The 259,834-nt window shown below is 51.7% G+C and overlaps 2 protein-coding genes across 10 annotated transcripts; one reads left to right on the top strand and one right to left on the bottom strand.

The window, feature by feature from the left end:
* The first annotated feature begins 67,981 nt into the window (after positions 1-67,981).
* On the top strand, positions 67,982-233,072 carry CIT (citron rho-interacting serine/threonine kinase). Of its 9 annotated transcripts, none has more exons than XM_029051843.2 (47): positions 67,982-68,090; positions 72,836-72,977; positions 80,042-80,217; positions 80,803-80,904; positions 85,334-85,476; positions 86,171-86,264; positions 93,262-93,465; positions 94,136-94,289; positions 112,087-112,270; positions 141,525-141,630; positions 142,462-142,605; positions 143,892-144,011; positions 150,071-150,241; positions 150,654-150,707; positions 151,795-151,848; positions 152,982-153,122; positions 153,511-153,636; positions 160,093-160,143; positions 162,220-162,336; positions 165,462-165,571; positions 168,350-168,524; positions 170,347-170,544; positions 186,870-186,923; positions 194,497-194,694; positions 196,256-196,449; positions 199,475-199,610; positions 200,670-200,774; positions 202,182-202,322; positions 203,775-203,882; positions 206,001-206,163; positions 206,837-207,001; positions 208,226-208,363; positions 209,061-209,241; positions 210,010-210,101; positions 210,628-210,732; positions 210,965-211,134; positions 213,023-213,103; positions 214,022-214,157; positions 215,842-215,981; positions 217,621-217,713; positions 222,461-222,569; positions 222,716-222,844; positions 224,784-224,864; positions 226,064-226,142; positions 227,576-227,755; positions 228,546-228,879; positions 230,645-233,072. In XM_029051843.2, exons 1-47 carry the CDS (start codon positions 67,995-67,997, stop codon positions 230,666-230,668), a joined length of 6,198 nt encoding a protein of 2,065 aa, XP_028907676.1. In that variant the 5' UTR covers positions 67,982-67,994; the 3' UTR covers positions 230,669-233,072. The 9 variants fall into 9 exon arrangements, with proteins under 9 accessions (XP_028907676.1, XP_028907684.1, XP_028907667.1 ...); XM_029051851.2 differs by having other exon boundaries at positions 160,093-160,188; positions 206,046-206,163; positions 228,576-228,879; XM_029051834.2 differs by having other exon boundaries at positions 160,093-160,188; positions 206,046-206,163.
* A 7,656-nt stretch (positions 233,073-240,728) lies between these two features.
* Positions 240,729-256,409, bottom strand: PRKAB1 (protein kinase AMP-activated non-catalytic subunit beta 1). The gene is made up of 8 exons (XM_029058370.1): positions 256,243-256,409; positions 254,311-254,493; positions 249,640-249,803; positions 245,002-245,095; positions 244,646-244,760; positions 242,261-242,394; positions 241,647-241,715; positions 240,729-241,551 (listed from the first exon to the last, which is right to left on the bottom strand). Exons 2-8 carry the CDS (start codon positions 254,482-254,484, stop codon positions 241,474-241,476), a joined length of 828 nt encoding a protein of 275 aa, XP_028914203.1. The 5' UTR covers positions 254,485-254,493; positions 256,243-256,409; the 3' UTR covers positions 240,729-241,473.
* Positions 256,410-259,834: the final 3,425 nt, after the last annotated feature.

Here is a 259,834-nt window from a genome sequence, read left to right as displayed (position 1 = left end):
TGACGGTGGGCGAGTCGCTTCACTTCTCTGGGCCTCAGTTCCCTCATCTGTCAAATGGGGATGAAGACCGGGAGCCCCACGTGGGACGACCTGATTCCCCTGTGTCCCCCCCAGCGCTTAGAACAGTGCTCGGCACCTGGTAAGCGCTTAACAAATACCAACATTATTATTATTCCCTCATCCGTCAAATGGGGATGAAGACCGGGAGCCCCACGTGGGACGACCTGATTCCCCTGTCTCTCCCCCAGCGCTTAGAACAGTGCTCGGCACCTGGTAAGCGCTTAACAAATACCAACATTATTATTATTATTATTATTCCCTCATCTGTCAAATGGGGATGAAGACCGTGAGCCCCACGTGGGACGACCTGATTCCCCTGTCTCTCCCCCAGCGCTTAGAACAGTGCTCGGCACCTAGTAAGCGCTTAACACATACCAACATTATACAAGGGCCGCAGGTTGTCCCCCGGGGAGGCTCCCAGTCCGCATCCCCATTTCCATAATGATACTGATGTTGGCTAGGTGCGGAGCACTGCTCTAAGTGCTGGGGGAGATACAGGGTCATCATCTCCATTTTATTAATAATAATAATAATGTTGGTATTTGTTAAGCGCTGGCTAGGTGCAGAGCACTGCTCTAAGCGCTGGGGGAGGTCCGGGGTCATCAGGTTGGCCCACAGGAGGCTCACTGTTAATCCCCATTTTAATAATGATAATGTGGGTATTTGTTAAGCGCTGGCTTTGTGCGGAGCACTGGTCTAAGCGCTGGGGGAGATACAGGGTGATCATCTCCATTTTCATAATAATAATAACGTTGGTATTTGTTAAGCGCTGGCTAGGTGCAGAGCACTGGTCTAAGCGCTGGGGAAGATACAGGGTGATCATCTCCATTTTCATAATAATAATAATGTTGGTATTTGTTAAGCGCTGGGTAAGTGCAGAGCACTGCTCTAAGCGCTGGGGGAGATCCAGGGTCATCAGGTGGGCCCACGTGAGGCTCACAGTCCTCATCCCCATTTTAATAATGATAATAATGTTGGTATTTGTTAAGCGCTTACTATCTAAGCGCTGGGGAGATCCAGGGTCATCAGGTTGTCCCCCGTGAGGCTCCCAGTCTGCATCCCCATTTCCATAACGATAATAATGTTGGTATTTGTTAAGCGCTGGCTAGGTGCAGAGCACTGCTCTAAGCGCTGGGGGAGATACAGGGTCGTCATCTCCATTTCAATAATAACAATAATAATGTTGGTATTTGTTAAGCGCTTACTCTGTGCAGAGCACGGGTCTAAGCGCTGGGGGTTAGGTCGTCAGGTTGTTCCTCGTGAGGCTGACAGTTAATCCCCATTTTACAGAGGAGGTAACTGAGGCACAGAGAAGTTAAGTGACTTGCCCACAGTCACACAGGATCATCAGGTTGTCCCCCGTGAGGCTCCCAGTCCCCATCCCCATTTTAATAATAATAATAATGTTGGTATTTGTTAAGCGCTTACTGTGTGCAGAGCACCGTTCTGAGCGCTGGGGGAGAGGCAGGGTCATCAGGTTGGCCCACAGGAGGCTCGCAGTCTGAATCCCCATTTTACAGACGAGGGAACTGAGGCACAGCTGACGTGTGGCGGAGGCGGGATTCGAACTCACGACCTCTGACTCCCAAGCCCGGGCCCTTGCCACCGAGCCACGAGGCCCCACCCCTCCACCCCACATCCACGCCCCCTTCCCACTGGCGACGGAGCGGGGGCCCTCGTGGCTCGGTGGCAAGAGCCCGGGCTTGGGAGTCAGAGGTCATGGGTTCGAATCCCGGCTCTGCCACTCGTCAGCTGGGTGACTGTGGGCGAGTCACTTCACTTCTCTGGGCCTCAGTGACCTCCCCTGCAAAATGGGGATGAAGACGGAGCCCCATGAGGGATAACCTGATGACCTTGTATCCTCCCCAGCGCTTAGACCAGTGCTCTGCACATAGTAAGCGCTTAACAAGTACCTCCATTATGATTATTATTAAAAGGAGGATGAAGACGGTGAGCCCCAGGAGGGACAAACTGATGACCTTGTATCCCTCCCAGCGCTTAGAACAGTGCTTGGCACACAGTAAGCGCTTAACAGAGACCAACATTATTAGAGAAGCAACGTGGCTCAGTGGAACGACCACGGGTTGGGGAGTCAGAGGTCGGGGGTTCGAATTCCGGCTCTGCCACTTGTCAACTGTGGGACTGTGGGCAAGTCCCTTCACTTCTCTGGGCCTCAGTTCTCTCATCTGTCAAATGGGGATGAAGACTGGGAGTCCCACGGGGGACAATCTCGTAATAACAATAATAATGTTGGTATTTGTTAAGCGCTTTCCCTGTGCCGAGCACTGTTCTAAGCGCTGGGGGAGATACAGGGTCATCAGGTGGGGCTCACAGTTTTTGATCTCTCCCAGCGCTTAGAACAGTGCTCGGCACATAGTAAGCGCTTAACAAATACCAACATTATTAAGTCACTTCACTTCTCTGGGCCTCAGGGACCTCATCTGTCAAATGGGGATGAAGACTGAAGCCTCAAGACCAACATTATTATTATTATTATTATTACTACGCGTAGGAGGCCCCGCCCCCTTTCCCCTTCCCCGCCCCTCCAGTGGGAGGCCCCGCCCCTTGCCCCTACTGCGGCTGCGCGAGGCCCCGCCCCTCCCTCTCGCCCGTCTCCCTCCCACCCCCCCCTTTTCCCTCCCACGGCGGCTGCGCGGTGGCGCGCGCCTGACGCGCGAGCCTCCCCCTCCCCCCCACCTTCCCTCCCACGGCGGCTGCGCGGTGGCGCGCGCCTGACGCGCGAGCCTCCCCCTCCCCCCCCACCTTCCCTCCCACGGCGGCTGCGCGGTGGCGCGCGCCTGACGCGCGAGCCTCCCCCTCCCCCCCACCTTCCCTCCCACGGCGGCTGCGCGGTGGCGCGCGGCTGACGCGCGAGCCTCCCCCTCCCCCCCCCAGCCCTTGACGTCATCACCTTGCTAGTGGTTAAGCGCTTACTCTGTACCAAGCACTGTTCTAAGCGCTGGCCTAGATCCAAGGTCATCAGCTTGTCCCATTGAGGGCTCCCAGTCTTCATCCCCATTTTCCAGATGAGGTCGCTGAGGCCCAGAGAATAAGAATAATAATGTTGGTATTTGTGAAGCGCTTACTATGTGCAGAGCACTGTTCTAAGCGCCGGGATAGATCCAAGGTCATCAGCTTGTCCCATTGAGGGCTCCCAGTCTTCATCCCCATTTTCCAGATGAGGTCGCTGAGGCCCAGAGAATAAGAATAATAATAATAATGTTGGTATTTGTGAAGGGCTTACTATGTGCAGAGCACTGTTCTAACCGCTGGGCTAGATCCAAGGTCATCAGCTTGTCCCATTGAGGGCTCCCAGTCTTCATCCCCATTTTCCAGATGAGGTCGCTGAGGCCCAGAGAATAAGAATAATAATGTTGGTATTTGTGAAGCGCTTACTATGTGCAGAGCACTGTTCTAAGCGCCGGGATAGATCCAAGGTCATCCCCTTGTCCCATTGAGGGCTCCCAGTCTTCATCCCCATTTTCCAGATGAGGTCGCTGAGGCCCAGAGAATGATAATAATAATGTTGGTATTTAAGTGCTTACTATGTGCAGAGCACTGTTCTGAGCGCCGGGATAGATCCAAGGTCATCAGCTTGTCCCATTGAGGGCTCCCAGTCTTCATCCCCATTTTCCAGATGAGGTCGCTGAGGCCCAGAGAATAAGAATAATAATGTTGGTATTTAAGTGCTTACTATGTGCAGAGCACTGTTCTAAGCGCTGGGGGAGATCCAGGGTCATCAGGTTTTCCCACGTGAGGCTCACAGTCTTCATCCCCATTTTACAGATGAGGTCACTGAGGCCCAGAGAAGGGAAGGGACTTGCCCAAGGTCACACAGTGGGCGAGTGGCAGAGGAGGGATTAGAACCCATGACCTCTGACTCCCAGCCCGGGCTCATTCTACTAAGCCGCGCTGCTTCTCATAACTCTGGGATCCTGTTAAGCGCTTATTAGGTGCCAGGCACTGCATTAAGCGCTGGGGCGGATACAAACGGTCGGGTTGGATACAGTCCCTGTCCCCCATAGGGCTCACAGACTCAATCCCCATTTCACAGATGAAGTCACTGAGGCCCAGAGAAGTGAAGGGACTTACCCAAGGTCACACAGTGGGCAAGTGGCAGAGGAGGCATTAGAACCCATGACCCCTGACTCCCAAGCCCGGGCTCTGTCTACTGAGCCACACTGCTTCCCATGACTCTGGGATTTGTTAAGCACTTACTAGCGCTTACTAGGTGCCAGGCACTGTACTGAGCGCTGGGGCAGATACAAGCAGTCGGGTTGGACACAGTCCTTGTCCCCCATAGGGCTCACAGGCTCAATCCCCATTTTACAGAGGAGGTCACTGAGGCCCTGAGAAGTGAAGGGACTTACCCGAGGTCACACAGCAGACGAGTGGCGGGGGCGGGATTAGAACCCATGACCTTCTGACTCCCAGGCCCGTTCATTCATCCATTCATTCCATTGTATTTATTGAGCGCTTACTATGTGCAGAGCACTGGACTTAGGGCTTGGAAAGTACAACTCGGCAACTGGTTAGAGATCGAGACCATCCCTGCCCAACAACGGGCTCAGAGTCTAGAAGGGGGAGACAGACAACAAAACCAAACTAGTGGTCAGACATCACTACCATCAAGATAAATAAATAAATTATAGATACATACATATCGTTAATAAAAGAAATACAATAATAAATGTTTCAAATCACATCTTCCCTGACCAAAACCTCATTTCCCAGGCTCTAGCCACTAAGCCATGCTGCTTCATCCACTACGCCCTGGTAATAATGGGCATATTTCTTAAGCGCTTACCCTGTGCCGGGCACTGTACTGAGCGCTGGGGTGGAGGCGAGGAAATCGGCCCACGTGGGTTTCATGCATTCCTTCATTTTTTCATTCAAGCGTATTTACTGAGTGAATATTGTTTGGGGAGCACTGTACTAAGCGCTTGGAAGAGGAATAGAGAAGCAGCGTGGCTCAGTGGAAAGAGTCCGGGCTTGGGAGTCAGAGGTTGTGGGTTCGAATTCCGGCTCCGCCACTTAGCTGTGTGACTGTGGGCGAGTCGCTTCACTTCTCTGGGCCCCGGTTCCCTCAACTGTAAAATGGGGATTAACTGTGAGCCTCACGTGGGACGACCTGATTTCCCTGTATCTACCCCAGCGCTTAGAACAGTGATAATAATAATAATAATAATAATAATGTTGGTATTTGTTAAGCGCTTACTATGTGCCGAGCACTGTTCTAAGCGCTGGGGTAGACATAGGGGAATCAGGTTGTCCCACGTGGGGCTCACAGTTTTCATCCCCATTTTACAGATGAGGGAACTGAGGCCCAGAGAAGTTAAGTGACTTGCCCACAGGCACACAGCCGACAAGTGGCCGAGCTGGGATTCGAACTCATGAGCCCTGACTCCAAAGCCCGTGCTCTTTCCACGGAGCCACGCTGCTTCTCAGTGCTCGGCACGTTATTATTAGTATTAAAAGGGGAAGGCAGACAACAAAACAAAGCAAGTAGTCAGGCATCAGTACCATCAAGAGAAATAGAATCATAGAGATATACACATCATGAATAAAATAAATAGAGTAATAAATAATATAAACGGATACACACAAGTGCTGAGGGGAGGGGAAGGAGATGGAGCAGAGGGAGGGAGTAGGGGGAATAGGGAAGGAAAGAGGAGGGAAGGAAAGGGAGGGCTCAATCTGGGAAGGCCTCCTGGATGGGAATTGTAGATTGTAGAAGCCCTTAGAACAGTGCTTAGTGCTTAGAACAGTCCTTGGCACATAGTAAGTGCTTAATAAAGACCATCGTCATTATTATAAGAAGGAGAGTAGTGAGGTGAGGTAGGAGGGGGCAAGGTAGTGGACTGCTTTAAAGCCACGGGTGAGGAGTTTTTGTTTGACGTGGAGGTGGAAGGGCAACCCCTGGAGTGTTTTGAAGAGCGGGGTGACGTGTTCTGAACACTTCTGTAGAAAAATGATCCGGGCAATAGAGTGAAGTGAGGACCGGAGTGGGGAGAGACAGGAGGCCGGGAGGTCAGCGAGGAGGCCGATGCGGTCATCCAGGCGGGATAGGATGAGGGACTGTCCTAACGTCGTAGCGGTTTGGATGGAGAAGAAAGGGCCGATCTTGGCGATGTCGTGAAGGTGAGACCGGCAGGATTTGGTGAACGATTGGATGGGTGGGGTGAATGAGAGAGCGGAGTCAAGGATGACTCCAGGGTCGCGGGCCTGTGAACCGGGAAGGGTGGTCGTGCCGTCCACGGTGACGGGAAAGTTCGGGAGAGGACGGGGCTTGGGAGGGAAGATAAGGAGCTCTATCTTGGACATGTTGAGTTTGAGGTGGCGAGAGGACACCCAAGTAGAGATGTCCTGAAGGCGGGAGGAGATGCGAGCCCGGAGGGAGAGAGGACAGGAGACGAAGTATAGATTTGGGTGGTGGTTGAAGCCGTGGGAGCGAATGAGTTCTTCAAGGGAGTGAAGCTTAGATGGAGAGTGGGGGGGCGTGCATTCGTTCATTCATTCGATAGTATTTATTGAGCGCTTACTCTGTGCAGAGCACCGTACTAAGCGCTTGGAATGGACAGATCGGTACCAGATAGAGCCAGCCCCTGCCCTTTGACGGGCTCACGGTCCAATCGGGGGAGACGGACGGACGAGAACAATGGCGATAAATAGAATCAAGATCAAGAACTACTCTGTACCCAGTGAGTGCTCAGTAACGCCACTGACTGATTGAGTATTGTAGCAGATCAGAGTCCTGTTCCTCAGCTTCCTCCTCCTACTTTTATACTAGGGTTTCCACCCGCAGAGCCAGTCTCTGCAAATCAGCACCTTTCCATACGTTCAGGGCCGAAAAGAAATCAGGCGGACTATAAAGGAAATCGGCGGTGAGCTTAAAAGAAAAAGAATAAACTCTACTCCTTATTCACCTCGGGTAAGTTTTGGGGGGAATTTGTGCCTCAGAGGAGAAACGGCAAAGGCCTTGGCCTTGGGTTGGCAAGGACCTTTTGCTAAAGTTCCTATAACTAATAAATTACTAAAAATGGATGGTTTGCCGAATTTATTTGGCACTTATTTAATGGAACTACCTAAGCGGAGCCAACCAGTCACGAAGCCATTTCCCCTGGAGCATAGAAATTTCAGTCGGAAAGGCTTTGAATACCGAAAGGCCTTTGGCGGTGGGGAAAATCGATGTTTTAGGCAAAAACGCCTCTTCTCCGTGGTAAACTAGGTGTAGGTGACCACGGTTATTCAGGTAACCTGGGCTAAAAAACTGGCTTCTGTCTATTTTGCCCAGTTAAATAAGAAAAAAAAATGGTATTTTCCTGTCTTAACGATCTAGTATGATTTTATACGTTTCCCCCGATCACTGGAAAACTGCAGAGTCCCCACCTGACTTTGAGCTGTAAACCTGGTCCCCAGGTACACTGTTTCCCTCTCTTCCAAAGTCTTCATTTGGATTTATTTACAACTCAACTTCAGATTCTCATGTTACCCATATCGTACTCGCCCAAGCGCTTAGTACAGTGCTTTGCACACAGTAAGTGTTCAACAACTCTCCCCCTCCAGACTATAACCTCTTCGCGGGCTGGGAATGTGTCTATCGTTTTATTGTACTCTCCCGAGTGCTTAGGTCAGTGCTCTGCACGCAGTAAGCGCTCAATAAATGCAACTGAATGAATGGTCCATTTACAGTGTTTTCTGCTATTTTTATGTTTATGTTTACGCCGGTTTTTTTACGCATTTATGCAACCACACGTACTTTTACACTCTTTGACACTCTTGCTAACTAATTTCTTGCATCATTTCCAGAACCTACTGAGCAGTATGGAGAAGCAGTGTGACCTAGTGGAAAGCGCCCAGGCCTGGGGGTCAGAAGACCTGGGTTCTAATCCCAGCTCCGCCCCTTGTCTGCTGTATGACCTTGGGTAAGTCATTTCACTTCTCTGGACCTCAGGCTCCTCATCTGCTTAATGGAGATTCAATCCCTGTTCTCCCTCCTACTTAGACTGTGAACCCCACGAGGGCTGCGATTATCTTCTATCTACCCCAGTGCTTAGTGCCGTGCTTGGCATATAGTGAGCGCTTAATTAATCCGTGATATTCGTTGAGCACTTACTAGGTTCAGAGCACTGTACTAAGCACTTGGGAGAGTACAACAGAATTAGCAAATACCATCATCATCATCATACAGGAATTTCCTTAACTTCTCTGGGCCTCGGTTACCTTATCTGCATTATAATAATAATAATGCCAGCTCCACCCCTTGTCTGTTGTGTGACCTTGGGCAAGTCACTTCACTTCTCTGGGCCTCAGTTCCCTCATCTGGAAAATGGGGATTAAGACTGAGCCCCAGGTGAGACAGGACTCTGTCCAACCTGATTACTTTGTATCTAACCTAGCATTTGGAACAGCGCTCGACACATAGTGAGGGCTTAACAAATACCGCAATTATTAGTAGTAGTAGTAATAATAATAATACCAGCTCCACCACTTGTCTTCTGTGTGACCTTGGCCAAGTCACTTTACTTCTCTGGGCCTCGGTTACCTCAGCTGTAAAAGGGGGATTAAGACCATGAGTCCCGGACTGTGTCCGACCTAATTGACTTGTATCTCCCCCAGCCCTTAGAATGGTGCCTGGCACATAGTGGTGTGAAACAAATTAATGATGGTATTTAAGCGCTTACTTATGTGCAAAGCACTGTTCTAAGCTCTGGGGAATACAAGGTGATCAGGTTGTCCCACATGAGGCTCACAGTCTTCAACCCCATTGTACAGATGAGGTAACTGAGGCCCAGAGAATTTAAGTGACCTGCCCAAAGTCACACAGCTGACAAACAGCGGAGCTGGGATTAGAACCCGTGACCTCTGACTCCCAAGCCCGGACTCTTTCCACTGAGCCACACTGCTTCTCCCCCTTCCAAAAAAAGTACTTATTGGGTGCCAAAATCATCAGAGTGGATCCAGTCTCTGTCCCATGGCTCTTAATCTTAGGAGGTAGGGAGAGAAGATATTTTTTTCCCCATTTTATCTAGGAGGAAACTGAGACCCAGAGAATCTAAGTGGCTCGCCCGAGGTCCGGCAGAGCTGGGCCTAGGACCCCTGTCTCCCGACTCTTTCCACTAGACGCGGGGCTCAGTGGAAAGAGCCCGGGCTTGGAGTCAGAGGTCATGGGTTCTAATCCCGGCTCCGCCGCTTGTCAGCTGTGTGGCTTTGGGCAAGTCGCTTAACTTTTCTGTGCCTCAGTTACCCCATCTGTAAAATGGGGATTAAAACCGTGAGCCCCACGTGGGACAACCCGATCACCTTGTATCCCCCCCAGCGCTTAGAACAGTGCTTTGCCCATAGTAAGCGCTTAACAAATACCACCATTATTATTAGACCACCCTACCACCCTGTCCTCACGCGCTCATCCTTGACGAATCGCTGCTGCCTTTCCTCCTTCCGCAGCCAGAAGAATCCCGCGTCCACCTCGACCGGTGGGGGCCGGAGGAGGAAATGGGAAGGAAGGAAACCTGTCTCAGCGCACCATCGCTGCTTATCCCCACCAGACAGGTAAGAGGAGGAGGATGACTTAGATGAGATATAAGGAAAAATTTCCAAGTGGGGCCATTGGCCATGGAGCCATTAACTGAGATTAAATTGCGGTTTTTTATCCATCGTATCTACTGAGCGCTTACTGTGTGTAGAAGGACTGTATTAAGTGCTTCGGAGAGTACGGTATAACAGAGTTGGGAGACCCATTCCCTGCCCACACTAGGTTTTCAGTTTCCCAAAGCCAGGGTCTCTATCGGGGTTAGATGAGGCTGGGCAAGTCACTTCACTTCTCTGTGCCTCAGTGACCTCATCTGTAAAATGGGGATGAAGACTGGGAGCCCCACGTGGGACAAGCTGATCACCTTTGTATCTACCCCGGCGCTAAGAGCAGTGCTTGGCACTTAGTAAGCACTTAACAAATACCGCCTTTATTATGAGTTAAAGTCTGCCTGTAAAGCAGGGGGTTACCCTAGATCGGTAGGTTTCAAACCCGTAATGCACCGGTTTGCAGGCATAAATCCAACTGGTTTGCACTGGTTTGCAGACTTGACTTGGCCAAGGTCACACAAAAGACAAGTGGTGGAGCTGGTATTGTTATTATTATTATTATTACTACTACTAATAATAATTGTGGTATTTGTTAAGCGCTTACTATGTGTCAAGCGCTGTTCCAAAATGCAATGCCTTGACCTTGGCGATAATAATAATCATAACTGTGGTATTTGTTAAGCGCTTACTAGGTACCGGCTTCTGTACTAAGCACTGAGGTGGATAATGGTAATGTTGGTATTTGTTAAGGGCTTACTATGTGCAGAGCACTGTTCTAAGCGCTGGGGGAGATACAGGGGAATCAGGTTGTCCCACGTGAGGCTCACAGTCTTAATCCCCATTTGACAGAGGAGGTAACTGAGGCACAGAGAAGTTAAGTGACTTGCCCACAGTCACACAGGATGCAAGTAAATCGCTTTGGACCCGGTCCCTGCCTCACGTGGGGCTCACGGTCTCAATCTCCATTTTACAGATGAGGGAACTGAGGCCCAGAGAAGTGAAGTGACGGGATCAAGGTCAGGCAGCGGAGCCAGGATTAGAACCCATGACCTTCTGATTGTCTTGAGAAACTGCCATCCGCACCCAACAGTCCGGGGGAGGGGGGATTGGCCCTCCTCCATCTCCCCGCTTCCCTCCTTTCCCCACCCCCACCGTCCTCCAACGTGGGTCGTCAGGATTTTCCCGAGTCTCGAGAGGAAAGTTTTGGGAACCCTGGCGCTGAATGACCTCCTCTCCTCCCTCAATGATTCTAGGTGCTCGACCCCTCGGTCGTGACACAGTCTCGATGTTATCACAGCATCATTCACTCTGGGCCGGCCACTCGTTCTGTAATATCGGTGATTCTAACTTTTCCCACGTCGTCCAACGGCTAGGTTGTTATGGCAACAGCTCTAAAATATTTAAAAGCAGACTTCTATCACTTGTGTGGGCAACGGGACGTTTTTTTCAAGGGAAAAGTGAAGAACGTATTCGCGTGCAAAGACAAACGCTGCAATTAAAAAATGAAATATTGCTAGCTGCCTTCAAATTGCAGGCGGGGAGCACGTCTGCCTGTTCTGTTATGCTTAGCACAGTGCCCTGCACGCAGCAAGCGCTCAATAAATATGACTGATACATTGGTTGGTTTTAAGATGAAGATTTAAAAAAGGAAATTCGTTAGACCGTGAGCGTGCCTTTTTTTTAAAAAGCTCATCACCTCCACCTCACCAGCAAGAGAAGTAGCACGGCACAGTGGACAGAGCACCGGCCTGGGAGTCAGAAGGTCATGGGTTCTGATCCCGGCTCCGCCACTTGTCTGCTGTGTGACCTGGGGCAAGTCGCTCGGCTTCTCTGTGCCTCGGTGACCTCATCTGGAAAATGGGGATTGAGACTGCGAAACCCACGTGGGGCAGGGACCGTGTCCAACCCCATTTGCTTGTCTCCATCCCAGCTCTTAGTACAGTGCCAGGCTCATAGTGAGTGTTGAACAAATACCGTAATCATTATTAATATTATCATTATTCTGATTCAACTCAGATGACTGAGACTTAACTCAGCTACTTCTTAGGGTCGTCGTCTCCGGTCAAGACTCCCCTAAGTCTAAAAGCTCTGACAAACCCAACCACTGGTTACCCCAAGGCACTGTAGGTCAGCTTGGGAGCCAGAGGTCATGGGTTCGAATCCCAGCTCTGCCACTTGTCAGCTGGGTGACTGTGGGCAAGTCACTTCACTTCTCTGGGCCTCGGTTCCCTCATCTGGAAAATGGGGATGAAGACCGGGAGCCTCACGGGGGACAACCTGATGACCCTGTATCTACCCCAGCGCTTAGAACAGTGCTCTGCACATCGTAAGCGCTTAACAAATACCAACATAATTATTATTATTATGATGGATTCACAAAGGCTGTACCGTGATCAGTCAGCAAATCAATCAAATCGTATTTATTGAGCGCTTACTTGGTGCAGAGCACTGTACTAAGCGATTGGGAGAGTACGGTAGAATATAACAGACGTAATGATGTCTATAATGAGCTGATCATCTAGAGGATGTGAACCTGAGTGCTACGACCGGATGGGGATACAGAAATGCTGTGGTGGGGCTAGGGGGCCGAGCTGCTCATTGGAAGGTGATGATCTGGGGAGAAGGAAAATCAACTGGGAAAAGCTTCCTGGAAGAGAGGGGATTTCTGGCGATAGAAATAATAACAATAATAATAATGATAATAACTGTGGCATTTGCTAAGCACATACTCTGTGCCGGGCACCGTTCTAAGCGTTGGGTGGTTGTTGTTTTATGCCGTCGAGTCGTGTCCGACCCATACCGACGCCATGGACGCATCGCTCCCAGAAGGCCCCACCTCCGTCCGCCATCGTTCCGGTAGTGGATCCGGAGAGTTTTCTTGGGAAAAATCCGGAGGCGGTTGACCGTCGCCTCCTTCCACGCGGTCAACTTCAGTCTCCGCGCTCGACTCTCTCCCGTGCCGCCGCTGCCCGGCACGGGGGAGTTTTGACTCGTAGCCGACGGGCTGCCCCTCGCTAGCCGCTGCCCGAGCTAGGACGGGCACGGACGGGCCTCCGCTCGACTCTCCCTCCCGTAGTCGAGACTGGTAGAGGCCTGGAAACTCTCCAGGTGCCACCCTGAGAGGTGAAACGCCGAGCAGATGCAAAATAATCCGGTTGAACACAGGCCCTGTCCCACATAGGGCTCATAGTTTTAATCCCCATTTTACAGCTGAGGGAACTGAGGCACAGAGAAGTGAAGTGACTTGCCCAGTGTCACCCAGCAGATAAACGGGGATTAGAACCCAGGTCCTTGTGACCCCCAAGCCTGGGCTCCATCCACTAGGCCAAGCTGCTTCTAGGTAGATTAGTGGATTTGAAAGGGGATGGATTCCAAGGAGGAGGAAGGTTCCGAACAAGGGGCTGGAGATAATAATAACGTTGGTATTTGTTAAGCGCTTACTATGAGCAGAGCACTGTTCTAAGCGCTGGGTAGATACGGGGTCATCAGGTTGTCCCACGTGGGGCTAACGGTCTTCATCCCCGTTTTACAGATGAAGTAACTGAGGCCCAGAGAAGCGAAGTGACTCGCCCACAGTCACCCAGCTGACAAGTGGCAGAGCCGGGATTCGAACTCGTGACCTCTGACTCCCAAGCCCGGGCTCCTTCCACTGAGCCACGCTGCTTCCCATAAGCGAAGTAAGGAGCTGGGAAAGTTGAGGGTGAGGCACGGTGAGGAGGGCTTCTTGGAGGAAAAGTGAGGGCAAGCTGGGGGATAGTGGGAGAAGAGAGTTGATAAGTAAGAGGAAGAAAGCTGCTGGGATGCTTTGAAGTAAGGAATTTTCATTTGATGCGGATGGGCATCCTTTGGAGAAATGGGAGATGCGTAGTCAGTCGTATTTATTGAGTGCTTACTGTGCGCAGGACCCTGTAATGAGCGCTTGGGAGAATATGATGCAACAATAAACACATACGGTCCCTGCCCACAATGGGTTTACAGTCTAGAGACTGGGATCTGGGTTCCATCCTGGGTTTGGAGCAGCAGAATCACGTTTTGGAAAAATAATCTGGGCAAACAGGATGAAATATTCATTCATTCATTCATTCATTCATTCATTCATTCATTCAATCGTATTTATTGACCGCTTACTGAGTACAGAGCCCTGTACTAAGCACTTGGGAAAGGACAGTTCAACAATAAATAGAAACATTCCCCGCCCACAACGAGTTTACAATCTAGAGAGGAGAGCAACTTGTCTGCTGAGTGACCTTGGGCAAGCCACTTCACTTCTCTGGGCCTCAGTTCCCTCATCTGTAAAATGGGGATTAAAAGTGTGAGCCCCACGTGGCACAACCCGATGACCCCGTATCTCCCCCAGCGCTTAGAACAGTGCTCGGCACATAGGAGGCGCTTACCAAATACCAACATTATTATTATATAAATAAATTACATAATAAATACGTACGTCCACGCGCTCATCCTTCTCAGCCTTTTCTCAAGAAGAGCTCTCCGGTCTGTTTTTAAAGTCTACCCCCTCGGCCTGAACCTCCAACCTCATCCCTTCTCATCTTCTAAAAACATCTTCTTACCTCTCTGACCGCCACCTACCGCCACCCACTCCCCGATGACTCCTTTCCCTCCGCCCCCGAGCACTCCCGAGTCTCGCTATCCTAAAAAAAATAAATCTCCGCATCCCACCGCACCCTGCAGCTATCAATTCATCTCCCTCCTCCTGGTCCCCCCCGAATCCCTCCACTTTCCGTCCCCCAACACTCTCCTTTTGCGGTCCATTTTCCACCACCTTCGCCCCTCCTATCCTCTCCAAGGTTATCGGCGTCTCCTTCTCACCGAATCAACCCTACCCTGATTCTCCTTGACCTCTTTCATCCATTCATTCGATCGTATTTATCGAGCGCTTACCGTGTGCAGAGCACTGTACTAAGTGCTTGGGAGAGTACAATATGGTAATAATAATAATACTGTTGGTATTTGTTAAGCACTTACTATGTGCAGAGCACTGTTCTGAGCACTGCGGGAGACACAGGGGAATCAGGTTGTCCCACGTGGGGCTCACCGTCTTAATCCCCATTTTACAGATGAGGTCACTGAGGCACAGAGAAGTGACTTGCCCACAGTCACACAGCTGACAAGCGGCGGAGCCGGCATTCGAACCCATGACCTCTGACTCCCAAGCCCGGGCTCTTTCCACTGAGAAAGAGAGAAAACTGTGGATCGATCCCCGTTCCTGGAAACCCTAATTAACCTAGGTTTTCTTACATGCTTTTTGCTTGATTCTCCAGTCTCTCTACCTGATTTTCACTTGTTCATTCAAACGTATTTTTTGAGCGCTTACTGTGTGCAGAACACTGTACTAAACAGTACAGAATGGATATAGGAGAAGCAGCATGGCGTGGCGGATAGAGCCCGGGCCTGGTAGTCAGAAGGTCCTGCGTTCTAATCCCGGCTCTGCCACTTGTCTGCTCTGTGACCTTGGGCAAGTGGCTTCACTTCTCTTGGCCTCAGTTACCTCATCAGTAAAATGGGGATTAAGACTGGGAGCCCCACTGTACTAAGCGCTGGGGTAGATACAAGCAAATTGGGTTGGACACACAGTCCCTGTCCCACGTGGAGCTCGCAGTTTCAGTCCCCATTTTACAGATGAAGAAACCGAGGCCTACAGAAGTAAAGCGACTTGCCCAAGACCTCACACGGCAGAGAAGTGGCAGAACCGGGATTAGAACCCAGGACCGTTCGACTCCCAGGCCCGGGCTCTAGCCACTACACCATACTGCTTCCTGAACTCCCTCATTCATTCCTTCAGTTGTATTTATTGAGCACTTACTGTGTGCAGAACACTGTACTAAGCATTTGGGAGAGTCCAGCACAATAAATGGACACATTCCCTGCCCACAACGAGCTTACAGTCTAGATGTGGGGAGGCAGACATTAATAGAAGCAGCGTGGCTCAGGGGAAAGAGCCCGGGTTTGGGAGTCAGAGGTCATGGGTTCGAATCCCCGCTCTGCCACTTGCCAGCTGGGTGACCGTGGGCAAGTCGCTTCGCTTCTCTGGGCCTCAGTTCCCTCATCTGTAAAATGGGGATGAAGACTGGGAGCCTCCCGTGGGACGACCTGATGGCCCTGGATCTACCCCAGCGCTTAGAACAGTGAGCGCATAACAAATGCCATCATCGTCGTTATTAGTATTGGAAATGAAGAAATGACAGATACAGGCATCTGTGGGACTGGGAGGGGGGATGAAGAAAGGGGGGCAAGTCAGGGTGACGCAGAAGGGAGTGGGAGAAGAGGAGAGGGGGGCTCAGGCAGGGAAGGCCTCTTGGAGGAGACGGGCCTTCGATAAGGCTTTGAAGGCGAAGAGAGTCACTGTCTGTCGGATACGAAGAGGGAGGGCGTTCCGAGATAGAGGCAGATGGGATTACGGACTATAACCTGACTAGCTCGTATCTACCGCAGCGGTTAGAACAGTGCTTGGTGCACAGAGCACGGGCTTCGGAGTCGGAGGTCATGGGTTCGAATCCCCGCTCGGCCACTCGTCAGCTGTGTGACTTTGGGCGAGTCACTTAACTTCTCGGTGCCCCAGTGACCTCATCTGTAAAATGGGGATGAAGACCGTGAGCCCCACGTGGGACGACCTGATTCCCCTGTGTCTACCCCGGCGCTTAGAACGGTGCTCGGCACATAGTGAGCGCTTAACAGATACCAACATTATCATTATTATTAGTGAGTGTTCGTGATTCCCGCGAACAATAAGAAGGAAGAGACTGGCGATGGCCCTGATGGGCTCTACCTGGGACAGGTGATTGCTGGCCCGGAGGGGCGGAACGTGGTGGGAGACGGGGCCTTCTCTCCCTGTTCTACCCGGTATCGGGCCCGGGCCCATCAGTGACTGCCAAATAGAGGCACGGCTGCCACGCCTAAGCCGGAGCAAAAGCGGGCGTTTCGAATCGCGAAGGGGGGACGGGGGAGGCGTGCGAAGGGCATGCGGACAGAGGTGGGCGGACAGAGGCCTGCGGAGAAGCGGCCCTCGAAAGCGCACAGAAGCACCAGGAGGACGGCAATTTGCAGCAGCAGCAGGCGGCGGCGCTCGGAAGCGGAAAGAAGAAGCCTTGGCAGAACGGGCTCCGTTGACCACGGACCCTCGGTGGAGTGAGTGAGTGTGTGGACGCGTCACTCCCTTGCACGTTGGGAGAACGAAGGAAAAAACTTTCCACAATAACCTTGGCCATCAGACTTGCTGGTTTGACTTTACTGAGTGTCACCGAGGGTCCAGGAAGGTCCTGCTTGATACCAACCGGGGGCTCGCGACCATAAGCACTTAGCCGGCGCCATTTTTTAAAAAAGGAAGGTCAGCGAGGGCGCCAAGGCGCAGCCTGGTCTGTGCCCAGGTGTTTGACTGTGAGCTTGTTGTTCTATTGTACTTTCACCAGTGCTTAGTGGAGTGCTCTGCCCGTAATAAGCGCTCAGTAGATATGACCGAATGAAACCCGGGAGCCCAGGCAAGAGTCAGGTTGGAGGTTGGAAGTTGGCCACGTGGAGCTCCTCTGCCATCTCCAGGCTCTGCCAGAAACAGCTCCAGAGGTCTTGGATGAAAAATAGCCGAGGGGATTTAAAAACTCCACCTCCTCTATCTCGCCGCCCACCCCAAGTCCACGTCCTGCCTCCCTCCGTCTGACAGACAGCGACTTTCCCCGCCTTCAAAGCCTTATCGAGGGTCCATCTCCTCCAAGAGGCCTTCCCTGATTAAGCCCTCCTCTCCTCTTCTCCCACTCCCTTCTGCGTCCCCTGGACTTGCTCCATTTGTTCATCCCTCTCCCTGCCCCAGCCCTTCAGCTATGTCCACCTCTGTCATTTAATTATATTAATAATAATAATGATGTTGGTATTCTTAATCCCCATTTTCCAGACGAGGTAACTGAGGCCCAGAGAAGTGAAGTGACGTGCCCGCAGTCACACAGCTGACTAGTGGCAGAGCCGGGATTCGAACTCATGACCGCCGACTCCAAAGCCCGTGCTCTTTCCACCGAGCCACTCTGCTTCTCTGTCACCCCTCCATTAGACTATAAATTCATCGTAGGCAGGGAATGTGTCTGTTTACTGTTGTATTGAACTCTCCCCAGAGCTCAGTACAGTGCTCTGCACGCAGTAAGCGCTCAATAAATACGACTGAATGAATGATTGAATGAAAGAAGGCCTTGACTTCATTCTGCTTCAGCCGTCGGGCCATTTCGGATTCTAGGAGACTGTACGCTCGTCTCTAGACCGTAAACTCACTGGGGGCAGGGAATCTGTCTATTAACGTATTGTCCTCTCCCAAGCGCTCAGTACAGTGCTCTGCCCACCATAAGCACTCAATAAATACGACTGAATGAATGATTGAATGAAAGAAGGCCTTGACTTCATTCTGCTTCAGCCGTCGGACCATTTCGGATCTTGGGATGCTAGGAGACTGTACGCTCGTCTCTAGACCATGAGCTCACTGTGGGCAGGGGATGTGTCTGTTTATTAATGTATTGTCCTCTCCCAAGCGCTTAATACAGTGCTCTACCCACTGTAAGCGCTCAATAAATACAATTGAATGAATGAAAGAAGGCCTTGACTTCAATAATAATGTTGGTATTTGTTAAGCGCTTACTATGTGCCGAGCACCGTTCTAAGCGCTGGGATAGCTACAGGGTAATCAGGTTGTCCCACGTGAGGTTCACAGTCTTAATCCCCATTTTACAGATGAGGGAACTGAGGCCCAGAGAAGTGAAGTGACTTGCCCACGGTCACACGTCTGACAAGTGGCAGAGCGGAGATTCGAACCCATGACGTCTGACTCCCAAGCCCGGGCTCTTTCCACTGAGCCACGCTGCTTCTCTTCAGCCGTCGGACCATTTTGGACCTCGGGATGCCTGGAGACTGTACGCTCGTCTCTAGACCATAAGCTCACTGTGGGCAGGGAATGTGTCTGTTTACTGATGTATTGTCCTCTCCCAAGCGCTCAGTACAGTGGTCTGCCCAGAGGAAGCGCTCAATAAATACGATTGAATGAATGAAAGAATAGATGGCTTGAACGTGAGAAGCAGCTTGGCCTCGGTGGAAAGAGCTCGGGCGTGGGAGTCAGGGGACCTGAGGTCTAATCCCGGGTCTGCTGCTGCCTGCTGGGTGACCTTGGGTAAGTCACTTCTCCGGGCCTCAGGTTTCTCATCTATAATAACAACGATAGTAATTATAATAACTCTGGTATTTGTTAAGCGCTTACTAAGTGCCAGGCACTGTAATATACTAAGCGCTGGGTTAGATACGAGGTAAGCGGGTTGGACGCAGTCCCTGACCCATGTGGGGCTCACGGTCTCAATCCCCATTTTACCCGGAGGTAACATCCTTAAAATGGGGATTCGACACCTGTGCTCCCTCAGACGGTGAATTCCTAGAGGAGGGGGACTCCGTCTGATGTGATCGTCCGGCATCTACCCCAGTGCCTAGTACAGTGCTTGGCACGTAGTAAGCGCTTAACAGGTAGCATCAAAAAATTAAGAATAAATGAAAGAGAAAATCCAACCTGCACCAGTAGTTTCTCGTTCATCCTCTGATGCCACGCTCAGAGAAGCAGCATGGCTCAGTGGAAAGAGCCCGGGCTCGGGAGTCAGAAGTCGTGGGTTCGAATCCCAGCTCTGCCACTTGGCAGCCGTGTGACTGTGGGCAAGTCACTTCGCTTCTCTGGGCCTCAGTTACCCCATCTGTAAAATGGGGATTGACTCTGAGCCTCACGTGGGACGACCTGATGACCCCGTATCTACCCCAGCGCTTAGAACGGTGCTCTGCACATAGTAAGCGCTTAACAGATACCAACATTATTATTATTATTATGCCTCATCCCGGAAAGGAGAGCAGAGGAACGTCGTGGGGAAAGCGTCTCAGAGGGAGCGGGAGGCGGTGTGGCCTAGTGGAAATAGCGTAAGTCTGGGTGTCGGGAGTCGCGGGTTCGTGTCCCAGCCACTTGCCTGCTGAGTGACCTTGGGCAAGTCACTTCATTTCTCTGCACCTCGGTTTCCTCATATTTAAAATGGGGAGAAAATAACCGCTTTTTGTCCCTCTTAAACTATGCCCCTCGGGGACTGTATTCAATCTGATTATCGGCTATCAATCTACTCCGGCTCTGGGCAAATATTCCAAGTATCATCGTTATTATTAGGGTGATGGAGAGCTCAGGATGATAGAGGGAGATCTGGAGTTTGGTATCACACCTGCTCTGTCCTCCCGAGGCCCGGGAAGGGTCTCCCGGTGCCGGCCAACTCTGTCGTTTTGGGTAGTAATAATAATGATAATAATAATCATTTTAAAAAATAGTATCTGCAAAGTGCTTACTGTGTGCCAGGCACTGTGCTAAGTGGTGGGGTGAGTACAAGCATCTTCTGCCCTGGAACACCCTTCCTTCTCGTGTCAGACAGATAACTGCTCTTTCCCCCTCAAAGCCTTCTCGAAGGCCCCTCTCCTTCGAGAAGCCTTCCCTGACTGCACCCTCCTCTCCTCTTCCCCCATTCCCTTCTGCGCCGCTCTTGCTCCTTCATTCATCCTCCCTCCCATCCCCATAGCACAGATGGAGATATGGAGAGAAGCAGCGTGGCACAGTGGCAAGAGCCCGGGCTTGGGAGTCAGAGTTCATGGGTTCGAATCCCGGCTCTGCCCCTTGTCAGCTGTGTGACTTTGAGCAAGTCACTTAACTTCTCTGTGCCTCAGTGCCCTCATCTGTAACATGGGGATCAACTGTGAGGCTCACGTGGGACAACCTGATTACCCTGTTTCTCCCCCAACACTTAGAACAGTGCTCGGCACGTTTTAGCGCTTAACAAATACCAACATTATTATATCTCTATATATCTGTAATTTATCTATTTATACATATTAATGTCTGTCTCCCTCTCTAGACCGTGAGCTCATTGCGGGCAGGAATGTGTCTGTTTTCTGTTCTACTGTACTCTCCCAAGCGCTTAGTACAGTGCCTTGCACACAGTAAGCGCTCAATAAATGCGAATGAATGAATGAATGAAAAGCAAATCGTGTTGGACACAGTCTCTGTCCCACATGGGGCTCCAGTATTAAGAAGCAACGTGCCTAGAGCCCGGGTTTCTAATCCTGGCTCTTGTCTGCTGTGTGACCTGGGGCCAGTCACTTCCCTTCTCTGGGCCTCAGTTCCCTCATCTGTAAAATGGGGGTTAAGCCTGTGAGCCCCATGTGGGACAGGGACTGTGTCCAACCCGATCAGATCGTACCTACCCCAGTGCTTAGAACAGCGCTCGACACACAGTCTCTTCCCCACCCCCCTCTGCTCCTCCCCCTCTCCCTTCCCCTCCCCTCAGCACTGTGCTCATCCGCTCAATTGTCTATATTTTTATTACCCTATTTATTATGTTAATGAGATGTACATCACCTTGATTCTCTTTATTGCTATTGTTTTAATGAGATGTTCATCTCCTTGATTTTATTTATCGCTATTGTTTTTGTCTGTCCGTCTCCCCCGATTAGACCGTAAGCCCGTCAATGGGCAGGGACTGTCTCTGTTGCCGATTTGTACGTTCCAAGTGCTTAGTACAGTGCCCTGCACATAGTAAGCGCTCAATAAATACTATTGAATGAATGAATGAATAGTAAGCGTTTCACAAACACCATCGTCGTCGACATCGTTGATCCCCATTTTACAGATGAGGTTATGGAGGCACAGAGAAGTGAAGTGACTTGCCCAAGGTCACACAGCAGATAAGGGGTGCAGTCTGGATTAGAACCCGGGTCCTAGGACAGTGCTGTGCTCACAGTAAGTGCTCAATACATACCACTGATTGATGGATAAAGCCGTTGGGGAGTAGTTGGAGATACTCAGCAGCTGAGTATTTCTTTTTAAAGAATTAATTACAAGTGAGGGAGAAGAGACCCCACAAGAAGTGAAAGCTGAACTGCTAATGAGGTTTCCTGAAATATTTACATCTTTCTTTTTTGGTTAAGTGACGGTCAGAAAAATATTTTGGCGAAAAATGTCAAAAGAAAGGAGGGCAGAGGAAACGTTTTGAGGACGGAGTTAAACCAAGCCTTCAACAAGGCTGCACCCCAGCTGAAAACCGGGACTCAACTGCTTCCAGGAGAGGGGAGGCTCTTTCCTAGAGAAGCAGCTCGGCACAGTGGATAGAGCACAGGCCTGGAAGCCAGAAAGTCACGCGTTCTAATCTCAGCTCTGCCGCTTGCCTGCTGTGTGACCTTGGCCAAGTCACTTCTCTTCCCTAGGCCTCAGTTACCTCATCAGGAAAATGAGGATCGAAACTGTGAGCCCCACCCGGGCTGGGGAATGTGTCTACCTCGATTTGCTCGTATCCTTCCCAGTGCTTAGTATTCATTCATTCACTCATTCAATAGTATTTATTGAGCGCTTACTATGTGCAGAGCACTGTACTAAGCGCTTGGAAGGGACAAATGGGTAACAGATAGAGACGGTCCCTGCCCTTTGACGGGCTTACGGTCTCATCGGGGGTACGGTCCGTGGAACACAGTAAGCACTTCACAGACACCGTTGTTATTATTCTTTTCCAGCCCGCTCTTAGAACAGTGGTTGACCTGTATTAAGCGTTGATCAAATATCAGATAGCACAATAATAAAGACGAGAGACAGGGAGATGAAAGAGAAATCGGGCATCCAGCCCCGCAAACATTTAGCCTGGCAACGCAACGTGGATCAACCTTTGTGTGGGCACAATCTGATCTGTGGATTTGCGGTGGCCCCCGTCGTAGTCACGTATGAACTCCAAAACAAATTTCACTGTCAGTGGTATCTTCTTTGACTATGAACGACCGCTCCGGGAAGCCTAGTGGATAGGGCACGGCCGTGGGAGTCAGAAGGACCTGGGTTCTAATCCTGGCTCCGTCACCTGTTTGCTGGGTGACGTTGGGCACCCTCTGGGCACTTCGCCTCTCTGGGCCTCAGTTATCTCAACTGTAAAATGGGACAGGGACAGGTCCACCCCGCTTAGCTCACGACTACCCCAGTACTCAATACAGTGCCTGGCACATAGTAAGTGTTTAACAAATACCCTAAAAAATTCTATATTCAGTATTATATATATTTTATTATATATAATACACTGTGCAAAATTTGCAAAAATTACAGAGCATTGGCAGGCCTCGACTTCGGAGACATTTTGAGTTCCGGTGAACATCACTTAAAATTCAAGAGACGCAAGTATGGCCTAGTGGAGAGAGCCCAGGCCTGGGAATCAGAAGGACTTGGATTCTAACCCCAGCTCTGTCATTTCATTCATTCATTCAATCGTATTTATTGAGCATTTACTATGTGCAGAGCACCGTACTAAGCCCTTGGAATATACAAATCGGCAACAGATAGAGAGAATCCCTGCCCAGCAACGGGCTCACAGTCTAAACGGGGGAGACAGACAACAAAGCAGAACAGAACAAAACAAGTAGTCTGGCGAAAAAAAAGGAGTCTGGCGAACATTTGTCTGCTGTGTGGCCTTAGGCAAGTCACTTCACTTCTCTGGGCCTCAGTTTCCTCCTCTGTAAAATGGGGATGAAGACTGTCATGTGGGACATTAGATTAGCTTGTACCCACCCCAGGGCTTTAGTACAGTGCCTGGCACATAATAAGCTCTTAAAAAATGGTAAAAAAAAACCCCCAAAATTTCCAAATCTGCACCATCTCAGCCTTTCAACACCTCTGTTTAGACTTGGCCACAGTAGCCTGCCGTATGGCACTCACTCTGAATCAGGGGGTGGGACAGATGGATGGGGATGGTCGCGGGACCCACGGGGAAATGAGGAAACAGGTTTAAAAGTCATAATGGGAGGAGAAAAAGGCAGAAAGTTTAAAGAGGGTAGGGAGTAGGATGGGCAGAATTAACTAATGATGGTATTTGTTAAGCATTTACTGTGTGCCAAGCACTGTTCTAAGCGCTGGGGTAGATACAAGGCAATCAGGTCGTCCCATGTGAGGCTCACCGTCTTAATCCCCTTTTTACAGATGAGTAAAATTAAGTGACTGGCCCAAAGTCACACAGCTGACAAGTGGCGGAGTCGGGATTAGAACCCATGACTTCTGACTCCCAAGCCCGTGCTCTTTCCACTGAGCCACGCTGCTTCTCTTCCGGAAGCAGAAGGTGGTGGAAGGGGGGGAAAGTTTGCCTGCTGACGTGTCCGGGAAGGGTCCACACATCCAGTCAGTCAATTGCATTTATTGAGTGCTTATTGTGTGCAGAACACTGTACTAAATGCTTGGGCGTGGACAGTAAAACAATAAACAGATACATTCCCTGCCCACGATGAGCTTTCGGTCTAGAGGGGGAGACAGATATGAATAGAAATGAATAGCCCCGTCGTGAAATCTCTCCCACTCGGTATAAATCTCGTGATAGAGCCAAGTTACTCATCTCTAACAATAATAATAATGTTGGTATCTGTTAAGCGGTTACTAAGTGCAGAGCACTATTCTAAGCGCTGGGGTAGATACAGGGTCATCGGGTCGTCCCACGTGAGGCTCACAGTTAATCCCCATTTTACAGATGAGGTAACTGAGGCCCAGAGAAGTGAAGTGACTCGCCCACAGTCACCCACCTGACAAGTGGCAGAGCTGGGATTCGAACCCATGACCTCTGACTCCCAAGCCCGCTCTCTTTCCACTGAGCCACGCTGCTTCTCTAATGGATTGAATACAGGCTTCTGGATAATTTCGGTGTAAACGGGATACTCGATCTGGGATTGAAAATCTTCCCCAATTTGTACCTCGTTCCGTTTTATCTTTCGACTCAAGACCTAGTTTTCAGGAAACAGTTGGTGTCGTAAGGAGCCAGCCGAATATTATTGTTATTATTAATGTTATTACTATTAGTAGTATTAGAGAGCAGCGGAGCTTATTGGAAAGAGCCCGGGCTTTGGAGTGAGAGGACCTGGGTTCTAATCCTGGCTCTGGCGCTTGTCTGTTGGGTGACCTTGGGCAAGCCTCTGAAGTTCTCTGGGCCGCAGTGACCTCACCTGGAAAATAGGGATGAAGACTGTGAGCCCCACGTGGGACAACCTGATGACCTCGTATCTCCCCCGGTGCTTAGAACGGTGCTTGGCACAGAGTAAGCACTTAACAAATACCATAATTATGTCTACTACTAATACTAATAATGGTACTTGTTAAATGCTTACTAAGTGCCAAGCACGGCTCTAAGTACTAGTGTAGATACAAGAGTTAATCACACTCTTATCCCCATTTTTTACAAAGGAGGTAACCGAGGGACAGAGAAGTTGAGTGATTTATCCAAGGTTCCACGATAGACACGTGGGATTAGAACCCTTAATGTCGGTATTTGTTAAGCGCTTACTATGTGCCGAGCACTGTTCTAAGTGCTGGGAGTGATACAAGGTCATCAGATTGTCCCACATGAGACTCCCAGTCTTCACCCCCATTTTCCAGATGAGGTAACCGAGGCACCGAGAAGTGAAGGGACTCGCCCCCAGTCACACAGCTGACAGGTGGCAGAGCCGGGATTCGAAACCATAACCTCTGACTCCCAAGCCCGGGCTCTTTCCACTGAGCCCCGCTGCTTCTCTGAGCCACGCTTACTAGGTGCAGAGCACTGGACTAAGCACTTGGCAATGTACTGCCGAACTCATCGGGGTGGTCAGAATTCGGAGAGCTACGACTTCCTCGTAACGCAGTAGAGCGGGGCGTGACATTTAAAGGTTGACTAATCTTTATTTCAAAGCACAGCCTTGGGGAGTTTACTGTAATAAGGTCTAACTTTTGTCTCAAATGGTAATTTTGAAATAACTCTTTTGTGGTGGAGAGTTTTCCTCTTCTTATTTTTCCAGTTCCCCTCCTACCGTATTGTACATCTCTTGCTATTTTTAGGAAGTAGGCATACCATATTTATCATTAATATATTCAGTATCAATTATCTGCTCACACACGCCTTTTATGTGGGTGAGTTTCAGAGTCAAGAATTTTCTCAGAAAAAATATATTTTGTCCTCTAAGTTTACTTTTATAATCGTAATTCACTGTGGTGCGCGTTAAGTGCCGACTCTGTGTCAAGCGCTGGGGTGATATTCAGTGAATAGATTAGACACAGTCTCTGTCTCACAATCTAAGAGATAATGATAATAATAATAATGATAATAATGGCCGTGGAGCTTCTGTTAAGCACTTATTCTGTTCCAGGCACTGTTTTAAGCGTCGGAGTGGATACAAGGAAATCGGGTTGGATGCAGTCCCTGTCCCACATGGGGCTCACACTCTTAATCCCCCTTTTACAGCCGAGGTAACTGAGGCACAGAGAAGTGAAGTGACTTGCCCAGGGTCACCCAGCAGACAAATGGCAGAGCCATGATTAATAATAATAATGTTGGTATTTGTTAAGCGCTTACTACGTGCAGAGCACCGTTCTAAGCGCTGGGGGAGATACAGGGTCATCGGGTTGTCCCACGTGGGGCTCGCAGTCTTCATCCCCATTTTCCAGATGAGGTCACTGAGGCCCAGAGAAGTGAAGTGACTTGCCCACAGTCACCCAGCTGACAAGTGGCAGAGTCGGTATTCGAACCCATGACCTCCGACTCCCAAGCCCGGGCTCTTTCCGCTGTGAAGCCAGGTCCTCTGACTTCCAGGCCCGGGCTCTTTCCTCAAGGTCACGCTGCCTCTCCCCTATCAGGCTGGTAGGAACTATTTGTACGGAACCAGCCCGGTGGGAACTATATTAGCCTGGTCCTCTAGACTGTAAACTTGTTGTGGGCAGGGAGTGTGTCTTTCTATTGTTGTGTCGTACTACCCTAGGCGCCTACTACAGTTCCCTGCACAAGGTAAGCATTCAACAAATATGACGGATTGATTTATTCCCTAATGCCTGGAAGATTTGAGTTTAAATTTGATCACAGGGAAGGTAGACCCCGAGATTTGCCGCTCCACAAGGATGCTTTCCATCAGTGCAATTTATTGAGCGCTTACTGTGTACAGAGCACTGAACTAGACTCTTAGGATGGCCCAAGCAGTAAGGTCTAGTGGAAAGAACCCGGGCCTGGGAGTCAGAGGGCCTGGGTTCTAATCCTGGTCTCACGTCTTAGAGAAGCAGCGTGGCTCAGTGGAAAGAGCACAGGCTTTGGAGTCAGGGCTCATGAGTTCGAATCCCAGCTCTGCCACTTGTCGGCTGTGTGATTGTGGGCAAGTCACTTAACTTCTCTGTGCCTCAGTTCCCTCATCTGTAAAATGGGGATTAAGACTGTGAGCCCCACGTGGGACATCCTGATTCCCCTGTGTCTACCCCAGCGCTTTAGAACAGTGCTTGGCACCTAGTAAGCGCTTAACAAATACCAACATTATTATTATTATTATTATTATTATTACGTCTTGTCTGTTGGGTGACCTAGGGCAAGTCACTGAACTGCTCGGGGCCTCAGTTCCCTCATCTGCAAAATGGACTTTCATACTTGTTCTCCCTTCTACTTAGAATGTGAGCCCCAAGTGGGACTGATTGTTTTGTATCTATCCCTGCGCTTAGTCTAGTGTTTGGCATTCATTCATTTATTCATTCAATCGTATTTACTGTGCCCTTAATGTGTGCAGAGCACTGTATTAAGCGCTTGGAAGAGTACAGCGTAACAGTAAAACAGACACATTTGTACTTAGTACAGTGCTCTGCACATAGTAAGCGCTCAATAGATATTATTGAATGAATGAATGAATGAATGAATGAATGAACATTCCCTGCCCAAAACGAGCTTAGAGTCTAGAGGGGGAGACAGACATTAATAGAAATGAAGAAATGAGAGATATGGACATAAGTGCTGCAGCGTGGGGAGGGGGGATGAATAAAGGAAGTAAGTCAGGGTGACACAGAAGGGAGTGGGAAAAGAAAGGGGGCTTAGTCTGGGAAGGCCTCTTGGAGGAGATGGGCCTTCAATAGATGGGCCTTCAATAATTCTTTTAATCCCTCCTCAGCCACTTGCCAGCTGGGTGACCTTGGGCAAGTCACTTCACTGCTCTGTGCCTCAATTACCCCATCTGTAAAATGGGGATGAAGGCTGTGAGCCCCACGTGGGACAAACTGGTTACCTTGTATCTCCCCCAGTGCTTAGAACAGTGCTTGGCACATAGTAAGCGCTTAACAAATACCAACATCATTATTATTATTTTAAGTGGGGGAGAGTCACTGTCGGATTTGAGGAGGGAGGGCCTTCCAAGCCAGGAGGAGGACGCAGGCGAGAGGTCGGCGGTGAGTTAGACGTGATCGAAGAACACGGAGAAGGTCGGCATTAGAGGAGCGAAGTGTGCGGGCTGGGTCGTCCAACGTCACACAGCAGACCCGTTCTAATCCTGACTCTGCCACTTGACTTCTGTGTGACCTAGGGCAAGTTCCTTCATTCATTCAATCGTATTTATTAAGCGCTTACTGTGTGCAGAGCACTGTACTAAGCGCTTGGAATGTACAATTCAGCAACAGATAGAGACCATCCCTGCCCAGTGACGGGCTCACAGTCTAATCGGGGGAGACAGACGGCAGAGGAAAACAGAACGAAACAAAAACAAGACGACATTATTACGATAGATAGAATCAAGGGGATGGACACCTCGCTTCACTTCTCCGTGCCTCAGTCATTGAGAAGCTCCACGTCGGACAGGGACTATGTCCGACCTGATGATCTTGTACAGTGCCTGGAGCGTAATGAGCGCTTAACAAATACCATTTAAAAAAACAAAAATATCGCGAAACATTTTACCGGGTGAGTAGCAGGGGAGGGATGGGGAAGGAACCAGAAGGAATAATTTACTTATATATATTAATAAATCCCTCTCTAGGCTGTAAGCTTGCTCTGGGCAGGGAACGTGTCTACCGGCTCTATTATATTCCACTCTCCCAAACGCTTAATAATAATGTTGGTATTTGTTAAGCGCTTACTACGTGCAGAGCACTGTTCTAACTGCTGGGGTAGACACAGGGGAATCAGGTTGTCCCACGTGGGGCTCACAGTCTTAATCTCCATTTTACAGATGAGGGAACTGAGGCCCAGAGAAGTGAAGTGACTTGCCCACAGTCACACAGCTGACAAGTGACAGAGCCGGGATTCGAACTCCTGACCTCTGACTCCCAAGCCCGGGCTCTTTCCACTGAGCCACGCTGCTTCTCAACAGTCGTAGAACGCCCTACCCACAGTAAGCACTCAATAAATACGATCGACTGATGGATTGATTGAGGTTTGTAATCCAGAAAATCAGGCTCTGACCATGATTTTCACGTGGCAAATTTTCAGGAGAAATTTCACTGCTGTTCCTCACACGTGAGAAAAATCTCTATAAGAAATTAATCTTAACCACGAACAGAAGCCCCATTAAACAAGTATCAAGCAGAGTCTCACTTTGAGAAAGAAATGACCGTTTAATGAAACTAGGAAATTAGGACACTGGGTTGGTCAGAAAGACACACTTCCTGATTGGCAAGATTGTTAGACACCGGAATAGGTTTCCAAGAAAGCTTACGGGGTGTCTTTCTCTGAAGGTGCCGACTCTGAGTCAAGCACTGGGGTGATGTTCAGTGAATCGATTAGACACACTCTCTGTCTCTCGATCTAAGAGATAATAATAATAATAATAATAATAATAATGAAATGGCCGAAGGGTAAAGCTTGGCTGTAGAGTATTCATTCCTTTATTAAGTCGGCTTTACTGAGCGCTTACTGTATGCCGAGCACCGTGCTAAGCGCTTGGGAGAGGACAGTACAACAATCAACAGACACGTTCCCCGTCCACGACGAGCTTACAGTCTGGAGGGGAGCGGGGGAAAGACAGACATTAATACATATGAATAACAGATATGTCATTTACAGGTATGTAAGGTACAGTTATGTACATAAGTATCTCAGGCTGAGGGTCTGTCTGAGCAGAAGGGAGGGTCCAGTCTGGAGGGGTGTCGTTGGCAATATTTTCTACCCCCTGAAATTTGCCATCTGTGGCCTTAGCTCTGCCCCAACATAAATCTCCCGGTGATAGCAGTTTTTTCGCCGGCTCTACTGATCGTTATTTGTTGAATGCTTACTACGTAATAATAATAATTGCGGTATTTATTAAGCGCTTACTGTGTGCCAGGCACCGTCCCAAGAACTGGGTTAATCGGCGCTAATCAGATTGGATACAGCCCCTGTCCCACATGGGGCCTACAGTCTTCATCCCCATTTTTCAGATGAGGGAACTGAGGCACAGAGAAGTTAAATGACTTGCCCGAGGTCACACAGCAGACAAGTGGCAGGGTCGGGACTAGAACCCAGGACCTTCTGCCTCCCAAGCTCTATCCACTAAGCCGCGATGCTTCTCTCTGTACTAAGTACCAAGCACCGTACTGAGTGCTGGGGTCGATACAAGACATTCAGGTGAGACGCAGTCCCTGTCCCACGTGGGGTTCACAGCCTGGACTGAGCTCTCATTTCCCCTTCTCCCTCTCTGTTTCACCCTTACACTTTTATCCTGTAAGCACTTGATATTCACCTCACCCTCAGCCCCACAGCTCTTTGCTTCGTATCCATAATAATAGTGATAATAATGATGAGGGTATTTGTTAAGCGCTTATTATGTGCCAAGCACGTTCTAAGCACTGGGGTAGATACAAGGTAAGCGGGTTGTCCCACGTGGGGCTCCCACTCTTCATCCCCATTTTACAGATGAGGTCACTGAGGCTCAGAGAACTGAAGTGGTTTGCCCAAGGTCACACAGCAGGCATGGGGCAGAACCGGGATTAGAACCCACGTCTTCCGACTCCCGAGCCCATACTCTTTCCGCTAAGCCATAATTTATTTTAACATCTGTCTCTCCTCCTCGACCGGAAGCTCGCGGGAAGGGAACATGTCTCCCCACTTTGCTACATTGTACTCTCCCGAGTGCTTAGGGCGGTGCTCTGCACCGAGTAAGTGCTCAATAAATACATTCGATGACAGATCGATGGACAACAATCAATCCATTTACAGATGAGGAAAGGGAGGCCCAGAGAAGACGAGCGACTTGTCCAAGGTCACGCAGCAGGCGAGTGGCAGAGCCAGGAGTCGAACCTCCATCCTCTGACTCCCAGACCTGAAGGAAGCCTGTCCCTAAAGAAGTGTCAGACTTCAGACTCAGTCAGTCAGTCTATCCTATTTATTGAGCGCTTACTGTGTGCAGAGCACTGTACTAAACACTTGGGAGCATACAGTGTAAGGAGAAACAGACTCATTCCCTGCCCACATTGAGCTTACAGTCTAGAGGAGGAGACAGCGTGATAAAAATAAATGAAATGACAGATATGGACGCTCTAGGAGGGGGGCGATGAATAAAGGGAGCAAGTCAGGGTGACGCAGAAGGGAGTGGGAGAAGAGGAAAGGAGGGCTTGGTCGGGGAAGGCCTCTTGGAGGAGGTGGGCCTTCAGTAAGGCTTTGAAGGAGGGGAGAGTCACTGTCTGTCGCCTATGAAGAAGGCAGGATACGGGCAAGAGGTTGGCGGTGAGATAGTTGGGAAGCGGCGCGGCTCAGTGGAAAGAGCCCGAGCTTGGGAGTCAGAGATCATGGGTTCTAATCCCGGCTCCGCCACCTGTCGGCTGTGTGACTGTGGGCGAGTCGCTTCACTTCTCTGTGCCTCAGTGACCTCATCTGTAAAATGGGGATGAAGACTGCGAGCCTCACGCGGGACAACCTGATGACCCCGTATTCGTTCAATAATATTTCATTCGATAGTATCTACTGAGCGCTTACTGTGTGCAGAGCACTGTACTAAGCGCTTGGAATGGACAAATCGGCAACAGATAGAGACGGTCCCTGCCCTTTGACCGTATCTCCCCCGGCGCTTAGGACGGCGCTCTGCACATAGTAAGCGCTTAACAAATATCGGCGTTATTATTATAGATGAGAAGGAGGTACAGCGAGAAGGTTGGCATCAGAGGAGCACGGTACGTGAGCTGGGTTGTAGTAAGAGAGTAGCGAGGTGAGGGTTGGCCGGGGGCGAGGGGATCGACTACCTTAAACTGATGGTGAGGTGTTTCTGTGAGATGAGGAGGTGGATGGGCAACCACTGCAGGTTCTCGAGGAGGGGGAGAGCGTAGCCGCAACGATTTGGTAGACTCCCGAGGGTTGCGTCCGGAAGGGCGGCATCCGATGGGCGCTGCTATTCCAATCCCTTTTGGAGACGATCCAAGTGGGTGAACCGAGGAGCTGGAGGATTGGAGAAGCTGGGAAACCGAGCAGGGCAAGATACTGAGCTTCAGCGTGCCACCCTCTGAAGCTTGCTGTTAAACTACCATCCTAACGATTTTATATTACCCTGGATTTTTAGGGAATCAGCATGGCCTAGTGGAAATAATAATAACAGTGTTGGTATTTGTTAAGCGCTTACATGTGCAGAGCGCTGTTCTAAGCTCCGGGGGAGATACAGGGTCATCAGGTTGTCCCACGTGAGGCTCACAGTCTTCATCCCCGTTTTAATAATAATAATGTTGGTATTTGTTAAGCGCTTACTATGTGCAGAGCGCCGTTCTAAGCGCTGGGGGAGATACAGGGTCATCAGGTCGCCCCACGTGAGGCTCACGGTCTTACTCCCCATTTTACAGAGGAGGGAACTGAGGTACAGAGAATAATAATGTTGGTATCTGTTAAGCGCTTACTATGTGCAGAGCACTGTTCTAAGCGCTGGGGGAGATACAGGGTCATCAGATTGTGTCACGTGAGGCTCAACTCAATTCAATTCAATTCAATAGTAGTATTTATCGAGCGCTTACTATGTGCAGAGCACTGTACTAAGCGCTTGGAATGGACAAATCGGTAACAGATAGAGACAGTCCCTGCCCTTCGATGGGCTTACGGTCTAATCATCCCCATTTTATTAATAATAATACTAATAATACTAATAATGTTGGTATTTGTTAAGCACTTATTATGTGCAGAGCGCTGTTCTATGCAGTAGTATTTATTGAGCGCTTACTATGTGCAGCAGGGGGAGATACAGGGTCAAGAGAAGCAGCGTGGCTCAGTGGAAAGAGCACGGGCTTTGGAGTCAGAGGTCATGAGTTCGAATCCCGGCTCTGCCACTTGACAGCTGTGTGACTGTGGGCAAGTCACTTCACTTCTCTGGGCCTCAGTTCCCTCCTCTGTAAAATGGGGATGAAGACTGTGAGCCCCACGTGGGACAACCTGATTCCCCTATGTCTACCCCAGCGCTTAGAACAGTGCTCGGCACATAGTAAGGGCTTAACAAATACCAACATTATTATTATTATTATCAGGTTGTCCCATGTGAGGCTTACAGTCTTCATCCCCATTTTAATAATAATAATAATAATAATAATGTTGGTATTTGTTAAGCGCTTCCTATGTGCAGAGCACTGTTCTAAGCGCTGGAGGAGATCCAGGGTCATCAGGTTGTCCCACAAGAGGCTCACAGTCTTACTCCCCATTTTACAGAGGAGGTCACTGAGGTACAGAGAATAATAATAATGTTGGTATCTGTTAAGCCCTTACTATGTGCAGAGCACTGTTCTAAGCTCTGGGGTAGATACAGGGTCATCAGGTGGTCCCACGTGAGGCTCACAGTCTTCATTCCCATTTTCCAGATGAGGTCCCTGAGGCCCAGAGAAGTGAAGTGACTCGCCCACAGTCACACAGCTGACGAGCGGCAGAGCCGGGATTCAAACCCATGACCTCTGACTCCCAAGCCCGGGCTCTTTCCACTGAGCCACGCTGCTTCTCTAGAAAGCAGAAAGAGTGTAGGCCTGGGAGTCACAGGACCTGGGTTCTAATTCTGCTTCTGCCGTTGTCTGCTGTGCCATCTTGGGCAAGTCACTTAACTTCTCTGAGCTTCAGTTTCCTCTTCCTTAAAATGGGGATTCAATTCGTGACCTCCCTCCTACTTATACGGTGAGCCCCTTGTGGGACAGGGATTGGGTCCGCCCTGTTTGACTTGTATCTACCCAGCGCTTAGAACAGTACTTGACCCCTAGTGAATGCTTAACAGATAACATAATAATTATGCTTGGAGAAGCAACGAGGCCTAGCGGATAGAGCTCGGGTCTGGGAGTCAGAAGGCAGTGGGTTCTAATCCCGCTCTGCCACTTGTCTGCTGTATGACCTTGGGCAAGTCACTTAACTTCTTTGTGTCTTTCATTCCTCATTTGTAAAATGAGGATTGAGACTGTGAGCCCCGTGGGAGACAGGGATTTGCCGGTATCCAACCCCAGCGCTTAGTACAGCACACAGTAAGTGCTTAACAAATACCATAATTATTATTATTATAATAAATACCAAAAAATTATTGCTTCTAAGGCAATAATATTTCCGAGACATCTAGTGAATGGCGGCTTGCAGACTTCTCCCTGTGCTTGTAAATTCCAGTGGATTAACTGGAAGATGCGGCTGATTGATCTTTTGATGCTCTCATCAATCAATCTATCCGTCGATTAATGGCATTTATTGAGTTCTTACTGTGTGTAGAGAGCACTGCGCTAAGCGCTTAGGGGACTCCAATGAAACAGAGTTGGTAAACGTTCCCTGCTCGCGACGAGTTTATAGTCTGGAGGGGGAGACAGGCGTTCTATTTATATATCTATAATTCTATTTATTATATCTAGAACAATAGTTATTTATCTTGATGTCTGTTTACTTGTTTTGATGTCTCTGTCCCTCCTCCCGCCCCAGACTGGAAGCCTGTTGTGGACGGGGATTGTCTCTCTTTATCGTTGCACTGCTATTCCAATCCCTGTTGGAGAGAAGCAGTTTGGCTCAGTGGCAAGAGCCCGGGTTTGGGAGTCAGAGGTCATGGATTCGAATCCCGGCTCTGCCACTTGGCAGCTGTGTGACTGTGGCCGAGTCACTTCACTTCTCTGGGCCTCGGTGACCTCCTCTGTAAAATGGGGATTAAGACTGCGAGCCTCACGTGGGACAACCTGATGACCCTGTATCTCCCCCGGTGCTTAGAACAGTGCTCTTCACATAGTAAGCGCTTAACAAATACCAATGTTATTATTGTTGTGATTTCCAAGCGCCTAGTAGAGTGCTCTGCACACAGTAAGCGCTCAGTAAATACGATTGAATGACGGAACGAATGAACGAATGATTGAAAATAATCTCCGGACTTCTGGTCTTCGGCTACTTTGACCCACGCTCACAGAGCCTGGGCTATTTTTCCCCCCGCAGCTTTTATTAGTAAGTGGCGGCTTCAAGTTGTTGAACGTTTTGAAACCTCATGTAGCGATTAAAATATCTTCTCACTGACATTGACAAAGAGATTAGAGCAAAAGAAATGGGCTTGTGAAGTGATGAAATTTACATTTCTTGTTTCCACCGTGTTCCTCTAAGCGAAAATTAGAACAAATATTTCAGGAGCCCTTGCTAATTCTTCTGAGGTGTCTGTGGGGAAAAGCAGTCTCTCCCAGGAGGGAGAGGATTGCCTACACCGCCGGTTTTTTGTAAATAGTAGGGTTTAAAAACCCAGTGGTGGACGGGCAACCGCTGGAGGTTCTTGAGGAGGTGTAGACTCGTAAGGCTGGTGTCCGGTGGGCACCGCTATTCCAATCCCTTTTGGAGAGGATCAAAGTAGGGTAAGCTGAGGAGCCGGAGTTTTGGAGAAGCTGGGTTATCGGGACAGACAAGATACTGTGGCTCGGTGGAAAGAGCCCGGGCTTGGGAGTGAGGCCATGGATTCGAATGCCGACTCTGCCCCTTGTCAGCTGCGTGACTGTGGGCAAGTCACTTCACTTCTCTCTGCCTCAGCTCCCTCATCTGTAAAATGGGGGTGAAGACTGTGAGCCTCACGTGGGGCAACCTTATTCGTCCCCTTGATTCTATTTATTGCTACTGTTCTTGTCTGTCCGTCTCCCCCCATTAATAATGTTGGTATCTGTTAAGCGCTTACTATGTGCAGAGCGGTGTTCTAAGCGCTGGGGTTAGATACAGGGTAATCAGGTTGTCCCACGTGAGCCTCACAGTCTTAATCCCCATTTTACAGATGAGGTAACTGAGAGAAGTGAAGTGACTCGCCCACAATCACCCAGCTGACAAGTGGCAGAGCCGGGATTCGAACCCATGACCTCTGACTCCCAAGCCCGGGCTCTTTCCACTGAGCCACAACTACTTCTCGGTAGACCGTAAGCCCGTCAAAGGGCAGGGACCGTCTCTATCTGTTACCGATTTGTCCATTCCAAGCGCTTAGTACGGTGCTCTGCACATAGTAAGCGCTCAATAAATACTATTGAATGAATGAATGAATGAACTGCCCTGTATCTACCCCAGCGCTTAGAACAGTGCTCTGCACGTAGTAAGCGCTTAACAAATACCAACATTATTACTTCCCCTTCCCCATGGTATTGTCAGCTGGGTGACTTTGGGCAAGTCACTTAAATTCTCCGTGCCTCCGTCGTCTCACCTGTAAAATGAGGATTAAGACCATAAGCCCTACGTGGGACAAACTCATTACCTTGTATCTCCCCCGGCGCTTAGAACAGTGGTTGGCACATAGTAAGCGCTTAACAAATACCGTCATCATTATTATCACTCTGTGAAGCTTCCTATTAAACCGCCTTCCCATGGTATTGGTTAATCGATCAATTGATCAATCAATTGCAAAGCACTGTACTAGGCGCTTGGGAGAGTCGAACGCTTACAATGTGCCAGGCACTTTTCTAAGCGCTGGGGTAGATAGAAGCTAATCAGATTGGACACAGACCCTGTCCCACATGGGACTCGCAGTCTAAATCTCCGTTTTACAGGTAGTAAGTGCTTAACAAATACTGCAAATATTATTATTCTTCCTTCAATAGTATTTATTGAGCGCTTACTATTGGCAGAACACTGTACTAAGCGCTCGGAATGTACAGTTCGGCAACAGATAGAGACAATCCCTGCCCACTGACGGGCTTACGGTCTAATCACTGTGTTTGTTAAGCTCTTACTACGTGCCAGGGACTGAAGCAGCGTGGCTCAGTGGAAAGAGACCGGGCTTGGGAGTCAGAGGTCATGGGTTCGAATCCCGGCTCTGCCACTTGGCAGCTGTGTGATTGTGGGCGAGTCACTTAGCTTCTCTGGGCCTCAGTTACCTCATCTGTAAAATGGGGATCAACTGTGAGCCTCTCGTGGGACAACCCGATTACCTTGTATCTACCTCAGCGCTTAGAACAGTGCTCTGCACATAGTAAGCGCTTAACAAATACCAACATTATTATTATTATTGTTACTAAGCAATGGGATGGGTACAAGCAAATTGAGTCGGACCCAGCCCCTGCCCCCCGTGGGGCTCGCAGCCTTAATCCCCATGTGACAGGTGAGGAAACTGAGGCCCAGAGAAGTGAAGTGACTTGCCCAACAGCAGATGAGTGACAGAGGTGGTAGTTAGAAGACGATCAGGTTGGATCCAGTCCCTGACCCACAAGAGGTTCACAGTCTAAGAGGAAGGGGAACAAGTATTGAATCCTCATTTTACAGATGAAGAAAGAGAACCTCAGAGAAGTGAAGTGACTTTCCCCAGGTCACACAGCAGGCAAGCGGGATAGCCGGGATTAGAACCCAGGTCCTCTGACTCCTAGGGTCCCGCTCCCATCCTCGCATTGTGCTGGGAAACGAGTCACTGTCCTCCCCTCAGATTTTCCTTCATTTCGAAAGGTATTCTTCGGCTTTCGCTCGCAACTGCTGATGAATGATTTAGAGCGGCCGAACGGAGCCCACCCCAGTGGATTTAAAGCCACAGATAAGTAACTTCCAGGGCTCATCAAGTGCGTTATTGACCCTCGCAGAGCCCTCACCTCAAACACATTTGGATCTGGAGACACAGGGGATACTGTGTTCTTGGTTACATAAGGCGCTGCTTTCCATTAAGACTGTTGCTAGGTAAATGTGTTGATTTTTCGGGGGTAAAACCGGAGAGGGGCATCCGAGGAAGATGGAAATTAGCATCCTAACAAAACAAATTGAGGCTGGACGGCCACACCTATTTCTCTTCAGAAACAAATCAAATGGTTTCCCTTCATGAGCTCGGACTCTGAACCCCACGCAGGGCGGGGACCGTGTCCAACCTAATTAACTCGAACCTACCCCAGCGCTTAGAACAGTGTTGGATTCATAGTAAATGTTTAATAAATACCATTAAAAAAATGAGCTTAGTGTTCTTCGACACACCTGCTCCCGGAAAAGAAATACCCGAAAGATCTTAGTCTTGTGCTTGGAACTCCTCCCTTGCTATAAAATGGGCAGCTGCGTGGCCTAGTGGAAAGATCATGGGCCTGGGAGTCAGAAGACCTGGATTCTAATCCTGGCTCTGGCAATTGCTCTATTTACTGCTATCGTTTTTGTCCGTCTGTCTCCCCCAGTTAGACTGTAAGCCCGTCGACGGGCAGGGACCGTCTCTATCTGTTGCCGTTTTTACATTCCAAGCAATTAGTACAGTGCTCTGCACATATTCATTCATTCAATAGTATTTATTGAGCGCTTACTATGTGCAGAGCACTGTACTAAGCGCTTGGGATGAACAAGTCGGCAACAGATAGAGACGGTCCCTGCCGTTTGACGGGCTTACGGTCTAATCGAAGCGCTCAATAAATACTATTGAATGAATGAATGAACGAGTGACTTGGGCAAGTCACTTAACTTCTCTGTACCTCAGTTTCCTCAACTGTAAAATGGGGATTCAAATCTGTTCTCCCTCCTTCTTAGACCGTGAGCCCCAAGTGGGACGGGGATTCTTTCCAACCCTCTATCTTGTATCTACCCCAGTGCTTAGAACTGTACTTGACACATAGTGAGAGCAAAATAAAGACCACACAAAAGAAAAATCAAGTGGCCATTGTACTAGGGCACAAGTCAAGAAAAAGTTTATTTTTGATGTGCCCTCGGACCGCTCTCTGACGTTTCCCCCTCTAGTGCTTTTTTGTTTTTAAGAATCAATCAATCAAGATCACTGTGGGCAGAGAAGGCATCTACCAATTCTGTTCTATAGTACTCTCCCAAGTGCTTAGTAGAGTGCTCTGCGCATGGTGAGCGCTCAGTAAATGATTGATTGATTGAGCACCTACTATGCCAAGAGCACTATCCCAGGCCCTTGGGGGAGTACAATATAACCGAATTGGCAGACACGTTTCCTGCCCAGAATGAGCTTATAGTGGAAGAGTCAGTGATTTGCCAGAGGTCACCCAGATGGATTAGAACCCCTCAATCAATCAATCAATCAATCAATCATATTTATTGAGCATTTACTGCCTGCAGAGCACTGGACAGTAGGATATAACATAGTTGGTAGACAAGCTCCTTGTCCCCAAACTCACTGAACTTCAATAAAACAAACGCTCTGCACACAGCAAGCGCTCAATAAATACGATTGGAAGATAGCTGGGTAAAACACCGATTTGGAAGCAGAACTATCTAGATTGCCGCGCTTTTGAAAAAGTAACACTTTACTGATCATAGCGGGGGCACCTGGAAAAGGAACTAAGAGAGATAGGTTATCTTTATCTTCAGAGAACCTTTTTCTTTTAGATTTATCTTTGCGGGACCCAAGAATACTTAAGGACAAGTAGTCTCTCCCTTCACCAGGAGAAGATGGAATAGACAGTTATCTGGGTAATTCACCTCAAATACCTCGAATTGAAATCAGGCTTCAGTACACAGGTAATTCTCCACCCTCTGCTTCTACACACTGTAGCAGAAAACTGGCTGAGGGAGAATTTCAAATACCAGATACGGCGCGATATAACAAAATTTATGGAAATGATTCCTGCCTTGGATGATGATCATAGCAGAGACCGGTCATCATTGTGATAATAATAATAATTGCAATAATAATAGCAGTTCCTTACTGAATGTCCATTTGGAGAAGGCCTTTACGAGGCTCTCGGAAAGGACAGACTGGCAATCGGGCAACGGTATTCATTGAGCATTTACTGTGTGCTGAGCACTGTACTAAGTATGTGGGCGAGCACAGTGTAACAGAGCTTTTAGACAAGTTCACTGTCCACAAAGAGCTTACACGTAGAGATTGCAAGTGAGAAGTTATCCGCCCACGAGGAGCTTACACTTGAAAGGCGGAGGGAAAAGCATACAAATATTTACCGCTGGGGTGGTCAAAATAAATAAACGTGTTAAGCCGAGGTCTGTACGTAAGTGCTCAGAAAGGAGTCAGTTAGTTCAGAAGTGCTAGAGTTGACTGGAGGCCCCCACTCTTTTTTGGTATTTGTCAGTAATAATTGTGATATTCGTTAAACGCTTCCTCTGTGTCGGGCACTGGTCTTAACGCTGGAGTGGGTTCAAGCCATCGGGCTGGACGTGGTCCCCGTCCCACTTAGGGCTCCCGATCTCACCCCCCCTTTTACAGATGAGGTGACTGAGGCCTGGAGAAGTGAAGTGACTTGCCCAAGGTCACACACAAGTGGCAGAGCCGGGATTAGACTCCATGTCCTTCTGACTCCCGGGTCCGTGCTGTATCCACTAGGTCATAGTGCTTCTCTAATCAATTGATGAATCCACTGTTAATTGTTTACTATGTGCCAGTCACTGTAGTAAGTGCCGGGGTATCAAGTTGGATCCAGTTCGGGTCCCACGTGGGGCTCTCAGCCATAATCCCCATTTTCCAGAAGAGGTAACTAAGACACAGAGAATCAATCAGTGGTATTTATTGAGTGCTTACTATGTGCAGGATACTTTAGTAAGCACCCAGAAAGGCACGATACAACCGAATTAGTGGCCACATTCTCCGCCCATCACAAGCTTACATTCTAGAGAAGTGAAGTGACTTTCCCGGGGTCGCACAGCAGGCGACTGGTGGATCCGGGATTAGAACCCAGGACCTCTGACTCCCAGGCCGGGGCTCTTTCCACTAGGCCCTGCTGCTTTCCCTGAAATCCTCTGGACTGTGTCCAACCCGATGGCCTGTACCCACTCCAGCGTTAAGACCAATGCCCGGCACATAGGAAGCGTTTAACGAATATCACAATTATTACTGACAAATACCAAAAAAGATTGGGGGCCTCCAGTCACCTCTAGCACTTCTGAACTGACTCCCTTTGTTGTGGTCAGGGAACATATCTACCAACTCTTTTATACTGTACTCTCCCAAACGTTTAGTACAGTGCTCTGCACACAGCAAGCACTCACTAAATCCTACTGATTGATTAAAATTTTTTTTAAAATCCTGTATTTAGGGGTTATATGGAGTTGCGCCAAGGAGGCTTGGATTTTAGAGTCCTTTAAAGGGGAGTAGGGGTGGTGTGTGAAGCGGGGCAAGTTTTCTAGAGAAATAGCGGGGTCTAGTTCGTATTTGGTTTGAACTGCCACGACCGTTTTCACGGCTGTAATTTGTTTTTCCACATCTGGGAATTCCCGGAGCCAATTCTGTCAGGAGGCGTGCTCCCTGTAAGCTAGGGGTGATCGAGGGTACTTAAGCTGTCCAGGCTGATCGACTGAACGAGATCTCGAAGTGCATTTTGGATGAGAAACCAGCGTCAGAGCTCTAAAAATGCAAATGCAGACTCGTGCCCCCATCTGGGATTCGAAAGAGCCGCTGGACGTTAAGCCGGGGATCCGGCGAGACCTCGGCCGCCAGCCCTGTGGAGTGCCCGGGCCTGTTGTTTTGGGCCACGTTAGAGGGCTCGATTTGCCTCGACTGACCCCGATTTGCCGGGGTTAGAACCCAGGACCCTCTGACTCCCAGGCCTTTCATTCATTCAAGGGCTTCGTGAAATATTCTACACACAGTAAGTGCTCAAAAAACAGGATCGATTGATTGATTGATTGAGAGTATGTCTCAAGTGTTTAGAACTGGTGGGTTCTCAGGGAAATTCATTCAATCGTAATTATTGAGCGCTTATTGTGTGCAGAGCACTGTACTAAGCGCTTGGAATGTACAATTCGGTAACAGATAGAGACCATCCCTTCCCAACGACAGGCTCACGGTCTCATCGGGGAAGACAGATGGCAGAGCAAAACAGGACGAAACAAAAACAAGACAACATGATCATGATAAATAGAATCAAGGGGATGTACACCTCATTAACTCAATAAATAGGGTAATAAAAATATATACAAATGAGAACAGTGCTGGGGAAGTGGGGGAGAGGAACAGGCCTGTGTTCTATCCACTACGCCATGGAACCGGGATTAGAACCCGTGTCCTCTGACCGCCAGTCTTGGGCTCTTTCCACATTTTCGGCACCACGTGTACAAGGTAAGATTTAACTTGTCAGCTGCGTGACTGTGGGCAAGTCACTTAACTTCTCGGTGCCTCAGTTACCTCATCTGGAAAATGGGGATTAACCGTGAGCCTCACGTGGGACAACCTGATTACCTTGTATCTACCCCAGCGCTTAGAACAGTGCTCTGCACATAGTAAGCGCTTAACAGATACCAACATTATTATTATTAAGTGTTCCCCCGGGGAATGGGTAGGGAAGAAATTGTTCAAGGCACGAGGCCTCCTTGCCTCAGTTTGTCTAATATGTTAGTTAAGAAATAAGGTGGGGAGGGATTTTCCAGGTCAGGATCTAATAGGGAAAAATAAGGGCCCATCTTCTTCTCATTCCTGTTTTTCATCTTGCGAGGAGGCTCTGGGAGATGAGGGCGTGAGCCGCTTCCCGCCACTTCAGTGTCGGTGGGAATTCCGGCGATGCGGCCCAGCAGATGGCAGCAGAAAGTAGGATTTTTCCCTCAATTCTGCGGACCATTTTTAAAAATATGGTATTTAGTGAGCACTTACTATGTGCCAGGCATTCTACTAAGCGCCAGGATACCCCCTTTAGACTGTTCTCCCCCGTTTGGACTGGGAGCCCGACACTGGGCGGGGATCATCTCTATCTGTTGCCGAAATGAACATTCCAAGCGCTTAGTCCAGTGCTCTGCACATAGTAAGTGCTCAATAAATACTAGCGAATGGATGATAGATACGCCATAACCAGGTGGGACGCAGTCCTTGTCCCACATAGGGCTCGCAGTCTCACTAATGCCACGAGAACCACAGTGGGTGGAGCACAAGGCCGGGAGTCAGAAGGTGATGGGTTCTAATGCCGACTCCACCACGTGTCTGCTGTGTGACCTCGGGCAAGTCACTTCACTTCTATGGGCCTCAGTTCCCTCGTCTGTCAAATGGGGATGAAGGCCGGGAGTCACCTTATATGGGACAGGGACTGTGCCCAACCCAGTAAGCTCGAATCTCCCCCAGCGCTTTGAACGGTGCCTGGCACACAGTAAGCACTTAGCAAATCCATGATTATTATTATTATTATCAATCCCCATTTTGCAAATGGTATTTATCGAGTGCTTACTATTTGCAGAGCACTGTACTGAACACTTGGGAGAGTACAATTAACAAATACCATCATCATCATCAACAGAATGAGCAGAAATGCTTCCTGCCCATAACGAGCTTTCAGTCTAGAGGACTGTTTCCTGATGATACTTCCCCCCGCCCCGTCAAGGAAAATCTGAATTATAGCACACATGTCTTTAGGACAGTGTTAGGCACCTAGTAAGTGCTTAACAAGTACCATTATTATTATTATTATTATTGTTAATAATTATCAGGGCTGTGTGGATGTAAGCAGTTCAACTTTGAAGCAGTTTAAGGGCCAGCAAATAATTGGGAAAATTGAATCCTCTTTTGAGTAGGCAGCTAATGAAATTCATATACTGTACCGTTACAGTAAACTTAGTTTAGAGAAATCTTAAGGGATCCCAAGTTTGGGTTTGTTCTTCTGAGACAGTGTCCTACTAAAATGGGTTCAATGTTATTTAAGGACACGTACACCAACATCCTTGTTAAGCGTTCTTAAAAGTGAAGATTTTGTTATTGTGGCATTGGTAAAAGCAGGCAGAGGTTAATGTGACCCAGTGTCAGCCAGGCAATGAGTGGTATTTATTGAGCGACTTTTGGGAACAAAGCATTTTGCTAAGCGCTTTGGAGTCGATTAGACAGTCCCCGATTAGACTGTGAGCCCGTCAATGGGCAGGGACGGTCTCTATCTGTTGACGAATTGTCCATTCCAAGTGCTTAGTACAGTGCTCTGCACATAGTAAACGCTCAATAAATACTATTGAATGAATGAATGAACTGCAGGGAGTGGGAGACGAGGAAATCGGGGCTTAGTCGGGGAAGGCCTCTTGGAGGAGACGGGCTTTGAATAAGGCTTTGAAGGGGGGGAGAGGGATTATCTGTCGGATGTGAAGAAAGAGAGCATTCCGGGACATAAGCAGGATGTAGGCGAGAGGACGACGGCGAGATAGATGATGGCAAGGTCCGGAGAAGATGGGGTGTGAGAAAAAAAAGCAATAATAATAATGTTGGTATTTGTTAAGCGCTTACTTTGTGCCAAGCACCATTCTAAGCTCTGGGGTAGACACAGGGTAATCAGCTTGTCCCTCGTGGGGCTCACAGTCTTCAACCCCATTTTACCGATGAGGTAACTGAGGCCCAGAGAAGTGGAGTGATTTGCCCAAAGTCACCCGGCTGACAGGTGGCGGAGTCGGGATTAGAACCATGACCTCTGACTCCTAAACCCGGGCTCTTTCCACCGAGCCACGCTGCTTCTCTAAAATAATAATGGCATTTGTTAAATGCTTACCATGTGCCAAGCACTGTTCTAAGCGCTGGGGGGGGGATACAAGGTAATCAGACTGTCCCACGTGGGGCTCACAGTCTTCATCCCCATTTTCCAGATGAGGTCACTGAGGCCCAGAGAAGTGAAGTGACTCGCCCAAGGTCACGCAGCGGACAAGTGGTGGAGCCGGGATTCGAACCCGTGACCTCCGACCCCCAGGCCCGGGCTCTAGCCACTTGGGGATGCTGCTTCTCTGAGTCGCAGAGCTCTCGGTATGAGAAAAGCTCTGGAAACTCAAATGACCCCGGGGGCCATTTTCTGGTGCCCGTCCTGAGGAAAAATATCCCCTGCCAACTGACTGCCGTCTCAAACATCACCAGGACAGTCTGATCAGATTCAGTAATAATAATAACGTTGGTATTTGTTAAGCGCTTACTAGGGGCAGAGCACTGTTCTAAGCGCTGGGGGAGATACGGGGTCATCAGGTTGTCCCACGTGAGGCTCCAAATCTTGAGCCCCATTTTCCAAATGAAGGAACTGAGGCCCAGAGAAGTGAAGCGACTCGCCCACAGTCACCCAGCGGACAAGGGGCGGAGCCGGGATTCGAACCCATGACCTCTGACTCCCAAGCCCGGGCTCTTTCCACTGAGCCACGCCGCTTCGAATCGGTGGCAGACGTGGTGTCGGCTACCTGCCACGGACCGCCCGTTGCCTCAGCCGGATTTGAAACGGGCAAATATGCACACACACTCGCACGCACAACCAACACAAAACTGTCAGTTTAGAACAAATTAAATAAAGTAACACGTAGGAGGTCAGAGCTGAGCTCTCTCAGACATGGCTGAGCAAACCCAGCTACTCTGGATGAGGTATCGGGGCAGTGGACTCAACGACCACTCTAAATAACTCCAAGTGAAATTCGGGAAGAAATCAACTTATAATAATAACAATCAACCTAAGAATAATAATCGCCCTATTAATTAAGTGCTTACTAGGTGCCAGGCGCTGTACTAGGCACTGGGGTAGGAAGAAGCAGCGTGGCTCAGTGGAAAGGGCCCGGGCTTGGGAGTCAGCGGTCACGGGTTCGAATCCCAGCTCTGCCACTTGTCAGCTGTGTGACCGTGGGCGAGTCTCTTCACTTCTCTGGGCCTCAGTGACCTCCTCTGTAAAATGGGGATGAAGACTGTGAGCCCCACGTGGGACAACCTGATTCCCCTGTGTCTCCCCCAGCGCTTAGAACAGTGCTCGGCACATAGTGAGCGTTTAACAAATACCAACGTCATTATTTTTATTATTAGGTAATGTTTCCTTGAGGGATTTTTTGAAATCATCCATTCAATTCAATTCGTTCAGTCATATTGATCGAGCACTGACTGTGTGCAGAGCACTGGACTAAGCAGTGAGGAGATGACAAGGGAACAAAAAAAACCAGAGACATTCCCTGCCCACAACAAGCTTAAAAATAAAAATATTTGGGAATTTGTTAAGCGTTTACTATGTGCAAAGCCCTCTTCTAGGCGCCGGGGGAGGTAGAGGGTCATCAGGTTGTCCCACGTGAGGCTCACAGTCTTCATCCCCATTTGACAGATGAGGCCACTGAGGCCCAGAGAAGTGAATAATGGTGATATCTGTTAAGCGCTTACTATGTGCAGAGCACTGTTCTAAGCGCTGAGGTAGATACAGGGTCAACGGGTTGTCCCACATGAGGCTCACAGTTAATCCCCATTTTACAGATGAGGTCACCGAGGCCCAGAGAAGTGAAGTGACTCGCCCACAGTCACACAGCTGCCAAGTGGCAGAGCTGGGATTCGAACCCATGACCTCTGACTCCCAAGCCCAGGCTCTTTCCATTGAGCCACGCTGCTTCTCTAAGCTGCCAAGTGGCAGAGCTGGGATTCGAACCCCTGGCCTCTGACTCCAAGCCCGGGCTAGCAGACCTCTCCCCTTCAAAGCCCTACTGAGAGCTTTCCTCCTTCAGGAGGCCTTCCCAGACTAAGCCCTCCTTTTCCTCTGCTCCTCCTCCCCCTCCCCAGCACTCGTGTATATATTTATAATTGTAATTCCATTTCTTTTTATTAATGATGTGTATATATTTATGATTCTATTTATTTGTTTAGAATGATTCTACTGATCCCTGTTTACTTGTTTTGATGTCTGCCTCCCCCCTCCTCTGGAAATGGGGGATTAAATCTACGAGCCCCACGTGGCGCAACCGGATTTCCTTGTATCTCCCCCAGCGCTTAGAACGGCGCTTGGCACACGGTAAGCGCTTGACAAATACCGTCATTATTATTATTTATTATTATTCCCAGGTTCCTAAGTTCTTGCTGCAGGGTCGCTTGAGCTGCAATGGATGGAAGGATTTGAAACAGCTGAAAAGGAGGAGCCCCTGAGGAAGACTGACTATGGAACAGTCAATAATAATAATAATAATAATAATAATGATAATCACGGAACTCGTTAAATGCCTACTAAGTGCTGGGCGTTGGTCTAAGCACTGGGGAACATAGAAGATAATTGGGTCGGACGCAGCCCCTGTCTGACATAGAGCCCACAGTCTTCATCCCCATTTTACAGATGAGGGAACTGAGGCACAGGGAAGAGAGCAGGGATTGTCTCTATTTGTTGCTGAATTGTACTTCCCAAGTGCTTGGTACGGTGTTCCGCACGCAGAAAGCGCTCAGTAAATACGACTGCATCGAGTTGAATAGAGGGAGCCGATCTAAATGCAAAGGCGACGCAGGAGGGAGTGGGAGAAGAGGAAATGCGGACTTGGTCAGGGAAGCCCTCTTGGAGGAGACGGCCTTTTAATAAGACTTTGAAGGTGGGGAGAGTGAGATAAGGGGGCTGGTCTGAAAGCTCTCTGTGGGCAGGGGATGCGTCTGTTTCTTGTTACGCCGTCCTCTCTCCGGCGCTTAGCCCAGTGCTCTGCGCATAATACGCGCTCGATAAATGCCATCGAGCGATCAGTGCTTTGCACCCCGTGAGCCCTCAGTAAATACGATTGAATGAAGGAATGAACGAATAAAGGGGACTGGAGGGAAGTTGGTTGGGGGCAGGGAATGTGTCTGTTTATTGTCATTTTGTCCTCTCCCAAGTGCTTGATACACTGCTCTGCACACAGTGAGCGCTCAATAAATACCGTAGCATGAATGAATGAACGGGGGTTCAAACTCTTTTCTCCCTCCTGCTTATTCATTCATTCATTCATTCTTTCATTCATTCAGCCGTAGTTGTTGAACTAGTCTGTGAGCCCCATGTGGGACTGATCCCTTGGATCTACCCCAGCGCTTAGTACAGTGCTTGGCATACAGTAAGTGCTTAACAGATACCACTGCCATTAGGTGAATCTCTCTGCCCGTTGCCAGGTGAGTTTCCCAGATCATATTTTCCTCTTCTTCCCTTTTTCAGCTCCTTTTCACTTTCAGGTCTCTGGCAAGCCCAGCCATCAGCTCATTCGTTCAGTCGTATTTATTGAACGCTTACTACGTGCGGAGCATTGTACTAAGCGCTTGGGAGAGGACAGTGCAACGAAACACAGACACATTCCCTGCCCACAACGAGGAGAGGGGGAGGCAGATATTAATAAAGATAAATAAATGACAGAGGAGTGCCCAGTAGAAGCCGAGCTCCGGAGTCGGTGCTTGGGAGATTCGATTTTTGCCCCGGGAATCTCAACTCCTTTTCCAGTCGGTCGCCACCGGCCTCTTCTACCGCAGCCCTTCCTGCCGTTTTCCCTGTCACGATGCCGGAGGAATGTTCTCGATGGAACGTCCTTTTTATAGGGCTCTTGGGGACGAGGGGAGACAGGTGTCACATAAATTCGGCGAGAAACAAACCCGCACACCGACCGAGTACCGATGTCGGTCTGGGGCGGGCCTCAGGCACGCTCCTCGAATTTCAGAGACATCCTTCCAAATTAAATGGAGCCGGCCCAGCTACGAAAGCCGGATATTGGCGGCGATGTTTAAAAACGAGAAGCGGCATGGCGGAGTGGCTAGAGCACGAGGCTGGGGGTCAGAAATGATAATGATCATAATGATAATTACGGTATCTGTTAAGCGCTTACAATGCGCCGAGACTGTTCTAAGCGCTGGGGAGGGGGATACAAGGTGATCAGGTCGTCCCCCGTGGGGCTCACGGTTTTCATCCCCATTTTAAAACAGAGGAGGTAACTGAGGCACAGAGAAGTTAAGTGGCCAGCCCAAGGTCACGCAGCAGGTGAGTGGGAGAGGCGGGATCAGAGCCCACGTCCTCTGACCTCCAAGCCCGGGCTGTCTCCACTGAGTCACGTTGCCTCTCGGAAAGCCGTGGGTTCTAATCCCGGCTCCGCCCCTTGTCCGCTGGGTGACCTTGGGCGAGTCACTTGACTCCCCGGGCCTCGGGTCCCCCATCTGTAAAATGGGGATTGAGACCGTGGGAGAGGGACCGTGTCCGACCCGATCTGCTTATATCCACCCCAGCGCTCAGTACGGTGCCTGGCACCTAGTAAGCGCTCAAGAAATACCCTAATTAGTAATTACTATTAGTAAGTGACCCTTTTCTCTCTGTATCTGGATATTTCTTACTCCATCTGGTGAAAATAAGGACTTGGCACTCTACTCCACGAGGCCCCAGAATGATTAATCCTTATTGAATTGAACAGCGTAATTAGAAAGAGTATTTACATCACATTAGGAGCATCATTAACAACAGCTTAACGTTTCACATGAGGCTTTTCTAGATCACGGTCTCATCCCCGGTTCGGTTTAGTGGAACTTCGGGGCATATTTGATCCAAGGTCTGTCTTTTCATATGGCCTGTTCTTGGGCTAGAATCTGCTCGTTTAATTCAAGCGTAGAAAGAGGTACTGCCAAACGTCTGTTATTTAGGCCAAACGGATGGCAGACATCCCCGTTCTCTCGTACTAGGGTGTCTTCTAAACCGGCTCGGTTTGTTTAGCGCTCACTATGTGCCAAGCACTTTACTTCGGGCACGAGCAAATCAGGTTGGACGCGGTCCCTGTCCCTCGTGGGCTTCACAGTCATCATCCCCATTTTATTCATTCATTCAATTGTATCGATTGAGCGCTCACCGTGTGCAGAGCGCTGTACTGAACGATTGGAAAGTTCAACTGGGCAACAGATAGAGACAATCCCTGCCCGACGACGGGCTCGCCGTCTGGACGGGGGAGACAGACGACGAAACGAAACAAGCGGACAGGCATCGGTAGCGTCAAATAATAATAACGTTGGTATTTGTTAAGCGCTTACTATGCGCCGAGCACCGTTCTAAGCGCTGGGGGAGGGACGGGGTCATCGGGTCGTTCCCCCGTGAGGCTCACAGTCTTAATCCCCATTTTCCAGATGAGGTAACTGAGGCTCAGAGAAGTGAAGTGACTTGCCCGGAGTCACACAGCTGACAAGTGGCAGAATTAGGATTCGAACCCATGACCTCTGACTCCCAAGCCCGGGCTCTTTCCACTGAGCCACGCCGCTTACAGATGAGGTAACTGGGGCACAGAGAATAGAAGCGACCTGCCCAGGGTCCTACCGCAGATTAGAACCCAGCTCCTTCTGACTCTCGGGCCTGGGCTCTAACCGCTAGACCACACGGCTCGACTGGTGAACCCCTGTTCGATGCGGCTGTTTCTCCGTAAGAAGGAACGTAATGTTTCTACGTGATGAGGAGCACTGTGGCCTTGTGGAAAGAGCCCGGGCTTGGGAGTTAGAAGTGGTGGGTTCTAATCCCCGCTCCGCCGCTCTTCAGCTGTGTGACTTTGGGCAAGTCGCTTCACCTCCCTGCGCCTCAGTTCCCTCATCTGTAAAATGGGGATGAAGACCGTGAGCCCCACGTGGGACGACCTGATGGCCTTGTATCTGTCCCAGTGCTCAGAACGGCGCTTGGCACACAGTAAGCGCTTAACCAAGATCATTACTATTATAAGAAAAATAAGCCTCGTTATCCCCAACCCAGGAGAAGAGACTCTTTCCCGCTACCTGGACTCAGTCAGTTAATCACATTCCAAGCGCTTAGTACAGTGCTCTGCACATAGTTAGCGCTCAATAAATACTAATGAATGAATTTCAGTCGATCGTATTTATTGAGCGCTTACTGTGCACAGACCCATTCCCTGACCACAAGGAGCTTTCAGTCTAGAGTACAGTCCGGTCAGCGTGCCTCAGTGGAAAGAGCCCGGGCTTGGGAGTCAGAAGTCACGGGTCCGAACCCCGGCCCTGCCATTCGTCAGCTGTGTGACTGTGGGCGAGTCACTTCACTTCTCTGGGTCTCAGGTCCCTCATCTGTAAAATGGGGATGAAGACCGCGAGCCTCACGTGGGACGACCCGATGACCCCGTATCTCCCCCAGCGCTTAGAACAGTGCGTATAGTAAGCGCTTAACAAATACCAACATTATTATTATTATTATTACAGCCTACCTGGCCTCGCCCAAGCATTTAGTACGGTGTTCTACCCGTAGTAAGCGCTCAATAAATACCACCGGTTGACTGTACAGTCTACAAGATGTTTTAATGAGATGTTCTTCTCCTTGACTCTATTTACTGCCGTCGTCCTCGTCCGTCCGCCTCCCCCGATTGGACCGTGCGCCCGTCAAAGGGCAGGGACCGGCTCTCTCTGTTGCCGATTTGTACATTCCAAGCGCTTAGTACAGTGCTCTGCACATAGTAAGCGCTCGATAGCTACTGTTGATAGAATTGAATGAAGCTATCCCCAACAACCATCTTGCACTGTTGGTTGCTGGACAGAGGGGATCACTGAGAGTGTGGATGGTGCAGTGCGAGCCTTCTCTCCTACAGGCAGACCCCAGTTTACAGCGGCCCCGCGATAGCGACCCTGGGAGACGGCCGGTCAGGGAATGCGTCTGTTCTTGTATCGTCCTCTCCCAAGCGCTTAGTACAGTGCTCTTCACATAGCAAGCGCTCGACTGATACGATCGAACGGATTGAATTAATGAATTGACACCCTTTATTCACCCCACCCTCAGCCTGACAGAAGTTACGTTCATGTCTGTAATGAGTGAGAAGCGGCGGGGCTCAGTGGAAAGAGCCCGGACTTGGGAGTCGGAGGTCGTGGGTTCTAATCCCGGCTCCGCCACTTGTCAGCTGTGTGACCGCGGGCAAGTCGCTTCACTTCTCTGTGCCTCAGTTCCCTCATCTGTAAAATGGGGATCGATAACAATAATGATAATTTGGTATTTGTTAAGTGCTTACTGTGTGCCAAGCACTGTTCTAAGCGCTGGGTAGATACAAGGCTGTCCTTCATGGGGCTCGTAGTCTTCATCCCCATTTTACGGAGGAGGTCGCTGAGGCACGGAGAAGCGAAGTGACTTGCCCACAGTCACACAGCTGATAAGTGGCAGAGCCGGGATTAGAACCCACGACTTCTGATTCTCAAGCCTGTGCTCTTTCCACCGAGCCACGATTAAGACAGTGAGCCCCACGTGGGACAACCTGATCACCTTGTCTCCCACCCAGCGCTTAGAACAGTGCTTGGCACCTAATAAGCGCTTAACAAATACCGTCATTATTGTTATTATTTATTTACAATCATGCCGGTCTCCCCCTCTGGAGTGTAAGCTCCCTGTGACCAGGAAATGTGTCTACCAACTATCGTCCTCTCCCAAGTGCTTAGAACGGGGCTCTGCACACGGTAAGCACTCAATACATATGATTGATCGATTGATTGGTCTCATCTGATCTCTTTCCCCGGGTTAACGACCACCGCGCGACACCTACGAAGCTGCCGGGTTACAACCTATCGTTCAGTGTCTTGTCCTAAGCTGCCGGGTCGTCTCCGACCCGTAGCGACTCCACGGACGCACCTCTCCCAAAAGGCCCCTCTCTCCGTCCGCCATCGTTCCGGTAGTGGATCCGGAGAGTTTTCTTGGGAAAAATCCGGAAGCGGTTGACCGTCGCCTCCTTCCACGCGGTAAATTTGAGTCTCCGCCCTGGACTCTCTCCCGGGCCGCCGGTGCCCGGCGCGGGGGAGTTTTGACTGGTAGCCGACGGGCTGCCCCTCGCTAGCCGCTGCCCGAGCTAGGAATGGAAAGGACGGGCCTCCGCTCGACTCTCCCTCCCGTAGTCGAGACTGGTAGAGGCCCGGAAACTCCCCAGGCGCCATCCTGAGAGGGGAGTCTGACGGCTCCTCCGTACGAAAGCCTCAACCTCTCTGACTTCCAACCGGGGTATTTATTGAGCGCTCGGTGTGGGAAGAGCACCGTACTAAAAGCTTTATAGAGGTCAATATAATAGACCGAGTAGGCATGGTTCCTGCCCTCAAGGATTTTACGATCATTCAATCATTCGATAGTATTTATTGAGCGCTTACTATGTGCAGAGCGCTGGACTAAGCGCTTGGAATGGACAACTGGGCAACGGCTGGAGACGATCCCTGCCCACTGACGGGCTCACAGTCTAACTGGGGGAGACGGACGGACAGAAGCAAGACAACTTAATCGCGATAAATAGAATCAAGGGGATGGACACCTCGTTAACAAAATGAATAGGGTAATAGTGTGGGAGGCAGATATTAAAATAAGTTAAAGGTAGGGGTGGCAATAAACAAATAAATATTGGTTTTTTTTTTTTTTTAAAAAGATCCGGAAGGAGAGAGGAGTTAGAGGAGTTCAGAGGTGGGCTGTTAAGAAAGAGTCAACCTTCTTCAGCGTGTTTTAAAAATAATTACGATAATATACGGCATTTGCTGAGTGCTCACTGTGCGGCAGGCACTGTGAAGCAGCGTGGCTCAGTGGAAAGAGCCCGGGAGGTCATGGGTTCGAATCCCGCCTCCGCATTTCTCAGCTGTGTGACTGTGGGCAGGTCACTTCACTCCTCTGCGCCTCAGTGACCTCATCTGTAAAATGGGAATTAACTGCGAGCCTCACGTGGGACGACCTGATGACCCTGTATCTCCTTCAGCGTTTAGAAGAGTGCTCTGCACATAGTAAGCGCTTACCAAATGCCAACATTATCATTATTATTACTGAGCACTGGGGGAGGTACAAGCAAATCGAGTGGGATACCATTCCTTGTCCCGCATGGGGCTCACAGTCTCATTCCCCTTTTTACAGATGCATCAACTGAGGTAGAGAGAAGTGAAGTGACTTGCTCAAGGTCACACATTAGACAAGCGGCAGATCCGGGATCAGCCTTCTGACTCTCAGGACCTTACTCCATCTCCTAGGCCACCCTGCTTCCCTACCTTCCTCCACCCCCATCTCCCCTCTTAATAATGTTGGTATCGGTTAAGCGCTTACTATGTGCAGAGCGCCGTTCGAAGCGCCGGGGGAGATACAGGGTCATCGGGTCGTCCCACGTGAGGCTCGCAGTTAATCTCCATTTTACAGATGAGGGAACTGAGGCCCAGAGAAGTGAAGTGACTCGCCCACGGTCCCCCAGCTGACAAGGGGCAGATCCGGGATCGAACCCACGACCCCTGACTCCCAAGCCCGGGCTCTTGCCACTGAGCCACGCTGCTTCTCTTAATCACCCAAGCCCTGAAGTTATTCACTCCCCCTTTCCTGGTAACGTTTACGAACATTTCTCCAAGTCTGTTGCTTCCCACTTGCATTTTATTTTAGTATCTCTCTCCCCATGCTAGACTGTAAGCTTTTCGAGATCAGGGATGGTTTCTACGCAGTCCGTTGTACCCTGCCAAGCGTCTAGTACAGTGCTCCGCACACAGTCGACGCTCAGGAAATACGATTGACTGACTGCCTGCCGACAAGAGCCGGCAACTCAGATTGATGGATTGATTGGAGGAGAACCTAAATCGAACAAATTCTACGGGGAAGTGAAAAAATCTCCTCCACGGGCAGCGGATCATCCTACTAGTTCTACTGCCTTCTACAGTGACTCAGTTATATTACAGCTCCTCATTTAGCTGAAGTCGGGATGACATATTTTGAATTATTTTAACGAAGATTTAGCTCTTCGTTAGTGATGCTTAATAGACTGTAAATAGATTTTATATTATTTTTTCCACAGGTTCGGAAACTGCTCAGATTTATACCTTGTAAGTCCATGGGAAAATGTATCCCGGGATACTTCGCTTTTTGCTTTAATGGTATTTGGGAAGTGCTTACTATATGCCAGGGTCCGTACTAAGTGTGGGGTGGATACGATCAAATCGGGGCGGACACGGTCCCTGTCCCACGTGGGGCTCACAGGCTTAATCCCCATTTTACGGATGAGGCGTAGAAAAGTTGAGCCATTTGCCCGAGGTCACACGGCAGACAGGTGGAGGAGCCGGGATTAGAATCCGGGTCCTTCTGATTCCCAAGCCCGTGCTCTATCCACTAGGCCAATGCTTGGACACAGCCCCTCTCCCCCATCATGGTCATGGGTTCAAATCCCGCCTCTGCCGCTTGTCAGCTGTGTGACTTTGGGCAAGGCACTTAACTTCTCTGTGCCTCGGTGATCTCGTCTGTAAAATGGGGATTGAGACTGTGAGCCTCACGTGGGACAGCCTGATCACTGTAAGCCCGTCAGTGGGCAGGGACCGTCTCTGTCTGTTGCCGATTTGTACTTTCCAAGCGCTTAGTACAGGGCTCTGCACATAGTAAGCGCTCGATAGATACTATTGAATGAATGAATGAATCACCTCGTATCCTCCTCAGCGCTTAGAACAGTGCTTTGCACATAGTAAGCGCTTAACATCATTTTTCTTATTATTATTAGGCTCACCGTCTTAATCCCCATTTTATAGATGAGGGAACTGAGGCACAAAGAAGTGAAGCGACCTGCCCCAGATCGCACAGCAGACAAGTGGCGGAGCCAGGATTAGAACCCACGACCTTCTGACTCCCGGCCCGGGCTCGATAATAATGATAATAACGTTGGTATTTGTTAAGCGCTTACTATGTGCAGAGCCCCGTTCTAAGCGCCGGGGTAGATACGGGGTCATCGGGTAGCCCCACGGGAGGCTCACGGTTAATCCCCATTTTACAGATGAGGTCACTGAGGCCCAGAGAAGTGAAGTGACTCGCCCACGGTCACACAGCTGACAACCGGCGGAGCCGGCATTCGAACCCATGACCTCTGACTCCGAAGCCCAGGCTCTTTCCACTGAGCCACGCTGCTGCCCCAGACCACGCTGCTTCTCTACAGTCTTTCAGGATGCAAGCAGTTTTCAAGGAACATAAATAACTCTTGCCGTTTTGTGGGTTATGCTTGTAGGTTTTGGGGAAACATTATATTTAGCGAGCTGGGAAACGTAACGCTCCAGTGGAGGTTCTTCATTTTATAGTAAAAACAAATCACTACAATCTGCCACCTTGCCATGAAGGGAAACCATCTGTTGATCAATCTTATTCATACATTCACTCAGTCGCATTTATTGAGCGCTTACCGTGCGCAGAGCACTGTCCTAAGCGCTTAGAATGTACAATTCGGCAACAGAGACCGGCCCGGCCCGGCGACGGGCTCACGGTCTAAATGGGGGCGACTGTGGTGAGGAGTTTCTGTTTGACGCTGAGGTGGATTTATTCATTCAGCTGTATTCATTGAGCGCTTACTGTGTGCGGAGCACTGTCAAGCGCTTAGTGCAGTGCTCTGCGCATAGTAAGCGCTCAATAAATACTATTGAATGAATACTAAGCGCTGGCTAACCACACCTGAGGTTCTTGAGGACTGGGGAGACATGGACTCGACCGTCTTTTGAGAAAAATGATCCAGGCAGCCGAGAAAAGTATGGACTCCAGTGGGGAGAGACAAGAGGCAGGGAGATCAACAAAGAGGCTCCGCCCCTGGTCTGCTCTGTGACCTTGGGCAAGTCACTTAACTTCTCTGTGCCCTCGGTTACCTCGTCTGCAAAATGGGGATTAAGAATGTGAGCCCTGTCCCCTGTAAGTGCTCCTAAACACCACTGATTAATTATCCATATTAATGTCTGTCTTTCCCTCTGGACTGTAAACTCACTTTGGGCAGGGAACACGTCTTCTAATTCTGTTATACTGGACTCTCCCAAGTGCTTAGTAGAGTGTTCTGCAAATAGTAAGCGCTCAGTAAGTATTGATTGATGGATTCGGAGTTCTAGAGTATCAGAGCTAGCTAGGCAATTGTCTGACAGAATTTGACAGCATTTGACAGAATATTTCTGCCTCATAAATCTACCGCTTTTAAGATGCTCTCTCGCTTTTACCTCAAGTGAAAACAGAGAAGGTTGATGCATAAATTGTTTTTTCCATGGCACTTCTTTCCCTTTTTATTTTGTTTTAAATGGCATTTGTTAAGCGTTTACTGTGTGCCGGGTACTGTACTAAGCGCCGGGGTAGATACGAAATAATCAGGTCGGACACAGTCCCTGTCCCACCAGGTCGTACAGTCTCCATCCCCATTTTCCAGATGAGGTAACTGAGGCCCAGCAAAGTTAAGTGACTCGCTCAAGGTCACACGGCAGGCAAGTGGCAGAGTCAGGGATTAGAACCCAGATCCTCCAAGTCCCAGGCTCATGCGGTTTCCACCAGACCATGCTGCTTCTCAATCCAATGTGTTCCCAAATCCCTTATTATTGGGTGTTAAAATTGGAAGTTGTTTTTTTTTTTTTAAAAAAAAAAATACATAAGAAAAATCAAATCAGGATCAGGCAGTTGAACGATGGCAGGATGCCAAGAAAGCACTTTCACTCTCTCTTTTAAACTCCCCCATTTATTTCTGATTATATTCATATAAAACAATTTTCCACTTGCCAAACTATGGGATTAAAAACAAATAGTTTGTCTCCTTCCCTATTTTTGGAGAAAAAAAGGCTGCTTCTGACTCATAGTATTTTAGTGAGGCTTTTAAAGTGTAGGTGTAATTCAGCCTTCTATTTCTGTTTCAAAGAGCACAGCCTATCACTCACCTACATAATTAGATTTTATTGATGGCCAAGGTTCAGAAACGAGCGAAGTCAATTTGGGAAAAAAACCCCCAACAACACAAAAAAACGCATTTTTTTCTATTGTGTCTATCAGGTGAATGCACAGACCAAACTAGGAAAAAGAATCTTCCTTCTCCTAATATCATTTGGCATGCACAAACCAAACTAGGGAGGAAAAAATCTTCCTTCTCCTAATATTGTTTAATGGCCCGAGTCTTTACTGTCTTTTTTTTTTAATCCCGACAAGAAAGGATTGGTAGCTGATGCTGTTTATTACAATTGATCCTCAGACTGTTTGGATCCTCTAGAGAAAAAGTAGCAAAGACGGGGTGTCGGATGGACAGTTAGTACCTGCTATCGGTTGTGGTATCTGGTGAGCACGTACTACGTGCCAGGCACTGTACTAAGCCCTCGGGTGGATGCAGACAAATGGGGTTGGACGCGGTCCCCGTCCCACGTGGGGCTCACGGTCTCAATCCCCATCTGACGGATGACGTGACTGAGGCTCAGAGAAGTGAAGCGACTTGCCCGCGGTCACGCAGCAAAGTGGCAAAGCCGGAATTAGAACCCGTGACTTTCTGATGCCCGGGCTCACGCCCCATCCACTCGTGGCTTAGTGGGAAGAGCTCTAATCCCGGTTCTGCTACCTGTCTGCTGTGTGACCTTGGGCTAGTCACTTCACTTCCCTGGGCCTCAGTTCCCTCATCTGTAAAATGGGGATGAAGACTGGGAGCCTCACGTGGGACACCCTCATTCCCCTGTATCTCCCCCAGCGCTTAGAACAGTGCTCTGCACGTAGCGAGCGCTTAACAAATACCAACATTATTATTGTTATTATCTGGAAAACGGAGATTAAGACCGTGAGCCCCACCTGGGACACCCTGATGACCACGTATCTATACCAGCGCTTTGAACGGCGCTTGGCACATAGTAAACGCTTACGAAATGCCATCATTTTTATTTTGACACGACGATGCTTACTTACCGACCTTTTCCCCGACCCCACTGGTCATCGGCCTCCCTGGACCCAGGGGCCTGCCTAATAAAGTGGAAACAGAGAACCTAGGTATTAAAAATAAATGAAGCTGCGGAGCCAATTCGTGTTTTAATAGCTTTTTATTAAAAAGGGAGTCTTCTTCCTAGTCACCGTACCTCTATCAAATCTATCTCACCGCCGACCCCTCGCCCACACCCCGTCTCCGTCCCGGAACGGTCGGGTTGTCCCACGTGGGGCTCGCGGTCTTAACCCCCACTTTCCAGATGAGGTAACCGAGGCAGGGAGAAGTGAAGTGACTTGCCTGAGGTCACACAGCAGACAGGTGGAGGAGCCGGGATTAGATCCCATGACCTTCCGACTCCCAGATCCGGGCTCATCCGCGACGTCGTGCTGCTTCTGCTTCCGTTAGACACGGACGGTGACGGCGAAGACGATAAATGCTAAGGGAGGCATTCAGACGGTGAGCTCCGCCTGATAAACTTATTTCTTCCCCAGTGTTTAGGACAGTGCTTGACACATAGTAAGCACTTTACAAAGACCAGGAAAAAAAAGGATTAAAGGACTGATCCTTAGTTACATTAATGTCTGTCTCCTTCTCTAGACTGTAAGCTCGTTGGATGCAGGGAACTATACCAACTTCATTATACTGTACACTCCCAAATGAATTAATATTAGCAGACACCATTACCTGTCCCTGTAAGCCCATGATTAATAATGTTGGTGTTTGTTAAGCGATTACGATGTGCAGAGCACTGTTCTAAGCGCTGGGGTAGATACAGGGGGATCAGGTTGTCCCACCTGAGGCTCACAGTTAATCCCCATTTTCCAGATGAGGGGACTGAGGCACAGAGAAGTGAAGTGACTCGTCCACAGTCACCCAGCTGACAAGCGGCAGAGCCGGGATTCGAACCCATGATCTCTGACTCCCAATCCCGGGCTCTTTCCACTGAGCCACGCTGCTTCTCATTAGACCGTAAGCCCGTCAAAGGGCAGGGACCGTCTCTATCTGTTACCGATTTGTACATTCCAAGCGCTTAGTACGGTGCTGTGCACATAGTAAGGGTTCAATAAATACTATAAATAAATAATAATAAGCTTAAAGTCAAGAGGGGAAAACACACATTAATATCAAAAAATAAGTGATTTATTACTTCATCGTCATCAACAGTCCTATCTGTTGAGGGCTTACTATGGACAGAGCACTGTGCGAAGTGCCTTGGTGGATCCAACCTGATGACTTTCATTACATTGTAATAATAACGTTGGTATTTGTTAAGCGCTCACTATGTGCAGAGCACTGTTCTAAGCGCTGGGTAGATACAGGGCGATCAGGCTGTCCCACGCGGGGCTCACAGTTTTAATCCCCATTTTCCAGATGAGGGAACTGAGGCCCAGAGAAGTGAAGTGTCTCGCCCCCAGTCACCCAGCTGACGAGTGGCAGAGCCACGATTCGAACCCATGACCTCCGACTCCCAAGCCCGGGCTCCGTCCACTGAGCCACGCCGCTTCTCTGTACTCTCCCAATCACAACTGGGGGATCGAACTCTCCCAGTCATCAGTCTGGAAAGAGCGAATCAATCAAGGATATTCACTGAGTGCTTACTGCGCGCAGAGCACCGTAGTAAGCGCTTGAGCGAAGGACGGCAAATCGTAGACAAGGAGATTGCTAAGAGAGGATTATTTATGTGTTTGATAGTTAGCCAAGGTTCTATTCATTCTTCTCCTGAAGAACGCATCGCGTGCACACGATCGGCGCTCAATAAACACGATAGATTGGTGACGGAATCTCCCGGTTGAGCTGTGGTCCCGGTGCTCGAGGACTGAGAGGCCTGAACAGAGGAATCCCAGACTAATAATAATAATGTTGGTATTTGGTATTTGTTAAGCGCTTACTATGTGCCAAGCACTGTTCTAAGCGCTGGGGTAGACACAGGGGAATCAGGTTGTCCCACGTGGGGCTCACAGTCTTAATCCCCATTTTACAGATGAGGTAACTGAGGCACCGAGAAGTTAAGTGACTTGCCCAAAGTCACACAGCTGACAAGTGGTAGAGCCGGGGTTCGAACCCACGACCTCTGACTCCAAAGCCCGTGCTCTTTCCAGTGAGCCACGCTGCTTCTCTAGTGAGCCACGCCGCTTCTCTTTTTCCTCAGCTCCCCCTCACCTCGACTTGCCTCCCTTTCTCTATGATAATGTTGGTATTTGTTAAGCGCTTACTATGTGCAGAGCGCTGTTCTAAGCGCTAGGGGAGATACAGGGTCATCAGGTGTGTCCCATGTGAGGCTCACAGTCTTAATCCCCATTTTACAGATGAGGTCACTGAGGCACAGAGAGGTTAAGTGACTTGCCCTCAGCCCCCTCCCCTCCCCGCAGCACTTGTGTATATATGCACATATCTATAATTCTATTTATTTCTATTAATGACTGTTTTACTTGTTCTGATTTATCTATCTATCTATCTATCTATCTATCTATCTATCTATCTATCTATCTATCTATCTAATTCCGTTTATTTAAATTGATGCTAATGATGCCTGTTTACTTGCTTTGACCGTCCGTCTCCCCCCTTCTAGACTCTGAACCCGGTGTGGGCCGGGATTGTCTCTCTCTGTTGCTGAATTGTACTTTCCAAGCGCTTAGTACAGCGCTCTGCACACAGTGAGCGCCTAATTAATACGACTGAATGGCCGAATGAAAGGAATTGATGATACTGCTGGTGGCCCGCCATGCTCATCTTGCGCTCTTCAGAAGCAGCGCGGCTCAGTGGAAAGAGCCCGGGCTTGGGAGTCAGAGGCCATGGGTGCGAATCCCGGCTCTGCCGCTTGGCAGCTGACTGTGGGCAAGTCACTTTACTTCTCTGGGCCTCAGTTCCCTCATCTGTCAAATGGGGATGAAGACTGTGAGCCCCACGTGGGGCAACCTGATGACCCTGTATCTCCCCCAGCGCTTAGAACGGTGGTCTGCACATAGTAAGCGCTTAACAAATACCAGCATTATTACCATCAGTGGTATTTACTGAGTGCTTACTAGGTGCAGAGTGCTGTAATAAGTCCTTGGGAGAGTACTGGTAATGATGATATCACTAAGTGTTATGCACTGTTCTAAGCGCTGGGGTAGATACAAGATCGCCAGGTTGAACCCAATCCCTGTCCCACATGTGTCCCACACAGTCTTAATCCCCATTTGACAGATGAGGTCACTGAGGTCCAGAGAAGTGAAGTGACTTGCTCAAGGTCACGCAGCAGACGCGTGGCGGAGCCGGGATTAGAACCCAGGTCCTTCAGACTCCCCGGCCCGTGCTTTAAACACTAGGCCAAGAATTAGGATCTGCCGTTGCCCGCCCATAAAAGCTTACAGTCTAACGGGGGACACAGACATTACCATAAATAATTCATTACTACATCTTCATCAGTATTCATTATTATTTATTGAGCGCTTACTATGTGCAGAGCACTATATTAAGTGCTTGGGAGAGTACCATAAAGCTATATTAGGGCTCAGTAAATACTATTGAATGGTATTAGCAGACACCATTACCCGCTCATAATAAGCTTAAAGTCAAGAGGGAAAAACAGTCATTAATCTCAAAAAATAAGTAATTGATTACTCCATCTTCATCCGCAGTCTTATTTATTGAGTGTTTGAGTGCTTACTATGGACAGAGCACCGTACTAAGTGCCTCTGTGAGTCCAACCTGATGACCTTGTATCTACCCCAGCCTTTAGAACAGGGCTTGGCACACAGTAAGCGCTTCACGAATAATAATAATGTTGGTATTTGTTAAGCGCTTACTAGGTGCAGAGCACTGTTCTAAGCGCTGGGGGAGATACAGGGTCATCGGGTCATCCCCCGTGAGGCTCGCGGTTAATCCCCATTTTACAGATGAGGGAACTGAGGCCCAGAGAAGTGAAGTGACTCGCCCACGGTCACCCAGCTGACGAGGGGCAGAGCCGGGAGTCGAACCCATCACCTCTGACTCCCAAGCCCGGGCTCGTGCCACGGGCTCTTGCTCGAGTGGGAAATGGGGTGTAAATATAAATAAATAACGTATTAAGAGGGTTGTTTTCAAGAGGGTTTTTCTCCCTCGAGCCCTGGTTTTTATTGAGCACTGACTGTGTGCAGAGCACTGTTCTGGGGAGCAACAGAGCAACAGGGTCGGTAGAAACGTTCCCCGCCCACAACAAGTTTACAGTCCGAGAGGGCGTCCCGTAGGATTTCAGAATATTATCTTCGGGCGGACGTGGAGGAGAAGGTCTGGAAAATGTGCACAAGGGGAGAGGGCCATCCAGTATTTTTTAATCTCCATTAAAGCTCTTCCTACGTCCAGCCAAATAAAAGCCGCGGGGCATGTTTAATTTCATTCTGAAGCTAAGCCCGGAGATCGGATGGAGAGTAATTTACTCTTCGTGCCGGGTCCATGTTTTTCATCAATTTTAGGCGGTTTGAACGGGAGAGGCACATCTAATCACTTTCCCCGGCCCGAGGTTTGCCTACTTAATGTCGGAGACGGGGCCGACCCTTCAAGCTGAAGTTCGATGTCGTTTTTCCAAGGCGCATCCTTAAAACTAGCGGGTGAGTTCCTCGTTTGGGAAAACCGTCCGTTTGGAAAGAGTGAATCCATCCAGGATATTCGCCGAGTGTTTACCGCGTGCTCTGTGGTAAGCGCTTGAGTGAAGGACGTCAAATCGTAGACGAGGAGATGGCTAAGGGAGGATTATTTATGTGTTTTATAGTTAACAAAGGCTCTGTAAGCCCGTCACTGGGCAGGGATTGTCTCTAGCCGTTGCCGAATTGTATATTCCAAGCGCTTAGTACAGTGCTCTGCACATAGTAAGCGCTCATTAAGAGAAGCAGCGTGGCTCAGCGGAAAAAGCCCGGGCTCGGGAGTCAGAGGTCATGGGTTCGAATCCCGGCTCTGCCACTCGTCAGCTGGGTGACCGTGGGCAAGTCACTTCACTTCTCTGTGCCTCAGTTCCCCTATCTGGAAAATGAGGATGTAGACTGTGAGCCTCATGAGGGACAATCTGATGACCCTGTATCTCCCCCAGCGCTTAGAACGGTGCTCTGCACATAATAAGCCCTTCACAAAGACCAACATCATTATTATTAGGATTCAATACCCCAATCATCATTATTATTATTATTATTATTTGTATTGAGGTCTGTCTCCTCCCCTCTGGACTGTGAGCCTGTTGTGGGCAGGGATTGTCTTCCTTTATTTGCTGTATTGTACTTTCCAAGTGCTTAGGACAGTGCTCTGCATGCAGTAAGCGCTCAATTTAAAAGGAATGGATGAATGAATGAAGAATGAATGAAGAATGAATGGATGAATGAAGAATAATAATGTTGGTATTTGTTAAGCACTTACTATGTGCAGAGCACTGTTCTAAGCGCTGGGGGAGATCCAGGGTCATCAGGTTGTCCCTCGCGAGGCTCACAGTCTTAACCCCCATTTGACAGGTGAGGTCACTGAGGCCCAGAGAAGTGAAGTGATTTGCACACAGTCACCCAGTTGACAAGTGGCCGAGCCTGGATTTGAACCCACGACCTCTGGCTCCCAAGCCCGGGCTCTTGCCACTGAGCCATGCTGCTTCTCTATGAATGAATGAATGGATGAAGGATGAATGGATGAATGGGTGAAGAATGGACGATTGGATGGATGAATGAATGGACAAATGAAGAATGTTGAAGAATGGATGGATGGATGAATGAAGAATGAATGGATGAATGAAGAACGAATGAATGAAGAACGAATGAATGAAAAATGAATGAAGAATGAATGGATGAATGAAGGATGAATGGATGGATGAATGAATGAAGAATGGATGAATGAAGAATGAATGGATGAATGGATGGATGAATGAATGAAGAATGAATGGATGAAGAATAATGGATGAATGAAGAATGAATGAAGAATGAATGGATGAAAAATGAATGAAGAATGAATGGATGAATGAAGAATGGATGAATGAAGAACGAATGAATGAAGAACGAATGAATGAAAAAATGAATGAGGAAGGAATGGATGAATGAAGAATGAATGAATGAAGAACGAATGGATGAAAAAATGAATAAGGCATGAATGGATGAATGAAGAACGAATGAATGAAAAAATGAATAAGGAATGAATGGATGAATGAAGAATGAATGACGAATTAATGGATGGATGAAAACTGAATGAATGAATGAATGGACGAATGAATGACTGAACGCCGTTGGCGGCGGGCGGGGCCTCCCCCCTCAACCCCGCAGAAGAGCGCGCGCCGCCGGAGCCCCGCCCCCCACCGCCTCTTTCAAACGGCGAAGGCCCCGCCCCCTTCCCCTCCTCACGCTCCTATTGGCCTAGAATCGACGGAAGACGGGCAGCGATTGGTTCCTCCCTCGGGGGGGCGGGGCCTCGGAGGGGCGCGGGGACCGCCCGGGCGGGGGGGGCCGCGGAGGGCGGCCGGGGATTGGTCGGGGCCGCGGAGGGCGGCCGGGGATTGGCCGGGAAGGGCGGCCGGTGATTGGCCGAGGCCGACGCCCGTGGCCCCGCCCCTTCGCTTCAAACGCCAAGGCGGGAGGAAGGAGGAGGAAGAAGGAGAAAAAAAAAAAAAAAAAGAAAAAGGAGGAGGAGGAGGAGGAGGTGAGTGTGCTAGACGCCCTCTCCTAATGGGGTGGCATTCATTTAATCGCCCAATCCTACCTATTACACTCCTACTGTGTGCAGAGCACTGTGCTAAACGCCTGGCAAAGCCCAAAGCCACCCTAAGCGGGGGCATTCTCCCCTCAAGCCTCGGGGGAGGCCAAACAGTACTCCCCCAAGCGCTTAGGACAGGGCTCTGCACACAGTAAGCACTCAAAGACGAATGAATGAATGCTTAATTAATAGTAATAAGGATATGATAGCGATGGTATTTGTTAGACGCTTACTATGTGCTAAGTACCGTGTGCAATATGGATGAATGAGTAATAGGGATATAATAATATGTGCTAAGAACCGTGTGCCAAATATAAGAATGAGGGATTCGTAATAATGATGATATAATATGTGCTAAGACGGTGTGCACAAAAAAATGATTAATAATAATAGAATAATATGTGCTAAGTACCGCTTGCAATAAATATGAAGGATTATTCATAATAATGATATGTGCTAAGAACCGAGTGCAAAAAATGAATGAATGATTGATGATAATGATATTCTAATATGTGCTAAGTACCAATTGCAGTAAATATGAATGAATGATTAATAACGATATAATATGTGCTAAGAACCGTGTGCAAAAAAAGAATGATTAATAATAATAGTATATGTGCTAAGTACTGCTTGCAATAAGTATGAATGAATGATTAATAATAATAACCACGATATAATATGTGCTAAGAACCGTGAGCCAAAAAATGAATGATTAATAATAATAATAGTATATGTGCTAAGTACCGCTTGCAATAAGCATGAACGACTGATGAATAATAATGATGACTTAATATGTGCTAAGTACCGTGTGCAAAAAAATGAATGAATGATTAATAATAATAATATGATAAGTGCTAAGTACTGCTTGCAATAAATATGAATGAATGATTAGTAATGATAATGATATAATATGTGCTAAGTACCATGTGCAAAAAAATGAATGATTAGTAATAATATAATATGTGCTAAGTACCACTTGCAATAAATATGAATGAATGATTAATAATAATGATATGATATATGCTAAGTAATGAATGAATGATTCATCCTAATAATAAAGATTGTATTTGTTAAACACTTACTATGTGCCACTTACCGTGTGCAATAAATACGAATGAATGGATGCACATAGTAAGCACATGAGTACCGTAATATTATTTTTATTATGAATGATTTATAATAATAATGATAATATAATAATGATACTATTTGTTAAATGCTTACTATGTGCCAAGGACCGTTCTAAGTCCTGGGGTGGATGATGATGATGATGGTATTTGTTAAGCGCTTATTTATGCTGGGGTAGATTCAAGGTCATCAGGTTGCCCCACCTGGGGCTCACAGTCCTAATCCCCATTTTGCAGATGAGCTCACTGAGGCCCAGAGAATAACAATAATAATAATAATGTTAAGCGCTTACTAGGTGCAGAGCACTGTTCTAAGCGCTGGGGGAGATACAGCTGGGGAAGCAGCGTGGCTCAGTGGAAAGAGGCCGGGCTCGGGAGCGAGAGGTCATGGGTTCGACTCCCGGCTCTGCCACTCGTCAGCTGGGTGACCGTGGGCGAGTCACTTCACTTCTCTGGGCCTCAGTCACCTCATCTGTAAAATGGGGATCGACCGTGAGCCTCACGTGGGACGACCCGACTACCCTGTATCTCCCCCAGCGCTTAGAAAAGTGCTCGGCACATAGTAAGCGCTTAACAAATGCCAACGTTATTATTACAGGGTAATTAGGCTGTCCCCACATGAGGCTCACAGCTAATCCCCATTTTACGGACGAGGTGACTGAGGCCCAGAGAAGGGAAGTGACTCGCCCAGAGTCACCCAGATGCTAAGCGGCGGAGCCGGGATTCGAACCCACGACCTCTGACTCCCAAGCCCGGGCTCTCCCCACTGAGCCCCGCGGCTCCTTGCAAGGATGCAAGGCCATTAGGTTGGACGGAGTCCCAGTTCCGCACCGGGGCTCACGGTCTCTATCCCCATTTGACAGATGAGGGAACTGAGGCCCAGACAAGTCAAGCGACTGGCCCAAGGTCACACCGCAGACGCGTAGTGGAGTTGGGATTCGAACCCGTGACCTCCTGACTCCCAGGCTCTTGAGACTGGGATGCCCCCGCGATGAGGGTGGGGAATGGGCGGCGGGGAATTATTTCTCCGTATCGGTGCCGCCGTCAGCTCCTTACGTGCAGGGAACGCGTATAATAATGATAGTAATAATGTTGGCATCTGTTAAGCGCTTACTATGTGCCGAGCACTGTTCTGAGCGCAGGGGTAGACACGGGGGAATCAGGTCGTCCCACGCGGGGCTCCCGGTCTTCATCCCCATTTTCCAGATGAGGGAACTGAGGCCCCGAGAAGTGAAGTGACTCGCCCGAAGTCACCCAGCTGACGAGTGGCCGAGCCGGGGTTCGAACCCGTGACCTCTGACTCCCAAGCCCGGGCTCTTCCCAGTGAGCCACGCTGCTTCTCTACCCACTCTTGGATCGAACGCTCCCAAACGCTTAAGACAGTGCCCCGCATTCATTCATCTGTTCACTTGTATGTATTCATTCATTCAATCGTTTATCTTTTGAGCGCTTACCTCGGGCAGAACACTGTCCTAAGCGCTTGGGAAAGTACACAGTAGCAACAGAGAGAGACAATCCCCGCGGGCAGCGTGGCTCAGTGGGAAGAGCCCGGGCTCGGGAGTCAGAGGTCACGGGTTCTAATCCCGGCTCCGCCACACGTCTCCCGCGTGACCTCGGGCGAGTCCCTTCACTTCTCCGGGCCTCGGGTGCCTCATCTGTAAAATGGGGATTAAGACCACGGGACGGGGACTGTGTCCCACCTGCTTAACAGCGTGGCTCAGTGGAAAGAGCCCGGGCTTGGGAGTCAGAGGTCATGGGTTCGATTCCCGGCCCTGCCGCTCGTCAGCTGGGTGACGGTGGGCGAGTCGCTTCACTTCTCTGTGCCTCAGTTACCTCATCTGTCAAATGGGGATTAACCGCGAGCCCCACGTGGGACGACCCGATGACCCTGGATCTCCCCCAGCGCTTAGAACCGTGCTCGGCACATAGTGAGCGCTTAACAGATACGGACGTTATTATTAACTCCCCCAGAGCTTAGAACGGTGCTTGGCGCGCCGTAGGCGCTGAATAAGTATCGTAATCGTCATTATCGCTCTGCCCGGAAAAACCGCGTTTTATCTTCCCTGGAGGGTGGCTCCGTGCGTACTAGCCCCACCTGCGTCAGCCGTGAACTGATTTTTTTTTTGGTTTGTTTTAAATTCTCTCCCGCAGTTAAGCGCCCAAGATGTTGAAATTTAAATATGGGGTGCGAAATCCAACGGATTCCGGCGGGACAGAGCCCATCGGCAGCCGGGCTTCCCGGTTGAATCTTCTCTTCCAGGTAAAGGAGCGAGCCATCTGACCGGCTGGCTCCATCCGTTCGTTCGTATTTATTCGGCAGCATTTCATTCAGTAGTATTTATCGAGCGCTTACTATGCGCAGAGCACCGTATTAAGCACGGGGCATGAACAACTCGGCAACCGATAGAGGCGATCCCTGTCCGACGACGGGCCCGCGGTCTAATCGGGGGAGGCGGACGGCGGGGCGAAACAGAACGAAGCAAAAACGAGGCGACGTCATCACGACAGGTGACGATGTTGGTATCCGTCAAGCGCTCACCATGGGCCGAGCACCGTTGTGAGCGCTGGGGGAGATACGGGGTCGTCGGGTCGTCCCAGGCGGGGCTCATCACCGTCCTCATCCCCGTTTGACAGATGAGGGAACTGAGGCCCGGAGAAGTGAAGCCACTCGCCCAAAGTCACCCAGCCGACGAGTGGCGGAGCCGGGATTAGAACCCATGACCTCTGACTCCCGAGCCCGGGCTCTCGCCGCTGAGCCACGGTATCTCGTCCGTCCCGATGTCCCAGCTTCTCCGAGACTCCGGCTCCTCGGGTCCACCCCGCTTTGATCCTCTCCAGAAGGGGTCGGAATAGCGGTGCCCGCCGGACACCGCCCTAACTCATTCCGACAGTTTACCTGGCTCAAGGCGTAGTGGAGCCCGGACCTTGGGAGTCAGGGCACGGGTTCGAATCCCGGCTCCACCGCTTGTCTGCTGCGTGACGTTGGGCGAGTCACTTGACTTTTCCGGGCCTCAGTTACCTCATCTGTAAAATGGGGACCGGGACCGTGTCCAACCCAGTTTGCTTGTATCTACCCCAGTGCTTAGAACAGTGCAAGGCACAGAGTAAATGCCTAACAAACACCGTAATTATTATCGTTATTATCGCTCAGGGCCCTTGACAAGTATCTGTCATCTGTGCCCCCCGCCGCCTTGATGTGTATTATAGAAATACCGCCCGAGACGAACGGTGACAGCAATTGAGGCCGTTCCCGAGGAGCAGCCTGACGCAGTGGAAAGGGCACGGGGGTGGGAGTCAGAGGAGCTGGGTTCTAATTTCTCCCCCCCCTCGTCTGCCGGGTATCCTTGGGCAAGCCACGGAACCTCTCCCTGTGAAGCAGTTAACTCAGCTCTAAAACGGGGACCGAGACTGGGAGCCCGACTCTAGTCAGGGGACGCGTCTGCCGATCCTGTTGAATTGTCTGTCCCCGAGCCCCGAATACAGTGCCCTGCGCAGAGCGAGCGCTCGACGGATGCCGTCGGTTGACGTGGGGGACGGACTGTATCCAAACGATCAGCTTTTATCCGCATAGTGAGGGCTTAACAGATATCATTTTTTCTTTCTTAAAAAGAACCCCGTCGACACCTTTCCGCGAACTGATAGCGGTTCCGACGTGCATCAATCAGCCAGAGGTATTTGAGCGCTCACTCTGTGCGGAGCACGGTACTAAGCATCTGGGGGGATACGGTACATCCGAGTTGACAGGCACATTCCCTGTCCCCGAGGAGCTTGTCGTCTAAAGGGGGAGACGGATATTAAATGTATCAGAAACACGGGGAAGCGGCGTGGCTCAGTGGAAAGAGCCCGGGCTTCGGAGGCAGAGGTCGTGGGTTCGATTCCCGGCCCTGCCACTCGTCAGCTGGGTGACCGTGGGCGAGTCGCTTCACTTCTCTGGGCCTCGGTTCCCTCAGCTGGAAAATGGGGGTGAACCGTGAGCCTCACGTGGGACGACCCGATGACCCCGTATCTCCCCCGGCGCTCTGCGCCTAGTAAGCGCTTAACAGACGCCGCCGTTATTATTAAATGCCGAGCGGGCTGTGGGTCAGAGTGGGGTGAATAAAGGGTGCGAAGCCAAGTCCGAGGGCGACGCGGAAGGGAGCGGGAGCGTGAAAATAAAGAAACTGTGGTGTCTGTGAGGGCTCAGTTGGGAAAGGCTACGTGGAGAGATGGGATTTTTAATAAGGCTTTGAGGGTGGGAAGAGCGGGAGTTGTTATGGGCGGGGAACCCGTCTGCTAACTCTGTCGTAGTCTCCCAAGCTCTCCGTACAGTGCTCTGCACATAGTAAGCGCTCGGTAAATACCGTGGATTGATATCAAGGGGGAGGGAGTTCCAGACCAGAGGGAGGACGCGGACAAATCGTTGGCGGCAAGATAGATGAGACGGAAGTACGGCGGACGGGTTCGTTCCTTCATCTGTATTTATCGAGCGCCTACCGTGTGTAGAGCGCCGTACTAAGCGCTCGGACTGTACAGTTCGGCCACAAATCGAGACAATCCCTGCCCAACAACGGGCTCGCGGTCTAAACTGGGGAGACCGGGGAGGAGTTTCGGTTTGACGCTGAGGTGGATTCGTTCATTCAGCTGTGTTTATTGAGCGCTTACTGCGTGCGGAGCACTGGACTAAGCGCTGGCCAACCGCACCGGAGGTTCTCGAGGAGAGGGGAGACATGGATTCCACCATTTTCTTTTTAGAAAAATGATCCAGGCAGCAGAGGAAAGTAGGGACTTGAGAGGGGAGAGACAAGAGGCAGAGCAACCAAGAGGCTGATGAGAGTAGTCGAGGCAGGATAGGATAGCTAGGAGCAGTTTGGATGGAGAGGGGAGGGTGGATTTTATCGATCAGTTGTATTTATTAGGCGCTTACTGTTCCAAGTGATGTCTAGCCATATAAGTGGTTTTAGCGATGTGAAGGTAGAACTGACAGGATTTATTTTATATAATATTTATATTCGTGTCCTCACCTCCCCGCCACCCAAAAAAATACTGGACGCTCCTTGTAGGCGGGAACGTTTCTGCCAACTCTGTTAATAATAGTAACGATGCTGGTATTAAGCGCTTACCGTGTGCCGAGCACCGTTCTAAGCGCTGGGGTAGATGCAGGGTCATCAGGTCGTCCCACGTGGGGCTCCCAGTCTTCATCCCCATTTGACAGATGAGGGAACTGAGGCCCAGAGAAGTGAAGGGACTCGCCCAGAGTCACCCAGCTGGCTAAGCGACGGAGCCGGGATCAGAACCCATGACCTCTGGCTCCCAAGCCGGGGCTCTTGCCACTGAGCCACGCTGCCTCTGTAGCGGACACATCGTTTAGGCTGTGAGCCCGTCGTGGGGCAGGGAAGGTCTCTATCTGTTGCCGAATTGTCCATTCCAGGAGCGTAGTACAGTGCTCTGCACACAGTGAGCGCTCAAGAAATGCGATTGAATGAATCAGTGAATACGACTGAGCACGTTCCCCGTCATTCATTCGCTCAGTAGTATTTATCGAGCACTTACTGGGTGCAGAGCACTGTACTAAGCGCTTGGGCGAGTACAGCATACCAATAAGACACATTCCTGCCCATAACAAGCTCCCGAGCTTACGGGCTAGAGGGGGAGACAGAAGAGAAGCAGCGTGGCTTAGTGGAAAGAGCCCGGGCCTGGGAGTCAGAAGGTCGTGGGTTCTGATCGCGGCTCTTCCCCTTGCCTTCTATACTGGGCAAGTCACTTCACTTCTCTGTGCCTCAGTTCCCTCATCTGGAAAGTGGGGATGGAGACTGTGAGCCCCGCGTGGGACAAGCGGATTACCTTGTACCTCCCCCAGCGCTTAGAAGAGTACTTGGCGCATAGTAAGCGCTTAACAAATACCGTCATCATTATCACGAATATAAATAAACATAAATAAATGATATAAGTAGTAATATAAATAAATAATAAATAGAAAATAAATCAAAGACAGCCCCACGTGGGACAACCGGATTACCTTTCATCTACCTCAGGGCCTAGAACAGTTCTTGGCACACAGTAAGCACTTAACAAATGCCGTTATTAATATAAATAAATGACGGATATGGAAATAAGGACCACGGGGCCGAGAGAGGGGTGAATAGAGGATGCAGATCCAAGTGAAAGGGCGATGCCCAAGGGAATGGGAGAAGAGGAAATGAGAGCCTCGTTGAGGAAAGCCTCTTGGATTCCGGTCATTCATTCGATCGTATTTATTGAGCGCTCACCGTGTGCAGAGCACTGTACTAAGCCCTCGGAAAGTACAATCTGGCAACAGATGGAGACAATCCCTGCCCCGCAACGGGCTCACGGTCTAGAAGGGGGGAGACGGACAACAAAACAAAATGAGTAGACAGGCAGTGGCACGTAGTAAACTCTTAACGGATATCAGCGTTATCCCCCTCGAGGAAGCCCACTGATTTAGAGATTTAAGAGGAGAAGAGGGTGATGATCAGTTAGGTTAGTATCTCTGCCTAGTTAGATTCTAGATTCTAGCATTCTAGATTCTGCCTAGTTAGATTCTAAATATCTGTTAGATTCTCTGCCTAATTTGGGGAATAGGCAGCGAAAAATCCCTTCTCCTCTCCCTCTGTGTTAGTAGATGCCAACGTGTTCCCCGCGTTCCCGCTGTGGTGTCCTCAAAATGTTAACTTTGTTTTCTGTAGAGGAGCTCCTAAGATAATAAGAAAAGGTCTGGTCTGTATTCAGTGCTTCCGCGGCTTCGGATTCTTTGGAAACCGAAATGAAACCAGGTTGAAATTAGAATCGGGAACGTCCCTAGAATCTGGGGTCTCGAACCCACCCGAGGTGTAAATCGGGAGGTGCCCGTTTCCGAAAGCCAATTTCGTGGGATCCTAACGGTCGTGCTCAAGTGTTCTGCCGGTTCAGACTTTCACGGATGGCGTGTAATTTGCTCGGGGAGGTCATTAGCCATCAAAGCTTTTCCTTATCGACTGAAATGCCGACTTGCCCCTTGCTTGCTTTCAGGGGAAGCCATCCTTCCTGACTCAACAGCAGACGTCCCCTCTCTCCCGGGAGGGAATCCTAGATTCCCTATTTGTTCTTTTTGAGGAATGCCGTAAACCCGCTCTGATGAAGATTAAACACGTGAGCGACTTTGTCAAGAAGTGTAAGTATTTACCTGGGGGCTCTCGCTGTTGCGATGACCCGTCGTGGCCTGCGAGCGCTTACGGCGGGCGGAGCGCCGCACTGAGCACTTGGGAGAGGACAGCGTAGAGTCGGGAGACGTGTTTCCCTGCCCGCAAGGAGCTTACGGTCTAGCGGGGGAGACAGGGGTGAATGTGGATAAATAAATGACGGATACGGACGTAAGCGGCGTGGGGCGGAGGGAGGGGTGGGAAGGGGAAGCAAATCCAGGCGCTTTGGAGTGACGCAGAAGGGGAAATGAGGGCTCAGGGAAGGCCTCTTGGATGTTTTGAAATAATTTGACTGGAAGCTCAAAATGGCTCCTCCCGCAGCTAATCCGGCCCCGCTGAATGCGAAGAAGCCTGTGCGATCACAAACCCGTAAATGATCTCAGTGTTTCGGGGAAGAGTTATATTGCTGGGATACAATCCGGTGTACGTTTCCGGGTAGTGGACCGCTGGAGATAAATCCACCATGACGTTGAATCGGCAGTGCCGTAAACTTCGACGTAATGGAGGATTTGGAGCATCAGGGGCTAGAAATAATGAAATTAGATTCGGTTCAAAAACTCGCCAGCTTGGGAGTCTGGGAGACATAGTTCAAGACCCAGACGTGCAGTGTGAAGGAAACTTGGAAAGTTAAAATGACATAAATCGTAGGGGAATTTGAGGCGGAAAATGAGGAATGCGTTCTGCGACTCGGTGGCTAAAAACCCCGTGGAGTCTTGAGTTGGGCATTTTGAAGCATCCTGTTATTGTCTGGGGAAGCTATTATGCCTCCGTAATGGTGCACATCTCAATCAATCAGTAGTATTTATCGAGCACTTACTGTGCGCAGAGCACTGTACTAAATGCTTGGGAGAACACGATACAACAGAGTTGGCAGAATGATCCTTACCGTGGAGGAGCTTACAATCTAGTGGAGGCCCTTAACCCCAAACTACCGCATCTCTTTTGGAACCTTAGAGCTCCTTATTGTCGTATTGTACTTTCCCAAGCGCTTAGTACAGCGTTCTGCACACAGTAAGCGCCGAATCAATACCGTCGAGATGCGATGGAGTGATTCTGGGAAAGAAGGGAAGGGATTTGGTAACTAAGCTCATGGTTGAAAAGAAGTTGAATTTTGTATGACATGGCAAATATACATCTCTTAGGGGTAAGGTTGACAGCGTGGCTTAGTGGAAAGAGGCCGGGCTTGGGAGTCGGGAGGACATGGGTTCGAATCCCGGCTCAGCCACTTGTCTGCTGTGGGACCTCGGGCGAGCCACTTAACTTCTCTGTGCCTCAGTTCCCTCATTTGTAAAAATGGGGATTAAAAAACGTGAGCCCCACGTGGGACACTCTGATTACCCTGTAACTCCCCCAACGCTTAGAACAGTGCTCTGCACATGGTAAGCGCTTAACGAATACCATAATTATTATAAATAAGGTGCATACACGTTGGATCGTCCTCCAGTCAGTCAGCGGAGAAGCAGCGTGGCCTCGTGGAGAGAGCCTGGGAATCAGAAGGTCGTGGGTTCTGATCCCGGCTCCGCCACTTGCCTGCCGGGTGACCTTGGGTAAGTCACCTCACTTCTCCGGGCCTCAGTTCCCTCGTCTGTAATAATGGGGATGAAGGACTGTGACCCCTGCGGGACCGGGGACTGCGTCCAACCTGATTTGCTTCTGTTCCCCTCCGGCGCTTAGTACGGTGCCTGGCACGCAGTAAGCGCTGAACGGATTTCCACGGTTATCAAATACCTCCACTGAGGGCTTACTGTGTGGCACAGCACTGGGGAAGGCACCACTCCAAGACTGTCAGATCCAGTTGTGTGGCTTCCAAAACCGTGACTTTTCTAAACTAGGCTCAAACCCACTTAGTCGAGGACAATCAACTTTTCTACTTTATTTGACACTGAATTAATTACATTCTAACTATATTCCAATTTTACCTTCTAAAAAATCCACTAGACTGTAAATTCCCTGGAGGACGAGGATCACATTGACTAACTCACTTGTCAGCTGGGTGACTGGGGGCAAGTCACTTCACTTCTCTGTGCCTCGGTTCCCTCGTCTGGAAAGTGGTTATTAAGACTGTGAGCCTCACGTGGGACAACCTGATGACCCTATACCTACCCCGGCGCTTAGAGCTGTGCTAATAATAATAATAATGTTGGCATTTGTTAAGCGCTTACTGTGTGCCGAGCACCGTTCTAAGCACTGGGGGAGATACAGGGTCATCGGGTCGTCCCACGCGAGGCTCACGGTCAATCCCCATTTGACAGATGAGGGAACCGAGGCCCAGAGAAGTGAAGCGACTCGCCCACGGTCACACAGCTGACGAGTGGCAGAATCAGGATTCGAACCCATGACCTCTGACTCCCAAGCCCGGGCTCTTCTCCACTGAGCCGCACTGCTTCCCCTATGTGCTCCGCACATGGTAAGCGCTTAACAAATACCAACATTATTATTATTATTCTTCTTCTCTTCAGTACCTAGTGTTGCTTGATGACCTCTGAACACCCAGAGTGTGCTGGTCCACTGGAGGACCGCTTAGTACAGTGCTCTGTTCACGATAAGCACTCAACACCTCTACTACTAATCATGATGGCATTTAAGTGCTTATGATGAACAAGGCACTGTACTGAGCACGGGGGTGGATCCAAGCAAATCGGGTTGGACACAGTCCCTGTCCCTCATGGGTCTCCCAGTCTCAGTCTCCATTTCTTAACTTTTACTGCCATCGTCCTCGTCCGTTCTCCCGTCCTCCCCGATTAGACCGTAGGCCGTCGAAGGGCAGGGACCGTCTCTATCTGTTACCGATTTGTCCATTCCAAGCGCTTGGTACGGTGCTCCTGCACCCAGTAAGCGCTCAGTAAAATCTATTGAGTGAATGGATGAATATTGAATTTCACAGATGGGGAACCGAGGCCCAGTAAAGTGAAGTGATTGGCCGAGGTCACACAGCAGACAGGTGGCGGAGCCGGGCTTAGAACGCTCATGACCTTTTGGAGATGAATAATAATAGTAATGTTGGTATTCGTTAAGCGCTTACTATGTGCGGAGCACTGTTCTAAGCGCCTGGGGGAAGATAAGGGGAATCAAGGTTCGTCCCACGTGAGGCTCACAGTTAATCCCCCATTTTTCCAGATGAGGGAACCGAGGCCCAGAGAAGTGAAGTGACTCGCCCACAGTCACCCAGCTGGACGAGTGGCAGGGCGGGATTCGAACTCTAGACCTCTGACTCCCAAGCCCGGGCTCTTTCCACCGAGCCACGCTGCTTCTCTAGACTGTAAGCCCGTCACTGGGCAGGGATTGTCTCTCTCTGTTGCCAAATTGTCCATTCCAAGCGCTTAGTTCAGTGCCTCTGGCACATAGTAAGCGCTCAATAATACCACTGATGAATGAATGAATGAACCTCTGACTTCCAGGCCCGGGCTCTATCTACTACGTCAGCCGCTTCCAAGTGCTTGATGATTAATCGATAGAACTGCCCTCCGTTTTACGAAATAAAGGGCCTGGAGACATTTTGATGGTGGCCAGGACTCTTTTCGGGGTTCAGAATTAAAATTCAGCCCGTACCGTCGTCCAGTCAGTCGGTGGTGTCTAGTGAGCTCTCGCTACGCGCAGAGCGCGTATTAAGCGGTCATTCATTCGTTCATTCCTTTAATCGTATTTATTGGTCGTTTACTATGTGCAGAGCACTGTACTAAGTGCTTGGAATGGACAATTTGGCAGCAGATACAGTCCCTGCCCAGCAACGGGCTCACAGTCTAAAAGAGGGGAGACAGACAACGAAACGAAACAAGTAGACAGGCATCACAACCATCAAGATAAATAGAATCATAGATAGGTACACATCATATATAAAATTAATAGAGTAATAGAGTAATATGTACAAATATCCATAAGTGCTGTGGGGAGGGGAAGGGGGCAGAGCAGAGGGAGGGAGTAGGGGGAATGGGGAGGGGGGGGATCTCCAGTGGATGAGAGAAGCAGCGCGGCTCAGCGGAGAGAGCCCGGGCTTGGGAGTCGGAGGTCGTGGGTTCTGATCCCGGCTCCGCCACCTGTCAGCTGTGCGACTTTGGACGAGCATTTCGCTTCTCGGTGCCTCAGTTCCCTCATCGGTAAAATGGCGACGAAGACTGTGAGCCCCACGTGGGACATCCCGATGAGCCTGGATCTCCCCCAGCGCTTAGAACGGTGCTCGGCGCACACGGCGCTTACCCAGTCCCAACGTTATCGTCATTATTATCGGCGTAGCGCACTGTGGGTGTTCAATAATGATCCGGCAATCCTTGGCGCTGAATCGCACGGGGAGGCGGGGGCCAACCTGTCTCTGTAGGCTCTCCACCATAAACCGGGATTATAGACCGTCTGGATGTTCACGCCGGGGAGAAATGGAAAGACGCTTCAGGGAAAAAGATAAATACGTCAACGTGGTTCAGGCGGCTGGCCGGTCGTCCACACGGAGAGCATCTTGTAGTTACCTTTCGGTAGCTGAGGATACTGACCCATGAGTGGTATTTATTGAGCGCTCACGGTAGGCCGTACGCTGAACTGACTGCCCGGGACAGTCGATCCAACGGAATCGGCAGACACGTTCCCTGCCCGTGACGAGCTTACAGTCTAGAGGGGGAGACGGACGTTAACGTGATTCAAGGAGTCGTTTTCTGATGTGTAATTTAAAGACGTGCGCAATAAGTGCGGTGGGGTTGGGGGTGGGTCGAATGGCAACTGTCCAGGGGTCACAGATCCAAGTGCATCGAGGATGCAGAAGGGAGAAAAGAGGGTGTGATCGGGGAAGGCCTCTTGGAGGAGATGGGACTTCAATCAGGCTCGGAGAGTGGAGCCGGTGGCGGTCTGGCGGCTCCGAAGGGGGAGGGAGGTCGAGGCTGGGGGGAGGATGTGGGAAAGGGGTCGGCGTGAGATAGGTGAGGTGGGGGCACAGTGAGGAAGTTGGCGCCAGGGGAGTTTGAGTGACCGGGCTGGGCTGGAGGAGGGGAGCGGGGAGGCGAGGGAGCCCTTTAAAGCCGTTTCCGTTTGATGCAGAGCTGGATGGGTGGCCACTGGAGGTTCTTGAGGAGAGGAGAGATGTGGACCGAACGTTTCTGTAGAAAAAGGATCCGTGCGACAGAGTGAAGCGTGGACTGGAATGGGGAGAGACGGGAGGTCGGGAGGTCAGCGAGGAGGCGCATTCGGTAGTCGGGGCAGGGTAGGATAAGGGCTTGGATCGGCGTCGAAGCGGTTCGGAGGGAGAGGAGAGGGCGGATTCTAGCGAAGGTAGAACTGACGGGATTTGGTGACAGACGGAATATGGGGCCTAGCGGAAAGAGCCCGGGCCTGAGAGTCGGAAGACCCGGGTTCTAATCCCGGCTCTACCACTTGTCTGCCGTGTGACCGTGGGCGAGTCGCTTCACGTTCCTGGGCCTCGGTCACCTCGTCTGCAGACCGGGGATTGAGAGTGTGAGCCCTGGGTGGGTCAGGGACTGTGTCCAGCCCAATCTGTTGCATCGACTGCCGTGCTCAGTAGGGGGAGTAGGAGAGTATAAGAGATAGCGGGGCCGTCTGCAGGGATGGGGGGGGGCAGGGTTTGGGCGGGAAGAGGAGGAATCCTGTTTTGGATGTGTTGAGTTGGAGGGAGGTGTCGGCGGGACCTTCGTTTTCATTCATTCGTTCAAACGCGTTGAGCGCATGCTGCGCGCAGAGCGCTACTAAGCGTTTGGAGAGTTCAGTTCGGCAACAGATAGAGACGATCCCCGCCCGACAACGGGCTCACGGTCGAAAAGGGGGAGACAGACAACAGAACAAAACAAGGAGTCGGGCATCAATACCATCAAGATAAATAGAATCATAGATCCAGAGACTTGGATGATAAAATAGAGTAATAAATACGTACGAATATACACAAGTGCTGTGGGGCGGGGAGGGGGGTAGAGCAGAGGGAGGGAGTGGGGCGATGGGGAGGGGAGGAGGGGCAGAGGGGAAGGGAGGGCTCAGTCCGGGAAGGCCTCCCGGAGGAGGTGAGCTGTCAGTAGGGCTTTGAAGCCGGGAAGAGAGTTAGTTTGGCGGACGTGGGGAGGGAGGCCGGAGGTAGGACTCGGGCCGGGGTCGACGGCGGGACGGGCGAGAAGGAGGCCCGGGGAGGAGGTGAGCGGCGGCAGAGGAGCGGAGCGTGCGGGCTGCGCTGGAGAAGGAGAGGAGGGAGCTGAGGTAGGAGGGGGCCGGGGGACGGAAGAGATGTCCTGAAGGCAGGAGGAACTGCCAGCCCGCCGAAGGGAAAGGTCCGGCCCGGAGAGGTCGATCTGGGAATCGTTCGGGTCCCGATGGTAGTTGAAGCCGTGGGAGCCAACGAGTTCTCCGAGGGAGCGGGTGTCGACGGAGAGTAGAAGGGGACCCGGAGCTCCGCCCCGAGGGACTCCCACGGCCAGAGGCGGGCAGGCAGAGGAGGAGCCCGCCTAAGAGTCCGAGAAGGAGCAGCCAGAGAGGTGGGAGGAGAAGCCGGAGAGGACGGCGGCGGCGACGCCGAGGTTGGGTCACGTTTCGGCGGGGCGGACCACGCCTAAGCCCGGTGACGTTAAAGCCGGGGCTTGCGGGATGGAGCCGAGCGAAACAGATCTAGCTGAAGTGGAAAGCGGTTGGGGGGCAAAATTGAAATCCTCTGTGAAAGACTCCCTAGGGACGGATGGAAGCGCCTTGGCCTGAAGGACTGAAGAGAAATTTTCCCAAGCGCTGGCGCGTGATCCCCCGTGAAGTCGAAAGATGGAGGAAAGGCGGGATGGTTGCGTTTCCCTCTCCTCCTTCCCGAATCTAAGAGAGGGCTTACGTTATAGTCTCCATAGAAACTACTTTAGCCTTTTCTTCGGGAACCCTCAGCGATTTTAACCGTCACGTCGAGCTAAACGTTCTGGCGCTCGTTTCCCGGTCGTTCTCGATACCGAAGGAGGGTTTCCGAAAAGCCATCGACGTCGCGGGTGAAGATCGGGGGGGGATCTCCCGTCCTCTAACGGAGGCCCGTCTGTTCGCGCCCGCTGGTTAACTCGGAAATCCCCCGTTCCCTCCGAGGCAGATTCAGAGACCGTAGCTGAACTCCGGGAACTCCAACCCAATGTGAAGGATTTTGAAGTAAAAAGCCTCGTTGGCCGCGGTCACTTTGCAGAAGTGCAGGTGGTAAGGGAGAAGGCCACCGGAGATGTCTACGCCATGAAAGTGATGAATAAAAAATCCTTGTTAGCCCAGGAACAGGTATGGGGGAGGTTTCCTTCTGCGTGTTTCCTTCCGGAGCGCGCTGAGTTTTTTAACCAGGCCAAGGCTCCTCAGTCAACCGGGTGGCTTCTGCCTGGTTTTAATAACGCCTGTGCTGGCAAAAGAGGCTACCCGGTCTCCCGTCTCTATTCCCTGAGCAAATGTTCGGGTAGAGATTCCCCGGGCTCACGAGTCCACTTTGATCTCTCTTGAAATAGCCTTGAAGTTTCATTTCAGTAAGGAGCAAAGAGGGGGTGGGTGGTTTGAAGAGAGGGCTGGGTCAGTGCCCGCTTGCAGTCGTGATTCAGGGCATCGTGGGAATGTTTCTTTAAACTTTTTAAAAAGATTTTTAACTTCGAGTTTGTACTTTTGCTTTAGAACAGGCTTTTTTGGAAAGCTAAGCCGAGGACAGATGCCTGTCCGTCCGTCCTCTGTTTTAGCTCTCTTGGAAGATTAGACTGCCGTTGGCCGGACGGCGTTGGGGTTACGGGATTTCGGGGTCCATCTAGAGCAGGGGGTCGTTGGGAGGGACGTGGACCGACTCAGGGCAGCTTCATAATCTATTACTCGAAAACGGTCTCTTAGGTTTTGTTTTTCGAGGAAGAACGGAGCATACTATCTCGGAGTTCCAGCCCCTGGATCCCTCAGTTACAGTATGCGTTTCAGGACAAAGAGAATCTTTACCTGGTGAGTCTGCCGCTCGGGTTTGAATCGCTCCTTCCGGCTCATCTCTCTCTCTCTTTCCCTAAAGTTACCCCTCTCCTTTAAATCCTCATCAACAGATGTTTATTAAATGCCCGTCGTCAACTGGGCGCTGCTCTTGGCATTTCAGCGAGCGATCCAAGACCCGCTTCCTGCCCTCAAGAAGCTCCCGTTCTGAACGGGAGCAAAGACACAGGAAAAAATGGAATGCGTTCTCTGTGGTTTAGGTGGGGGGAAAGCAGTTAAATAGGACAGCGCGTTGCCCAGGATTCGTTTTCTCCTCTCGGTGCCTCGTTCTCATCTGACCTCTTACTCAAGCCTTCCCTCCTATCCGGAACTCCCTCCCGCTTGACCTCTGATAGACGCGCTGCTCTGTCCACTTTCAGGGCCCGCCTAAAATCACATCTCCTCCACGAGGCCTCCCCTGATTAAGCTCTCATCTCCCCAACCTATTTCCCTTTCAACTGCCTCTTAAGCACTTGAGAAGCGGCGTAGCTCGGTGGCAAGAGCCCGGGCTCGGGAGTCAGAGATCGTGGGTTCGAATCCCGGCTCCGCCACTTGGCGGCTGTGTGACTGGGGGCGAGTCACTTCGCCTCTCTGGGCCTCGGTTGCCTCATCTGTCAAATGGGGATGAAGGCCGTGAGCCTCACGTGGGACGACCTGATGACCCTGTATCTCCCCCAGCGCTTAGAACAGCGCTCTGCACGTAGTAAGCGCTTTACAAATACCAACATTATTATTATTATTACTCACCCCCGCCGCACTTAGGAGCCGACCTTATTCAAATCGCATTTCCTCCAAGAGGCCTTCCCTGACTGAGCCTTATAATTACCCCTATTCCCTCTCCCCTTTGCATCGCCCCGGCACTTGAATTGGTACCCTTTAAACCCTTAGCCTTCCGACTCCCGGGCCCATGCTTCCTATCCACGTTGGAACACCGGAATGGTAATAATAATGGTTATGTAAGTGCTTACTATGTGCCAGGCACTGTTTTAAGCGCCGGGGGAGTTACAAGGTTATCAGGTTGTCCCAGGTGCTCGCGGTCTTGGTCCTTAACTGAGGCCCAGAGAAGCCAAGTGACTCGCCCAAAGTCACACAGCCGCCAAGTGGCGGAGCCGGGATTAGAACCGACGTCCTCGGACTCCCAAGCCCGGGCTCTTTCCACTGAGCCACGCCGCGCCGTGGTTTCCCGGGCCCTTTTCACCGGAGTATTCTTCCGCTACCGTCTTCTCGCGTCAGCAGCCCGAAGCCCCGGCCTACCGCGCTGGGTGCAGTTTTTTCCTCAAGGCCCCGACGGCTGGCTGCGGTGCCCTTTCCCGTTGGCGCGGGTGATTTAGGACATTTACTGCAGGCGCCATGTCAAAATGACCTCTCAGTTGAGGAACTGCAGATGACGTCAAGCGGGCCCCCTCCGTTCGGGGTCTCGGCGTTCCGAATCTCGGACTTCATTTTCCGACTCAGCTGGTCCAACGTCGTCGCCGGCGCTACGTGACCGGTGAAGGCATCGCCGAGCGTGGGCCTGTCTGGATTCTGTCACCTGGAAATGCCTGGTTTTTTTGAGCGAATGAGTCGCAGCCGTTTCTGGACGTCCAGAAATCGGGGATGGATGCCGGTCTTATGTAACCATCTTTCTCTCTTTGTGTTCTTTTTCCCAGGCTAGTTGTAAGCGGGTCCTCCATCTCCCGCCTACTGTGCTTCTAACCTGGCTTTCATCTCTCCGCGCTTCCCGTACCTGGCTTCGAAGCGTTCGGTCACCTCGTCCCCTCCTCTCTCACCCCGCTACTCTCCTATTCCCACCCAGCCCACGCACTTGGCTCCTCTAATGCCAACCTACTCGCTGTACCTTGATCTCGCTCCCCTCGCCGCTGACCCCTCGCCCACGTCCGCCCCTGGCCCGAAATGCCTTCCCTCTTCGTATCCTACGGACGGTTATTCTCCCCACCTTGGGAGCACGTCTCCGAGAGGCCTTTCCCGACGAAGGCCTCGTTTCCTCTTCTCCCATTCCCTTCTGCGTCGCCGTGATCTGCTCTTTTTATCGCCGGGCGGCTCGCTCTTCCCTCAGCCCCACAGCACTTCCGTGCGTACCCTTAATTGATTTATTTCGAGTACTGTCCGTCTCCCGCTTTAAACCGTAAACCCGCTGTGGGCAGGGACCGTGTCTGTCGACTCCGTCGTATTGTTCTCTCTCTCGCTCTGAGGAGGACGGGGGGGGCGAATATTCATTCAACGGTATCGATTGAGCGCTTACTATGTGCAGAGCACTGTACTAAGCGCTTGGAATGGACAAATCGGCAACAGAGAGAGACGGTCCCCGCCCTTCGACGGGCTCACGGTCTAATCGGGGGAGACGGGCAGACGAGAACGATGGCGATAAATAGAGTCGAGGGGAAGAACGTCTCATGAAAACGATGGCGAATAAATAGAATCAGGGTGGATGCCGCTCAGCACTGGGAATCCGAGGACCTGGGAATTCCCAATTGTGTGACCTTGGGCAAGTCACTCATCATTCATTCGATCGTATTTATCGAGCGCTTACTCTGTGCGGGACGCCGAACCGAGCGCTTCGCTCATCATTCATTCGGTCGTATATTTTGAGCGCTTACTGTGTGCAGGGCACCGCACCGAGCGCTTAACTTCTCTGTACCTCGTTTCTGTTCTGCCTCCTACACGGTCTGCGAGCCCCGTACGGGACAGGGACTCTGTCCAGACCACCTCGTATCTACCCCGGCGCTCAGAACGGCGTTTGACGTATAGTAAGCGCTTAACAACAAATCCCTTAAAAGAGGTGCTTAGGACGGTGCTCTGCGCACAGTATGCGCTCAGGCCATACGATCGATCGAAAGGGTGACCCAGAAGGGAGAGGGAGAAAGAGCTTCCTGAACACGTCCCACTTAGGTCTGACCCCGCCTTGGCGCTTCTTAGTGGGCGACAATTTTTTCTTCTCTTTTCTGGGGGGATGGAGCCGGTTGTGAGGCAACCCACTTCCCCCTCCCAGCTGGTGTGCACGAGATCGCGTCGCATCTGGGCTTGAGGGCCGGGGGCCGGGGAACCAATTAGCGAACGTGTCGCGGGCTGTTCCCTCTGAGCGAACCGCTGCCGTTGACGGTAGTTTTGACAACCCGACATGTGCTGTTTTGCCGCCCTCGGGAAGATGATCGACTTCTAAGGCTCCTCTTCAAGTTAATCGTTCAGCAAGTTTGTTTTGCCAGCGCGTTCTGGTGTTGGGGCTACAGAAGCCCGCGTTTGGAAGCCGGCCCTCAGAAGGGGGCCGTTGCCTTTCTGGGAGCGCGGCCCGTTTGAGGCCCCGGGCCTTTCGGGCTGCAGTTTTTCTCATTGGCGAAATGGGATATTCAGACCCCTTAATGACCTCAGTTCAGTCTCTGAGCGCATTAATGCCTCGAGGAGTTTCTCCAGTTATCAGGGCCGGTGGAATAGTTTCCTCTGCATCTTGTATCTGAGGCTCTTTCTCAGTGAGTGCGTTTTAGAATTTCATCCTGTTTGGATCAAAGGCTTCGTCACCCGGGCAGGAAGGAAGCGACTTGACTCGTGGCCGCTAACGGAGAAAACGGAGACTGGAACAAAGTTTAGAAGGCAGCTGTTCTCCGCTTTAAGGGCCACCAAACTGCTTTCTTGTGTATTTTTACATAATAATAATAATGTTGGTATTTGTTAAGCGCTTACTATGTGAGAGCACTGTTCTAAACACTGGGGGGAGATACAGGGTAATCGGGTTGTCCCACGTGAGGCTCACGGTTAATCCCCATTTTACAGATGAGGTAACTGAGGCCCAGAGAAGTGAAGCGACTCGCCCACAGTCACCCAGCTGACAAGTGGCGGAGCCGGGAGTCGAACCCATGACCTCTGACTCCGAAGCCCGAGGTTTTTCCACTGAGCCACGCTGCTTCCCCTACGTTCCCCCCCCCCCCCCCCCCCCCTTAACTTTGGTTTTTAACATCTATAGCTAAGTTCGTGCCCATTTGCCCGTTTCCTATTTGGCAGTTTGTGTCTGCTTTATTTTGTCTTTTTTTTAATGGTATTTGTTCAGTGCTTACGATGTGCCAGGCCCTCTACTGAGCGCTGGGCTAGATACAAGGTTGGACACGGTCCCTGTCTCACGTGGGGCTCACGGTCTTCATCCCCATTTTACAGCCGAGGGAACTGAGGTCCAGAAAAGCGAAGTGACTTGCCCAAGGTCGTGCAGCGGGCAGGTGGCTCGGCCGGGACCGGAACCCAGATCTTTCCGACTCCCAGGCCCGGGCTCTATCGGATAGGCCACGCTGCTTCTCGTAACTCTCCCAAGCTATTAGGACAGTGCCCGGCACACAGTAAGCGCTCAATAAACACAACTGTTTTAAGCGACTACGGGGGTCCGATGTCCCGGTTGCTCTTTTTGGGTTTTGTGATCCGTCCACAGGTTATGGAATATCTCCCGGGAGGGGACCTCTTCTCGCTCTTGAACCGCTACGACGACCAAATCGATGAAAATATGGTTCAGTTTTACCTAGCCGAACTGGTTTTGGCCATTCACAGCGTTCATCTCATGGGCTTTGTTCACCGGTAAGCAGGTTACTCACGCTCTACCTAGTCATCTCGCCGGCTCGTCTCCGAGTCCTCACCGCCCCCCCCCCCCCCCCCCCCCCCCGGAGCGATAGAACTAAAAAATGAGCTCGTACAAGCCATCCGTTCTGACGCAGCTGATGGAAGTACTTCAAGATGCCCACAAAGGGTGCTAATAAGACCTGGAAGCTTTGTGCGTTCTCTCCCGGGGCCTCGTGCCCCGGTAAGCGCTTTAACGGATGCCGTCGTCTGATTCCCCGACCTGCCGCTCTTTATCTGCCGGGAAGCGGGAGCCCCACGGATTCAAGTTGGACGGAAGAGTCACGATCCCGGAGAAAGAAACCGTTTCGGTTCTTAGAGACTCATATGCCATTCAAGTTCAGTGAATTAGAGGCGTGCCCGTCTCGAAGGAGCAAAATGGCTTCTTCTTCTGGGATCGTGACTCTTCCGTCCAACCTGGATCCGTGGGGCTCGGTATCCGTGGGTATCCGGTAAACCATCCAGAAATGAATTTTGAACTCTACCTGCTTCAAAATTCGTGCTGATATTCCCGAGTCATTCGGAGCTACCCAGACCTCCGAAGGGGACGCTTGACATTGAAGATTTAACCGCAGGGGTTAGCAACGACCTACTGGTTTGGGAAGCGGTATCGATTCCGGCCCCTATTTATTCTATTCTATTTTATTTTTTACAGAGACATCAAACCAGAGAACGTTCTCATTGACCGGACAGGGCACATCAAGCTGGTGGATTTTGGATCAGCTGCCAAGATGACCGTCAATAAAACGGTAATAAAGTAAGATTTACCGTCGGGTTAGATTTGGATCGTTTAAGAAAGGCTAAGGGAGAAAACGCTCCCCCGTTTGCATTTGCCTTAGCCTCTCTTCTCCGTTGTCTGTTTGGGAAGATAGTTTCGTGGAAATACTTCGAAGTATAGATCCCAAATATTTTGTTTTCCAAATAGAAGGGTATCAGTAGAACAGTTTGGAGCCGCAGCGGATCCATAAAGTTCTTGTGAGACTGCGAGCGTCTTGGGGGCGGGGAGCGGGTCTACCGCCTCCGTTACTGCGTGCTCTCCCAAGCGCTTAGTAAGGTGTTCCGCACTCAGTAAATGCGATGGACTGATCGTCGGGGAGAGGATTCGGTTCCTGCGTCCCGTGAAGCCATTTTCAAGCTGATGAGCCGGATTCTTCCCTTGGTGGAAGGGGAAAGAGGGGTTTGGGGGCCGGCTAAGCCTGTAGAGTCCGTCCTTTCTTCTGAGGGAGTGGGACCGGACTTCCCGCCTCCGGTGAAGAGGAGTAGGATCCGTGTCACCTGGTCCCTCATTCGTTCATTCCTTCGATCGTATTTAGCAGCGTGGCTCAGTGGAAAGAGCCCGGGCTTGGGAGTCGGAGGTCATGGGTTCGAATCCCGGCCCTGCCACCTGTCAACCGTGTGACTGTGGGCAAGTCGCTTCACTTCTCTGGGCCTCAGTTACCTCAACTGGAAAACGGGGATTAACCGTGAGCCTCACGTGGGACACCCCGATGACCCCGTATCTCCCCCAGCGCTTAGAACGGTGCTCTGCACCTAGTAAGCGCTTAACAGATACCATATCATTATTATTACTGAGCACTTCATGTGTGCAGAGCACTGCACTAAGCGCTTGGAAAGTTCAGTTCAGCAACGAACGGAGACAATCCCCGCCCGCAACGGGCTCACAGTCTAGAAGGGGGGGAGACGGACATCAGAACAAGTAAACAGGTCCTGCAGCTCTAGGGGAGCAACAGCAGAAAAGCAGGGTGGCCCAGCGGATAGAGCCCCGGGCTGAGAGTCAGAAAAACCTGGGTTCTGATCCGGGCTCCGCCGCTTGTCTGCGGTGTGACCCTGGCTGGGCGAGCCGCCTGACTTTTCCGGGCCTCAGTTCCCTCGTCTGTAAAACGGGGATTAAGACTGTGAGCCCCACGGGGATTGTGTCTACCCCGATTAGCTCGTATCTACCCCGGTGCTCCGTACGGTGCTTGGCACGTAGTAAGCGCTTAACATAGACCATAAAACAGAGAAGAATGGCTAGTGACGGGCCTGTGGACTTTCCGGAGTAAGACGACGGGGGTGGGCTTCTGGCGGTTACCCTGGAAAGGCTGTGACCACACCCCTTTCATTCGGTCGTATTTATCGAGCGCTTACTGTGTGCAGAGCACTGCACTAAGCGCTTGGGCGAGTGCGATAGGACAACGGACGCATTCCGGCCCACGCCGAGCTCACAGTCCAGAGGGGGAGGCGGATATTAATATAAATAGATGCCAGATATATACAGATATGTGCTGAGGGGATGGGAGGGAGGATGAACGAAGCCGCAGGTAGAGGTGGAGCAGAAAGGAGGAGAAGAGGAGGGCTCAGTCAGGGAAGCCCTACTGAGAGCTCACCTCCTCCAGGAGGCCTTCCCTGACTGAGCTACCCCTTTTCCCTCTGCTCCCTCTCTGCTCCCCCTCCGCCCTCTGCTCCTCCCCCCCTTCCCCTCCCCTCAGCCGAGCCCCCTTTCCCTCTGCTCCTCCCCCTCTCCCTTCCCCTCCCCTCGGCGCTCTGCTCATCTGTCGATATTTTTACTACCCCGTTTATTTTGTTAATGAGGTGTCCATCCCCTTGATTCGATTTATCGCGATTAAGTCGTCTCGCTTTTGTCCATCCGTCTCCCCCGATTGGACCGTGAGCCCGTCGACGGGCAGGGATGGTCTCTCTCTGCGGCCGAAGTGTCCGTTCCGAGCGCTTAGCCCGGTGCTCTGCACATAGTGAGCGCTCAGTAGATACGACTGAATGAACGGAAGACTTCCAACCCCTTCAGCGAGAGAAGGCAGGGCACAGGAAGGTCAATCTGTCCGGTCGTTGACCAGAATCCTCTGCTCTGGCTTGGCGAAAGTGGGGTGGCTGCCGAGAGGAGGCCAGAACTTTGTATGAGTCTTGAGTGGATCCCTGGACAACTGGGAGAAGCCTCCCAGACGCAACGGGGAGAATCTCGCAGAGGTCATGAGCTCGAATCCCGGCTCTGCCACTTAGCCGTGTGACTCTGGGCAAGTCGCTTCACTTCCCTGGGCCTCAGTGACCTCATCTGTAAAATGGGGATTAAGACCGAGAGCCCCACGTGGGACAACCTGATTCCCCTGTGTCTACCCCGGCGCTTAGGGCAGCGCTCTGCACGTAGTAAGCGCTTAACGAACGCCAACGTTATTATTATTATTATTACCTCTCAGCTTTTTGAAATGGCCTTTTCCCATTTTGGTACTTTTTTTTTTAACTGTTATTTGTTAAGCACTACGTACCAGGCACCGTTCTGAGCTCTGGGGTCGATACGAGCTGATCGGGTTGGACACGGTCCCACGTGGGGCTCACCGTCTTCATCCCCACCTTCCGGGCGAGGAAACCGAGGCCCAGAGAAGTGAAGTGACTTGCCGAAGGTCGCCCAGCAGACAGGTGGAGCGGCTGGGATTAGAACCCGGGTCCTTCTAACTGCCAGGCCTGTGCTCTAGCCACTAGGCCACACTGCTTCTCTCTGGTACCTATATGTTCTTGGACAAGTGCGGTCCTCAGGGAACTAGGTCAGAGGAATGGTGAGAGGAAGACCAAGACGACTGCAGGGTATTTCACATGGGTTCGAATCCCGGCTCTGCCACTCGTCAGCTGTGTGACCGTGGGCAAGTCACTTCACTTCTCTGGGCCTCAGTGACCTCATCTGGAAAATGGGGATTAACCGTGAGCCTCGAGTGGGACGACCCGATGACCCTGTATCTCCCCCAGTGCTTAGAACAGTGCTCGGCACATAGTAAGCGCTTAACAAATTCCAGCATTATTATTCACAAAACCGAAGCGTCTTTAGGATGCCAAGAGATTTCTCTGTTTGTTTTCTTTTTTTTTTTTTTTTTTTTGGTACAGAGCTTACTTGGTTTCTTCCGATTAGTCCCGGTGAATTTTTTTTAAGGGTATTTTGTTATTAAGCGCCTACTGTGTGTCCAACACCGTTTTAAGCGCTGGGTTAGGTACAGGTTAATTAGGGCGGACACAGTCCCTCTCCCGTGTGGGGCTTACAGTCCGAGGAGGATGGAGAACAGGTATTTAGTTAATAAACGCCATTGACTGATTGATTGTGGTAGGTATCGAGTGCTTAAAATGTTCCAGGCACTGTACAGGACGCTGAGGGCGATCCACCGTGAGCCGGTTCAGCACGGTCCCCGTCTCACTTGGGGCTCGCGGTGCTAAGTAGGAGTGAGAACGGGTATTTCCTAATAACGCGAATTAGTGTTATTCTCACTCGCTTCACTCGTCTGACACCAACCTACTCACCGTACTTCAGTGTCATCTGTTTCGGCCCCGTCCTCTCACTCACCTCCCGCCTCCGGCCCGGAACTCCCTCCCGCCTTCGTATCCGTCGGACAGTCGCGCTCCCCTCCTTCAAAGCCTTCTTTAGAGCCTACGACCTCTCAGATTCCCTGTCTGAGCCCTGACTTCTCCCTCTCCCTTCTGCGTCACCGTGCTGCACCGGAGAAGCGGCACTGGGTAGTGGAGAGGGCGCAGGCCTGGGAGTCGGAAGGTCCTGGGTTCTCGTCCCGGCTCTGCCGCTTGTCTTGGGCAGGTCCCTTCGCGTCTCTGTGCCGCAGTCGCCTCGTCCGTAAGATGGGGATCTTATAACGTGAACCCCCAAGAGGGACAGGGACCGTGTCCAACCCGATTTGCTCGTGTCCACCCCGGGGCCTCAGCCCGGTGCCTGGCACGTAGCGAGTGCTGAACAAAAACCATAATTATCGTCGTTACTGTTATCGCCCCTGCACTTCGATTGGCGCCTTTTATTCAACTGAGGTCCGTAACTATAATTTATTTTCATACGTCTCCCCCTCTAGACTGCATGCTCCTTGCAGGCGAGGATCGTATCTGCCAACTCCGTCGCGTCGTACTCTCGCGAGCGTTGAGTAGGGTGCTCCGCTCACAGTAAGCGTTCAATAAATACAGTCGACCGACGCGTGAGCGTCTTAAAAAAAAATGTACAGACCGGATCCGGCTAACAGGGTAATAAGCGGGGTAGGCTCTGTGAGTCTTTTGTAAGAGTCCTTCCACCACCCCGACCCAGAAAAGGGGCTTTCTGGGGAAACGGATTTCTCTGGCTTCCCGGCTTTTTTTTACCTTTTCAGGATTTAGCTTTTTCTCTCCCGCTTGCCCGGTGCCGCCGTCAGAAGAAATGGGGTCGCCCGCACGGAGGCTGACGCGTCCAAGTTGGTGGACCTGGACCGTGTCCAGGCCGATCGGCTTGGATCTACCCCAGCGCTTAGTACAGTGCCCGACAGGTAGTAAGCGCTTAACGGATTCCATAAAAAAAACGAGAAAAGAAGTCCATCTCGTGGCCCTGGGCAAAGCCCCGTGGCCCGAGGTGTCAAAGCTCAATCGAGCGGGGGCCTTTGAGCGTCTACCGGGTGCAGGACAAGGTACTAGACGCTTGGGAGAGGATACTCTGACGGAGTCGGTAGGCCCGTTCTCCCCCAAGAGTGAGCTTACGGTCTAGACGGGGAGATAGGGAGGTAGATGTCAGTCGGTGGTATTTATCGAGCGCTTACCGCGTGCAGAGCACTGTACTAAGTGGTTGGGAGAGTCCGATAGAACGGAGTCGGTAGACACGTTCCCCGCCCGCGACGGGCTGACGGTCTAGAGGGAGAGGGGTGCCGGATGACCCGTGATCTGGAGAGATCTTTGTCAACGGAGCCGTGACGATCGCGGGGTGGTTTCTCAGTCCCACAACCGGAGGGAATGGGATTTTTCCACGTGGCCACGGGACCCTTCTCTGCGAGACGTAGTTATTCATTCATATTAATGCCCTTCTCTCCCGCTACACTGTAAGCTCACTGTGGGCAGGGAATGTGTCCGTACCGTTATTCCATCTGCTCCCAAGAGCTCAGGACAGTGCTCGGCACACGGTGAGCCCTCGATAAATATGAGTGACCGAAACCCGCAGCTCGTCGATCCGCTCACGTCCGTGGTTTAGCCTCATCTTCGAACCGCTTAGAGAAGCAGCGTGGCTCAGTGGCGAGACCCCGGGCTTGGGAATCAGAGGACGTGGGTTCTGATCCCGGCTCCGCCACTTGTCAGCTGCGTGACCTTGGGGAAGCCACTCAACTTCTCTGTGCCTCAGTTATCTGGAAAAATGGGGATGGAGACTGTGAGCCCCACGTGGGACAACCCGATCACCCTGTGTCTCCCCCAGCGCTTAGAACAGTGCTCGGCACGTAGTAAGCGCTTAACGAATGCCATCATCCTCATCATTATTATTATTGAACCGAAGGGCGGCTCTCCCATCCCGAGGGGATGGGAAAGCAGGAGGAGGAAGAAAATAGCCATGGGTTCAGTGAGGATTTCAAGGAATTCAGTACAGCCAAGCGATCGGTCGATCCATCCTATTTATTGAGCGTTTCCTTATTTTTGTATGGTTTAAGTGCTTATCGTGTGCCAGGCGCTGGACTAAGCACTGGGGAAGATACCAGCTAATCCCACTGGACGCAGTCCCTGTCCCATATGGGGCTCACCGTCTTAATCCCCATTTTACAGATAAGGTAATTAAAGCCAAAAGAAGGGAAGCGACTCGCCCGAGGTCACTCAGAAGACGAGTGGCGGAGGGGGATTATAGAACACAGGTCCTTCTAACTCCCAGGCCCTCGCTCTGGCCTCTAGGCCACGATGGTTCAGCGTGGCTTAGTGGAAAGAGCCTGGGCCTGGGAGTCAGAGGTCATGGGTTCGACGCCCGGCTCTGCCGCTTGTCAGCTGGGTGACTGGGGGGGGAGTCACTTCACCTCTCTGGGCCTCAGTTACCTCATCTGTAAAATGGGGATTTAACTGCGAGCCTCACGTGGGACGACCCGATGACCCCGTATCTCCCCCAGCGCTTAGAACAGTGCTCGGCACGTAGTAAGCGCTTAACAAATACCAGCATTATTATTATTATTATTATGATAGGGGAAGCAGCGTGGCTCAGTGGAAAGAGCCCGGGCTCGGAGTCAGAGGTCATGAGTTCGACGCCCGGCTCTGCCACTTGTCAGCTGTGGGACTGTGGGCGAGTCACTTCACTTCTCTGTACCTCAGTGACCTCATCTGTCAAATGGGAATTAACCGCGAGCCTCACGTGGGACGGCCCGATGACCCCGTATCTCCCCCGGCGCTTGGAACAGTGCTCGGCACGTAGTAAGCGCTTTACGAACACCAACATTATTAGGATTTTGCATCCATATCTGTAATTAGTTTCTTCATAAGTATGTTCGTCTCCCCTCTGGACTGTAAGCTCATCGTGGGCAGGGAACGTGTCTGTTTCTTGTCCTGTCGAACTCTCCCAAGCGCTCGAGCGCTAGATGAATACGATCGGACGATCATCCAGTTTCGTCTCGGGGAAGGTTAATAATAACAATAATAATAATGTTGGCATCTGTTGAGCGCTCACTATGTGCCGAGCACCGTTCTAAGCGCCGGGGTAGACACAGGGGAATCAGGTCGTCCCACGTGGGGCTCACGGTCTTCATCCCCATTTTACAGATGAGGTCACTGAGGCACCGAGAAGTTAAGGGACTCGCCCAGAGTCACACAGCTGACGAGTGGCCGGGCGGGGATTCGAACCCATGACCTCCGACTCCGAAGCCCGTGCTCTTTCCACTGAGCCACGCCGCTGGTGGACAGCCCGTGAACATCCGTCATCTCACCCAACCGGGTGAAAGATGGGGCCGAAAAAGGAGCGGTTTCTCCGTCCCGGCGGGTGACCGGCCATTTTTGCTTCTGTGCTCCCAGGTGAACGCCAGGCTGCCGATTGGGACCCCCGACTACATGGCCCCCGAAGTGCTCACGGTGATGAACGGGGATGGCAAGGGGACCCACGGCCCAGAATGCGATTGGTGGTCCTTGGGCGTTATTGCCTACGAGATGATTTATGGGAAATCCCCATTCACCGAGGGAACCTCTGCGAAGACTTTTAATAACATCGCGAACTTCCAGGTAAAGAGACGGCGAGTGGGATGGAGAAATGCCGTTTTCAGAGCGCTCGCCGGGCGAGGCGAGGAGAGATTGTTCTCCGACGGTGGTGGAGGTGTTCCATGTGGACGGAGGAAATTATTTTCGTCCTTGGAGGGTGACCCACCGTGGCCAGCCTTCGCTGGAGGTATCCTTGCGGATGCTTTCAGATTGAGCCTTTCCCGGGCACGTCCTTGCCGAGATTTTCCATTCCGTAGTAATAGCGGTAGGCCGTCTGTGGAGAAGAGGATGGCTTTGGTCCACTGAAAGACGACTGGCGGAAAAACTTTCATTCAAGGCTATCTACGTGAAATTCGTGTATGTTGACGTGTGTCTCCTCCTCCGGACTGTAAACTCATCGCGGGCGGGGGACGTGTCAACCGACTCTATTATAGCGTACTCTCCCGAGCGCTTAGTACGGTGCTCTGCCCACAGTGAGCCCTCGGTAAACGCGACTGTCGTACCGTGTTGTCCCAGGCGCTTAATGCACTGCTTTTCGCCCGGTGAGCACTGGTGCTCTTCACCCAGTAAGCGCTCCGTAGAAACCATCGACGGTGACGTTGGCGATGAAGCGGAAGTATTAACCTAGTTCAGATTCGTGGCGAGAAGCAGCAGTCACCCAGAAAAATAAATATGTACTTGTCTTTAAATACAGAGGTTTCTGAAGTTTCCAGATGGCCCCAAAGTCAGCGGCGAATTTCTTGATCTAATTCAGAGTCTGTTGTGTGGACAGAAAGAGAGGCTAAATTATGAGGGTCTTTGCTGCCATCCGTTTTTCTCCAAAATCGATTGGAACAACCTTCGTAACTGTAAGTATATTAGCGTTTATTAAATGCGGGCCTCGGGCATGATGAAGCGTAACGGCCTTCCCCGGCCGAGCCCTCATCTCCTCTTCTGCCACCTCCTTCTGCGCCGCCCTTGAACTTGGATTTGCTCTCTTCATTCACCCCTCCCTCAGCCCCACGGCATTTACGTCCACATCCGGAATAAATTTATTCATTCAATAGTATTTATTGAGCGCTTACTATGAGCAGAGCGAGGTACTGAGCGCTTGGAATGGACAGTTCGGCAACGGAGAGAGACGGTCCCTGCCCAGTCGCGGGCTTACAGTCTGATCCGATCGGGGGAGACAGATGTACAAAAGCGAGACAACGTGATCAACGGAAATAGAACGAAGGGGATGGACACCTCATTAACAAAAGAAATAGGGTGATAAAAATCTATACGAATGAGCAGAGTGCTGAGGGGAGGGGAAAGGAGGGGGGAGGAGCAGAGGGAAAGGGGGGAAAAGGGGCTTAGATGAGGGGGGGGGGAGGGGGAGGGAGCAGAGGGAAAAGGGGACGTTCAGACCGGGAAGGCCTCTCGGAGGAGGTGAGCTCTCAGTAGGGCTCTGAAGAGGGGAAGAGAGTCGGTTTGGCGGAGGCGAGGAGGGAGGGCGTCGCAGGGCCGCGGGAGGACGCGGCCCGGGGGTCGACGGCGGGACGGGCGAGAACGGGGGACGGCGAGGAGGCGGGCGGCGGAGGAGGAGCGGGGCGTGCGGGGCGGGCGGCGGAAAGAGAGGAGGGAGGAGAGGCAGGACGGGGCGAGGTGACGGAGAGCCTCGAAGCCTAGAGTGAGAAGTTTCTGTTTGGTGTGGAGGTCGATAGGCGACCGCTGGAGGTTTTTAAGGAGGGGAGTGACAGGCCCAGAGCGTTTCATAAATACATATACATTTATACTTACGTCCGACTCTCCCTCTAGACTGTGAGCTTGTGGCAGGCAGGGAACGTGTCCACCGACTCCGATATATCTTACTCTCCCAAATGTACAGTGTTCGGTAAATACGACGGATTGAGGGTAAAAGTAGATTTTCAGGGAGCGGCTATCAGAGCCATCACCTGCCAGGTGCGGTACGCGGCTTGAATTTTCTCCCCCCGGGGGAGGTGATGATGATAACTGTGAGGCGTTTGGTAAGCACTTACTATGCGCCAGGCACTGTACTAAGCACCCGGGTGGATACAAGCAAATCAGGTTGGACACGGTCCCTGCCCCAACGTGGGGCTCTCGGTCTACGGCCCCGTTTTACAGATGAGGGACAGAGAAGTGAAGTGGCTTGCCCAAGGTTCCGGAGCAGACAAGCGGCGGAGCAGGGATTAGAACCCAGGTCCTTCTGAACTCGAGGCCCGGGTTCTATCCAGTAGGCAACGCTGCCTCTGGCCGAAAACGTCTACGATTCGTTCATTCGTTCAGTCGTAGTCATCGAGCACTCTCTGGGTACGGAGCGCTGTACTGAGCGCTCGAAATGTACAGTTCGGCAACAGATAGAGACGGTCCCCGCCCGACAACGGGCTCACAGTCTAAGAGGGGGAGACGGACGGCGGACAAGACAAGTAGGCGTCGATGCCATCAAAAGAGACCGACGGGATCATAGATGTATTCATTCATTCAATAGTATTTATTGAGCGCTTACTATGTGCAGAGCACTGTGCTAAGTGCTTGGAATGGACAATTGGGCAACAGATAGAGACGATCCCTGCTACACGTCATTAATGAAATCGAGTAATAGATAATATTATGTACGAAAATAAACAAGCAATGAAGTGTGAGGTCTGACCAGATAGGGAGTTGAAATGGTGATTTATCCGATGACCGGCTTTATTCAGCAGTATTTACTGAGCGCTTACTACGTGCAGAGCACCGTACTAAGCGCTTGGAACGGACAGTTCGGCAACAGATAGAGACCGTCCCTGCCCGGTGACGGGCTCGCAGTCAGATCGACGTGCCTTCCGATGACGGGTAACCGCCAAATGCACAGGAGTACCCTCTGCACGGCGCCGATAAGATAGGATTACAAAACCCAACCGGCAAGATCCTTTACTTCTTAAATCGAAACAGCAGGCGATAAGGGGTCCGGATGACTATTTCCGGGGTCTCCTCGGGTCAAAACAAGATTAAGAGGCAGCTCAAACTGACCCTCCTTCTAGCCTTAAATCGCTAACCTGCGAGGCTTTATCGACCAGTAGTTGGGCACGTTTTCATCGGACAGGTGGAGACGGAAGGTGGGCCGCCGTGAAACTCGGTTTTCATTCATTCATTCATTCGATCGTATTTACGGAGGGCTTACTGCGTGCGGAGCGCTGGACCGAGCACTTGGGAGAGTTCGGTCTTAACAGTGAACAGACACATTCCCTGCCCACGACGAGCTTACAGTCCAGGGGAGGAGGCGAAGATTAATAGAAATGAAGAAGTGGCAGATATGGGCATAAGTGGTGTGGGGCTGACGGGGTGGGGAATGAATTATTATTATTATTATTATTATTATTATTGTGGTGTCTGTTAAGCGCTTCCTCCGTGCAGAGCACTGTCCCAAGCGCTGGGGGAGATACAGGGTCGTCGGGTTGTCCCCCGTGGGGCTCACAGTTTTTTAATCCCCAGTTTTACAGACGAGGTAACTGAGGCACAGAGAAGTGAAGTGACTCGCCCAAGGTCACACGGCAGACAAGCGCCGGAGCCGGGATTAGGACCCACGACCTCTGACTCCCAAGCCCGGGCTCTTTCCAATGAATGAAGGGAGCGAGTCCGGGCGACGCGGAAGGGAGAGGGAGAAGAGGAAAGGAGGTCTCCGTTTTGGACTTGCACACCTAGCACTTGTCAGCTGTGTGACCGTGGGCGAGTCACTTCACTTCTCTGGGCCTCAGTTCCCTCGTCTGGAAAATGGGGATTAACCGTGAGCCTCACGAGGGACGACCCGATGACCCCGTATCTACCCCGGCGCTTAGAACGGTGCTCGGCACATGGAAAGCGCTTAACAAATACAAACAAATACCAACGTCATCATTAGACCGTAGACCTCTTGAGCCTGGCAGTGGCCACCCACCATCTTCCCCTCAAGAGAGAAGCAGCAGGGCCTAGTCACGTTGGTATCTGTTAAGCGCTCACTATGTGCAGAGCACCGTTCTAAGCGCTGGGGGAGATACAGGGCGATCAGGTCGTCCCACCTGATAGGTGGTTGCCTGTCGACCTCCGCTCCAAACGAAAACTCCTCACTCTAGGCTTCGAGGCTCTCCGTCGCCTCGCCCCTTCCTACCTCTCCTCCCGTCTCTCTTTCCGCCGTCCCCCGGTCTCGCCCTTCCCGCCGTCGACCCCCGGGCCGCGTCCTCCCGCGGTCCCGGGCCGCCCTCCCTCCTCGCCTCCGCCGGACCGGTTCCCTTCCCCTCTTCGAAACCCTACTTGAGACTCACCTCCTCCGAGAGGCCTTCCCGGACCGAGCTCCTCTTCTCCCTCTACTCCCTCTGCCGCCCCCCCTTCACCTCTCCGCGGCCGAACCCCCTTTTTCCCCTTTTCCCTCCGCTCCTCCACCTCTGCCTTCCCATCCCCGCGGCACCGTACCCGTCCGCTCGACCGTATGTGTTTTCGTCGCCCTATTTATTTTGTCAATGAATCGTGCGTCGCCTCGATTCTATTTAGTCGCCATCGGTTCTTACGAGACGTTCTTCCCCTCGACTCTACGTATCGCCATCGTTCTCGTCCGTCCGTCTCCCCCGATCGGACCGTGAGCCCGTCGGACGGCGGGGACCGTCTCTATCCGTTGCCGACTTGTTCATCCCAAGCGCTTAGTACGGTGCTGTGCACATAGTAAGCGCTCAGTAACTACTATTGAATGAATGAATGAATGAACCTGAGGCTCACGGTTAATCCGCATTTTTCCAGATGAGGTCACTGAGGCCCAGAGAAGTGAAGCGACTCGCCCACAGCGGCCCAGCTGCCGAGCGGCGGAGCCGGGATTCGGACCCATGACCTCCGACTCCCAAGCCCGGGCTCTGGCCGCTCTTTCCGCTGAGCCGCGCTGCTCCTCTGCGTGGCTAGCGGAAAGGACCGGGGCCCGGGAGTCAGAAGGACCGGGGATCGAATCTTGCATCCGCCGCTTTTGCGCGGCGTGACCTTGGGTAAGTCACTTGTCTGGGCCTCAGTTACCTCATCTATAAAGTGGGGGTTAAGACGGGGAGCCCCATGTGGGAAGGGGACCGTGTCCAACCTGATTATCGTGTAACTCGGCACTCAGAGGGCCTGGCACGGGGTGAACACTTAACGTATATACAGAAAAAGAAAACAAAAGCAACTTAGGCTGTGAGCGCTCTCTGCGACAGGGACCGAGTCTGACCTGATCATCTCGTATTTATCAAGCGCTCAGTACGGCGCCCGGCACCTGATAGGCGCAGGAGGAGAGCAGCTCGGCCTAGTGGCTGGTGCCCGGGCCTAGGAGTCGGAAGGACCTGGATTCTAATCTTGTCTGCTGCGTGACCTTGGGCAAGCCACTTCAGCGTGGCTCAGTGGAAAGAGCCCGGGCTTGGGAGTCAGAGGTCATGAGTTCGACTCCCGGCTCTGCCGCTCGTCAGCCGTGGGACCGTGGGCGAGTCGCTTCACTTCTCTGGGCCTCAGTCCCCTCATCTGGAAAATGGGGATTAAAAGTGTGTGGGACCCACGGGGGACGACCTGATGCCCCCGTATCTCCCCCAGCGCTTAGAACAGTGCTCTGCGCGTAGTAAGCGCTTAACAAATACCAACATGATTATTATTATTATTATTATTCTAATCTCGTCTGCTGCGTGACCTCGGGCAAGCCACTTCACTTCTCTGGGCCTCATTCATCTCGCCTGGAAGATGGGGATTAAGACTGGGATCCCCGTGTGGTGTCCAACCCGGTTACTCCGGATCCACCCCCAGTGCTTAGCACAGTGCCCGGCACATGGTAAGCACTTAAACACCACAGTTACTGTCGTGTTATTCAGTCGTATTTATTGAGGGCTTGATATATGCAGAGCACCGTACTAAGCGCTTGGGAGAGTAGAAGCAGCGTGGCGTAGCGGATGGAGCCCGGGCCTGGGAGTCAGAAGGACCTGGATTCTAATCTTGTCTGCTGCGTGACCTCGGGCGAGTCGCTTCACTTCTCTGGGCTTCGGTTCCCTCCCCGGGAAAATGGAGATTAAGACCGTGAGCCCCTCCGTGGGACGGGAACTGCGTCCAACCTTCGATTCAATTCATTCGGTCGTATATATCGCGCGCTTACCGTGTGCAGAGCACTGCGCCGAGCGCTTGGCGATTATCTTGTCTCTACCCCGGTGCTTAGAACGGTTCCTGGCGCACCGTAAGCGCCATCGAGAAAGAAAGAAAAAAATGTCAGGGTTCTAGGTTTTTTGATTTCCGGGCAGTTTCATTTCTGCTCGTTTCGCGCCCCACGAGAGATGTGCAAGAAATCTGGGAGGAAAGTTGGGGAGGGGGACACTGGAGGGACCTCGGGAAGGAGAAGGGAGAAGGCCCCGACCCCCCCCCACTGGACCTAGTGGAAAGAGCCTCGTACGCTTTTTTAGGTTTCCCTGCAAGGGCTTTAAAAACCTTTCATATTTCTAGATGAAGTTTAGCTTGAAAAACAGTTGAGAAGCAGCACGGCCTAGTGAATGATGATAATAATAATAATAATAATAAAAATGGCATTTGTCAAGTGCTCACGTGCCAGGCGCAGGGCTAAACGCTGGGGTGGATACAAGCAAATCGAGGTGAACACGGTCCTTGTCCCACGCGGGGCTCCCAGTCTCGATCCCCATTTTCCAGGTGAGGTCCCCGAGGCCCAGAGAAGTGAGGCGACTTGCCCAAGGTCACAGAGCGGACGAGCGCCACTGCCCCCGTTGCCGTTGTCCTCGTCCGTCCGTCTCCCCCGATTAGACCGTAAGCCCGTCAGAGGGCAGGGACCGTCTCTGTCTGGTACCGACTTGTCCATTCCAAGCGCTTAGTCCAGTGCTCTGCACAGAGTCGGCGCTCAGTATAAACACCACTGAGTGAATGAGCGGCGGAGCCGGGATTAGAACCCACGACTCTCTGTCTCCCGGGCCCGGGCTCCAGCCACCACGCCGTGCTGCTTCTCAACGGGCCTGGAAGTCGGAGGACCTGGGTTCCGATCCCGACTCGGCCACCTGTCCGCCGCGTGACCCCGGGTGGGTCACTTGACTTCTCTGTATAGAGAAGCAGCGTGGCTCGGTGGAAAGAGTCTGGGCTTCGGAGTCAGAGGTCATGAGTTCGAATTCCGGCTCTGCCCCTTGTCAGCTGGGTGACTGTGGGCGAGTCACTTAACTTCTCTGGGCCTCTGTTCCCTCATCTGGAAAATGGGGATTAAAAGTGTGTGAGCCCCACGTGGGACAACCCGATGACCCCGTACCTCCCCCGGCGCTTGGAACAGTGCTCGGCACCTAGTAAGCGCTTAACAGATACCGACATATATATATATATATATATATATCTATCTGTGCCCGTTACCCCACCTGTCGAATGAGGATTAAGTCTTCCTCCCTCTGACTTAGTCCGAGAGCCCCCCGTGGGCCGGGGACTGGGTCCGACCCGATCTTACGTCTACTCCGAGACTTAGCTCGGTGCCCGGCGCGTAGCGCTTAAAAGCCCCATTTCAAAAAAAAATAAATTCGAGAGAAGCTGGGCCCCGGCCCGGTCTCCGGCCTCAGACCCCCGAGGAAGCGAGAGTGAAGGGCGGGAAAGCGAATCTGGCGGGGAGCCCGGAGGGCCCCCTCCTCCTCACTTGCTCCGTCTTTATTAAGACGGAGAGGGCGGGTTACTGGAGGCCGAGGAAATTTCCGTCGGTTCACCCGGCGCTTCGGCGTAGCGTTCCTTTTACCCTCCGAAAAGCCCCGAGAGAATAGAAGAATTTAACCGGGAGAATTTGCACGGATTAGGGGAGGAAGATTGAATGGCGGCGGGTGGGATTTCTTCCTAGTCCCGTCCGTGGGACGACCGGGGCGATGACCGTTCTCTCTGGGGGCTGGAAGTCCTTCTTCTAGACGGGAGGCTCGCGACGGGCAGGGGAGGCGTCCGCTCGTCCGGCTGTTTCGGGCTCTCCCAAGTGCTCAGTGCAGTGTTCAGCACTCGATAAATAGAGAAGCGGCGTGGCTCAGTGGAAAGAGCCCGGGCTTGGGAGTCACGGGTCAAGGGTTCGAATCCCGGCTCTGCCACTCGTCAGCTGGGTGACCGTGGGCGAGTCACTTCACTTCTCTGGGCCTCAGTCCCCTCATCTGGAAAACGGGGACTAACTGTGAGCCTCACGTGGGACGACCTGATGACCCTGTATCTCCCCCAGCCCCGGGAAACCAACGTTATTATTATTACCGACATTGCTACTGTTCTCGTTATTACCACGGATTGATTGATGGGTGCCCTTAGGTCTCGGGCCTGGATGGAAAGGGTTGCCTGGGTAACTGCAAGGGCGAGGGATGAGGGGGGAAGGGTTTTACAGCGGGAGGAGAGGAGGAGGATGGATGGCGATGAGTCAGTCTAGGTCAGGCTACCTCTGTAGGGCGGTGGTAGGATTTCTTAAGTTCTTACTGTGTGCAGAGCACTGGACTAAGCGCTGGGAAAGAGTAATAATAATGTTGGTATTTGTTAAGCGCTTACTAGGTGCAGAGCACCGTTCTAAGCGCTGGGGGAGATACGGGGTCATCGGGGCGTCCCACGTGAGGCTCACGGTCAATCCCCATTTGACAGATGAGGGAACTGAGGCCCAGAGAAGTGAAGCGACTGGCCCACGGTCACACAGCTGCCAAGTGGCAGAGCTGGGATTCGAACCCACGAACTCCGATTCCCAAGCCCGGGCTCTTTCCGCTGAGCCACGCTGCTTCTTTGAACACACGGTTGGTGACTAGACAGGTGTTGGACTCATTCGGGGCTTCGGAGAAAACCAAGAAGCCCCTCCATCGATCGAGCAGTAGTACTTACTGAGTGCTGATAATCCCTTTCTCTCTTCGGGGCTAGGGAATCCTAAAATGTATTTCTAGGCCCCAGGCATTAAGTCGAGAAGCAGCGTGGCGGAGGGGACGGAGCCCGGGCCTGGGAGTCAGAAGGTCACGGGTTCTGATCCCGCCTCCGCCCCTCGTCTGCTCTGCGACCTCAGGCAAGTCATTCGCTTCTCGGTGCCTCAGCGACCTCATCTGTAAGACGGGGATTGAGACTGTGGGCCCCACGTGGGTCGGGGACCGCGTCTGACCCGATCTGCTTGTACGATAGTGATAATGATGTTGGTATTCGTTAAGCGCTTCCTATGTGCGGAGCACCGTTCTCAGCGCTGGGGTGGATACGGGGTCATCAGGTTGTCCCCCGTGAGGCTCACGGTCTTCATCCCCATTTGACGGATGAGGCGACCGAGGCCCAGAGAAGTGAAGCGACTCGCCCACGGTCGCACAGCTGCCAGGTGGCGGAGCCGGGATTCGAACCCACGAGCTCCGTACTCCCGGGCCCACGCTCTTTCCGCTGAGGCACGCTGCTTAATAATAATCGTGGTATTCGTTAAGCGCTTACTCTGTGTCAAGCACTGTTCGAAGCCTTTTAGTAGATACAAGCTAATCAGTTTGGACCCAGTCCCTATCTTAAAGTCTTAATCCCCATTTTCCAGATGAGGGAACTGAGGCCCAGTGAAGTAATAATGATAATGATAACGTTGTTATTGGTTAAGCGCTTACTACGTGCCGAGCACCGTTCTGAGCGCTGGGGCAGGTGCAGGGTCATCGGGTCGTCCCACGTGAGGCTCACGGTTAATCCCCGTTTCCAGATGAGGTAACTGAGGCCCGGAGAAGTGAAGCGACTCGCCCATGGTCACCCAGCAGACGAGTGGCGGAGCCGGGATTAGAACCCGTGGCCTCTGACTCCCGAGCCCGACCTCTCGTCGCCGCGCCGGGCCGTTTCCCATCCCGTCGCTTAGTACGGCGCCTGGCACGTAGTAAGTGCTTAACAGATACCGTAATTATTAAGTAGGACAAATCGGGGTTCTTTGGCCAGGTGTTGCGGTTCTTGAGGTGCCCCCGTTAGGCCCGTTTTTGGTCGGGCGTTAGAGGGACGGAGGAGGGAGAGGGGGAGACAACCGAGATCATTAGGCGGACGGGGTGAGGGAGGGCGGTCAACCTCTTCCCCCTTCACCTCCCCTCAGCTGAGCCCCCTTTCCCTCTGCTCCTCCCCTCAGCACTCTGCTCATTCGTATAGATTTTTATTCCCCTATTTCTTCCGTTAATGAGGCGTCCATCCCCTCGATCCGATTTATCGCGATTAAGTCGTCTTGTTTTTGTCCGTCCGTCTCCCCCGATGAGACCGTGAGCCCGTCACCGTCTCTCTCTGTTGCCGAATTGTCCGCTCCAAGCGCTTAATACGGTGCTCTGCGCGTAGTAAGCGCTCAGTGACTACTATGGAACGAATGAATGAATGAAGATTGAAAATAGCAAGCCTATTCCCTCGGAGAAGTGAAGAGCCTGGGAGCCAGAAGGACCTGGGTTTTAATCCCGACGCTGCCACTTGTCTGCTCTGTGACCTTGAGCAAGTCATTTCACTTCTGTGCCTCGGTTACCTCGTCTGTAAAAATGAGAATGAGGAATGTGAGCTTCCCTTGGGACGGGGACTGTGTCCAACCTTAATACGGCGCTCGGTATAGTTCTTAGCACATAATAAGCGCTTAACCAACACCATTAAAAAAAAAACCAACAACCAAAAAAACAAGAAGGTAAATGAAGTTTACAAGATGATGAAGGCAGGGGATAGGGAGTAGTAAGGAGAACGGTGATATTTGTTAAGCGCTTACTACGTGCCAAGCTCCGTACTAAGCCCTAGCAGGCTGAATATCCTAGGAAGTCCCAGAAGAGTCTGGATCAATTTTGGGGGCGAGAGATCCATAACGGCTCCCCGGCAGGAAAGTTAGAGATGCTAGACGATACTTTCCTAGCCGGGATGATGGATGTTCAGGAAAGCAAGTCACGGTGTTCCCTTAAAAAGAATAATGATAATAATTATGGTATTTGTTAAGCGCTTACTATGCGCCAAGCACTGTTCTAAGCGCTGGGATAGATCCAGGTAATCAGGTTGTCCCACGTGGGGCTCTCAGTCTTAATCCCCCTTTTCCAGATGAGGGAACCGAGGCACGGAGAAGTGAAGCGACTCGCCCGAGGTCACGCAGCGGACAGGGGGCAGAGGCGGGATTAGAACCCACGTCCTCTGACTCCCAAGCCCGGGCTCTTTCCACTAGGCTATGCTGCTTCTCCTGCTTTTAAGCATTTAGTTAAGCTGGAAGGTTCATTAGTGTGATCCGGTATGGCTTCCTCTGACCGTAAGCTTCTTGTGGGCAGGGAATGATAGTAATGACGGTTTTGGTATTTATTAAGCACTCACTGTGTGCCACGGACTGTGCTAAGCACCCCGGGGTGGATACAAGCGAACGGAGTTGGACCCAGTCCCTGTCCCTTGTGGGGCTCACAGTCTCCATCCCCATTTTATAGATGAGATAACTGAGGCCCAGAGAAGTGAAGTGACTTGCTCAAGTGGCGGAGCGGCGACTGGAATCTTGCGTCTACCAACTCTGTCATATCGTGCTCTCCCGGGTGCTTAGTACAGTGGTCTGCATATAGTGAGCGCTCAATAAATGCTACCGAATTGAATTAAACACTTGATAAAGCCAATCGATTCACTGACCGGTCGCTCAGCTTTTTTTTTTTTTAAATGGCGTTTGTTGAATGCTTACCATGTACCAGCCACTGGACTAAGCGCTGGGGTAGATTCAAGATGATGATAATGACGACGGTATTCGTTAAGCGCCTACTACGTGCCGAGCACCGTTCTAAGCAATGAGGTAGATATGAAGTAACCAGGTTGTCCCCCATGGGGCTCACGGTCTTCATCCCCGTTTTATGGATGAGGTAACTGAGGCACAAAGAAGGTAAGTGACTGGCCCAAGGTCACACAGCTGACAGGTAGACCGGAAGCCCGTCAAAGGGCAGGGACCGTCTCTAACCGTTGCCGATTTGTCCATTCCAAGCGCTTAGTAGGGTGCTCTGCACAGAGTAAGCGCTCAGTAAATACAATTGAATGAAAGTAAAGAACCGGGATTAGAACCCACAGCCTCTGAGCCTCAAGCCCGGGCTCTTTCCACTGAGCCACGCTGCTTCCGTTGACTGGAAGATACAGGTCCGAACGGTGGGACCCGGTTCTTGTCCCACGTGGGGCTCCCGGTCAGAAGAGGAAGGGGGAACGGCCCCACTTTGTTAGAGGAGGAAACCGAGGCACTGACAGATCAAGTGACCCATCTTAGGCACTTGGTAGATCCGGGATTAGAAACCGGGTCCCTTTCATTCATTCAGCAATTCATTCAGTCGTATTTACTGAGCCCCTACTGTGTGCCGAACACGGTGCCGAGTGTCTGGAAAGTACGACTCAGCAACAGATAGAGATAATCCCTACCCACGACGGGCTCACGGTCTAGAACGGAGGAGATAGGCGTCAAAATAAATGAACGGGCATCGATCGCATCGATATGAATAAATGGAATTATAGATATATAGCCATCGTTGATATAAATAAAATGATAAATATTACATGTATCCATTCAGTTCATTCGGTCGTGTTTATTGAGCGCTTACTGTGTGCAGAGAGCTGTGCCAGGCACTTGGGAGGTACAGTTCGGTAACAAATAGAGACGATCCCTGCCCGCGACGGACTCACAGTCTGGAAGCGGGGAGACGGGCATCGGAACACGTAAACAGGCATCAATAGAAGCTATATACGCCTCATTAATATAAGTAAATGGAATTATAAACACGTACATAGATACACAAGCGACGTGGGGGAGTCCCTCGACTCCTGGGACCTCTCCACTGGGCCCCGCCGCTCCGGTTCATCGGCCTTTCGGACCGTGAGCCCCTTGTCGGTCAGGGATTGTCTCCGTTGCCGAGTCGTACGTTCCAAGCGCTTAGTACAGTGCTCTGCACCCAGTAAGCGCCGAGTAAATAAGATTGGATATTTACTGAACCGTACCGAGAGGACAGTAGAACGGACAGGGAGATTGCGCGACTTCCCTCGGCGGGCTGCTCCGTCCTGAACAACCCTTCCTGAAAAGAGGCTGTTCCTCACGCGGAGTTTAAAACTCGTGCTGCAATTAAGCCCTTTTCTTTCTGTTCCTTCTAAAGCGAACACGGAGAAAAAGCCGGGTCAGCGGTCTAACGTATAACCGATGGGTTGCTAACCGCGATTATCCCTCAACCTATTCTTCTCCGGACTAAATGATCTCAGTTCCTTTGGCTTTTTCTAGTAGGTCTCATTTTCTGACTTTTTAATCCCTTTCTTTTTTCCCCTTCTGGATCATCTCCTATTTTTCATTCCTTCAGTCGTATTTATTGAGCACCCGCTGTGTGCAGAGCACTGCACTAAGCTCTCGGAAGGCTCGATTCGGCGTCAGATAGAGACGATCCCCACCCGACGACGGGCTCACGGTCTAGAAGGGGGGAGCCGGACAACAAAACAAGTAAATGGGCGTCGGTGGCATCGGTATAAATGAATAGAATTAGAGAAATATACACATCACGAATAAAATAAATACGCTAATATACCCAAGTCCTGAGAGGGCGGGGGAAGGGGGTAGAGCAGAGGGAGGAGGGAGTGGGGCGATGGGGAGGGGAGAAGGAGCAGAGGAAAAGGGGGGGCTCAGTCTGGGAAGGCCTCCCGGAGCAGGTGAGCTCTCGGTAGGGTTTTGAAGGAGGGAAGCGGGGTAGTTTGGCGAGCGTGAGGAGGGAGGGCGTTCCGGGCCGCAGGGAGGACGCGGGCCGGGGGTCGACGGCGGGACGGGCGAGAAGGAGGCCCGGGGAGGAGGGGAGCGGCGGCGGAGGAGCGGAGCGCGCGGCCTGCGACGGAGAAGGGGAGGAGGGAGGTGAGGTAGGAGGGGGCCGGGGGATGGACGGCTCGGAAGCCAATAGCGAGGAGGTTTCGCTTTATTTTTCTACGTCTCAAAATATAGTCATATTAATATTAAACTGAGTAGCACCCAAACTGGATGAGATACTTTTGACAAGGGCCCGACCAAGGCTGAGGATAGCGGAAGGCTATCTGACTTCCTGACTCTAATACCGACCTACTCGCTCTACTCTGATCTCGTCTGTCTCGCCGCCGGCCCCTTCGTCGACGCGCTGCCCCTGGTTCGGAACTCCCTCGCCCTTCGTTTACGGCAGACCACCGCTCTCCCCACCTTCAAGGCCTTACAGAAATGATAATAATAATAATGTTGGTATTTGTTAAGGGCCTCCTCTGTGCAGAGCACCGTTCTGAGCCCTGGGGGGGATACAGGGTCATCAGGTCGTCCCGCTTGAGGCTCACAGTCTTCATCCCCATTTGACAGATGAGGGAACCGAGGCACGGAGAAGTTAAGTGACTTGCCCGCGGTCACAGAGCTGATAAGTGGCAGATCTGGGATTCGAACCCACGACCTCTGGCTCCCAAGCCCGAGCTCTTTCCACTGAGCCACGCTGCTTCCCTAAATCCCATCTCCAAGAGGCAATCCCCTACTAAGTCCTCATCTCCCCTTCTCTCTCTCTCTCTCTCTCCCCCTTCTGCGTCGCCTAGACCCCGGGTCTGGGAGTCGGAGGGACCCGGGTTCTAATCCCGGCTCTGCCACTTGTCTACTGCGTGACCTTGGGCAAGTCGCTTCATTTCTCGGTGCCTCAGTTACCTCATCTCTAAGATGGGGATAAGAGCGTGAGACTCATGTAGGACATGGACCGTGTCCAACCTGATCAACTTATCGACCCCAGCGCTTGGAACGGTGCTCGGCACGTAGTAGGCGCTTGACAAGTACCATAACAATAATAATAACGTTGGTATCCGTTAAGCGCTCACTACGTGCCGGGCACCGTTCTAAGCGCCGGGGTAGACACGGGGGAATCGGGATGTCCCACGTGGGGCTCACAGTCCTCATCCCCATTTTCCAGACGAGGTCCCCGAGGCCCAGAGAAGTGAAGCGACTTGCCCCCGGTCACACAGCTGACGAGTGGCAGAGCCGGGCTTCGAACCCGTGACCTCTGACTTCAAAGCCCGGGCTCTTTCCACTGAGCCACGCTGCTTATTGCGTATGCCCGTGGATCTGTACCCTTTAAGAACGTGATATTCGCCCCACCCTCAGCCCCGTAGCACCTATATACCTATCTATCATTTATTTATTTATGTCGATACCTGTCTAGACCGTAAGCTTCGCGAGGGCAGGGAATGACGTCCACCCTTGGAACTCTCCCGGGCGCTTAGTGCTCCGCACAGAGTCAGCACTCGGTCGACGCCATTTGCCGACTCTCGTCGTCCTTGAAATATCCCAGCACCGGGCTGATTTCTAAAACACGAGCAACTTATTCTCCTTAAGTCTACTTTGACTCTCAGGTCTTTTCACGCTGTGCTTTGGCATTTCATACATTCTTAAATTGGCCAGACTTTCCCCAGCTTTCTTCAGCGGTTTGAAGATGTCGCATGATCATGGTTTCTTCCTCCTCGGTCTTTCCTTGAAGGAGCCGTTTACGCGCCTCTGCTGACCGCGCGGCCTCACTGGGTCTCGCCGGTCGTCGCGCTACGTCAGAGGGGATTTTTCTTTCGGCAGCGGACTCTTACGTGGGAGAATCTCTAATCTCTACCTGAAACTCACTTGAAGCGAATCCCTTTCGATTCTTCCGACAGGCGTCGGCGCTTAGGACGCCGCTAGACGGATAGTGAGGACTTGAATGCCGTAAAAACGATCAAACAGACAAAAAAACACCCAGTGAGAAGCGTGATTCCGTTATTACGATAATAATCACGGTTTTTAAATGATTACGTGCCAAGCTCTGTACCCAGCGCTAGGGCGGATGGAGCAAGATCAGGCACAGTCCCCGTCCCTCGTGGGGAGGACAGAAAGGGAATTATTTTCAGAAATGATATAATCGATGCAAGTATTTGTGTGTCTCTCGTGTGTCTGCGTGGACTCCTCTCTCCACTGAAGATGAGTTTTCTTTACAGGGGCCGCTGTGGCACTTGACATTCCGTCGGTCCTCAAGGAACGAAAATTACGATCGCGTATCTGTCTCGTAATTTTCTGACTTGATTCCCCTCCTCAGCTTCCACCTCACTTAAGCCTTCACCTGAGAACCTCTCTTTGTCCTTCTCTCCATTTTTTTCTTTTTAACAGTTTGAGATATTGGGTGGTCGCGTGGTCGCTTTTGATCTCGTGTCACCGTGAGCGCGCAGAACTTGAGGATGTGGGAAGTTTAAAGGAGTCGGCCTAATAGTTTTCCTTTTTCACCGCCGTTTAACAAAATAGCTCGCTGTAAGGTATCAACCAGTAGATTCTGAAAACGCAGAGGGCCTGCAAATAACCTCGAGTGAGAGAATAATACTAACAAGGGTATCTAAGTCCTCATCGTGCGTCGAGCAGAGCCGGCGCTAAGCGCCGGGGTGGATCAAGGGAATCCGACGGGACCCCCGGTCCCTGTCCCACGTGGGGGTCACAGCCCAAGGGGGCGGGGGACCAGGCGTTTAAACGCTTCCTCTGGCGGTATTTCCTAAGCGCTTTCCGCGTGCCAAGCGCCGTACTCGGCACCGGGGCAGGTGGAAGGTAGTCATCCGTTCAGTCGTCGGCGTGGCTCAGTGGAAGGAGCCCGGGCTTGGGAGTCGGAGGTCATGGGTTCGAATCCCGGCTGGGCCGCTCGTCGGCCGTGGGCGAGTCGCTTCGCTTCTCCGTGCCTCGGTCACCTCGTCCGCAGAATGGGGATGAAGACCGTGAGCCTCACGTGGGACAACCCGATTACCTCGTATCTCCCCCAGCGCTCAGAGCGGCGCTCCGCACACGGTAAGCGCTTAACAGATACCGACGTCATCCTCCGTCGGGCGCTTACCGTGTGCAGAGCACTGTACCGAGCGCTTGGAGAGTCCAGTTCGGCCACAGGGAGAGACGATCCCTGCCCACGACGGGCTCACGGTCTACGGGGGGGGGGGGGGGGGGGGGGGCGGGCCTCAAAACGAGGATGCGGGGCGATGGGGCGATCGGGCAGGTAATCGGGGTCGGCCCCGGTCCCCGTCCCGTTCGGGAGTCCCCGACTAGAGGGGAGACGTTAGGCAGCTCTCCAGAGATGCGGATATCCTACCCTCGCCCCCTTGGGCCCCTCCCCCCCCGCCACCTCATCCCCCCAATCCCCTCCAAGCCCCGCGACGGTCTCGTTCGGACTCTCGACTCCCTCCGGAGAAGCCGATCCGGGATCCGCCCCCTCCTCTCCTCTCCTCCCCCCCCCCCCCCCCCGGCCCTTCCCGAAAGCCGTCTCCTCGGGGAGCCTCCGAGGAAGCGTCCGAGCGTCGCGGTGACCGGGGGGATCTCGAGCGGGCCCTTTTTTTTTCTCCTCCTCCTTCCCCTTCGGGTCCGCGAGCGGGAACGGACCGCCGCCCCTGCGTGGCGGAGGCCCGAGCCCAGATTTACCTAGAGAGGTAGGAGTTAAAATGTCTGGGCTGTGAAAGAGCTCTGGCGGACCTAGAGGGAGCCAGCAAGCTCCAACGGTGACTCATCCCGCCCCCGTCAATCAGCCCAGCGGCAGCATCCGTCTCGGAGGCCGCCGGGTAGGGTTAAACCCGGAGCGCGCACGGAGCCGGGAGCGGGAAACCTGCACTGCGGGCACCGGGACGTCCGCTCCCCGTTCCCCGCCGCCCGTCGGCCCCGGGAGCCCCGATCCACGGTCCCGGTCTCCCCGCCGTCCGCCGGGCTCCGGCCGGGGCGCCGCGGACCTCGACGGCCCCGGGGGGCCGCGTCCGTCGGCCGCCGGCGGGGAGGTGTCGCGATCCCCCTCGGGGGGAAGGGGCTCCGACGAGGTAGGGTCCGCGGGCGGGGAGCGTGCCCCGCCGGTTCCGCCGTAGCGCTCTCCCCCGGGCCCCCGCCACGGCGCGCCGTGCCTAGCGGGCGCCCGGCGGATCCCGCCGGTCGACCGATCGATCGACGGCGGGGCCGGGAGGCGGGGGACGTCCGTCCCTCCGCCGGACGCTCCCGGATCGTCGGGGAGGAGAGGGCGCCGGGGCCCGTCCGGAAGAACTTGGGCCGGGGCTCCTCTCCGCGGATCCAACCGCGGCGGGCCGGGAAGGGCGAGCCGAAAAGAAGCACGTGGTGAAGCCGGGCTTGGGTTTCCGACCGGACGGCGCGGTCGGGGGCCGGGACGGCGGCGCCGCCCCGTCGGGGGGCTCCGGACCCCTCGGAAGCGCGGGGCGGGACCCCGTCCTCCCCCCGCCCCGTCCCGACCGCCCGGGGGAGGCGCCGCGCCGGGGCGAAGGCGGAGGCCGTCGCCGTGCCCGGAGCGGGCGGGGCCCGGAGACGGTTCCCCTCGCCTGCGTTGGAGAGCAAACGGCGTTTACCTCCTCAGAGGTCTGCCAGCTCCCTCCCCGGCGGGACTCGACAGACGGATTCTAGAAAGATCAGGAGCCCTCGGCCGGGCCGGCCGGGGAGGGTCTGCCCCCGGCCCGCCGGGGGCTTCCCGCTCCTTCCCGACGTGCGGGCGCGTGAGCCGAGGAGGCCGGTGGGACCGGGGCGGGAGACGGTCTGCCTGCGGAGGGGTGGCCATGTTGGCACGGGAGGGGTTAAGCCCTTGTTGCCGTAATACGATTTGAGAGCGGCGACTCAGTCCGCCTGCGGTGGCGAGATCGAAAGCGGGAGCTGCAGTGCCGTTGCGAACGGCCGACGAGACGGGGAGGTGTGCGCTGCGAAGCGGTGTGGCTGAATTTGTTTTCCTCTTGTGTTTTTTTCCCTTTTTTCCCTTCCCCTTTCCCTCTCCTCCTCGCCAGCTCCTCCCCCCTTCGTCCCTACCCTCCGGTCCGACGATGACACCTCCAGTTTCGACGAGCCGGAGGAGGGTCTGCGGGTCCTACCCGCCCCGCGCCAGTTGAGCCCCGCGGGCTTCGCGGGCGAAGATCTGCCCTTCGTGGGGTTCTCCTTCGGCGGGGCCCCGGGGAGCCTCGGTAGATCGGAGTAAGTGGACGGGAAGCGGGATAGGGTGGGGAGATCCGGGGTCGGGGTCGGGGGGGGGAGGGGCGCTTCGGACCGGCCGCCTGGAGGCCGGCGGGGGGGGCGGGGGGGCGGGGGGGGCGATGCGAGATTTCTCCGTCGCCGCCGGGACCGCGCGTTTCACGCGGACCCGCCGTCGCGCTTCACGGGGGTGGGGGGGGAGGTAGTCGGTCCCTTTGAGTCGGTCTTTCGTCCCCGGCCCTTCGGGGTCACCGGAGCCGGCCGGCGGGCGAGGCAGAACGCGGGGGGAGGGGGGACGGTCGAGGAGGCGAGAGATCGGTGGGGGGGGGGGGGGGCGGGTCTCCGACGGCGGGTCGAAGGATGCCGACGGGCCGGGCGCCGGGAGGGTCGGGGGGGGGCTCCCGTCGGGGTTTGAGGAACGGGCCGGCCGCCGCTGAAACGGGGGAGGGAGGAGCCGCGCCGATCCCGACCGAGCGCCGTCGGGTCCGGGTCGGCGCTAGCCCGGCGAGGCGGGGTGCCGCCCGGTCGGATGAGAGCCCGAGACGGGGGAGCCTCTGCACGGAAAGCCCGCCTCCCAGAGATCCGCTCGGGGAAGAGAATGGCGGAGGGGGAGGAAACCCCCAGACCGAGAAGGGGAAAGGGGAGTACAGATGTCGCCGCGTGAACCCCTTGACCCGGCGGGTCCCGGGCCGCCGAGCCGACGGGAGACGCGGCGGCGCGGCGCCGAGGCCGGGGGACTCCCGGGATCCGGGGGATCGATCCGAAACGCGGCGGTCTCGGTCGATCCGGAAGCTCGGCCCCCCGGAGGCGGTAGGTCTTCCGTGACGCCGACGTCCCGCCTCCGAGGGCCCCCGCCGGGATCCTCGCCGGGGACGACGGTCCGGGTCGGCCCGCCGTCGGGTTTTCCCGGATCCGTGTGACCGACGGCCGCGGGGGTCGTCCCGGGTCACGACCCGCGGCTCGAATCCGGGGTCCTCCTCGGCGCCGGTCACCTCCCCGGCCGCCCGGCGAGAGCTCCCGGAGCCCCGCGCTGTGGTCGGGGGAGGATCCCGGACCCCGTCCCGGGACGGTTTCTCCCTTGGGGTGGTGTTTCCGGTGGGAATCCGGGACGTTCGCCGCCGCTGTAAGGGGAAACGAAACGATTCGGATTCAGAGCTGAAGACGCGTCTGGGGGAGGGGAGGTGCCTCCGAGGAGATCTAAGCTTGAGGCGGGAACGGCCGGCGCCCGCAACGGCGCTCGGCACGTGGCGAGCGCCGAACGGGTACCGTCGTCGTCGTCCGGGACGTTCGACTCCGCGTAAGGGGGAATGTCACGATTCGAGTGGGAGATGCGGTCGGGGGGGGGGCGAGGGGGCGAGGGGTCGGACTCTCTTCCGCGGAACCGGTTGACGGTCGGTGTGATTTCGAGTCGGAGGACCGGGGTTTGCGTCTCGGCGAACCCAGAGCAGGCGGCATTCACGGGGGCTGGCGGAGCCGTGGGTGGAGAGAGCCGGGCGGCCCTCGGGGAGTAGAAACCGGCCGTTGAGGCATCGGAAGAGCTGCTTCGGGGGAGTCCGGGAACTGGATCTGGGTGGCTTCCTGCGGGCCGGCAGAAAAGATTTTTCCTGAGGCCGAGCTCGTCCGGGAACAGTGAGGAGGGAGATCCAAAGTGAAGTTGGTTTGAAGAAGTAACAGGAGAAATTACAAGAATCCGACGACACGAGAAGCGGCGCGGCCTACTGGCTCGAGCCCGGGCCTGGGACTCGGAAGGACCCGGGTTCTAATCCCGGCTCGGCCGCTCGTCTGCTGCGGGACCGTGGGCGAGTCGCCTCGCTTCTCTGGGCCTCGGCGACTTCATCTGTAAAATGGGGATTGAGACCGAGTCCCACTGAGCGGACGGAGCCCGGGCCTGGGAGTCAGAAGGCGGTGGGTCCCCAATCCCAGCTCCACCGCGTGTCTGTCGTGTGGCCTTGGGCAAATCCCTTGACCTTTCCGGGCCTCGGTTACCTCCTCTTTAAAATGGGGATTGAAGCTGTGAACCACACCTGGGACAGGGACTGGGTCCCAGCTAACGCGCCCGTGTCCGCCCCGGAGCTTTGGAAAAGGGCTCGGCACGTAATAGGCGCTTAACGGATACCTCGATTATTATCGTTACTATGTGGGACGTGGACCGGGTCCGACCCGATTATGTCGTATCTCCCCTAGCGCTTAGAACGGCGCCTGGCACGTGGTAAGCGCTCAACGAATGCCGGAGAAAAAACCGGGCCCCGGGCAGCGTTTAAATAAAGACCTGGTGTCCAGAGTGGGGTTTTCTCTGCCCCCCCCAATGTGATTTTTCAAAAGGCGAATCTTAGCCCCTTCGGAGCGGCTGGGGAACCTCCGAGAGGTTAGGGGGAAGGCGTCCGACTCCCGAGAGGATCAAGGAGAAGGCTTAGAGACGGACGCCATCTAATGATGCCTCCACTCAACCCCCCCCGCCCCCCCCCCCTTTCTTTTTAAACGGGTTCGATGGTTTGTTGCGGTCACGCTAGAATTCTTCTAGACTTCTCGGTCGTGTGTCTCCTTCTGCAGATCACACGAAAAGATTGGATTAAGTCACACGCAGCTTCTCATTTCTTTTGGCTTCCCAGTCGGGAGGTGGAGTTGCACGTTCCCTTCGTTCTGGGGCTCCTGCCTCGGTCCCCTCCGACGATTTCCGTTGGGAATTCGGAAGCCGGAGAAACCCTCTTGCGTCCGGAACCTCTTTCGATTAGCGCCTCGTCGAACACGCACACGCACTCTGTCTCCCTCCCGCCCCCGCAAGTGAAATGGACGACGGGGGCAACGTGATCCACCTAGGCCGAAAAACCCTCTTTGAGATCTGAATCGTCCGGCAGCGTCAACTGATGGAATAAAACACGGGGACGAGAAGCGGCGTGGCTCTGCGGAAAGGGCACCGGCCTGGGTTCGGGTTCCGCCTCGGCCCCGTGTCTGCCGCGTGACCCCGGGCAAGTCGTCTCGCTTCTCTGCGCCTCAGCGGCCTCATCTGTAAAGTGGAGATTAAGACTGCGAGCCCCGCGTGGGACACCCGATTGCCCCGTGTCTCCCCCAGCGCTTAGAACAGTGCCCGGCACATAGTAAGCGCTTAACAGACACCGTCAGTATTATAGTCGGTCGATTCTCCACCTCATTCATTCAAGCGTATCGGACCGCGAGCCCGTGGTCGGGCGGGGACCGTCTCTCTATCTGTTGCCGGACCGTCCGTTCCAAGCGCTCAGTACGGTGCCCTGCACACGGTAAGCGGTCGGTAGATACGACTGAACGAATGAATTTATTGAACGCTTACCGTACTAAACGTTTGGAATGGACAATCCGGCAATAGAGAGAGACGATCCCCGCCCCGCGGGGCTTGCGGTCTAGAGGGGTAACGGTATCCGTTAAGCGCTTACTCTGTGCTAAGCACCGGTCCAAGCCCTGGGGGAGGTAGAAGGTTATCAGAGCGCCCCGTGCCCGCTGTCACAGTTCCCGTTTTACGGACGAGGTGACTGAGGCACCGAGAATAACGACGACGATAACGTTGATGCGCGTTAAGCGCTCGCCACGTGCCGAGCACCGTTCTAAGCGCGGGGGTGGACGGAAGGGATCGCCCGGAGTCGCGCAGCCGACCAGTCAGCCGGTCGTATCGACCGAGCGCTCACTGGGTGCGGAGCGCCGTCCCAAGCGCTTGGGAGAGTGCAACGGAACGACGTTAACGGCGAACGCGCCGGGGTTTCGGTCTAGAGGGGGAGACGGACGTTAATATAAATAGATAAGAGACGGGGGGGCCGGGAGGGCGGAGGAATAAAGGGAGCCGGTCGGAGCGACGCGGAAGGGAGTGGGAGAAGAGGAGAGGGGGGCTTAGTCGGGGAGCTAGTCGGGCGAGGTGGTCCCGGCTGGTCACCCCGCACGGCAGGCGCTCAGTAAATAGGACCGAATGGGTGAGGCGACGGACGAGTGAATCGAAGAGGGCAAATTGGCACTGTTTCCCCAAGACTTTGAGCCCGTTATTGGGCGGGGATCGTCTCTATCTGTTGCCGATTGTCCATTCCAAGCGCTCAGTACAGTGCCCCGCACCCAGTAAAGCGCTCAATGGATAGGACCGAATGAATGAATTTGTTCTCGCCTGCCCGTCTCCCCCGATTAGACCGTGAGCCCGTCGAAGGGCGGGGACCGTCTCTCTCCGTTACCGATTTGTCCATTCCAAGCTCTGAGTACAGCGCCCTGCACGAAGGAAGCGCTCGATAAACACGACGGAACGAACGAATAAACGTTTGGGATGTACAATTCGGCAATAGAGACCATCCCTGCCCCGCGGGGCTTAGGGTCCAGGAGGCTGATGGTACGTAACGGTACGCTCCGCGCGGTAAGCGCTCGAGAAATAGGACTGAACGAGTGACCCCTCTTCTCGTAGAGACCGGACGGCGGACCCGCCGGCCTGTCCCGCCTCGGGCAGGCCCGCGATGATCTGCGATCTCCGGGCCTTCGCCTTTTCACTCACGCGCGGGAGTCGCCGCTTCCTTTTTAAAACGGGATCCTCCCCACCGCGCGTATCCCCGGCGAGTCCGGCGACGGTCCGGTTTATCGAGCGCCTACTGTGTGCGGAGCGCTGTACGAAGCGCTTGGGAGAGTACAAGAGCCCGGGCTTGGGAGTCGGGGGTCGCGGGTTCGAATCCCCGCTCTGCCGCCCGTCGGCTGGGTGACTGTGGGCAAGCCACTTCTCCGGGCCGCAGTTCCCTCATCTGGAAGGTGGGGATGAAGATCTGGGAGCCTCCCGTGGGACAACCTGATGACTCTGTATAATCATAATAATAATGTTGGTATTTGTTAAGCGCTTACCGTGTTCTAAGCGTTGGGGGAGATGCAGGGTGATCAGGTCGTCCCACGCGGGGCTCACGGTCTTAATCCTCATTTTACAGATGAGGGAACTGAGGCGCGGAGAAGTGAAGCGACTCGCCCACGGTCGCACAGCCGACAGGTGGCGGGGCGGGGATTCGAACCCGTGACCTCGGACTCCCACGCCCGGGCTCTTTCCACTGAGCCACGCTGCCCAGTGCTTAGAACGGTGCTCTGCACGTGGTAAACGCTTAACGGGTACCGACACCATTACCCTAGAACAATCTGCCAGGCTCCTTCAGGTAATTGCTCTCCCCGACCTCGAAGCCTTCTCGAACAGCGTGGCCCGGTGGCAAGAGCCCGGGCTTGGGAGTCCGAGGTCACGGGTTGGAATCCCCGCTCTGCCACCCGTCGGCTGGGTGGCCGTGGGCGAGTCGCTTCACTTCTCGGGGCCTCAGTTCCCTCATCTGGAAAAGGGGGATTAACCGTGAGCCTCCCGTGGGACGACCCGATGACCCGGTATCTCCCCCAGCGCTTAGAACGGTGCTCCGCGCCTACTAGGCGCTCAGCGGATACCAACGTTGTTATTCTCGAGGGCCCAACTCCTCCAAGAAGCCTTCCCTGACTGCGCCCCGGTCTCCTCCTCTCCCGCTCCCTTCTGCGCCGCCCTGACTCGCTCCTTCAATCATCCTCCCTCCCAGCCCCCCGGCACAAACGGATATGTCTCGTATCTATCTATCTATCTATCTATTTATACTAACGTCTCGTCTCCAGACTGCGAGCTCGCTGGGGGAAAGAGCGCGTCTGTTGTTCTGCCGTACTCCGCCGGGCGCTCGGCGCGGTGTTTTGCCCCAAGCAGGCGCTCCCTGAATCCGACGGAATGGACTCGCCGTCCTGTCGCGCTCTCGCAAGCGCTTCGCGCGTCGTGAGCGCTCGGTGGGCGCGGCGGGACGAGCGGGCGGAGGCTCCTTGCCCGCGATGGGGTCTTCCCGTCCTCGCCTTCTCCCTCCCCCTATTTTCGACATCACGGGTTCTTATTTACAAGAGTCGATTACCTTTGTCGTTACTCATTTCTTCACGCTGGCGAGGAAATTAGAGCCGCCGCCGCTGTGTCGTACCGGGTAAACCGACCCTAGATTTGTTAATGGCTAATTGAATTAGATGTCGGGCGACGGCGCTGAACGAACGACACGTCTGCACGGAGGCCCGGGGCGCGAGGGAAGCTCGCTAGATGCCGGCCTTCGGGCCGTGGGACGGTCGAGGAGCAGCGCGGCATAGTTGAGGGAGCCCGGACCTGCGAGTCGGAAGGCCATTCGTTCATTTAATCGTATGATGATAATCATGTTGGCACCTGTTAAGCGCTTACCGTGTGCTAAGCGCTGGGGGAGACACAGGGTCGTCAGGTCGTCCCACGCGAGGCTCGCGGTTAATCCCCGTTGGACAGATGAGGCGACTGAGGCACAGAGAAGTGAAGTGACTGGCCCACGGTCACACGGCTGACGAGTGGCAGAGCCGGGATTCGAACCCCTTTATCGTTTAGCATTATTTAGCATTTAGCGAGCGCGTGCTGTGTGCCGAGCACCGTACTAAGCGCTCGGGAGGGGACAATGCAGCAGTACACGGACACATTCTCTGCCCGTAGCGCGCTTGGTCGGGGGGGGCGGGGGCGGAGGGGAAACGATATTAATAAAAATAGATAATTTACAGTTCATGGGTTCGAATCCCGGCTCCGTCGCTTGCCTGCTGTGTCTTTGGGGAAGTCACTTCTCTGGGCCTCAGTGACCTCATCTGGAAAATGGGGATGAAGACCGTGAGCCTCACGTGGGACAACCTGATGACCCCGTATCTCCCCCGGCGCTCAGAACGGTGCTCTGCACGTAGTAAGCGCTTAACAAATACCAACATTATTATTATTATTATTATTATTCTCCGGGCCTCAGTGACCTTAACTGTAAAATGGGGATTGAGACTGTGAGCCCCACGTGGAACAGGGACTGTGTCCAACGCGATTTTCTTGTATCCGCTCCGGTGTCTGGTACAGTGCCTTGCGCTTAGTAAGAGCTCAGTGAGTATCTCAATTATTATTATCGGTATGGGTTACGTTTTTAGTTTCACTTGCACCGAAGGGGTTGTGGGCAGGCAGTGTGCCTGCTTATTGTTGTCTCTACTCTCCCAAGCGCTTAGCGCGGTGCCGGGCACGCAGTAAACCCTCAGTAAATACGATTGGATGAAGAGATAAATACCGGCGTCCCTAGATCGACTGCCGGTCCGTGGCCTTTCCTGACTCATTGGTGATATTTTTTTTTTAATGAAAACATTTTTCATAATTGCCCCGATCAGCTTCGACTAAAATAAATTTTGGACGCCAAAGTCGAGTGCACTTGGACGTAGGGAGATTCATTCGTTTGTATCTATCGAGCGCTTACTACGTGCAGGGCGCTGTACTGTGCGCTTGGAAAGTTCCGCGGTGACGATCGTCGTGTGTTTAAGTGTTTTCTGTGAAAGATAACGACGATGGTGTTCACCGCTTACCGCGCGTCGAGCACCGTTCTAAGCCCCGGGGTAGATAGAAGGTCGTCAGGTTGGACCCGGGCCCCGTCCCACGTGGGGCTCACGGTCCTCATCCCCACGTTCCAGGTGAGGGAACTGAGGCCCAGAGAAGTGAAGCGACTGGCCCAAGGTCACCCAGCAGTCGGGTGGCGGAGCCGGGATCAGAGCTCGTCTACGTTTTTATTCCCCTGTTGATTTTGTCAGTGAGGCGTCCGTCCCCTTGATTCTATTTATCGTGATTACCTCGCCCCGTTTTTGTCCGTCCGGCTCCCGTCGTCGGGCGGGGATCGTCTCTGTCTGTTGCCGAATGGTCCGTTCCGAACGCTCGGTCCGGCGCTCTGCGCGCGGGAAGCGCTCAGTCGATGCCGTCGAATGAATGGACGAACCCAGGTCCCTCCGACTGCCGGGCCCGTGCTCCGCCCGCGAAGCCGTGGCGTTCCTGTGTGTCGAGGAGCGTTCTGAGCCCTGGGTAGACAGAGGTCGATCGGGTCGGAACACGGTCTGTGTAGGAGGGGGAAAAGGTCTCGAATCCCCCTTGTTACGGTTGAGGAGACCGAGGCACCGTGAAACGAAATGACTTTCCTGTGGTCACCCAGCGGGCAAATGGCGGAGCTGGATTAGAACGCAGGTCCTCCGCATCCCAGGCCGACGCCCCTTCTAGAGAAGCGGCCCGGCTCGGTGGAAAGAACCCGGGCTCGGGGGTCGTGGGTTCCGATCCCGACTCCGCCACGCGTCTGCCGCGTGACCTTGGGCAAGTCACTTCACCTCTCTGGGCCTCGGTGACCTCATCCGCAAAAGCGGGGATTAAAAAACGCGAGCCCCACGTGAGGCAGTCGGATGACCCCGCATCCCCCCCGGCGCTTAGAACGCTGCTCTGCCCGTAGCGAGCGCTTAACGGCTACCGTCACGATGACGACTTGGGCTGGGCCGCACCGCTTCCCGATTAGGATTCGGGTTTCACTTTTCGGGTCTCACGGAGGGAGGGCCCCTTTGGGAGGAGAAACCTCGGGCCGGGCGATCGTCGCCCCGACGCTTCAGCGGCACCGTCGGCGGTCTTCTGTTTTCGAATGAGACCCCTGTGGGTAGAGGAGAATTAGGGATCTGGTCCTTTTTAATAATAACGATGGTGGGATTTGCTGAGCGCTTACTATGTGCCAAGCACCGCTCTTCTAAGCGCTGAGGTGGATCGGGGTCATCAGGTTGTCCCACGTGGGGCTCCCGGTCTCAATCGCCATTTTACAGACGGGGCCACCGAGGCCCAGGGGATAATAACAATAACGATGATGTTGACATCCGCTAAGCGCTCGCTAGGTGCCGAGCACCGTTCCAAGCGCCGGGGGGGATACGAGGCGATGAGGTCGTCCCACGTGGGGCTCCCGCTCTCAATCCCCATTTTCCAGATGAGGTCACCGAGGCCCAGAGAAGTGAGGTGACTCGTCCAAGGTCACACAGCGGACAGGGGGCGGAGCCGGGATCAGAACCCGCGACCTCTGACTCCCGAGCCCGGGCTCTTCCCGCTGAGCCAGGCTGCCAGCCCCCCCCAAATAAACCGAAACACCCCTGGCTTCCGCAAACCCTCGGGTCTTCACCGCAGTAGGATGCGAGCTGAAATCGAGGGGGTGATTGGATTAAGAGAGCGTTTACTTTGACCTCGGCCGAGTCGCGTCGCTTCTCTGAGCCTCGGTTCCCTCATCTGTAAAATGGGGATAAAGACCGTGCGCCCCGGGTGGGACAGGGACCGTGTCCGACCCATTCGCCTGTATCCGTCCCAGTGCCTAGTCCGGTGCCTGGCTCAGAGTAAGATCTTGACGAATGCCAGGGTTATCATCATCATTATCGATGAGCCACCCTTCCACCCTTCCATATCCGATACAGGCCTTTCTGCCTCAGCCCGTAGGTGGTCTTCGCCTCTGGCGGGCCAGGAGGTTTGGAGGTGGGACGGGATGGATCTCCGAGCTGGCGGCCTCCCGCTTTTGCTCCCTATTAATCACTCGATTGATTCGATCGATTGTTTTGATCGATTTATCAGTCAGTGTCAATAGCAATATCAAACAAAAACATCAATTTATTGAGCGTCTACTGTGAGCCGAGCCCCGTATTAAGTGCTTGGGAGAAGGCAAGAGAACAATAATAATAATGTTGGTATTCGTTAAGCGCTTACTCTGCGCGGAGCACCGTTCTAAGCGCTGGGGGAGACAAAGGCCGATCGGGTCGTCCCGCGTGAGGCTCACGGTCTTCATCCCCATGTTCCGGATGAGGTCACTGAGGCCCCGAGAAGTGAAGTGGCTTGCCCGGGGTCACACGGCTGACAAGCGGCAGAGCCGGGATCCGAACCCGTGACCTCGGACTCCCAAGCCCGGGCTCTTGCCACTGAGCCGCGCCGCTTCACTGTAGCGGACACGGTACTTGCCCTCGGCAAGCTTGCGTCCCGGAAGGCCCGGGGATACGGCTTGGGAGCCGGGACGTGGTGTGCGGGGGAATTTCGCCGTGCGGGGCGGGGCCTGTGGCCAAACTGATTTACTTATAACGATCATGATGACGACGACGACGACGATTAGTATTTGTCAAGCGCTTACTTTGTGCCAGGGTGGTTAGCGGCAGATCCTTTCCCATTTGGGTTTAACAGTGTCCATCCCCATTTTCCGGATGAGGTCACTGAGGCCCAGAGAAGTGAGGTGACTCGCCCAAGGTCACACAGCGGACAAGGGGCGGAGCCGGGAGTGGAACCCATGACCTTCCGTCTCCCGGGCCCGCGCTCCATCCACTACGCCACACCGCTTCTCAAACCGGCGCTCGGTTCAGTGTCTGGCTCATCGTAAGCGCTTAACAAATACCATTATTATTATTATTATTATTACAATTCTTCTTCTTGTTGTTGTTGTTGTTCCAGCCTCTCGCTCGGTTGGGTTTGGGTGTGTTTAGACCGTGAGCCCGTCACGGGGCAGGAATCGTCTCTCTCTGTTGCCGAATTGCGCGTTCCAAGCGTTTATAGTACGGCGCTCTGCGCCTAGTAAGCGCTCGATAAATACTACCGAAACCCAGGGTCCCGGTTTCCCGGTGGGACCGGATTCAAGGCGAAGAGAGCAGGGTATTAACGATAATTGCAGTATTCGTTAAGTGCTCGCCAAGCGGCAGACGCTGCGCTCCACGCCGGGGTAGATACGAGCCAATCAGGTTGGACCCAGGCCTCGTCCCGCGTAGGGTTCGCAGTCTCAATCCCCGTTTCGCCCGGTCAGTCGTATTTATCGAGCGCTTGCCGCGTGCGGGGCGCCGCGCTAGACGCTTGGGAGAGTCCAGTACGGCACTGAACGGACGCATTCCCTGCCCACGGCGAGCCGACGGTCTAGAGGGGGAGACGGACGTCGGTAGACGTGAATATACCGTAACGACTGTGTACAGATAACGTAACGGATATATCTGTAACAATTATAATGGCTGTTTATTTTGTTAATGAGATGTCCGTCGCCTTGATTCTATTTACTCGCTATTGTTTTAATGAGACGTCCTTCCCCCCGACTCTATTTGTCGCCGTCGTTCTCGACCGTCCGTCTCCCCCGGTTAGACCGCGAGCCCGTCGGAGGGCGGGGACCGGCCCTGGCCGTTACCGACCTGTCCGTTCCGAGCGCTCGGTCCGGTGCTCTGCACGTGGTAAGCGCTCCATAAATGCTATCGAATGAATGAATGAATGAATGAATATGTGCCTGGCGCTGTACTGAGCGCTGGGGTAGATACGAGCTGCACACAATCCCTGTCCCACGGGGGCCTCGCGCTCCCCCTCCCCATTTTACAGGGAAGTGACGCGACTTACGCGACGTCGCCCGAGTGGCCGAGCGGAGATCAGAACCCAGGTCCTTCTGACGCCCGGGCCCGGGCCCCGTCCGCCAGGCCACGCTGCTTTGCTACTCGGTGATGATAACGTTGGTATCGGGTAAGCGCTTACTATGTGCAGAGCAGCGTTCTAAGCGCCGGGGTGGATACGGGGTCATCGGGTCGTCCCGCCTGAGGCTCCCGGTCTTCACCCCCAATTTTGCAGACGAGGTCACTGAGGCCCAGAGAAGCGAAGTGACCCGCCCGCAGTCACGCGGCTGACGAGTGGCAGAGCCGGGGGTCGAACCCGTGACCCCCGCCTCCCGAGCCCGGGCTCTTGCCTCCGAGCCACGTCGAGCGGGCCCTGATTCCCGGGCCATCCCTCCGTGTCAGTCGATGGTATTTACTGGGCGCTTACCGTGTGCGGAGCGCAGCGCGCGTCATCCCTACTTCTCCTGCCCTCTGGCCTCTCTCCTTTTACGTCTCGCGTTCTTCACCTTTCGTATCCTTTACCGGATGCGCTTTCTCACCCCCGTGGCCGGACCCGTCGTCTTTCTCGGGCACGGCCCCTGCTCTTCCTTCCCGCCCCGATCTCGGCCCGGTTTTGCCTCTCCAGCCGCCTCTCAGAGCTCCGCTCGCATGCCCTGTTATTTTCTCCAACTTGATACGGCCGCGATGGCTCTTCCGATCTTTCCCGTCGGTGTTCCGTTTCCCTCTCGTTGGCCGAGCCGGGCCGTGTCGAGGGAGATTTTTATGTTCTGTCGCCCCTCTTTTCTTCCCCCCTCCCCTCCCAGATCCTTCTGAGCAGGGGAATTCTTCCTCCTCGACTTCAGGGCGGTTCCTTCTTCCTCCGTGCTCCTAAATGGCTGCTCCTTTCTGTCCGTCTTTTTTTTTTTTTTTTTTTTTTAAATTGTACCTGTTAAGCGCTCACTGTTTGCCGGCCTGCGTACTAAGCGCTAGGATAGACACCGGGTTGGACGCAGTCCCCGTGCCACACGGGGCTCACGGTCTTAATCCCCATTTTCCGGGTGAGGCGACTGAGGCCCAGAGAAGCGAACCGACTCGCCCGGGGTCACACGGCGGACAAGCGGCGCGGCCGGGATTAGAACCCAGCTCCTTCGGACTCCCAGGCCCGGGCTCTGCCCACTAGGCCACGCTGCTTCTCCGTCTCCCCTACGGAGACCTTTCTCCTTGTTTCGATTCCAAGCGCTTAGTACAGCGCTCTGCACACAGTAAGCGCTCGATAAGTACTGTCGATTGAATGAATTGCCTTCTGATGGCCATTGGCGGAGGAGCCTGGCTCAGTGGAAAGAGCCCGGGCTTAGGAGTCAGAGGTCACGGGTTCTAAATCCCGGCTTCGCCACCTGTCAGCTGTGTGACTTTGGGCAAGCACTTCTCTTCTCTGGACCTCAGTGACCTCGTCTGGAAAATGGGGATGAAGACCGGGAGCCTCACGCGGGACAAGCCGATCACCCCGTATCTACCCCAGCGCTCGGCACACGGTAAACGCCTAACGGACACCAACGTTATCATCATCATCATCTGGCCGGCAATAGCCCGGGCGCTCTGGGCACGACGGAATAATCGACCCCCGGTGCCGTTTTGCAAATCTTCCGCCCACCACACCTCCGCTCAAAATCGACTCCCCGGGCCCGACTGCCGACGCCCTCCGAACCCAACTGGCCACCTACCGCCCCGTAACTTTAGTCTCCTCCTCTCCCTCCAGTTGGAGCCGGTCTATCCGGTTGGTTTGCCTTGGAGATTGGGAAGCGGGGGGGGGGGTAGGTGGGGGCGGCGGCTGGTTCTGGCTTCCGGATCCCGCTCGACATCCGCTTACTTCTCGGCGAACGTTTGCTTTAATAACGCTTAGGTCGTTGCACCGACATCGGCCCCCGGCCTTTGGGAGGACGCTGAACATGCCGTCTTTTAAGCAAGAAATGCCGAGGACGGGCAGCTTCCGATTTAGAGCGAGTGTGTGCACGTTCACGTATTCTCTCCTTTTTCTTTTTCTTTTTCCTTTTCCTTTTCCTTTTCTTTTGCCTTTTTCCTTTCCTTTTTCCTTTTTTCTTTTTCCTTTTCCTGTTCCTGTTCCTTTTCTTTTTCCTTTCCTTTTTCCTTTTCTTTTTCCTTTTTCCTTTCCTTTTTCCTTTTTCCTTTTCTTTTTTCCTTTTTTCTTTTTCCTTTTCCTTTTCTTTTTTCCTTTCCCTTTCCCTTTCCCTTTCTCCAGGAGAGATAACCAGTCCCTGGTTTTCTCTCTGTTCCTAGTCAGGGTTCCGCCTCTCTCCTGCCTAACCGTTATCAGTGCCGCGACGCCCGTCGCGGTCAGTCGTTCGTATTTACGGAGCACTTGCGCTCCGCGCGGAGCACTGCACTAAGCGCCTGGGAGAGTACGCCGGAACGATAATCAGACACATTGCCTGTCCACGACGAGCTCAGAGGCCAGAGGGGGAGACAGGCATCCGTAGAAATAAATGAATGGCGGAGGTGGACGGGAGTGCTCTGGGGCCGGGAGGGGGGGGGACGCATAAAGGGGGCAGATCGGGGAGACGCAGAAGGGAGTGGGAGGGAGGGCGCAGTCGGGGAAGGCCTCTTGGAGGAGATGGGAAGAGAAGCGGCGGGGCTCAGTGGAGAGAGCCCGGGCTTGGGAGTCGGAGGTCAGGGGTTCGAATCCCGGCTCCGCCCCCCCCGTCAGCCGTGCGACCGCGGGCAAGTCGCTTCTCGGTGCCTCGGCGACCTCGTCTCTAGAACGGGGGTTAGCCGTGAGCCTCACGTGGGACAGCCCGATCCCCCCGTATCTCCCCCAGCCCTTAGGACGCGGTGAGCGCTTAACCGATACCGACGTTATCACTGGTAGGGCGGTGAAGGAGGGGAGAGTCATGGTCCGGCGGCTCCGAGGAGGGAGGGCGTTCCAGGCCAGAGGCAGGGCGTGGGCGGGAGGCCGGCGGCGAGATGGAGGGGAGAGCGAGGAGGTCGGCACTAGAGGAGCGAAGCGGGCCGGCTCGGGGCAGGGGAGGAGCGAGGTGAGGTAGGAGCGGGCGAGGCGACGGAGGGCCGGATGGGCAGCCCCTGGCCTGGCTCAGTGGGAAGAGCCCGGGCTTGGGAGTCCGAGGTCATGGGTACGAATCCCCCCCTCTGCCCCTTGGCAGCTCTGTGACCTCATCTGTAAAACGGACATTTAGATTCTGCGAGCCTCACGTGGGGCGACCCGATGACCCTGGGTCCACCCCAGCGTTTAGAACGGTGCTCGGCACGTAGTAAGCGCTTAACAGATACCAACATTATCGAGGAGAGGGGAAACGTGGCCCGAACCTGCCCCATCCCGCCCCCCCCCCCCCTTAGGCCCCAGCCCTCTCCTCTCCCCGGCCCCCTCTTCGTTTCTGCCTCTCTTAGAGGAGCGGCGTGGCTCGGTGGCAAGAGCCCGGGCTCGGGGGTCAGAGGCCGTGGGTTCGAGTCCCGCCTCCGCCACTCGTCAGCTGCGTGACTGTGGGCGAGTCACTTCACTTCCCTGTGCCTCAGTTCCCTCGTCTGGAAAACGGGGATGAAGACCGTGAGCCCTACGTGGGACGGCCTCGTTCCCCTGTATCTCCCCCAGCGCTTAGAACGGTGCTTGGCACGTAGTAAGCGCTCCGCAAGTACCGACGTTATTGTTATCGTTTATATTCGCGTCTGTCTCCCCCTCTGGGCTGTGAGCTCGCTGTGGGAAGGGAGTGTGTCTGTCGTTATGCCGTCCTCTCCCAAGCGCTCAGTACAGAGCTCTGCCCACGGTAGGCACTCAGTAAATCCCACTGATCGATCGGTCGATCTTCCTCCTCGTTTCCGGTCCTTTCTGACCTCGCTCCGGCCGAGACTCCCGGGCCCTCGGAGTTGTTGCGGCCAGACCTTAGCGGTCCCCCAGCCGAACGCTCATCTCCCCGTGGCCCGGTGGAAAGATCGCGGGCTCGGGAGTCGGAGGCGGTGGGTTCTAATCCCGGCTCCGCCACCTGGCAGCTGGGTGACTTGGGGCAAATGGCCACTCCTCCGTGCCTCAGCTCTCTCATCTGTAAGATGGGGATTAAGACCGCGAGCCCTACCCGGGACGACCCGACGACCTCGTATCTCCCCCGGTGCTCGGCACAGAGGACGCGCTTAACAAATCAGACCGGGAGCCCGTCCGATCAGACCGGGAGCCCGTCAGACGGCAGGGACCGTCTCTGTCCGTCGCCGACGTGTTCGTTCCAAGCGCTTAGTACGGCGCCCTGCACGTGGTGAGCGCTCGATAAATGCTATCGAACGAACGAACGGACGGATGCCGTCATCATCGTCATTATTCCTCTTCTCCCACTCCCTTCTGCATCCCCCTTGCACTCGGATCTGCTCCCTTCAGTCACCCCTCCCCCACTCCCGCGGCGCTCACGTCCGCATCCGTCGTCCGTTTATTTCTCCTGATGTCCGTGTCCCCCCTTTAGGGAGTGGGCGGGGGACACGGCCATCGACGCTGCGCTCCTGTGCTCTCCCAACCGCCGGGTCCAGCGCGCCGCACGCGGTAAATACTCGGCGTACACGATACGTCGGTCGACGGTCCCCGTTACCGCTGACCGCGGTCCCCCCCTTTAGACCTTGTTGTGGGCTAGCTGTCTGATAATTGTGCTAGATTCGACTCTCCCAAGCGCTTAGCACAGAGAGTAATAATGAGGACGGTGGTATCTGTTGAGCACTTACTGTGCACCGAGCCCTGTTCATTCGTTCAGTAGTATTTATTGAGCGCTCACTGCGTGCAGAGCACCGTACTAAGCGCTCGCGGTGGACAGATCGGCAGCGGATAGAGACGGTGCCCGCCCTCTGACGGGCCCACGGTCTAATCGGGGGAGACGGAGACGGAGTCGAGGCCTTTTTCCTGGGACGGGACGCTCCTGGCGGCCCGGCACCGCGCTCTGCCCTCAGCGGGTGCCCTGCCCACGGCGGGCACCCAGTGCGGCCCTCCGACCGGCGCCCGGCCGGGCTGCTCGGTGGAGCGTCGCACCCCCGGCGGCTGCCACCCGTTTTGTGTCCGGTCCCCCCTCCTGCCGGAGGCCGACTCCCTCTCCCGGGTCTTCTCTCAGGCAGAACTTTCTGTTCTGAGCGCCGGGGTAGATACAAGGTAATTAGGTGGGACACGGTCCCTGTCCCACATGGGGTTCCCCAGTCCTAATCCCCATTTTCCAGAGGGGGCAACCGAGGCCCAGAGAAGCGAAGCGCTTCGCCCGAGGTGACGCGGGAGACGAGCGGCGGAGCCGGGATTAGAACCCACGGCCTCTGACTCCCAAGCCCGGGCTCTTGCCGCTAGGCCGTGCCGCTGCCCTAGAGATTAATAATGACGTTGGTGTTTGTTAAGCGCTTACTAGGTGCAGGGCACCGTTCTAAGCGTTGGGGTAGATACAGGGTCGTCGGGTCGTCCCACGTGAGGCTCACGGTCTATCCCCATTTTCCAGACGAGGGACCCGAGGCCCGGACAAGTGAAGCGACTCGCCCACGGTCACCCAGCTGACGAGCGGCGGAGCCGGGAGTCGGACCCACGACCTCTGACTCCCAAGCCCGGGCTCTTTCCACTGAGCCACGCCGCTTCTCTAACTTCTTAACTTCTCAGTGCCTCAGTTAGCTCATCTGTCAAATGGGGATGAAGACCGTGAGCCTCACGTGGGACAACCTCATTAGCCCGCATCTCCCCCAGCGCTTAGTAAGCGCTTAACAGATACCAACGTGATTATTATTATCACAGAGCTCGGCATTTCTGTTGTATTGAACTCTCCCAAACACTCAGTAGAGTGCTGTGCGCATAGTAAGGGCTCAGTAAGTACCACACCGGATTGAGTTTAAGGGAGCTTTAGGTGGAAAAGCAGGGAAGCAGCGTGGCTCAGTGAAAAGAGCCCGGGTTTGGGAGTCGGAGGTCGTGGGTTCTAACGCCGGCTCCGCCGTCTGTCATCTGTGTGACCTCGGGCAAGTCGCTTCACTTCTCTGGGCCTCGGTTCCCTCATCCGTAAAAAGGGGTTGAAGACCGTGAGCCCCACGGGGGACAACCTGATGACCTTGTAGCCCTCCCAGCGCTTAGAACAGCGCTCCGCACATGGTAAGCGCTTGACGAATGCCGTCGTTATCATTTAGCCCCGTTGACCCTTCTGCGGCGTCCGCCGCCACTCCCAAAATCCAGTCGCCGCTTCCGTGCGCGGGCCAGTTCTCTCCGTTCCCTTTTTCGGGCCCCTTTGGAAGAGGTCCATTTAACAGCCGGTGGTATCCCAACACTTCCAGAAAACCATCCCCCGGCATTCCGCAGCGGTGGAGGAGGGGGGATTTGGCTTTTCCGTGTCCTAGAGGGGGAAGGTCCGGTGTAAGGTGCCCGGAGGGGCCACCGCTTCGAATGTGCGGCTTGGGAGTCACCCGCCAAACCCCAACAGCGTGGCCTAGTCGGTCGACGGAAGGTCGCGGTTTCTAATTCCGACTCCGCGCTCGCCTTTTGCTTGACCTTGGGCGAGTCACGTCGCTTCTTTTTGCCTCAGTTCCCTCAGCTGGGAAACGGGGATGGAGACCGTGAGCCCCACGTGGGACGGGGACCGTGTCCAACCTGATTCGATTGAATCCGCCCCGACGCCTAGTTGAACGCCTGGCACACGGTTCCCCCGATTAGACCGTAAGCCCGTCAGTGGGCAGGGAGCGTCTCTATCTGTTGCCGGATCGTCCGTTCCAAGCGCTCAGCACGGTGCTCTGCACATAGTAAGCGCTCAGTCGATACTATTGAATGAATGAATAGTAGGCGCTTGACAAACGCCATCGTTATTATTTATCGACCGTGGCTTAGTGGAAAGGGCCTGGGCTCGGGAGTCAGGGGACGTGGGTTTTAATCCCGGCTCCGTCCCCGGTCTGCTGGGTGACCTTGGGCGAGCCACTTAACTTCTCCGTGCCTCAGTTACTTCATCTGTAAAATGGGGATTAAGACCCTGAGCCCCACGTGGGACAACCTGATGACCTTATAACTACCCCAGTGCTTAGAACGGTGCTTGACACACAGTAAGCGCTTAATAAATACCATTATTATTACTTACGGGTGCAGAATGCTGTACTAAGTGCTTGGGAGAGTACTATATAGCTACATATGGAGAGAGAGAGAGAGAGAGAAGAGAAGCCGCGTGGCTCAGTGGAAAGAGCCCGGGCTTGGGAGTCAGAGGTCATAGGTTCGAATCCCGGCTCTGCCACTCGTCGGCTGGGTGACTGTGGGCGAGTCGCTTAACTTCTCTGGGCCTCGGTTACCCCATCTGTAAAATGGAGATTAACCGGGAGCCTCACGTGGGACAACCTGATGACCCTGGATCTCCCCCAGCGCTTAGAACGGTGCTCTGCACATAGGAAGCGCTTAACAGATACCAACGTTATTATTCTTCTCCCCCGATTAGACCGTAAGCCCGTCAGAGGGCAGGGACCGTCTCTATCTGTTGCCGATTTGTCCATTCCAAGCGCTTAGTATAGTGCTCTGCACATAGTAAGCGCTCAATAAATACTATTGAATGAAAGAGAAGAGAGAAAAGGGAAAAGAACATGAACGGGCGCCAGGCCCGAAAGTCAGAAGGATCTGGATTCTCATCCCACCTCCTCCACGGTTCTGCGTGACCTTGGGCAAGTCACCTTACTGCTCCGGGCCTCCGTTCCCTCATCTGTCAAATGGGGATGAAAAGCGTGGAGCCCCACGTGGGACGACCCGATGACCTTGAGTCTCCCCCAGCGCTTAGAACGGTGCCTGGCACATAGTAAATGCTTAAAAATACCATCATCACCATCATCATCATTAACGCGGCCCTACCGCAGTGCCTAGCACACAGTAGACAATAAACAGATACCACCCCCTCCCTCCACTTGCCGCCGCCCAGAACCGAGCCTTTTGGAAGAAATGACTTGAGCCGCATGTTCTAATAATAATGATGATAATGTTGGTATCTGTTAAGCGCTCACTATGCGCCGAGCACCGTTCTAAGCGCCGGGGTAGACACAGGGGAATCAGGTCGTCCCACGTGGGGCTCACGGTCTTCATCCCCATTTTACAGATGAGGTCACTGAGGCACCGAGAAGTGAAGCGACTTGCCCGAAGTCACACAGCTGAGAAGTGGCCGAGCCGGGGTTCGAACCCGTGACCTCTGACTCCGGAGCCCGGGCTCTTTCCACTGAGCCGCGCCGCTTCACGTCGCCATCGTTCTTTTATCGCCATCGCTCTTGTCTGTCCCGACTAGACCGTAAGCCCGTCAAACGGCAGGGACCGTCTCTGTCCGTTGCCGACTTGTCCGTTCCTGGCGCTCAGTACAGTGCTCTGCACGCAGTAAGCGCTCGATAGGTACTATTGAATGAATGAGTGGAGCAGCGCAAGCAGTGCAGAGCAGTTGTAGCTGTCGTTCCTTGCTCCGACTGCCGACCGCTGTACCGGGAGCATGGGAGAGACCATTAAAACAGAGCTGGTAGACGAGTTCCTTAGAAACTCTAAAAGGGGGATACGTGGTGTTTGAAAACATCAGAGGATTACCGATTTTTTTTTTTTAAAAGATCGAGCGAGCGAGTCGATAAATCCGAGAATAGCAAATCTTAAAAGACAACATATTTTTGGAAACAAAATGTTCACGAGCTTTTTGCACCCTATTACGTTTATTTTTAGGGCTGAGGATAGAGTTAAAGTAGATCCCGGGAAATACTTCATTTTGATTCTCCGTTCTTATTCTTAAACGCCACTTCTAGGGGGGGTCATTTCATCCATCCATTCAGTCGCATTCACTGAGCGCTTACTGTGTGCGGAGCGCTCTATTGAGCGCTTGAAACGTACAGTTCGGCCACGGATGGAGACCGTCCCTGGCCAACGACGGGCTCACGGTCGAAAAGGGGGAGACGGACGGCGAGACGAAACGAGTAGTCGGGCGTCGGTACCATCAGGATAGATAAATAGAATCACAGATATGTATACGCATCAATAAAATAAATAGACAAATAATAGACGCAAATAGACCCAAGTGCTTTGGGGAGGGGAAGGAGGCGGAGCAGAGGGAGGGAGTCGGGGCGGTGGGGAGGGGAGGAGGGGCGGAGGGGAAGGGGGAGCTCAGTCCGGGAAGGCCTCCGGGAGGAGGTGAGCCCTCAGTCATTTTTGTGCTTCCTGCTCCGATTTTTGTCTAGGAAGTGTTTCTCTTAAAGCGCGGGCTCTCGTTTCCACAAAAACAGATGGACGAATCGATTTCTTTTAAAGCCAGTTACCTTAAGGATCGCGATTAGGTCAGCGCTTGGGCAGATGTACTTGCTTCTAGGACGATAATCCCGAGCGCCGCCTCAGCCGATCCGAAGCGGGCTCCCGATCTCAGCGAATCTACCGAGCGTTCATCGCCCGAAGGGTACCGCGGAAAGCGCTCGGGAGAGTCCAGCACGACGGATTCAGTCGAAACGCGTCCCCGGCCCACAGGAAGCTTACGGCCTCTTCCTATTAGACGTTCACAGGGCCTATCCGTAATTCCTTTATTCGGTCGTATTTACTGAGCGCTTTCTGGGCGCAGAGCACGGTGCCGAGCGCTTGGGAGAGGTCGGCGTTACGGTAGACGGACACATTCCCGGCCCACGGCGAGCTTACGGCTTAGAGGGGGAGACGGACATAAATATAAATAAATCAGCGACAGATCTGGACATAAGTGCTGGGGCCGGGAGAAGGGGTGAATTATAGGGCCTTTATCTGGACAGCTGCATCCTGGCACAGTTCGTGCCCCGATCTCGTCCCTCTCGCCGCCACCTCCTCGCCCACATCCTCCCGCTGGCCTGGAACGCCCTCCCTCCTCAACTCCGACAGAAAATGACTCTCCCCCGTCTTCGAAGCCTTCTCGAAGACCCATCTCCTCCGAGAGGCCTTCCCAGACCAAGCCCCCCTTTCCTCTCCTCCCGCTCCCTTCTGCGTCGCCCCGCCGCCTTTATTCACCCCTTCTCCCAGCCCCGCGACACTCATAATATCCGCATCCGTCATCGATTTATTTATACGAGTGTCCGTCCCCCCCCTCTGGACCGTAAGCTCTGTGTGTTGTAACATCGTCCTCTCCCAAGCGCTCGGCGCCGTGCGCCGCACCCAGGAAACGCTCAGTAGATACCGCCGAATGAATGAATCGAAGGGAAACGTCAGGGTCGCCCCTAAAATGCTTTCAAAGTCGAGTGCACGAATCGGCACCCCGAGCCCTCTCCCTTCCCTGTACACGATCTAGACGGGCGCCTCGATTAATGCTCCGGCTCTGTGGAATGTAAAATACGTTTGTATTCCGTCCAAAAAACTGGATCCGGGAGTAAAATTTTCCAGAAAACAGAAGGCGAAATCATCCAACTTTGCCTTCGTGTATTAAGAGACAGAGCCGCTGCGTGTGGGTGTTCGGCTGCTCGAAGCTCGTTTCTCTCCATGGGGATAGCTGGCTGCGTACCAAAGATGCGGCCGGGAGGAGTAGGCAACCGGAGTGTGGGCAGGCTGTACGGTTCTTTTATTAGCGCCTCCGTCGTACTTCTCCATCTCTGGGAGCTCGGTGCTACTGACTGGGCTAATGCTCTCGGACCCCGATTCCGCCGCGGCTCGCCGCTCGGCCGGCCCCCTCTTGGGGTTGTTTAAAATCTCCCCGTATCAGGAAATCGCTCTCCCCCACTTGGACGCCTGACGGGAGGCCCGTCTCCTCCACGAAGCCTTCCCGGACTAAGCCCTCCTCTCCTCTCTTCTCCCACGCCCCTCTGCGTCACCCTGACTTGCTCCTTTTTGCTCTTCTCCCCCTCCCCGCCCCACAGCACTTGTGTACGGATCTGTTATCTTATCTATTTATATCGCAGTCTGTTTACTTGTGTTGACGTCCGTCCGTCTCCCCCCTCTAGAATGTGAGCTCCTTGCGTGCGGGGATTGTCTCTCTTTACTGCTGCGTCGTACCTTCCCGCGCGCTTAGTACAGTGCTCCGCGCCCGGTAAATGCTCGATAGATACGACTGAACGATTGAATGAATTTATGGAACACTGAGCGGGTGCAAAGAACTGTATTAGGCGCTCGGGAGAGTGCAATAGAACAGTAAAACAGCCACGTTCCCCGCCCGGAATGAGCTTACAGTCTAATGTTGGTATTTGTTAAGCGCTTACTATGTGCAGAGCACCGTTCTAAGCGCTGGGGGAGATACAGGGTCATCGGGTTGTCCCACCACGTGAGGCTCGCGGTCTTCATCCCCATTTTCCAGATGAGGTAATGAGGCGCAGAGAGGTGAAGTGACTCGCCCCCAGTCCCACAGCTGACGAGCGGCAGAGCCGGGAGTCGAAGCCACGACCTCTGACTCCCAAGCCCGGGCTCTTTCCACTGAGCCACGCTGCTTCTCGTAGTGTTTACTATGTACCAGACAGTGTACTGAGCGCTGGGGTAGATACAAGGTAATCAGGTTGTACCCAGTCCCCGTTCCCACGTGGGGCTCACAGTTTTAATCCCCATTTTACAGATGAAGGAACAGAGGCCGAGAGAAGTGAAGCATATAAGTAGCAGAGCCAGGATTAGAACCTAGATCCTCCCGACTCCCGGGACGGCGTTAAGCGCTTACTACGGGTCGCAGATTGTTCTGAGTGCTGGGGTAGACACGTGTGAATTAGGTTGGACACGGTCCCCGTCTGGGGCTCGCAGTTAGAACAGGGCTCGGCCCGGAGTAAGCGCTTAACAAATACCAACATTATTAGTTTAAGTAGGAGGGAGAATTGGAGAGCTGGGGCACAGAGGAGTTAAGTGACTTGCACGAGGTCACACAGCAGGCGGTCGGCCGAGCCCTTCCATTTATTTGTTTACTTGTTTCGGTGTCTGACCCCCCGCCCCCCCACCCATTCTCGACCGTGAGCCCGTTGTGGGCAGGGATCGTCTCTCTCGGCTGCTGAAGTGTACTTTCCTAACGCTCAGTACGGTGCTCCGCACACCGTGAGCGCTCAGTAAATACGACCGAGTGAGTGAATGAACGAACCCAGGCCCGGGCTCTTTCCACGAGGCCGTGCCGCTTCTCCATTTGACGGCGACCTGCGCTCCGCCTCGCGTGGGGAGAACGTTGAGTAGAATAGATGGGATGTTACTATTTTAAAAGCACCAATCAACCAGTGGTGTCCGACGAGCGTGGACCGCGGCCAACGCTGGATTTAGCACTTGGGAAAGGACGGCGCAACAGAGTCGGCGAATACGGTCGCTGCCCACGACGGGCTTACAGTCTGCAAGAGGCGACGGGCACGGAAATAGATTAAGGACAGGGGAAATACCAGAGTGTTAATAATTATGGTATTTGTCCATTCATTCAATAGTATTTATTGAGCGCTTACTACGTGCAGGGCACCGTACTAAGCGCTTCGAGTGGACAAACCGGCAGCAGATACAGTCCCTTGTGTTAAGCGCTTACTATGTGCAGAGCACCGTTCTAAGCGCTGAGGTAGATTCAGGGTGATCAGATTGCCCCACGGGGGGCTCACATCTTTTAATGCCCGTTTTTACAGATGAGGTAACCGAGGCACAGAGAAGTGAAGGGACTCGCCCAAGGTCACACAGCAGACAAGCGGCGGAGCCGGGATTAGAACCCACGACCTCGGACTCCCAAGCCCGGGCTCTTTCCGCTAAGCCACGAATAATAATAATGATGATGATGATGATGATGATGTCGGTATCCGTTAAGCGCTTACTATGTGCAGAGCACCGTTCTAAGCGCTGGGGTGGATACAGGGTGATCGGATTGTCCCACGTGGGGCTCGCATCTTTTAATCTCCGTTTTGACAGATGAGGTAACTGAGGCACAGAGAAGTGAAGGGACCTGCCCAAGGCGCTCGTCGGTCGTATTTATTGAGCGCTTACTGTGCGCAGAGCACTGTACTGAGTGCTTGGGAGAGTACGATGCAACAGTAAGCGGACACATTCCCTTCCCGTGTGTCGGAGCCCCCAGGACCAATTTAATCCTCTGTGGGAGTTGCCCTGTGTGTAGACATCTTCTCCAAAGATAAACTTTACAGGGAGTTGTGGGGGAGAGGCTCTTCATTAATAATAATAATAGTAATAATGGTATTAAGCGCTTACTTTGTGCCAGGCACCGTACTAAGCTCAGAGGTGGATATGAAGCAAATCAGGTTGGACCCAATCCCTGTCTCAGGTCGGGGCTCACCGTTTCAAATCCCGTTTTATAGATGAGATCCCTGAGGCGAGATGAGCTAACGAGGACACAGAGAAGTGAAGTGATTTGCCCGAGGTCCCTCAGCAGACGAGTGGCAGAGCCGGGATTAGAACCCAGGCCCTCCTGACTCCCAGGCCCCGTCCACTGGGCCACGCCGCTTCTCCCGGTCGGACCTTGGATGTTTCTAGTTTTCCCCGGGGAGAGTCGTCGGTGGCGTCACCGCGGAAGCTCGACGACGGCCCTCCGGGTGTCAGGAACCACCGGGAATAGCTCCCTCGTAAGAGCGTTCGTTCGATAGTATTTATCGAGCGCTTATGCTGTGCAGAGCACTGTACTAAGCGCTTGGAATATACAAGGCGGCAACAGCTAGAGACCGTCCCTGCCCAATATGTACTGCCCACAGAGGGCTCAGAGTCTGAATGCCCATTTCCAGATGAAATAACGGAGGCCCGGAGAAGTAGCCGTGTGGCTCTGGGCGAGTCGCTTAACCTCTCGGTGCCTCAGTGACCCCCATCTGTCCAGTGGGGATTAAGACCGTGAGCCTCACGTGGGACAACCTGATGACCCTGTATCTCCCGCAGCGCTTAGAACGGTGCTCTGCACATAGTCAGCGCTTAACAAATACCAACGTTATTGTTATTATTAATAATAATGAAACCATTGAGGGGCTCACGGTCTAAGCGGGGGAGACGGACGGACAGAAACAAGACAACTTAATCACGATAAATAGAATGAAGGGGATGGACACCTCATTAACACAATAAATAGGGGAATGAAAATCTACACAAAGGAGCAGAGTGCTGAGGGGAGGGGAAGGGAGAGGGGGAAGAGAAGAGGGAGAGTAGGGAATTCTCTCCGTTTTTAATAGAACCGCTAAGACTAGGATGAAGTGATGTCGTTGGTATTTGCTAAGCGCTTACTATGTGCACAGCACTGTTCTAAGCGCCGGGGTAGAGGGTAATCAGATAGTCCCACGTGAGGCTCACAGTTAATCCCCCTTTTACAGAGGCGGTAACTGAGGCCCGGAGAAGCCAAGTGACTAGCCCGAAGTCACCCAGCTGAGAAGTGGCAGAGCCGGGATTAGAACCCATGACCCCCGACTCCCGAGCCCGGGCTCTTTCCGCTGAGTCACGCTGGCTTTTGGTACTTAGAAACCCCTGTCACCACGAGCTTTGAGGGAGAATCTGATGGTTGAGAGTTTTTCTGAAAAAAAGTCACTGGGGGTTCAGTTCAAGAGCTTAAAGAACGGAAACCTCTGAAGAGCTCTGAAAACAAAATCAGAAAGACTGATGCTTGGGTATCCGTTTTGGGGTTTTTTTGGCAGTGGTTCAGAAAATCATAGAGAAGCAGCCTGGCGTAGTGGGTAGAGCATGGGCCTGGGAGATAGGTCGTGGGTTCTAATCTCGGCTCTGCCGCCTGTCTGCTGTGTGCCCTTGGGCAGGTCGCTTCACTTCTCTGGGCCTCAGTTACCTCATCTGGAAAACGGGGATTGAGACTAAGCTCCACGTGAGACAGAGACTCTGTCCAACCTGATTTGTTTGTATCCACCCCAGTGCTTAGTACAGCACCCGTTACATAGTAAGGGCTTAACCAATACTATTATTATTATTATTATTAATAATAATGAAACCATGCAATCCCCGGTAATGACTGAGTTTGGTGGGAACCAGAACTTTGATAGCCATGAAATGAGGCAACTCTCTTCTGTTATTATGCGGGCAAAATTCTGTTACGTAGGCAAATAAAATCTACAGTATTTATTACTAATAAATACTTTACTTTAGGCCAGATACTGTACTGAGCGCTGGGGTGGACAGAAGCAGACCGGGTTGGCCACAGTCCCTGTCCCCCGTGGGACTTACGGTCTCAATCCCCGTTTCGCAGATGAAGTAACCGAGGCCCCGGGAAGTGAAGTGACTTCCCCAGGTCACGCAGCAGACAAGTGGTAGAGCCAGCGTTAGAACCCGTGACTTTCTGACTCTCTATCCGCTCTCTATCCATGCTCTATCCACTATCCCAGGCTGCTTACTGAGCGCTTATTAGGGGCAGAGGACTGTACTAAGCGCTTGGGAAGGTACAGTGCGACAGAGCTGGTAGACACATTCCCTGCCCACAACGAGCTGACAGTCTAATTTCACGAGTTTCTTCAAATGACCACAGGGACATGGAGCCAAGAAAGCTCTCCTGTTGATGCTCAGGACTTCTCTCCACCTACCACGTTTGCTATTTTGGCAACACTTTAACTGGTGGAAACCCTACTGCCAGCTGTTTTCAGTGAAATGATTTTTGGTGTAGCATTTGAGTATGCTTTTTAGGTGGATTTTTCAGTAGCCATCTCTTTAAAAACACACACACACACACACACACACACCCCCCAAAAAAATGTATAAAATGCCTTCTTTCCAAGAACTTCATTTGCTTTCATTCGTTCGTATTTATTGAGCGCTCACTGTGTGGAAAACACCGTACTAATTGCTTGGGAGAGGACAGTATACCAATTAAAAGGCACATTTCCTGCCCACAGTGAGCTTACAGTCCAGAGGGAGAGACAGACAATATACATAAATAAATAAGTAAATTATAGATTTATGCATAAATGCCATGGATCACTTTGCCTTCCATAGAACCTGTAAACAGTGAAGACCTTGAAGACTTAGCAACGGCGAAATGGAATCAATCAGTCAAACCATGAACGGAATTTATCGCGTGCTAAGCGAAGAGCACTGTACTAAGCGCTCGGCAGAGTCCGGTCCAACAGAATTAGCGGACACGTTCCCTGCCCACAGTGAGCTTCCAGTTTAGAAGGGGAGGAAGTGCCCTTCCTTAGGGAAACAGGAGGCGCCAGGCCTGGAGGCGTTTCCTAGTAGCCGTCTAAGAACTAAGTCAGTTTCACCTCTCTAGACTGGAAGCTTCTTGCGGACGGGGAATATTTCTGCCAAATATATCGTATCACACTCTCTCGAGTGCTTCGAAAAGTGCTCTGAACGTAGTAAGCACTCAGTCAACCGCCTTGCCTTATGCCGTCGAGTCGTCTCCGACCCGTCTCTCCCAGAACGTCCCACCTCCATCCGCAGTCGTTCCGGGAGCAGATCGTAGAGTTTTCTTGGTAAAAATCCAGAAGCCGTTGACCATCGCCTCCTTCCGCGCAGTAAACTCGAGTCTCCGCCCTCGACTCTCTCCCGTGCCGCCGCCGCCCGGCACGGGAGAGTTTTGCCTCGTAGCCGGTGTCCTGCCGCTCGCTAGCCACTGCCTGAACTAAGAATGGAATGGGTAGGCCTCTTTCTGACTCTCCCTCCCGTAGCCGAGACTGGTAGAGGACTGGAAACTCTCCAGGTGCGATGACACACGTGAGCACTTAAATGCCACCGTTATTATTATTAATAACAATAATAAACCTTTCCTCCAGTGACCCTTTGTATGGACTTGTAGATGCTGACATCTATCACAGCTTCCGTCGGTAACAGTTCCCGAACTCTGACCCCACCCGTGGTTGGCTCTGGTTGATTTGTAAGCAGTGAACAGAGTGACCTTCGCTCAGCCTTTGCCGGGCTGGAGACCTCCAATAAAATGCCCAACGAGTGTTTTCAAAATAAGAAAAATCCATTTTTTTAAACACAGCGGCACTTTACGAGACATTCAGTGCTGCCGTCGATCGCCCCGGACGTGTTGAAGGCTCTGCGACGGAACCTTCCGATAAAATCTACCGGCCTTTCCCATTTTTCCACAGGCCGTTGCCTTTGGAGTGAACCCACGTATTTTTAGCGTCTCTTATTTATTTAAGGTATTTGCCAAGCGTTTACTATGTGCAGGCGTCGGACTAAGCACTGGGGAAGATATAAGCCAATCAGGTTGTGCACAGTCCCTGTCCCATATGGGGCTCACCGTCTTCATCCCCATTTTACAGATGAGGGAACTGAGCTCCAGAGAAATGGTGTTTCTCCCTTAAGGTCACACAGCAGATAAGTGGCGGAGCCGGGAATTAGAACCCAGGTCCTGCTGACTCCAAGGCCCGTGCTCTTAGTAAGCCAAGCTGCTTTTCATTTCTTTTTTTTTTTATGGTATTCGTTAAGCGTTTTGTGCCAGGCATTGTATAGGGCGCTGGGGCAGATACAAGCGAATCAGGTTGGACACAGTCCATGACCCACGTGGAGCTCACAGTCTTAATCCCCACTTTACAAATTGAGGTAACTGAGGCGTAGAGAAGTGAAGTGACTTGTCCAAGGTCACGGCAGACAAGCGGAGGAGAGGGGATTGGCACCCGTGACCTTCTGACGCCCAGGTCCGGGCTGTAGCCGCTACGCCACGCCGCTTCTCTTGTGGGTACGTTCAAGGGAAGACCAGTTCGGTCAGGTCTCTTTGTCGGGCAAAAACATTTAGATTCCCAGATCGGTTGCCCACTGGGACCGGAACCGTGTCCAGCCCGATTACCTTGTTTCTACTCCAGCGCTTACTACGGTGCCTGGCGCGTAGTAAGCATTTAACAAATACCACAGTTATTATTATTATTTACCAAGGTTGTTTTAAAAGCGCGACCCTTGCGTTCTCCTTCATTTCTCTTTCGCCCTTTGGGGTTCGGAATGAGACCCCCCCCCCCCATCCCGCTTTGGTGATTAATAATGAATGCTAATAATAATGGCGATATTTAAGTGCTTACTGTGTGCCGGCCACCGTACTAAGGGCCGGGGGGATGCAGCCGATCGGGTTGGACACGGTCCCCGTCCCACATCGGCCTCGCGGTCTTCGTCCCCTTTTCCAGATGAGGTGACCGAGAAGTGAAACGAGCTGCCCAGCAGTCAAGTGGCGGAGGCCGGATTAGAACCCGTGACCTTCTGACTCCCGGGCCCGGGCTCCGTCCGCTAGGCCGCGCCGCTTCGAGTTCGGTCCCCACTGACGTGTTTGACTCTCGTCCTTTGGTCCAGGTCCGGGACACCCGGTGTAGACTCTCCTGCCAAGATTAGCTCCATGGAAAAGAAACTCCTCTTCAAGAGCAAAGAACTCCAAGACACCCAGGACAAGTGCCACAAGGTATTTATTTTTGCGACTGGCCTCCCTCGTTGCTCCAGGATCCTCCGGCCAGCGTCGGCCAAGCGCCGCCTCCTGCGCTGATCCGACGAGAGGCTTCGGCGCGTTGAAGTCGCTCCTCCGTCCGCTCAGAGGGAGGCCTCGGCTGGGCTCTGGATCGGCTGATCTTAAGAGGACGCTCTCCCTCAGCACGGCCCCGGCCGCCGCTTCTTCCGGCCGGAGGGACGGTCCGTCCTCACGAGCCCGTCTGCTTCGAATGACCGGAAGTCTCTCTTAGTCGTTAAGCCTCGGTAACCGGCACCGCCCTCCCGATTGCCGCCGACGTGCCGTAACCATCCGCGTTCGGGGAGCGGGGGAGCTCACCGGAGCCTCCTCAGACCCGCCGCTCGCTTGAGACTCTTAGGAGAGCCCGGTTTTCTGGCTCCTTGTCCGCTCCTAGATTTGGCCTCTAATTCCTCCCGAGGCGATGGGGGGGTGACGGTCCCCTGCCCCAAGATGGATTTGGGATAAAGCTAAAGGGACCCGGCCTCCAAAACAGGTGACAGATGACGGTCGGGGCTTCTTGGCTCACTGGGTTAGAGGAGCGATCGCAGGTGACCCGGCGGCGTGAATGAACGGAGTGACTTAGCGGTGGTGCCCGTCTTTCAGAAGAACCGTGCGTTCCCGGGAGCGGAGACAATGGTATTTCCATCCAGACCTCACGTGGTGGATCATTTCCGGGCCCGCCCCTCCGAGGGGCCTCGATCGACGGCCCTCTGAATTTCACCCTCCCTGACGTTCCCCGCCGAGATCGGCCCTCCCGTCCCTTTTAACGCCCCCATGTATCTGTTGCAGATGGAGCAGGAAATGACGCGGTTGCATCGGAGAGTGTCTGAGGTGGAGGCTGTGCTTAGTCAAAAAGAGGTGGAGCTGAAAGCTTCTGAGACCCAGAGATCCCTCCTGGAGCAGGACCTGGCTACTTACATCACAGAATGCAGTGTGAGCCTTTCCCCTAGTCCTTTTCTCTTGAGGTGGCCACCGCCGTTGATCTCCATTTTCCTGTTCCACGATGGTATCTTTGGGCGACCCAGACTTGGGACCAGGTAGAAGGTGGGCAGAGAGGGGGAGTTATTCCTGTACGGTGAGCGAGAGGTCCTCGCGGGCTGTGAATCGAGAGCTCGTTAGGAGCGAGGACACGAAAAGCACGAAGTTCAGATGAGTGGGAAGAGGCTGGAAGCGCATTAGTGGGGATCCTTGATGCACCAGGGAGATCTGTGGCAGCAGACTGCGGTGAATTTTCGTTTCTCGAAATCTGAAAACCTCTCCGGTCAGGGACGGACTTGGTTGGTACTTGGGGCGATTCTCCAGGATGCTCCTGGTGACTTGGAATTGACCTGGAACTCAAGTCCTAGCTTAGTGGCCCCGGTGCTGTTAGAAGCACTGGAATTTCAAGGCTCCGATGAAGTGCCGTTAAAGAGTCCCTGACTCGTATAGCAAGGACTAGAAGTGTCCTCTCTATTGCCCCTTTAAGATTTTTTCTCAACTATTTATAATTTGCCCCACTAAAACATTCCCTGAAGCTTCAATCACACATTCTTCAGTTTTTCACAATGGGTGAGGAAACCTGTATGGCAGAGCTGATTTGAGAATAATTGCTGTTTCCATTTCAGAATTGGCTGCATTTCAGTGGTGGGTGAAGAGATATATATATATATATATATATATATATATATATATATATATATATTTTTTTTTTCCCAATGTCTGCAAAGTATTATGGAATCCTCGGTGAAAAGTAAGCAAGAAACAAGCGGCAGGAGGTAGAAATAGACCAGTTGAAAGCATACGTCCTATAATAAAACGGGCATTGTTACTTCGGGGAAGAGAGAGCTGGAGAGTGAAGTCACCGCTGATTGGTTTTTTTATAGAAATGTGACTGGTGTGGTATACGGAGTGGTTTAAGTGACTGGGTTTGGAATCCCGAACGTGTGAACAACTAATGTTGGGGTAGGTGGTTGGTCGGTCATCAGAGGAGAGTAGTCGGCCACCTGGAACCGCTCAAGGATCGAAGGCGGAGGGAAAATGGGAATTCAGCAGGCCCAGACCGGAAATCGTTACCGTCGATCCTCCGTCTGAATCTCCTGGATGCTCGAACGGAACCCGTTTTCTCAGTAGCCGCGTCGAGCAGCCCTGGCCTGCTCCCAATTAGGCGTCTCAAACCGAGCAGGATCCGTGAGGGTCTAGATCTGAGAGGTCGATGTATTGAAAAATTTTGCTCTCTGCAGAGCTTAAAGCGAAGTTTGGAACAAGCCCGGATGGAAGTGTCTCAGGAAGATGATAAGGCACTGCAGCTCCTTCACGACATCAGAGAGCAGAGCCGAAAGCTGCAAGAAATCAAAGAACAGGTAGAACCGCTTCCCCGGGAAAGAGGGTGATTAATCTAACCGTTCCAGATAGCTCTTTCTTGTTCTGGCACCGGCAAGGGCCTGATATTTTTGGTGTTCCCAAACTAGATTTTTCCGGGGTTTCAAATAAAGTTTGCAATCAATTAAAATACATGTGAGAAATCTGTTGAAAGTACAGTCACCAGGTGCTGGGCGAGCGCATCTTTGAGCGAAAGCACGCTTTTTGACAACTCTTTTCAAGCCTTTTCATTGCCTTCCAGATCCAAATTCTCCGTTTTCAAAATCTAGGGGAGGGGGGAATAAACCATCGCCCTTATGTAAAGAAGTGTTCTAGAATAGACTCTCCAGAAAAAATCAGCGACTTGAACGGCTAAGTGAAACCGACACACCGAGCGGTGATAAGGCCAGGATCCCGTTCCCAAAACTCCCTCTCAGTGCGGGGAAAGGACTGTGGCTTTAGCGGTCTGAATCTTTCCCGTGTAGCCTCGTAATTTTTAACGGCTAGTCCTCTTTGTGGTAGGATCCGTTTCGATGTTTTCTAACCACTTTCTCTGTTTCTCTTGGAAGCCGTTAATAGACATTCTAACGAAAAGACGATGAGAAACTCGAGAGCTAAATATCAAGTGCCAAGCGGTACTCTTTCAGCTCTGGGACGAACGGGAGCAAATATCAGTTACCCATTTGTAAAGTCGAAAGAAACCGACGGGGTCCTTGGCAGTTTTCTCGGCCCTCTCTGGGTTCCGGATTTCGTTTGGCAGGGCCTTTGGAAGATGACATTTCCCCGGGTTCATGTGTTTTGCGACTTTTAAGGATTTGTTTTAAATGTGGGCAGAGCTATTAAATTCTTGGAGCAAATTCAAGCCCTAGAGGATTTCAAATAATAGACAGCAGAGTAAGCCACAAATGCTCTTTTTGGCCTCCTCAGAGACGGCAAGTGTTAAGGTTTTTCTTATCTTTTCAAATCCATTTCCGGAAATATCCCCGGGGGAACGAAAGCTGTGTGTTTACCACCGGAGGGAATGGTTGGAACTCCTGAATGCTCTAGAAACGCGGAATTACGAGGACATTTTGAAAAGGCGTAGGCTGGTGATGGTTTTTGTTTACTTCAATGGTATCTGCGGTGCGCTTACTATGTGTCAAGCGCTGCTCCGAGCGCTGGGGTCGCCAAAGGTTCATCAGGTTGGACCCGGTCCCCGTCCCCCTTGGAGTTGAGAGAGCCCAGAAATTCCTCTTGGGTTTCACGCTCCCACTGACATGCGTAGAGAGTCAGAAAAATCAGACTTAATTAATTGGAACTTTCAATATTAGAGTTGAAGTCTAAGGTTTTAATGTTGGGAGAAAATGGTTCTTTCTTTATATCTTGACCCTATCAACCACGTAAGCGATGGACAAACCAAAACAACCCTTGATATATATGTACGTGTGTGTATATATATAAAGAGAGAGAGAATTAGTTTACTTTGGGAAAGTAAAAACTAAACCTGAAGAAAGGAAAATAGACCCAGTATTGTCAGTCATGTTAATTTTTTTTTTTTAATCCTTCCCCCTTATGACATTGACTTACCCAAATGTTCACTCGACAGTTGAGCGTCTGTTTGCTTCTCCAAAGCCTCCCTGGCTAGGTACATTAGCTAAATTTAATTTCTAAGCATCTATTTATCTGATTCGCTGTATGTAATTGTCTTTGAGCTCACTTAGCAAGATAATGAAGTAAAGACTTCTCTAAACAGCACTGCTTAAAATACATCAGACCCGACTCTCTCACCCGTTCATTCGTGTAATAATATTTATCGAGCTGCTACTCCGCGTGGCAGAAGAAACTTGGGAAAGTACTATAAGTCTAAAACATGGTCCCAGCCCTTGGGGAATTTACAATCTAATACCAATCAGTCGATGGTATTCATCTGGCGCTACTCTCCGCAGAGCGCCGTGCTGAGCGTTCGGGAGAGTACAGTAAAATAAAATAAATGGTGGTATCTGTTAAGCGCTTACTATGTGCAAAGCGCTGTTGTAAGCGCTGGGGGATACAGGGCGGTCGGTTTGTCCCACATGGGGCTCACAGTCTCAATCCCCATCTGACAGATGAGGTAACTTAGGCACAGAGAAGTGAAGTGACCTGCCCAAGGTCACACAGCTGACTAGCGGCGGAGCCGGGATTAGAACCCGTGATCTCCGACTCCCAAGCCCGCGCTCTTTCCACTGAGCCACGCTGCTTCTCGGTAGAGATCGGTAGACGTGATCCCTGCGGTCGGCAGATCCCTCAGATGGATTACCCAGCCAAAGTCAGTAAATTCAGTCATCCATTTTATAATGCTCTTAGCATTCTTTCGTGATAACGCCGCTTAGGTTTCACGCCGGTTGTTCTTGCAGCCCTCCATCCCTCTGAAATCGTGCCGCGGAGTCGTCTTCGGCTTAAACACCGCCCTTTCTCTCCTCTTCGGTCTTCTGGGTATTTGGACCGACTTGACGAGGGACTAGAACCCCTTTCGGTTCCAGGGTGGCCTAGTGGAAAGAGCACAGGCCTTTAAGAGGACGTGGCTTCGAATCCCAGGTCCGCCACACGTCTGCTCTGTGAACGTAGGGCAGATCCCTTGGCTTCTCTGCGCCCCAGTTCCCTCGTGTGTAAAATGGGGATTGAGACCACGAGCCCCATGTGGGACGGGGGCTGTGTCCGACCCCCCGGTTATCTTGTTACCTTAGTGTTCACAACAGTGCTTGGCACACTGTAGACACTCATCAAATATTATTATTACCAGTGTGGTATCTGTCAAATGCTCACTATGTGCCAGACACTGTTCTAAGTGCTGGGGTAGATACAGGCTAATCAGGTTGAACCCAGTCCCCGTCCCGCGTGGGGCTCACGGTCTCCATCCCCAGCGTGGCTCAGTGGAAAGAGCACGGGCAAGTTGCTCCAGTTCTCTGGGCCTCAGTGACTTCATCTGTCAAATGGGGATGGAAGACAGGGACTGGGTCCGACCTGATTAGCTCCTATCCACCCCAGGGCTTGGTACCGTGTCTGGCACATAGTAAAGGCTTAATACTTATTTTTTTTAAAAGATCTTTTTCGGTGGGGAAAGGGTCAGTGGGCTGCTGGTTTGCAAAGGATCCGATGGCCCCTCCAGGGGTTGGATTCCCCAAATGGGTTTTCCCGCCTCCCCCCACAGGCTTGACCCTTTTCCCGTCCTTTCGGCTGAAAAGCTCTTGAAAATGGGGAAATGTGGCATTTTCTTTGCCACCTTGGGGAATGGGGTTCCGTGGTGCCAGGGTAGGAACATGCGGTTTGCTTTTCATCATCCAGGGCCATAAGCGCCGTTCTGAACAAAGCTCAGGGACAAGCTCCCAGGGAGCTCCGGCTTCGCTCTCAACTGCTGCGAACAGTGGAAAAATTACCCCCAATCCTGCCCTCTAAGTGCACGGCCGGGTTCTAATTCCGACAAGCGGCGGAGGCGGGATTAGAGCCCATGACCTCTGACTCCTAAGCCCGGGCTCTTTCCACTGAGCCGCGCTGCTTGGCCCCGCCGCGGTCCTCCAGGGCGGGGTGGAAAACACAGATCATGAACCTGAAGCTTGCCGATGGATCCCACCCCACTGAGGAGGTTCCGGTGATGCCCCCGGTATCCTTCCCCTCCAGGGGCCTGATCCCGAAGTCGGATTTATTCAGGAATGAACAGCCCGGAATTCCCCCCTCCCCCGTTTAACGGCTAGCCAGGTGTGAACCTGGGCCCTTTTAAGGAAGCGGGGGGAATCAGCAGTCGAGGAAATGGCACGTTCAATCTGCAGGCGGGTCAAGTCGGTTCCCTCCGGGGGACCCGAGGCTGCTACGCCGTCAGCTCTCTGGGGGTCACGGTGCCGCCCCGCTCGAATTGTGAACGTCGCCCTCGGCCTGCCCCGGCGGCGATTCCGTCGTATTTACTGAGCGCTTACGGTATGCAGACCACTGTCCTAAGCGCTTGGGAAAGTACGGTATAACAATAAACGGATGCATTCCCTGCCCACGACGAGCTTACGGTCCACAGGCGGGGAGACAGGCATTAATAGAAATAAATTACAGATGCGACGTAAGTGCCGTGGGGCTGGGGGGTCCGTGGAATGGCTTCTAAAGACTTTTCCGCGGATTGCTGCTGACAAGCGGCGTGGCCTAGGGGAGAGAGCAGAGGCCTAGAAGCCAGAAGGACCTGGCTTCTAATCCCAAGCTCGCCTGAGGGGGAACCTTGGGCGAGTCACTACAGCAGCGTGGCTCAGTGGAAAGAGCCCGGGCTTGGGAGTCGGAGGTCAGGGGTTCGAATCCCGGCTCCGGCACTTGTCAGCTGTGTGACCGTGGGCAAGTCACTTCACTTCTCTGTGCCTCAGTTACCTCATCTGGAAAATGGGGATGAAGACCGTGACCCCCACGTGGGACAACCCGATGGGACAACCCGATGACCCTGTATCTCCCCCAGCGCTTAGAACAGTGCTCTGCACATAGTAACCGCTTAACAGATACCAACGTTATTATTATTATTCTCTGGGCCTCAGTTTCCTCAATTCTATGACAGGGATATCTGCTCTTCCTCATATTTAGACTGTGAGCCCCTTGCGGGACAGGGACTGAATCTGACTTGTAATTATGTACAGACCTCTAATATGTACCTAGCTGTAATTTATTTTTATTAATGCCTGTCTCCCACTCTGGACTGGAAGTTTGTTACGGGCAGGGAACGTATCCATTTATTGTTATATCGTACTTTCCCTAATGCTCGGTACAGTGTTTCACACACGGTAAGCGCTCAAGAAATACGATTGACTGGCCTAATTAACTTGTACTTACCCCAGCGCTCAGAATGGTGTTGGACGCGTAGTAAGCCCTTAACAGATATCATAAAAAATAAATGGTGCCATCCTGCCTATCAGAGCCACCCCAAATAAACACTCATCCACTTTGATCGTGCTCTACTTCAGTCGCTCCATCACCACTCCCGCCGAGTTCCCTCGGAGTTTTTCAGTCCCCTGCCTTTTATCACAGTTAGTCCAACAGGAAGCGGTTTTTGCTTTTAGAAAATTCCTCTTCTAGTTTTTCAAAGCAGCCCCCTATTGGGTAATGTAGCGGTAGCGGGCTCGGGACAACGTAATTTATCCTTTTTGGCCGGATATGATTGTTTTAAATGGAACTTGTGAAGTGCTTACTCTGTGCCAAGCGCGCTAAGCGCTAGGGTAGATACAGGTTGATGAGGTCGGACGCTGTCTTAGGAGGGAGAACAGGTTTTGAATCCCCACTTTACAGCTGAGGAAGCCGAGGCACAGGGAGGTGAAGTGTCTTGCCCGAAGTCACACCAGCAGACGAGTGGCGGGACCGGGATTAGAACCCAGGTCTCGGACACCCAGGCCTGGGCTCTATCCTGTAGGCCATGCCGCCTCCCAATTTTCTGGCCCCTCGGCTTTCCGTCGTGATGGAGAAGTTCGGGCGCGGTCCTGGATTTTATCAGAGTTGCCTCAAGAGAAATTAATGACTAAGAATTGGCATGATATGGGTTTCTCTTCCGATCCTTGTCACTGGCGCCTGAAATAATATCCCGTACGGGAGCCGGCCGAGGGATTCATTTTGAAAGAGTGTTCTAGCCAGTAGTTTGGCAGACCCACAAGGTGGTGAATTGGATAAATCTACCCGAATGATTGCAGAAAAATGACATGTAAGCAGTTTGGGCCTGTCATCTGAAGAATGTTAGTTTTTAAGGGGACTCTTTCCCAAGGCACAGATCGTAGAGATCTGTAGGTTATGGAAGGCATTCATTAAAACTATTTTTTAGTGACCTCCCCTGGTAGTTTTAATAATATGATCCTCTTTCTCGACTTTCCCTTTATTAGACTTTCTCAGCCCCTTCCTTTAAGGGCTCCGTTCCATTTTCTTTCCCTTCTCTAGACTGTAAACTCCACGTCGGGGATCGTGTCTACCCACCCTGTCCTATTGTACTCTCCCAAGCGCTTAGTACAGCGCTCTGCACCCAGGAAGCGCGCAATAAATACAATCGTTTGATCGATCGGGTTCGGAGGCGTAACTCACTCTTCCCTTTCCGCCTCCTTAGGAGTATCAGGCCCAGGTGGAAGAGATGCGGTTGATGATGAATCAGTTAGAAGAGGACCTCGTCTCCGCCCGCCGTCGAAGCGATCTCTACGAGTCTGAGTTGAGGGAGTCTCGGTTAGCCGCTGAAGAGTTCAAGCGCAAAGCTACAGAATGCAACAATAAATTGCAGAAGGTAAGGTGGGAAATTCCACCCTAGAAAGTTCTAGTTCTTGGACGCTTCGTTTAAACCGTGAAGGGGAAAGAGTACTCTGGTTTTGTCGAAGGGAGGGAAAGCAGTTTGGGAGATTACAGGGTGCCACTGAAAGCCAGTCGGTCGATCGTATTTATTGAGCGCTCACTGTGTGCCGAGCACTGTAGTGAGCACCTGGGCGGGTACGGAGGAACAGTAAAGAGAGAGATTCCCCGCCCACAACGAGCTTACGATACAGAGGACGAGAAAGCCGGTGGCGCTTGCAGCAGAGACAGAATGGAAGTATGTATGTCCACAGTTCCTGGATAAAGCCCACTAGGTAAAGTTTCTGAAAGTGCGTCGCGCCTGAAATTGTCGTTCAGCCTGAGAAATCATTTTGTCTTTTCAACTCCAGGCTAAAGATCAAGGCAAGGCTGAAGTAGGAGAGCTACATACCAAACTGGAGAAGGTATGTTCGTTAATAAGGTTACCAGTCGTTAAATGCGTGTTAAGGGGGAGAAGTTAAAAGTGGCCGGGGAAAGGGGCTGAGGGCCGCCATCTTGGAATGAAAAGCCATTCGTTTTTCCTGGGGGAACAGATGGTCTGGGTTTATTAGAAACTAACTTGAGTGATCCGTAGCATTTATTGAGCACCCGCTGCATGCAGAACACTGCACTAAGCACTTGGGAGAATTCGAAAGAGTGCCAGCTCCATCGAGGAGCTCAGGGTCTAACAGGGGACACGGCTACCGCGTCAGTGGTCACGCAGGGATAAAATCCACCCCGAGCGTAATGTGGTTCACCGACGCCACGCTAGGTTATTAGAGGGGAAAGTGAGTAGGTGTAGATAGTCCAGATGTATCAGTTGACGGTATTTGAGAGCTTCCCGGGTGGAGAACACTGTACTAAGCTCTCAGGCCTCCGAGGATCACCTGTTGCCTCTGGCGGATAGAACAGCGGACCGAGTCGACCGTCGGTCTGAGCTGATAACGGCACTGTGGTGCTCGGACGTTGGGGAAAAATAGCTACCAAAGAGAAGCAGCGTGGCCCAGTGGAAAGAGCACGGGTCTGGCGGGGCGTCAGAGGACCCGGGTTCAAATCCTCGCCCTACCAAATGTCTGCTGGGTGGCCTTGGGCAAGTCACTTAACTTCTCTGTGCCTCCGTTCTCCTGTTCTCCCTCCTATTTAGGCTGTGAGTCCCGTGTTGGACAGGGGCCTTGTCCAACCCGATTCACTCGTGTCCAACGGCTTTGGCACATAGTAAGCGCTTAACGGATACCATAAAAAACCCACAACCAGGTTTCTTGTTCTTTTTCCAAATGAGCGTCTTTGGGTCTCCTTGGACCGTTCACTTATATTTCGGGGCGATCGATGTTATGAATGATGAAGAGCAGCAGAGACGATTAAGGAACAGATTTAAGTCACTGCCGTTTTCCTCAGTTACCCCCATCAAGAAGGCATCGAGAAAGCAGGACGAAAATAAACACCCTAGTAGGAGCGCAGTCAGTGTTTGGACATTTCTGTCTTTGGCTTTACTTCCTGGACTCTTAATTATAGGTCAATGCCGAGCAGCAGATCAAAATCCAGGAACTGCAAGAAAAGCTGTCAAAGGTAAGGTTGTAGGGGCCTTATATTTCTCACCCCCTTCAAAATACAGCACTTTGCACCATGTCCTGAAGTGCTGGAATCATATATTGTCTTGCAGCTGAACCAGAATTAGTCACGGTGCTGAGGAAAAACCAGGGGGAGTAAGTTGCTACCTAGAAAAAAAGGGATCCGAATATATTTTCTCCTCTTGAGAATTGTCAGCAATGTTTATTTTTAAAACCAATTACAGTGTATTGATTGAGCGCTTACCTTGTGCAGAGCACTGTACTAAGCGCTTGGGAGAGCCCAATATAGCGGTATAATAGATACATTCCCTGCTTACAACAAGTGTACGGTCTAGAGGGGGACGTCCTGGAATATGGACTGTCAAGTAGAAATTCTAATTACCACGGTATCCGGAAGCCCAGCTTTTTCTGGCCTTGGGACACCGGGGTTCCCATTTTTCGTGTTGCAGATCAATCAATCAGTCGTATGTAGTGAGTGCTGACTGGGTGCGGAGCGCTGTACTAGGCGCTTGCGAGAGGACGAAATAGCAAAAGCACTATAGATGTGGGTGTCGACTCCCTCCCCAGTTACACTTCCGTTCTGACCCCCAACCCTCAGTTGTCCGTTCTGACGCCGGAGAACCTAAGCAAGTGGAAGAGTCGTGGGTTCAAGGTGGAGTCGTGGAGCAGAATTAGACTCCAGCAAGAGGAATTTCAAAGAGCTGGGTGAAGGCTTAGTTAAGTTTCAGCTATTTGTCTCCTAGTTGGGCGTTACAGGGGTACTTAAGAGGCCGGGGAATTGGATAATCTTTGAAAAGAAGTCTGGCCTTAGAGAATCACCTTGGACACCATTCTCAGCCCCCTTGAAAACATTTCTGCGTCCTTGGGAGAGTGTTCTTCGTCTTCCTTCCGGAAATTTTAGGGAAGTTTTGGCAATTCTTACCTTAAAAAAAAAAAAAATCGTAGTATCTGGAAAAGAGCCCAGCCTCTAAGTCGCTCATCTTCGATATGTAGTAGAATGGTGGCTCGAATTTAATTTTATAAGCCATAAAGCATCACCCAGTATCCACAACCTGAATCTACCGCCATCTCCGGGGCTATTTTTTGTGTTGGAGAGCGTCTATTTATAAGTTGGTACTTCTGTGCACGTAGGCTGTGAAAGCCAGTTCTGAGGCCACTGAGCTGCTCCAGAATATCCGCCAAGCGAAGGAGCGAGCTGAGAGGGAACTGGAGAAACTACAGAACCGAGAGGACTCCTCAGAGGGCATGAAAAAGAAATTATTCGAAGCCGAGGTGAGGAGAGGGGTTCCAGCTGCCGGCGCTATTAAGGTGCGGCACCCACGGGGTTCCCGCCTGGAGAACGTTTTGAGGGACCCACCCTACTCTCGGCGGGTCGGAAAGAGAGAGAAAAAGAAAGATCACCGGTCGTCACGTCAACCCGATCGCCTCGGTGCCGGAAGTCATTTTAGTACTCGAGAGGTTTTTAACCTGATCCGCTTCCACCCTTTTCCCTCTCTCCCCGCCCCCTTTGACCAGAAGGGAAAAGCGTTTGTTAAAGAGTTTTGGCGGCAAGGTTTCCTGAGGGAAACGGGGAACCCGTTCCCTTGCTCTTCCTCCGAAGCCCCGAAGGGTGGGCGCTCGTTGTCGGGTAGCCTGATGGAGCCTTCCGATTGTTCCGCAGGAACGCCGCCATTCTCTGGAGAATCAAGTGAAGAGGTTAGAGACGGTGGAACGCAGAGAAAACCGACTGAAGGATGATATCCAGACTAAATCACAGCAGATTCAACAGATGGCTGATAAAATTCTGGTGAGCAGGGAGAGAAGTGAGGGGTGATCGCTAAAAGAAGAAACAATGAGAGAGAAGAGAGGGTAGCGTGGGACTGGCTGAATCTGGTAGATCGAGCTGTAGAGGCAGTAAAGACCGCATGGGGAAATGGAATGGATAACGGAACGCCAATGATCGGCAGCAGATAAACGCACCGGCGCCACCGGGATGCTGCTCGATGGCTTTTAATAAAAAAAAAAAAAAAAAGAAAAATGACAGAGCTCGTAGGGGATTTCCAATTGAACTTTCAAAAACATGTGGTCCCTCATGTCGGCATTGTTTTCTACAGCCATCAAATCTGTAATTTCTGCCCTAAAAAGCTTTAGGGATTTGGGCCTTGAAAACCAAGTCTCAGATACTTGCCTTTGGAGAAGAGAGAGAAGATTAGTCATCTGAAGTTGTTTTTCTCAGAGTAGTATTTGTCATAGATCCGTGTTCGCCTACTCATCTCTGCTCCAGTTGGCGATTTTCTTCTTTATATTTTTTTTGAAGCCTTCCTTCGACCCAACAAGACTTTTTTTTTTTTTTTTTAGGTTAATGATCTTAATGAATTTGTCTTAGGCCCCGGTGACCGAATTAACCTAATCAGCGAAAATGCTAATGGTCCTCAATGCTCTCCCGAAGCCCAACCACCACTGCCCGGTGTCTAGGGCCTCCTAATCTCTCCTGCCAGAAGTTTGACCCAGAAGTAGAACTCTTAAATGATGATTTTAGCCCTTGTCAATTACAAAGGTTTGAAACTTTCCTCCTATAATCCCCCTCGGGAGAGCCTCTGAAGCGATCCGCGCCTTTCCGCTGTACAGACGAAGGCGGCGTAGACAGATCGCCCTACACGTCTCGTGGGGCGGAATCGTGGGCAATTAGAGAACTCGAGACCGGCTGTGTGGCGGGCCTTTCCCTCGATTCTTAAAGCCCTCGTAAGCATTTTAAAATCAAGAACCACTCTAAAAAGATGGGTCATCACTGCAAGTTGGAGATCTTCCTACAGCTCTTTGGAGGAAGATGCTAAAAGTCAATCCGATAAGAATCTCTGCATTGTACCCAACGGCTTCATGTGGTACGGTGGTTAATATAAAATCCCCTCTCCTTTATCACGTCGCCCAAGCTGTACTTGGCTTTCGATTGACTAACGTGCAAGATCATGGTATCAAGTCTTCCCAGATTCCACCGAAATCGCCGTTTCTTTTAGCGAAGAGATTAGGTTTCCGAGATGATACGATCAAGTTAATCCCTTATTTTTATAATGTATTTTTTTTTTAACCGTAGGACCATCACGCAGTGACTGCCGTAGTCGTAGATCTGCAAAATCTTAGGGTGGAAAGAATTTAAAGAAATTGGGCTATCTAGAATACTCGCATTGCCTAGGGACAGAAATCCAAATACCCACCTGAGTATTATTCATATTTAAGAAAATCGACTCTTTTCCTAAAACAGTCGAATTAAGAGAGAGTCAAGGAAGGGAACGGTAGGTTTTCAAAGTGAGTAGTTAGGTCGACATCAAGGAAGCGGGGTTTTTTCACTCGAGATGATGGTTGAAGTTCTCATTCCACCTGGGGCAAGGTTAATAAACGGGGTCGGCGAGCTACAATCTGCAAGTAGAATTGCGTGACTCATCTTGCCTTCTAGTCTTCCCCCGAAATCCTGATGTCAAGAGATCTGACTGACTGGGACTATTTCAGGCTGCAGTCTCCCCAATCCTGTCTCTGCCTGGGAGTCAGAAAGTCACGGGTTCTAATCCGGGCTCCACCACCTGTCTGCTGTGTGACACTGGGCAAGTCACTTAACTTCTCTGGGCCTCAGTTACCTCATCTGTAAAAAATGGGGTTGAGAGTGTGAGCCCCATGTGGGGCAGGGACTTTGTCCAACCTCATTAATTTGTATCTACCCCAGCGCTTAGAACGGTGCTTGGCTCATAGTAAGTACTTAATAAGTACTATTATTATTATTATTAATTATTCATAATCCCACTCCCCGTTGGGTTGGTCCACCAGGCGAAAGCCCTAAATTCACCTGTCGGTTAGAGGTTTGGAGGTGTGAGGGAGGGCTGCCTTTACCTCAGCAGCTAGCTGTCGATCGTGCTAATCAGGAAACCCGCGACAAGGAGCAGCAGCTCGAACCGGCTACCTTGTCTTTGTTAGCCCAGCCACGCAGCCGTAAGTCCGGCAGTGAGTCGTATTTATTGAGCGCCTACTGTGTGCGGAGCGATCGATCAGGGGTATTTATTGAACACTTACTGTGTGTAGAGCACTTTATCAAGCGGCTGGGAGAGTACAATGTAACAGACACAGTCCCTGCCCACAGTGATCTTACAGTCTAGAGGGGGAGGAAGTCATTAGTGTAAATCAATCGGTCAAGAATCCTAAATTCAGGTAATTGTTTCTTTGGATAGAAAATGAAAGTGGGAACTCCAGAGGTGGAGCAAGCTGTGAGCTCCTTGCGGGCGGGGAATGGGTCTATCAACCCTATTTTTCTGTACTCTCATTCAGTTGTCTCTATTGAGTGCTTACTGGGTGCAAAGGACTATACTAAGCCCTCGGGAGAGTACAATATAACAACAGACACATTCCTCTCCGGAGCGCTTGGTACATGCTCTGCACTCAGTAAACTCTCAGGAAATATCACTGGTAGATTGAGTTTTAATTCCAGCTTCACCGTATGTCTGCCGCGTGTCACCTTGGGCAAGTAGCTTAATTTCTCTGTGCCTCTGTTTCCTCATCCTTAAAATGGAGATGAAATCCCCGTTCTCTCTTTCCCTCAGACTGCGAGAGCCCCGTGTGGGACAGGGACAGCGTCCGACAGTGGAAAGGGCCCGGGCTTGGGAGTCGGAGGTCGTGGGTTCTAGTCCCGGCTCCGCCACTTGTCAGCTGTGTGACTGTGGGCAGGTCACTTCACTTCTCTGGGCCTCAGTTCCCTCATCTGTAAAATGGGGATTTAGACCGTGAGCCTCACGAGGGACGATCTGATGATCCTGTATCTCCCCCAGCGCTTAGAACAGTGCTCTGCACATGGTAAGCGCTTAACAAATACCAACATTATTATTATTTTGAAATTTGGCCCCATGACTAAAACACTGCTTGACATATAGGTGTAACCAGTGACGCTATTATTATGCTTTTTGCCCAACTTACCACGTTCACCCGTCCTAGACATATTATATGAGTTGCTACTCTGTTGCCAGATTTAATGACCATTTTTGTGTCTTGTGGAGATGAACAGAATCAGGCAAATTTCTTTTCCCATTTCATCAGAACATAAAGAAATTTCTAGTCACAAGTCATCTTTTACGTGTTCTAATGCCTTGTTTGTGTAGTCTCTAGTAAATAATATCCTCAATTAAGCATCGTGGCTTAGTGGATAGAGCACAGGCCTGGGAGTCAGAAAGATCTGGATTCTAATCCTGGCTCCTCCTCATGTCTGCTGTGTGACTTTGGGCAGTCACTTCACTTCTCTGTGCCTCAGTTACCTCATCTATAAAATGGGGATTTAGAGTGCGAGCCCCATGTGGGACAGGGACTGTGTCTACTCAGATCGATTTGTATCTACCCCAGCGCTCAGAACGGTGCTTGACACATAGTAAGAGCTTAACAAGTACTATCGTTATTACGTTCTAGGTCTTGATAGCACTTAAAATGGTGTGAGGACTTAGACAATGCGTAATTCTACTGAAGAGGCAATTTTAGAATTACTCAGAAAATTCCGGAAAAAGTAGCAACATTTTTGGCGTTTGGGGAAATCTTGAAAGCATTTTTTCTCTCGTTTTATAGACGTCGTCTCTTCGGCCATCCTGCCCTTAAAAATCCCAAATCCTCTACACTGCCTTTTAAGTCAGTGGGAAATCTCTGCTTGGAAAAGCCGTGCGGCTTTGCAAAAGTGGTTAAAAATATGGGGTAGCAATTTCCACGGAGCTAATTGGCTAACTGGTCAAGACTTGAATAGATTAGAGCATATACTAGATATCTAATCAGTTGGAGTAGGTGCTAATTAACTGGGCACTGCCATACACACAACTTTTCTCTTTTTTTCCCCGATTCATTTTCCCTGATACTTTTGACAAAAGTATTAGTCAGTAGCCTGATGTCCGACCTCCGCGTATAAAAAACTAAATCTTGACATCGGACTGCGAAAAGCCTGAAGCAATTCTTTTGATTTATGCCATTGCATTTGGCTTAGGTGAAACTCTGATTTAGCAAATGTTTCTTAAGCTCCAGAAAACACTGGTAAATATCAAGAGCCAGTTAGTGCTGCGGCTCGCTGCCGATAACCATTACATAAAGCCTTCGAGTTAAGAGTTCTAACTTGGGCCTGGGTCTCAAGGCGAGAGAAAAGCGGTTTAGAATATGGGGCGAGGGGGTGGAGAAACTGCTTCTAGAAAGCAGAGGCAGCAGCAGAGAAAAGCTCCCTCGGGCGGGTTTATAGGAAATGAGGGAGGGGAGAGTCGTCCGCTGTCGGTAGCGGCTCGGTATGGGGGACACCTGGAGAGCGGGATGGAGAGGGTGTGGGAAAACTTGCATCCAACTGGGAAGACTACCCGGAATGTGGCGGATGGAAGAGGTAGATCGTTTTCTATTTCTGGCTCATTTCAGTGAGGTTGTAACAAAAAGAGATCTTAATCAGGTGCAAATAAGAGCAAATGAATTAGCCTTCCTCGTTGTATTAAAGTTTCACCCGTTTAATGAAAAACATATATCGATAAGATCCCTACGTCACCAGGGTTACCGTGATGCCGGAAAACGGACTACCTCCTTGGGGCCAGATCTTAAAGAGATCTAATGCTTGAGATTTTAAAGGACTCCAGCCAGACCTTAATCAGTTCATCAGTGATATTTATTGAGCGCTCACCGTGGGCAGAGCACCCTACTAAGTGCTGGGGAGAAGCAGCGTGGCTCAGTGGAAAGGACCCGGGCTTGGGAGTCAGAGGTCATGGGTTCGAATCCCAGCTCTGCCGCTTGTCAGCTGGGTGACTGTGGGCAAGTCACTTCACTTCTCTGCCTCAGTTACCTCATCTGTAAAACGGGGATTAACTGTGAGCCTCACGGGGGACGACCTGATGACCCTGTATCTAGCCCAGCGCTTAGAGCAGTGCTCTGCGCATAGTAAGCGCTTAACAAATACCAACATTATTATAGTGGATAGAGCATGGGCCTGGGAGTCAGCAGGTCATAGGTTCTAATTCCGGATTTTCCACTTCCATTCATTCATTCAGTCGTATTTATTGAGCGCTTACTGTGTGCAGAGTCCTGGACTGAGCGCTGGGAAAGTACAATTCGGCAACAGATAGAGACAATCCCTGCCCAGCAACGGGCTCACAGTCTAGAAGGGGGAAGACAGGCAACAAAACAAATAGACAGGCATCAATAGAATCATTACAAATAAATAGAATTATAGATATATACATATCTAACTAATAAAATAAATAGAATAATAAATGTGTACATATATACACTTGCCTGCTGTGTGACCTTGGACAAGTCACTTCACTTCTCTGTGCCTCAGTAACCTCATCTGTAAAATGGGGATTGAGACCGGGAGCCCCCCCGTGGGACGGGGACCGTGTCCGACCCGATTTGCCTGTATCCACCCCAGAGCTTAGTACGGTGCCTGGCACATAGTGAGCACTAAACATATCATTATTATGATTACGGCGATGATTACAGTTCAACAGTTGGTAGTCATGTTCTCTGCCGTCAAGGAGCTGACAGTCTGAAAGGAGAGACAGACATTGAAATACGTTTCAGACGGGGGAAATGGGAACATGTAGAGATATAATCAGAAGGGCTGTAGGGCCGGGGGCGGGGAATCCAAGTGTTTAGGGGGTCCAGATCCAAGTGCCCAGGCGACACGGAAGGGAGGGTGAGTCAGGAAAAGGAGGCCCCAGTCAGGATAGGCCGCTCTCGAATGCTGTGTGAACTGCCCTGACTTGAATTGGCCGATTAGCGTAACGTTCCCTCTGTCGAGTCGGTCGAGAACACGGTTGGGTTCATTTACTTAGACGGATATGGGGGTGTTTTTGGGAAAAAAAAAAATCCCTCGTCCCCCTTCCGAGCCTCGTGACCTTGCGCGAGTCACTTCGACTCTCTGTGCCTCGGCTACTTCATCTGTGAAATGGGGATTAAGACTGTGAGCCCGGCGTGGGATAGGGACTGTCTCCATCCCGATTATCCTGTATCTCCCCAAGTGCTTAGAACAGTGCCCGGCACCTAGTCAGCGCTTAACAAAACGCCGTAATTTTTATTACCTGTTTTAAGTGTTGGGACTCAATAGATCTTAGGGCAAGAGTGGCGTCTTTCTATGGCAGAGTCGAATCGGGACAGCGTCGGGGAACTCGACTGCAGAGGCGGGACGGGATTATGCGGAACCGGTAAATGAGTGATATTTTGGAGCCGGTATCTCCTTTACCCACCTGCGTCTCTTCTTCTTTTTTTTTTTTTTCCCTTCTAGGAACTGGAGGAGAAGCACCGGGAGGCTCAGGTCTCAGCCCAGCACCTTGAGGTGCATCTGAAACAAAAAGAACAGCTTTATGAGGAAAAAATTAAAGTAAAGAGACTTTCCAATCTTTCTAGCACACCTTTTTGATGTCCTAGATCTTTGCTACTCCTGGGCAGATGTTCCGCATCTCGAGGAATCTCTGAATTGACTGTCCGTAACCCACCGGGTTTATCCAAAGTGGGATTTGGAAATCAGAAGTATGATTTTCTCCGCCACAGGCCTTTCGATCCCCCCTTCCCCGATGCTTTCGGGTTGATTTGGTTGGTGTGTCCGGAGAGCGGCCGGCCTCTCTGAGGAGCTAGGCCTTGTCTCCCCTGCCCTCCTTCTCCCGCCTGGGATTTTGGTTCGGGTGCGTTTTCGATCGGAAAAGCCGTCCGAAACACACCCGCCGATTAACAACCCTCAGAAAAACAGAAGCTGGAAGGCGTCTCAAAGACATCTAGCTCGATTTCCCGTCAGAGTCAGGGTGTAGGGCTGGTTCGGCGACCGTCTTAAAATGGAGAATCCAGCCGGCGAGTTCCCGAAATTCTTATCTCCTGATTGAAGAACTGCAGCAATCTTAAAAGCTAGAGCCTATGACCTGTCGGGCTAGTGGTGGTTCTTCAATCAATCTCTGGGAATTGGGAACTCCCCCATCAAAAGTCCATCCCGTGATTCATTATCCGCCTATAAAAAAAAGCCTTATTTGCTACCTTCTCCTCAACTTCCCCTTTATGTTTCCCCTAAGCCTACCATGATCATTTTTATTTTTTTTTTTTAGAGGAACGGATGCTCAGTTCTGCTATACCGGCTGCCTTTCCTGAGCATTTTGGAATATCCGTGGGAAAGAAAGACGTCCTCTTCTTGCCATGCATTTTGCATACTGTACTTCTTGAGTTGGACTGCATTCTCAACACTGAGATCTTGTGCAGTCTGTCCCAGTGCTTTTCCTGCCTTCTCCCATGATCCTGTTGTCAGGTTTCTGGGGAAAATCGCTCCCGGAAGGCAAGGCATTCCTGAGCTTCAGTGTGGCAGACAATTGTTCTGCAGTAGGTGCTGTTAATAGAATGGTGTCTAGGGGCCCCAGACCTTCCTTTTACCTCTCTTCCAACTTGCGTCTTCCCCTGCGCTTAGAACGGTGCTTGTCACAGAGTAAGTGCTTAACAAATACCATGGAGAAGCAGCATGGCCCAGTGGATAGAGCACGGGCCTGGGAATCAGAAGGACCTGGGTTCTAATCCCGGCTCCGTCGATCGGGTGCCGTGTGATCTCGGGCAAATTGCTTCACTTCTCTGTGCCCCAGTTACTGCATCGTTAAAGTGAGGTTTGACCGTGAGCCCCGTGTGGGACATGGACTGTGTCCAACCCGATTACTTTGTATCCACCCCAGTGCTTAGAACAGTGCCTGGCACATTGGAAGCTCTTAATAAATGCCACAGCAAACAAAGAAACAAAAAAACCCCATGAGAGTAATAGAAAGGGTCAATGTAGACTCCCTTAGTGTGCAACTCGGTATCGCCTACCTGGATTATTGAGCAGCTGATTTTAAAAAAGCAGCATGGCGTGATGGATAGAGCGTGGACCTGGGAGAGGGCCATAGATTCGAATCCTGGCTCTGCCACGTGTCTGCTGCGTGACCTTGGGCAAGTCACTTCACTTCCTCTATGCTTCAGTTCCCTCATCTGGAAAATGGGGATTGAGAGTGTGAGCCCCACGTGGGGCGGGGACTGTGTCCAACTTGATTTGCTTGTGTCCCCCCCCAGCGCTTAGTACGGTGGCTGGCAAATGGAAAGCGCTTAACCAATTGCATTAGTATCAGTGTTATTATTATTAAACTATCCAATTAGAACAACCCCTCCCTCTCCATTATCGGCTTAGAATCAGCCTCACCCCCGACCAGGTAAAAGACCCAGTTCCTCTCCATGGTTAAAGCAGACCACCAACACACCCTTATCATCATCTTCAGAATGATGAGGGTCTGGTTTTCTTCATTGCTCATTCACTTCCTTTCCTTGGCAGAATCCCTGCTTAACCGCCCTGTTCGGGGTCCATTCGGGCTTGGTCCTTGGGGTGCTCATTTTATTATTTTCTTTCTTCTAGGTGTTGGACAATCAGATAAAGAAAGATCTAGCCGATAAGGAAACCCTCGAGAATATTATGCAAAGACACGAGGAAGAAGCTCATGAAAAAGGCAAGATTCTCAGCGAGCAGAAGGCGGTAAGTGTAACTAAATTGGGAAATAGTTTTAAAATGAGTTTTTTAACAAAACTGCCTGAGGAGGTGCTATTTTCTCTAGATAAGATTCATTTCTTCTATCCTGCAACTTCATCCATTCAGAGCAGGGCGATCTCTTGACCCTAAACTTACTGGCTGTGGTTTCCTCCCACACATCTTATAATTAACGGCGAAGCAGCAAGGCCTAGTGCAGAGGGCTGGGGCCTGGGAGTCAGAGGACCCGAGTTCTAATTCCGCTTCCGCCACGAACCTGCTCTGTGACCACGGGCGTCTCAGTGACCTTCTCTGTGCCTCCGTTCCCTCTCCTATACGATGGGGATTAGGACCTGTGAACCCCATGTGGAACACGGACTTTGTCCGACCTGATTAGCTCGTATCTACCCCGGGGCTCAGTGCAGCGCCTGGCACCTAGTGAGCGCTCCGCAAATGCCATGGAAAAGTGTTTACTTTTCTTTCTCCTTGGAAATTTTGTCTTTCAAAGAAGTCATCACTGCCTGTCGTGCCAACTTGAACAGGTTACAACCTCAGGGTGCAGGTTGACGAAGATGGGCGATGGGCCTTGACTGCCCTCACCCTTTCCTGAGCTCTGAATCGTGCACTTCTGATCGTGTACCCTTCTCTCTCTGCACTTGTTTTCTTCGGGAGCTCGTCTGCTCCCAAGATTGCATCGACTGTGGCTTCGTGGATGACTTTTGACATTTCCAACCCTACCCTTTCATCTCCTCTGTCAGTCGATCAGTGGTATTTATTAAGCGCTTACTATGTGCAGAGCACTATACCAAGCATCTGGGGAAGAACAGTGCAACAGAATTAGCAGACCGGTGCCCTGCCCATCCTGAGCTTTGCAGCGGCGTAGTTCCTCCTGTCTCCAGGACATCTCCACTTTGATGACCTGCCAGTTCCTTAAACTTAATGCGTCAAAAACATCTATCTCGCCGCCGACCTCTCGCCCACGTCCTGTCTCTGGCCTGGAAAGCCCTCCCGCTTCATATCTGACGGACGGTTATTCTCCCCCCACTTCAAAGCCTTATTGAAGGCCCATCTCCTCCAAGAGGCCTTCCCAGACTAAGCCCCACTTTTCCTCATCTTCCACTCCCTTCTGCGTCACCCTCACTTGCTTCCGTGGTTCCTCCCCCCTCTCAGCCCCAAAGCACTTATGTACGAATCTGTAATTTATTTCTTTATATTAATGTCTTGCTCCCCCCCCCCCCCCCAACACACTGTAAGCCTATTGTGAGTCGGGAATGTGTTTATTGTTGTATTGTACTCATCCAAGCGCTTAGTACAGTGCTCTGCACAGAGTAAGCACTCGATAAGTCTGAATGAATGAATGAATATCATTCCCCTCCTGAAATACCTCGAAAAGCTAGCTGTCTATTTCTTCTCACCCAAAAACCTGATCATTTACTTCAAGACTCTTCAACTTCCCCACCAATTTTCTTTTCCTTCTCCATCCTCACTCGTACGCCTCGCTCCACCCAACTAACCTTCTAATGGCACTCGTTGGCTACCTTCTCTGTACCTTCTCGGTACCGTCTTGCTGTGTGAGCTTGGGCAAGTCGCTTCACTTCTCTGGGCCTCAGTGACCTCATCTGTGAAAGGGGGATTAAGACTGTGAGCTTCATGAGGGACGGGGACTGTGTCCAACCTGATTAGCTTGTAACTACCCCACGTCTAGGAACAGTGCTTGACACAGAGTAAGCTCTTAGTTCATTCATTCAATAGTATTTATTGAGCGCTTAGCAATGTACTAAGCGCTTGGAATGTACAAATCGGTAACAGATGGAGACAGTCCCTGCCCTTTGACGGGCTTACAGTCTAATCGATAAAAACTATTATTAATGTTACCGCTATTCTCCGACCAACTGCTTCTGAGTCCCACGGTGTGCAGCTCCCTCCTCTTGATGATGTTGGTATTTGTTAAGCGCCTACTATGTGCCGAGCACTCTTCTAAGCGCTGGGGGAGATACAGGGTCATCAAGTTGTCCCACGTGAGGCTCACGGTCTTCATCCCCATTTTACAGATGAGGGAACCGAGGCACCGAGAAGGTAAGTGACTTGCCCACAGTCACACAGCTGACCGGCGGCGGAGCAGGGATTAGAACCCATGACTTTTGACTCCTAAGCCCGTGATCTTTCCACTGAGCCACGCTGCTTCTCTTCCCACCCCACCCCAGAAAATTTGCCAAGCGATTTTCTCCCTACCTTCAAAGCCCCCCTCAAAAGCCACTTCTTCCAAGAACCATCTCCTGACTAACTTGCCACCTTCCTGTTCCCACCACCTTAGCCCTCCTACACATGAGTACATAGTTTTCTGTTTATGGGTATGTGATTGTTCCCTTGGTTTTTATCCTTGGTATCTAGGCTCTTTTGTCTAAGAAAATTTAGTAGTAATATTTAATGGAAAGCTTATTCATTCCGTTGTATTTATTGAGCGCTTACTGTGTGCAGAACACTGTACTAAGCGCTTGGAAAGTATTGCCTTCAATGCAGGGCGCTAAACACTCGGGAAACACAAAGCATAAAGAAGTCACACTTTTCCTGTCCACAAGGACCTTCCCCCCTAGAAAGTAATCCTACTTAGACTCTGAGCCCTGAGCTTATCTCGAATTTATCCCAGCGCTTAGTAAGGTATCTGGCACATAATAAGTGCCGAATAAAGACAATAATAATGACAATTAGTATTCGTACTATAAGTGATTGACTGTATGCTTGAAGAGGTACTTGTGAGAAAGTGCTGAGGATGAATATAAATAGGTATTTGCCAGTTTATGCCTGTTGGTCTTCCCCGTTAGATGATAATATCCTTGAGCCCAGGGGTTTGATCTTCCCCTGTATGTGTCCAAGAGGCCGCGACGGTGTCTCTCATCCAGAGAGGACTCAATCAGCGCTTCTAACGTTGCTGATGAAATCGGCTACCTAGTCTTTTTGGCGAATTGCAAAGGGGGAACAACGTTCTCGGTGGCAATTGGTCTAATACCGGATGGCTCGTCCCCGGCTTAGCCGAGAAGCGAAAGTCAATCGGTTCGAGTGCCCTTCAAGTGTGAGAGGCGTAATTATCCACGTCCTCGGTTCTTGTCATCTTGAGAGAGATTTTTGTGTTTCAGATGATCAATGCCATGGATTCCAAGATCAGGTCACTGGAACAGAGGATAGTAGAACTGTCAGAGGCAAATAAACTGGCAGCAAATAGCAGCCTTTTCACCCAAAGGAACATGTAAGTATCTGAGATGTAACTGCTTTATCACTCTCTGCCTACAAGGACGAGCCAAGTACACGGTCCCGCCAGCGGACCGGAGAACGATTTCATTTTTTGGGTGATCTGCAAGTTCTTGCACATTGCCCCAGGCTCCGGTGCTCACCTGTGGGAGTTCCCCCCCCTTCACTTACCCTCCCTCCTCCTAGCTGGCATTTCTCTGGGGTTGCTTAAATGATTCGATTTCCTTTCGAGGCGAAAAGATCGACGGTGCGTGTTTTCAGTCGGGCCGTTGGTAACCTCTGTGCCGTGGCACCCGGTGTGAACCTGGGGAAGTTTCTATTTTGGGGTTTTGCCCCAGGCATCCTGTCATACCCAGGAGCCCACCCACATACGACCAGGGAAAGCGAAATGGAGGTATGCCAAAATGGAGACCTCACGGCCCATCAGGCTTCGTATCTGAGCGTCCATCCATCCCTCCTGGGGAAGGGGCGCGGAGATGAGAGAAAGCTCGATTGCCCTCGGTCAATCAGTGGCTCAGTGGCATTTATAAAAATGGTAACTGTGGTATTTGTTAGCCAGGCACTGTACCACACGCTGGGGGGTGAATTGCGGGTTGGACCCGATCCCTGGCTCACGGTCTTAATCCCCATTTTGCCGATGAGATAACTGAGGCCCAGAGAAGTGAAGCGACTTGCCCAAGATCACACAACGGACAAGCGGCAGAGCTAGAATCAGAACCCGGGTCCTTCTTACTCCCGGGCCCGGGCTCTTGCCACCAGGCTACGCCGCTCCTCAGCATATTTATGAAGCACTTGCTGCATGCAGAACGCTACACTTGGGCGAATCCAGTACAGCGGAGCCTCTAGACACGTTCCTTGCCCACGGGACAGCTCCTGATTTGGGTCCGTCCTCGACCGAAGAGGAACGGGGATTTCTCTTCTAGCCCGCGGGTCTCTGTTCAAAACGGAGCATATCAGCAGCTTCTTTAATCAGGCTATTTATAACTCCGTCTGTGTGACTACGCTCTTTGCTAGGTTTAGACTCATTTGCCTCACTTCACTGTCAAGAGATGCTTTTAATCATTTTGCATGAGCGTGCACCGTTGGTGGTGTTTTTCCACTGGCCCGAGGAAGAAACCTGAAGTTTGGCAGGGTTCAGGAGAGACTTTGGCAGAATGGACCGTCGAGAGCCCGGGTGTTAGGCATTCTCGAGTAAAGTACACACGGTTCCGCCACGACGCAGGCTCTCCCTCTGCGTTTCGGATCGAACGTCATAAGGGGGACGCGGGGAAGGCTCTTCGGGCACTGGAGGTCAAACTGGGAGGGGATCCGGCGGCAATATCCGAAGAAATAATAATAATAATGTTGGTGTTTGTTAAGCGCTTATTATGTGCCGAGCACCGCTGTAAGTGCTGGGGTAGATGCAAGGTAATCAGGTTGTCCCGCGTAAGGCTCACGGTCTTCATCCCCATTTTACAGATGAGGTAACTGAAGCTCAGAGAAGTTAAGTGACTTGCCCAAGGTCACTCAGCTGACAAGCGGCGGAGCCGGGTTTGGAACCCACGACCTCTGACTCCCGAGCCCAGGCTCTTTCCACTGAGCCACGCTGCTTGGGGGATAACGTTGGGGCAGAGCACAGGAGAACAACATGAATTTGCCCTCCTTAACTGGGGTCGTTCATCGAGAACGTGACTCTGCTGTTTTAAAGGGCAGCCGAGAGTGTACCGATCAATCGTATTTGTCAGTCAGTCATATTCGTTCGCACTTACTGTGTGCAGAACACTGTTCTAAGCGCCTGGGAGACGATCAACAGACACATTCCCTGCCCACAGATGAGCTTACGGTCTAGAGGGAGCTTACGGGTTAGCTCGGAACTTGTTGGTTCGCTTTATCTGTTGTTTTAAAAGAAGACGAGAGTCCTACATTTCTTTAGCGGATTCCTTAAATGCCCGGGATAGTAGATATCGGTCCTTCTTGGCATGGGATCTGGGATCTGATGGTGACTTCTCTTTTCTCGTGGTGATTCTGAGGAGAAGGTAGAAGCGGTGACCTGAAGAGGAAGTGAAGGAACAGTGTGGCCTAGTGGAAAGAACCACCGGCCTGGGAGTCAGAAGGCCCTGGGTTCTAATCCCGGCTCTAGCGATTGCCTGCTGTGTGGCCTTGGGCAGAGCGCTTCACTTCTCTGGGCCTCAGTTCCCTCATCTGTAAAAGGGAGATTCGATTCAATCCCTGATCGCCCTCCTGCTTAGGCCGTGAGCCCCATGTGGGACAGGGTCCGTGCCCCAGCTGACTAACATGTATCTACCACAGAGCTTAGAACTTATAGTAAGTGCGTAAAAATACCGTTTAAACAAAAAACAGAAGAAAGAAGCGGGATGCTTCTAAGAGGCGTTTTCCAAACCTCAGCTTTCTCTTCTTTCCCCCTCTCTGTTTGAAACTGTATTTTCCTGCAAGCGGATGAGCGATGGCTCACGTAGGTGTGTCATCCAAAGCCGAGGCAGGCCTCCTTTTGTGCACTTACACAAACTCACAATCTGCCAGAAATCCAGGGGAAATGCTATTCGGTCTCCCACATGCGTGATTAATACCCCAGGTGTGGGGAACTGGGCCGAGATGACTAAAAGCCGCTCAGCTCTTTTCCACGAGGCAGAAAATAGGCGAAACGAATCGGGGAACGATCCCGCTCTGTCGAATGAGAAATTCATCTCGCCCTACCCTCTTTTCACCCGCACGCTCCGGATGGAACCTTACTCTGCGCGTCGTCGGCTTCTGTTGGTTCCCCGTCACTCCTCGTCAGGAAAGCCCAGGAGGAGATGATTTCGGAACTCCGGCAGCAGAAATTTTACCTGGAGACACAAGCCGGGAAACTGGAGGCACAAAACCGGAAGCTGGAAGAGCAGTTGGAGAAGATCAGCCATCAGGACCACAGCGATAAGAATCGCCTGTTAGAGCTGGAGACCAGGCTGCGAGAGGTAAAAAAAAAATAATAAAAAATGTGGATTCCTCTGGTAAATAGGCTCCCCGGGGTAGAACTGTGGTCAGGAGCCGGAGCAGAATCGAGAGTGTGACCGTCAACGTTACGGGAGAGTCGAGGTGATAGAAATGGAGGCCCAGCGGGACTTGTATACCTCGGGGTTTTTACTTTGGTTAGCGAAACTCAAGCTGATAGAAACTATCGGTCGAGAGCGATGTTTTCCGTCTTCCTCGGACCGGACTTAATTGCACCCAGTGGCACGCTCTTAACAAATTTATCTAGAGTTTAGGAAGACTTTCAAGTTCTAATTGGAGAATCAAAGCAGAACCGAGGCTTCAGAGGATGAGGTGGCTTTTCATCGGGCCTCTTAAAGTGCTCTAAAAGCCCGAGTGAACAATTAACTCTAATTTCCCAGCCTATATTGCCGTTAGTTTGAGGCATAGACTTTTTGGCACAGTGCCTCTCCGCGTAGTTTGAGCGAAAGGAGCGGAAACACCTTTAGTCGGTCGTATTTACTGAGCGCTTATCGCGTGCAGAGCACTGTGCTAAGCTCACGGGACAGTACGACAGAACAATAAACAGAAACGTCCCCTGCCCAAGACGAACTTACAGTCCAGAGGGCGAGACAGAGGTGAATATAAATAAATGAGTGAGTTACAGATATTTTCTGTTGCACATTAGAAGCCGAACGGACGGTTTTCTTCTCCCATCCCATCCTCCTCCTCTGTCCACGGCTCTGCTCTTTGGAGGCTGCCTAAAAGTAGCTGAGAGAGGATGGACTCCTCTCGGGTATGAGATGAGAAGGAGCCCCAAATGAAAGCTCGAACAGATTTTTTTTGCTTCTGCAATAGCAAAGCTAGGCCAACTCACAGTGGTGGAAGGAGGCAAATAGCTTAAAACGCCGTATCGGTGTCATCGGGCCGGTACCCCCTCTGTGATTTTACGTGGGGAGGCGTGTAAATCGTCTTCTATCAAATGGTCCCGTGTCCCAAGACCAACTCTCAAATTGGGCATAAAAGCAAACAAAGCGGAAGCCGATGAATGGCCCTATTCTAAGGACCGCCGAGATGTCCGAGGGCGAATGTTGATTAGAACATTTCCTGCGCCTAGCCAGCAAGGACATCTTAATTTAGCACCCTTCTCTCATCGTCCCATGTCTCTCAAAGTATCTCACAGAGAAGGGGCCGCCGGGAAAACGGCTCCGGATGCTTCCTCGTGGGGCGGCTCCGTCGGACTCCCCGGAATCTGGTCCGCTCGGTGCCGGAAAAGTGACTGGTAGCCTCCGAGCTGGCCGGCCAAAGTCGTGCCCTCCAAAATGCTACTGAAAGAACATTCCCAAATAGAGAGGCGATCACAGCATAGGCATTTGACATATTTTCAACTCGGTCTTTTACCGGGCGCGCCAAACCCGACCGGAGGGAAGGCGCCCTTGGTAGACCCCGAGGTTATGTCCGTTGGTTCGCTGGGGGAGGATACGGCCATCGGCTGGTTTCGGAAGAGTGATTGTCCTCATTTCCATTTGAAGATTCTTGCCGGGTTGTTTTCTTCTGGAGGTTTTCCGAGCAATTGAGTGTTTTGAAGGAACGGCTGGCTCTGCGGCAGAGAGCAGAGCAATCGCCGCCGATTGAATTCTCCAGAAGCGCCTAAGCCAGACCTATTTGTTCAATCCTCTCCTCTCGGCCCGCTCAAGGGAGCAGTTGGGCCGAGCCAGGTTTCCGTTGGAAGGGCACCCCCGGGGGACGTCGCACCACGAGGTCTCCCCCGCCGCCTCGCTTTCCTAAAGAGCGCGCTCGGGCCGGGCTCGTGTTTCTCTCCTTCAGGTGAGCCTGGAGCACGAAGAGCAGAAACTGGAGCTGAAGCGGCAGCTGACCGAATTGCAGCTGTCCCTCCAGGAGCGAGAATCTCAGCTGTCAGGCCTGCAGTCGGCCCGCTCCGCTCTGGAGAACCAGCTCCGCCAGGCCAAGACGGAGCTAGAGGAGACTACCGCCGAGGCGGAGGAGGAGATTCAGGCCCTCACGGTAAGGGAGCGACGCCCCCGAAGCTCGTCTGCTCACCGGAACCCCGGGCCGGCGAAGCGGCGGGGCCTAGTGGCAAGAGCCCGGGCTTGGGAGTTGGAGGACCTGGCTTCTAATTCTGCTTCCCTCGCTTGTCTGCTGTGTGAGACCATGGGCAAATCACTTCATTTCTCTGGGCCTCAGTTACCTCGTCTGGCAAAATGGGGATGATAAAAATGATGGCATTTGTTAAGCGCTTACTAGGTGCCAAGAACTGTTGTAAGCCCTGGGGTAGATCCAAGGTTGTCCCATGTAGAGCTCACAGTCTTAATCCCCAAACCGTGAGCCCCGTGTGGGACAGGGACTGTCTAACCTGACTACCTTGTATCTACCCCGGCGCTTAGCACATAGTAAGCGCTTAACAGACACCATCATTATTATTAGGGATTGAATAACGACTCCGTCGAGAAGGTTTCCCCCTCCTCCGTTCCTTTGTAGATCACAAGGTTGCTTCTCAAGGGCCCTTCGATGATGATATCTGTCGATCGATGGTATTCATTGAGCGCGTGCTATGCGCAGAGCACTGTACCGAGCGCTTGGGAGAGGACAACGCAGTAGAATTAGCGGACACGTTCAGCTTTAAAGCACTCAGTCACCTCGCCCCCGCCTATCTCACCTCGCTACGCCCGTACTATGACCCAGCCTGCAAACTTCACTCCTCTTAACGCTGACCTTCTCACTGTATCTTGATCTCATCTATCTCGCCGCCCGACTCTTGCCCACGTCCTGCGTCTGGCCCGGAACGCCCTCCCTCCTCAAATCCGCCAGACGATGACTCTCCCCCACTTCAAAGCCTTATCCAAGGCCCATCTTCTCCAAGAGGCCTTCCCTAAACTAAGCCCCGTTTTCCTTTTCTTCTACTTCCTTCTGTGTCGCCCTGACTTGCTCCCTTTATTCACCCCCCTCCCGAACCCACAGCACTTAGGTACGTATCTGTCATTTATGTATTTATATTCATGTCTGTAAGCTCACCGTGGGCAGGGAGCGTACCTGTTAGAGTGTTATATTGTACTCTCCCAGGCGCTTAGCACACAGTAAGCACTCAATAAACACGACAGGCTGACTGCCCACAGTGAGCTGATAGTCTAGAGGGGGAGACTGACGTTAATAAGAATAAACAATTTATAATAATTTAAAGGTATTTTATATATATATATATACGAGTGCAGTGGAGTTGGGGTGGGGCGAATATCAAATGCCCAGTGGTCACAGATAGAAACGCGTAGACAACGAAGAAAGGAGAAGGAGCAGGAGAGAAGAGGGCTTCCTGGGGGAAGGCCTCTCGGAGAAGATGTGACCTTAACAATTCATTCATTCATTCATTCAATAGAATTTATTGAGCGCTTACTCTGTGCAGAGCACTGTGCTTTGAAGGTGGAGAAAATGGTGGTCTGGTATATGTGAAGGGGGAGGGGGTTCCAGGCTAGAGAAAGGCCGCGGGAAAGGGGTCGGCGGTGAGATAGACGAGATCGGGGCACAGAGGGTAAGTGGGAGCTAGAGGAGCACGGTGTGCGGGCTGGGCCGGTGGAGGAGATCGGTGAGGTGAGGTGAGGTAAGGAGGCGCCGAGCTGCCTGACGGCTTTAAAGCCGATGGCAAGGAATTTTCGCTTAACGCGGAGGTGGATGGGCAGTCATCGGAAGTTCTTGAGGAGGTTCTTGAGGTATAGACTGAACTATACCAGTCGTCAATCCATGGTATTAATCAATTGAGCATTTACTGAGTGCAGAGCTCTGCACTAAGTGCTTGGGAGACTGCAAAAGAACAACGGGACAGAGTCGGTAGACGAATTGTACTTTCAAAGCTCTCAGTACAGTGCTCTGCACAAAGTAAGCGCTCAATAAATACGATTGAATGAAGGAATGGTAGACGGGTTCCCTGCCTACAGGGAGCTTATAATAATGTAATAATAATGTTGGGATTTGTTAAGCGCTTACTATGTGCAGAGCACTGTTCTAAGCGCTGGGGGAGACACAGGGGAATGAGGTTGTCCCACGTGGGGCTCACAGTCTGAATCCCCATTTTACAGATGAGGGAACTGGGGCACAGAGAAGTTAAGAGACTTGCCCATAGTCACACAGCTGACGAGTGGCAGAGCCGGGATTCGAACTCATGACCTCTGACTCCAAAGCCCGGGCTCTTTCCCCTGAGCCACGCTGCTTATAGTCCAGAAGGGGTAGGTGAATGCTCCTTGTTAGATTTCTGAAGGAACTGTTAATGTCTGTGGAACCAGCGAGTCCCAGGAGGTCATGGATTCTAATCCCAGCTCTGCCATTTGTCTACAGTGTGACCTGGAGCAAGTCACTTCTCTGTGCCTCAGTTACCTCATCTGTAAAATGGGGATTGAGACTGTGAACCCTACGGGGGACAGGTACTCTGTCCAACCCGATTTGCTTATACCCACCCCAGCGCTTCGTACAGTGCCCGGCGCATAGTAAGCGCTTAATAAATACCGCACTTATTGTCAGAATGAGGCTCCCCGATGACCTACAGAGCTTCGTCGTGGTTCGCTACCCTGCCCCCCGCCAAAGAACAAAAACAAAACCGCTTATTCCGTATTCATCAGGATTCTGATTTTGAGTGGGAGACGATCTTGTTCGGCCTAGACGGTCTCATGCCTCCAAAATATCCTTTGGTTTCAACGGGATTCATAGAAATAAATAATTTACGGACCTGTACGGAAGTGCTGTGAGGCTGAGGGTGTGGGTGAACCCCGAGTGCCCCCAGGGAACAGATCCAAGCCCAGAGAGGACACCAAGGGGATGCGAAAGTTCTGGGGAGCGGGATTCCTGGCCCGACTCCTCGAGGTCCCCCCGGTGTCCTGACAGACTCGGGACCTACAGATACCCCAAATCCGTCTCCCGGCCCAGGGCTCTGTCCCGTTCTGCTTTCCGGCGTGACACAGAGGCCCTCGTCGGAGGGAGGAGGTGAAAGAGGAGGACGGGTGAAGCTCCACCGTCCCCCGCACAAGGCCCTCCAAGAGCTTGCAGTCTAGAGGGAGTGATGGGAGGTAATAATAATAAATAGGGTCTTTAAGTGCTTACTAGGGGTAATAATCATTTTTTTAAATATTGTATTTGTTAAGCGCTTACTACGTGCCAGGCACTGTGCTGAGCGTGGGGGTGGATCCAAGCCAATCGGGTTGGACACAGTCCCAGTCCCACATGGAGCTCACAGTCTCGTCGTGGCTCAGTGGAAAGAGCCTGGGCTTCGGAGTCAGAGGTCGTGAGTTCGACTCCCGGCTCTGTCACTTGTCAGCTGTGTGACTGTGGGCGAGTCACTTAACTTCTCTGGGCCTCAGTTCCCTCATCTGTAAAATGGGGATTAACCGTGAGCCTCACGTGGGACGACCCGATTACCCTGTATCTACCCCAGCGCTTAGAACAGTGCTCTGCACATAGTAAGTGCTTAACAAATTCCAACATTATTATTATTATTATTTTCCAGGTGAGGTAACTGAGCCCCAGAGAAATGAACCAACTTGCCCGAGGTCACACAGCAGAAAAGTGGCGGAACTGGGATTAGAGCCCATGACCTTATGACCCCCAGGCCTATACCCTATCCGCTACGCCATGCCGCTCCTCCAAGCAGTGTGGACTCATCCAAAGGCCAAGAGCCGGGGAATCAGAGGAGCTGGGTTCTAATCCCAGACTCTGCCACTTGCCTGCTGAGTGACCTTGTATAAGTCACTTAACTTCTCTGGTCCTCAGTTTCCTCATCTCTCTCCTATTTAGATTGTGAGCCCCATGTGGGATAGGCCAGAGTCTGACCCATTACCTCGTTGCTATCCCAGACCTTAGTCCAGTGCTTGGCAATAGCAAGCGCTTAATAAATATAATTACTTTTTCGGGTATTTGTTAAGTGCTTACTGTGTGTCAGGCAGTGTTCTAAGCGCTGAGGAAGATAGGAGGGAATCAGGTTAGGCACAGTCTGTGTCCACATGGGGCTCACAGTTAGACACAGTCTATGTCCACATGGGGCTCACGGTCTTAATCCCCGTTTTACAGATGAGGTCATTGCAGCACAGAAGAGTTAATGACTTGCCCAAGGTCACCCAGCAGACAACTGGCGGAGCCAGAATTAGAACCCTTCTGCCTCCCAAACCTGTGCTCGATCCACTAGGCCAAATTGCCTCTAATGCCTGCTAGTAATTAATATTGATAATTTTCATACATTAAAAAGTTATTTAAGATTTAATTCCTCCTAGTAGGTAAAATGGAGACACTGAATTATTTCCTGCCTTTTTTTTCTAAAGGGAAAATTACTTGAAAATGAGTTTTATAGTCATCCCTCCTCCCCTGTAAGACATTGGCCAGTGCTTTGAAAGGAAGGGAAGGAAATGGGTCGTCTTACCGACCTAGCCCGCTGTCACGACTCAGGTCAACAGCCTATAAGGACAATTCCCCAAACCCCCGGGCTGTGGGTCGGCAGCGATGGGCCCGTTTCGCTCCGTCCGTGGGACTTGAAAAGAAATAAAGTCATCCGAGGTCTCGCCTTACCGCGGCGTGGAAGGTTGACACAAACTAACGCGCGTGTGCTCGCCGGAGGGAGAGGGTTCGGTTCCTGAGCTGCTGTAAATTAGAATATGCCAACTGATGGAGAGCTACCTCGGCTGCTAGTCACGACTTAATTTAGTCACTGCCTCCGAGCATATTAACGATCGTGTCGTTCAGCGACCGAGAGGGGCCTCTCAGATGGAGGGTTACTCCTCCTGTCAGGCCAATGGGGAAGATGGATGGGAAAGATGGCACGGCGATGGAATGGAAGGCCGGGGGTGGGTGGGTGGGGGTGGGAGTGTGTGTGTGAGAGAGAGAGAGAAAGAAATCAGTATTTTCCAGCAGGTGGAACGGTTGTGTTAGTGTACCGGGTGCATAAAAACCAGGACACCGTCCTTGTTCCGACGGGGCTCTGTGTTTGTTTGGAGATGTGGATGTCACGTTCTCCGTTCCTTAACGCCGTTAAATATGCCTAATTATCCTCCACCCCCGGATTGTTTTCTGGAAGAAAGGTATTTAGATGAAGTGGGGAAGCGGAGGAGCCAGGGAGAGATGAGAGTCTGTGAGTGAACGCTCTCCTGCCTCACTCCTGCCTCTGGTTCAGACATGACGGGAAGTTACCAATTAAACACGTTTGACGCCTAAACAAGTCGCCGGAAACTTCCCTGTAATTAAGAAGAGAGTCACTCGCTTTCCCGAAGGGGCGTATCTTTTAGCATGAGATTATCAAATCCCCCCTGAGGTCGCAAACCGGGGTCACTCGCCGCTGCCCTTGACTGCTCCTCGGCGGAGGACATTTGGAAGGGTTTTGGTCCGGCTTTTTCACGCAGTCTGATTCATCTGGACTTTATTTTCATAAGCATTAAAATTCTCCCGCTGTTTAAAAGCAGATGGTTGAATGGAATGGGAGAGCGGATGTAACAGTGAATGAAAATACAAAGCCACGTAAAAAAGGCTTTAATGCTTTGCTCGAGGATTCTGAGAATTGGAGCGTTCAAGTTTATTTATTGACGGTGGGGATTGTTTGTGGCCTCGACTCAGCATTGTGGAATTTGTAATCCACCCAGAGCCCCAGATTTGAATCTCTGTAAATTTGATTATGTGCGTTTTGCACGTGGGCAGTGACACAGATACTTGAGATGGGACTTTAAAAACTGATTTTTTTTTGTTTTGTTTTATTTTTTTTTTTAATTGGTGTTTGCTAAGCCCTTATTATGTGCCAGGCACTCTGCTGAACGACGGGGAAGATACTAGCTAATCAAGTTGGACACGGTCCATCTCCCACATGGGGCTCACAGTCATTTTACAGATGAGGTAATTGAGGCATAGAGAAGTGAAGTGACTGGCCCAAGGTCAAACGGCAGACAGTTGTGGAGCCGGAATTACAACCCAGGTCTTTCTGTCTTCCAGGCTTTCAGGTTCACATCGGGTAGCATTATCTTCTAGGGAAGCAGCATGGGGTAGTGGATAGAGCTCGGGCCTGGGAGTCAGAAGATCATGGGTTCTAATCCTGGCTCCGCCACTTGACTGCTGTGTGAAGTCACTTCCCTTCTCTGGGCCTCAGTTCCCACATCTGTAAAATGGGGATTGAGACTGTGAGCCCCACAGGGGACTGGGACTGTGTCCAGCCCGATTTGATTATTTCCACCCCAGCGCTTAGTACAGTCCCTGGCACATGGTAAGTGCTTCACAAATACCAGAATTATTACCCTCTGTGATCTTAAAAAGACTTCTCTCCCTCTAGACTCTAAGCTCCTTGTGGGCAGGTTGTCTCCGTTGATTCTATTGTACTCTCCCAAGTGTTTAGTTCAGCGTTCCGCACCCAGTAAGCGCTCGGAAGATACCACTGATTTATAGATCGCTTAACTCCTGGCACTTTTTGTCAGGGCAGATACTCACTTTGAATTCTTTTTAGCATTTTTTTTCTCCTGCCGTGGCAGAGAGCTTCATGAAGTTGAAGGCTTGATGTTCTAGAGGTATTATTTTAATGGCATTTTCCCTCTCTCATAAAATTACCTAGCTTCATTATCCGATTTTTAACCGGTGTTGCTTGAAGCAAAAATCAGTCCGTGTTCTCATCCCTATTTTTAATGAGTGTCGAGTTAGCGATTTAATATTAATTTTTACAGTGCCAGAGGGGTAGCCAGGAGATTGAAATCAACCCACAAATAGGAAGATCCAATTTAGGGCAACTTATCACTTTAGAGAAGGAGATGAGGAATTTTCTAAATCTCCTTTTCCCCCTTATTCTCACTGGCCCCCTTTTTAGTTTTCCCCTTTCTGGCTCAGGTATGAACTCTTCAGACCTTCCTCTGTTCCCAACTGTCCATTTTCTCTCCTGTTCACTCTTTCCCAGCAAAAATAGAAGGCGGGGGGGACCCAACCTGGAAAATAACCCTAAAAAAATGGTGTGTGGTAAAAGTTATCTAATGTATGTGCGTGTGTGTTCAGTACAGTGAGAAACAGCGTGGCCTAGGGGAAAGAGCTTGGGCCTGGGAGTCAGAGGTTCTAATCCCAATCTGCCACTTTAATCAATCAATCAATGCTACTTATTGAGCGGTTTCCATGTGCCGAGGACTGTACCTAAGCGCTCGGGAGAATTAGGGGACACGTTCCCTGACCATAGCAAAGCTGACGGTCTAGAGGGGGAGATAGACATTAGTATGAATAAATAATTCATAATATATAAATTGAAAGCTGTTTACATAAGGGCTGTGGGGTTAGGAGTGAGGAGACTATCAAACGTCCAAAGGTCACGGGTCCAAATGCGTAGACGACGCAGAAAGGAGAGCGAGCTGGGGGGAGAGGGCTTAATCGGGGAAGCCCTCTTGGAGAAAGTGTGACCTTAATAAGGCTTTGAAGGTGGAGAGAGCGGTGGTCTGGCGTATGTGGAGGAGGAGGGAGTTCCAGGCTAGGGGGAGGACGTGGGAAAGGGGTCGGAAGCGAGATAGACGAGATCGGGGTCCAGGGAGGAAGCTGGCGCTAAAGGAGGGAAGCGTGCGGCTGGGCGGAGGTAGCAGATGGGTGAGGTAGGACGGGGCGAGCTGATTGAGGGCTTTAAAGCCGATAATGAGGAGTTTCTGTCTGATGCAAAGGTGGATGGGCAACTACTGGAGGTTCTTGAGGAGCGGGGATACGTGAACTGAACGTTTTTGTTGATAAATGATCCGTGCAGCGGAGTAAAGTATGGACCGGAGTGGGGAGAGACAGGAGGCCCGGGGATCAGCGAGGAGGTCAGTCGAGGCGGGAGAGGATTAAGGGCTTGGACCACCATGGTGGCAGCTTGGATGAAGAGGAAAGAGCGGGTTTTAGCGGTGTTGTGGAGATACAACCGACTGGTTTGGTGCCAGATTGAATATGTGGGTGGAGTGAGAGAGATGAGTCGAGGGTAACGCCAAGATTACGGGCTCGTGAGACGCGAGTAAGGTGATGTTGTCTACCGTGATGGGAGAGACATGGGGAGCACAGGGTTTCGGACATGTTTAATTTGAGGCGTCGGCAGGACATCCAAGTGGCTGTGTCTTGAAGGCAGGAGGAAATGTGAGGTTTGCAGGGAAGGAGGAGAGATCAAGGCTGGAGATGTGGGTCTGGGAATCGTCTGCACAGAGATGGTAGCCGAAGCCCTGGGAGTGAATGATTTCTCCAAGGGAGTGGGTGTAGACGGAGAAATAACCCAGGGAGAGGGACCCAGAACTGAGCCTTGAGGACCGTGAGCCCGTCACCGGGCAGGGAGTGTCTCTATCTGTTGCCGAATTGTACATTCCAAACGCTTAGTACAGTGCTCTGCACATAGTAAGCCTCAGTAAATACGATTGAATGAATGAATGACCCCTACTGTCGGAGGGTAGGAGGCAGAGGAGGAGTCAATAAAAGAAGTAGCGCAGCCCCACGTGGGACAAACTGATCACCTTGTATCCACCCCAGCGCTTAGAAAAGTGCTTGGTGCATAGTAAGCGCTCAACTAATACCAGCATTATTATCATTAAGAGACTGAGAAGGAGCGGTCAGAGAGATAGGAGAACCAGGAGAGGACAATGACCAGTGAATTCAAGGATGGATAATATTTCCAGGAGGAGGGGATGGTCTACAGGGTCAAAGGCAGCTAAGAAGTCTAGGAGGATTAGGATGGAGTAGAGGCCATCAGATTTGGGGAGAAGAAGGTCATGGGTTAATAATAATAATAATGGTGGTATTGGTTAAGCGCTTACTATGTGCCGAGCACTGTTCTAAGCACTGGGGTAGATGCAAGGTCATCAGGTTGTCCCACATGGGGCTCACAGTCTTCATCCCCATTTTACAGATGAGAGAACTGAGGCCCAGAGAAGCTAAGTGACTTGCCCCAGGTCACGCAGCAGCCAAGTGGCGGAGTCGGGATTAGAACCCAGGACCTCTGGCTCCCTTAGAGGCGGCTGTGTTTGTGGGTCGAAGGGGGCTTAAACCAGATCGGAGGGGACCTGAGTGAGAATTGGAGGAGAGGAAGTGGAGACAGCAAGGTGGAAACAACTCTCAAAAAATTTGGAGTGAAACGGTAGGAGGGAGATGGGGCGATAAGTGGAGGGAGCTGTGGGGTCAGAGGAGACACTTGTCTGGTGTGTGACCTTGGGGCAGTCACTTCGATTCTCTGGGTCTCCGGTACCTCATCTGTAAAATGGGGATTGCGGCCGTGAGCCCCTTGTGGGGCAGGCACTGCGTTCAATCTGATACCTTGGACCTTCCCCAGTACTTAGTACAATGCCTGGCACATAGAAAGTGCTGAACAGATGCCCTTTGAAAAAAAAGAAAGAAAAAAATGAAGTTATCATTGTCGATCTTTTTTTAATAATAATAATGATGGTATTTAAGTGCTTCCTATGTGCCAAGCACTGTTGTAAGCGCTGGGCGGGGGATACAAGGTGATCGAGTTGTCCCTCGTGAGGCTCACAGTCTTCATCCCCATTTTACAGATGAGGGAACTGAGGTCCAGAGAAGTGAAGTGACTTGCCCACAGTCACACAGCTGACAAGCGCCGGAGCCGGGATTGGAACCCATGACCTCTGACTCCCAAGCCCCCGCTCTTTCCACTGAGCCACGCCTGCTTCTCTGAGCTCACTGAAGTCAGAGGGCACACAGCTAGTGATAAATTCGGTTAAGACTTCACTACGGGTTAGACTCCTCCTTAGACTGTGGAGCCTGATTATCTCATATCTACCTCATTCGTCCATTCGTTCGTTCAGTCGTATTTATTGAGCGCTTACTGTGTGCAGAGCACTGCACTAAGCGTCTGGAAAGTACAATTCGGCAACAGATAGAGGCAGTCCCTACCCAACAACAGGCTCACGGTCCACAAGGGGCCGGACGGACAAGAAAACAACCAAAACAAGTAGACCGTCATCAACAGCGTCAATATAAATAAATAGATCTATTAAATACCTCAGCCCTCAGAACGATGCTTGACACATAGTAAGCCCTTAGCGAATACTGAAGTTATTATTATCGTCATTATTATATACCGTACATTTCTTTCTGTCCTAGTCCCTTGCCAGTAGTAATCTTAAAATGTTACCGACTGTAATTACACTGAGCAGTCAAGTAGGCTCCTGCGATCCTTCAGAAATATCACCGAAGCCTGTACTGATTAATTTGAATAGAAATAGATTAACAGTACTGGCAACCCGTCCGGATGAATTATTAAAAATGACAGCCATGATGAAGTGGATTTCGGTAAAACCTTCGGCCCTCTGAACGAATGCCTTATTATTAAGGACCCCGGAGAGCATAAACTTCCAAAAGGCCTTCCCTGACTGAGCCCCCCTTTCCTCTTCTGCCGCTCCCTTCCGCGTCGCCCGGACTCGCTCCCTTTTTTCATCCCCCCTCCCGGTCCCGCACCGCTGATGTCCACATCCGTCAATTATTTATTTCTATTCATGTCCGTCCCCCCCTCTAGACTGTAAGCTCATTGTGGACAGGGAGTACGTCTACTGCTAGAGCGTACTCTCCCGAGCGCTTCGTACAGAGCTCTGCGCACTGTAAGCGCTCAATAAATATGACTCTATTTATCGCCATCGTTCTCGTCCGTCCGTCTCCCCCGATCAGACCGTAAGCCCGTCAAACGGCAGGGACCGTCTCTATCTGTTGCCGACTTGTTCATTCCAAGCGCTTAGTACAGTGCTCTGCACATAGTGAGCGCTCAATAGATACTACTGAATGGATGAATGAACGATCGAATGAATGAACCTCATGGAAATTCCTACATTTGCTATCGCGGAGGTCAAGTTCTTCCATCTGAACAGCTTCGCAAATGGCCGGCTTCCCCCTTGCCCAGGATAAAGGGGGCACTAGAGAAGCAGTGTGGCTCAGGGGAAAGAGCCCGGGCTTAGGAGTCAGAAGTCATGGGTTCTAATCCCAGCTCTGCCACCTGTCAGCTGGGTGACTTTGGACATGTCGCTTCACTTCTCGGTGCCTCAGTGACCTCATCTGTAAAATGGGGAGGAAGACTGTGAGCCTCACGTGGGACAACCTGATAATCCTGTATCTCCCCTAGCACTTAGAACAGTGCTCGGCACATAGCAAGAGCTTAACAAATGCCAACATCATTATTATTGCGTGGCTCAGGGGAAAAAGCACGGGCTTTGGAGTCAGAGGTCATGGGTTCGAATCCGGCCTCGGCCACTTGTCAGCTGTGTGACTGTGGGCGAGTCACTTCACTTCTCTGGGCCTCAGCTACCTCATCTGTCAAATGACCATTAAAACTGTGAGCCCCACGTGGGACAACCTGATTCCCCTGTGTCTACCCCAGCGCTTAGAGCAGCGCTCGGCACATAGTAAGCGCTTAACAAACACCGACATTATTATTCTGATCCCGGCTCCGCCGCTTGCCAGCTGTGTGACTTTGGGCAAGTCACTTCACTTCTCTGGGCCTCGGTTACCTCATCTGCAAAATAGCCTTGAAGACCGCGAGCCCCACCTGGGACAACCTGATCACCTGGATCCACCCCAGAGCTTAGAACAGTGCTTGGCCCATAGTAAGCGCTAACCAAACACCATCGTCGTCATTATTAGGGGGGGTGTTTTGGAGGGCTGGAAAGAGGAGGGAGAGAAATTCCTACAAGTTGGACTTTGAAGACGAGGGCTCGGTTTATAAAAACGGATTCATATTGCTCGGGGTTTCGGGGCAATAAGATATTCGCGGGGCCGGTTGGAAACGAGGAGTCAGGAGCCGCTGGCGCGGCAGACCGGGCGAAGTGGGGACACTGCAGTGCATCTTCCCGATCTCATGTATAATTCACTTGTCCCTCCGCTCCCGTAGGCAGGCCGGCTTTTCTTGGGCTGATCTCCCTCCCTCAGGTCTTCCTCAGCGAGTTTCCCCCTCAGAAGCATTTTTCAAACGCTGCCCTTTCCTTTCCGAGATCTGAGCTTTCAGAAAAGGCCAGCCTCATTCTTTGCCGATACGAGGGGAGAACAGGCGGTTGGGGGGGTGTTTATTTTTCCTCCCTTTTGTACTCTTTCCCCCGCTTCACCTCCCCTCAGCTAAGCCCCCTTTCCCGCTGCTCCTCCCCCTCTCCCTTCCCCTCAGCACTCTGCTCATTTATATAGATTTTTATTCCCCTATTTATTTTGTTAATGAGGTGTCCATCCCCTTGATTCTATTTATCGCGATTAAGCTGTCTTGTTTTTGTCCGTCCGTCTCCCCCGATTAGACCGTGAGCCCGTCAGTGGGCAGGGACTGTCTCTCTCTGTTGCCGAATTGTCCATTCCAAGCGCTTAGTCCGGCGCTCTGCACATAGTAAGAGCGCTCAGTAAATACTGTTGAATGAATGAATGAATTTCCTCCTCTCATATTTATTGGTGAGCCTCTCCTCCATGTCCAAGACCGGAAATGGAGCGAGTTTGGGGCTGGAAAAGGCCCTGATGTTTGGCTGGATGTGATGATCTCGATGTGGGCAGGGAATGTGCCTGTTTATTGTTGTCTTGTAATTATGGTGGTATTTGTTAAGCGCTTACTATGTGCATAGCACCGTTCTGAGCGCTGGGGGGATACAAAGTCCCACGCGGGGCTCACAGTTTTAATCCCCATTTTACAGATGAGGTAACTGAGGCACAGAGAAGTGAAGTGACTTGCCCGAAGTCGCACAGCTGGCAAGCGGCAGAGCCGGGATTAGAACCCATGACCTCTGACTCCCAAGCCCGGGCTCTTTCCACTGAGCCACTCTGCTTCTGTACTTTCCCAGGCGCTTAGTACAGCGCTCTGCATACACTAAGCGCTCGATAAATGCGATCGAATGAATGATGGTGGGCAGGGAATGTGTGTGTATGGCATAGTGGATAGAGCAAGGGTCTGGGAGTCAGAAGGTCATGGGTTCTAATCCCGGCTCCGCCACTTGTCTGCTGGGACCTTAGGAAGGTCGCTTTGCCTCTCTGGGCCTCAGTGGCCTCATCCGTAAAATGGGGATTGAGACCGTGAGCCCCTCGTGGGACAGGAGCTGTGTCCAACTCAATTTGCTCGATTCCACCCCGGCGCTTAGTACAGTGCTTGGCCCAGAGTAAGTGCTTAACAAATGCCATCGTTATTATTACTCTCCCAAGTACTTAGTACAGGGCTCTGCACAAAATAAGTACTCAGTAAATACGACTGATCGATTGACGATTGGTAGTTAGAGAAGCGGCGTGGCTCAGCGGAAAGAGCCCGGGCTTGGGAGTCAGAGGTCATGGGTTCTAATCCCGGCTCCGCCGCTTGTCAGCTGTGTGACTTTGGGCAAGACACTTCACTTCTCTGTGCCTCAGTTATCTTCTCTGTAAAAATGGGTATGACGACTGTGAGCCCCACATGGGACAACCTGATCACCTTGTCTCCCCCCCAGTGCTTAGAGCAGTGCTTGGCACATAGTAAGCACTTAACAAATACCATCATTATTATTAGTTGCCATAGCGACTAGGGTGGGCCTAGACTGCAGAAGCGGAGCTGTGGACAGTGCTAGTAATGAGGGGTGATGGAGCCAGTGGCCTGCGGGGTTGTTTTGTTTTATATACTTATTAAGCGCTTAATAATAATGATATTAACTACAATAATAATTGGGGCATTTGATAAGCGCTTACTATGTGCTAAAGCCTGTTCCAAGTGCTGTGGTAGTTACAAGGTAATTGGGTTCGACCCAGTCATTCATTCATACATCCAGTAGTATTTATTGAGCTCTTACTATGCGCAGAGCACGGTACTAAACGCTTGGAATGTACAATTTGGCAACAGATAGAGACAATCCCTGCCCTGAAGCACTGCACTGGAGGCTGGGGAGAGGACAATATTATAGACAAGTTCCATGCCCACAGTGAGCTTACACGCTACAAGTTGATGAGATCGGATCCAATTCCCATCCCGCATTCATTCAGTAGTATCTATTGAGCGCTTACTATGTGCAGAGCACTGGACTAAGCGCTTGGAATGGACAAATCGCATGGGACTTCACGTCCAAGTAGTAGGGAAAACAGGTATTAAATCTCTATTTTAGAAGAGAAGCAGCATGGCTCAGTGGAAAGAGCCCGGGCTTGGGAGTCATTCATTCATTCAGTAGTATTTATTGAGCGCTTACTATGTGCAGAGCACTGTACTAAGTGCTTGGGATGAACAAGTCGGCAACAGATAGAGACGGTCCCTGCCGTTTGACGGGCTTACGGTCTAATCGGGGGAGACGGACAGACGAGAACGATGGCGATAAACAGCGTCGAGGGGAAGAACATCTCGTAAAAACCGATGGCGACTAAATAGAATCGAGGCGATGTACGATTCATTAACAAAATAAATAGGGTAACGAAAATATATACGGTCGAGCGGACGAGTACAGTGCCGTGGGGATGGGAAGGGAGAGGTGGAGGAGCGGAGGGAAAAGGGGAAAATGAGGCTTTAGCTGCGGAGAGGTAAAGGGGGGATGGCAGAGGGAGTAGAGGGAGAAGAGGAGCTCAGTCTGGGAAGGCCTCTCGGAGGAGGTGATTTTTAAGTAGGGTTTTGAAGAGGGAAAGAGAATCGGTTTGGCGGAGGTGAGGAGGGAGGGCGTCCCGGGACCGCGGGAGGACGCGACCCGGGGGTCGACGGCGGGACGGGCGAGACCGAGGGACGGCGAGGAGGCGGGCGGCGGAGGAGCGGAGCGTGCGGGGTGGGCGGTGGAAAGAGAGAAGGGAGGAGAGGTAGGAAGGGGCGAGGTGACGGAGAGCCTCGAAGCCTAGAGTGAGGAGTTTTTGTTTGGAGCGGAGGTCGACGGGCGACCACTGGAGTCGTTTAAGAAGGGGAGTGACCTGCCCAGATCGTTTCTGCGGGAAGACGAGCCGGGCGGCGGAGTGAAGAATAGACCGGAGCGGGGCGAGAGAGGAGGAAGGGAGGTCGGAGAGAAGGCCGACACGGTAGTCTAGCCGGGATATAACGAGAGCCCGTAATAGTAAGGTAGCCGTCTGGGTGGAGAGGAAAGGGCGGATCTTGGCGATATTGTAGAGAGTCAGAGGTCATGGGTTCGAATCCCAACTCTTCCCCTTGTCAGCTGTGTGACTGTGGGCAAGTCACTTCCCTGGGCCTCAGTTATCTCATCTGTAAAATGGGGATTAAGACTGGGAGCCTCACGAGGGACAACCTCATTCCCCCTGGATCTCCCCCAGCGCTTAGAACAGTGCGCTGCACGTAGTAAGCGCTTAACAAATACCAACATTATTATTATTATTTTACAGGTAACCAAAGCCCAGTGCCTTGCCCACACGTCACGCAGGAGGCAAGTGGCCGAGCCAGGATTAGAACTCAGTTCCTCCGACTCCCAGACCTGTGTTCTTTCCACTTGGCCATGGTGCTTCTTTAGAAATCTACGGTAGAGGAGCAGTGTGGCTTAAGTGGGAGGCAGAGGACCTGGGTTCTAGTCACGACTCCGATTAGACTGTAAGCCCAAAAAAGGGCAGGGACTGTCTCTGTCTGTTGCCCATTTGTCCATTCCGAGCGCTTAGTACAGTGCTCTGCACATAGTAAGCGCACAATAGATACTATTGAATAGATGAATGACTCCACCACTCGGCTTCTTAGAGACCTTGGGCAAGTCCCTTAACTTCTCCGGGCCTCCGTTTCCCTCAGTTGCAAAATGGGGATTAAGACTGTGAGCCCCACGTGGGGCAGGGACGCAGTCCAACCCGATTAACTTGTATCTACCTCCGCACTTAACACAGGGCCTGGTACATAGTGAGCGCTTAACAAATACGATTAGAATAAGGAGGGGGGCGGAATTGACCTGAGTGGCTAAGCTGAAGGAACTAAACCCTGAAAAATCTAGATTCCCCAAGTTATAATAATAATGTTGATATTTGTTAAGCGCTTACTATGTTCTAAGCGCTGGGGTAGATACAGGGTAATCAGGTTGTCCCACGTGAGGCTCACAGTTAATCCCCATTTTACAGATGAGGTCACTGAGGCCCAGAGAAGTGAAGTGACTCGCCCACAGTCTCACAGCTGCCAAGTGGCAGAGCCGGGATTCGAACCCATGACCTCTGACTCCCAGGCCCGGGCTCTTTCCACTGAGCCACGCTGCTTCTCTAGTTAGTAGACCCTTGTAAAAACTAAATATACACAGAAAATTTCGATCGGTGTAGTTCTGTTTTGCCGTTCCAGCAACTTATGTATATTTTTTAAACCGATGACTCATGCTAATTAGTTGTTTTTTTTCCCAGCCGCAGATGTACAGATACTTACCCATTTTGCTTACGAGGTAGATTGTTGCTCAGATTATTTGAGCAATAGCTATTCAAATCATATTCTCATCTATGAACCGCTGCTAATGAACTTTTTTACCTTTTAGGCCCATAGAGATGAAATCCAACGTAAATTTGAAGCCCTTCGTAATAGCTGCACGGTGAGTATGTAAATTGAGATCGTCGAAATTAAGAATGAGGAAGGAAATGGGTAAATTCCTTTACTCCGGGCCCGTCAGTGGTTTCCAGCCTGGACTTTCGGAGTTGACTTGATTTTAGACTGATTGGATTTAAATTGCTAGTCTTTAATTAGTCCGTAATTCTGAGGGGGTTTTTCCCTTGGGGCGGAGTGGGGAGGTCAATTTGAAAAGTCAATGGCAGTCTTTGGCTTTTGAGCAAAGAAGAGGACTTGGGTGCTCAAATCATCCCGGCTCTGCCACTTGTCAGCTGTGTGACTGTGGGCAAGTCACTTCACTTCTCTGTGCCTCAGTTACCTCATCTGTAAAATGGGGATTAAAACTGTGAGCCCCAAGTGGGACCACCAGATCACCCTGTATTTACCCCGGCGCTTAGAACAGTGCTCTGCACGTAGCGCTTAACAAATACCAACATTATTATTATTATTTGTAGCGGTCATTCAGTAAGTACCACTGAGGATGCCGAGTGCAACAAATTAGACTGTGAGCCCGCCATTGGGCAGGGATCGTCTCTATCTGTTGCCGAACTGTTCATTCCAAGCGCTTAGTACAGTGCTCTGCACAGAGTAAGCACTCAATAAATGTTATTGAATGAATGAACAAATAGAATGGATAGACAGCTGTACCAAAGTGGCACGGCCTAACGGAAAAAGCCCGGGCCCAGGCCCGGGCGTCAGAGGACCTGGGTTCTAATCCCAGCCTCTCCACTTGCCCGCTGTGTGATCCGGAAAGTCACTTTCCTTTTCTGGGCCTAAGCTTCTCCATCTGTAAAATGGGGATCAATCCTTCTCCCTCCCTACTTAGACGGTGAGCCCCACTTGGGATAGGGACTGTCCAGCCTGATTATATTGTATCTACCTCAGCGCTTAGTACAGTGCTTGGCACGTAATAGTGATAATAGTGGTATTTGTTAAGCGCTTCCTATGTGCCAGGCATTGTACTAAGCGCTGGGGTGGATACAAGCAAATCGGGTTGGACCCAGTCCCTGTCTCACGTGAGGCTCACGGTCTCAATCCCCCTTTTCCAGATGAGGTCACTGAGGCCCAGAGAAGTGAAGTGACTTGCCCAAAGCCACATGGCAGACAAGAGCCAGATCCGGGTTTAGAACCCATAACCTTCTGATTCCCAGACCTCGCTCTATGCTAGAGAAGCAGCGTGGCTCGGTGGAAAGAGCCCAGACTTGGGAGTCAGAGGTCGTGGGTTCCGATCCCGGCTCCGCCACTTATCAGCTGTGTGACTGTGGGCGAGTCACTTCACTTCTCTGGGCCTCAGTTCCCTCATCTGGAAAATGGGGATGAAGACTGTGAACCTCACGTGGGACAAACTGATCACCTTGTATCCCCCCGAGCGCTTAGAAAGGTGCTTTGCACATAGAAGCACCATGGCTCAATGGAAAGAGCAGGGGCTTAGGAGTCAGAGGTCATGGGTTCTAATCCCTGGTCCGCCACCTGTCACCTGGGTGACTTTGGGCAAGTCACTTCACTTCACGGTGCCTCAGTGACCTCATCTGTAAAATGGGGGTGAAGACTGTGAGCCTTATGTGGGACAACCTGATGACCCTGTATCTACCCCAGCGCTTAGAACAGTGCTCGGCACATAATAAGCACTTAACAAATGCCAACATTACCCAGCACTTAGAACAGCGCTCTGCACGTAGTAAGCGCTTAACATATATCAGCTTTATTATTGGTAGTAGTAGTAAGCACTTAACAAATACAATTATTATCCACTATGCTTCAGTTAGCGCTTAATAAATATAAGGGTAATAATCACAGGATTTTTTTTATATTAAAGAAAAAAATGCATAGTCAGCTCTTAACAAATACCAAGCGAGCAGGAAATTGATCCAGGAAGAGCCTGGACTGAAAGAGCGATTCCGACCAAATCAGAATAACCCTTCTCTTTATGTGGATCACGAGCCTTTGCCTAGAGGGAAAAGCCAACTTGCTTCTTGTTCAGCATTTTGTTTAGAGAGAGCCATATTTAAATTCCCCTTTATTGATGGAGTTTGCCCGGGAGACTTGGAGGGATTACTTTAATTTGTATAAGAAATCCCAAGATGAGGGAATTTTCCCATGGAAGATATTTGCGTAACGTATTTATTTCTGTAATTTAGTTGCTTATTCATTTTGTATATCAATGTCTGTCTCCCCCTCTTGACTGTAAGCGCATTGTGGGCAGAGAATGTGTCTAATGCTTCTAATTCATTCATTCGTTCATTCAATAGTAATTATTGAGCGCTTACTCTGCGCAGAACACTGTACTAAGCGCTTGGAAAGTACAATTTGGCAGCAGATGGAGAAAATCCCTAGCCAACAACGGGCTCATAGTCTAAAATGGGGAGACAGCCAACAAAACAAAACAGGAGATAGGCATCAGTAGCATCAAAATAGATAAAGAGAATTCTAGATATATACACATCATTAATAAAACAAATAATAAATATGTACAAATATACACAAGGGGAGGAGGGTAGAGCAGAGGGAGGGAGTAGGGGCGATGCGGAGGGGAAGAGAAGCAGAGGAAAAGGGCGGGGGGAACGTCTAATGTGAACTAAGTGCTTGGGAGAGAACAGTTTAACAGATTTGATAGACCTGTTCCCTGCCCACAACAGGCGTACAGTCCATCTCGGTCCTGTTCGTGGGTTCTTGCTTTTATTTTTTCCTTCCTTTTTCAGGGATTCTAGATCTGCTTTATTGTCCTCCTCTGGTCTTTCTCCCTGCATCTTTTTTCCACCCCCTCTGCCTGCCAGATATCCCAATTTTTATAAAATTCCTAGCATTAACATATTCTTTCTTCCACTTCCTTAGCAAAGGATTTATTCCACGGGGACTGGAGAACCTTCCACTCGAAATAGCAGCGTTTCTTGCGGTCGCTAAGAAATATGGTGGCATGATGGTCGTCTCAACAATTCCCCCCCTATTCTGGCCATCGTTGAGTCAGTCAGTCACTGTATTAAGCCTCTGGGAGAGTACGATGCAACAGAGTTGGTAGACACGTTCCCTGCCCACCCAAGCGTCTAGTACAGTGTTCACCGCACACAGTACGTTCTCGATAAATACAATTGATGGATCACAGCTTATAGGGGGATGGGCGAGGAACGTGTCTTTATTTTTTTTTGTACTCTCCCAAGCACGGTGCTCTGACAGAGTAAGAGCTCAGTAAATACGATCGAATGAATTGAATAAATGAATGAATTTGATTTGCTGCCTTCTTTTCCCTCTGCCTTTACTATTAGCTTTCTTAGTTTTTTGATCTCTTTTGTATGTCCTAACTTCACCTATGGATGCATGACAAAAATGGACATATTTTAGTTTTGTCTGGCTCTTTAAAAAACTATCTTTTCCAACCCACTGAACTCCATTCCACACTCTGGAATTTTATTTGCTTTCTTTCCCACTGCTTTTTGTAGCCGGTTGTTGTTGGTTTTTTTCTGTTGAAGACACAAAGGAATGGGTTTGCGGAATATGTTGAGTTTCTCACATTGTATTCCGTGACTTCTACTCAGCTTCTTCCAGAGACATACGCATTTTTCTACTCAAGAAGCAGCTGTTAGTTGTGGGGAATGAAAGCTAACTCAATCCGTTGTACTTTTTCAAGAGCAGAGGAGGCTTTAGAGACTGTACTTCAAAATGCTTCCAGTGAAGATCTGGAAATCTAAAGGAAGGACAGATTTTTTTTTTACAAGGGCTTTCATCTCTTTATTTTAGAGACTCATATCAACACAAGAGGCAGTTTGGCCTGGTGGATAGAACATGACCCTGGCAGTCAGGGGATCTGGGTTCTAATCCCCGCTTGCCACTTGCCTCTCCTGTGACCTTGAGCAAGTCACTTCACTTCTCTGTGTGCCTCAGTGACTTTATCTGTTAAATGGGGATTAAGACTACAAGCCCCTTGAGGGACAGGGACTGTGTCCAACCTCATTAGCCACCCCAGCGCTTAGCACGGTACCTGGCACTTGGCAAAAACAAAGAAACGAAACAAAAAAAAGCCTTAAGATGCAGATAGCTAATGATTGGAAGACGTTTAAGGAAAAAAACCAACTTTTGATCCAATCAGAAAGAAGAATTATACCAAAATCTGCTGTAGAAGAGAGTGGGGAGACAAACATTCAACATAGGTTTAATTATGCAACTCTAGGATTAAAAATAAATAGCAGACAACACAGATGCCCTCCAAAAGAAAGCAAGTTGTTAGACGGAATGTAATCTTAGCTCTCCGTTTTTCACACGGACGTTAACCTACCTGTTGGCTTGTGGAGCAGCTGGCTTTTTCTGTGCTCCCATTGAAGAAAAACCCAACCCCGTCGATCGATCCTATTTAATGAGCTTCTACTGCATGCAGAGCACTGTTCTAAGCACTTGGAAGAGTCCAATCTAACCACCGGATCCTGGTGTCAACTAGTCAGAGACTGACAAATAAACTCAACGTGGTACCAGGTACTAAGCACCCAAGATTTGCAAAACGATCTGGAAAAGAACAGGAAATACTCAAATACACAGAAGCAGAGTGGCCTAGTGGATACAGCGCGGGCCTAGGAGTCAGAAGGACCTGGGTTCTAATCCCAGCTCCGCCACATGTCTGCCGTGTGACCTTCGGTGAGTCACTTCACTTCTCTGGGCCTCAGTTCCCTCATCTGTAAAATGGGGATGAAGATCGTGAGCCCTATGTGGGACAGGTTCTACGGCCAACCCGATTATCTGGTATCTCTCCCGGCACTTAGAACGGAGCCTGGCACAGAGTAAGTGCTAAACCACCACCACAGTTATTAATAGTTTTATTGGGCGCATCTGGACCCATAGCCAACCTTTATAATAAATGAGGAAGTTTAGCCAGCTATGAAAACAAACTAAAAGGCTCTGTTGCCTTCCCTCCGCGTCAGTCAAGGGCCCGATTTTTTCAATTTTACTATTGCCAAAACGAGCTGCCTAATCAAGTGAACCTTCTTTTGACTTTGAAGGTCGGGGCCAACTATCGTTATGGATCGGGACAGATCGATAGCTCTCTCTAATTGCATTTAGTATTCCCAGTACTTGGCATATTTCGGAGATGGTAGCAGAGGCCAACGAATAATTCCCACAGCTTTTTGTTGTTGTTGTTGTTCGTTTCGTCCTTAGGGTATTTAGTAAGCTACGACTATGATCCGGGCACTGTACTAAACGTTGGGGTAGATAAGGGCTAATCAGGATAATCTGATTATCTTGTTGCCGTCGATCTCTGGTTGCTAAAAATCATTCCTTAGTCACCGTAATCCCCCAAGGAAAATTTGATCCGTAGTCTCAGTCTTTCATGGTACACATTCATTCGTTCAATAGTATTTATTGAGCGCTTACTATGTGCAGAGCACCGTGCTAAGCGCTTGGAATGGACAAATCGGCAACAGATAGAGACGGTCCCTGCCCTTTGACGGGCTTACAGTCTAATCATTCTCAAGTGAGAAGCATTAATATCTGAAAAAAGCCTAATTTCTAAATCAGCAGACGTCACAGCGGTTTTCCAAGCTATGAAAGCTCAGCCCATAGCCGATCAGAATGGATACAGCCAAAGATTTGGCGAGAGGGATTGGTTTTAATCCTTCCACGGATGCTTCGTACCATCGCTGATCCTCCTCCAGTCAAACGGGCAAAATAGATATTGTTACCAGATATAGAATCAATGATCACAAACTGGGAATAGAAATCAGGAGACATAAGGCCTCCTGGAAACAGGAGTTCCTCTGGAACCAGCGTGACAGCAGGGAAACAGAGGGACCCTCCTACTCTGCTCTACACCATCCATTGAAATAGGAGTGAGAAAGGAATTTTGAGACCCGAGGGCCTTTTTTCAGAGTTGTTTTTCCTCCCTTTTGAGTCTAATTTGGGGATGAGGAAGAGGACGCTGAATCCGTCTCCCAGTATCTGGCAGACTCTTAAATTAATCAAAAGAGGATAGTGGGCAAAAAGGAGCCCAAGTGGTCTACAGCGGGGAGATCAATTGATTTCGGCACGGTTTCCTTTGGGGTTTTGGTAAAGCAGCGTGGCTCGGTGGAAAGAGCCTGGGCTTCGGAGTCAGAGGTCATGGGTTCGATTCCCGGCTCTGCCACTTGTCAGCTGGGTGACTGTGGGCAAGTCACAACTCTGTGCCTCAGTTGCCTCATCTGTAAAATGGGGATTAACTGTGAGCCTCACGTGGGACAACTTGATTACCCTGTAATAATAATAATGTTGGTATTTGTTAAGCGCTTACTATGTGCCGAGCACTGTTCTAAGCGCTGGGGTAGACATAGGGGAATCAGGTTGTCCCACGTGGGGCTCACAGTCTTAATCCCCATTTTACAGAGGAGGGAACTGAGGCACAGAGAAGTTAAGTGACTTGCCCACAGTCACACAGCCGACAAGTGGCAGAGCTGGGATTCGAACTCATGAGCCCTGACTCCAAAGCCCGTGCTCTTTCCACTGAGCCACGCTGCTTCTCTATCTTCTGTATCTACCCCAGCGCTTAGAACGGTTAAGAACGGTTAACCCCAGCTCTATCCACTCTGCCATGCACTCTTTGCTTTGGAGGGAATAGAGGGTGGGCCAGATGAGTCCCCTCTCTTGAGTGGATTATAACAGGGCGGTCTGCCTGGCGTACGGAAGGCCGCCCTCGTGACTGGACTCCTGCTTCTAGCTTGATTTCTTTCAAGTCCGTGTGTGAGCCCCAGATGGGAGCAAGTGTCTGGTCAATAGATACCATTAATTGAGAGACTGTTTGATTGAGAATGTTCCACTTCACAGCACTCTCCATTTCTTATCACTAAAGCACAGCCACGCCGACATTGCGTGGCGGGCGGGGAACGTGGCTACCAACTCTGTCCAATGTGCGGCCTAGTGGATAGAGTCCGGACCCGGGAGTCGGAAGAAGCTGGGTTCTAATCCCGGCTCCTCCGCCTGCCTTCTGTGCGACCTCGGGCAGTCACGTCACTTCTCCGCCGTCAGATGAGGTAACTGAGGCACAGTGAAATGCCGCGGCTCGCCCAGGGTGTCACAGCAGACGAGCGGCGATCTCTTACGGTTGATCCGTAACTGATTCTTACGGATCGACCAGAAGGTTAGGTGTGAGATGAGTAATAATAATAATAATAATGTTGACATTTGTTAAACACTACGTGCCAAGCACTGTTCTAAGCGCTGGGGTAGATCCGAGGTAATCAGGTTGTCCCACGTGGGGCTCGCACTCTTAATCCCCATTTGCCAGATGAGGTAACTGAGGCAGAGAGAAGTGAAGTGGCTTGCACCAGGTCAAACGGTTGATAGGTGGCGGAGCGGGGATTAGAACCCACGTCCTCTGATTCCCAAGCCCGGGCTCTTTCCGCTAAGCCACACTGCTTCCATGTAGCCATGGGCTACAGCCTCTGCAGGCCATGTGAGATTCTAGAAGGGGGGGAAGAAAAAACCCAAAACCAAGCCCGAGCTGTCCTTCTGGAGAAATATGCTTGAGTTCCAACTCTGAGGCTCAGCGGGAGGGAAGCCTAATCGAAGAAGAGTCGGTGTCCAATGCAGTTTCTCCACCGTTCTAGGTGATTACAGACTTGGAGGAGCAACTGAACCAGCTGACCGAGGACAACGCCGAGCTGAACAATCAGAACTTCTACTTATCCAAACAACTCGACGAGGCTTCCGGCGCCTCGGATGAGATCGTGCAGCTGCGAAGCGAGGTGGATCACCTCCGCAGGGAAATCACCGAGAGGGAGATGCAGCTCACCAGCCAGAAACAAGTAAGAGCGGAGAAATGGACGCCCCAGCTGACGGGAGGGAGAATTCCCAGCTCCGGGGTTGGAAGGGTTTGGAGGAGGGGAAGCGGCTTTCAATAGCTGGTTTTTGTCACGGCGCCTCAGCGGGGCAGAGGATTGGGGCTTTTCATTCATTCATTCATTCAATAGTATTTATTGAGCGCTTACTATGTGCAGAGCACTGGACTAAGCGCTTGGAATGGACAAATCGGTAACAGATAGAGACGGTCCCTGCCCTTTGACGGGCTTACGGTCTAATCGGGGGAGACGGACGGACAGGAACAAGAACATTCATCCATTCGTTCAATCAGTGGCATTTATTGAGCGCCTACTTTGGGCAGAGCACTGTACTGAGCACTTGGAAAAAAAAAGTTGTATTTGATAAGCGCTTACTATGTGCAAAGCACTGTTCTAAGTGCTGGGGTGATACAAGGTGATCAAGTTGTCCCACGTGGGGCTCACTGTTTTAATCCCCATTTTACAGATGAGTTAACTGAGGCACAGAGAAGTGAAGTGACTTGCCCAAAGTCACACAGCTGGCAAGCGATGGAGCCAGGATTAGAACCCATGACCTCTGACTCCCAAGTCCGGGCTCTTTCCACTGAGCCACCGTACGGTACACCAATAAACAGACACATTCCCTACCCACAGTGCTCCCGCCTCTGCCCCTTGTCAACTGTGTGACTTTGGGCAAGTCAGTTCTCTGTGCCTCAGTGACCTCATCTGTAAAATGGGGATGAAGACTGTGAGCCCCACGTGGGACAAACTGATTACCGTGTATCTACCCCAGCGCTTAGAACAGTACTTGGCTTATAGAGTACTTACAGAGTAAGCGCTTAACAAATACCGTACTATTATTATCATCTTATAGTCTGTTGGGGGGAGACAGACAAATGTGTCTGTTTATTGTTGTACCATACTCTCCCAAGTGCTTAGTACAGTGCTCGGCACACAGTAAGCACTCAGTAAATACAACTGAATGAATGAGTGAATGAATTAGTAGAAATAAATAAATGACAGATATGAGCCTAAGTGCCGCGGGGCTGGGAGGGGGCAGTGAAGAAAGGGAGCGAGTCAGGGCGACGCAGAAGGGAGTGGGAGAAGAGGAAAGGGGGGCTTAGTCAGGGAAGGCCTCTTGGAGGAGATGGGCCCTCAGTAATAGGACCGTGTGTTTTCTCGAACTCGTTCTTGAAGAATTGACAAAAAGACCCACGGTAACCTCCGAGAGGCGTCGACACTCATATACTGAGGAAGATGAATGTCTTGGGGTCCTTAAGGTTTCCCCAGTTCTCACCCCTCAGGGAGTGTTTTGAGCACCGTGGTCAATGTCTACATAAACCATTCCCCTTAAGACAACCACAGAATGGTCATTCCTCACCTCCCTGGGTTCGGTTTGCATGGGCGGGCGTGTAGCTGGGAAAAGGAACACCTCGCGCCTCGCTTGCCGGGTCCACATTTGGACTTCGGAAAACCAGAGCGGTGAGTCGGCCCCGTAGAAAATCCCCACCTGCTGTGAGAAGTGAAGGTTGACAGCTCTGATTTCCAGACGATGGAGGCCCTGAAGACCACGTGTACGATGCTGGAAGAGCAAGTGATGGATTTAGAGGCCCTCAACGACGAGCTGCTCGAAAAAGAACGTCAGTGGGAGGCTTGGCGGAGCGTTCTCGGCGACGAGAAGTCCCAGTTCGAATGTCGAGTTCGCGAATTACAGAGGATGCTGGATACTGAGAAACAGAGCAGGTGCGGTTATCCGTTTCGGAAAGACTTTCGCAGGCTTCCGGGTGAGACGCTGTTCACCTGGGGAATGTAGAACGAGAAACGAATGATTTTGGCGGAGATCGACTGAGGTCGTGAGTTGGGAAGCCGTAGTGGCCGGTTTAAGGGATCGAACGTGGAATCGTACCCGGGACACCTCTTCCCCTCCCTCTTCTGTGGGCCGATACACTGGGTTGCAGATAAGCGACCTTCCGATAATTGGAAAATACATTTTCACCGGATTAATTCATCATGATTAACACTGGGCAGACTAGTCATTGTTTAATCCCTCTGTATGATGACTTCTTTGCATAATGAAGCAGGATTATTTTAGGATAGTGTAGTAGGGGGAAGTATTATAACAAATTTACAGAAGCGAGGTTTTGCTGAGCTGTAAGAGAGCTGAACCGAATGATGAAAAAATTCAAATGTCTTTGGCCTTTTATCCTGAAAAGAAAGAATCCCATGTTTATGGATTTGCTTCATCAGTGGTTTCTAGGTGTATATATTTTTATATATCTATATCTACCTACATATGTATGTATATGTTACATATACATTAAAAACCTAGCAGTATATGCCATATCTACTTGCATAACGACCTGCTGTTTTGCATATTTTTTATCCCAACTCCGCCACTTGTCTGCTGCGTGACCCTGGGCAAGTCATTTCACTTCTGTGTGCCTCAGTTCCCTCATCTGTAAAATCGGGATTACAAGTGGGAGCCCCTTGTGGGACAGGGACTGCGTCCAACTTGATTTGCTTATATCCACCCAAGCACTTAGTACAGTGTCAGGCACATAGTAAGCGCTTATCAAATACCATTATTATCATTATTATTTTTATTATTATTATTGAAAACCAAAACAATTGTGGGGCTTTTACAAAGGGTCAAATGAGAATCATGTCTAGCCGTAAGAGAAGCAGCATGAACTAGTAGAAAGTAATAATAATAATAATGTTGGTATTTGCTAAGCGGTTACTACGTGCCGAGCACTGTTCTAAGCGCTGGGATAGACACAGGGGAATCGGGTTGTCCCACGTGGGGCTCCCAGTCTTCATCCCCATTTTACAGATGAGGTCACTGAGGCACAGAGAAGTGAAGTGACGTGCCCAAGGTCACACAGCAGACAAGTGGCAGAGCCGGGATTCGAACTCATGACCTCTGACTCCAAAGCCCGGGCTCTTTCCACTGAGCCACGCCTGGGAGTCAGAGGACCTGGGTTCGAATGCCGGCTCTGCTACCTGTCTGCCAAATGACCATAGGCAAGTCACTTCACTTCTCCACGCCTCAGTTATCTCATCTGTAAAATGGGAAAGAAGACTGGGAGTCCCATGTGGGACCTGGACTGCATCCAGCCTGATCACCTTGTATCTACCCCAATGTGTAGTGGAGTACCTAGCGTGTAATGAATTAATCAGTGGTATTTATTAAGCGCTTCCTGTGTGCAGAGCACTCTACTAAGCACATAGGAGAATACGGTACAGTAGAGTTGGTAGACGTGTTTCCTGCCCACAAAAAGCTTACAGTCTAGAGTAAACACTTAACAATTACCATGAAAAAATAAATGCGTAAATACGAGGAGCAGGAGGAAAACAAGGAGAGGAGGAGGAAGAGTAGGGGAGATGGAAAAGTAGGATAAGTGGCTTTTTGGACTCATTGAGGGAAGGGAATAAGTCTAAAAACTCTATTAAATTGCATTCTCCGAAGCTTTCAGTACAGTGCTGTGCACACTGTAAGCGCTCAATAAATAGAGTTGATTGAGGGCTCTGAAGGGGCAGGGAAGAAAATAGAGGTGCGAGCGTACATTCAATTGTATTAAGCGCTTACTGTGTACAGAGCAATGTACTAAGCCCTTGGGAAAGTACAATACAGCAATAAGGAGTGACAATCGCTGCCCACAACGAGCTCACGGTGTCGGGGGGGGGGAAGACATCAGTACAAATAGACACTGATATGATTAAATAAAATGATAGATATATAAAGATAAGTTCTGTGGGGTACGGAGAAGGGGAAAGAGCAAAGGAAGCAAGTCGGGGCGATGCGGAAGAGAGTGGGAGATGAGGAAAAGTGGGGATCATGATGGGAAGGCCTCTTGGAGGAGGTGTGCTTTCTGTAAGGGTTTGAAGCGGGGCAGAGGAAGTGTTTGAAGCGGATTTGAAGGAAGGGGTTCCAGGCCAGAGATAGGACGTGGGCCAGGGGTCGGCGGCGGGACGGGCGAGATCGAGGCACAGTGAGAACGTTAGCAGCAGAAGTGTGCGGGCTGAGTTGTAGAGCTCTGAAGGGAGGTGAGGTAGGAGGGACCAAGATGATGGATTGCTTTAAAGCCAACGATGAGCTTTCATTTGCTACAAAGGTGGATAGGCAGCCACTGGAGATTTTTGAGGAAGGGGGTGACGTGTCCTGAACGTTTCTGTAGAAAGATGATCTGGGCAGCGGAGGGAAGTATGGACTGGAGCGGGGAGAGGCAGGAGGTTGGGAGGTCAGCAAGGGAGGCTGATAGTAAAATCCAGACGGGAGACGACGAGTGATCATATTAACGTGGAAGCGGTTTGGCTGGAGAAGAGAGGGTGGATTTTAGCGATGTTGAGAAGGTGGGGCCGACGGGATTTGGTGACGGATTGAGTACGTGGATTGAACGAGAGAGAGGAGTCGAGGATGACGCCAAGTTTACGGGCTCGCCGGAGGGGTGCCGTCTGCAGTGACGGGAAAGTCCGGGGGAGGACAGGGTTTGGGTGGGAAGATGAGGAGCTCTGTTTTGGACATGTTAAGTTTAGGCGACGGGAGGGCATCCAAGTAGAGATGTCTTGAAGGCAGGAGGTGATGCAAGCAGTGGATCTGAGATGGTAGAGCTGAAAGCGAAAAAAAAAAAAAGGTTAAATTTGAGAAAAGCAAAGAGTCTGAGCTGGGGTGGTTCTCCACGTGTCAGAGCTTAAATTTGCCGCTGTGTTTTCTCTCCACCTCAGTGGTAACGTTTGTGCTGAAAATGAGACCATTTATTTCTGACAGAGTGCGAGCAGATCAGCGTATTACCGAGTCTCGTCAAGTAGTGGAACTGGCCGTGAAGGAGCACAAAGCGGAAATCCTGGCTCTGCAGCAAGCACTGAAGGAGCAGAAACTCAAAGCCGAGAGTCTTTCCGATAAGGTCAGAGCTTTTTCTATTTCTTCGTGGGAAATGGCATCGGTTCCTCCGAGGAGTAATAATAATAATGTTGGTATTTGTTAAGCGTTTACTATGTGCAGAGCACTGTTCTGAGCGCTGGGGTAGACACAGGGGAATCAGGTTGTCCCACGTGGGGCTCACGGTCTTCATCCCCATTTTACAGATGAGGTAACTGAGGCACAGAGAAGTGAAGTGACTTGCCCACAGTCACACAGCTGACAAGTGGCAGAGCCGGGATTTGAACCCATGACCTCTGACTCCCAAGCCCGGGCTCTTTCCACTGAGCCACGCTGCTTGGATAATTATAATTAGGAGTAATTATGGGAAATTCATGTGCCCAGAAGTGACCATCCCCAGTTCTAGGGAGCAGGGGAACAGAAAAGCTAAGGAAAGAATCGGACAGAACCTATCTCCCCCACCAGAAATTAGGTTTTAATAACAGTAATAATAATAATGATAATATTTGTTAAGTGCTTACTATGTGCCAAGCACTGTTCTAAGTGCTGGGGTAGATACAAGGTAATCAGGTTGTCCCACGTGGGGCTCACAGTCTTCATCCCCATTTTCCAGATGAGGTCACTGAGGCACAGAGAAGTGAAGTGACTCGCCCAAAGTCACACAGCTGACAAGTGGCGGAGCCGGGATTAGAACCCACGACCTCTGACTCCCAATTCCGGGCTCTTTCCACTGAGCCACGCTGCTGCTTCTTTAAGGCAGAGAAGCTTCGGTGAAATCCAGCGTGGTGGGCTCCAAAAAAGGGGCATGAACCAAAACTCTCAGAGGAACTTGAAAGTACAGGTTTCCCTTTCCAGTGTCCAATAATAATAATTAGGGTATTTATGAAGCGCTTACTCGACTGTAAGCTCGTCGTGGGCAGGGTACGTGCCTGTTACGTTGCTGGATTGTACTCTCCCAAATGCTCATTACGGCGCTCGGCGTACAGTAAGCGCTCAGTACATACACTCGATTGACTCGACTGTATGTTTTGGGTTGGAAATGAATTTTACACCTAATCCCCGGTTACCCTTTCCACCTGTCTAGCTCAATGACCTGGAGAAGAAGCACGCGATGCTTGAAATGAACGCCCGAAGCTTACAGACGAAACTCGAGACCGAACGAGAGCTCAAACAGAGACTTTTGGAAGAGGTAAATATGAGAGGGTGGAGAACGTGGCGGGCAATGTGTCTACCGACTCTGTTCTACTGTACTTACTCTCCCAAGCGCTTAGTACAGTGCTCCGCACCCAGGAAGCTCTCAATATTTACCTTTGGAAAGATCTCAGTTGATAACCATGAAGTGGTGACTCCTTGAAACCAAGGGAACCGATGATTAAAAATCAAGCCACTCCGGATTAGCTTGTATCTACCTCAGCGGTTAGTCCAGTGCCTGGCATATAGTAAGTGCTTAACAGATAACCATAAAAAAAGAGAGAGGAGAAAACCCAAGGCCATTAGTATATCCCTATCCTTAAATGGAGAAGAAGCAGTGGCAGGGATGGGGGGAGAGGAGTTTCTTCTGTCCGGAGACACAAAGAGGGCTTTGCCATCCATCACCCTGCGCTCCTTCTAGGAACCATCAAATTTTAATTCGCAAAAATCACTAAAAACCCCTGCCGCTGATGAATATGAGGAATCTACTTGCTATTGTTTTAATGAGATGTTCATCCCCTTGATTCTATTTATCGCTATTGTTCCTGTCTGTCCGTCTCCCCCGATTAGACCGTAAGCCCGTCAAAGGGCAGGGACCGTCTCTATCTGTTACCGATTTGTCCATTCCAAGCGCTTAGTACAGTGCTCTGCACATAGTAAGCGCTCAATAAATACTGTTGAATGAATGAATGAATCCACAAAGAAAACCTATAGATAATTCAGTCATCAGAGCAGAACTTTTAATTTCAAAAAAAAAAGAACGATCCGGGACATCCAAGCAGTTGGGTTGTGAAGTCCTACTGTGTGGCTTAGCGGAAAGATCCCGGGCTTGGAAGTCAGAGGTTGTGGGTTCTAATCGTGGCTCTGCCACTTGTCAGCTGTGTTACTTTGGGCAAGTCACTTAACTTCTCTGTGCCTCAGTTACCTCGTCTGTAAATGGGGATTAGGACTGTGAGCCCCACGTGGGACAACCTGATAATAATTATGGTATTTGTTAAGCGCTTACTAGGTGCAGAGCAATGTTCTAAGCGCTGGGGTAGATCCAGGGTAATCAGATTGTCCCAAGTGGGACTCACATTATTAAATCCCCATTTTTACAGACGAGGTAACTGAGGCACAGAGAAGTTAAGTGACTTGCCCAAGGTCACACAGCAGACAAGTGGCGGAGCCGGGATTAGAACCCGTGGCCTCTGACTCCCAAGCCCGTGCTCTCTCCACTAAACCACGCTACTTCTCTAACCTGATGACCTCGTATCTACCCCAGCGCTTAGAACAGTGCCTGGCCCATAGTCAGCGCTTAACGAATGCCATCTTTATTATTATTATACTTAATGAAGGTGCTTGAAATGCACGAGCAAAATAATTCTGTGTGGGGTTTTTTTTGTTTGTTTCTTTTCTCCACCAGCAAGCCAAACTACAGCAGCAAATGGACCTGCAGAAGAATCACATCTTCCGCCTGACCCAAGGATTGCAAGAGGCTTTAGACCGGGCTGATCTGCTGAAGACAGAACGGAGCGATCTAGAGTACCAACTGGAAAACATTCAGGTGAGGATCGGAAAAACCCGACAGGTAGAAGCCGATGCTGTGGGTGCGGAGGGTCGGGGGGCAGAGGGACAGTCGCCTCCTGAGAGAATGGTTAAGTCTGCTTGGCCCATCCCCATTTAGGACTGAGTCGGAGGACAGTTTTAGCTGTTGAATTTCCCGTGTTGATTGCCCATCCTGTCAGATTGAGGCAGTTTCAGGCCCGGGCCAAAGTCTGTATTATTAATAGTAATAGATATTATATTATATGCTATCATAATATTATATTATCAATAACAATAGTATTTATGGTACTTGTTAAGCGCTTACTAAGTGCCAAGCACTGTTCTAGCACTGGAGTAGTACAACATGGCCTAGTGAATAGAGCCCGGGCCCGGGAATCAGAAGGTCATGGGTTCTAATATCGAAGGTCATGGGTTCTAATCCCAGCTCCGCCACCTGTCTGCTGTAGGACCTTAGGCAAGTCACTTCACTTCTCCGGGCCTCAGTACCCTCATCTCTAAAATGGGGATTGAAACCGCGAGTCCTACGTGGGACAGAGACTGTGTCCAACCCAATTATCTTGTCTCTACCCCAACTCTTAGAACAGTGCCTAGCACATAATGAGCCATTAACAGATACCATCATTATTACATCTAAACAATACTCCTCTTCTTTCCCCTCCAAAACATCCCCCTTCCTCTCTTCCTCACTGTCCCATCTCAGTTGATAAACACCCCTACCATCTTCCCCGCCTTAGAAGGTCACAGCCTCCATGTCATCCTCGTCTCCTTTCTGCCTTTCGGCTCTCACTTTCCTGCCAAATCCTTCCTACAGAACGTCTCCCAGATCCGCCCCTTCCCTTTCCACCCAAACTGCTCCCATCTCGGTGCAGGCCCTGGTCAGATTTTGGCTAGAATTTTGGATCACCTTCCTCGCTGGTCTCCCAGGCTCTTGCCTCTCCCCACATCAATCTTACTACCTACTGCTGTATCGATCAGCTTCACGAAACGTCGGTGACTCATATCTCTCCTCTCCTCTCAGAACCCTCCCGTGGGAATAATTTCCTAGCCTCCAAAGCCAGATGATGCCATCGGCCAGCTCTAGCACCCGTGAACGTATTTCGTCATCGTCGGTGATATTGCAGTGACTGCTTTCTGTGTGCAGAGCACTGTACTAAGCACTTGGACACATTCCCTGCCCACAACAAGCTTGCAGTCCAGAGGGGAAAACCTCTATAACCATTTTCAGTGCTCTCGTATATATGTCTATACGGTTGCGCATGCAATTATTTATTTGGATCATGCCTGTAAATATTGTTATGTTTCTCTTCCTCTTTAGAATGGGAGCTCCTTGTTGCCAAGGAATAACACGTCGCTTTTGTATTCTCTACTTCCCAAGCGCCTGGTAACCGCTCGATCGATATTAACGTCACTTTCTCTTTGACATTGATTTTCTTTTCTGTGGCTTTTGCAGGTTCTCTATTCTCATGAGAAGGTGAAAATGGAGGGCACAATCTCCCAGCAAACCAAACTCATCGACTTTCTGCAAGCCAAGATGGACCAGCCGGTTAAGAAGAAAAAGGTGGGTGAAAGCGTTTGAGAAAAAGGACTCTGCATCTCCATTTCATAATCGACGACGGCCCCGAGACTGTGGGGATGCCGTTACGTTTAGGAAACTGGAAGGGGATACTCAGGAACACGAAAGGGTATCCTTCACCCACATATATGTTAGTAACGAATGAATTTTGAAAGAAATTGCTAATCCTTGATAGAGACTCATCTTGGTAGGAAAAAATTGAGCAATTTTAAGATTCTTGTTACCATAAATTGAGATTTGAGTCTTTTCATTAAGCCACCTTACCTTAGTGGCTGTTGATGTTTTGGTGACCGTAAAGGTGATGACCACTGTGGACAGAGGGTCACTTGTAGAGGAGTTGGGGGGAAGGCAAAGGGATACTGCCGCTCTCCTCTTCCCACCCTCCTCATATTTTAATTGAAACACTCCTAAAAATAAGAGATGTACCATCTATCCATTAGGGAAACAGCATGGCCTCATGGTTAGAGCCCGGGCCTGGGAATCAGAAGGACCTGGGTTCTAATACCAGCTCCGCCACCTGTCTGCTCTGTGACCTTGGGCAAGTCATTTCACTTCTCTGGCCCTCAGTGACCTCATCTGTAAAAGGGGTATTAAGACTGTGAGCCCCACGTGGGACAGAGACTATGTCCAACCCGATTAGCTTGTATCTACCCCTGCGCTTAGAGCAGTGCTTGACACATAGCGTTTAACAGATACCACTGTAATTATTAATAATAATAAACGCAGACATCGGTTTATCCGAAGGCACCCTCGAAAAAATGCACCCTACCAAGTGTTTTGAAAAATGCAGCGAAAATCTTGTGGCAAGAGTTTCGGGGTCACAAACCTAGGAAATCTGGCCTGGACTTCAGGGAGCAAAGAGCTGTGAGTTCGTAGGAAAAACAAATAAAATCTCGGGGCACTTGGAGCTTGGGCGTGAAGGTTCAACTCCATTGTAGTGATGGCTACAGTTGACAGGAAAAGCCCGGGACTACCTGGAAAACCTAGGAGTGGAAGATGGAAGCCGTCGGCCTGCATAAATTCCTCCCGACCCTCCCCTCAGGGAGTTGGCCCAAGTAGCAGGCCGGCTGCTGCAAACCTCTCCTGAGGAGATTCTGCAGGAAAGTATTTTCCCACGTACTGTGTGCCGCTGTGTTGAGTCTGTTAGCTCTCCGAGTTTGGGATTTGCTTTAATACAAGTACAACCAAGTGGCGGGTGGGACAGTCGGTGGAAGTTTGTCGCTGTTGTTTCATCAGGTCTCTTTTCGGGTGTTTTCATCAGTGCGTTGGTGTATTTTTTTCTCTACATAAACATTACCATTCCATCTGTGTACATTTGTTTAATCAGCCCCACACTCGGCTATCACCATGGACACCGTGTCGTTTTTTTTCCGAATCCATTCGTCGTCACGCCTTATAATTCAGAAGCAGAAGAGATCCATTCAGGGGAGAGATCGATTTCCCAAACAGTCTCTCCTCGACACCACACTCTGCTTTCCGTTACGAGGATAAAGACTGTCAGGAAATGACTCCTCTGGCTTGGAAATGTTACACGAAAGAGGTTGCGGTCATTATAAAATCTTTAACCCTCAATCTTTTAATCTTTAGAAGCAACACGGTGTAGTGGATAGAGCCCGGGCCTGGGAGACGAAAGGTCGCGGTTTCTAATCCCGGCTCCACCGCTCGTCTGCTGTGTGACCCTGGGCAAGGCACTTGACTTCTCTGTGCCTCAGGCCCTCATCTGTAAAATGGGGATTGAGACTGTGAGCCCCACGTGGGACAGGGACTCTGCCCGACCCGATTTGCTCATAGCCACCCCAGTGCTTAGGACAGTGCCTGGCACGTAGTAAGCGCTTAACAAATCCCAATATTATTACTATTATCATTAACCCTCTTGCGGAAAACCTCCACGTCCCTCTTCTTTACAGCTGAGAAGCTCTGGCCGTGACTCATCTTAACACCCCCCCCTCACCCCGCACTCCCTCAAACACAATTTTCACAAAATACCCTTACAGTGAGTGTTTGCTCCTGGCTTTTGTGGCTTGAACCTAGCCAGTTTTCCTCTAGCTAGTTGGCCGCCACCAATTTCTAGGAGTTAGGAGTTATCTCTGTTTCCATTGCTAGGGTTTATTTAGTCGACGGAAAGAGGACCCTGCTTTGCCCACACAGGTTCCTCTGCAGTACAATGAGCTGAAAGTGGCACTGGAGAAGGAGAAGGCTCGCACTGCGGAGCTGGAGGAGGCCCTTCAGAAAACCCGCATCGAACTCCGATCGGCTCGAGAAGAAGGTAGGAGCTTTACAGGCCCGAGGGTATGGTAGGAAGTTCCGGCGCCTGCCAGCCCGGGGACGGAGTCGATAACCCCCGGCCCGTTGATCGACTCCGTGTCGGTGTCCTGCTGCAGGAGCTCGGAAGCCAAAAAACAAAATCTGGTGACTGAGGGAAGCTGCTCTCTTATCTTTTCCCTTTTTTTTTTCTGGCTTAAAAGCTGACGATTCGAAGATCGTACTAAAAAGTCTTTATCCCTTAGCGAAATGACTCAGTTAAATGAGCTCGTTTTCCTATGTTCCTTCAGAGACAGTACAGGGGGAGTCCATTCCTTGAGCTTAAGGGTTCAAACCTCAGGATGATGATCCGAGTCCCAGCTGTGGTCGCTCGTGCGCGCTCTCTCTCTCTCTCTCTCTCTTCCTTTCTCTCCCTTTCTCTCTCTCCATCTCCCTTTCTTTCTTTCTCCTTCTCTCCCTTTCTCTTGCTTTCTTTCTCCCTCTCCCTTTCTGCACCTCTCCCTTCCCTCTCCCTCCTCCCTTTCCCTTTCTCCCTCCCTCTCTCTCCCTCTCTTCCTCTCCCTTCCTCTCTCTCTCCTCCTTTCTCTCCCTTTCTCCCTCTCCCTTCTCCCCCCCACCCCATCCCACTCTCTCCCTCCCTCGGAGCCTTAACGGACACCGTATCTGTCTCTTTAAAGCCGCCCACCGGAAGGCATCAGACCACCCTCACCCATCCACCCCGGCCACGGCAAGGCAGCAGATCATCATGTCTGCCATTGTGCGCTCCCCAGAGCACCAGCCCAATCCGATCAATCTGCTCGCTCCACCTTCTAGTCGCCGAAAAGAGTCGTCCACTCCCGAAGGTAAACGTCCCGGGCGCTGGTTTGGGGAAGTGTATACTACAGTTAGAGCGGTGTGTATGCTGCTCGAATGAAGAACAGTTACTGGACTTAGTGCCCCAAGTTAACAAAAAAGAGGATTCAGTTTTATTTCCTTTCCTCAAGGATATAGTTCAGGCCTTCGTCGGCTTGGCATGAAGAAAAAGTTGATGAGCCCTTTCGCCTCCGATAAGGATCTCTTTCCGTCACAAGGCTGCCATTTCTTCTGGTCATTAGTTGGAATGGTATTTCTTAAGCGCTAAGTGTGTGCAGAGGACTGTATTAAGCACGGGGAGAGAACACAAAGGTGCGAATTGGACGTGGTCTCTGTCTCTCGGGGACCTCACGATCTAAGAAAGCGACTTTATAATTACCCTCAGCCCCAAAGCACTTGAGCTATATCTTTGTGATAAATCATATATTGTTCATTTGCGTTAACGTCTGACTCCGCCTCTAGATTATAAACTCGTTATGGGCAGGAGACGTGACTGTTAATTCTGTCGTGTTGTCCTCTCCCAAGCGCTCAGTACAGTGCCCTTGCACTGTAGTAAGCGCTCAATAAATACCATTCATTGATTGAAAAATCTCTTGCCTTATGCTGTCGAGTCGTCTCCGACCCGTAACGACTCCAGAGACACATCTCTCCTAGAACGCCCCACCTCCATCTGTAGTTCTGGTAGTGGATCCATAGAGTTTTATTGGGAAAAATCTGAAAGTGGGTCACCATTGCCTTCTTCCACACGGTAAATCTGAGTCTCCGCCCTCGACTCTCCCTTGCCTCTGCTGGTCAGCACGGGTGAGTTGTACCGATCCACTAAATCCAAAATATTAATGTAAGAGTGTCTGATGAAAACTTAGGTTAGGCAGTTAAAAGGAGCAGCCTGTTGTTGAAAGAACTGAATTCCTTGGCAGTTCATCTCAGAGACCGTGTCGACTTTTTTTTTTTATTTTTTTTTTAAAACCAGTGGTTGCTAATGACTTTCCTTCGGGTCACATGATTCACAGCCCATCGTGAACTGAACCAAAGGCCAGTTTAATTTTCTCAATTAAAAAAATATATAGAATCAAGGTGCATCACTAATTGCTTCTTTTCTGAATTTTATTAGGTTCAGGATGTGGGGAGGGAACTTAGCACTGGAACCGTTTCATAACCTAACCATGCTCCTATTACGGACGGCGATTTTTTGTTTTTATTTCCCCTCCCTCTAGAATTCAATCGACGCCTGAAAGAGAGAATGCACCACAATATTCCACACCGCTTCAATGTGGGACTCAATATGAGAGCAACCAAGTGTGCAGTGTGCCTGGATACTGTGCACTTTGGACGTCAGGCATCGAAATGCCTCGGTGAGAACGGATTGCTTGCGCCCGCCATTCCGATCATCCGGGAGAAGAAGCTACCCGGTGGCTAATACCCTCTGTTACCAATATTTCCAAGCTTGGGGCTTTATTGAGAAGGGTCTCGTCCCTGCTATTTACTTCTATTAATGTCTGTCTCTCCCTCTAGACCGTAAGTTGGTTGCGGGCAGGGAATGTGTCTGTTTTATTGTTTTACCGTCCTCTCCCGAGGGCTTATTACAGTGCTCCGCACACAGTAAGCGCTCGGTAAATACGATTGACTGACTGGCTGACTCTGAGGGGCTATTTCAGCTCTTGAGTGCCATCCACCGAACCAGAGGGCTTGGCAGACAAAAACTGGTCCGCTGGATTTCTCCACGCCCCAACTAATTTAGGGTGCTCGTCGGCCCGGGAGCGAACCGTGAGAGGGAACTTGAAATTCCCTCCTCGACTAAGCGTCTCCAATCCTTGCGGTTGGTAGACGACCTCGGCGGGGAACAGCGCCTTTCCTCCCAGTGTCCTCTCTCTCTCTGCAGGAGGTTGGCAACTGGGCATCCACGGGGGCTCCTCGGACGAGGGGGCTTCAGGTGCCGAGGCCAGACGGGACGGAATCCGGGGGGACGGGAAGGCCCGTGCCGGCCGGCCGAGAACTTGGCCTGGTCAGGCAGCGCCGCATCCGGCCTCAAGTTGTCTTCCTTTTTCTTAGAATGCCAGGTGATGTGCCACCCCAAGTGCTCGACGTGCTTGCCAGCGACCTGCGGGCTGCCCGCCGAATATGCCACCCACTTCACGGAAGCCTTCTGCCGGGAGAAGATGAACTCCCCGGGGTTGCAGATCAAAGAGCCAACCAGCAACGTGCGCCTGGAAGGATGGATGAAGGTGCCAAGGTAAAACCACGAGCCCGGCCCTGGCCGGACCTTGACTAAGGTGGAACCGCTCGGAGCGGCTCTCGATTCCCCGGGTTTATTCAGTTCGTTCCCTGAGCACTTACTGGGTGCAGAGTACCGTACTAGACGCTTGGGAAAATCCAATGCAACAATAAACAGACACATGATCTCACACAACGAGCTTACAGTCTAGAGTGGGGGGAGACGGACATTAATATGAACAAATACATGACAGATGTGGACATAAGTGTTGTGGGTCGGGGGGGAGGCGGGGGTGAATAAAGGGAGCAAGTCAGGGTGACGCAGAAGGAAGTAGAGGAAGAGAAAAGGAGGGCTTAGTCGGGGTCTCTTTGGGGCTGCATGCCTGGCATTCGCGTGGGATTTTGCAAGGTAAAATCCAGTTCTTTTTCTCCCTACCTCAGGCCGGACTCCATAGAGACGGAAATAAGAGAAGCGTCGTGGCTTAGTGGATACGGGCCTGGGAGTCAGAAGGGCCCGGGTTCTAATCCCGGCTCCGGCACTTGTCTGCCGGGTGACCTTGGGCAAGTCGATTCGCTTTTCTCGGCCTCAGTTCCCTCAGCTGTAAAATGAGGAGTAAGACCGTGAGCCCCGAGTGGGAGAGTCCGACACAGTCCGACCCGTTTAGCTTGTATCTACCCCAGCGCTAAGAGCAGTGCCTGGCACAGAGTAAGCGCTGCCCAAATACCACAGGTATCATCATTATTACCATTACGCTATGCCTAACGTGCTCTCGAACGTATTTTTCAGAAACAATAAACGTGGACAGCAAGGCTGGGACAGGAAATTCATTGTCCTGGAGGGGTCTAAAGTACTAATTTATGACAATGAAGCTAAGGAAGGTAAATGAATTCTTCCGAGAAATCTCCGCGTCACCGCATTAAAGACAAGTCCGAACCTAGTCACGTTTTAGCGCTGTGTCTTGGACTGTGCTTAGGGACTTTGAGTAACTTTCCATGCGCGATGTCGTGAAAAGACTAACTTCTCTGACGGTGATTGTGAGGTACTCACCCCTGTGTGTCTTCATTCCCAAGAGCCTGCAGGGCGGTGGCCAGAGGAAACGGTCCTCCCGACGCCCTTTGAGAAATAATGCCTCGGGCACCGAACCCCTATATCTGCTTCATCATCCAAAAGTCCAATATGCCGCTCATTTGACCCGATTTATTTATTTCTTTTCTCCCTCCCCGTCCCGCTCCCCGTTTTTTTTTCCCCCCCACCCGCCTTGTGTTGTCACTTCTCGTTTTGTGCGCCTCTCTCTTTACACACGTGCCCGATCTCTCTCCCTTTCTCCTCGCTGTTCTTCTCTTTCGGTTTTTTTTGTTTTGTTTTGTTTTGTTTTTCCTTTCTGCCCTTCCTCTTTGCACCAAGCTGGACAGAGACCAGCGGAAGAATTTGAATTGTGCCTTCCCGACGGGGACGTGTCTATTCACGGAGCAGTCGGAGCCTCGGAACTGGCAAATACGGCCAAGACAGGTGAGACGGGGCAGAGGGGGCTCTGGGAGAGGCGGGATGGGCCCCGTGGTTAAGAAGAGCAGAGGGACGGAAGGGACTCGACCTCAGCCGAGGCGAGAGGAGGATCGGCCTTTTGCCGATTAGAGCGATATCACGCCGGCCCGGGCCCGGGCGTTTTCTCTCCGCTCATCCTGAGGCGATTTGGATTCCGCGGAGGGGAATCCAGACTTGCCGTTCTCTGTGTCTTCTCTAGATGTACCATATATCCTGAAGATGGAATCTCACCCCCACACCACTTGTTGGCCTGGGAGAACGCTCTACTTACTAGCCCCCGGCTTCCCTGAGAAGCAACGCTGGGTTTCCGCCTTAGAAACGGTTGCGGCAAGTGGGAGAGTTTCTAGGGAAAAAGCGGAAGCCGATGCCGTAAGTATAAGCAGAATACTGGCTTATCGATCGATCGCGTTTCTCCAGTGCTTTCTATGTGCAGAGCGCTGTACTAAGCGCTTGGGAGAGTCCAATAGAACAGAGTTGGCAGATGCGTTACCTGCCCCCAGTGAACGTTACAGTCTCGAGGGGGGAGACAGACCTTAATAAGTGGCGGAGCCGGGATTAGAACCCATGACCTTCCGACTGCTGGGCCTGGGCTCTATCCACTACTCCACGCTGTTTCTATGCTCTTCAAGATTTCTTAACATCACTTCACGTCTCTGTGTCTCAGTGACCTCATCTGTAAAATGGGGATTAACTGTGAGCCTCACGTGGGACAACCTGATTACCCTGTATCTACCCCAGTGCTTAGAACAGTGCTCTGCACATAGTAAGCGCTTAACAGATACCAACATTATTATTATTATTATAAGCTCACCAGGTTGGACACAGTCCACGTCCCACGTGGGGCTCACAGTCTTAAACACCATTTTACAGGTGAGGGAACTGAGTCTTCAGCCCCAAACCTAAAAGTATTCACTGGGGCCGACTTGAATCTCATGAGCGAGTTGGTATCTGGATCAGGCCTCGAAGCGTAATGTCATTTTTAAGCCATTTCGGCTTCGTCTGCCATCTTTTTTCTTTTTTTGGTTGCCCTTGGCCTCGTCGGTTATCTGGAACGGTGCAGATCTTTCATCTTCAAAGTGCCAAAGGTATAGATACAGGACTTAGTGGGCATTACTGGCTTGTGTTGCCTTATGTTGTCGAGTCGTCTCCGACCTGTAGCGACACCGTGGGCACATCGCTCCCAGAAGGCCCCGCTCTCCATCTGCCATCGTTCTGGTAGCGGATCCAGAGAATTTTCTTGGGATAAATCCAGAAGCGGTTGGCCATCGCCTCTTTCCGTGGAGTCAACTTGAGTCTCTGTCCTCGACTCTCTCCCCTGCCGCTGCTGCCCAGCACGGGGGAGTTTTGACTTGTAGCCTGCCTCTCGCTAGCCACTGCCCAAACTAGGAATGGAACGGACGGGCCTCTGCTTGACTCTCCCTCCCGTAGTCGAGACTGGTAGAGGACCGGCCGCTCTCCAGGTGCCACCCTGAGAGGGGCAATACTGTCTAGAGACTTTAAATACAACTCCTTGGCTTCGAATGTCCGATAGAGCAAATAGGACTTCAAGCATTTAGCTTTCAATTGACGCACGAGTCCCCTGAAATGAACTTTGTTCCCTCTTGTCAGTGATTAGACAGTAAGCTCGTCAATGGGCAGGGATTGTCTCCATCTGTTGCCGAATTGTACAGTCCCAGCGCTTAGTACAGTGCTCTGCACATAGTAAGCGCTCAATAAATACTATTGAATGAATGAATGAAGACTAGTTAGCTGTCCTTTTCACCCTAAAAAGGATGAATCCTTCTCAGTTGTCAACGTTAATACGTGACGGGGTAGTGACCCTCTTTCCGGCTCGAGTGACCGGTAAAGAGATTCAGACCGCCGTTGCTTTTGGGTAACCTGGGCAACGCTGTCTTGGGGGAGAGCTGATAATTCATTCAGTCGTATTTATGGAGCTCTTACTGGGTGCACAGCACTGTCCTAAGCTCTTGGGAGAGGGCGATACAACTATAAGCAGACGATTCCCTGTCCGCGACGAGCTTAGAGTCTAGAATCCTGCAGGTCGACCCTTATCCAAGTCGAATCTCAGTAACCTCGACTGGTTTTCTTTTACGGAAGAGTTGCCCTCCTTGTCGCCGGTTCTGAAGATTTTGAGGAATAAATTGCTGTTGGATGTCAGGCAGCTGGCTTCATTCTCCCCGCTTGCTCCTGCTCCAACAGTTTGCCGGGTTTTGTAATGTTGTATTTTTTTTTCTTTTATCCTTTCACATTCCAAAAGAAACTGCTTGGAAATTCACTTCTGAAACTTGAAGGGGATGATCGCCTGGACCTTAACTGCACTTTGCCCTTCAGTGATCAGGTAAGGTCCACCCAGGTACCCAGACCTACTGATGAGTCATCCATTCATTCAGTCATATTTATCCCGTGCTTACTCTGTGCAAAGCACTGTCCTAAACGCTTGGGAGAGTACAGTACAACGACAGACAGAAACGGTCCCTGCCCACAACCAGCTCACGGATCCAGGCGTACTGATGAACGAACTCCGAGTCGTATCTTTCTGAATGCTTTGCGTTTCCTTTGTAAATAGACTGCTTACCTGATAACGATTAATCAATTTTGGCCTCTCTTTTTTTAAAAAACGGTCAACCAATTGTATTTATTGGGTTCTTACCATGTGCAGAGCACTGTACTGAGCCCTTGGGAGAGGACAGTCCAATAGAGTTGGTAGATACGTTCCTTGCCTAGTTAAGCGCTTACTATGTGCCCGGCACTATAGTAGGGGTAGATACACAATAACCAGGTTGGACACAGTCCCGGTCCCTCACGGGGCTCACGGTCTTAGTTCCCATTTGACAGATGAGGAGACTGAGGCCCGGCGAAGCGAAGCAACTTGCCCAAGGTCACACAAGAGACAAACGGCAGAGCCGGGATTAGAACCCAGGTCCTTCTTACTCCGGGCCCGTGCTCATTCCACTAGGCCACGAGTGCTTAGGGTGTACAGAACACTGTACTAAGCACTTGGGAGAGTATACTACAGCGGAGTCGCTGGACAGGAGCTTACAGTCTATAGAATATATCCCCGTACCCACACATATATGTGTGTACATTTATTTTATATGTATAATTTATAGATATAAAATGTCACGCAGGCATGAGATTTAGAGATTGGAAGACTTGTCAGTGTCTAAACCTCATGCCTGCATCACATTTTCTATCTATCTCTCGTTATCTCTAGACCAGTCTTCCAATCTCCTCTCTTGGTTTTCTATCTTCGCAGGTAGTGCTGGTGGGAACCGAGGAAGGGCTCTATGCTCTGAACGTCTTGAAAAATTCCCTGACCCACATCCCTGGAGTTGGAGCCATCTTCCAAATTTACATCATCAAGGATCTGGAGAAGCTCCTCATGATAGCAGGTTTCCCGCCGAGAAGACGGCCTCTTCTTTACTCTCCTGGGAACTCGCCGGACCACGAGGGGGGCTTGGGGAGCGTCTCCTCATAATCGTAGTCGCCTCTGAATTCTCCTGGGGGGAAGTTACTCTCCCCGCCTGCCTGAAGAGACAGAGGAACCTTTGTGCTCTGAGGGCACTGAGCTATTCCCTGATAACTTGGAAAACACAAAACGTTTAATTTTATCTTGAATTTAATTTCATTCGATCAATCAGTGGTAGTTATTGAGCGCTTACTGTGTGCACAGCACTGTATTAAGTGCTTGTGCAGAGTATAATAAAACAGAGTCGGTAGAAACGTCTCCTGCCCACAGTGAGCTTACAGTCTAGAAGGGGGAGACAGACATGAATATAAATAAATAAACATAAAATAATAATTATATATATATATATAGTAAATTACAGATACGGACATAAGTGCTGTGGGGCTGAGGCTCAAACTGGCTCCTCTTATGCACATTTGATCACTAAGCATTTTTAATAGCCTAAATGAAAGGACAAATCCATGGCCCTTTATTATCATTATTATCATTATTGTTAATAACAATAATGATAATGATTATGGTGATGGTATTTAAGTGCTTACTATGTGACAAGCAATCAGAGGTATCTATTGAGTGCTTACTACGCGTAGAGCACTGTACTAAGCACTTAAATCCCAACTCCGCCCCTTGTGTGCTGTATGACCTTGGGCAAGTCGCTTCACTTCTCTGTGCCTCAATTCCCTCACCTGAAAAAGGGGATGAAGACTGTGAGCCCCACTTGGGACTGCCCGTTTACCTTATATCCACCCAGTGCCTAGAACAGTGCTTGGCACATAGTAAGCGCTTAACAAATACTATCACTATTATTATTATTGTACAAAAGAGTTAGTAGACCTGTTCCCTGCCCACAACGAGCTACAGTCTAAAAGGGGAGACGGACATTAATATAAATATAAAAAAAATTTTTAAGTCAAACATAAACCGATTCTTTGATGCTTTAGAAATGTTTCTTCAGCTAGACGAGTTCTAGAATCTCAGCTGTAAGACGAGGTATTCTTTTAGCCCAGTAGGTCTGGCTATCCTTTACCTCTCTCCCGGTTTCAAACTCATAACAGCCCCTCTTCCAGAATTACTTACGTATTTATATTATCGCCTCTACACCGTAAACTCACTGTGAGCAGGGAACGTGTCTGCTAGTTCTGTTCTATTGTACCCTCCCAAGCACTTAGAACAGTGCTCTGCACATAGAAAGTGCTCACCAAATACCATTAATTGATTGATGGATTAGCCTGGAAGCTCACTGTGGGCGGGGAAGTTCTTAGTACAGCGCTCTGCACCCAGAGAGCGCTCAGTAAATACCACCGATCGATTGCCGTCTCCACTCATGCCGTAAAATTAAGCCCTAAGATATGGTCAACCAATTGACAGTAAAGTTAATTAGCGGGTAAATGACTTCCTTGTGGGTTTTCCTTTAGGACCAGACATTCGTTCATTCAATAGTATTTATTGAGCGCTTACTACGTGCAGAGCACTGTACTAAGTGCTTGGAATGGACAAATCGGTAACGGAGACAGTCCCTGCCCTTTGACAGGCTTATGCTATCCCTCAAGCAGCGGTCTAGTATTTATCCATGCTTCCTTGTGCTGACGAAATTTTATCATCTCTAGGGGAAGAAAGGGCCTTATGTCTTGTCGACGTGAAGAAAGTGAAGCAGTCGCTAGCACAGTCTCACCTTCCAGCACAGCCTGATATTTCGCCGACCATCTTTGAAGCTGTCAAAGGATGCCACTTATTTGCAGCTGGCAAGGTGGGTTCTTTGCCCAGGGTACAGGATTGGTTGGCCTCTCCACGGGCTGGATTTTTCTTTGATGATGATGGTATTTGTTAAATGCTTACTATCTATCAGACACTCTATTGAGTGCCGGGGCGAAAGCAAGCAAGTGGAGTTGGACACAGTCCCTGTCCCTTGTGGAGCTCACCGTCTCGATCCCCATTTTACAGGTGAGGGAACTGAGGCCCAGAGAAGGGAAGGGACTTGGCCGGGGTCACACAGCAGACAAGTGGCCTTCTGACTCCCAGGCCCACGCTCTAGCCACTCCGCCAGGCTGCTTCTCTAAATGGGCTCAGTGCCAGGCTCAGGGCGTCTACAGCCTGTTGAATCCTCTTGTCACAAATTTCAAACTGAAATCCGCATACGGTTTCAACCCCCTGTGGGAGTGAACAATGGTCCAGTGCAGTTTGCAGATCGGGCGGGGTCCTAGTGCGGGCTTGGCCAGAAATACAAAGCCGGTGGGAAAGTTCAAACTTGAATAATGATAATAATGATGGCATTTGTTAAGCGCTTACCATAATAATTTGGTACTGTTCTAAGCACCGGATACGATTCCACAAGGAACTTACAACCCTCTTATCCTTTTCTTCCACTCCCTTCTGCATCACCCTGACTTACTCCCTTTATTCATCCCCCCTTCCCAGCCCCACAGCACGTGTCCAAAAGAATTTATTTTTCTTAATATCTGCCTCCCGCTTTCGACTGTAAGCTCACTGTAGGCCCGGAAGGTGCTTGTTATATTGTGCTCTTTCCAAGTGCTTAATACAGTGCTCTGCGCACCGTAAGCGCTCGATAAATATTATTCATTGATACACCCCTGGCATCAAGCGCTTAGTACAGTGCTCTGCACACAGTAAGCGCTCAATAAATGCAATTGAATGAATCTCAGGCTTCTGACAGTTACCGATTTAAGACGTTACTGGCTAGATGGTTAGAAAGGATCGGGAAGACTGGAGAAAACTTCATTTTCTGGAATGCTTTCGCGGGAAAACGTGTCATTGAGCCCATGTCTCAGAGCAGTTTTTGGTTTTTTTAGTGGTATTTGTTAAACACTTCCTATGTGCCAGACACTGTTCTAAGCACTGGGGTAGATACAAGATAATCCGGTTGGACACAGCCTCTGTTTCGCATTGAGCTCACAGTCTTCATCCCATCTGACAGATGAGTTAACGGAGGTATCGAGAAGTGAAGTGATTTGCCCAGGGTCACTCAGCAGACAGGTAGCGGGGCCGGAATTAGAACTCTGATCCTCTGACTCCCAGGCCCGTGCTCCTTCCACCAGGCCTCGCTGCTTCTCAGTTTTGAGGAATATTCTTCTTTTGTGAGGGAGGCGGGGGCGAAGAGGGGAGGTGAAGCGGATGTGAATTTAAATCCCCACCTGTCGAGGGATTCCCCAAAACAGCTGAGGGACTTAACTCTGCTTCCCATGCGTTGAAAGAGGATTTTCATGTTGGAACAAATTCATCCCGGTCGGTGGTAGAATCCTGGTTCATTTCTTCTCGCGCCGAACCCCTATTGATCCAGGGGCCTCGTCTGTTCCCGGCCTCTTTTCCGGCTGCGTACCAAGCCCTCCGGGTATGTGGCTAACCTGCCTCCGTTTCCCTTTGCCCTGCAGATTGAAAACGGACTCTGTATCTGCGCGGCCATGCCGAACAAGGTGGTCATTCTCCGCTACAATGAAAACCTCAGCAAGTACTGCATTAGGAAAGTAAGTCTGTCGACAGCTCCAAAGTCGGGCACGACCGAAACCGATAATAGTAATGATGAGAGTATTCGTTAAGCGTTCACTACGTGCCGGGCACTCTGCTGAGCGCTGGGGTAGATACAAGTAAATCAGGTTGGACACAGTCCCTGACCCTCGTGGGGCTCACGATCTCAATCCCCATTTTACGTGAGTTTGGATTAGAACCCGTGACCTTCCGACTCCCGGGCCCCGGCTCTAGCCACTAGGCCATGCTGCTTCATGGCAATCCTCTGTGCGAGGGGAATGAGCGTCAGAAGTCTCTTCTCTCTGGAAAAGAAGGGCCCCGATTTGAAGTGAAAGGCGCGGGAGCGGGAGCCGGGGCTGACATCCACCGGGCATTAGCGGGAATCAGCGCGAGTGTTTTACGTGACAGGGACTAGAAGACTCTTCTTCCGAAGAGCTCCGTGGCAACACGGGCCGTCTTGAGCGAGGGCAGCGTTCATTTTCCATTTCTGTCTGTTCGGTGTCTCGACCGGGCTCGGACCGATCGTGATAGGGAGGGGGATAAAGAAAAAGAAAGCCGGCCCATTTGAGAGAAACGGTAATTTGGATGTCTGAGGCAGCCCAGGCTAAAATGCTAGGGAATAGCCCACACTTAGCTGGATCAAGTCAGCCCTGCGGAGGCCGGGGCTCATTCCCTAAAAGAAGAGTGTAGGGCTGGGCTTGGGGTACACAGGTAACTTGGGCTTCCTCTGGGCAGTAAGCAGGGGTGAATCCCGCTCGGTATGCTGGCTGTGGTGCTATTACACTTTCCTGCAGTCTCCATTCATTCATTCAATCGTATTTATTGAGCCCTTACTGTGTGCAGAGCACTGTACTGAGCACTTGGAAAGTACAACTGGGCAACAGATAAGAGACCCTCCCTACCCAACAACGGGTTCACAGGCTAGAAGGGGGAGACAGACAGCTAAACAAAACAAGTAGTCAGGCATCAAAACCATCAAAACGCTTCCTTTCCAAGCGTTTAGTACGTTTTGAGTGCTTACTGTGCGCAGAGCACTGTACTGAGCGCTTGGAAAATACAATTTAGTAACAGATAGAGACAATCCCTACCCAACAACGGGCTCACAGTCTAGAAAGGGGAGACAGACAGCTAAACAAAACAAGTAGTCAGGCATCAATACCATCAAAATGCTTCTTTTCCGAGCGTTTAGTACGCTTCGAGCACTTACTCTGTGCAGAGCACTGTACTGAGCACTTGGAAAGTACAATTCAGCAACGGATAGAGACAGTCCGTACCCAACAACGGGCTCAAAATCTAGAAGGGGGAGACAGACAACAAAACAAATAGACTGTAAGCTCTTTGTGGGCAGGGAGCGTGTCTACCAACTCTGTTCTATTGGACTCTCCCAAACGCTTATTCCAGTGTTCTGCGCACAGCGCTCTAGACTGTGACCCCCTCTAGACTGTAAGCTCGTTGCGGGCAGGGACTGTATCTGATTATTGTTGTATTGTACTCTCCCAAGCGCTCGGTACAATGCTCCGCGCGGAGTAAGAGCTCAGTTATCACTGTTAAGTGCCGTCGAGTCGTTTCCGATTCGTAGCGGCTCCATGGATACACTTTGAAGTGCTCAGTAGATACGATTAAAGGAATGAAGGAACAGCGCTCAATAAATACCATCGATTGACCGATCGAACAGTTGTTCCGAAATGCCGCTGGGATTCGTAGGCCCAGCAGGCCCACGTGGTCTTTCTGCGTATCTTTCTTTCATCCGTTCGATCCTATTTACTGAGCCCTTATTGTGTGCAGAACTCTGTACTGAATGCTTGGGAGAGGACAATATAACAGCGAACAGACACATTCCCTGCCCGCAAAGAGCTTATAGTTTAGAGACGGAGATTTGGGGTGCTCACTGACCTCGTCTTGCTTTTTGGGGAGAGCCCAAGGAGGGCCAGCACGAAAGGCCAGTTTACTCGTCCCCGGCCCGGGTTCTGAGGCGAAGAGTAAAGGTACCTTCTTTCTCCTGAAGCCACTGTCCCTCCAGGCATCCTAAAATCCCTGTCAAACACCTCAGGGGTTTTAGTAATAACGACGTGAAGACGTCAGGGTTGATTCTCATTTTCTAATTCACCGCTATCACGTGAGAAACGACCGGGAGGAGCCTCCTTTGGAAACGTTTCCCACGGCTCGGGCGGTTGCCCGTCGAGGCGCGGTCAGTGTCGGCAACCGGACGGCGATGATAGTGCAGACGGACGGAGTCTGTCGGATCCCTGACTTTGCCCCCCGCAGCCGGGGCAAGATGCGGCCTCTGGATAGAGAATATATTGCTGATTCCCATGGAAAAGCTCGAATCGGTTTAGCAGTACTAACTTAAGGGTCTCTCACTTCCCTTGAGAAGTAGGTTATTTTGGAAACAGGTACAACCTTGGACCGAGCCCAGCTAGTCTTACCGCAGGGTTGTGTAATGACTTTGCGCACGAAGAGAAACTCCAGACGGAAGGTCCATGGGGAAATTATACCGACCTGAACTGCTAGCCTGGGGATCGACATCCCCGGGGGTGAAGTCCTCTTGTCTCATCGTTTAGAGTCGGGGACGATTGAATGAACGAGTGAATGTAGAAACTAAATCAGCCAGCAGGCCTTGGATGGGAAAATGAGTCTCGTTCATTCGTTCAGTTCATTCGGTCGTATTTATTGAGCACTTACTGTGTGCAGAACACTTTACTGAGCGCTTGGAAAGTACAGTTCGGTAACAGATAGAGACGATCCCTACCCAACATCGGGCTCACGGTCTAGAAGGGGGGAGAGGGCCAACAAAACAAGTAGGCAGGCATCGATAGCATCAATATAAATAAATAGCATTATAGATATATACACATCATTAAGAAAACAAATAGAATAATAAATATGTACATATATAACAAGTGCTGTGGGGTGGGGAAAGGGTTAGAACAGAGGGAGGGAGAGACGGGGAGATGGGATGGGGAGGAGGAGCAGAGGAAAAGGGGGGCTCAGCCTGGGAAGGCCTCCCGGAGGAGGTGAGCTCTCAGTAGAGCTTTGAAGGGGGGAAGCGGGATAGTTTGGCGAACGTGAGGAGGGAGGACGTTCCGGGCCAGAGGGAGGACTTGGGCCGGGGGTCGACGGCGGGACGGGCGCGAAGGAGGCCCAGGGAGGAGGTGAGCGGCGGCAGAGGAGCGGGGTGCACGGGCTGGGCTGGAGAAGGAGAGAAGGGAGGGGAGGTAGGAGGGGGCCAGGGGATGGACGGCTTTGAAGCCAAGAGTGAGGATTTTTTGCTAGATAGGCGTGCTTGAAGGTTGATAGGCAACCTCTGGAGATTTCTGCAGAAGGGGATGACATGCCCAGGGCATTTCTGCAGAAAGATAATCCGGGCAGCAGAGTGAAGTATAGACTGAAGTGGGGCGAGACAGGAGGTTGGGAGGTCAGAGGCTGATGCAGTCATCCAGTCGGGATAGGATGAGGGATTGTACTAACAAGGTAGCGGTTTGGATGGAGAGGAGAGGGCGGATCTCGGTGATGTTCCGTTATCCTCAGTCTCAGTACATCTCCAGCTGCTGGCGGTGATCAGAGACCTCCAGGCAAGTTGGTTCTGCAGGAAATTGTTTCGAGTTCAACCGAAAATAAATCGGGTCACGGAGCTAAGGAGATGTCACGAGGGTATTTTTTATTAAGCCTCGCCTGCCTCCGTGGCTCTTCATGGGTAAGCAGCGAAACGTATTTGGATCCCATGGCTCAGTGGAAAGAGCCCGGGCTCGGGAGTCAGAGATCATGGGTTCGATTCCCGGCTCTGCCACTTGTCAGCTGTGTGACTCTGGGCAAGTCACTTCACTTCTCTGTGCCTCAGTGACCTCATCTGTAAAATGGGGATTAACTGTGAGCCTCACGTGGGTAACCTGATGACCCTGTATCTACCCCAGCGCTTAGAACAGTGCTCTGCACATAGTAAGCGCTTAACAAATACCAACATTATTATTATTATTATTATTGTTGTGTTTTGTTGCCTAGTGAATAGGGAGTGATAGGAAGATGTGAAGATATGTGAATCGTTAAGCCTGGTGGGCAGGGAGAGCTTTTGGGGGTGGTCATACCGACATTCCACGGACCTTTTCGGTTTTGAAACTGAAAAAGTAACCATCAGTGCTTTTATCAAACACTTAGTGTGTGCAGGGCGCTGTACCAAGACCTTGGGAAAGTACAATGTGACAGAGTCAGTTGGTAGGTGTGATCCCTGCCCGCAAGAAGCTTACAGTCTGTAGGGGGAGACCGACAGGAAAATAGATTAGTTCAGAGAATGTATCTATCTATTGTTCTACTGTACTCGTCCGAGTGCTCAGCGAGGTCCTTTGCACCCAGTAAGTGCTCAATAAATACGATGGAATAAACGAAGGAACAGGGGAAATGGTACTAATAATAATTGTGGTATTTGTTAAGCACTTACTATGTGTCAGGCACCGTACTAAGCGCTGGGGCGAGGGGGAATGCAAGTCATTAGGGCTGAACACGGTCCCTGTCCCTCTTGGGGCTCGCAATCGTAATCCCCATTTTATAGTTGAGGTAACGGAGGCACAGAGAAGTGAAGCGACATGCCCCAGGCCACACAGCAGACAAGTGGTGGGGCTGGGATTAGAACCCATGACCTTGTGACTCCCAGGCTCAGGCTCTATCCACTAGGCCATAGGGAAGTGTCTGTGAAAGATCGTGCATTCAGTCGTCTTAATTTTTTCCTTCCCTGCCTCTCCCTTTCCTCTGCAGGAAATAGAAACATCAGAGCCATGCAGTTGTATCCATTTCACTAATTACAGTATCATCATCGGAACAAATAAATTCTACGAGATTGAGATGAAGCAGTACACCCTTGAAGGTAAGGACCGTTTCGTCTTCCGCAGGGTAACCAGGTTACCGTATCCCCGTTCTGCGGAGGTCGACGATCGCTTTTAAGCTGACCAAAGTGTTGAAAATTTGGACTCGATCTATCGTTTTTGTTCCCCTCCCTCCCGCCTCCGTCAGAATTCCTGGATAAGAATGACCACTCCTTAGCGCCGGCGGTGTTTGCGTCCTCCTCCAACAGTTTCCCTGTCACCATTGTGCAGGTGAACAGTGCGGGGCAGAGAGAGGAATACCTGCTCTGTTTCCACGGTAAGGCCGAGGCTCCCGCGGCTGCACCCCGCGACCTTGCTCACGTGGGGGGCCGTGAACGCGTAGTCCCGTGTTCTCGGGCACCAGAGGGTTAGGGGCGATGTTTACCATGGCGAGGGATCGCAGGACCACCTTCTTTACAGACAGAAAACATTCTTTTCATGGACTCCCTTACCCTCCGTTCCAGCCGGGTAGGAAACGGGCCCAGTCCTTCCTCCTGTGCGTCAAGAACCCAGCTGTATATCTGGTAGATCGGTGATCCGGGCAGCGGAGTGAAGTACAGACTGGAGTGGGGAGAGGAGGGAGGCAGGGAGGTCAGCGAAGAGGCCGACGGGGTAATGGAGGCGGGATAGGATTAATGCGGAAGCAGTTTGGAGGGAGAGGAGAGGGCGGGTTTTAAGGATATCGTGACGGTAGGGGCGACGGGATACGGTGACAGACTGAACGTGCGGGTTGAATGAGAGAAATGAGTTGGTACAACCAAGGCTTGTGAGATAGGAAGGGTAGCGGTTTTGTCTGCAGAGCTGGGAAAGGTGGGGAGGACGGGGAAGATAAGGAGTTCCGTTTCGGACACGTTCAATTGGCGGCGACGGCGGGACATCCAGGTAGAGCTGTACTGAAGGCAGAAGGAGATGTGAGACTGCAGAGGAGGAGAGAGGGCAGGGCCACAGAGGTAAGTTTATGGAATCGTCCGCGTCAAGCCATGGGAGCAAATGAGTTGTCCAAGGAAGTGGGCGTAGATGGAAAATGGAAGGGGGATCCAGAACTGAGCCTTGAAGGACCCCTGAAGTTAGAGGGTGGGAGGCAGAGGAGGAGCCTGCGACATACTGCGTCACAAAGCCACGGTTGGATAATGTTTCCGGGAGAGAAGGGTCCGCGGTGGCGAAGGCAGAGGAGAGGTCTAGGAGGCTTAAGACGGCGTAGAGGCCACTGGATTTGGAGAGGAGAAGGCCATTAGTGACCTTAGAAAGGAGGGCAGCTTCTGTGAGAGGAAGGGGACGGAAAGCTGATGGGAGGGGATCAAGGAGAGAATCGGAGGAGCGGAAGCGGAGACAGCTGGTGTAGACAACTCTCTCAAGGAGTTTAGAGGTGGGGCTCAGTGTGGCCTAGTGGAAAGATCACAGGTCTAGGAGTCGGGAGGACCTGGGTTCTGATCCCGGCTCAGACGCGTCTCTGCTGTGTGACCTTGGATGGGTCACCTAACTTCTCCGTGCTTCAGGTACCTCATCTATGAAGTGGGGATTAAGACGGTGAGTCTCACGTGGGATGTGGATTGTGTCCGACCTGATTATCTTTTATCGATCCCAGCACTTAGTACAGTGCACACGGTAAACACATAAGAAATGCCATTTTAAAAAAAAAAAGGTGAGGGAGAGGAGGTATCGAATCCCCATTTTACAGACGGAACTGAGACACAGAGAAGATAAATGCCCCGCCCAGGTTCACCTGGCAGGTGAGTGGCAGGGCCGAGATTAGAACCCGGGTCCGTGCTCCTTCCACTAGGCCACGCTGCTTCTCGGCGTTTGCGCCCGTTCCTCTGCGGAAGAAAATTCTGCTCTTCCGACGGCCCGTTGAGGTGGCCGAGAGCAGTCGTAGTGCAGCTTCGTCAGATCGACTGCAAAGTGCCCTGAGCCTTGTAGCCTCGTGAAACACTAGCTCACCTAACCCGCGGCGGGCGGTGAGGCTCCCACCGTGCTGGCTGGCAGAGGGAAGGGAGGGATAGAGGGAGAGAGACGCCGCTCCAGGCGAGGGCTGGGTCCGCACAGCTCTTATATTAAAGTCTCTCTCCCCCCTTCCCCCTCTAGACCGTAAGCTCACCACGGGCAGCGAACGTATCCGCCAGTTCTGTTCTCTTGTAGTCTCCCAAGCGTTTAGCACAGTGGTCTGCGTACTGTGAGCGCTCAATGAGTACCGTTGATTGACTGTTGACTCCCCGCAGAATTTGGCGTATTTGTGGATTCCTACGGACGGCGCAGTCGCACGGATGACCTGAAGTGGAGCCGCCTGCCTTTGGCATTCGGTAGGTGCCAATCGACGCGAAGTTGAATAGTTTGGCCGGGGCAGCTCACTCAGTGTTCTGGGAAAGAATCCCCGCTGGAGTTTTCCGTCACGTCTGTCTTCACCCGGAGCCCTTCCATCCATTCGTCCCAGAGAAATAAACCTAAACGCGGAGAAAATCCTCCTGAAGCTTCAGTCAGCCAATCATTCAAGCAGTGGTATTTATTGAGCGCTAACTGTCTGCGGAGCACTGCACCCAGTGCTTGGAAAATGACCGCGGAATAAACTTCCACGAGAAGGAGCGTGGCCTGGTGGCTAGAGCGCGGGCTGGGAGTCGGGAGGACCTGGGTTCTAATCCCGGCGCCGCCACTTGGCTGCCGTGTGACCTTGGGCGAGTCACGTCACTTCCCTGGGCCTCAGTTCCCTCATCCGTAAAACGGGGATTGAGATTGTAAACCCTACGTGGCACACAGACTGTGTCTATTGGTTCGTATCTACCCCAGTGCTTAGAACAGTGCCTGGCACATAGTAAGCTCTTGACAGATACCATTTTAAAAACAAAATTGTTCTGGGAAAGACTCCTGGATTGCCGGGGATTAACCGGGGCAAGTTTGCGCTTCCGAGTATACGCAGTGTATAGGTACTGTCTCGAGAGGGGCAGCGGTGGCCTAGTGGAAAGAGCGCCGGCCTGGGAATCGGAGGGCCCGGATTCTAATCCCGGCCACTTCCCTGCTGTGTGACCTTGAGCAGTTCACTTAAGGTCTCTGGGCCTCGGTTTCCTCATCCGAAAAGTGTGGCTCAAATCCTCCTCCCTCCTGCCTAGACTGGGCGCCCCTTGCAGGCCAGGGACTGTGTCCGGCCGGATAACCTTGTACCTTCGAGCAGCGCTTGGCAAGTGGTAAGCGCTGAACAAATACCGTAGTACTCATCATTATTAATCACGAAGGGCTCAGGGCCCAGCTTCCTAAAATGAACCGTGAGACGGCGAGGCGGAGTCAATACTAAAGAGCCGGTTGGCTACAGGGGTGGTTTTCCTCTGGCTCCGCTCCCTGGGCGATATCATCTCTGGCCAGAAATGGTTAAATCCATCCCCTCCCCCCCACCGTGACCTTAAACGCGGGCCGGCCCGAGATCAACCCCGGGTAGAACGAAATCTGACCTCGAGCCGTTCCCCCAGGGTTTGCTGACTTTCTCTTCTCTCTCCGCGGGGTGGACTTTTAGCCTATAGAGAGCCTTACCTGTTCGTGACCCACTTCAACTCCCTCGAGGTGATCGAGATTCAGGCCCGATCTTCTCTGGGGTAAGTGATGGCCGCTCGGACGTTTTTCTAAGCAGCAGCCCCCGGCGGGAGGGTGGGGCGGCCCGGCTATATGGGTCCCCACGGGGACACTAGTGAAATTCAGGCCAATCAATCCGTCTTATGTATTGAGCGCTGTCTGTGTGCGGGGAACTGTACTAAGCGCTTGGGAGAGGGCAGTAGAACAGTCAGCCAGGCAATCATGTTTATCAGGAACTTACTGTGTGCGGAGCACTGTACCAGTCCCCTCCTTAAAAACCCCCAGTGGTTGCCTATCAACCTCCGCACGGAACGGAATCTTCTCACTCTAGGCTTCAAGGCTCACCATCACCTCGCCCCCTCCTACCTCTCCTCCCTCCTCTCTCTCTCCTGCCCACCTCGCACGCTCCGCCCCTCCGCCACCCACCTCCTCGCCGTCCCCCGTTCTCGCCCGTCCCGCCGTCGACCCCCGGGCCGCGTCCTCCCTCTGTCCCGGAACGCCCTCCCTCCTCACCTCCGCCAAACTGACTCTCTTCCCCTCTTCAGAGCCCTACTGAGAGCTCACCTCCTCCGAGAGGCCTTCCCGGACTGAGCTTCCCCTTTTCCCTCTGCTCCCTCTGCTGCCTCTCTGCACCCCCTTCACCTCCCCTCAGCTAAGCCCCCTTTCCCCCCTTTCCCTCTGCTCCTCCCCCCTCCCTTCCCCTCCCCTCAGCACTCTGCTCATTTGCTCATTTGTAAATATCTTTATTACCCTATTTATTTTGTTAATGAGATGTACATCCCCTTGATTCTATTTATTGCTATTGTTTTTGTCCGTCTGTCTCCCCCGATTAGACTGTGAGCCCGTCAATGGGCAGGGATCGTCTCTCTCTGTTGCCGAATTGTACATTCCAAGTGCTTAGTACGGTGCTCTGCACATAGGAAGCGCTCAATAAATACTATTGAATGAATGAATGAATGAATGAACGCTTGGGACAGACACATTCCCTGCCCACAATGAGCTTACAGTATAGAGAACAGAGTTGGCAGACATCTTCTTCTCCCGCTCCCTTCTGCGTCACCCTGACTCGCTCCTTTTATTCACTGTCTCTATCTGTTGCCGACTTGTTCATCCCAAGCGCTTAGTACAGTGCTCTGCACATAGTAAGCGCTCAATAAATACTATTGAATGAATGAATGAATGAATTCATCTCCTCTCCCAGCCCCACACCACTTATGCACAGATCTGTCACTGATTAATTCGTTTTCGTGTCTGTCTCCCCCTCTAGACCGTAAGCTCGCTGTGGGCGGGGAATACGTCCGTTGTATTGTTATATTGTCCTCTCTCAGGCGTTTAATACATCGCTCTGTACCCAGTAAGCACTCGATAAATACGACCGAATGACCGAACGTATGAACGTACGAATGTTCTCTGACCATCTCACTGAAAGGAAACTTTGGGTCCTTGACTCCCTCAGAACTCCGGCTCGGGCCCATCTGGAAATTCCAAATCCTCGATACCTAGGACCGGCAATTTCATCGGGAGCTATTTACCTGGCGTCCTCTTATCAGGATAAGTTACGAGTCATCTGCTGCAAGGGAAACCTAGCGAAGGAAACCAGCAGCGACCACCACCGGGGACCCTCTGCCTCTCGCAGGTAAGCGTGTGTTCGGACGTAGGGCTTAGCGCATCGTCGGTTGACTGGGGCTCGGTTGAGATGCGGACCTGGTTCTCCCCGGGTTGTGGGTTTCTTCCCTCCTCCCCCATGGTATTTGTTAAGCCCTTACTGAGTGCCAGGCGCTGTACTAAGCACCGGGGTAGATACGAGGTCGGACACGGTCCCAGTCCCACACGGGGCTCACGTTCTTCATCCCCACTGTACAGATGAGGGAACCGAGGCCCAGAGACGTGAAATGTCTTGCCCAAGGTCACGCAGCAGACAAGCGGCGGAGCCGGGAGTAGGACCCGGCTCCTTTTGGGTTTGCTCAAGTCAACTGTCAGCCCTCCTTTAGTGACCATCGGCTACCGATTAACTTGTACCTACCCTAGCGCTTAGAACAGTGGTCGGCACATAGTAAGCGCTTAACGGGTACCGGAATCGTACAGTTTCCCTGTGTCGTGTACCGCACGCCATTTTAGGAGGCATTTTTCCTGAGAGGGCAAGTGGGCTTTCTCTCTTCTCTGTCTGACCGGAGTTCAAAAGGCTCGGGAACGATTTCTTGGAAACGTGCCCGGCCCCTACTTTTCTAGAACCCAGACGCTTCTTTAAAGCAAGGCCAAATTTCAGGCGAAGGCAACCTGGGTGCCCCTTCGAGGTCAGAGTTCTCGCCCCCTCTCCCCGCGTCCCCCGCCGCCCTCTTGGGATCGGCCGGCCCCCGGCGGGCCGAGGGGAGGGGAGCCCGGGAGAACTGGAGTGAAAATGTAACTTTGAGGTTTTTATCACTCAGCCGCCCGCGTCAATTGTTTTTGAATGACAGCAGCCCTAACAAGAGGGGTCCCCCGACCTATAACGAGCACATAACCAAGCGCGTGGCCTCCAGCCCCGCCCCCCCGGAAGGCCCCAGCCACCCTCGAGAACCAAGCACACCCCACCGCTACCGAGAAGGGAGGCCGGAGCTGCGCCGGGATAAGTCCCCCGGCCGCCCCCTGGAAAGGGAGAAGTCTCCGGGCAGGCTCCTGAGCACGCGCCGGGAGCGCTCTCCGGGGAGGTTGTTCGACGAGACCAGCAGGGGCCGGCCACCCGTCGGAGCCGTGAGGACCCCGCTCTCCCAAGTCAATAAGGTAGGGTCATCCTCTTCCTCTTCCTCCTCCTCTTCTTTCTCCTCCTCCTCCGGTCGACCCGGAGCTCCTGGAGGGCCCGGCTCGGGCGGGCCGTCCTTCCCCCACGGGAAACGCTCCTTTAACGGCCACTGATTCGACGGGATGGAGGGGAGCCGGTCGGCACCGCCGGGCGGGTATCGGGCACCCGCCCGTTCTCGCGGGAGCGCCGGGTTCGGTGCCCGGCGCAGAGTGAGCGCTCGGGAAATACCACCGAGACACTTGTTTTCTTTTGCTGTCTTTCTCCCCCTTTTTGACTGTGAGCCCGTTGTTGGGCAGGGATTGTCTCTGACTGTTGCCGAACTGTACATTCCAAGCGCTTAGTACAGTGCTCTGCACCCCATAAGCGCTCAATAAATACGATTGAATGAATGAATGAACCGGGGAGCAGCGTGGCCTAGTGGAAAGAGCCCGGGCCTGGGAGTCAGAAGTCGAGGGTTCTAATCCCGGCTCCACCGCGTGTCTGCTGCGTGACTTTGGGCAAGCCGCTTCAGGTCTCTGGGCCTCGGCTTCCTCATCTGTAAAATGGGATTGAGACTGAGCCCCATCCGTGTGGGACGGGGACTGTGTCCAACCCGACCGTCTCGTATCTACCCCAGCGCTTAGTACAGTGCCTGGCACGTGGTAAGGGCTTAACAAATACCTCAGTTATTATTATGAGCCAGGGAGCTGAAGAAAGTTGAGAGGGAGTTCGGGGTATGTGAAGAGAACCCTCTTCCTCCCAACACTTCTAGTATCAGTTATCTACTCTCACTTTTACGGAGGGAGTTCAATAGTATTTATTGAGCGCTTACTATGTGCAGAGCACTGTCCTAAGCGCTTGGAATGGACAAATCGGTAACAGACAGAGACGGTCCCTGCCCTCTGACGGGCTTACGGTCTAATCGGGGGAGACGGACAGACGAGAACAATAGTTGTGGAACGTGACGGAGCAAGGGTCGAAGGGAATAGTAACCGCCCTTCACGGGGTTCCCCCACCATCCCTATGGCACCTTGTACCCCGAGTGTGACCCTGGATGGACAAGGGGAGCCGGTGGGATGAACGGTGAATGTGGAGAAGGAAGACACCCCTCGAGTCAATCCATCGATGGTATTTGTTGAACTCCTACTACATGCAGAGCGCTGTACTAAGCGCTTGAGAGAATACGATACAATAGAGTTAATAATTATAATTATGATTTTTGTTAAACGCTTACTTTGGGCCCGGCACCGCATCTACTGGGGCAGATGCGAGTTTATCGGGTCGGACACGAGTCCCGTCCCCCGTGGGGCTCGCGGTCTCGATCCCCATTTCACAGATGAGGTAACTGAGACTCAGAGAAGTGAATTGACTCACCCAAGGTCACACCGCAGGCAAGCGACGGAGCCGGGATTAGAACCCTTGACCTCCTGACGCCCGGGCTGTAGCCGCTAGGCCGTCCCTGCCCATAACAAGCTTACGGTCTAGGCGGGGATGGGAACGGGCAGATTGCAATCCATCGATCACTGGTTTATTGAGCGCTCACTGCATGAAGAGCACTGTACGAAGCGTGGGGAGAGTGCAGCGATTTGGGCTTCTCCGGCCCCGGTGCCTAACGAGTGACTTGAGAGAGCCCCCTCCAGGGTGGGCACCGCCCGGGAGGGAAAGGGAGTCGGCGCCGGGCGCTCCGACTCTTGGGTGGGGCAGCGAGCCGCGGAGGCCCAAGGGGCCCGTTGAACCCGTCTTCGTTTCTCTTCCCCCCCACCTAAGGTCTGGGACCAGTCTTCGGTGTAAGTCTCGGCCTGAAAAGCGACGCCTCCTCTTGATATCTGCAGGAAAACCTAAAGAGATAACACTGAGCATGTGCACACCGTTCTCCTGCCCGGGGGGCAGTTGACGACATCCCCTCCCTCGCCCTCCCGCCCTCCCTCCGGGGCCGGTAGCTCCTCGGTAAATACGACCCAGCACTCCAGGAGATGCAGGCGAAATCTCTGGGAACCGTCTGCCTCTCGGTGTCTTTCGGTTTGTTTCTTTTCCCTTTTTCCCTCCTCCCCCTTGCCTTCCTCCAGTCACACCCTCTGCATTTTGTACCACTGTTACTCTTCCAAGCCGTTCATAAACTTTTGTACTCTGCTTGCTTCCCTGCCGGTTCTTCGAGGAAACGAACAGGATGCGGTGCACTTACTAGTGAATTTACAAGATCACCATTTTCTCCTCTTTCTTCTCTTTCGGTTTTTGTTTGTTTGGTTTTTTTGGTTCTTTAAAAACGATGGAAGTCTCGAGAGATTTGGGCAAAAGCGAACTCCGGGACGAGGGCAAACCACTCTGCCCGTTGGCGCCGTACTACCGAAGTGTAAATCGGTCTCCTTCGATTTGTTCCCCTTCCCCCCCGCCCCCATCTAAGTTCCCTCTCTGGGTTTCATCATCTGCAAGCGGCCCTTCTGACCCAGGAAGACGTTGTAGCCAAATGGCTCTGGAACCCATTGCCTTCTGTAGCCTCTCTCCCCAGCCCCCGCCGGCTTAGGACGTCCACCCGTCCGTGGTCCTCGTTCGGAGGCGGGCGGCCGGAGGCCGAGGAACCTGACGGAGCTTCCGGGAGCTTCCCCTGTCCAGACCGCCGTTTTCCCGGCTCCGGCCGGAAAGGCCGCCCCCGGTCCCGTGGGGAGCCCGGCCGCGACCGACCTCCCGGTCGGGGAAGGGACTCCCTGGGCCTCGCGTGCGGCGGTCCGCCGCGCCCTACCACTCCGTCGGCCCCGTCGACGGGTCGCTTCGCTCCCCGACAGAGGATAACTCGCCCGGGAGCCAACCGGGGCCCGGCGACCCCTTGCCAGATTGCGGGTCCGGCCCGAGAGCCCCGAAAGCCGGCCCGGGCCTCGTCCCGAGACGAGAACGATCCGAGCGAGCCCGGCCCGGGGATCGGGCCGGCGATCCCCCTCGGATCTCGGAGGTCTCCGGTCAGCCGAGCTCTCCTCTTTAAAGCGGACTCTCCCCAAGCCCCGCCCCTCACGTCCGTCCCAGGACGGGGGCCGGGGGAGCGCGGGATAGGAAGCCGCCACCTCGGCCGGTCCCATCCCGCGGAAACGGAGACCTTCTCTTCGGGGGCGGCACGAGGGCTCAGGGATCCCGACGTCGGATCTCGCCCTTGAGCCGGCGAAGAGCGCGGCCTTATGTCACCCCGAATCGCGCCCCCCAACCTTCCACGAGCCACCGGTTGAAGCTCATTATCTGGAAGGACTTCTACTCGGGGCTCCAAAAAAGCCAAGGCGCCGAAAAAACAATTTTCAGGGGAGGGTGAATTGGCCTCAGCCTAGTTCGGAGGCGGGGGGTCGGAGCGAGACTCTCGTCATCTACAGTTTAGCTCACTTTCCGATTTGCACTCCAGCCCGAACTCCTCTCCTTCCTGCTCGTCTCTTACCTAGTGCTCACCTCTTTGAGATTCCCAAAAAACTCCCAGCACTGTCAGTACCTTTGGCAAGTATTATGGTTGTTGTGTTCCGTGTGTTTGTCCGGGGGTTCGTTTGTTTTTGGTTTTTTTTTTTTTTTTAAATTTATTTCGTTTTTCCACTCTTAGAGCAGAAGATGTGACCGAAAATTTGCCGATGTTTTTGGGGGTTTTTTGGTTTGGTTTTTGGGGTTTTTTTGTCTCTTGGTTCCCAAATATTTTGGAAGGCCCCTGAAATCGGTCTGTTGGCCCTCTCATTTTATTTAGGGTCTCCAGGAGAAACAGGCTTCTCAAGTCCCGAAAGTGTATATCTTGTGTCTTGTTTGTGAAATGCTTCCTGCTATAGAAATAGCTCAAAAGATTGTACATATTTACAAGAAACTTTATATTCGTAAAAAAACAAAACAAAACAAAGGGAATTGAATTGGTTTCTACTTTTTTATCGTAAAAGGTGCATTTTTCAACACTAACTTTTGGTTTTAATGGTGGTTGGGAATGGCCATCTTCATCGGATGGGTGGGAGCTCACTGTGACCGCCAAGATCCCGGGAGGAGAAAATAAGGTAACGTGCAACAGCAGCCGAAAGCTTGTTGGCATAATAAGGTTCTCAGTTTCCAATAAAACAGGCTTTTTTCTTCATTACCTTTTTTATTATTAACAAGGAAAAAGGACACGCGGTATGCCTCAAGATCCACCCTGAAAATAACGAACTTTTGTTGTCGAACAATAATCAAATAAAGCAATTAAATACATCGACCGGTACGTTGACCTGACCTCTTCCTTTGCCGTAAGAGCACGTCGTAAACTGCTTCCGTCACGTCAGTGGGGACCGAAGCGCTTTGCCGGGGCTGGGTGATCCTTGGCTCTCGGCGCATCCTGACCCGGACGAAGGGGAGCCCGGCTTCGGCCAGTTCCAAGACGCTGCCTCGCCCTAGAACTTGCCGAAGCAGATCGTCCGATTCTTCCGGAGGAGTGAGTTACTCTCGGCCGCTCAGATGAGGAAACTGAGGCACGGGGAAGTTAATAATAATGACGATTGTGGAATAAGTGACTTGTCCAAGGTCCTACAGCAGGCCAAGTGGCAGAACCGGGATTAGAACCCAGGTCCTCCCAGGCCCAGTCTCCTTACCCAGAACCAGGTATGAGAATTTCATAGGCCAGAGGGCTGGAATGAGAGGTCATTCAATTGAGCCATCCCTCTGCCTCTGGGCAGGTCCCCCGACAACGTGACACTTTTTTTTTTTTAGACGGTATTTGTTAAGTGCTTACTATGTGCCAGGCGCTGTTCTAAGCGTTGGGGTAGGTATAGGCTGATCAGAGTGGACGCAGTCCACGCCCCACAAGGGGTTCACGGTCTTAATCCCCATGGTACAGATGAGGTCACTGAGGCCGAGAGAAGTGAAGTGACTCGCCCAAGTTCACACCCCAGGCAGGTTTGAAGAGCGGGGAGTAGAACCCAGGTCCTTCTGACTCCCAGGCCCGGGCTTTCTCCCGTAGGCCGTGCAGCTTCTCTACCCTCTACTTGGTGCTGTTCCACGCCTCAGAGTCTGCAACGGCCGAGGGAAACAGTTGGTCATTTCAAGTCTTTCATTCTGCAGGGACTGAATAACTCGATAACTCTGAAGCTCTCGTTCCACCTGACCAGGTCATGGACCTTCTGAGAGTGTAGATTTGGGAAAAAATCGAGGTCAGATAAAAGCGTAAATACTTCTATTTTTCACTCAGAATTCATTTTCGAGGCTCGACCGTGTATTTCCTCTATAGGTATAAATTAACACCCTGCTGCGTGCCGTTTTATCAGTTGGTTTCAGGTCTAAGGTTTTTGTTTCAAACACGCAGACTTCCCACCCGAGGTTACTGTGGGCGAAGCGTTTCCAAACCGGCTTTATCTAGCTCCTGTTGCTTTTGGTCCAGGAGAGATTTTGGTTTCCCGATAAGATCATCTACACAAAGGGCAAATCTCGATTTATCGACTGTGCCTGATTTCGCCTGCGAATGAAACGAGAGTTTGTCCAGGAGTCCTTTTTCTGTTTCGCTTTGGTGCATTAACGAATTTTTCCATTCTTTATCCCGCGCTGCACGATCAGAACCGTGACCAAACCGAAACGATTCCGATGATGACACACTAAAATATTTTAAGCCTTTGGTTGCTCGTAACCCTGGACCAAGCCTGTCACTCCATACCAGTAGCTGTGCCGAAACCGAGTGGAAAAAGACGACTTCAGATGATTTGTCAAAGGTAGACACGGTTCTGTTATTTCCTTAAGATACGTGAGGCAGAGGTAATAGGTTATCCCTCCCGCTATCCCTCCCCACCGAAATCAAAGGGAATTGCTTTTATATTATTATTTTTAGTCTTATTCTGTAGCAAGCACTGGAGTAGATATGAGATAATGAGGTTGGACACAATCCCTGACCCCCATGGGGCTCACAGTCTGAACGGGAGGGATTAGGATTGATTCCCCGTTTTACAGATGAGGAAACTGAGGCCCAGAGAATAAAGTGACTTGCCCAAGGTCACACAGCGGACAAGCGGCAGAGCTGAGGTTAGAACCCAGATCCTCCGATTCCCAGGCCCGTGATCTTTCGGCTAGACCACGCTGCTTCCCGCTCCACGCACCCCCATTAGAATGGCCAGAGCCTTCCTGAATTTCAAACGTCCCCCAAGGCTCGCTCTGAGTTGGCACATCCCCGCAGCTCCTGATTTCCACCTCTCACGGCCATTAATTTCCTATCAGTGGGTACTATTTATTGGGCGCTGACCGTGAGCAGGGCACTGTATTAAGCACCTGGGGGTGTATATCTCCATGATTCTATTGATCTTGATGATGTCGTTTTGTTTTGTTCCGTTTTACTTTGCTGTCTCCCCCATTTAAACTGTGAGCCCGGCATTGGGCAGGGCTGGTCTCATCTGTTGCCAAATTGTACATTCCAAGTGCTCAGTAGAGTGCTCTGCATATAGTAAGCCTCGATAAATACTATTGAATGAATGCAATACGAGAGTTGGTAGACACGATGCCCTGTCTTTGAGGAGCTTACAGTCTAGCAGGGGGGGCAGACGGTAAAATAAATTCCAGGTTGGGGGAAACGATAGCACTAGGGATCAGTCAGTCGATCAAATTTAGTGAGTGCTTACTGCGTGCAGAGCACTGTATTCTGCCACTTGTCTGCTATGTGACCTTGGGTCAGTCACTTCACTTTTCTGTGCCTCAATTCCCTCATCCGTTAAGTGGGGACGAAGACTCTGAGCCCCAAGTGGGACAGGGACTGTGTCCAACCCGATTATCTCCTATCTCCCCCAGTGCTTAGTACAGTGCCTGTCACACAGGAAGCGCTTAATACCCCAAAGAAGCGGTTGGGGTGAGCCCGTTGTTGGGTAGGCATTGTCTATTTGTTGCTGATTGGTGCTTTCCAAGCGCTTAGTACAGTGATCTGCACACAGTAAGCGCTCCATAAATACCATTGAATGAATGAGAGTCCAATATAACAGCTTTGGTAGACACGTTCCCTGCCCGCAACGAGCTTCCAGTCTAGAAGTCAGATGAAGGCCAGATCCCTGCTTTGCCCGAGTCCGATGGGCCCGATGAAATGTGGAGTCTAGCACGTGCATGTACTGAACGTCTAAAGAGGACGGGGCCCCTTTCCAGGGCTTATCCACTCTGATAGCACAGGATAGTGTATATTTATAGCTATATTTTATTTTAATGTCTGCCTCCCCCTCTAGAATCATACCTACTAAGGTTACTATATTGCACCCTCCTAAGAGCTTAGTACAGTGCTCCGCACACAGTAAGTGCTCAGTGCATGTCATGGATTGATGGATTGGTCGATCCCGGCTCCGCCCCTTGTCAGCTGTGTGACCTTGGGGGAGTCGCTTCTCTTCCCGATGCCTCGGTTCCCTCATCTGCAAAATGGGCACGCGATACCTGTTATCCTTCATGTGATGATGACGATGGCATTTATTAAGCGCTTACTATATGCCAAGCACTGGGGGGGAGATACAAGGTAATCAGGTTGTCCCACGTGGGGTTCCCAGTCTTTAATCCCCATTTTACAGATGAGGTCACTGGGGCACAGAAGTTAAGTAACTTGCCCAAAGTCACACAGCTGACAAATGGAGCCGGGATTAGAATTAGAATAATAATGATGGTACTTGTTAAGCGCTAAGTGCAAAGCACTGTTCTAAGCGCTGAGAGGGATACAAGGTGATCAGGTCGTCCCACGTGGGGCTCACAGTCTTTACCCTCATTTTCCAGATGAGGGAAACTGAGGCACAGAGAAGTGAAGTGAGTTGGTCAAAGTCACACAGCTGAGTGGCGGAGCCAGGATTAGAACCCATGACCTCTGACTCCCGAGCCTGGGCTCTTTCCACTGAGCCACGCTGCTTCAGGTGGGACCTGATAATTTAGTACCTACCCCAGTTTTTAGTACAGTGCTTGGCCCATAGTGAGCACTTAACAAATACCACCATTGTTATTACTGTTCTGGATTGGAAGGAACTTGGGAGAGAGAAACCCCGACGATGGATTGATTGAGCCTGGCCTTGCTGATTTAGTAGGGGGGGGTCCCCCAGGAGCCCCCAGGATCAGGTTCTGAGACCACCCAAGCCCGAACCCTGAGGGCGGAAGGAATCTGGTCCCGGGGCGACGGGGGAAGCTTCTTGAAGCGCCGGTTTCTTGAAAATTCCCCAATTTTGTGATTGAAGCAGGTGCAGGCTGATTCATCACTGTCCATTTTCCTACCCTCGTCCCCTCATCCATCTTCTTCGACCCCCACCGCCAGCCGAGACCGTCTCAAAAGGACGGTGCCCTGCTCCCGCTTTGGCCTTTCAGGGCAGTCCTGGACGCGTCTCTCTCCCTCCCGTGTCCACAGACTATCCAGAGTAAGTCATGGCCTTCCTTTCTACCTCCTGTGCTGTTTGGCAGTTTCTCTTCTTTCCTCTCTGCGGATTCTTCTGTCTCCAAAAACCAGGGAGAGATTCCTCTGTGATTTTAAAAACGGTTCTACGACGCAGGGGCTAGGAGAGGGGCGAGGCACTGAGTAAAAATCCCCCCAAATTAGGTGGTGTCACCGCATGCCTCGACGTATCACGTACAGGCAGACGCCGCTTCTTCCAACCTCGCATCACGTCCTGTCCGGATGAGTACGTCCCGAGCCCTTGGGAGAGTATGGTTGGGTTAAGGGCCTCGATCCCAGTTCTCGAGGAACTGATCGACGAGTAGGGGGAAAGGTAGTTCCCTAAGAGGGTTCTAGCTCTAAAGTGGAGTTGAAAATATGCATTATAGAAGCACCGAATGTATAAGGAAATTGATTTTGCGTGTCGGGTGACAACGGAGGTGCTTACTGACTTAGGCGAAGCTTCACAGACTCGACCGAAAAGTGGATGATGGTGTGGGTTGTGTGTGAGCGAGCAGAGACCGTAAACTCGTCGTGGGCAGGGAATGTCACTGATTATTGTTTTGTAATAATGTTGGTATTTGTTAAGTGCTTACTATGTGCAGAGCACTGTTCTAAGCGCCGGGGGAGATACAGGGTAATCAGGTTGTACTCTCCCAAGCGCTTAGTAAAGTGCTCCGCACACAGTAAGAGCTCATTAAACACAATTGGATGAATGAAAATATGCCAAATCAATATGGGAGCGATAATAATTATTCTGGTGTTTGTTAAGCCCTTACACCGTGCCAAGCACTGTTCTAAGCTGCCGGAGTCGATATAAAGTCAATCAAGTTGGACGCGGTCCCTGTCCCACATGGGGCTCAAACCCTTAATCCCCATTTTTACAGATGAGGTAGCTGAGGCCCAGAGAAGTAAAATGACTTGCCCAAGGTCCCCCACAGCAGACACGTGGAGGAGCTGAGATTAGAACTCAGGTCCTTCTGACTCCCGGGCCCGGGCTTCCTCCACTAAACCACACTGCTTCTCTATGTTCAGTGTGTGACTCAATGTGCCTCTTGATGCTCAATGCGACTGAAGGATTATTTAATTTCCTTTAGTTTTCTGCAATTGTTTAGCTTTCTGCTTTGACCTCAATCTATTTATAGCTCAGCTACTGTGGCAATATCCCCAATGGCTCCATCCCGTTGAAACTGGGGGCAGTAGTTTTCCTTACCTTTCGTTTTAGTGCCTCTCCTCCCATACCAGACTGGAAGCTCCTTGAGGGGAAAAGGGACTGGCGTCTTCGTTAACTTGACTGTAATCTACCAGTGGAATTTACGGAGCGCTGGCTTTATGCAGAATGTTGTAATAAGTGCCCAAGAGAGTACATTAGACTACGTAGGTACTATCCTTTCCGTCGGGGAGCTTACGATCGGGCTTGCTCAAGTGTTCGGTACAGTGCTCCGCAAAGAGTCAGTGCTCAAGATTTACTATGTTTTGAAATTGGATGGCTGATATTCGAGAGCCTACTTTCTGCGGTATTATTATTATTATTGTTATGATATTTGTTAAGCGCTCACTATAGGCCATGCACTCTTAAGCGCTGGGGTAGGTACAAGGTGATCAGGTTGTCCCACGTGGGGCTCACGGTCTTAATCCCCATTTTACAGATGAGGGAACTGAGGCACAGAGATGTGTTTCCCAAGCAATGAGGGACAGTCGGCCTGAACCACTCCTCTTAATTGGACCCCAGTGTGGCCGAGGGGACCAACTGGGCTCCATTCTCACCCCGTTTCAAAACCGCCGAGCCCCGCCTGCCGGGTCAAAACACACAGGTCGGGCAACAGACCTGCTTGGAAGTCCTTCCTTTCCTCTAGACCGTAAGCTCCTTCGGGGCAGAAAACAGCCCTCGTCCACTCTGTTATATTGTACTTCCTCTGTGGTTGAGTGGCTAGAACCCAGGCCTGGGAGTCAGAGGGCCCTGGGTTCTAATGCCAGCTCCTCCACCTGTCTGCTCTGTGACCTGGGGCACTAATAATAATGTTGGTATTTAAGTGATTACTATGTGCAGGGCACTCTTCTAAGTGTTGGGGTAGATACAGGGTCATCAGATTGTCCCACGTGGGGCTCACGTTTTTTAATCCCCATTTTTTACAGATGAGGTAACTGAGGCCCAGTGAAGTGACTTGCCCAAGGTCACACAGCAGACAAGTGGCGGAGCTGAGATTAGAACCCACGACCTCTGACTCCCAAGCCCAGGCTCTTTCCACTAAGCCACTTCACTTCTCTGGGCCTGGGTTCCCTCATCTGTAAAATGGGAATTAACGCTGTGGGACAGAGACTGTGTCCAACCTGATGAACATGCATCTACCCGAGTGCCTGGCACATACCAAGCGCTTACCAAGCACCGTAATTATTATCCTCTCCCAACCGCTTAGTACAGTGCCCTGCACACACACTAAGCGCTCAGTAAATCCCACTGCTGGAGCGATGCGGCTGGCAACCTGGACATAAATGAAAAGCCCAGCGTTGACAAGATTCTGGAATATGTATCTCACCTGACGCCACCTTCCACCCTGGCCAAAGTCAGACCAGTTCTCTTGACGAAGCTGTACTTGAGGTAGGACGAGGGGACCGCCCTCTCGTGTTTTGAAAATGACGGGAGGATGGGAAAACCATGCTACCGGATAAATGCCGCGACGAGGCGACAGAAGGGCTAGAGAGATTGGGTGAGAGAGAGGGGGTCACTAGCCTAAAGGAGGGAAGGAATGCAAATAGTCCTTCCTGCCTTGGGGAATTCAGGGAACTGGGCTGACGGTCACTCCTCTTGGCACAAGAGCTGTAGAGGTCTCAGCCCAGGGAAGCCAGAACCGGGGAAAGAACTCGGGGAGAAATGGAGAACAGGTACCGAGAAACAGCATGGCCGAGTGGCTAGAGCCACCTGCCTGGCACTCAGTAGGACCTGATTCCAAACCCTGATTCGCCGCTTGTCTGCGGTGTGACCTTGGGCAAGTCACCACTTCTCTGTGCCTCAGTTCCCTCATCTGTAAGATGGGGAACAAGACTGAGAGTCCTATGTCGGACAGTGACGGCGTCCAACCCGATTAACGTATCTACCCCGGTGCTCAGTACGGTGCCTGGCCCATAGCGAGCGCTTAAATACCCTAAAAAAAGGTACTGGGGCTATCGCTCCATCCATCCCCTTTATCGAGTGCTTACTGTGCGCAGAGCGCTGTACTAGACACTTGGGAGAGTACGATATAGGAGAGGTGGTAGACACGCTCCCTGCCTACGACGAAAAGAGGATTTAGAGGTCCAGCGCTGCCTGGCGTTTACCTTGATTCCCAAGACCGCGTTAGAGCTGTTGGCAGAGTCTGAGCTAAATGGAGGTCGGTTCATTTATACAAGGCTTAGGTTGCCCTATGACTGATCCGAGAATAAAAAGCTGTAGAACCTTTAGGCTACCCTGGTTTGTCCTCAGATAACCAGCGGGAGTCATTTTTTAAAAAAAACCTGCTGCAAAAACAGATCATAGAGCACTTTTAAATGACTGCCATACTTTAATCCTGGCAATTAAAAACAACTGCCCTGAAAAGACTGTGTGTGTGTGTGTGTATATATATATACACATACAAACACACACATATATAGTGTGTGTATATATACACACACACACACACATCTCCATATCTATATACAGCCATCTCATTAAAAAAATACTTAGTGCACATAAAGTGTGAGAAATTGAGGTGTAATAGCTTCATCTAGAAAACAGGCCTAATACAAATTTCACCTCTCCTCCCGGAACTTAAGAGGTGGCTGAAATCTATTGCTTGGATTCGCAAGGCCTCCGCCATCAATACTTCATCCTACTGAAGCCCCGCTAATATGCTTCTAAAAAGAAGTCGCTGATATTAAAATAGCAGAAAGTGTCACCCTCGAGCGCCATCCACCCCCTCACCTCCCCGTTCGAAGGAGAACACTTTGTCTGTGCCTGTTTTGAAGAGGCTTCCTTCCCTCGGGCTGGTTGGCGGACTTGGCTTTCGATGTTACGTAACTGAGCTTCTGCTTCTGAGACTTTAAATCCCCGAGGCTTTTCCGAGTCGGTCAGCGGTCAGACCGGCTACTCCGGATCGGCCTGGCCGAAAGGCGTTCCGGGTCGGCCGGGGCTGCGGGGGGAGAGCCTTCTCTCAGGGGGAGGAGGGGAGGGGGTTCAGAAAGGGGGTGCGGGAGAATGAGCTTGTTCCCTGGGGCGGCCCGGCCGGGAGGCTGTGCCGGCCCCTCAGATGGGCTTGTACAGCAAGGTGGTGACGTACTTCTTCTTGTAGCGGTGGGTTGCGCTCAGCACCATCACGCCGTCCTGAAAGAGACGCGGGCGGGAGGAGTCGGCCACCGACCTCCCTCCCTCCCTCCGTCCGTCCGTCCACCCTCCGGCCCGCCCGCGGCCTTTGTTACCTTGATGGAGAGGGCGTACAGGTGGTTGAGCATCACGTGGTTGGGTTCGGGCAGCAGAGCGGGATCGCACTGGAGGATGACCAACACGGGGAGGGAAGGAAAACCGAAAAAAAAAAAGAAAACCAACCAAAGAGACCACGTCAGAGAAAATGCGGAAGGCAGAGGTGTTTTACCTTCCGGACACCATGACCTGGGGCAGACACTGGCCGAGTCCTCTCCTCTTCCCAGCCCCGCGGCACTTATGTCCCTATTTCTTTCTTTCTATTCACCTCTGTCTCCCCCTCTAGACTGGACGCTTGCTGTGGGCAGGGAACGTGTCCGGTACATTGCTGGGTTGTCCTCCCCCAAGCGCTTAGTCCAGTGCTCCGCACACAGGAGGAGCTCAATAAAAACCATCGAATTGACTCTTGATATAAACGAGAACACTCATATTTGTTAAACGTCCGCCCTGGGCCGAGGACTTCAAGCCATCCCACCCGGGGCTGCCAGTCCAAGTAGGAAGGACGGACCGCTCTCGGTACGTAGTGAGCGCTGACCAAGCGCCGTAATTCTTGAATTCCGGTCACCCTCCGTAGACCCGCGGGACGCCGTCTCCCCGGCCTTCTGCTACTCACGGAAACGCCGGTGTCCTTGTTGAGGAGAACTTGGAGGAGGTGGGGAGGGAGGATGGGCGGGGCCTTGAACCGCTCCTCTGGCTTATTCACGTAAGGCTCCTGGTGATAGGGTCCCGGGGGCGAGCTGGACAACTCTGCCGCGAAAGAGCGACACGGGCCGGTGAACTTCAAGCCGACACACGAGAGAGAGAGGAGTCACACGGCGGGCTTAAGGCAGGGTACTGGGGCGGAGAGGGCGACGGCTGGCTCCGCTGGGGGTGGTTTGACCTTCAGAAGAGCCACCGGCGCTTAGAACAGTGCTCGCACAGAGTAAGTGCTTAACAAACACCATAATTGTTATTATCTACGTATCCTGAGCAAGAGTGGTGAGGCCACAGAGTAATGGCAGTGATGGAATTTAGTACAGCGCTTTGCACACAGTAAATACTACTGAATGATGGAGCTAAATGGAAATAAATGTAGTTATTCATTTATTTAGATATATTAATGTCCATCTCCCCCTCTAGACTGAGCTCGTTGTGGGCAGGGAATGTGTCCGTTTACTCTTACATTTTCCCCTCCCAAGTGCTCAGCGCTCTGCACACAGTAAGCGCTCAATAAATATAATTGAATGAATCAATGAGCTTGAACACCCACTCTTAAAATTCACGAAATACACAAGAACAATGGCATAGGCGAGCCCGGGACAGAAGGGAAGGGTCACTTTAGAGTAAATCCAAGAAAAAAAAAGGATTTCTCCTCTCTGGGCAATGTTTCGGGTCAGGGCATGATCGAGGCAGGCTTTAGAAGTCTGATAAACAGCCTTTAGTCGCTTATGTCCGGTCCAGAGGTGGCATGACGCGTCTGTGCCTCAGCCCCACGAGGGCGGGATAACTTTCCCATAAATGTCTTTAAACCGGTGAGTGGCTTTCTCAGAAGGGTCCAAAGTAGAGAGGCAGTGGACCGATTCTTCCGGAACGAAAATTCCCCACCCGCCTTAATGGCACCGTGGCTTCAGTTTCATTTCCTACCCCGGAGCAGCCGGGGCACTGGGATAATCAGGTTCAGCGGGTGTTTGGAATTGGCCTTCTGACTGGCCAAACCCACATCGGGAAGGATGTTCGGCTCGATTCGGTTTTGACGGTATCTGTTAAGTGCTTTACTGTGTGCCAGGCACTGTGCTAAACCCCGGGGTAGACAGAAGCTAATCAGGGTGGACAAAGTCCTCGTCCCACATAGGCTCGCCGTCTTAATCGCCATTTAAAAGATTTATAACGGAGGCCCAGAGAAGTGAAGTGACTTGCCCAAGGTCACATAGCACGCAAGTGGCGGAACGGAGACTGGAACCCACGTCCTTCTGACTTCCGGGCCTAAGCTCTCTCCACTAGGCCGTGCTGGTTCTTTGGCCAGTGACAGAGTATAGCTCCGACGCAGAGTTACACAAGCCGCTGGGATTCTTGGACAGCTTCCCAACTGAGATGGAAAAGTTTGGGAACTAAAAAAATAAATAAATAAAATACAAAAGAAGTCTTTTTTGGGGGGGAAAAAAAAAACCTGAATTCTAAGATTAAACTGTTCCCTCAAGATTTAGGAGCTCTTAAGGCAGAACTGATTCCCAACCCACATCCAGCTCTATTCCTTCATCATTCACTCATTGGTGTTTATGGAGCGCTTAGGGCGTGCGGAGCACTGGGCTAAACGTTTGGGGGAGTACGGACAGAACAATAAGCAGGCATATTTCCTGCCTGCAGTGGAGCAGTCTGCCTGGGGGAAGCCAATCTCGACTTCCCTTCGGCGACTCCGACCGGACATTCGCACTCCTTTCTGATCCGAGCCGTCGGCCGCGGCGTCTGCCCGTCTGGGCCGAGGAGTCCGGGACTGGGGGCGACTTGACCCTGCCCGCCGCCCAAGGCCTTGGCATCCCTACCTGATGCCGCGCCTGTCTTTTGGCCTAGTAGAAAGAGCCCGGGCCTGCGAGTCGAGGTTCTTAACCCGGCTCCGCCCCGGCTCTGCCGTGTGACCTTGGGCGAGTCGCTTCGCTTTTCTGGGCCTCGGTGACCTCATCTGTAGAATGGGGATGGAGACCGGGAGCCCCACTGGGGACGGGGATTGGGTCCAAGTCCATTTGCTTATATCCACCCCGGCGACTGGTACGGTGCCTGGCACGCCCTAAGCGCTTAACGGATACCATCACCATCATCGAGGCGAGTGCCCGCTGCTCTCCGCCCGGCAAACGCGAGACTCTGCCCCGACCAGACGCCGCTGAGCTCCGGTGGGCTGAGAGCAGAGGGCTCGACTAACGAGGCCGAGGCGAGGCTCGGGAGGGGAAAAAAGAGCCCTGCGTCTGGGTCACACGGACCCCCCCCCACCTTCACACGTGTGGCGTTAGGAGAAAGCCGTTCGTACCAGACATGTCGGAGCACTTCTGGGAGTCCACCATTAAAGCATCGAACACTTCGAAATCCGTTTTCTTCACCTGAATGACGTTGTTAAGCGTGCCGAGCTGGCTGGTTACTACAGGCTGGGAAGAGACAGACAGGCGGACATCAGAACCCAGAGGGTCCGCGGGACTCGTTCGCCCCCCGCCCCATCTCGCTCCTCTACCGACGACCGGTCCGGTCCCCCTCGTCCGGAAGGACCTGAACCGTCCGACGACACGGCCGAGGGCCGTTGGAGAGGGCCCGGGTTGGCCTCAGCCCGGAAGGAGGAGTCTGACGTTATTCCGACTACAGGGGGCCGCTCGGAGGCGGAGAGACAGTTACCTCAGAAGGGTCGTGGGTCCACTGGCCGTCCACGAGGAACTTGTATTGATGTTCTCCTTCGGGCAGGTCCAGGATCGCGACAAAGTTATTGTGGCTGCGACGCAAAAGGAACGGAAGCTCGATGAGACACCACCGACTGGCTGACGGACGCGGGCCGCCGCCCACGCCGGGGACCGTCCCCTTCTCCCCGAAGCGACGTTCAACCTCGGCTTCTCTGACGCCGATCTCTCCCGGTTCTCCTCCTGGCTCTCTGACCTTTCCTTTTCGGTCTCTTTCACGGTCTCCTCCTCCGCTTCCCCCTCCCTAACCGCGGATGTCCCTCAGGGTTCGGTTCTCGGGCCCCTTCTCTGTTCTCCACCTCCACCCACTCCCTCGGAGAACTCGTTCCCTCCCGTGGCTTCGGCTATCATCTCTACGTGGACGATTCCCCGGTCTACCTCTCCAGGCCCGGACCGCTCTCCCTTTCTGCGGTCTTGAATTTCTTCCTGCCTTCAGGACATCTCCATCTGGATGTCCTCGCCTCGCCTCAAACTAAATACGTCCAAAGTAGAACTCATCTTCCCACCCAAACTCCGTCCTCCCCATCGCCGTTCACAACCCCGCGACCTTGGCATTCTCCTTAATTTCTCTCATTAAATCCCCTTATTCTACCCGCCACCAAATCCTGTTTGTCCTACCTTGGCCTCACTAAAATCTTCCCCCTTCCTCTCCATCCTAAATGCTTCTAGAGAAGCAGCGTGACTTAATGGAAAGAGCCCGCACTTGGGAGTCAAAAGTCGTGGGTTCTAATCTCAGCTCCACCACCTGTCACCTTCCAGCGACTCACTTGCCTTCTCTGGGCCTCAGTTACCTCACCTGGAAAATGGGGATTAAGACTGTGAGCCCCAGGTGGGACCACCTGATAATCTTGTATCTCCCCCTGCGCTTAGAACAGTGCTTGGCACCTAGGAGGCGCTTAACAAATACTATCATTATCATTATTACTATGCTGACCCAAGCACGTCTCCTACCCCAACTTGATTACTGCACCAGCCTCCTCGCTGGCCTCCTGTCCCTCCCCGCTCCAGTCCACACTTCATTTTGGAAAAAGGAATCGGTCGGTGTCTCCCCACTCCTCAAGAACCGCCAGTGGTTGTCCATCCGCTTCCGCATCGAACAGTATCTCCTCACCAGTGGCTTTAAAGCACTCGATCAATTCACCCTCTCCTCCCCTACCTCGCCCATTTCCTTCTCCGACCCGGCCCGCACGCTCCCCTCCTCCGACGCCAACTCCCCCACTGTACCCCGATCTTGTCCGTCGCGGCAGAGTCCTCGCCCGCATCCTCCCCTTCCAGATCTGACCGATCACCGCCCTCCCCACCTCCAAAGCCTTATTAAGAACCCACCTCCTCCGAAAGGCCTTCCCCGATTAAGCCCTCTTTTCCCCAACTCCCTCCTGTGTCCCTGAGGCCCTAGATCTGGGTCCTTTAAGCATTTGATATTCATTCCACCCTGAGCCCCTCGGCACTTAATGTAATAATAATAATAATAATAATAATAATAATGATGGCATCTGTTAAGCTCTTACTATGTGCCAAGCAGCGTGGCTTTATGACAAGAGCCCGGGTTTGGGAGTCAGAGGCCGTGAGTTCTAATCCCTTCTCTGCCTCTTGTCTGCTGTGTGACCCTGGGCATGTCACTTAACTTCTCTGTGCTTCAGTTACCTCATCTGTAAAATGGGAATGAAGACAGTCAGCCCCACGTGGGACAACCTGATCACCTTGTATCTACTCCAGTGCTTAGAACAGTGCTTGGCACATACTAAGCGCTTAACAAATGCTATCATTATTATTTTCTGTTAACATCTGTCTTCCCCTCGACTTTGCAAGCTTCTTGTGTGCAGGGAATGTGTCAAGCTCATTCTCTAGACCGTAAATACTTTGCGGGCAGGGAATGTGTCTATTTTTCAATTGTCCTCTCCCCAAGTGCTTACTGCAGAGCTCTGTGCACAATAAGTGCTCAATAAATACGACTGACTGCTGACTCTCGACTTCTACTCTCCCAGGCGCTTACAAGAGTGGCCTTGCACACAATGCACCCTCAATTAGGAAACCAAATCATTTTGGAGAGAAGCTTCTGCTGAAGGGTAGGCGAGGGACACAGACCCAATGTGCTCTCAATGAGAAGCATGGCGCAGTGGCTAGAGCGCAGGCTCGAGAGTCAGAAGGCCACGGGTTCTAATCCCGGCTCCGCCACACATCTGCTGTGTGACTTTGGCCGAGTCACTTCACTTCCTCTACGCCTCAGTGACCTCATCTGTAAAATGGGGATGGGGAGCCTCATGCGGGACAGGGACGGTGTCCAACCCAATCTGCGTGTCTCCAACCCAGCGCTTACTACAGGGCTCGGCACAAAGTGAGCGCTTAACAAATATCATTCAGTCAGGAAAACCGAGGGGCGAATTCTGACGGGTTGTCCCGTCGCCTACAAATGCCAAACCTGGCAAATATCACATTCCTAGTGTCTGCCCTCCCCCCCTCCCCATTCCCCCTCCTCTCTCCCTCTGCTTTTCTCCCTTCCCCTCCCCACAGCACTTGTGCATACTTGTACATATTATTTATTACTCTATTTTATAAACGACATGTACATATAACTATGATTCTATTTATCTTGATGGTATTGACGCCTGACTACTTGTTTTGTTTTGCTGTCTCCCCCGTTCAGACTGTGAGCCCGTTGCTGGGCAGGGATGGTCTCCATCTGTTGCCGAACTGTACATTCCAAGTGATTAGTACAGTGCTCTGCACATAGTAAGTGCTCAATAAATACAACCGAACAAACAAATTAATTAATTACACAAACCGAGCCATTCGCTCTCATATCTGCTTCCTCGACGCAGCAAGTGGGCCCTGGAAGCCAAAACAGTTGCCCTTGAGAGAAATGCATTATCCTGCCCCCGTGGCGGCTCCTGTTACATGTCTGACTCAGGCCGGACCGACCGACAGCGTGGCGGGATCAAGGACGCATCTCGACACTCTCCCATTCCCTTATCTGGAATTTCTTTCAACGACTGTCTTCCCTTCTAGACGGTTCCATTCCTGTGGGCGGGGAGCTGTTCTACCCCTCTACTGCACTGTGCTCTCCCAAGCGCTGAGAAGCAGCAGGGCCTAGTGGATAGAGCCCGGGCCTGGGTATCAGGGAGACCTAGGTTCGAAGAATAATAATAATAATAATAATAATAATGTTGGTATTTGCTAAGTGCTTACTATGTGCAGAGCACTGTTCTAAGCACTGGGGTAGATACAGGGGAATCAGGTTGTCCCACATGAGGCTCACAGTCTTCATCCCCATTTTACAGATGACTGAGGACTGAGGCCCAGAGAAGTGACTTGCTCACAGTCACACTGCTGACCAAGTGGCAGAGCCAGGATTCGAACCCATGACCCCTGACTCCCAAGCCCGGGCTCTTTCCACTGAGCTGCTTCTCTAAATCCCAGTTCCGCCGCATCTCTGCTGGGTGACCTTCTCTGAGCCTCAGTTACCCCATCTGTAAAATGGGGATTACGACCGTGAGCACCCAAGTGTCCCACTTGACAACCTTGTATCTAGCCCAGCGCTTAGTACAGTGCCCAGCACATTAGAAGCATTTAACAAATACCATTAAGGAAAAGAAAGCGCCCAGTTACTTGTTTGGCCCACAGTAGGCACTCACTAAATACCATCGACTGAGTGAACGGTGTACCGAAAATCACTACTAAGAATACATTAAAAAAAAAAAAGAAGGGAAAACTGCAAACTGCCTTTAATTGAAAAGCCTACCGACGCATCTTGGCCCCCCAGTTTAGTCGATCGGCGGTACTGAGCGCTTCCTGGATGCACAGTCCCGCAATGAGTGCTTAGCGCTTGTACTCCCGTCCGTGAGTGACCCTTCCCCTCACCTGAACCGCCCCCAGGGTTAAAGAGAAGTTGCCCCTCCCCAGCCGGGGGACCGGAATCCAGCCCGCTCCCATCCCTTCTCCAGGTCTAATTAAAAATGCTCTGGCCGCGCCAATTTGGGAGAGAGACCTTCTGCACATCTGGTTCCGAGGACCCGGAGCCAGAAAACAGAAATCGGGTCCCCCGTCCCGAGTTGTGTGAACTTGCCCCGCTGATCTTTGGGCCATGGAGTTCTTCTTCGCACCAAAGACTCCTTCTACCTCGCGCTCCCATTTTCTAACCCCAACGGGGCTCTCCGATGCCGTTAAATCCCGTTCTTAACGTTGTGGTGGGCGGATTTACTCCATCGGGGCTGGAGTGTTCTTCCCCACTGCCCAGCCTGACTTTCCAAAGCAGGGATACGTTCGGTAGAGAAGCGGCGTGGCCCAGGGGCCACAGCCCGGGCCTGGCCGTCAGGAGGACGCGGGTTCTAATCCCGGCTCCGCCGCTCGTCTGCTGCGTGACCCCGGGCACGTCGCAACTTCTGTGGGCCTCGGTTACCTCACCTGTAAAATGGGGATTAAGGTCCTTGTGGAACAGGGACTGTGCCCGACCTGGTTTCTTTCTCCGCCGTTAAGAACGGGGCCTGGAACCTAGTAAGTGCTCGACAAATACCATTTAAGGGAAAAAAAAAAAAATTTCACCGAGGCCAAACTAGAGAAGCATATTATCGGGGTCGGTTACCTTCTTGTAAGGGGAAGTTTGCTCCAGTTGTTGAAGGATCCCGATAAGTATACTTCTTTTCCTCCCCCTGTCCAACGGAACACCGTTGGGCGGGCCTGCGTGGGAGTTTTGTCGTTCACCTCCAAATCGTGCTGCCAGGCGAGGAATTCTTCTTTCTCGGGAGCCTAATAATAATAATAATAATAATGTTGAGCCTAGAGAACACAGCATTTTTCACTTAGGAACCGTCCAAGCAGCTACCAACTGGCCATCACAGGCAATGAGGCTACGCGGTGAGGAGTCACTCAATGCCAAGCACTGTGGCCTGGTGGGATAGAGCACGGGCCTGGGAGCCAGAGGCTTGTTATGGGCAGGGAATGTGTCTGTTTATTCTACTGTCCTCTCCCAAGCGCTTAGTATAGTGATGATGATGGTATTTCTTAAGCGCTTACTATGTGCCAAGCACTGTTCCAAGCATTGGGGGGGTGATACAAGGTAATCAGGTTGACCCACGAGGGGCTGAGTCTTCATCCCCATTTTCCAGATGAGGTCCCTCTGCTTCTTCCCCTCTCCCTTCCCCTCAGCACTGTGCTCATTTGTATAGATTTTTATTCCCCTATTTATTTTGTTAATGAGGTGTCCATCCGCTTCATTCTATTTATCGTGATGACGTTGTCTTGTTTTTGTCCGTCTGACTCCCCCCATTAGACTGTAAACCCATCACTGGGCAGGGATTGTCTCTATCTGTTGCCCAATTGTACATTCCAAGCGCTTAGTACAGTGCTCTGCACATAGTAAGCACTCAAGAAATACTATTGAATGAATGAATAAAGTGACTTGCCCAAAGTCACACGGCTGACAAGCGGCAGAGCCTCTGACTCCCCTGACCTCTGACTCCCAAGCCGGGGCTTTCCCCTAAGCCACGCTGCTTCTCGGTAGGCCCAGGGTAAGCGCTCAATAAATATGTCTGAATGAATGCACGACCTGGGTTCTAATCCCGGCTCCGCCACTTGTCTGCTGGGTGACCCTGGGGAGGGAAGTTCACTTCTCTGGGCCTCAGTTCCCTCAACTGTAAAATGGGGATTAAGACCAGGAGCCCCAAGTGGGAAAGGGGCTGCGTCCCACCGGACTTCTCTGCATCTACCCCAGTGTTTAGAACGGGGCCTGGCACACAGTAAGAACTTATATACCATAATTACCATTATTAGTTACTGTTACTATTATTCTGATATTTGCATCCACCTTAGCAAGTCTCCAGTATAGACCCGGGAGAAATGCCGGCACTCAGTACAGTGCCTGGCACATAGTAAGCCCTTAACAAATACCATAATTATCACTATAATTACTGCTACTAATAATTTTGATACTAAACGCAGGGTCGCAGACCAAGAAGGTTCGAGCCCGACCCTTTCTCAAGTTGCCCAAGTCGAAAATTGGCAAAGCCTCCAGAATCAGGTGTGAGGGGGAGAGTCAAGAGGACCCCACTCCATCTCCCTACCCTCTGCGGCTCTCTGATTACAGTTAGATGGCGGCGTGAGAAGCAGCGTGGTTCGGTGGAAAGAGCCCGGGCTGAGGAGTCAGAGGTCGTGGGTTCTAATTCTGGCTCTGCCACTTAACAGCTGAGTGACTTTGGGCAAGTCGCTTCGCTTCTCTGTGCCTCAGTTCCCTCATCTGTAAAATGGGGCTGAAGCCTGTGAGCCCCATGTGGCACAACCTGATGACCTTGTATCTACACCAGCGCTTAGAACAGTGCCTGGCACATTCAATCGAATTTACTGAGCACTTACTGTGTGCTGAGGACTGTACTAAGCGTTTGGGAGACCGCAACAAGACACAGACACATTCTCTGCCCACAGCGACCTTATAGTCTACAGGGAGGGAGACAGACATGAATACAAATAAATAAAATTACAGATACATACATGACCTTGGGCAAGTCACTTAATAATAATAATAATAATAATGGTGGTATTTGTTAAGGGCTTACTATGTGCAGGGCATTGTTCTAAGCGCTGGGGGAGATAAAGGGTCATCAGGTTGTCCCACGTGAGGCTCATCTTCATCCCCATTTTACAGATGAGGTAACTGAGGCACAGAGAAGTGAAGTGACTTGGCCAGTACCACAGCTGACAAGTGGCGGGGCCGGTATTCGAACCCATGACCTCTGACTCCCAAGCCTGGGCTCTTTCCACGGAGCCTGCTCCTTAACTGCTCGGAGTCTGTTCCCTCACCTGCACAACGGGGATTCGATAACTGATCTCCATCCTGCTTACACTGTGAGCCCCATAAAAGGGGGGTCACAGTTAATGAAAATAAAATAAACTGTGGTATTTGCTAAGCGCTTACTATGTGCAAAGCACTGTTCTAAGCGCTGGGGGATACAAGGTGATCAGGTTGTCCCATGTGGGGCTCGCAGTTTTTTAATCCCCATTTGACAGATGAGGTATCTGAGGCACAGAGAAGTTAAGTGACTTGCCCAGAAGGACTGTGCTGACCTTATTAATTTGCAAATAACGCAGTCCTTAGAACGGTGCCTGACACAAAGTAAGTGCTTAAATACCAGAAAAAAACCCAAGTGTGCTAGGAGAGATTTACGGGCAACCTTCACTTCCTTCGTGGGTTCACGAAAAATCACTACCTTAAGAAATGAGAGCTGGTAAACTTCACCTATGCTTCAAATTGGGCCCATCACCCACGGCCCAAATAGCAAGTCTAACGAGTAGAGCTCGCCACGGGACCTGACCCATTTCAAAATCCAATGACCCCAACGCGTTATTTTGGGTGAAAAGGAGATGCGAAAAAGCAGCGAGCAGCTGGGAGGGGAAAGAGTGAGGTGAGTAACAACAGCGGTGATAATAATAGTATTCGTTAAGCGCTCACTACGTGCCAAGCACCGTTCTAAGAACTGGGCACCGAGAAGAGAAGTGACTTGCCCAAAATCACACAGCCGACAGGCGGCGGAGCTGGGATTTGAACCCATGATCTCTGACTCCCCAGCCCACGCTCTTTCCGCTGGGCCACGCTGATCAGGCTGGCGGACACCGTCAGCGCTTAACAAATAACATCGTCATCCTCACCGACATCACGGCAGGGCCAGGAAAAGGGGCTGTTTACTAGCCAGGTACAAGCTACAATCTGATCGACGACTGTGGAAAATCTGGCGACTACCCACTAGACAGTACGCTCGTGGTGGGCAGGGAACCTATCAACTCTGTTTCACTGTACTCTCCCAAGTGCTCAGTTCAATGCTCTGCGCACGGTTAGGCGCTCAGAAAATACCACTGTTGTCGAGAAACGATAGAGAGTGTGGAAGAGACTGGGGCAGCCTGTTGAAAATAGGGGTCCAATGTACAGATAGAGTATGATGTGTCTGTTGCCCAATTGTACATTCCAAGCGCTTAGTACAGTGCTCTGCACATAGCACTCATTAAATATTACTGAATGAATGAAAGTGTCAAAGCTCACTGGATGCCAGAGAGGAGTTAAAAAAACCCCACAACCTTGCAAATATACAATCGTTGCCGAATCGTACATTCCAAGCGCTTAGTGCAGTGCTCTGCACATAGGAAGCGCTCAATAAATACTACTGAATGAAATACTTGCGACGAGTATGTGGATATACTACAGAAACCCACGCTCTTATTTTCAAAGGAGGAGCCACGGCATTAGACAGCTGCCCCGAGTATCCTAGGCGGCACGCACCGTGCACACAAATAGTTACTAGCAGCAGAGAACGCGTTCCCCTAGAGAGAGCGCGCTGAAGGAAAGACCGAGCAGGGAGTGGGGAATGTCACCGAGGCGGAAAACAAAGGAATCAGGAAGCCGGGTTGCTTTATTTAAAATGTCCTCTTCGGAGGTCACGGGAACTCCTCTGCTCACTGACGACGGTCGCCCTCGACAGTTAAGTAGAAGAAAACCGATACCGTGGGCAAGGTCGGCGCTGGGTTTTCAGAACTCGGACTGCCGTCGCTCGTTACCGACCCGAATGCGGACCGATTATCGACCGAGGGTACTCACTGAACCCCTCCTTGAAAGGTCCCGGGGGCACTCCAATAGGGATTTTACTAAGGAGGTGGTCCACGGCTGTTAAGTTAACCACCGCTTCCGGGTTACTCGTTTTTGCCCGGCCCCCTCGGGTCTCGGGGGAATCTTCTCACTGCCCGAACTGGGGTTCCCAGCTTAGCGTCCTGCCCACCGCCAGCTCAGCCTGACAAATGCCATCGACTGCTCTAAATATAGGAGTTGTTTAATAAACTCTACTATCAGATGTGGTTCGCAGGCCTGCCGGGGGCAAGGGGATTGGAGAGAGGACTGCCCCAAGGGGCTTCCGCTTACAGGGCCCCCGACCCGAATCCAAATCGTGGTCTAGTGGACGGAGCCCGGGCCTCGGAGTCAGAAGGAGCCGGGTTCCAATCCCGGCTCGGCCGCTTGCCTCTCGGGTGACCTCAGGGACGTCACTTCCCTCCCCTGTGCCTCGGTTCCCTCATCTGGACAAGCGCAATTAAAGCCGTGAGCCCACGTGGGACGGGGACGGCGTCCGACCTGACTCGGTACGGCGCCCGGCACCCAGTAAGGGCTTTTAACACCGTAAAAATAAAACCAAAGGTCGTCGGGCCCAACGAAGGAGGTCGTGACGCAGCGAGGAGCCAGTCAGGTCCTCCCCTCCCCGGTCCCCCGGCGGGGCTCCGATACCTTGATCTCCTCGGAGTGAAAGAGGTCGGTGTCCTCGGGGCTGTCCATCAGGATCTTAGGCCGGTCCCCGTCCTTGGTGGTGATGGCTCCCCCCGAGCTGTCCCTCCGGGCCGGCTTGTGGCCCCCGTGCCGCTCCATCCCGGCCCGCTCCCGCTCGCTGCTGGTGTTCCCCATGGCTGAAGGCTGCGAGAAGGACGGACGGACACGAGGAGCCGGGCGGGACGGAGGGGCTCACCCCACTGCTTCACCCTCATCCTGGACCTTCACCCTCCCCATCCCCTGGAGCCCGACCCCCGGCCCTCCCGCACCCTGGACCCCTGGGACCGAGCCCCCCTCGCCCTCCCCTTCCCTGCAGCTTTCCTGCCCCCCAGGCCCGACCCCTCACCCTCCCCACCCCCCACGCCCGGCCCCTTATTAATAGTAATCATAACTGTATTTGCTAATCGCTTACTATGTGCCAGGCACTGTACTAAACGCTGCAGTGGATACAAACAAGTGGGAGTTGGACAGTCCCTGTCCCAAGTGAGGGGCTCACAGTCTCAATCCCCATTTTACAGACGAGGGAACTGAGGCCCAGAGAAGCAAAGTGAATTGCCCAAGGTCACACTGCAGAAAGGGGGCAGGGTCGGGATTAGAACCCATGACCTTCTGCCTCCCGGGCTCTCTCCACTGCACCATGCCGCTTCTCCTGGTGGTTTCTGTGAAGCGCTTACTATGTGCCAGGCACCGTGTTATCTGTTGCCGACTTGTTCATCCCAAGCGCTTAGTACAGTGCTCTGCACACAGTAAGCGCTCAATAAATACTATTGAATGAATGAATGAAAGTGTTCATTCAATCGCATTGATTGAGCACTTAGTGTGTGCAGAGCACTGTACTAAGCGCTTGGAGAGTACAACTGAGCAGCAAACAGCACCAACCCCTGCCCAACAACGGGCTCGTGGCGTGTCTTAGTGGCAAGAGCCTGGGCTTGGGAGTCAGAGGTCGTGGGTTCTAATCGCGCCTCGGCCACTTGCCTGCTGTGTGGCCTTGGGCATGTCACTTCGAAGCAGCGTGGCTCGGTGGAAAGAGCCTGGGCTTTGGAGTCACAGGTCATGGGTTCGACTCCCGGCTCCGCCGCTTGTCAGCTGTGGGACTGTGGGCGAGTCACTTCACTTCTCTGGGCCTCAGTTACCTCATCTGTCAAATGGGGATTCACTGTGAGCCTCACGGGGGACAACCCGATGACCCTGGATCTCCCCCAGCGCTTAGAACAGTGCTCTGCACATAGTAAGCGCTTAACAAATACCAACATTATTATTATTATTCTCTGCACCTCGGTGACCTCCTCTGTCAAAAGGGGATGACGACCGGGAGCCCCACGGGGACCAAACGGATGACCTTGGATCTACCCCCAGCGCTCAGAGCAGTGCTAGGCACATACTGAGCGCCTAAAAATGCCATCATGATTATTATTAGAAGGGGTGGGGGAGGGCAAGGAAATGGAGTCTTGTTTTTTTGTTCTGTTTTGCTGTCTCCCCAGATTAGACTTTTAGCCCATCATGGTGCAGGGATGGTCTCTCTCTGTGGCCCAATTGTCCATTCCAAGTGCTCAGTAATGATAATAATAATAATAATAATGTTGGTCTTTGTTAAGCGCTTACTATATGCCAAGCACTGTTCTAAGCGCTGGGAGAGTTACAAGATGGTCCCCCGTGGGGCTCCCAGTCTTCATCCCCGTTTTCCAGATGAGCTCCCTGAGGCCCAGAGAAGTGACTTGCCCAAAGTCACCCAGCTGCCAAGTGGCAGAGCCGGGATTCGGACCCGTCACCTTTGACCCTCCAGCCTCTGCTCTGTCCACGGAGCCACGCTGCCTCTCTACAGTGCTGTGCACATAGTAAGAGCTCAATCAATGCTATGGAATGGATGAAAATGGAGGGGGAAACGGTCCTTACCCTTCCTGTGGAGCCCGGGCTGGGGAGGAGGAGGACGGAGGAGGAAGAGGAGGAGGAGGAGGAAGAGGAGGAGGAAGGTCCCGCCGCTACAACCGAAAACTGCCCCACCACTTCCGTTTCCGGCCCTCCCTCCTCCTCTTTTTCCTCCTCCTCTTTCTCCTCCTCCTTCTCCTCTTTCCGCTCTTTCTCCTCCTCCTTCTCCTCTTTCTGCTCCTCTTTCTCCTCCTCTTCTCCTCCCCCCCTCCTCCTTTTCTCCTCTTTCTCCTCCTCTTTCTCCCTCCTCCTTTTTCTCCTCCTCCTCTTTCTCCTCCTCCTTTTCTCTTCTTTCTCCTCCCCCCTCCTTTTCTCCTCTTTCTCCTCCTCTTTCTCCCTCCTCCTTTTTCTCCTCCTCTTTCTCCTCTTTCTCCTCCTCTTTCTCCTCCTCCTCTTTCTCCTCCTCTTCTCCTCCCCCTCCTCCTCTTTCTCTCCTCCTCTTTCTCCTCCTCCTCTTTCTCCTCCTCCTTTTTCTCCTCCTCCTTTTCTCCTCTTTCTCCTCCTTCTTTTCGCCTCTTTCTCCTCCTCTTCTCCTCCCCCCCTTTTCTCCTCCTCCTCTTTCTCTCCCTCCTCCTCTTTCTCCCCCCCCCCTTCTCTTTCTCCTCCTGCTCCTCTTTTTCTCCTCCTCCTCCTCCTCTTTCTCCTCCTCTTCTCCTCCTCCTCTCCTCCTCCTTTTTCTCCCCCTTCTCCTCCTTCTCTTTCTCCTCCTCCTCTTTCTCCTCCTCCTCCTCCTTTTTCTCCCCCTTCTCCTACTTCTCTTTCTCCTCCTCCTCCTCCTCTTTCTCCCCCTTCTCCTACTTCTCTTTCTCCTCCTCCTCCTCCTCTTTCTCCTCCTCTTTTTCCTCCTCCGGCGGGGCCGGGGCCAGGGAGGCGGGCCACGCCCACCGCACCCTCTTAATAGTGATAATAATAATAATAATAACAACGTTGGTATTTAATAGTAATAATGTTGGTATTTGTTAAGCGCTTACTATGTGCACAGCACCGTTCTAAGCGCTGGGGGAGATACAGGGAAATCAGGTGGTCCCACGTGAGGCTCACAGTTTTCATCCCCATTTGACAGACGAGGGAACTGAGATGAGATGTTCGTCCCCTTGACTCTGTTTATTGCCATTGTTCTCGTCTGTCCATCTCCCCCGATTAGACCGTGAGCCCGTCAAAGGGCAGGGACCGTCTCTCTCTGTTGCCGATTTGTACATTCCAAGCGCTTAGTACAGTGCTCTGCACATAGTAAGCGCTCAATAAATACTATTGAATGAATAAATACTATTGAATGAATGAACTGAGGCCCAGAGAAGTGAAATGACTTGCCCACAGTCACCCAGCTGACAAGTGGCAGAGCTGGGATTCGAACCCATGATCTCTGACTCCCAAGCCCGGGCTCTTTCCACTGAGCCACGCTGCTTCTCATTTATTAATAATAATAATAATAATAATGATGGTATTTGTTAAATGCTTTCTGTGTGCCGAGCACTGTTCTAAGTGCTGGGGTAGATCCAAGGTAATAAAAAAATAAATAAACGGTGGCATTTAAGCGCTTACGATGTGCAAAGCACTGTTCTAAGCGCTGGGGGAGATACAGGGTAATCAGATTGTCCCATGTGGGGCTCCCAGTCCTCATCCCCCTTTTCCAGATGAGGTCACTGAGGCCCAGCGAAGTGAAGAGACTTGCCCAAGGTCACCCAGCAGACGAGAGGTGGGGTGGGGATTAGAACCCACGACCTCTGACCCTGAAGCCCGGCCTTCCCTAAACCACGCTGCTCCTCACAGGGTCATGGGGCAGGGATGGTCTCTATCTGTTGCCCAACTGTCCATTCTAAGCGCTTAGAACAGTGCTCTGCACATAGTAAACGCTCAATAAATCCCAGCTCCACCGCTTACCAGCTGGGTGACTGTGGGCAAGTCACTTCACTTCTCTGGGCCTCAGTTCCCTCATCTGTAAAATGGGGATGAAGACCGGGAGCCTCACGGGGGACAACCTGATGACCCTGCATCTCCCCCAGCGCTTAGAACAGTGCTCTGCACCTAGTAAGCGCTTAACAAATACCAACATTATTATTATTAAATCCCATTGAATGAATGAATGAGTGAATGAATGAATGAGTGAGTGAATGAATGAACGCATGCTTGAATGAATGAGTGAATGAATGAATGAACGCATGCTTGCATGAATGGATGAGTGAATGAATGAATGCATGCTTGAATGAATGCATGCTTGCATGAATGAATGAATGAACGCATGCTTCAATGAGTGAATGAATGGATGAATGAATGAATGCTTGCATGAATGAATGAATGAGTGAATGAATGCATGCTTGAATGAATGCATGCTTGAATGAATGAATGAATGAATGAATGAATGAATGAATGAATGAATGAATGAACAGCCCGTCCCTTTCCTCCTCCTCGGGCGGGGTCGGGGCCGGGTGGGAGGAGTGAGGGAGGAGTGAGGGCAGCCGGGGGGCGGGGCCGGCTTCACTGGCCCCGCCCACCCCGTCCACTTCCGCTTCCGGTCCCCCGCGCCTCAGCCAGGGGAGGGAGGCGCGGCGCGCGCCGCGCCCACTTCCGCTTCCGGTCTCTCCTCCCTTGGCTCCCGCCCCTCCCTTCCCCTCCCGAAGTAACTCCGCCTCCCTCCGCTAGGGGCGCCGCAGGGCCGCCTCAGGAGCCCGGGACCTCAGTTTCCCCGTCTGGAAAATGGGCAGGCCCATCCCCCCCCCCCTCCCCAAGCAGCCCCTGCGGGGCTTGGGGCTCAGGGGAGGACACTGGAGCTGTCAAAGCCCCATAACTGCAGGGAAGAAAGAGGCTGGGGGAATCCCATTTCTGTCATTAATAATAATAAAGCTAATAATAAACATAATCATGGCATTAGAGTGTAAGCCCCTCAGGGATGGTCTCTATCTGTTGCCGAATTGTCCATTCCAAGCTCTTAGTACAGTGCTCTGCACATAGTAAGCGCTCAATAAATACTACTGGGTCATGGGTTCGAATCTCGACTCTGCCACTTGTCAGCTGTGTGACCTTGGGCAAGTCACTTCACTTCTCTGGGCCTCAGTTCCCTCATCTGTAAAATGGGGATTAAGACTGTGAGCCCCACGTGGGACAACCTGATGACCCTGTAAAAATAAATAAATATTGGTATTTGTTAAGCGCATACTATGTGCAAAGCACTGTTCTAAGCGCGGGGGGAAACAAGGTGATCAGGTTGTCCCACGTGGGGCTCACAGTTTTAATCCCCATTTTACAGATGAGGGAAATGAGGCCCAAAGAAGTGAAGTGACTTGCCCACAGTCACACAGCTGTCAAACGGCAAAGTCGGGATTTGAACCCATGAACTCTGACTCCCAAGCCCGGGCTCTTTCCACTGTACCACGCTGCTCCTCCACGCTGTATCTCCCCCAGCACTTTGAACAGTGCTCTGCACATAGTAAGCACTTAACAAATACCAACATTATTCTTCTTCTTATTATTTTCCAGATGAGGTCACCAAGGCCCAGAGAAGTGAAGTAATAACAATAAAATAGTTATGTTGGTATTGGTTAAGCACTTACTGTGTGCCGAG

This window comes from Ornithorhynchus anatinus, chromosome 2 (genome assembly GCF_004115215.2).
Source record: "Ornithorhynchus anatinus isolate Pmale09 chromosome 2, mOrnAna1.pri.v4, whole genome shotgun sequence".
Classification (NCBI taxonomy): Eukaryota; Metazoa; Chordata; class Mammalia; order Monotremata; family Ornithorhynchidae; genus Ornithorhynchus; species Ornithorhynchus anatinus.
The sequence above is the reverse complement of the archived record's forward strand: the minus strand, read 5'-3'. Positions and strand labels throughout refer to the sequence as shown.

Bases quoted from the DNA above. Each gene is read 5' to 3' on its own strand.
- PRKAB1 (XM_029058370.1), bottom strand. From the start codon at position 254,484: ATGGGGAACACCAGCAGCGAGCGGGAGCGGGCCGGGATGGAGCGGCAC. The intron at 249,804-254,310 runs GTATCGGAGCCC...TATTATTATTAG, and splicing joins TTCACTCCGAGGAGATCAAG to GCTCCCGAGAAAGAAGAATT. The intron at 242,395-244,645 runs GTACGAACGGCT...CTTTCGCGGCAG, and splicing joins GAAGTGCTCCGACATGTCTG to AGTTGTCCAGCTCGCCCCCG.
- CIT (XM_029051812.2), top strand. From the start codon at position 67,995: ATGTTGAAATTTAAATATGGGGTGCGAAATCCAACGGATTCCGGCGGG. The intron at 153,637-160,092 runs GTGAGCAGGGAG...TTTCCCTTCTAG, and splicing joins AGATGGCTGATAAAATTCTG to GAACTGGAGGAGAAGCACCG. The intron at 194,695-196,255 runs GTAAGAGCGGAG...TCTGATTTCCAG, and splicing joins AGCTCACCAGCCAGAAACAA to ACGATGGAGGCCCTGAAGAC.